This window comes from Melospiza melodia, chromosome 4, assembly GCF_035770615.1.
Source record: "Melospiza melodia melodia isolate bMelMel2 chromosome 4, bMelMel2.pri, whole genome shotgun sequence".
NCBI classification, from domain to species: Eukaryota; Metazoa; Chordata; class Aves; order Passeriformes; family Passerellidae; genus Melospiza; species Melospiza melodia.
In genome coordinates this window covers 51,302,539-51,558,547 of record NC_086197.1, presented here as the reverse complement: position 1 = coordinate 51,558,547, position 256,009 = coordinate 51,302,539, and the positions used below count along the sequence as shown (strand labels likewise).

The 256,009-nt window shown below is 43.7% G+C and overlaps 4 protein-coding genes across 5 annotated transcripts; 1 reads left to right on the top strand and 3 right to left on the bottom strand.

Annotated features, from left to right (window-relative positions):
* Positions 1-18,319: 18,319 nt before the first annotated feature.
* Positions 18,320-18,931, bottom strand: ASCL4 (achaete-scute family bHLH transcription factor 4). The gene has a single exon (XM_063155895.1). The coding sequence runs from the start codon at positions 18,884-18,886 to the stop codon at positions 18,320-18,322; it is 567 nt and encodes a 188-aa protein (XP_063011965.1). The 5' UTR covers positions 18,887-18,931.
* Positions 18,932-25,180: 6,249 nt separating this feature from the next.
* Positions 25,181-41,265, top strand: PRDM4 (PR/SET domain 4). The gene is made up of 11 exons (XM_063154390.1): positions 25,181-25,273; positions 26,805-26,938; positions 27,582-27,767; positions 29,770-30,564; positions 33,636-33,785; positions 34,976-35,094; positions 35,824-35,909; positions 36,834-36,961; positions 37,521-37,835; positions 38,971-39,139; positions 40,118-41,265. Exons 1-11 carry the CDS (start codon positions 25,263-25,265, stop codon positions 40,425-40,427), a joined length of 2,403 nt encoding a protein of 800 aa, XP_063010460.1. The 5' UTR covers positions 25,181-25,262; the 3' UTR covers positions 40,428-41,265.
* A 515-nt stretch (positions 41,266-41,780) lies between these two features.
* On the bottom strand, positions 41,781-59,435 carry PWP1 (PWP1 homolog, endonuclein). Its single transcript, XM_063154391.1, has 15 exons — positions 59,340-59,435; positions 59,201-59,259; positions 56,918-57,075; positions 56,401-56,486; positions 54,721-54,817; positions 53,113-53,223; positions 52,219-52,349; positions 51,594-51,664; positions 49,385-49,481; positions 48,499-48,560; positions 46,610-46,721; positions 45,189-45,279; positions 44,700-44,821; positions 44,146-44,251; positions 41,781-43,431 (listed from the first exon to the last, which is right to left on the bottom strand). The coding sequence occupies exons 1-15, from the start codon at positions 59,403-59,405 to the stop codon at positions 43,316-43,318; spliced, it is 1,485 nt and encodes a 494-aa protein (XP_063010461.1). The 5' UTR covers positions 59,406-59,435; the 3' UTR covers positions 41,781-43,315.
* A 17,141-nt stretch (positions 59,436-76,576) lies between these two features.
* On the bottom strand, positions 76,577-239,111 carry ABTB3 (ankyrin repeat and BTB domain containing 3). 2 transcript variants are annotated; one of them, XM_063154388.1, is made up of 18 exons: positions 238,054-239,111; positions 146,176-146,325; positions 132,791-132,995; positions 122,155-122,307; positions 110,119-110,284; positions 106,683-106,772; positions 103,420-103,521; positions 102,229-102,322; positions 101,981-102,116; positions 101,401-101,424; positions 100,129-100,349; positions 98,524-98,702; positions 86,811-86,916; positions 85,914-86,016; positions 84,078-84,159; positions 83,065-83,133; positions 80,230-80,343; positions 76,577-77,785 (listed from the first exon to the last, which is right to left on the bottom strand). In XM_063154388.1, the coding sequence occupies exons 1-18, from the start codon at positions 239,009-239,011 to the stop codon at positions 77,576-77,578; spliced, it is 3,162 nt and encodes a 1,053-aa protein (XP_063010458.1). In that variant the 5' UTR covers positions 239,012-239,111; the 3' UTR covers positions 76,577-77,575. The 2 variants fall into 2 exon arrangements, with proteins under 2 accessions (XP_063010458.1, XP_063010459.1); XM_063154389.1 differs by lacking the exon at positions 101,401-101,424 and having other exon boundaries at positions 238,054-239,109.
* Positions 239,112-256,009: the final 16,898 nt, after the last annotated feature.

Sequence of the window (256,009 nt, the reverse complement as noted above, 5' to 3'; positions counted from 1 at the left end):
TCCTTACCACCTAAAAAAAGAAAGGGAAAATGTAAGATGTCTCCCAGTTCTTTGCTTGAACCAGGATTTTTTTTCCAGTTCAAGTCTGTCTTTTTTTCTGCAAATAGGGTTGTCCACCAACTTTTTTTATTCTGTATTTTAAAAAATAAATTATAAGAGGTGTTAGGTAGAGAAGGCATGCAGTATTAATTTCATGTGCTGAAATACAGGTGGATCTGCAGGAGCATTTTGGCAACACCAGAGAACCAGTGTGATTATTGAACCATCTCTGCTTCCATGGAGGATTACTAAGAACTCTGAAATACCTGTTGATGATGCTCTTTCCTCCCCAAGAGACTGAAAAAGCCTTGGTGAATGAGTGCTAGGCCCTTTTTTCCCTGTGATACCACAGTTGGGAGATCTGGTCTACATTTACCCTCGGAACTGCTGCACACTTCTGCTGCACAGGCACTCAGCTGTTCCCTGCCCAAGTTCAGCTGATTCACTCATCTGTGGTCTGCAGCAGAAGGTTTGTTGCCTTGCACACAGAGTGTCTGCACTGTCTTGGGCGACTCTCAGAAAGCCCTGGGATTGCCCCCCAAGCTGGGAGTGCTGTTTGTGGGGTGCAGTGCCAGGTGGAAGGGGCAGCACTCACTGCTGGGGTGCAGCTGATGGCCTCCCTTGACTTGGTCACACTTTGTGTTCCCCAGGTGCCTAACTTTTTTAATTCAGCCTCTCCCAAGGGAAACCTGAGCGCAGCCAGGTAAGCTGCTGGGGTGTATTTGCACCATACTGCACACCTCACGGGTTGGGAGCCTGGTGTCTGATGTTAATCACCTGGTGTCACATTTGTCACCATCCTAAGTCTCCTGGGATTTCTCTTCCCTCTGCTCTGACTTTGCCTGCTGGAAATGCAGCTCTGCACACACCACTTCCTCCTACACTGGTGGTCCCAGGCTGGTGCTCTGGCCCAGGAGGAGCAAGTGATCTCTGACACATCTCTGGCACAGGCACCCCACTCTCCTCCACTTTCCTTTGTTCTTCTCAAACATAAACACACTTAACTGGCCTCTTCTCCCTGCACTGCCCCAGAGCGATGAGACAGAGCCATGTCCCTCCTGCAGTGTGGGCCAGCACGCTCCCTGCTTGCAGGAAAGCTTCAGTGCAGCAGCCGGCCCTGCTGTACCTGGCATTCGCTTTGCTCTCCTGAGCCCTATCCTAGCCCAAATGGTTTGATCACCACAAATTCGTTTTAGATTTGTTTTTCTGACTGGAAAGGTGGCAGTGGGAGGTGTACAGTGGAAAAGGAGGAGCTCTCAGAGCTCCTAGCTCTGAGGAGCTCTCTAGTCCCCAGACAGGGAGATACTGGGTACAGGTGCTTTGTCCTCTGCGCCATGGGAGGAAGAAGAGGGTAACTTCCTGGCGCTCACAAACACCAATAATTATGTGTTTTCTGGTGGGGTTTTTGTTTGCAATATGTAGCAGGAGGGTGGGGGTCATGCTGAGCAATGCGTGAGGTGGGAGAGCAGAGGGCACAGAAATCCCTCTGTCTCCCATGGCAGATGTGCAGCTTGGTCTCCTCAGGCAGCCAACCATCCCCTGCCTGAGGAGCTGCTGCTGGCTTTCATAGTGCTCAGCACATCCCCATCTGGGTGCACCTTTGTTCCCAAACCCCATAAGACTGCTTTGGATCATGTTGTATATATAAATTCAGAAACCAAAATAATCACTATTCTTAATTGCAGAGATTATGACCAGGAAAGGGAAGTTGAATCATCTGCCAGCACTTAATTTAACATTTACTAGCTTAGCAAAAGACACGCAGGGGCTAGGCTGCCCTCACATGCTGAGGTGTTTGAGTCAGCCTTGTATATTGGAGCCTATTCCAAGAAACCACCTGGTTACCCAGCTCTCAGCTCTTAAGATTTGTAACCTGTTTGTGCTTTTAATCTTAAAACCAAACAAACCAAAAACCTGGTTGTTTTTTTTTTTTACTAACGCTTGTTATTATGGTGCTTTAAATTTGTGTCATTCACAGACAAGTTATCAACCTTTAAAACCATAGGTAGGCTGATGAGTTCCTCTACTGTTTCCCTGCCAAATGTTTAACCAATTCTTGGATGAGGACTGAAAAAGTATCATTGTAAATTATTCTTTCCCTCAAAGGTACTGTAGCTATTGCTAAAGGGATTTTCTCCGCCTTTCATTGGAGTGTTTTTGTCAGGCAGATACACAAAGAGCCATGACAAGCCCTTTCTCTCCATTTTGAGTATTTTGAGTATCTGTATATTTTGAATCTACCCAGAAAGGTCTTTGCCCATCTTCTGACACAAGTTGTGCATGTCTGCAGGGCTGGAGCCCTTTCATGGTGGAAGAACTGAGCCCTGCAGAGGAGGAGACAACTCCATCCGGGAGCCTTTGCCCAGCCCGAGTCGTGGCGCTGTGCTGGCAGGAGGGTGCCTGTGGGTGCAGGCAGTGCTGGGTGCTCTCCTACCCCAGCAGCCCCAGTGGGCCCTCCATGGCACAGCATCTCTCCCCAGGGAAGGGATCTCAGGGGCACTGCAGTGCCCCTGGGCAGCTGCCAGCCCGCAGAGGGGCGAGCAGGGAGGGAGAGCCCTGCCTGCAGGAGCGGTGTGCCAGCAGCTAAGCTCCTGTCCTATCCTCACTCCAGGGCTGTGGGGTGAGCTGGCCTTCACAAGTGTCATTAGGAAGTCCAGGAGATGTGCAGCCTGCTGGCTGCTCTTCTGCCAGACCCCATGAGCTCGTCTATTAATGGCCAGTGGATGAGAGGAAGTTTTATCTTGATAGAGAAACACAAAGCCCTGCTTGTGCCAATATTCCTTTCCTTGTCTCTCAGGCAGAAATTCCAACAATTTGATGATTATCAATAGCAGCCAAAAGCACCATTGCTGTCTCCTTTCCCCCTGCTTCTCTGGAAGAAAGTGAATCCTCCATCACAGACTGGTCCTGGAAAGAAAAGTTCAGCTTAAGGCTCAGACATTCAAGTCCATCATGGATTTTCCAGCCTGTACCAAGTCACTCCATCTTCCCATGTCTTGGTGCTCTATTTGCAAATGGGAATAAAAATTACTTCCTTTAATCTCACTTTTTATTTGTCTTTGCTATTTAAATACGAGTCTGTGATTCAGGGACCAGATCCTTTTGCACCTATGAGTGCTGCTGGTCACAGTGGTACCTCTCTGTGAAGCGTGGCCTCAGCTGTCCCATGCTCAGTGTATGCTGTCTTCTCCTGAGGCTTCAGTGCAGCTGGAGGGATGGGTTAATTCCTCTCACAATCTAAACTGCAAGTAGGAGAGAGTGTAAGCTGTTCTGAGTTTCAAGTAGTCACAGCAAAATTTAGAATAACGTTTTCCTTGTCTTCTGGCTAGAACGCAGAGCCACTCAGCCGGACTCTCACCTGGAGTTCAGTGTTAGTGAGTGCCTAAATCCCTCTGTGCTCATGTGAAATGCTCAATGTGCCATCTTTGTGTGCTAAGGGGCAGAAGCTGAGAGAACGTCGGGTTGCTCTCTCAGGGTGGACCAGGGAAAGGGGCAGTGTTAGGTGGATGCTTTCAGTCAGGAAACATTCAGCAATGGATGTCAGCACATGGGGTTTCATTTTCCTTCACACTTCACAGTCCTACCTGAAAAACCTTGAAAATCTAAAGACCACACTAAAATGCTGCATGTCAGGGAAGAAAACAATTAAAAGGCCTCCACCTTTGGTTTCAAACAAAACCCTTAAGGATCAACCAGAGATTGTTCTGTTCTAAAGCTAGCCATGTTTACATGGGAACTAGCCCTTAGTGCCGTGCCATAAGAAGTGAAGGGCCCTGAGTCAGTGCCAGAGTCCATTTCCCCAGCCTGCAGGGCCTCTCATGACAGTGTCCCCTCACTCTGCCTTTGCCACCTGCATCTACCAGCCTCCCCAGGCTCCATGGCTCCACCAGGGATGAAAGGCTGGGTTCACTGTGGTTTGTGTTCGACCCACCTTTCACAGTGCCTGGTGGACCCATCTCCCCCCCTCCCATCTTTGGTGACTCAGCCAAGGAATTTTAATCTCCATGGTCTGTCTGTAGGTGTAAAATATAATTCAGTGGAGTTGGGCTTTTTTATCCTGAAGCCATGAAACTGTTGTCAGAAGAAATTGATACACACGAGTGAGGGGAACAAAGTGCTGCTGGGGAGGATTTGACTCAAGACAGCACTTCAAATGGAAATTTCCCTGTTTGAAGTGGAAACATCCTTCATCCCTACCCCTTTCATTTCTGTTACGCTGTGGGAGCGGGGGCTCAGAGGGTCTGCTCAGGGGACGGGCGGCTCCTGCTCTGGCTCTTGTCCACAGGAGGTTCCTGTCTCCTGGTTGTGGGTGTCCTCACTGCTCATGGGTGCCCTGGGGAAATGTTTTTTTGGGGTGAAGGGGCTCCTGCAGCCCAGCTGGAAGCACCTCAGCCACTGCCCTGCTGCCCCAGGGCTGCAGGCTGGGAGCTCTCCATGCCTGACCAGCTCTGGGCATGCAGGTCTGTCCATGTAAACACTGAGCCTATCCCAGGCACCTCAGATCAAATTACAGGCTCTTCCCCTTCCTTCAAAGACATCTGAAGCCTAAAGGAAATAGATCAAACATGTAAATTTGAACTGAGATTAATTATACATTTGCAACTGGAGGGGGAAGGAAAAAAAGCCATTAAGGTTTGACTGCATTAACTATGCCTGTGGGGATGTTTCTTTGTCTCTGCATGTGATGATACTTCATGAGATACCAGGTCTGGTTCCACCAGATCTCTGGAAAAGCCTTAGAGGCTTCAGGAGACCCTGCAAATGTGTTTCAGCAGGCGGCAGACGAGGAGAAGGAAGTGTCGGCACCGCCTGCTCCGAGCACTGGAGGAGCCTTTGTTGAGTGGCTGGAGGCTACTTCTCAGCTCCCCGATTTCAAACAAGTCTAATTATCAGTTGGATAGGGTTCAGGACACCGAGGGAGCTGCCAGATCTTTCTTGAGGAGGTAAGTTTGTCCCACTGAATTTAGGATTAAAAAAAAACAGGAAAGAGGGATATAATTTAAGCATGGAAGTGTTGTCTTACATCCATAATGAACCAGGTGGAATATACTCCTAGTTCTATCTGGCAGCCTGGTATATACACACGTTTCCTTTGGAATATTTATGTTGTAATATTTTTATCTAAAACGTGGCTGAAATGAAGAGGCACTGGAAATGTCACTATAAAACCTATTTTCCAAAGAGCTCCATCCCAATGAGTCTCATTAACAATTAGCACGTGATCTTCCAGAAATCTCAACAGCTCTTCAAACCTTTTGAACATTTTTTACTCTGCCCTACAAACTGCCTTTTCTTAAACCTCTCCAAGTAAATTGGTTCTTGCAGTCAAGAACCACATGGGAAACTCACCAGTGGCTTTCTCAGGTTCTTCTTTCTCAGGGGTTCTTCTTACCCCCTGCTTCAGCCATTGAATGTCTGGCCAGAGACCCCACTAGACTTTGTTCTTAGGAAAAAATAATCCTGAGACTGTAAAAGTGCTCCTTAAGGCAGTGACAGTGAAATTCCAGTAAAGTTTGCAGAAACTAACCAATGCTCAAAGAGTTTTGTCAAAAGTAAATTTAAAAATGTTTAAAAATGCAACATGTTTTTCAATCACAGAGCCAACTAATTTCATTCCCCTCTGAAGGCACTGACCACTTGTAGCACAGAGCAATTCAGCTGTTTCATGGTGGTGGCATTGCTGCTGCTCTGTCTTTTCAAAGCAAGCTCCCCCAACACATGCAGCTCCAGCTCAGCACCCTCATGAAACTTGCTTTTAGTAAAAATTGAACCAGCTGGTAACTGAATGAGCTTCTCAGGATAATATAAACACCACTTAATAACCTTATGCTTTATGGGCTTGTTAATGTAAATGGAAATTTTAAAGCTTTCATGGTGCTGCAAAATGCAAAGCTATGGAGCACACTGCATAAACAGAGACAAATTCCTTGCATTTGTACTGCTTGTCATGCTGAGAGCTTTAATCTGTCCTAACAGGGCCTTCAGGATCTGCACCACTGCCTGCAATGGGGCATTGCCCCTGTGAACCAGGGCTGCAGCATCGCCCAGGTGTGTTGGGGGCAAACTGCCAGGGCTGGGGGCTGAGGGAGGAAACAGGGGAACAGGGCAGGGCTTTTCATGGCTTTTTGCCTGGCTCCAGCAGTGGTCTGCATTAGTCAGCAGTGGAACGCTCATGGCAAGGAGGATGCCAGCGGCATTGTTGTCATGACAGCCTGGTAGAGAGATTTATTTGTCCCTGCCACCCTCACTGTAACTGTAATATAAGGGGATAGGATAGGATAGAATTTAGAATAGAATAGAATAGAATAGAATAGAATAGAATAGAATAGAATAGAATAGAATAGAATAGAATAGAATAGAATAGAATAGAATAGAATAGAATAGAATAGCTGCCAGCTCTGCAATACCAGAGCTGGGTAACTTGCAACGGCAGGTTTATCTACAAGCACAGGAGCCCTGGGTGCATCCACTCACACAGGGAACAAGAAACCCATGCAAACAGCTCCTGGTAAAGCATTACAGGGGCAGTCTGGTGATCTTTTCCAGTGGGGCAGGATCTACTGGTGCTCCCAGCACAGCGGCAAGAGGTGGGCCACGCTTTAGTTGAAACAGAGGCAAAGCCCAGGGCTCAAGTAATCTGAGTTTGCCACTTGGCTCCTGATAGCAGGTGGTCTGAGCACTGTAATCTTCCCTCACTCCCCAGATAGAGCACAGCCTGCTCACATCTGCTCAGCACTTTGATAAACAATACACTAGGAGGTATTTTGCAATGATGAACAAGAAGTGATGATAGGCAAATAAATGTGGTGGTGTGTCTGAGGTGCAGGAAAATATATTAAGTTGGGGGGGGGGGGGGGGGTGGATTGGATTTTTCTCCCCAGAATTAATCCTCCCCAAAGATGTCATGTCTGACTTGTTCCTGTTTCCCTTGTTTCAGCCATGCAGCTGATATGGTATCAATCAGTGTGCTGCACCTCAAAACCATTTTCTTGTCCCCCTCCCCTCTTCCACGCTTACTCATCTTCCCATACAAAAACACCACAACACACACTCCTGCATTTGTACCTCTGGTTTATTTCATTTCCACATTACAGTTTATTATCAGTTTCTCTGGTGAAGCCCCAGTGTGCTTTCCTGCCTCTGGGTGTGGGGATGCACACATCACCTCTGCATGAGTGATCCCTTGGGATAAGCTGTGTGCAGCTGAGCCTGGAACTTCTTCAGTGCTTTTTGCATTTAAAAAGCTACATCAAGAGAGCAGCCTCACATAGCAAAATGCTGCAGTACCTACATGAAAAGATGTGAAAATTCTGTTTATTTATAACTACTTGTTCTCTTTGTGATCTCAGTGCAGATGGAAGAGGTTGGTTAGGATTGATTCGGTGCTGACATCTTATAGCCCTGGAACACAAAAATCTGCTATGTTTGCCCAGAACCACACCACATCAAAACAAAATCATGGGGACAAGCAAGCTGCTTTGTGAGCAGCACAATAAATGCAGCTTGGGTTGGCTTTGTGCTATATAAGCTCCAAGGCTTCACTGCCCACTACCTTCCCCACATTTTCAACATTTCAGCCTCTCACAGACCATTTGTGTAGCTCTCCTCTCCCCAAAAAACTCTTCAAAATACTTATTTTTTTCTAACTAGCTCCAGGAGAACAGGCAAGAGGTGACACATGTTGGAATCCATAAGGTTAGAGGATTTTTGAGAAATGGTTAAAAAAAGTATGTAGGCCTTAGACTGGAGTTTTGTTAGCATTGCAGAAAAGTTTCCCATGCAAGCAGAAAAAGTTTCCCATGCAAGCAGAAAAATTTCCCAAGCAGTAGACGTGACAAATAACAATAGGCCTCTGTAGAATTGGCTTTAGGATGGCAACAAGGTTATTTAATGTATATCTTTAGAAGGTTAGCATGAATAGAACTCTGTTCTTTGTCTCTTATCAACTAGTCTTTGTTTTAACTATCATTGCATGTGCTTTGTGGGATTGGATAGAATGCTTGTCAATGCGTGTTTTCTGTGTCTGATTGGCTGAATTCTAGTCTGAGATGATTTTATGTATTTCTGTACCAGCGCTGCTGGAGGAGACATTTTTTGGTGTGGATCAGTGAGCTGTCATGTCTCCATTTTGTATTTTGAGACTGATGTGCTGGAAATAAAAGCAAAAATCTCTTCACTGCTCTGGTTACCATGTTATCCATATTTGGATATTTTGCCGCGACCTAGTGGGTTCCTTTTTTAAGGCGCGGGCTCCTGACACCATTGGACTTATACCTGTCCCATGCCCCACATATTGGTGCCTCGTGTCAGGACGTAGAATAGAAGAAAAAGAAAGAAAAATCGTGGAAGTACCAGCTGCGGAGACCCAAGTGTTAACAAGGAGGACACTGTATCATCTGTCCCGCCGAAGCCAAGAAAATTGTAAGTAACTTATCTCGGGAGAGCGCTTGGGTGACGTTGGCAGGAAAAATAGAGAAAAAGAAAATTATTAAAAGAACACAAAAATGGGAACGAATTTATCAAAAGTTGAATGGGATGTTTTTCATCAATTAGAGACAATGTTACAAGAGAAAGCTCGTTCTGCAGTCTCAAAAACTGAGCTTAAAAATTTGCTTGTCTGGGTTAAGGCGAATACGCAAGATTTAAATTTGCAGTCTGCTTTTACTTTTCATTTTTGGAATCAGATAAACTGGAGAATCTATAATCTAGTCTCTCTCAAAAAAGATGAAAGCTTAAGAGAACTTATGCCGGTTTGTAGAGCGCTGTTGGAGCGCTGTTTTAAACAAACTTATAATAAGAAGATCAACTTGGACTCAGAAAACAAAGCTTCTGGTTCTCTCTCATTAAATTCCAGTAAACCGGAGACTGTGTGTGTATCGGAGAATGTTACAAGTGTTGTTGCAAATGCTGAAAGTTTTGCTTTGAACTCTATTGAAAAAAATCTTTCTTCTCTCTCTCTGGGAAAAAATGAGACTCTTTTGGACTTTTCTTTGTGTTGTTCTGTTAATGTAAAAATATGTGACTCTTGTAAGGGGGATGGAACAAAATGTGTAAAAGATGGGAATGAAAAAGTGTCTGTACTTCCTAAAATTGTTTGTGCAGGGACACTGAAACTTGAATTGGATTCTGTTGGGCCTGGGGTGGAGGCTGAGGTGGCTGCTTCCACTCGGGAAATTGTGGTTCCGGGGAACTCTTTTTCAGTTAAGCAAAAACATGGTTGTTCTGGTGTTTGTCAATCTATAGATACAGAGAAAGAAAAATTGGTTTTAAGGGTGGAGTCCTTTGAAAGGATGGATAACTCTCAAAAACCTGAAAAAACACGGGTTGAGTTTTTAAAATGTCATGATCCTAATTCTTGTATTTTAAAACAAAACCATGTAAGTTTAAAACCTGGATTTGGGGACTCCCAAGCTGAGTTTTTCTTGGCAGGGAGACAATGTGAAACTTGTAGTAAAGTATCGAACTCAAGGTTAAATGGCACTGTTGCCCGAAGAGAGGAACACGCCTCTGTCCTGGCCCCTTTGGGCCGGGCTTCAGAGGAGGCGTGTTGTTTGTGGGAGTCCACCCCTGCCTTTTATGGCCGAGTTCCCAGAGTTCGCCAAGGAGTTGGCCAAATTCCCAGAGCTGGCCGAGTTGGCAGAACTCCTGGACAAGAGTACAGTGTCCCTGTCAGGAATTTGGATTTGGGCAGAGGGCCTGGAAGGTTTGGATTTAGTGATTTCTCAGAATCAGAAAATATATTGGTTAGAAGTAAAGGTCAATCTGTCATTGATCAAAGTGACAATTTTGATTTTCCATTAAATTTACCTGATTGGTCATACATTAATCAGAAACTGGAAAAAGATTCGGATTTAAAGGAACAATATCTTGCTTTACCAGTAAAATGTGGAAGAAATGACAGAAATCCAAAATATGAAAGACTTGATCATCATGATATAAAGGATTTGCGACAGTCTTTGAAAGAAAGTGGATTTTCTTCTCCCTATTTTAATAGTGTGTTGAAAAATACTTTTAACTCTTATGACTTAGTTCCTGCTGATTGCAGGAATGTGGCTTCTCTGATCTTAACCAATTCACAGTACCTACTATGGGAATTACAATGGAAAAAACTACTTAACAAGTTGGTTGAAGGATATGCAAATACTGATTATGCTAATCTAGATGTTGCTCAATTAGCTGGTGATTCACCTTACAATAGGCCTGAAAATCAAGCAGCTGAACTGCCTCGGCCTGTGTTAACAGACATTAAAGATGCTGCTAGAAAGGCCTTGCTTTCACTTGAGCCTTCGGGCTCACATTTAAGCTCTTATCCACTGATCAAACAAGGTGAAACTGAATCTTATGGTTCTTTTTTGGATAGATTAACTCAAGCGGTTGAAAGGCAATGTCCAGATGAACAAGCCCGCTCTTATATCATTCAAAATCTTGCTTCTGTAAATGCTAATAATGAATGTAGAAAAATTATTTTAGCTTTGCCTGATCAGCCTCCAACAATTACACAGATGCTAACAGCTTGCAGTAGACTTATGGGTTCACAAAATGCTGCAAATTCACAGGTCAATGCTTTGGAAAAAACACTGGAACATAATTTGACACAACGAATGGATAAAATTGAAAAGCTTTTAGAAAAACAAGAAAAACGTTGGGAAAGTTCTGTTAATGCTGTACAAGTAGATCCTAATAAAAAGCCTGTCTGCTTTGGTTGTGGTAAACTAGGGCACCTTAAAAAGGATTGTCGTGGGACATCAAATCAAAATTCTATTTGCCCTCAATGCCAAAAAGGAAGGCATCTTGCTAAATTCTGTCACTCACTATTTGATATCAATGGCAACCCACTGTCATTAAACTTCAAAAAGAGTGTGTTCCACCACACTCAGACACAAGGTACCCACTGGCAATGGGTGAATACTCTCACTGGGCTGGTCATGTCACAAAAGGATTGTCATGTGTAAAGATTCCAATCAAAGTGACTTTTTACCTGTCATAGGATGTGATTGTCATGATATATATGAACTGCTAATGTCTTGTTGTACAAGTTTTGTCCTCAGTTCACAGAATTTTCCAGGATTCAAGATTCTACTACTACATGGATGATCTGCTCATCACAGCCTCAACACAGACAAAGATGCAGCAAACCTGTGCTGGTGTTGGGACTGAAATCCAAAAATGCTATACTTGACATTTCTACAACCAAAGTCCAAGGATGCAACAAAGATTCAAGACTGAGACATCAGTTCTTCAAAGAAGACCATCAACTCTTCAAAGAAGACAACCTCATCACTGGACTCCGACTGTGGTTCGAGTTTTTCAGATTTTCCCTCAATCTTTTAATTTAATTTAATGAATAGAAAGTTCAATTTTAAAGGATGTTAGTAATGAAACTTTACATCGTTGGCTTTCCTGTCTTTTTACAACTTTGCAATATATAACTAATCCATGCTTCGTTTCTCACATTAGGGCATTCGTGTTTCCGTGGACACGTTCTCTGGCGCAGTTTTTGCTTCCCTTCACACAGGTGAAACTGGCAGCCATGCCTGTCATCATTTCCTGCAAGCTTTTGTTTCATTGGGTATACCCCAAGAAGTAAAAACTGACAATGGTCCCGCATACATATCTCAAAAATTGGCCACATTTTTAAATGAATGGGGTGTTCGACACATTTTTGGCATTCCCCACTCTCCCACAAGCCAAGCAATCATTGAAAGAACACATCAAACCTTAAAACGCATATTAGATCAACAGAGAGGGGGAACGGAGATCACCCCACAGATGAGACTGAGCAAGGCTCTGTACCTTTTTAATTTTCTAAACAGTTCAAGTGAAGGTCCATTTTGATTAATAATTTGGGGAAAGGGTATGCTTTTGTCTCCACAGGTGCTGGAAGTATTAAGTGGGTTCCTGCCAAAAACGTCAAACCGTATCGCACTTCAGAACCTGTTGTCGAGCCTAGAACTGAGGAAGCGAGTACGCAGACGTGGACCGAATGGAAGGATCCCGGGTCTCGCCTGACGCCTCTTGTGCCTGACGTTCTTTGTGCATCGGTGGAACCCATGAACTCTGATTTTGTGCCAATGTTATTTATGAGTAGGCTAGTTGAATGCTGAATGTTTGTTTAACAAAGCTAATTTTTGGCTGAAAATTTAGGTTATTGTTTTTGTTTTGAAAGAATTCTGCCAAAACTTAGTTCTTGAAAGAGATGGGGCAGAATCAAATGGTATACTTGTTTTGCTTGATTTTAATTGTTTTTTGTCGTGCAGATTTGCCTGTGGATCAGCTGAAAACGAATGTTTGGGTGACCTTAGCCAAGGCTGCCGGATCGGATACTATATGTCTGTCTAATTCGGAACCAGAAAAGCCTTTCTCAACCTGTGTGGTGGGTGTGCCAGTGAAAGAGTTGCCTTTGGTCAAAAAACAATCTAATGGTAAACCAGGTGGAATTGACAATGGAAACAGTCCTTCCTTCAATTGGAACATTTGGTCCAACAAACTTCTCAGGGCAGCAAATGTTTCCAACAGTTGGGATGTGTTTCTGGAGACGGACCAATATCCACGGCAATTGCCAAAAGGGTATTGGATCATTTGCGGAGACAGAGGTTGGCAAGGCATTCCAGCCCACCTTGAAGGTGGCCCTTGTAGCATTGGTATGCTTACCATAATTGCCCCCACTGCCAAAGCAGTGATGAAAAAGAAACAAAGGAAAACAAGAGCTGTTCCTCATTATGATGAGAACTGTCAGAGTGATTTTATGCCTTGGAATGCCGCCAGAAGGCTTTCAGCAGGTATATTTCTACCCCAATTGGCTTCAGCTGTGGCATTGAGACAATTAGATCGAGGTGGATGTTGGCTGAGCAAACAAGCTAATGCCACATCCTCCGCAATCAGTGATATGTTGACCGATGTTGATAGTATTAGACATGCTACTCTTCAAAACAGAGCAGCCATTGATTTTCTTTTACTGGCACAAGGACATGGTTGTGAGGAATTTGAAGGATTGTGTTATATGAATTTGTCTGATCATTCTGAATCCATTCACAAAAGCATTCAAAAATTAAAGGATCTGACAGCCCAAATTAAAGAAGATGGAGGTTCCTGGTTGGATGATTTTGGATTTTGTTTCAAAATTGGAGTTTTGCACCTTGGCTAAGGCAACTTTGCAAGATAGGTCTTTACGTATTAGGTGTTCTAATACTGATATTGATAGTGGCACCTTGTATACTCTATTGTCTTCGGCGAATGATGAACAAAACAGTCCGAGAAGTTTTTGTCATTCAAGCAGGAGAATTAGGAAGTAGAAGCACAGAGAGTGTACGAAATCTCACGAAAGCAGTAGATGAGGGTATTGACATGAACGAAGGTTTTGAATTAAGGCCTTGGAATCGACCAGAGTTTTTTGAACGATGCCTTGTGACTGTTGCCAAACGTGATTCATATCTCTCTTTCAGGGATTGGGTCTTCACAGCATGAAGTTGCTGTGCCGTAATATAGCAATGCTTCAGTTTAGTGAAAATAGGTCTTCAGCAGATAATAAGCAGAAATTTTGCAATAGAGCTATGAAACGCAAATAGCAAGCGACAAGAAAATGAAAGCTTCTGGGTCAAACAGAGAGGGGGAAATGTTGGAATCCATAAGGTTAGAGGATTTTTAAGAAATAGTTAAAAAAAGTATGTAGGCCTTAGATTGGAGTTTTGTTAGCATTGCAGAAAAGTTTCCCATGCAAGCAGAAAAGTTTCCCAAGCAGTAGACGTGACAAATAACAATAGGCCTCTGTAGAATTGGCTTTAGGATGGCAACAAGGTTATTTAATGTATATCTTTAGAAGGTTAGCATGAATAGAACTCTGTTCTTTGTCTCTTATCAACTAGTCTTTGTTTTAACTATCATTGCATGTGCTTTGTGGGATTGGATAGCATGCTTGTCAATGCGTGTTTTCTGTGTCTGATTGGCTGAATTCTAGTCTGAGATGATTTTATGTATTTCTGTACCAGCGCTGCTGGAGGAGACATTTTTTTGGTGTGGATCAGTGAGCTGTCATGTCTCCATTTTGTATTTTGAGACTGATGTGCTGGAAGTAAAAGCAGAAATCTCTTCACAGGTCTGGTTACAATGTTATCCATATTTGGATATTTTGCTGCAGCCTAGTGGGTTCCTTTTTTAAGGCGTGGGTTCCTGACACAATTGGACTTATACTTATCCCGTCCTCCGCAACACAAAGCACATGTGCCTGCTCACAGCAGGCTGGTGCCCATGGGCTGGCTGACCATCATGTGGAGCAGTATTTGCTTTCCCCTCTTTAAGGACTCTGCATTGGCACTTTTTTCTGCTCTGGTGCCACCAGTGCTCATGGACCATGTAGGAATTTCATATCTTTGACACCTCTATCTCCAGCCGTATAAGAAGTGAGCTGAGGGGGTCTCCAAAATTTTCAAGGGTGTTTTCACTCCTCTAACTTGTTCTCTCAGCAAAGGCAACTTGAAGAACCTTTCCACTGCTCTGTTAGTGGATATAGTCACAATAAGGTAGAAAAGAATTGTGTAAGGATCATGTGGGAAATACATGAGTGAGAATTCACAGTGGATTTTTACTTACAAGCACACCTTCAGGCGATGGAGAATGGGGGTTACTAGTGAGAAGCACCTGCTGGAGTTGTATTTGCGTAGACTATTTTGGAGAGGTTTACTAAAACCTTACTCAGCTATTGCACTTAGCTCAGCTTACTTCAGCAGGGCTCTCCTGTTGGTACCTCTTCAGAGTCTCTCTTCAAAATATTTTGGATCTTGTTTTGCCTCCTGCCTAAGTATGCTGGAGACAAATGTTTTCAAAGATACTCTTTGTGTGTGTGTGTGTGGACATTCCCTGCTCATTTGTTCCAGTAAGATAAATTGGCCCTGATTGCTTTACTGTCTGAACATGACTTTTCTATAGTGCCTTCTGGTTTTCCTTGGCCACATTATTGACACTGGGTAATATAACATGAAAGGACTGTGAATGAGCTTTTATAAAGAAATCAGCTAAACAGCTATTAGAGGATTAAAAGCAATGCCATGGCCAGGATAACACATCTTTAAAATGCTGATAATATCAAGAAGCAAATGGATTTGTAATTTAATGGCAGCAGAGAGAAGACTTCAGATGTCTGTTTTTTCCAGATTTGATAGAAAGATTAAAGTGGCTGCTTTTGGTGTGCAAGGGTTGGATAAAACTGTAGCATGGTTGCCTACAGACAGCAGCATTCACCTTTCTTGTAAATAGTAAGTGTCTCACGTGGAGAGAATTCTTCTGGTCACCATTTTTATTAAAGCTTTAATTTTCATGATGACAAGTTGGATCATTCTCTGCTTTAAAGTCTGATAATGATACACTTTAGGAGCTTTGAAAAACCCTTTGTCTAGACAGAAACAGCTTAATAAAGCTGGGAAATGTGGCATTTTGAAATGTGGCATTCACTTTAAACCTTTGCTGATGCCTGGACAAAAGCACCAATATTTAGGAAATCTTGGTTTTTATTTGCTTGTGCTAAAATTGTGCAAGAGGTTTGAGTAACAACAGGAACTGTGAGAAATAAAATCATACAACTTTCCTCAAGAGAGGGGTTCCGCCTGTGATAGATTTTTCCTACAGAAAGAATTTTCTTTTCATCCAGAAATTAATTTTATTTTATAAAAGTAAATTAAAATACATATGGCATTCTGGTTTTTTGCATCTTCAGCATTGAGGTTGGATTGGGAGGTATTTTAATGACATCTCCAGAACTGTTAAAGATATATAGTAAAAAAAAAGTAGCTAGACAGTAGCCATCACTAAAGCAGTGATGGCCAAGCACAGGCCCAGGGTGGGATAATTTTCACTCCACACTGAGGAACATTCCACCTGAGAGATGAAAAGGGGCAGAGTCACCCCTTAGTCCCCTTCTCCAGCCAAATGCTCACGAGAAGGTGGCACAGTGCACCATCTCTGAGGTTTGAGAATCAGAGGACTGAGGCTCCTGGATATTTATCAGTCAGGGTCAGACCACTGCGATAGCAATCTGACCTAAAAATTCATCTGTGGCCTTATTTGATGTGTCCTGCCCAGGAAGTAATGGTCACTCTGGCAATTTTTATTTTTAATGGTTTGGTTTGATTTGGCTATTTATTGTCATTATATCATTTATTGTCATTAAATCTGAAGATGCTTTTTATCTTCAGAGTGCTTTCCAAAGAAGTTTCACAGAATTTGCCTCCGGTACTCTGAGGGGGCGTATGTTTTTTATAGATAACCAAGATCTAATCTCTGCTTTGAGGGAGAAATGCAGTTCAGGCTTACAGAATTACCAGCAGCAATGCCACATTTCCAGAAATCTCAAAACTGAGTCAAAGAGAGAGACAGGGTGAATTTCTTGCCAGAGAAACACAAAGGAAAGAAGAAAAGCCAAGGAACAGTGGAACTCAATCAGACATTTGGACCCCTACCTTGCTGTCCTCTTCTTTCTTGGGTAAGAAATACAAACACTGCACAGCTGGAAATTAGTGCATTGGCTCTGGATCTGAACTGTCCAGGTAACTAAATCTCAATTTTTGAGTCTGGCAAACAGCCTCTGCAAAAGTAACAGCCCTCGGGGAAACAAAATAATCATTATAAAATGGAGGAGGCTCCCGTGTAAAGAGTAAGAACAACACCTGTGACTCCCATGGACACAGGAGCTTAAAGTGTACAAATGTTAAGAATAGTCTTCTAGAAAGCAGCAGAGTATTTTTATACCAAATAATTTTTATTAGATGGCCAAAACACAAACCTGGTCCTTAGCTAAATTTTAAAATCTAGATGAAAAGTTTATTTTTATAGGTGGAAGTTAATATTTAATCCCTTTTCATTTTCTCCATATTTTTCCTGAGAAGTTATTACTTCTCTACTCCTGCAACCAGAGCTGTCCTGTTTGTGAAAAGAGAAAAAAGACACAGCCAGGATTAATTACATTTTTTATTTAAAGGAAATTTTATGGACACATTTTGAGGTATTTGATCAGTATTTCTTCTTTATACATGAGTATAAAATTCAGGTGTTCAGTCAGCATGACACGAAGGAAAGACAAAAAGATACAAAATCATTTCATCAACACAAAGGCCAAAAAAGCAAAAGTTTGAAAGGTGTGCTGAAAGTGGATGGGTAAAAATTTTACCCCATATTCAGAATGGGATTTAAGCCTTGGAGAAAAGCAGGTTTAAGAACAAATTGGAGAGAAATTGTCATTTTAAGTAGATGCAATCCAAATTAAAGGTATTCTATAGATTATGATATATTAATTTTAAAAGCAGTGTCCTTTGAAAAAGTAATACAATATTCTAAACAAAAGGAGAAATACCTACATTTTCATGCAGATGTAAACCCATATATTCAACATTTCCCTTTTTGTACACAGCAGTGTCTAACCGTTACAGGTTCTGTTTCTAAGCATATAATTTCTGACCTGCCAAAGACACAATCAAGACTATTTTGTCTATGAACTCAGATTTCAGAAAAGTAGGGAAAAGGCTTTAATTTTTTCAGTATATTGAGTGAAGCTTTGCTTCTGAAGATGCAGTTCTACAAAACTCTGTATCCCTCTTCCTAGCATTGACTGGAATGAGTGTCCAGCTTTATTTTCCTGAAAATTATCCTTAGAATAATCACCAAATAGCCAGTGTCCAGTGTATGAGCTGTTTCTTTCACTTTAGAAGATGCTTTAAAAGAAATAAGTTTCAAAATATAGCCTTGTTTTTAGTTGAAAATTTGTTGTTTCATAAACAGAAGTATTTCTGTGAGTTTTTTGAAATAGTCAGGGAAAGATATATATCTAAATTGTACATCTCCCAGTCCAAGTGTTTGCAGTGCAGTGCATCTCAGGTTAGCACTCAGGAAAAACAGACAGTAAAATTCACTGGACAAAGCAGAAGAAAGGGATGGGGAATTCCCCAAAATTGCTTTATCTGGTTTAACTGTCTCAAGTGAAAGGCAAAAGAAAATAGCACATAATAAAAGCTGAATGAAAAGCAGAATGTAAATGTTGCTCCAATTTAACAGTCCAAAGGAAGCTTAGTAACACAGCTGAAGCAACCTGCGAGATATCTGTTTGTTCACAAATTACGTTTAAGTTTTATACAGCAAACATTTAAAGTCCTTTGACAGATTAAAAATACCTTTTTTTCCTTGCCTTCCCTATCTGCTTTTCCTTTCCCTGATATTAATTTTCACCTGTAGAAAATTCCCCAGGGTTTGAAATTGCTTTTCAGCCAGTCTTGAAGCTTTCTGCGTCCAGAGAGGAGACCTAGCTGCCCATCTCCTCAAACTCACTGTAGGGGGATGACGCTGGAGAAGATTTGGACTCTCCATCGCTGTTGCACTCCCGCGGGGAAGCCGGACTGGGAGTTCCCGGGCTCTCCTTGGCAGAGAGCGTTTCCTTACTGGAAGAGCCTAAGGGATGGCAGTCCAGCAAGCTCTGCAGGTGTTTGATGTAGCTTATGGCAGCTCTCAGGGTCTCCACTTTGCTGAGGCGCTTGTCGGCCAATTCCTTGGGCAGGTGCTCCCTGAGGCGCGTGTAGCCCTCGTTGACGCAGCGCACCCGCTGCCTCTCCCTCTCGTTCCTCTTGCGAATGAAGGCAGGCTCGAAGGAATAGTCATAGATGCCCATGCAGCCAGGAAATGGGAGGTAGGAGATGCGGCCTGTGTGCCCGCTGTAGGCTTGCTCCCAGTAAGATGGGTCCAGGTGGAAGGGAACCCCAAAGGGCTCTCTCAGGGGTACCCCATGGGCGTGCATGTGGCTGTTAGCCAGGGACACAGATCCTGGAAATGCAATCCTCTTCGGTAGTCTATCATCGTCTTTAGTGTTGTCCATGCTTCTTTTTTCCTCACCAGTGGAGTGTTAATTCCTGAATTTGGCTCCCCGTGTATCAATCCAACATTTGTATAGGTACCCTGCCCCACAGGCTGCAGTTTCCTCCTGTGGTGTATAAAAACTCAGATCTCAAAGCAAGGCTAACAACTCACAAGGTCCACACTGTGCCTGGAAAGCCTTGTTGTTTTTATAGGGGTAGGATGCCAGTTAATGTACAGACAGGTTTTGAGGACCATCACTCCCCAGTTTAAACCCTTCTTTTCCTGTGATCTTCATATTTCAAAAGATAATAAGAGGGTTCCTGTGTATTCCTTTTCTCTCCACTTGAAATTATGACCATAAGAGTTAATGCCAAACATAAATAATCTTCCAGGCTCTAAAGACTTCTCATGTATTGTAATCCATGATATCGTTTGATATAATTGTCTCCAAAAGATGGGTAATTTGCAAAGTTTATAGAGATCTTCAAAGTTTTGGCAGAACTCCTCACTTTCAGGAACCAAGGATCTTCTGTCATGTAAAAACTACCCAAAGGCTTTTCACAATGAAATCCAAAAGACAACTGCAAGCTTTGTTGTTTCGGCTGCTCTGGTTTAACTGAACCAGCTCACAAGCAGTTTGCAAAACTTATATGGCATATCTGAAGCTTTCTGGGAAAGCTGAGACATCTTCAAAGGAAAGAGTGCTCTCTTGTGGTTGCAAGTCTTGTCAGATGAAGAGTGTACTACGTGCAAGCATAAAAGGAAAACTGCCTTCTTTGCCCTAAGAGAGGTTTTTCCAAGAAGTGCGTTTCACAAATTGAACATGAGCGTTTTGGCATTTTCAAACAGTTTTCAAGGTTTTGTGTGTTTCTGCTCATTGTAGGAATGTTCTGGTCATCCCTAAGAGAACTTGCCTCAGATAAACAAACACAAAGGTGATGCCCTGATAGCCCCATGTGTAGCTATTACCAGATGTTTACAAGGATTGGCTTACCTGATGGACCCTACACGCTGCTTTAATGGGAGAGCTGGAAGTCCCTCTTGACCCTGCCAGCTCTACACTGTGTCCTCCAGTTTGCCTGCAGCTTGCCAAATCAAAGAGGTGCACAAACTACAAGACTTTTGGCAGTATAAACTCCTAATGTCCTTGTCTGTGTCTTTCCTCTGATATACCCTGCTGTGTTAGGATCTTCCTCTGCAGCAACTTGACAGTCTTTGACTTTTCCCTTGTTGCTGTTCAAGAGCTCCATTGTTACAGGGTTTTTTTTGTTGAAAACACATTTTCACATTAACTGAATCTCCTTTTTTGGCCATCATCTGTTTGGGGAATTGCATGTTTGGTCTGGGAGAGCTGCGGGAAGGGACAGACATGAAAAGGTACAGGTGAGTAGGCTCTATTAAAATTGGGTTTTTGCTCAAAGTGAAAGTTTCTGCCCTGTTTAGTGTTTCATGCAAAACTGCCTCAGAAGTGTCAGTAACTGAAACAACATTCTCCAGTCTGAGAAATACATCTATGCCTCTGGTGAGTTAGAAACTAGCAGCAATGATGTGAGTAGCATGCATTTTTGAGTCAGCCTTTGTGTCTCTGCTGGCCTATTCTGCAGCTTCAAAAAAACAGTGGTAATCTTCAAAGTACGATGAACATACAGGCAGACCACTCCAGACAGACATGAGTGAGAACAGTCCTGGACTCTGGTTTATGTCAGGGGTAGAATCAGCACCAAAATGGCTCAAAAGCCTGAGCAAAAATTACTGAGGAATGCCCCATGGTATGTACAGCTCATTGCAGATCAAATAAGTGAGAGTCCTTCTGCCTTTTAAAAAAATTTTGGAAACAGCTGATCAGGATAGACTTTTCAATATTACTTGCACTCTAAACTTCATTGTCCAGAAATGTTTTCAGAAATGAATGCTTAAAGGAAAATAGCTCCTTCACTGTAGCACTAGACTAGGCCAGGACTTCTAGTTTTCTTGAAACAAAGAGAATGTTGACCTCTAAGCAAATACCTGAAGCAGGCAAAAGCCATTTGATCTGTGTTATCATTAAGTTTAAAACACTGCTCTTTGGCAGTATTCCTGTAAGGAAATGGAAGCATGCCTCTTGGGGGGTTCGACTCCCAGATCATTTCACAGCTCTCCATGACCTTGCCAGCAGCCTGGCCACGTACAAAAGGCAGGGTTACGTTTCAGTTCTGTCATGCAGATGCACTGTGCCCGGCCACCAGACCTCTTTTCTATGTTTACTGTAAATGCAGGCCACCAGCACTTCCCAGAGAGTCAGAATTGCAGCTGTGCTAATGACATCTTCTCTTCTGACAGAAAAATCCACGTTGCTAATCCTTTAGAGAAACACATGAAGAAAAATTACCGGTAAATGTTAATTGTTGACCTGAATTATTGAAGCTGATCTCATATCAAATATATCAAATGGACTCTGAAGTCTGAATTTGTTTGTGTGCAAGTGAAATGAGAAAATATGCCACAGGCTTTTGATGAATATGGTATCTTGTTGACAATCTAATGTCACTTGCTCAGAAAGGGATTTGCCCCTGGCAGAGAGCCAGAGCAAGGCCAACGCATCTCACATCCCACTGCAGGTCCTTGTTGAGAGCGTGAGCAGGATTAAAGCAATTCATCGTTCCTGCGCCAACTCCTGCACAAAGTCTCAGCATGTTTGCACATGCAGACACAGTGAAAGTAGTGGGATTGGACCACCAAGGGGAAAGGCTAATACAAATTCTTTTCCATTTTTACAGTAGGTTAAGACTACATTAATAATAGTCCTCTTTCAAGATGAGCCTTTGATCTTCTTTCTTACACTGTTTCTTCAATTAAATCCTCTTCACACCTTTGTCTGGATGAAGCTTTGACTCCAGAATGCAGTATCTGCTGTGCTGATACAAAGCAGATGGCCTGGTTTTCTTTTCAGGCAGTACAAATCAGGTGTTCACTGCTCTACAATGGCAGATACACATATTGTATGTTTATACACATATTTTATGTTTAGCTTTTGCTTAGGTTTTTGGGTTTTGGCTTCATTGTTGTTTTGTTTTGTTTGTAAATACGAAGTCTAAATGGGGATGCTGGGAGGCTCCTTATACACTCCATCACCTACGGTATTCAAACAGGTTCTCTTCCTTTTCTTATACTTCATAATAAGCACCTAATTACCTAGCCTAAATGAATAGAAAGTACTCTTGATATATCTAAAAATAAAACATTTAGGCATCTTCCTTCCAGATATAACTTAGTTGTGGTTTTAATTGCATATATCCTAACATGATATCTGTAAGTATGTAATCTTTGTACAAGAGAACCCTCAACACGTTCCCACTCCCACACAAACCATAACCATGAATAACACTACTGACACAGTGAGTTTGAATTACTTTGAATTATTCAAAGAAACAGCTCCTCCTTGACCCTGTGTCCCTCTGTGTATGAAAAGAAAGTCATTGGTGGAAATACTGTAGTAGAAACACAAGAGTCAGCTGAACACGTGCAAGTCCACTAACTTCCCAAGAGAAGATGTCCTTGCTGCTTTATCTGGGAACACATTACTGAAAAGAAAGAAGAAAATACACCAGGAATTTAAGAAGAAACTCTCACAACACTGTGCATTTCTTACATTGAAACTCTCATAATATTGTGCATTTCTTTTATTTTACTGTGCTGTAATTATGCCAAATTCTAGTATCTATTATACATATCATAGGTTGTCTAGACTGCTGCATTTTGTTATCAGATAGAAAAATATGTAATTAAAAAAAACACCAAACCAGATTCTCTTGTTAACTGCTCACACAGAATTATAGAATAACTTTGCAGGAATACGGGACTGAGTCAGTTTGTGTCTGTCTTATCCTGTTTTATCCTTAAGCATGGATCATCTCTTTCCAAGCCTAGACCTAGAAGGGAAAGCTGCTCATAGACTACCTAGGCTTCCTACTGTGACTATCACCAAAATACAGGCCTGCAAAGTGCTGACAAGCCAATAAAAGGTGATGAGAAATTTGGATTTTTGGTGGTAAAATGGCTTTTGGTGGTAAAATGGCTTTTTGCATAATCTTCATTGCAGTGTTATCCTGCTCAGTGTGAGAAAGAACCCAGGGTCAGGTTTGCAATAGCAGAAGGGAACTGATTGCACGGAGACATGGACACGGTCCAGAAGGGACTTTGGCTCACACTGCAGGGAAGGACTGAAGCATGTTTACTGCCATCTCTTTCCCCTGTGGTTTCAGAGTCTCCCTTATCTTTCTGTATATCTCGAGGATCTGAAGATGTCTTGAAAATTAGCTCAGCAGTTTGTTCCTCACGCAGCAAGTACTGCTATAAATGTCAATAAACCAGGCTTTCAGGAGACATAGTGCAGTTGTCTTATCAAAACACTTCACATATAATAAAAGTGTTTGGTATATAAAAAAATATCTTTCCTTGCAGAAGAAACAGTTTCAAAATGTGTTTTATCACAATACCTTGGGCATGCAGCATACATCTCTGTAGACACAGATTACCTTCTCATTCAGTGACACTTCATACTATCACTGGCTTCCTTTGATACTTCTGCTTTAAACTGGTAGTTAAGATATCACTAGTTCAAGGGAGTAAAGTGACTACAAAAAAAGCTGGAATCTCAGAAGACTCATGCTTGACAGTAGGAAAAAAATACTCTTATCTATGTATGACTACATCCAATCTGGCTCATAGGCTCAAAGTATTGCTTTCAGCTTAGATAGTTGAAACAGCACAAAGATTTCAGTGCCAGGGCACTTCTGCTGTAGAATTACAGTATCATAATTGGAATTAAGACAAGCTGAGGGCTTGGGATAACCTAGCATTTCAGGACAGAACTGAGATGTACTGAGTGTGACCATGAAGTTTAAAGGATGAAAACTGAAAATGCAAGGTCTCCTGTCATCTTCTATTAGGGAATGCAAAACGAAGAGAGAGACTTTTGGGCTTGTAGTCATTCACTGTAGGTTCTAAGAAAAATGTGAAGTATTAGCACCAACATATGAATACGTGGGACTACACATACAAAAATGAAACAGACCTAAAGCCCCCATCACAGGATTAGCATTCCATAACAACCTGAGGACTTGGTGACTTCTTTTTTGACTCGCTGAAATAATGTTTGTGGGCCAATTCAGATAGTCAGTCAAGGTCAGGTAAGGATTATTTGGCTTGGTGGAGGAGAGGTTGTGGGATATTCTTTTAGTCATGAATTACAGAGACTTGGACTTACTTTGCTTAAATGTACTCCTTTAGATGTCAGATATTTAGACTAAACCCATTATGCAGGTCCCAGTTTCAGGCCATAGACACAGAAAGGCAGATCCAAAGGGAATTCTCACACATCTCAGACACCTACTTCAGGAGGAAATGAAGCACTCTCTGCAGCAAACTATTTCTCTCCTTCAGCTACAGAGAGAGCTTGAAAAACAAGTGTATATGAGGCATTCAACTTTCTGACAAAGCCGAATGAGAGTCTGTTTCCACCCCCAGAAGAATCAATGGGTTTGTACTGAACTAAAACAACCTCTACATTTAGGCCCTTTAGATCATAGAATGATCCTCACAGATCCTACATTTAGGTTCTTTAGATTAAAAGAGAGCAGACAGAAAAATACTTTGAATTTCCTCCTGTGCAGACATCCTATGGAGGGACGGCTCATTTAATGAGGCATCACTGAAGTGTCAGGCACAAGCAAATTACCAAACCCCATTACAGTGTTCCAGGAAACAGCTGTTCGCCCCGGCTCTGAAGGAACGCGGCGATTGATTCGAGCAGCGTACATGATGACTATCCACGTGTCGCAGGCGAATAGCGAACTACAAAACCTCTTGCACACATCAAGAGATTCCTTTGCCATGTCACCTTAGCCAGAATTGCACATATGATGAACCGTAATTGAACGACGATGTCCAAGAGGCAGCTGGGCACGTACGGGGTGATGGTACGGCTGAGGACACAAAACGCAGCCCTCTAATGACAGCAGATACGAGGCTGTAATGAGAAAGCAGTGAGACAGCTGGGAATATTGTGTGGGAATACTGGGTGGAACACCGGAGTGAACATCGCACCCTTCGGGAAGAGGCGGCACGGGAAGCCTGGGGCAGGGTTTCGGGGGGGAGCGGCCGAGCCCCGGGGCGGTGGCGCCGCTTCCTGGCTCCGGCACTCGCCGGCGGAAGCGGCCCCGGCCCCCTCCCTGCGCCGTCCCCGCCTCCCTCCGCCTCCCCCGCCCGCGCCGGGCCCGCGCCGCCCGGGTCCCGCCCATGAGGCGGCGGCGGCGCTGGCGGTTGCGGCCGGGCCGTGTCTGGGGCCGGAGCCGGGGCCGAGGGCAGGCGGCGGGTCGGGCCCTGATGCGGCTGCGGGCGCTCCGCCGGCGGGCCTCATGCACCCCAGGTGAGCGCCGCGGGGCACCGGGCGAGGCGGGCGGGACCGCGGGGCGCACCCGGCCGAGACGGCGAGCACGGGAGGGGGTCCATCAAGCGTTCGGCGCCTCCCGCAGGCCCCGAGACTCGGCTCCGGGGCGAGGGTGGTGGTTCCCTCCCTCGGGCATCGCCATCCTCAGCAGCCGCCTGAGCCGGGGATGAAATGCCCTGCCCCGCCGGGCAGCTGGAGCCCTCGGCCCCGTCCCCGAAGAGCCGTCCCTGGCGGCGGGCGCGGCGGTGGGCAGTGCGCGGTGCCCAAGGTGGGCAGAGCCGAGGTGGAAGTCGGCGACTCCGCTTGCGGCTCAGTCCCCCGGGTGGCAGGTGGTCTGCGAGGAGCTGCCAGTGGACTCGATGTTCCCTGCGGGCCCCTTCCAAGCTGAGACCTTATAATGTGAACTTGCGTGAGTTTGGTGGATTCGGCCGCTTTTCCTGGATGAGTGGTACCTTTCCTTTCCGGAGCGGCAGCCCAAGCTCCAGCTCTCCATCAGTACTGCGGCGCTTGGGCCTGCTGCTGGCAAAGGCCATGTGGGAGGCCTGGGTCAGCCTGGAGCGTGTTGCGTGTGTGGCTGCTCGGGGGGCAGCTGGTCTGGCTGGCCCTAAGAGCTGCTGGTCAGTCCTGGTGTATGGGTAAGAGGGCCGGCGTGGGCAGGCTTGGGTTAGGCATGGCTTGCAGAGTTTGACAAGTGGGAGTAGACAGTGTCTCCATGCTGTCCCCATCCCTGCGGAGTGGTTTGGGCTGCATGTGCAGCTTGAGACCCCAAAGGACATGTGTGCTCCAAGCTGACATGGGTTCTGCCAAGGCTGAAGGTTTGGAGTGTTGGACGGTTCCTGCAGCTGCTTGTGTGGTGTGTGCCTACTTGAGCGGTGCGGTTGATCACTGAAATAGGATGGCATCCACGGTACCAGTATTTAATGTGATGGGAGCACGTAGAACCAGACTGAGACAGTCTTTTAAAACTGCTATGGCTGTTTTGTGGTGGTAACTCTTGTCACTATTGGCCCGGTTTGAACTGGTGGGGAATTAGAGGTTGTGTGTCTGTTACCAATTTGAAGTGATCTTCTCCCCAGAATTTAGATTTTGAATGTGGATATGGTGTCCAGAATTCATGAAATATAAATCAGGTGCTGAGTATTTCTGACATTCAGCTTGTAAATGGATCTGTTTTCACAATAGTTTAATCGCAATTGCTTTTATTACTAGGAGCAAGACTTTGTTTTCTGGATGGCAAGGAAGAAGCTATGTCTGATTTGTCTTTCTGAACTGTTTTTTAATCCTGATTATTGCTATCTAATATGATCAATAGGTATTGATCATGATGTGATGACCATGTGAGTGGCTGATGTGTTTTATGCTTAGCTTTTTAAGGCAGAGTTTTTATATGCTAATATCAGATTTTGAGTTTGTTTGCTCAACCTTTCCTCACCACAGTACAGTCAGTAATCAAGAATGCTTTTGCATTCTCTTTCTTTTTCCTACTCCCCTCTATGTTCCTTGTCTCCAGAATGAATGAAATGAACTTGAGTCCTGTAGGGATGGACCAGCTGACCTCCTCCTCTGTGAGCAATGCCCTGCCAGTGTCAGGAAGTCACTTGGGCTTGGCAGCGTCACCCACTCACAGCGCCATACCAGCACCAGGTAACGGGGGCGGGCCCCCCACGGGGTATTGCAGCTCCTGCTCTGTGTTCTGCTGTCACAGCAATGGTCCTAACTGGGCAGCAGTGCCCGCTCTGATAGCAAGTCATACCGCAGGTAGTGAAATGGTGCAGAGTTGGGGAAGGGGAAACCATAAATAGTTGCTTATGTGGGCAAAGCAAAAGGCACGAGTGCTTGTCAGGCTTACGCTTTAGTGGGGGCCTCGTTCGGTTTTAATGGGGTGATTGGCTCTGTGGGTGAGTAGTATCAGAACCCTTTGAAATTAGGGCTGTAGCTGAAAATCTCTCTTCATCTATGTCTAATTTCTCTCAGGTGAAAAATCACTTGTATAGCAAAACTGTTTCCATAGCTCTTCTTTCCAGGGCCCTGCACAGACAGAAGTCCATTACAATTGTCAAATAGAAGCAAGGCCTTTAAAATGTAAAAGATCTAGCCATATTCAGGCATGCCTCTCACTTCTGTGATAACTGATCCTTTCTTTGATGCCTGGCACCTTACTTGGACAGTGCCATGCTGTATTTCCTTAGGGCAAGAGCTCCTGGGGAATTAGTAATCTATTTGTTAGCTCATGTGTTCATCAACTCAGGGAGTTCCGTTGAATTTAAATGGGCATTTTCTCTTGCAGGCTTGCCTGTTGCAATTCCAAACCTGGGCCCCTCCTTGAGTTCTTTGCCCTCTGCTCTGTCTCTGATGCTCCCAATGGGTATTGGAGATCGAGGAGTGATGTGTGGTATACCAGAGAGAAACTACACCCTACCTCCACCACCATACCCTCACCTGGAGAGCAGCTATTTCAGACACATTCTACCTGGTAAGTGCTCTGGTGCTGATGGATTGGAACAATAAGAGCAACTGTTTTAAGAGCTGTCTGTTTCTGTCCTGAAGCAGGAATGACTGACAGTTTGACAGAGCTGTTGTTTCCTTGAGTTTGTCTGGAGACTGTTGTGCCATTTACACACTTTGATTTTCAGATTATCTGTTTCTATATTTGTGTATGAAAAGAATTGCAGAGCATTTTCTGTTTAAACCTAACCTGAGATTGGTCCACCTGCTTTGATTTTAGCATTAACAGAAAACAAAGCATGCCTGGTTTCTGTCTCCAATGGCTTGTTGCTTGGAAGTTGCTTCTGTTTTTCTTGTCCTGTAGTCTGAAGCAATATTTAATATGTGCATAATGGGAGGTTACAGGAGTTCAAAGCTCAAAGAGGGCAAGACATCAGCGGTGGTGATGGGCACTTTCCCACCCATTTAACCCATGGCACATTTTTTCTTCATTTTTCTTCAAGGTTGATTTCCAAAGGCGTTAACACGCTGACTTCTATCTTGTTTGCTTTCTCACATGTGCTTTGGAGTATTAATGCAGGATTTTACATGTCAGTATGTGAAAACACAGACATTGAAACTTTAAATGCACTCCTGGTTTTGTTTGGTAGCTAAGATTGGCAGGGTGGATGAGGTAGTTAAAGTCCTTCAAGGTGACTCACTGGGTATTGCTGGTTCGGCCTGGGTTAGGAATAAACTAGCGGCCCAGGTCTCCTGCAGCTACCTGGTGACTGATGGCTGAACTTTCCAGCTGCTTAGGAGTAACCTTTCCTACTGCACTGCATGCCTGCTGCTCAGTAGGCAAGGAGACTGTGCCCTAGGACCAAAGGTGTTTGCCGTTTTCTGAGCTGGAATAATCTTTCTGTGATGTTTTATACAGTTCTTCTGTCAGTTGTATTGCTGCCATCAAGGATCCTCTGTGTTCAAGCCACAAGGCAGCATTGCATGCAGAAATATTTGATGCAGCTGATTAAATTAAACTGTTCATTTCTTGGCTTGTTGTGCTGCAGAAAGAGTATCTGTGTTTGCATCCTTGTAATAACAAACATATTTGAATGGAAAACTTATTGAACAAGTGGCTCATAGAGTTGAAGACTAAAAAGAAACATGCTGAGTCAGATCTTGCAGAATCTGCAGTATCTGCCTCTGTCTCTGCTGGAAATAATGTTTACTTGAATGTGCTGTTGCATTTCTTCCGAATATTTTTGTTTGTTTGTTTGTTTTTAGTATGTAAACACAGTTTAGTGTTTCTTCATATCTTAAGTTTCAAGGTTGTTTGATGTTGAGTACCTTCCCAGAACTATCAGAAAAGATGGTAGGTTTCTGATTTAAATTAAACCAAACCATTGTTTTAGGAGAAACAACATGCTTTCATGTTAGAAAAAAAAGCAGATGACTCATGAAGTCTATGAGAGAACCTGTCTTTGTCCTTCAGAATTGCAATTGATGACCTCTGAGATAGACAGTTGTGCCACTTAGTATTAGAGGAAGGAAGCAGTCATTGTTAAAACTTGAATACCTAAGCAAAAATAATGTGTGTTGGAGAATTGTTTCTGTTTCTAGCAAAGATGAATCAGGAATGACCAAATTATAGACTCCACTACCAGGCCTTCATCCTCGTGAGCTGTTTTTTGGGAATGAAAAATTAAGCCTAAAATGTGAAGAACCTCTTTCTCATTCGATCTTTGTACTGAGCAGCCTAGGTGGAATTCTGCCACGAACGTGGGTGTTCAGAGTTAGAGAAATAACTAGAGACTTGCTCTATTGGGTGGAAACTCTGAATTAGTTATCAAGTGGTACTTTGACAAGAGTGTTAGGCTGGCATGTGTTTGTAAGCCATATTTTAGAGTCCATTTTAGTGGATTTGAATTGGAGATAATGTAGAGAACATGTATTCAGGGATCTCAGTGTATCCTTCAACGGATTTTTATTCAAGATTTGAAAACTGTTGTAATCTCACTCCCTTCTTTTTCTCCCTCTCTTCCTATCAGGTATCTTATCTTACTTGGCTGACAGACCACCACCTCAGTACATCCATCCCAACACTATAAATGTTGACAGCAATCCAGCATTGTCAGTCTCCAACAATCCCTCAGCCCTGGATCCCTACCAGCCCAGTGGGACTGTGGGGCTGGAACCAGGGATTGTCTCCATGGACTCCCGCACAGTGAGCACACACGGTCCTCAAAATCTGCATCCTAGTGACAGCCACGAGGTAGCACTGGATACTACAATCACCATGGAGAGCGTTTCCAGGGTAACCAGCCCCATCTCTACAGATGGGATGGCAGAGGAGCTTACAATGGATGATGTAGCTGGGGATCACACGCAGATCCCAAACGGCTCCCGAAACCACGAACCTTTAGCCGTAGACGCAGTGGGCAGTAACTTGACATCAGACGCTGTGGGACACAGCGCCGTCATTCCCATTCACGGTAGCACTTTGGAACTCCCTGTTGTCATGGAGCCCGAGCACATTGCCGGCCGGGTGACAGGGATGTCGGACAGCACACTAAATGACCCCATCCATACTGTGGCCATGAGCACCAGCTCCGTGAGTGTGGCGCTCCCTACCTCACACAACCTCGCTTCCCTGGACTCAGTAGCCTTGCATGAAGTGGGCCTCAGCCTGGAGCCCGTGGCAGTGTCTTCCATAAGTCAGGAAGTAGCCATGGGGCCAAGCCATGTCGATGTGTCTGCAGACAATCTTGCCTTTGTACCGTCATCTCTGCAAATGGAAGACTCCAATTCCAACAAGGAAAACATGGCAACCTTGTTTACCATATGTGAGTGGACATTTCGTCCTTTTTTGGGGTAGGGTTTGCCATGTAGCCGTTTGGTGTGGCTGGTGGTTGCTAGTGTTACAGATTTATGGTTATTTAACAAGTGCAAAATTTGAAACATCTGTAGTGCCAGATTAACTGTTTTGAAACAACAGTAGTTGAAAGTAGTAGGAGACGTAGGAGGATGTTTTAGCATAATTCTCTTTGTATCATTTTCATGTTGCCATGAGGTTGGAAGCTGAATCTTGGTGAAGCTCTTGATTTGGTGGATATGCTTATTATCCTTTCCAATGAGACTTCTCTTTTTATAAAGTCACATCAAAAGTGACTCTTCTTTCCCCATTAAAAATACACAACAAACATGACCACAGGCCATACTTTCCATCAAATGGGTGTAATTTTTGACATTACATGATTTTGTAAAATTTATATTAAACCATGAACAATCATCATGAAAGTGTTGTTCTAAATAGGAAAGAAAGAGCAGAGAGGGAAGGAACTTTATAATATTTCTAATTATTCTCATCAAAGGACTTTAGTCCAGAGGTTAGTAGATCTTGTAGGAAGAAAGGAGCACTGGGTTTTGTATTGCCGGTCCTGTTATCTTTCAAGGAGTGGTGTTTGAGAACTGAGAAGTTCTCATTTGCTGGGAGAGAGATTTGCACTTTCACCTGCAGGATGTCTGGCTTACTGCCACTGAAACAAAAGGCCAGCTTTTATATTCATTTTTATTATCTGTGGTAGCATTGCTGAGTGCTGCTCCTCATCCAGTCTGGCCCTACAACTGCCAGAACCTAATGGCTTGCTTTGCCAGGGGAACATGTTTTAAGAAATTGAAAGGTACAGTGCCATGGTTAGCAAGGGAAGAGATGCAGTTTAGTGTGAAGTGTCTAGTCAGTCAGACATTTGGATTAATTTGTTAAGATTTTATTCTGTGGGATAAAATACAACTTCAAATCAGGTGGGCATAGAACTATGATGAATTTACAACTCCTAGAGGAAGAGTTTTACAGTTGATGCACTCAGAGGTTCCTACAAGCATCTGTTGCAAATTGAACAAATAATGATCAAAATACTGTGATATCCAACATGCTTGTGGTGAAATAACTATTCTTCCTCTCTTAAAAGTGAGATTTGATGTGCCAGCTTTTTGTTGTTATAGTTAGCATAGTCCTAAGTTGTTTTCCAGACGATGCTCCCCTTTGGTAGGACATTAAAATGGGTATTGCATGCCTTGTGCTTGCATGTGATTTGCAAAACAGATTCTTGACTTGGGGAGGTTTAAATTTTAACTTTTTGTTGATGTTTTTAAACTTCACCTGAATTAACAGGAATTTGTGTCCAGACAGGTGACAGCAAGGACAAGGAGTTGTTTTAGGTCCCCTTAGCAGTTTTCCCTCAGATGGCAGGAGTCGGGGCCTTTTTCAGAAAATTTTTTACTGTTCCTAAGCAGGAAATAAAAAGTGTTCCTTTGCTACAGTCCTGAATGTTTGCATACACTTTTAAGAAGCGTTTTTTTTTTTTGTCATCTTTGTTGACAGTTCTGGGTATCCAAATCAGAGAAATAATGGCTAATTTTCTTTTTTTAATGATTTGGCAAGGACAGTAATGGAAAGTATATTTAACTTTCTGCGGAATGTGAGATTTTTTGTTTTCCAACATCTTAAAAATGTATGAATGGTTGAACTTCTCCAGGTGGAAATATCCCACGCCTAGAACTTTTCTTCCTCTGCTTCTCCTTGGAGCTGGTCCATAGACCCATAGTGGGTGTGTGCCAGGCAATGCTTAAAAGCAGCTTTTCCACACAGTGGTTCTCATTACTCAGGTCTCGCTTGTTGTTGCTTTACTCCTGCATGTCACCTGTGCACATGGAATAATGCTTACATAGCTGCAACCTAATAATTTTTTTGAGTACTTTCCTATCTGTTACTGTGTAGTTGCTCAAACTGTATTTTATATGAGGTCAAATTCTGGTACCCTGGTGTATCATTGAAGTATCTGGAAAATATCTTAGAGCGTGTAAGGATGGAACTGCTGTCTGGGCCTGCTGAAGGCTACTTCTGTGATAGGTCTTTTATACTGGAGCTGGGTCATCAAGAGGCCAAAGAGGGTCTTTGCAGACATCCTGATTAATTACCTGAACATCTTTCTTCTTCAGAAGAGTAATTATTTATCAGGAGAGTGGCTGCTGAGTAGGTGTTGGTTGTTACATCCACAGAGAATTAAAATGACATCCTTTTTCTACATTAAATTGTAATGCTATAGAGAGCATTTTATGCTGTACTTTTCCTCAAATTTATTAGACTGAAGACTTTCACTGTTTTCTTTTATAACAGTACTTCTGCTGAATGACAGATTAGGAAAGCGATGCTGCTGATTCTTCTTGGACTTTTGTTTTTGTTGCATTCAGTGGCATACTCACCCTGCATGGGTTTGCTGCAGTGAGACCTTCAAAAGCAGCAGTGAGGTCAGGTTTTTGCTGCTGTGATTTACACATTGAATTTAAATGGAGGTTAGGGGATTTGTGGTTCATGGTCAGAAAATTTTAGAAGGATGATCTTACTGGTTCATTTGCATGGATATCCTTGAGGTTCTACATGCAAGAAGTGTTTCTGCTTAATTCCAAAAACATAACCAGTTAGAATATGTTTGGTTTTGTTAGTTGTAGATTTTTCTGCCAGTAGAGTTCATTTCACTTGTGATCAGAGTGAAATTCGCTCCTCCATCACCAGCACTGGGGAGGTTATCATTCATTTTGCAGTAGCTTTGATGAAGAGTAGGCTCTGTACGGTTGCTAGATTCCCCTGTAGGGATAATCTGGAGTCTAGGTCATCAGTTTACCATCAGAAAAGTAGATGGAGATCCTCACATTTGATCTGAATTGGATAGAAACTGACATGTATGTCAGTGCCCACCTGACTGTAAGAACATAGTCCATATTCTTCTGAGTAAAAGCTGTTGAGTGGACAAGTTGAACGTGACAGAAGCAGCCTTTGGCAGGAGCTGAGCTGAAGCACGTTGGTAGGGAGCTGTGGCATGTTGTTCATGCCTGCTGTCCCCTCCTGTCTCTGCAGGGTGCACGCTGTGTGACAAGGCGTATCCATCAGACTGCCCGGACCACGGGCCCGTCACCTTTGTCCCCGACAGCCCCATCGAGAGCCGAGCCAGGCTGTCCCTCCCGAAGCAGCTGCTGCTCCGGCAGTCCATCATGGGAGCTGAGGCGGGTAAGGATCGCATTGCTGGGCACTTCCCTGCAGCACTTGAAAATACACTCACTGCTGAAATCCAAAACCGTGGGGAGATTAATGTGGGAAAGAAACACAAGAGAGAGATGCTTCCCTCTTCTGTAATCACCCTGACTTTATATTATCCATGAGCTCCTTGTGGTCTGGTTACTGCTTAGACTTCAGCTGTACCATAGGGCTGCTGCCACAGTGTGGCACTTCTTAAGGTTAAGCAAGGTATGGGGTTTTTTTATCGTGCTAAACAGCCCAGGCACAGCTTTGATTAGAAAACAATGCAGCAATTGCAATGGAAGCTGACAATTAGAAGTCATAGAGGAGAATTCTGTCTGCTTGGTCATGAGCTTGGTTTGCTACCTTCTGGGTGCTCTCACTGGAGTATTGATCACAAGTGCCTCTGTTATTTTCCCCCCCTTCATTTACATTTGGCATGTAGACTGTGACCTTGCCACTGGATGTGGACCTTGTTACTGTATTTCACGTCAGTGTCACCTGGAAATCGAAGAGTACAGTGCAGTACCCTAAGGATCTGAAGGCTAGAGAAGAATGTGATTATTGGCTTGTTTAGTGATGCTGCTTGTTGAGAGTAGATGACATCTGTTCTTTTCAAGCTGCACTAGTTTCCAGTTTATTCCTAAAAGCTATTCAGTGTATTCATGTAGACCTACATATATATATATAAATGTTTTAATAATAAATAATATACATGCAGGAATCCCTCTGCCCATGACAGAAATACAGCTGCCTCTGGGGAGAAATGCAGAAGCTGCTTAACAATGCCCAGCAACAATTCTGGAAATTCCTGGGGATTAGGTAGGCAAAATGTAGTTACTGAAACTAGTATTTTCTGCTTCTGCAGAAAGTGCCATGAGACCTTTAATTGGTACAAGTGGCTAGGATGTTAGTTTTATAGCTTACTGAAAAATAAATTACTTGCTTTTGACCAAATAAATATTGGTAATGACACCAAAGTGGCTCCCATTAGTGTCACGTGGTGGTGGTGGTTCTTGTCTCTGCCATAGGTGTGTTTCACATGTGAAGTAGAAGCTTTGATGATCTTATGCATAGATATTACCTCTGGAGCATTATCTCATAAGCCTCCCACTTCTTTATTATGCATGATTAGTTATTTAAATAATTGATTTCTTCAGATTATGGTCTTCTAATGATAGGTGTGTGGACACGAGAAACCATTCCTGTGAGGACTTGTTTCGGGCCTCTGATCGGGCAGCAGAGCCATTCTCTGGAGGTGGCCGACTGGACAGACAAAGCAGCCAGTCACATCTGGAAGGTCAGTGGTGTTACAGCTCCCACAGCCTGCCAGCATGCCTTTATCTGGTGATACCACATGACAGCAACATTAACATTATCATCTTGGCTCAAAGTCAAAAGTAATGCAGTTTATTTGTTTAATTCTTAGTATCAGCACAGCAGAGCTGTATACCTTGCAGTATGCTGGTAGTCAGTCCTGAAGAGCAATAAGCTTCTTTAATGCCTTCTCTTGTGTGTGATTTCAGTATTTGTGTGGAGTTGCCGCAGAGATTGTGTACGAATTGCTAGGCAGCAGTTGTTTGTTTGTTTTGTATCTCTGTTCATTGAAAGTTCCCCCAGGTGATGAATGTTTTGTTTTAGGAAAGTAAATGTAAAGCTTTCTTTTCCCCATCATTTCATTTTCAGAAAGTAAATCTGACCTATATAAATAAAACATGTACTGTTTGCCCAGATTTTGTTATTCACAAGACTTGGTTTGTAAGAAATGCAGCCAAATGCATTTCTGCTGGAAGGTAAAGGTGAGAAAGATGCTGATAAACACATTTTCTGGCCTCCTGGGTAATAGAGGTCAAGGTGCCTGTGTGAAGAGGAAAGTAAGGAGTGAAAACAGGGCTGTGGTGTTGGCAGTGGCAATGGAGACTTCCTGGCTTGTTCTAGGTAAACACATCCTCTCTCAAAGAAAGAAGCTGGCTTTCACTGCGTTTATTGCCATGTTTTGTCCTAAGGTTGCATTTGTCTTTCCTGGTAGATCTATCACAACGGTGTCCTGGAGTTCTGTGTCATCACAGCTGATGAAAATGAGTGTAACTGGATGATGTTCGTACGCAAAGCCAGGTGAGAGCCACCTGGACTGTGCTAAGGGGCTTTGAGTCTGAGCTGCAGGCTCATAGAAAGCTGTACTGGAGAATGAAGGTTGACCTTCATTCAACTTAAGTTGACCTTGATTGTCCTTTTGATTTTAATACTTTATTTACAAAGTGTCCCTGAGTTCTTTTGGCCAAATTCCAAGCCCCACAGCCTGTGAGACCTGTGCCTTTCAGTCTATGATGAAAACTATCCAGGCTGGCCTAAGTATTGCTCCATCATGGTCCACTGAGAAGGCTGAACCTTTCTTATTTCTCTGTGACACAAAGTAGGTTTCTCCTGCAGTTCCATTTCATTGTTCCTATATGCAGGAGTCAAGAACTGTAATGTTTAATCTCCCACTGCAGTGGGGCAGACCTTTTGCTGGTTTCAGATACTGAGAACAAACATATGCAAGATACTGCTTCAAAAAATAAATGACCACGTCTTGGAACTGGTCCTCAAGAGGACTTTTTAAAGATAATGTTGCTTCATGACATTACTGATATTTTTTCCATCATGCATTCTCTATTTCTTAAGGGATATATCTATGTAAATTAATCTATGTGTATAAAAAATACATAGATTTTTGTAGTTTCTTAGGAGATCATAAACTCATTTCTCTCAGCCCACTCAAATATCTATTGATAATTTTCTCAGAAGTGTTGCGAGAAACACATAATTTGGTGGAGGATATTGGCTCTCAAGGTCTAGTTTTTCTTTCCTTTAATAAAGAAGGACAGAAGTGACAGACATACAAGTTTTTATAATATGCTGACAAGCACTGATGTTCCTATTACCTTTTTGTAGGAATCTTTCCTTTTCCCTTCCTTTTGTCTTTTCCATCCCTCTCCTCTCCCCCAAAAGGCATTACTTTTGAAGGGCTTTTTTCCTTAGCTGTTGTTATTGCTGTAGGAACCGGGAAGAGCAGAACCTGGTAGCTTATCCTCACGATGGAAAAATTTACTTCTGCACCTCTCGGGACATCCCCCCTGAACACGAGCTTCTCTTCTATTACAGTCGGGACTATGCACGACAGCTTGGTAAGTAAGAGCTCTTTTTTCTTGGCTTTGCAGGGAGTATCCAGCTTGAAATCCCTTTCAGTGCCATCTCTTGGCTCTGTGACTTGGGACTGCATTATGTTCCTTCTCAGTTCCCATTGGTGCGTGTCATGGTTTCCTTCAACATTTCATTACTACAGAGTACCATAATTTAAAAGAAACATTTCCCTACGTAATTCCACTGATCAGGAGTAAAATATTTTGAAGATTTTTTTTTAAGAAAAATAGTATTCTGTTCATCCAGGGCTAAGGGAGTTTTTGAGCTGAAGATAGTCCTATCCTCCCCCAGCTGGGATTGTGATAATTTAGATTTGGGTGAGCTGTGCTCAAAACTGTTCCAGAGTTTGGCCCCTCAAAACATTTTAAATGACCTACCTGAAACAGCTGGAAAGCAACACCAGACAAAGGTGAAAGAAGAGAACAAAGGTGAAAATCTCTGCCCCTGGCTTTGCTACCACAGACTAAATGTTGAAGTGGTCCTTGTTCAAGGTCTGTTAGGCTTTACTGTGCCTCAGTACAAGTGATGTTTTTGTTCCCAAAGATGTCCCTGAGCATCCAGACGTGCACATCTGCCACTGCGGGAAGGAATGCGCTTCCTATGCGGACTTCAAGGCCCATTTGAGCAGCCATATTCACAACCACCTCCCCAGTCAGGGGCACAGCAGCAGCCACGGGCCAGGCCACGGCAAGGAGAGGAAGTGGAAGTGCTCCATGTGCCCCCAGGCTTTCATCTCCCCTTCCAAGCTGCACGTGCACTTCATGGGGCACATGGGCATGAAGCCACACAAGTGCGATTTCTGTAGCAAAGCTTTCAGCGATCCAAGCAACTTACGGACACACCTCAAGATCCACACAGGTGAGGGCTTTGTACAGATGCCTGTGTGAGGACAGGGGAGAGGGTGAAGGTCAAGTTACAGGCCAGTAGACAGTGTGGGTATTTTTGCTTCTTTGTTTTTTTCACTATTCCTTATTGGGAAATCACAAAATTCTAATTACAAAGCTAGAAAAGAAATAAAACTGGGAGTGAAGTGCCCTCAAGTTAAGCATAGGAAGCTGTAGACTCAATAGCCAGGGATTTTAATGGACTGATGAAATATTAATGTATACACAACTACAGAATACTCAGTGGGGTGGGATTCAAGTGGTATTCAGACTTAGTCTGAACTCAGTAACATGCTGGGGTTTTAAACTATTTTTGGCAAAGAATAACAGAAGTACTGATAAGTTGAAAAATGGGATAAAACATAGAAGTTTTCAAAGGGCCACTGACATTTGTACCTGTGTGTTTGTTAGGTAAGAGAAGTTGTTTTTGCAGACAAAAGCAATGCACTGCATCAAATGTGGTTGGGCTCCAGTAAGGCATCAGATACAATTCCTGTGGGAAATCAGTGAGGATAGGGATGTACTAATATACAGTAACTAGATGGTTACCATGGTTACTGTTACAAAAGAAGCTACCATTGTTTTTACTGAAGAATTCATCTTGGATAAGACTAGTCTTTTTAAGTGTTTGCCTGAATCTCTTGGTGGAAAATGTGCAGAGCTGCTGGGGGTGTTTTGAAATCCAGAACAAGGAGGTACAGTTGGTGTGGACAAGAAGCACAAACCCCACCTCACAAGAAAGACTGGCTGACCACAAGCACTGGAGAAACAAGCAGCAGTGTTTAGAAAGATGACCTGCAGAAAGGTGCACTAGCGCATCAGTGATTTAAAACAGTGTCGTGGCATTGGGGGCATGGAGTATGGGATGAAAAGCTTTGGGAATTATGAAGTCAGCTGTCTGTTTTTTTGCATAGCTAAATATAGATTGGAACCAAGTAGGCCTTTATGCTGAGTCTGAAGGAACTGCAGGAGAAAACAAGTCCTGTTCACAAAAAATCTGCCTTTCGTCACGGTAAAATGTAATTTTTCAGCAATGGTGAGGGTTGTTTGCTTACTGCATTTCTTGGGACACCAAGTGTTAATCTGTGGGTGTCCCTGTGTACTCCTAGGTCAGAAGAATTACCGCTGCACCCTCTGTGACAAATCATTCACGCAGAAGGCTCACCTGGAGTCGCACATGGTCATTCACACCGGGGAGAAGAACCTCAAGTGCGATTACTGCGAGAAGCTCTTCATGCGCAGGCAGGACCTCAAGCAGCACGTGCTCACTCACACACAGTAAGTGACTTCACAGGAGCTGTTGGACTGGCCAGTGCGAGAAATAATGTTTGGCCTAGGGAGCATAGGTGGGTTCATCCTCTGAAATGACAGAGAGGTCAGTCCTAGTGTCTGCAGTATTTCCATGACACAGTAAATTCGAAGTGTGCTCCTTGTGTTGTGAAATGGCAGTCTGGAGTGTTCATAATTTTGAAGAGAAAGAGGGGTTGTTTGATTTATATTTCATTATTTGCTGAGAACTGTTTCCATGTCCCAACGTGACCAAAAAAGACAAACTTCTCAGTGCTATTGTCACTGAGGACCCTGTTAGTGAGCTCCACCTGTTTGCTGTAGGGGTGTGGTGCCACCCTTCCCAGCCCTTTGCTCCCCTTCCCAGCCCTTTCCTCCCTGCAGGTCTCACTCGCATGCTTGCTCTCCCACACCTCCTGTAGGCAGATTCCTACCCACAGCCCTCTACCAGGCCAGGTCTTTTGCTCTGAGAATCTCTCCATCCTGTTCATTTATTCCCAAGCCAAGGTCCTCCTTAAAAGCTGCTTGCCAAAGCTAGTCCCTTTGCTTATTCATTTTCAGCATCTGGTTTTTGTACTCACTTAGAATCCATTGCTGCTTCTGTCATGCTGCCTAGGAGCCAGTGTAGTGCAGCCAGATGAGTGAGAGAGGCAGACAGAAACACAGACTTGCTCTGCTGCTTGTTCCTACCCGCTGCTGAGAGGTATTTTGCAGTGTCATTACAGAATGTGTTGCAGTCTGGTAAGCTCCTCTGCATTTACAGACCAAGGGTTGTTAAAATGCAGGAGCTTTGTTCCCTTACTTGTTCTTCCCTGCCTCCTCCCCACCTGCCTTTATGTAGGGTGGGAAGGAAACTGACCTTTTCGTCGAGGGTGGTATCTCTGTCCTTGCTAGAACGTGGACCTTAATCAGCATTTTAATACCAGCTGTCTTGTGGCAGGAGCAAACTCACTTTTTTGTGTTTTGCAGAGAACGGCAGATCAAGTGCCCCAAGTGTGACAAGCTGTTTCTGAGGACAAATCACCTGAAAAAGCATCTCAATTCACATGAAGGAAAGAGGGACTATGTCTGTGAAAAATGCTCCAAGGCTTATCTAACCAAATATCACCTCACTCGACACTTAAAAATATGTAAAGGCCCTACATCCAGTCTGTCAGCCCCAGAGGAGGAAGAGGAGGAGGATTCAGAGGAGGAATTAATAGACTCTATGAGGACTGATGACTGTAGGATTAACAATGGCGTCTATTCAACAGGTGATGTTCTCTCTGGACACAAATGAAGAAGAGAGGGAAACTTTCTTGGATATTACTAGTAGGGAAGGAAAAAACCCTCCTCCTTGTTTCCCCAGTCACCAGTGTATGTCAGGTGAGGAGTTCTCCTTCTGTTTTTGTCTCCACACTACCACCACTTAATATAATCTGTAGCCAGAACACTGAACAAGACTGGACCATGCACGTACGAGTGAAGAGTTGCTAAGAAGGAAATGTGAGGCAAGATTTCTTTCAGACACGCTGTGCATACTTCTCCAAATCACTCAGATGAATCCATCCAGTGCCAGGACACGTGACACACCTCGCATAGCCCTTTGAGCAAAGAGCCACGAACCAGAAATGTAGCTGAGGGGTTGCAGTGACCTGTAAGCCAACTGTCCTTAACTGCCCAAGCTGTGACATGAAGAGAAACAAGGAAAAAATGGTGGTGGAACTTTTTAACTGAAGGATGTGGTTTGGCACAAAGCAAGGACTTCTTAATGCTCAGGTTTCCATCTTAAAACAAAATCTTTTGGTTAAAAAAAAAAAAGGCCAGTGAAATCAGCACTTCCATACAAAGTATCCCACTACAGAAAATCAGACATTGGTTTTTGGAGAACAGTTATCCCCTCTTCTCCCTCAAGTTCACAGCCCACGGAAGCAGGTGAAGAGATAAAAGACTATGGACTCAGTAAGGAAGGGGCTTACAGACGATCAGGCTGTGTTTACAGTATATGTTACTTCTTGTGCTGTAAACCTTTTACCACCTAGAAACATGGGAGGTTTGCTGCTAATACTATTTATGGAATGAAGATTATTACATTTGGTTGTTCTTTTAAAATAATTAAAAATGTGGCTCTTCTCTAATGTTCTTTTTTAATATTTACATATGCTGAAAAAGACTGTTTCCATTTCTGATAATGATGCTAAGAGAAGTAATACCACCTTTTAATCATCTGCCTCTCCCAGGCTTTCCTGGGACATGGTATGTGTAGGAGGACCTCCATGAACTCTGATTTGCTGTGTCACTCCTCTGGCTGTGCTGCAAAAGAAGATTCAGCTGTGCTCTGTTCTCTGACAAGGTAATGGGAGGTTCCCTTGGAAAAGAGGCTCTGCTTTGGGCCCTAAATGGCCTAAGCTCTCCCTGTATGCTGCAGTTTGTAGAGCTCCCAGGGTTCTTAAAACCTGAAAATGCTTGCCTCAGATCAGTGTGTGACCAAAAAGATCCAGAGAGACAGGTGCTGCGATCTTGGTGAATCCAGGGAAATATGTGTTGCTTCCAGTAATGCAAGTTCTCCCAAAACCAAAAAGCAACTTTGAGAGCTACACTGCCAGTTATATTACTAGGAGTAGAGGTAAGAGAAATCATTCACCCTCAAAGATCTTGTCACAAAGCATTTATTTAAAATCAAAGCTTTGATAAACTTGGAAGTTTTCAACGGAGAGCAGTTAAACAGCAGTGGTTCTGGTACATACACCTTCTTAAGCTTCACAAAAGCATCTGTTGTCCACACATCATGCTCTACTGCTTGGCAGAGACAGGATGGAGACAAAGTCTTCTTGGTTCCTGCAGAGCCATGCTGAACACCTTCACCAGACTACAAACAGCTGAAGTAGTTTTAAAGCAGCCAGTTGCCCTCAAGGGATAGGAAGGAAAATTACAGACCGGCCTTTTCCCCAGCTGCAGTTTGTAGGGACACAATTTACCTGTTTTACTTCAGCAGCATGAACTACATTGAGTTAGAGTGAAATGCAGTGGGAAGAGCTTGGCAGCTGTGAGTATGATCCTACAGCTGCTTTGGCATCAGTGGATTTAATAGCTAGGGTACTTTGCAGCAGGAACACTCTACAGGCACCTTCAGTGTGTGCAGAGGGCAAGTGCTCACTGGAAGGTAAGAGCATCAGTTGAGTTCCTGAGGTAAAGCAGGTGGGTGTTACATTATAAATGCAAGGAAATTATTTGAGTCATATCCCTTGATTAGGTTCCTGATTCTGCAAACAAGGGGCTTAAGTTGGTGGTTAAACTGATACTTAAGATTTTCCTATGTGCCCATCAGGTGTCAGGCAGAAATGACTGAACAGAGTTAAGAACGTAAGAGAGCTTTTCACCACTAACAGTGAACAGCTGGGATCCCAACCCTCACTTTGTGTCCTGACAGCCTCTCATCCTACTTGAGTAGCAGCTCCTTATTTCAGTTCAAATTCTCTTGAAATACATCTGGAGTGTGAAGAAAAAAACCCCAATACTATGTGCAGTGTCACTGAATTTCAGGTGCTGTGGAACCTGGAAAAAGAAACCCCCAGTCTTGGTGGGATAGAGCTGGGTTATTTCTGGTTTGATACTGGTGACATCTGTGTTAGAAATACATTCCAAGATTCTGCTTGGAGACTCCAACTTGTTGCCCAAGAACTATTCCTAAGATTTAAAAAGTTACACGGAAGATCTGTCAAAATCTGTAAACTTTGCCTTAAATTAAGGATAAATTATTTATTTACACTTGCACTTTAAGTCAATTAATATTTTGTTTATTTATTACACAACTGTTGTATGAAGTATTTTTCCTTATGCCCTTAGAAGGTAGAAGATAAAACTCTCTTTGCAGTATTCAACAAACTTCTGTGGTCACAGAATGCTTTTCTAGTGACTGTTCCATTTTATGTATCAGCTTTACATATGGTAGCCCCTGTTTCAGGGATCATCATTCAGGCTAAAGCAAGCGCTTCAATCTTTCAGAGCTGGTAACAGAGGCAGGAGCTCAGAGCTTAACCACACCACCATCTCTTTGGCTGAGATGAAGAAGCTTGCAGATTGCAAGACACCAGTTGTTTCCATGAACTCTCACTGTACAGGAGCATTTGCAGAATACACATTAGTTGTAGTCCCATTAATTACTTTGATTTTTTGATGTTTGGTCCATCATGATTCCATTGGTGTCTCCAAATCATTGCTGCTTCTGCTGGCTGTGGAGCTAGAAGCCACAGAGTTTGCACTGGCCAGGACGAGCCTCTCTCTGTTTCCAAAAACTTCATTCACTGCAATACAAATGGAATTGCTTACATGTTATCTCCCAGAGGGAAGAGGAGTAGAGCAGGGACAGCCTGGTGAGCACCATGGAATGGAAATCCCAATGTACTGGGCTTTCAAAGCTGTTCCCCTTAGCCCAAGTACAGAGTTGAACCTAAAGGTCAGAAAATTGCCTGCCTATCATACTTCAATTAACAAGTTCTGTTATTTTTCCTCCAGAGCATCTAGCGGTTTCCTCTACATAATTCTGTACCTAAGTACTGTAAAACTGATGAGGTTTGAAGACCACATCATTAAGTTTAAATAATTTATTTCTGGTTTTAGTCTGTGGTTCCCAATAGGCTCTTAAAAGCCTTCTCCAAAAAAAACATGCTGTTTAGTTACAGGTAACTACAAGTGATCAAAACCAGTCCTCACTTTTCTTCCCATAAGTACTCAAAAATATGACTATCAAGACTATCAAGAAAAAAACAAAACATAGGTATTATAAGGAATAAGGTATTACACATCAGCTGCAAGAACATAAATCGTGTCAAGCAGTTTTCCAATTTAGAAAAAAACTCACGTTTTTTGAAGCTGAAAATGTGACCACACATACAGTCTTGGAGTATTTAAAAATACTAACCTATGGTTTTCTGTCAGAGTCCCAATGCATTACTGAATACAAATACACCCTGCAAGCAAGGGGAGAACTACAACATTCAAAGAAATTAGAACATTACCTGCAGAGATCTTGCTTATATCCCAAACACGCAGCCCTTCCCGCTCTCCTCCAAAGGCAAAGACAAAGGGGAAGTCAGGGCAGCAAGCTGCACAGAACAGAACTCCCTGGCAGGGTGGGAGAAAAAAAAAAGAGAATTTTTTTTTTAAATCTTAAAATGAATTTGTCATCTGAAAATACTTTCACCAAGCAAGTTTAAACTAATTTAATTAAGTTTCTGAAACTTCTTTCATAAAGACATAAAATGAAAGTCAAGAGCTGCTAATTATAAACAGTGGTTCACATCTTTCTCTTGAATGTAGCAGATGCAAGCTGGAGCACCCATAGTTCTACTTAGAACATTGTACCTGGAATTTGGGACTCTAAGGCTTTAAAGCACTCTGCCAGTTCCATATGGAATACTGCACTGTGATGAAAATGATTTACCCAGAATATGTTACTATTTTTTTCTCTCTGAGACCTTAGTTAGAACAAGATTTAAACTAGACAGAAAAAGAAAAAGCAGACAGTTAATATATAAAACTTAGTAGAATCAATACATAAATATTACTATACCATTTTCATATCCCTGGAATGGACTAAACTTGGTCTGTCTCCCAGGATATCCCAAATTTTCACATATTTGTCAGCAGATGATGTCACAAGGCACCCTTTGATCTGACTGCTTAGTTGTAGCCCTGGAAGATGAAGAGTGCAGCAGTGTGAGAGCAACAGGCAATCCCCATTTCACAGAGATGAGGATACATTTTGAAGTGAAGATACCAGAACAACCCCAATACACTCCTCACACTAACTCCAGAACAAAGGAGCAGAACATTAATGAAAGTTCCATGCTGCCACTTTAGTGAGCCAAGGGAACCATGCAGGCCTATTTTGCCTCCCAATACCCTCAGCAGAGATTTGTTTCACATGCCAGCTACCATGATCAGCATGCACAATTTACTTGTTTAACAAAGAATAACTACACCTCAGTGCTATGGATTAAAGGCATCTTCCAGATGTGCCTTGCCCACTTGGAACAAAGAGGACACAAAGGCAATTTACCTGACACCTCTTCATCGTGAGCTTTCAGAGTAAACAGGGGCTTATCAGCACGAGCATCCAGACAGTACACAAAGCCATCGTCTGTGCTTGCCTACGGAAACCACAGCATTTAAACAACAAACAGCCACCATCACTGTTCTGGGAAAAAACTGCCAGTGAAGTAACACCCACCCTCTGGTAAACCCCTCTGATCCCAGGCAGACACTGCTTCTCCCTAGCACATGTTACACTGTTCCCAGGCCTGCACCCCCAAAGTCAGGCTCCACCCAGCCGGTACCCCAGCTATTCTATGAACCTCAACTATGCTGCACCAATGACATGAAAGTTTTAATCCCATGCAAACTTCTTAAAATGTATTTTAAATAGAGTTGCCCCACTAAGTTTGGTCCTCAGGGCAGGCAATTAAATACAGAGCCTTCAGTCTCTTTACTGTCAGTTTAGTTTTGGAGCCATTAGTGGCTTTTGGAGCCATCAGTTTTTGCACATGACTACTGACAGAAGTCCTGTGCAAAACTAAGTGTGATTACACCAGGAAAGAGCCACATCATAAAACCAACAGAGCTGAGCAGCCACTTCTGTTGCCTGTATACATAAAGCAACAGAGAACTAGACAGCCATTGAGATAATAGGGAAGATTTGGTTTTAACTTCTGTTGCAAAGTTTTATTACAAAAGACTCAACAACACCAAGATATTTTTCCTTTATACTCTAGGTGGCTGTAGCTCTCTTCTCCCAGGTAATAAGCAACAGAACAACAGAAAAGTTGCACCAGGGGTAGTTTAGATTGGACATTAGCAAAAATGTCCTTACTGAAAAGGTTGTCAGCACTGGCATAGGCTGGGCAGGGAAGTGGTGGAATCCCCACCCCCGGAAGTATTTAAAGCCATGTCGATGAGGCACTTATGGACATGGTTTAGTGGTGGATTGGCAGTGTTGGGTTAACATTTAAACTCCATCTCACAGGGCTTTTCCAACCTAAAGGAGTGGATCGCTCCATACCAGCCAGGAGGACAGTGCCCTCTAGCGCTGACTTGAAACACTGAATTAATATTCAGGATTTTCGTTCCAATTAGCTATTTCTCAGCTGCAGTTCCTTCATTGCATGAAACACAACAGGAACTCTGCAAAGGAAAATGTATCCCAGCCACTGAACACTGCAACTACGTGACCAAGGTGTCACCTCCGGAATTTCTACTGTCACAGTGAAGATACCAAGTAAGTAGCTGGTCTAGAGATACTTACTGAAAAAACTACCTAAAAACATCCTCCCCCAGACTGCATTATCATAATAAGCAGCACAAACTATCCAAATATTTGTCCATCGGCTCCATTCTGATTCAGAAACATTATGAACACTAAGTAGCTTAACACAGGTTAAATGACATGGCAACAACCAACCAGAACAGAAAAGCAGTACTCACCAAGTAATGGCAAGGGGAGAAATGATTCCAAATTACTCTCTCAACCTGACCACTAAACCGCCACACTCGATGGCTGTCCTGGGGGTTTCTGCAGTCATATAGCACTGCTGATCTAGGAGATAAAGGGACAGGAAATAAAATAAATAAAATAAAATAAAATAAAATAAAATAAAATAAAATATAAAATATAAATTATCAGGGCAGAACGCTTCATTACATAGTTTGCTTTCTCACTGACATCTACAGAAGCTCCATGTAAACTATAATTAAAAAATTAAATGGAAACAACTTCACTGCTTAGTCTTCTAATTCAGTAACAGATTAAACTCTTGCAGATAAGCATAAGATTTTTCCATGTGCTTCAAAGTTTCATCCTGGTTACCCCAAAAGCCTATCTATTGAAACTAAGCAGAGCTTGGATTTACTCAATACATAAGATACTTATCACACAGCAGACCATAATTATGCAAATATATCACTTAATTACGAACAGACTTCAGTAAACTCAAGTAATGATGCATTAATTAGGAAATCATTTTGTCATACGTATGCATACATTTTCAAATGTGCTTAATAAAAAAGTAATTTCTGAAATCCAACAATCTTAACAAATAGTTGGAGAAACAGTACTCCACAAAGGAGAAAGAGTGGATGGCAGTCAGTGGGTCCTCTGGGATTCTTTACAGGCACGTGCTCAGCTGAGTGGCTGCAGAATCTGTCCCAACTCAAAAAGCTCCTGGGTGCAAATGCAGGGGAGGAGTGGTCACGTCAGTCCAGCATCATCTCACCACTATCAACACCCTCAGTGTAACTCATTCCCACTCTATCATGTAATTAAAGAAGTGTGATATAGGTTTCCCAGGTCTTTTAAAGGCATTTGACACAACAGTTTCTTTAAGTCTGAATTCCAGGTTCTGAAGGCATTGCCCATTGCACACTGAATTGCCTGTGGTCCTGTGCAAGGCTTTGCAGGAAAAATCCACAAGGGGCACACTTAGTTTATGGATAACACAGTGGTTTAGAGGTGTCCATGGTATCAAAGGGGCAGCTAAAAAGGGATCAGAAGCTGGTCACTGCTTGGACTTAATGCTTCCTTTCATCAAAGGAAGTCGAGAGGGAAAAGACAGAAGCAGCCTCCTAACAGCAAAAGGTCCTCCTCCAATACTTCAGCAGATGCAGCAAGAACAAACAGAAGCCAGAGAACTTAAAGGCTTGCCTAAAGATTGGCAAGTCTATGAATTATTTTCACATAAGGACTAAGTCCTAAAAGCAGAATAAAAAAAAAAAATCAATGTAAGAAAATCATGGTGAGAGACTAAAATTTGAAAGTTACTCCATTGAGATGGGAGAACAGAGAGGGATATTTTTGGCTGGCAGGACTTACAAGAACTGGCAGCCACAGAGCAGACCAAGTGTGCAGACACAAACCATTTCCCAGCATCTCCAGGCTGCAATCACAGGAGACAGCCCATTACTCTTTGGCTGTGCCTATAGAAGCTGGAAGGGGACAACTGGGATTTTAAAGTCCCTCATGCCTCCACCCTGGCCTTGCTGGCTGGCAAAACTTGGGCAAATTTTCACAGGAATAAACAGTGACACGTTCTCAATGAAGAAAAGCCATAAGGCCAAATTAAGAAATAAATTTGGTTTGGAGCAGGCAGACACCCGGCACAGAAAATGTCAGTCCAGATGGTTAAAGCATTTGCTACCCCTGAAAAAGAGGTAAGGAAAAGTACATCCTGGCCATATGCAAACCTGGCTTCCTTGCTGGAAAAAATAACATTACTCAAATTGGCAGAGTTATAAAAAAAATGAAAGAAAACACAACGCTTAAATGAATATGAATACCCTCCCCAGGTGCAACATGTGAAAACATGACCCTGACATACTTATCAAACGATCCAGAAACGAGGGTCTGAGTTTCAAAGGGATGAAACTGCAATGTCTGGACCTAGATAATGGAAGATTTTATGTAACACACATATACAGGAACTTTCTTGGAACAAAGCACAACCATCCCACTCAGATTGCTCAAGATCAGTGCAAGAGATGTGCATTACTTCAAACAACCCCACCTGGGGAAAACAAGATATTGTCCAATATAATCTGACCAAACAGAACTCCATGCCCCCTTTCTGCCCTTGATATTAATTAAAAAAAAAAAAGAAAAAAAAAAGCTGGAGGTAAAAGAATATCTGCTTCCAGTTTGGGGAAAAAATGCAGATATTCACAAAAAATGAAAATTAGGAGTTTGTCAAGGGCAGTGACTTTGTTAGCAGCAAAATAAGGTTACAGCTATTAATAACTAGGTTTTACATTTTAATTACTATGAGATTAATTCATTTCTGAAGTACCCACCACTATGGTATTTTAGTATCATTTATTTTCAACCTTTTCACCTAGAAAAAACTGTAACTGACACTCATTGTTCCCTTAAGAGAGTTATAGTTTGACCTATGTTCAGACATCTATTTTTGTAGCTTATACCAGCATTATTATATTCCCCACCATTAGGGCCAACACACAAAAGGTATTTTAGAAACTGTTACAAAGCTTTTTTAACTTGTTTAAAGAAAAGTTAAATAACCTTTTAAAAAGCAAATACAGTGCTGTTTGAAAAAGCAACTAATTAATAAATTAAAACAATTCAGCACAGATGTCAGAAAATAAGAGGATTGTTGTTCTGAGGGCTCACTACCAAGCAGCAAATGAAAAACTGCAGTTAAATTTTTCTCTGTACTCTGCAGTGGAAGAAACACAGCAATTATTCCATACCTTGTCTGTATGCAGTGTCAGGCTGGCTGCTGGCTTACCCACAGCCATGTCCCACAAAATGACTGTGTTGTCAGCAGAGGCACTTGCTAAAACATTCCTGATAACAGATCAAAAATTAGTTTTAAAATTCTTTCTACAGATACAAAGAAATAATGGTCAAAAATCCAAAACACACACAGTGCCCAATTCTGAGAACAAGTACACTGTGGTCTATAGATGATTCCTCTCAAGCCTGAGGGATAATTCCCTAAAGGCAATTCTAAGTTTTAAGTAAAGATTATAAATAGGATATATTACATTACATTATAGAACACTTACAACAATGACAGCTCTGCTCCTATTTCCCCTGGCATTACTTACAATACCATTTGCTCAAAGATTTCTCAAACAAAACAAAGTCTTTGAAGCACATTATTTCCTTTGAAATTGAATAGTACTTTTAAACACTACCTATGCTACTTTGTTCTGTTTGCATATTCATGCAGCCAAGAACCTGACAAACCTGTTTGTGAAATATTTTGCCCTTCAATATCTGTTTATATTCCTACTGAAGACACAACACTATATACTTTGTAGACTGCTGAATAGAACCACTAAAATTTCAGTTAGTTTACAGACCCCATACTTCAACTTGAATTTGAACAATTGTGTTAACAGCAATAAAAACAGCTTAAAAGTTTTATCAGAAAAAGCAAATCAAAACATCCCTAAATGCCTGTCAAGAACACACACCGTTTCCTATAACTGCTTCATTGCTTTTAAAATCAGATTTATTACCTCAATACGTTGCTTCTGATTGAAAGTGTTCCCTCTCCCCTTTTTATATTAACCAAGTGTTTCTGACTGAAAGAGTTAACATTCTCCTGGAAAGGCTGTTTTCCCAAGCAATGTTACAAAGGAAAGTTAAGAAAATGCATAGTGAAGGCTGTAAGAACATTTTACAGTAACACCACTATGACCTACAGGCAGAAAGTTATTTGTAGAGAGTTGTCACAAAATGCCTTGCTTAAAACAAAGAAATGACAATAAAACATTTTATATACAAGCTGCTCCAAGGAGTTCCTTGCTTTCTCCATAAGCTGCCCACTTCAGGGCTGGTTTTATTTCCTGAAAGACCTACCAGAATCAATGAATTTTGTAACTCAGCACATCATAGAATTATGCATTTCAAACTTAACTACTGAAGCCATAATTTTTTTTCATCCTTGTCTGTATTATCACCAGACTATTCCTAGGTACACAAAAGCTCCTCTTTTGTAAGAGTGATGGACTGGTCACTGTCACACTGTGCATATGTGTCTGATTTAAGAACACTGTACATTAAGAGTGCAATTTATATACATTTACTGAGGTCTGTGTGGGTGTTTTCTTCATCACTATCTAGATAAGAATGCAGTACAAGGGAAGGCTCACACCTGCTCATCAGAATATTCAGAGTTGTCTGTGAACATGTTCAAAGGCAAAGGCAGAGGCATTTATGACAGAAGAAAAAAAAATCTGCCTATGTCTAACTGAAGCAGTTTCAAGGCCCCTGCTGAGGATTCTCTGACAGATGAGCTGTTAACAACAACCTAAGTGACAAAAAACAACAGCATCTTTACTTCAGTCAGCACGTTGTCCTTGACCTCTGCCCCAGGATGGGCCAGCTTCGTGTTGCTTCTATAGCAGCACTTCATTTCTAGTTAATTCAGGCAACCGGGAATTTTCTCTGCCTAGAGGCCAGAGGCATTTCTGTAACTGAGCTATTAGGGTTTTTACACTCTCCTGTTCACAGTTCTGGGGCAAAAGCCAGAAGGAAAAAAAAAAAAAAAAAAAAACAAAACAGAATAGCAAGGACTTTCTTCTATAAATCTGCTTGTCTCTGTTGAAATGGTGGTTTCAGCCACTGGCAGAACAGAAGGGCTCAGGGCAGCCCTTCTGCTTCTCCAGTTTGAACAAGTGAAATGTAGACAATTTATCAAATGGCACACACCCACCTTTGCCCTGCCCTCAACCTGCAAATCAAAAATGACCTGCAGCAATATACAAGTATCCAAAAAAAAGTAAAAATCAAGAACTCTAGTTAAAAAAAAAATTTAAAAAAGAGTGTATTTTTAAGAATGCGTTAATTTCAGCAGTGCTTTCAAGTTTTTGGATTTTGTGTGGAAACTGTATGCCTAATTGAGACTGCAATTTTCTAACACCCATTGTTATTCAAGTATTCTTTTACCTGCTTTGTTTATTCCATGAAAGATCAAGCACAGCATCAGTATGTCCTTCAGTCCCTTCTGAAGATAAACTCTGTGTACACACACAACATAAACAGACTTTTGAAAATTACAGCTTCAGTGCAAATCAAGCATTACTCCACATTAGTATGAATAGCACAAACAGCTTCATATGAAATTACTCTCACTTGCTGCAACACAGCCTTTGAGAGAACATCTCTGCACCACCTGCACCCTGCCTCCTACCCCAGATCACAGATTGCTCCAGCTGCTGGGTTTACAGAATTGGGTATTCCCTCCAGGCTAGTCAAAGAAATCTCATTATTTCCAGCTAATGTGCAACTTCTTCAGCTTCTTTCTAAACTCTCCTGGCAGTTCCCTCTCTCTCCTCCCAATTAACTGAGCTTGGGTCCTTGCAACTGCCAGTTCCTGTAACTTCCAATTTTAAATAGTTAAGATTCAAAGTTTACTGGGACACCACCCCACTCCTGTTCTGCTCTTAATTCCAGGCTTTAGTTATTTAGAGAACAATTAGCATTTTAAATATTGTAGGGAGGAAAAAAGAAGGCATTATCCCTGCAATAAATTTCCTCCATCCAACCAGGTAAACCTTTTTGCAACACTTACTTTCTTTCCCTTCTTTTTCTTCTTTTTCTCTTTCTTGCCTCCAAGAGAAAAGACTGGTTCCAAGGATTCTACTACATCAAGGTCCCAAATGTCAATGACCGGGGTCATGTTACCCACTGCAACATAATTTCCTACAAACAAAAAATGAAATGCAACCACATTTATTTAGTTATGAAACAGTCTATTTGGCAATCCGGCTGTCCCTTATTTCTTTGGTTAAGTAAAACTTATGTGCCATAATCTTCTACTTGAATGTATTTATGTTTAAAACTGGCAAGGAGCTATTTAAAAATATCAGCTGACAGCAGATGTTGCCGGAAAAAAATTTACTTGCTCTCCTTCCCCTTCAGTACAAGTAACTGTTCAAACAACCTGTATAAAGTTGCATGTTTTGTTTGTTTTTGAAAGGAAAAAACAAACAAAACTAAACCACATCCCCTGTACTATGGAAGAAAAAAATCTGAGAAACACAGGAAAAATGTTACTAAATACATAAATATATAAAATATATGTAAATTTTGCTGTGGTTTACATTTAGTTAACTGCACTGGACATAAAGAAGTTTAACATAAGCAACCTTCCATTTGCAAACAGAAAATAAAGCAGATTTTAGAGATTGCTCTGGTCTGCTGTCAATAACTTAATTGTTTGCAATAAAATCAGTATTTTAGTAAAAGCATTTGTTACAGCAGCATTACTGAGATGACTGTATCACCAAGCAAAACTACCTGATATTCACATCTTGGTTATCTCAAGTCAATATTACCCTGACATTAACATTAATTTTATTTCTTTGTACTGCGGGAAGAATTTATTTAGTGACAACATTACACTTACACACTTTTCAAGCAAAAATTCTTTAACTAGACACTGACAGTATCCTTTGTAATTTACCTGTTGATTCATCTGGACTAGGATCAAAATTCAACCACTCCAGACTCAGAGGGTAAGCAGGCAAGATAATGTCATGATGGACATAAAATGAGTCCTCTTCATGATTATAAACTGAAAAATAATTAAAGTTATGCAACATATCAGTGAAGAGGGAAAGCAACCAACTGTGAGCAGGTTACTTCTACAAAGGCAGTTGTGGAAAAAACAAAATTCTCAAGAAGATTTAGAAGGAAAATTCAGAGTCTTCAGAGTTTTACTGTAGAGGCCAGACCCTCTACAAATGTTATACCTCACAGAATTACACAAATTAAACATTCTTCTGTGTACTTTAGATAAAGGTGTGACAAGTTCAGTCAAGGTTCAATACTTTTACTTTGTTTATAAGATCTCTTCATAGTATGTGCTCCATATCCAGCACTTTCTGCATCAGGATACATTCATTTTACAGGATTAGCAATCAAAAAAATTATTCCAGATGAAGTTGAAAGGGAAATTAAGATAAAAAGACAAACCAGAGGAAGGTGAAGAAGTCAGAAGTTACCTTTAGCAGATGGTACTGAGATACAGGAAAAGTTTTGGTAAAGCAGCCATTTACTAAATACAAATTCACTGTAGCCAGCTATTTTATTCCATGTAATAAAATAACTTACCAATTGGACAGCAGAGAAAACCCATTAATTATTTTAATAACATCCTATCACACACAAAATCACAGTGCATGTGACAGATGTTCAGATACTAACTGAAGTCTCCAGTTAACTAAGTTATCTCAGTAGTCAACTAAGACAAGGTTACCCAATTTTAGAAGCTGCAGAAGCCTTTGTTATTGTTCTGTAAGTTTATATTTGGTATAAACTTACAGTTAATAAAATTTGTAAACACCTCCAGACATAGAAAATGCCACATGCTAGTATCTGACGAGATGCTTTCACACATTTTGGTCTTGTTGGTTGCTTAACATGAAATATTTTTCCTACAGAAACACAGACCACAGCACAAGTGGCCAGAAACATTCCCAAAAAGAACCACAGTAAGCAAAGATGATAATGTCAGCACGTTCAGTAGTATTTATTGGCTGCAACAGAAAAATTTTTACACAGCAAAAGTCAACCTATTTCTAGAATAAGCAGTATTCAGGCCCTATTAGGGATTATCTCTCCTAGACCATGATGATAAAGGTGCTGGTTCTTCTAATCCCAGCAGTGGAAAGCCCACTCAAAGAAGCAAGGAGAAAGCTAAAGGAAAAAAAAAAAAACCACAACAAAACAAACCACTAGAGGATGCTTGCAGGATATGGAAAGTAAGACTGGAATGGAGAGCATATGTTCAGAGAATAAAAATGCCATAGTATTTCCTAAAAGTTTTAAGAAATGAAATAAGGAAAGGAATTGCTATACAGCCTGAAATAAATAGCAATAACTACACAGGAAATACTCTAGTCCTGAAAAGCAGCTAAAGCACCATGACATGGAAAAGGACAAAACACAAGGCAGAAGCGAAGAAAAATCCTCAAAACCAACCCACTCCCTTTTCAACACAGCCACATGGCACATACTAGGCAAGACACTTCCTATGTTCACTGTAAAAAACAAACCCTATTTTACTCACCATGGACCTCCAAACTACAGCAGTCTTTATCAACTCTGCCACAAAGGACAAGATTGTCACTGGGTTTAATCAAAAAGTCCTCCTGTTCATATTGCTCCTAAACAGCAAAAAGAGAAGACGAGGGGTGTTGAGCAGAGCACACAAAAACATGAAACTACCATGTTCAAAAGCTGGAATCAGTAATTTTGAACCCCAGCTGAAAACACTCAAAATCACTCCAATGCCCACCCACCTAAAACCATGTTATGGTGCTGAACAGAGAAAAGCAAGAACCAGACCCAATTCTTGGGAGAGTGAATAGTCATTAAATTAGATTGAAGGACTTTTATGTGAACATAGGTGGGTTTGTAGAGGTGTTTAATTATCAAATATAATTAAACAATATATATTATCAATATACATATATTTCAAGGCTATCCTGATGAAGCTGATTCCTGAAAAGAAAATCATCACCAGGAGTCCACAAACAAAGGTGATTTCCCTTGTGCTCCTGTGCCTTGACCACTTATATAACAGCATTTTACCCAATAACAATGCTGCAGCTGCTCCTCACATCCAGGAAATACTTCCACTGTCTACTTCCTGGAAAATATTTCCCAAGAAGTATTGCCAACAGCACTACCAGGCATTCAGCTGTACCAGAACAGATGTAATCTCTCATGTGATTTTCATTGTTACTGAGGAATGGAAGGAACTTGGGAATTTTTGTTGTGAAAAATTAAGAACTGTACAGAAGTCAATAATCTTACCCAGAGTACCATCCTTCCCATCTTCAACACATACAAGACTTTGTGGACTTCTCATTGCAAGCTTTTTTTTTTTTAAATTCACTTCAAGCATACTTTAATATTTGAATTCTATCAAGTCCTGCAATTCTTTGAATTCACTTAAGGTTACACAATACATAGTCTTCAACAGTTCCAGTAGCAAATATCAAATGACAACAGAAAATTGTTGCCATTTGATATTTGAAGAACTGCATAACTTTTATAATTTGGGCAAAGAACTTGAGCATAGGAAGAAGAGCTTGCTTTTCTTTTGAGAAAAAAGGTGTTCATTTTTCTGTATGTCTACAAACCCAGCTTCTGCAAAGATGTTCCCCATCTGACAGTAGAAACTAATACAGGCAGAGAAGCAGCCAATGACACGGTACTATTTAGATATATATATATATATATATATATATATATATATATATATATATATATATATATATATATACACACACACACATATTTATACACAGAACACCGATATATTAGACACCTTGACTGAGTCCAGAGTCCACCTCAGCCTGATTTCTTACACAAACTGGTGGAAGGTGCAAGAGTCTTGTAATCTGTGAAATTTTCTAATTTTGGCCACTAGCTGCCTGAGACTTGTTATTTCTTCAAGTATTTTCTGTGACCTACTAGGCAGGTGGAAAACCACTCCATGTACAGAAGTGCATGGTTTAAGTGAGGAGCCAGCTCACCTCAACCTCCTACTTAAATGCAAAAGGCACAAAAAGAAGGGCTTGCACAAAGCAACCTTAAAATAAAAGAGCACCATCCAACCAAAACTCTGGCACACCTTTGAAAAAGGACTGCAAGCACTTAAACACCCCAAGGCAGAGTGGAAAATTTAACTGATTTTAAAGTTTGTGCAGTTTAAGATAATTAACATCTTTTAAGTACTCACAGTGGTTTTTAGAGTGATGTAAGGATCGTTTTCATTGCTCCCATATACTGTCAGAGTAGCCAAAGAGTCTCCAAGTTTTAAATCACCTAGATGGGAATTTCAGAACACTTTTTATACATGTCTGTAACAGGCAAAGTTAGAAACTCCTGTACCAATACCAGTATTACCTAAACAGCAAAATATCAGGAGTGGGCTACATGAACTTCCAAGTTCCAAACATAAGTATCTTGGTAAGATAAACTGCTTAGTGCTTTCAGGGACTTCTGCTGCTCTGCTCCAGCACTACAGCAGCCAGAGTGACCTTTCCAACATGCACTTGGTCTTAGTGTCATCAAGGGGAATGCTGAACTGTTTCCCTCAATAAATGACTTCCCAAGATGAGACAAGCAAATAATTAAAACTGTGAATTTCTGAATCTTAACACAGTGTAGCCTTAGGATATTAAAGCCTTCAGTAAAACAAGAAGTGGAAAGGTTCTTCACTTACACTGCACATCTGAGACACAAATTTTTCTTACCTGTGTATTCCTCAGCATCATAATTGTCCAAATCATATTCATCCAGTTCATGATCAGACAGCTCTTCATTATTTTGGGAAGACTTAGTGCTGCTGCCGGGCACGGGTGCATTCGTGTCACCTGCTGTCTGGCCCTCATCACTGCCACCAGCACCGTCCCTGTGGAAAGATCACAGCCCTGAGAAATTGTGGCAGACACACAAAACACTGGTGAGATTTCAGCACACAGTCTCAGTTGCTCACATGGCTTTCAAGTCCTTATGCCAATAATTTCGAAATCAATCCACTCCTTCTAGAGCATTCCCTAAAGTACAAGGCATCTGTAACTCTCAGGCTTTCAGAGGAAGTTTTTCCTTGAAAGTTTCCATGACAAAACATGGCATATATTTTCCTCAACAAGGTAAACTGTGTATGCAATCCCCTTTCTCTTACATGTTTTTTGTGGATACAGTGCTCTCAACCTCACTTCTGTGCATTCACAAGTGTCCATGCCATTCCTTCCTTTCTTTTCCCCACTCAGGGGCATGGTCATGTGGGAGAATTCCCACATTTCTTCAAGCTTTTTAAGACCTAATTTCCTCATACTTCCCATACTTAAGCAAAGTAAAAATCACATAGATTAACATTCATTAGGTAAGGTCACATTGTGGATTCTTCTTATGGGGTAAACCATGCAACATCTAGAAAAATCAGAAATCTGTGGCATCAATTCTGCATGCAAGGAATTTAGGAGAAGGAAATGCACATTAAAGACTGTTTGAGAAGATAACAAACACCCAAGATGTCCCAATGGAGCATGTTCCAAAGAAACTCACCCCTGCTCAACACACTGCACTTCTGTCCTGCACACAAAATTCCCAAGCAACAATGAGCCAAGGCAGTTCTCAGATACAGGTTCTAAACTAAATATCAGAAACCTAATTTTCCTAATTTGTTCAGTAACATAAACACTTCACATTAGCAACATAAATAGAGATGAATATCGAGGCAATTAGATAACTAAATCCAAGTTTGATTGGTGATCTTTGGACAGGGAAAAAAGTGAGGTGTTGCAAATTCCACAAAGTACAACAAATTATAAATAGATCAGCTGTTTCAGATGGTCTTCATACTTCCATCCTGAAGTTTTATAGCATGCATCTCAAATCTTTCCATGCTTTTGAAATTGCAAGACAAAGGAAATCACTCAGAAAACCAAATGCTCACACACAGAAAGGGGAAACAAATAACTCCACACAAGCCAGAAACATTAATCAGTTAAGAAATTAACACAATGTGAGAATTTTCCAAATGTTTAAGATTATTTTGGAACTTTTAAATAACCAAAACCAGAAAAACCAAATAAAATACATCCTGGGACAGTACACTCGGTAGTGTATCAGTGGTGTCACTGATACATCCAACAGAAATAGGGTGAACAATATTCACCAAACTATAAAAACTTTTTCTGCTACCTGTTGCATCTGTTTAACCACTCACACTGTGGCACAACCACACACCCACAGAGCTGAAACACTCAGAAGCCTAAATATATGAACAGATCTAACAGAAAATGGCCAGAAAATGGAATAAGACCTCAATCCCCCATTCTTTCTAGACAAAAGAGAGACATTTCTTTCTTGTCTTCTACTGTGTCTTCTACATCACTTCTTGTATTAGTTTTGTAAATACACTTTTCTTAAAAGCAGAGTGACAAGACAACACAACTACATAACTGAGGGCTCTCAGCGCTGAGGGGAGAGCTGCGATGCCTCCGGTTTCACTGTGCAACATAAACACACCCCTGAGTGACGTTCTGCCTTCTTTACCAAAGCACGAATACTCCATCACTCTGATCTCCACTGTGCCCTCCCTACCTAGAGTGCCCTGTCCCACCCTCAGCATCCTTTTTCCCGGGCAGTTCGGGACTCCCATCTCCGTTTGCCACATGTCCAAAGCAGCCACGGATACAAATCCAGCGCTTTAATTCTCCCTGCAGGCGGGAAGCGGAGCTCCAGCGAGCGCCAGGCCCCGCAGTGCCACTGACAGCTGAGGAACCGCACGTCCCCGACGGCAGCACCCGATGCTGCCCCCGATCCACCGCGCCCGACGCTGCCCCGCCGGCCCTGCCCTGGCGCGGTGTTTGCAGGAGGAATCCGCAATGCCTGCTGCCCGTCCCCGCTCCGAGCTGCGGCCCCCGGGCTGCGCTTCCCCCGTGCCCGGGCCGCCCCCTCCTCTCGCCGGCTCTGAGCGGCCGAGCAGAGCCCGAGAGTGGCGCCGAGTCCCTCCCGCTGCCCCGGCTCACCCCAGCCGGTCCTGCGCCTCCTCGATGAGACCCTTCAGCTCCTCCTCGCTCAGCTGCACCTGCGGGGCGGACACAGAGGGGTGAGGGCGGCGGCGGGGGCGCGGGCGCTCCCTCAGCGCGACCCCGGCCCCGGCCCCACCTTGTCGGGCGTCTCCTTGGCCACGCCGCGCCGCACCCAGGCGGCGCAGGGCACGGGGCCGCTCATGGCGGCACCGCCACCGCCACACGTGCGAGCGGCCCGGCGCACGGCAGTGACGTCACCAGCGCAGCGGCCGCCCGCAACGGCGAGGACAGGGGAGGGGGCGGAGATTGCTCCGTGACGCCATCCCCGCGCGCCGGGGTGGTGGCGCGGCTCTGAGGGGCGGGGCGGGCTCTGAGGGGCGGGGCCGACTCTGAGGGGCGGGGCGGGGCCTGAGGGGCGGGGCGGGCTCTGAGGGGCGGGGCGGGGCCTGAGGGGCGGTGCCTGAGGGGCGGGGTCTGAGGGGCGGGGTCTGAGGGCGGGGCGGGGTCTGAGGGCGGGGCGGGCGCTGCCGCCTCAGGGGGACGCGGGCGCTGCAAGTGTCCGGTCTGCGGGATTTATGCGGAATTCCGGGATCAATTAAGTTAGAATAAACCCTCTGAGATCAGTGAGTCCAACCTTCACGTGCTCTGGGTCACGGCCTCCCTCGCTGCCCTGCCACTGAGATATCCCGGCGGCAATCCACTGGAATGAGAAGTTCCGAAAGGCCTTTTTTTGATATTGGTCCCTGCGTTTTATCCAAGGAAAAGAAACCAGCGCACGGAGTCAATGGCAACAGGGACGGGCAAGGACTTGTGAGGGTCCGGCGTCTCCACAGGAGCGGCTGCTTTCTGCTCTCCTACACGAGCTAACTCATTAAATCAGAGGAAATTAATTAAATGATAGCTGGAACGTACAGGAAGGTACTCTCTAACATGCAGAAACCATGCTTCCCATCACTGGAATCTTAATTCAGTGCGAAGTACAGGGATGGGCAGCTGAGGAAGGAGAAGGAGTGTTTCTCAACTCAGTAATCGAACTGCAGCTGGGCAGATGAAATGGCCTCTTCCATCTGCAGCACCACTGTGGCATTTTCATTATTTTTTAATCCTGATTCTTCTGTGGTTCTGGCATGAGAGAGAAATAAAAATCTACAAAATATTACTACCTTTTCACTTCCCCCTTCATTTCACCAATATGCTGTGTTTTGTCTTAATGTAGACATGAACATCCCAAGGCAGAAGTTGTATTCTTCTAGCTTTTCCTGGTAGCAACCTGTGACATGGACATCCTAGTCCTACCTGTAATCTTGCATTTTGGCATGCTTGCCTTTTTACTGGGCTGTATTTGCTTTGCTGTCCATCTTCTCTTAACAGTGGTCAAGAAATCCTTCTCCTCCTGTGCATTAATCTGCCACAGCGTGACCTTCCGTCTTCCTCCAGATTCCCAGGAAAGTTTTGTGAAAATGGCTGCTATTCTCAAAGGACAGGCAGAGGGGAATGTTAGGCAGCCAAGAGGAAGAAAGCCAGGTTACTTTCCAGTGGCTGTGGTTCCTGGGTATTTGGGGTTTTTTTTCAGATGTATACATTTACAGTGTGGAGGTTTGCAGAACAAATTGGAACCAGATTTGTTTTTACTGAAGCCATACTCAGAGGGGGCTCACAAGCTCTACCTTCTGTCCCATCATGTACATAATCACAAGCTGGCAGTGTGCTGTGGGGAGGCTCAGCAGCAGAAGTACCAAAGAAAAGCAGGAAGGATGGAAAATAGGTAGCAATTGTGCACAATGGATATTATAGCTTAGAAAGCTGCAGTTAGTTGTGATGATTTTTCTTCTGAGATGCAGTCTATAAATGCTGGCTGATTCCAATACCTCTCTGTGTCATACACTTTCTGGGGATGTGCAACTGTTTTTTTTTTCAAAAGAAAAATTATTCTATTAAAGGTATTAGTGTTCCATGGTGCCTTGGCAGTCATGGAAATGTGGCTGAAAGAGTGGTGCCCCAGGCAGGAAGCTCCCAGCACATGGAAGCAAAATCTACTGCAGCCCAGAATAGCCACAGCAAGGAATCCCCCAGGATGACTTACAGAACACTACACACCAATAAAAAATGGTGTTCCTGGTATCCAGTGTCCAAAGATGGCTCAGCCACAGAGATGGGAAGATTAGCGAATAAAGCAGATGTTATTTTCTTCATTTGGATGGAGTTCTGCCATCATTGGAGGAATTATGGGATGAGCCCAAAGAGCTATCCTAACTGGGAATGAGGCTGTACAGCTGAGAGAAGTCTCGGAATCTTTGCTAGGTGGAAAAAATGGCCATGAAGAAAGGTATGTGCAACAGCAGACAAGCTGTCCCAGGAAGGGTGTGAGGACAAAGCTCAGATCCTGTGGAAATAAAAGAATTGTCATGAGACACTTTCATGACACAGCCTGTTCTGGACTGGCCTTGGGCCTTTCCTAAAGATGATCTCCTGAAAGGATTCAGCTCCACTCCCCTGGCCCCAGTCAGAGGTCAGACACTGCCTGAATCTCTTAGACCCATTTCTTAACCTCTGATGAGGAGAGCTGAGATTCTTTTTATCCCTATGAATGTCCATAAAGGAAGGCAAGACTTGACAATAGCAATTTTCATTTTCCTTTTAGTCACTGATTCTAGTGTCAGAAACTTCTGCCTGTCTGAAGTGAAAAGCGCTGAAACGTTGTCCCTGTTTCTGGATCTGTATTTGACCTATCCCTACTGCTTGATAAAAGCAAATTTCTGTTCTGCAGTGGATATGCCAGGTAAAGAAAGGGAACCAGTGGGAAAAAAATCAATGAGTCCTTGAAAGGGAAGGTTCAGCTTCTTTTTTAGGGGACATGTCAAGGTGCCCAGAGAGCACCCAGAGTATGTATTGTTCTTCACTTGAAGTCAGATGGAAGAGAGGAGAGCTGGGTGATGAAGTGATGTTGAAGGAGCTGGTTCCAGCAGGAGGCTCTCCAGTAACTACTGGAAAACTTAAAGAGCTCCAGTGTCCAAGGGTCTGTAGAGACCTTGATATACCTTGGAGTCATGAAAGTCTCAGAAACACTGTAAGCATCTCTAGTATGACAGCTGGAAGGTTCTACAAGGCCAGGAAAAGATTCATTGTGCAAATCACCCAGGCTGCAGGCAAGAAAACAAAGGGGGTTTTATGGGTTTCAGAAGTTATGCTGTAGGTTTACAGCTGTGGTTAAGCTGACCTCTTTATTTGAGAAAAGGGGAAAGTGATCAATACACGGGCATCTCAGATTATTTTTTGTCTATTTTATCAAATGATCTGCAAAATACCAGTGTTGCAGCCCCAGGGATGCTAAAAAGCTAAAAACAATGACATAATCAAGAGAAAAAAAATGAAGAAAAGAAAGGAATAAAAGGAATAAAAGGAATAAAGGAAGGAAGGAAGAAAGAAAGAAAAGGAAGAAAGAAGTATTAAAAGTGACTTTGAAACACCAAAGGCAGCCATCTAAGTCCTCAAAGTTACCTTTTGATTTTCTGTTTGCATTCCCTGTGTGTTTCTGTGAAACACAGAGCACAAATAGTGGCAGGAAACCAAAGAAGTATCAGCTCTCGGTAGGGCAGCATCTCATCAAGGGAGATGACATGCCCTGTTTGCACACTGCTGCATAGCCTGGGGGGAAGAACTCTTGAACTGATAGCTAAGCAGAAAGTTAAGTTTTCAGGTGGTTAAAACAAGGCTGCTTTGGTTTTCTTTCATGCAGGATCTCCTTAAGGGGTTCTCTGGGAGACCACAGACCTCCTCACTTTGAAAAATAAAACATCCTTGTGCTAAGGCTTATTCTCCCAGATCTTACTTACTGCTCTTGGTAGTCTGTGTTTAACTTTATGGAATAAATGAGGTCTATCGCTTATCTTTTTGCTACATCTAATAAGTGTGATCTCAATGTGAACCAGATACATGTGAAAGACATTAAAACCTCACTGGGACACAGGAACAGCATTATCAGGAATGTGAGCTTGTGGAGCAGCTGCTTCCCCAAAATGTGTGCTGGAGAGTTTGGGAATGAGAATCCCATCATTCCTGCAACAACTGCTCTCAGCTGCACACCTCAAAACACCCGAGGGCTTGCACCTCTCCACCACCATGGGAGCAATGGGGGACATCAGGGCCAGTGTTTGTCTCAGAGGTGTCACAGTTTTATTTCCTCCATGTCTAAGTGTGTTGCCCAGTGCTGTATGCTTCGAGAACTCGTTATTACAGGAGGACACAACAGCTTTTTACACAAGCCATTGGCTTGTAGACCCGAGGGGCTAATAAGCTCCTAGGAAGGTAGCCAGGCTGCAGGGTTGTGCTGGGAATGGTGGCCTTCCAGCCTGCAAGGATATGTGCACAGGTTCTCAGACACCCTCTGCTTTGCAGTTTTACATCTTCACAGCAAAGCTTAGAGACAGCCAGCCCACACACTTATCCTGGAACATTTCCCATGAAAGACGTACTGGACAAAATAAAAGCCACTGAGGAAATGTTCAATAAAGTGTAAGGCTCTGTCAACATAGAAAACTTTAGCTGATACCACCACACACCTAGAAATGTATCCGTATAAACCATTATGCAGATTTGGGAAAAAAATTCGGAGTGGTTTGAATGTTACTTCTATGTAATCAAACTGAGACACACAATGACTTTTACATTATGCACATGCTTCTGCAGCTGGTTCCATCAACACATCAACATCAAGCACTTCTGGCAGTGCTTTAGCCTCAGGACTAAACCTGGGCTCCTCTAGGTGAGCTCTACTCTGTAGCAGGGTGGGTTTAGACATCACTGTCCATTTCTGCCCTGTGGGAGAGGCAGTGGGCAAGACTAATTGGCCCAGGGAACGTGTGCCACAGCCTTCAGTCTCTACAGAAAACCTCAAGAACACAACTGGGAATGGAATGTAGAAAAAACATGGGTAAGTTTACAAAGAACCCAGAAGAATGGTGTGAACATTTCTGGCCGAACTTCCTGTTTTTTCTCAGTGAAGCGTTAACTCAAATGCCCGTGAAAAAGGGTTTTATATTGTTTCAGTACCCACAGTTGGGAAAGGGAGACAAATCATTCCAGTTTGCACAAGTGAAGGCTTGCTTTGTTTTCTTCCAGACACTGGGGAGGCAGGCAAGGCAGGCCTACATCTCCCGTAGAATTTGGATAACTGCGAGGTTCCCTATGAGCTGCTTTTCAAAGTCCACTCCTGGACAGCTGAGTTTGCAAAACCTAAAGGCACCTGAGAGAGCCACCACTGGTCTGGGCAGTCACCCAGTGTGGTGGGAGTGGTGTCTTACTCCCACAGCTTATGTAAAAGACATGAAAGGATGTCACCCTCTTTTGTCTCCTGAACTGACCTGTTCCTCAATAATCTGGAGAAAGATTCTAAATACAAAGAAAGAACTTGATTTCAAATCCACTAAAACATACAAGACAGAATACACTGGAAATTAATTTAAGGAGTAAAAAAGTAAAGCCAAAAATATTTTTAAAACCTGATTTTCACACTCACACCAAGGTTAATCAAGTCTCTCTGTTTATACCTGATTTCCCTTTGAGATACCCATTTCCAACTAATTTGTATGCACTTGCAGTAATGCTGTATAATGGAGCAAGCTTCCAAACAAGCATTTCAGATCTTCCTGCATCCAAACTCTGGCTATAATGCACTTGCAGACAATTTTAAGCATCATGGAGCTCCATTCCCAGGTCTGATGTGCCCATTTTGTGGCAGACCAGCACTCGGAGAAAGTTTTTTGGGAACCAACTCCATATCACTTCTTTACGTGCACAGCAAGCTGATAGCAGTGTATGTGGGAAAACAGCACCAGGACTCGCAGGTGTAAAACCCTGAACACATGTGGTTTCTGGGAGATGGTCCTTGGGAGAAGCCCAGTCCTGCCGCTGTCTGAAATATATCAAGAAACACCTTAAGGGGAGAAGAAACAAAAACACTCACAGCAGCCATTTCCTAGGCTAGAAAACAATGGAATTTTTATTGAACAGAGATGGCTCATAAACACACTCAAAGGAGTTCCACCTGCTGTTCAGCAATATTCATTGCTATCTGATAATAACCTATGGGGGCAGCTGTATAAAACAGGAATAAAATACCAAATCGCTATATTTATTAATAACTTTGCCTTCCCAATACAGAACCGTAAGTATTTCAAGTCTGAAAATAGACCACAATTGTTAGCATTTAAACCAAACCAATCATATATTTATGATAACAAATATACAAAAAAAAGCAGTCAATATATTAAACATTTAAATCAATAGCATACATTTCTCAGAGGTAAACAATGAGCAAACAAAGCCACCGAAGATGTTCAGGAATCAGGTAAAAGTTTCACGGTCAAGCTCCAAACACTGTAGCTTTTCTAAAGCCGTACTGGTATTACACTTTTATCTAGCCCCTACATTGAAAACTATGTAGCATGAACATTTGAAAATATAACATTGGCTATCCAGCAGGCAACTGGGAGTTCCCTAAGTCCTCCTTGTGTTTATATTGGAGCACCTGTGGAGACAGAGGGCAGTAGGAGTCAAGCATTTTGTTTTGCAACGCTGGGGTTTGAGTTCTGTTCTAGATGAGCACAAGAGGGTCCTCATACCAAACACAAATTCCAGCACTGATAAGAGAGTATTTGTCTGACAAAACTGCATGAAGAATCAGCCTCGCAACTTGCATTAAACAGAACGGGACTTGCACACCTGCCTATTTACTGAAAGCCTGTGCTATTTCTACTGCACAGAAAAAGTCTCCTTCAGTAGCTGAGCTAATGCCTGAGGTTGAGAGCTTGGGATACGTACATACGCTCAAAAATAATTTGATAAATCTACTATTGACAACTAATAAAAGTTTGTATTGCCATATTGCTCACAACATGAATGTACAATTTGCACAAAACATGGCTCTTCAACATGAATATTTTGCAAGCTACTATATATATGTATATATAATATGTATAATTTCTTTTCTTAAAGAATTATATGCTAGAGTGCATGCAAAGAATTTCAAAGCAGTAGCACAACAGGAGCGATCACTTGTTTACAGATTACTGAGACCATTCCATACAGAAACAGTGGGATATTAGATAACACACAGACAAGTAGGTAGATGTAGGTACACCCTGCTTCTTCAGGGACCTTCCCATGTGACACCTGAATCTCAGACCCCTTTGAAAGACCAAACAGGGCTCTGAAGGTTCTCACACTCTGACAATAAATCACTTCTGTTGGAGATGACAGCAAAGGAGGCACTTGTCCCTTAGCCAGGAGTAGAGGCAAGCAATCTTCTCCATAGCCAACATCTGTTCCAAATCCTGCTCCTGCATTTCTAAGCAGTGAGTGGTGAGGATCTATCCATCCAATGTTTTAGCTGGTCCCAAGCAGTCTCCTGCAACCTTTACAGCTGGAAATCCAGGACTGAGAAGCTGGATCCCCTAAACAGCAGTGCACAGCACTGCCACCATTCTAGTCAGATATGTACAAGGAATGACACGTATCCTCTGCTTTAAAATTTACATAGAGTATATACAAATAAAGCTATTCTATCAAGGTGCAAGTTTATTATTCTCTGGTGTGTTCCAATGAAGATTTCTTTAAAAACTCTTCATACAGACCCACCAGGACAGTTTACACAAAGTTGACATCTTGTCAAATTTATTATGTAGGCTTCCTTCTGCAAACTCCATGATGGAAACTCCTGTTACTTTCCCTTGGAGTTCTGACTGTGCACAGGGCGGGATTTGATAGACTACAGCCATGTCTAATATAATTTCCTTGATTTTAATACATTTTGAAGATGAAGTGGCAGCATGTGTTTGTTTTTTTTTTTTTTTTCCCAGGATGTCATCCATCTCTATGAAATGAGGCAGGACATGTAATGTCAGGGGGATTGTATTTAGTGTGCCCAGTCCAGCTTCCCTTGCTTTTCATGGGACTGTGGTGTGTGAAGCTGGCACAGTTTGGTCTTATGTGTATGTCTGGTAGTCCTTAGTGCTATTTTACACTGGCTGAGTCCTTGGTGCTATTTTACACTGGCTGATGACAGGAGATGCCCTCAAAAAATAAAAATAAAAAAAAAAAAGCCCAAATGCAATTTACTAAACAGTAAACATCAGCCTGATGCACTAAACAGATGGATATGGAATGCAACTTGTCTAAAATTAGAATGGTTGTTTTCTTAGGCAGGTCTAAATTCATAAAAATCTTTCCCATCCCACGCAGGCCTCATTCTGAAGCATGTAAATATATGATACTTCTAATAAAAGTCATTGGGAATGCAAAGCCTGTGATCAAGGAGCAGAAGGAAGGCCTGCCCTCTCCCATTTCTCTTCAGCAAAAACCTCAAGTAACATAAGTACACGTTTATGATCCCTGATGAAGAAGAGGGGCTGTGTGCAGTGACAGCAGGATTTGGCCTTCAGCCTTTATGGTGTACCAACCACAACTGTGCAGATGACTGCATGGGAAATTACATCTGCTAGTGCATTAAAAAACCATACAGCCTTGCAGTAACTCCCATTAAAAATTCCCACAGACTTCAGGAGAGAGACAGAGCAAGAGAGCAGTCTTTAGCAAGTGCATGCTCTGCTCCTCTGGAGTTATGTTCCTCAAAAACCTTTCTGTAATACCATTTTCCTCCATTTTGTAAGCTGATTATATCAAGGCATTCACAGCAGAGGCTTTGCACGTGTCCTCTCAAGCTAAGGGGAGCCTTTCACACTAGAAACAAAGATCTCATTAGTCTTTTTTCTTTTTCAGAGTAATGCAATAATAAAAATCAACTTGCTGGTTTCACATGCTGCAGTGCCTTTATACAGCCTTAATAAAATAAGATTTTTGTTAAGGCTGTTACAATGCATTTGTCATCTAGCAATGACAAATGAATCGTAATCTCATTGGAGATTATAAAAGGATCAGCATCAGACAGACATTAAATGGTGTTTAAGATGACCTAAGGTGCACTTGGAGAAGATGCTGTGAGAGTACTTCAGCAATTAAAAAAAGGATTCAAAAGAAATTAAATACAAACATGCCCTTTAAAATAATGTTCAAGCTGTGGACACAGTGGACAAAAGCAAACAAAGCTGCCACCTCAAATTATGGCTGAACTTCCCTATTTTTCATACATTCCCTTCTGTCTTGGTTCTGAGTGCCCTCAGTTAGTCTCTCCAGTGGAAGGGCTTGTGCTGGATCATTAACAGCACAAACCAGGCAATTTTCAAAAGCATCTAACACACTCAAGAGAATGACATCTTTGAATGAGCTACAGATGTCTCTCTGTCCTTTTGAGAAAAAATATTTTATTCCAGAAACATTTGTATTTCTCAGCTATAATCCTTCTCAATAGAAAGACATCTGCCATCCTATTGTCCACACTCTGACTCTGTTATTTTGTTTTTATCCACTGTAAATGGGTAAGCAAAGGGGAAGAAAGTTTCACCTGTGTTGGTAATTACAGATGACCTCAAACATGCCTGTGAAGCCACAAACCAGTATTTAAGCCACATCTGTGGGATGGAGGACAGGATCTCTCTGTTTGTTGATGATGGTTGTTGGGTTATGTGATCTTTCATTTCCTTCTCAATAAAAAGTGAAATGAAACCTCCACATAAAACCCCAACAAAAGATGACAGCAAACAAAACCATTTTGCTAGAAAAAAAAGCCAAACCCAAATTCGTAAAAACCATAACAAATGCAAAACAATCATAACCATTCCTGGGTTTGTATTACACAAATTAGGAGTCTGCCTAAAACCAGCAAAAAAAATCAAGATCAGCACAATGGTTCTGCACATCTTATTTCTGGCACATCCTTTCCTCTTGTTTTCACTTTTCTTTCCTAGCTTCCAGTTCCAAGAGATCTCAGGGACAGGTGGAAGTGGATGCAAAGAGGCAGAAAGGAAGCAAAGAGCTATCCCACAGACAATGCTATTCTCTATTTACAGGATGCTCACACCAGGATTTCCTAATTTAGGTGTTTCTTTCAGGAGTGGATCATTCTCCATTTAAAGATCAAGACTGTGCTTTCTAATTACAGATATGCATTTGGCCTGCAAGGACTTCAAAGGCAACACAGTATGAAAGAGAGATGGAAAACAGACCTAATACACAGACTAGAGAAATCAATGAAAAGGCTTCCAGCCATTTTAGTGGAGCAAATTTCGTCATGCTTTCATGTTTTGGTTTGTGAATGATGTTATAGCAGAAACTTAACCTGTATTTTTTCATAGAACATTCATACGTTTTTAACATGTAAATTACTCCTTGAACCCTGTATCAAATATTTGTAAATGCTAAACTAGGTACAAAGTGAAAGCCATTTGGGAAAGTGGAGCAGAGGGAGGTTTAGCTGCACTAATGGATATTGCATTAATGCTTAGCATCAAGGAATGCTGACCGCCATTAACAAGAAATCTCATTACAAACATGATTTCACGCCTCATAACATATCCCGTAGATCTGTTTACTGTCCATCTCTCTTTCTTGAACTATAGACACAAAATCCAAAGCATTGTACATGTTTCATCTTCCCAATGAAAAAATAACCAAACCAACCAAAAAACAAAACAAGCAAAGAAACCCCAAAACCCCCAAATCCCTCCCAAAACCAGCCAACCAACTCAACACCAAAAACAACAGAGAAACAGAAAATTCTCAGCATGGATGATTGGAATTGAAAGTTTTACAATCTCACTTCTGCCATAAATGACTTAAGACACTTTCCAGACTTTGACCTAATGCAAAAAATGCTCTAAGGATAACTCATGTACAAATAGCATTACAAGAAGCTTTCAGAGGAGTGGGGCTGAAGGACACTCTAGCAGCCCACCTATTACTGGTGGTGGGGAGGGCAGGTTGAGAGAATGTGGTATTTCCTGTGGGCTTTTCTTTTCCTTCCTCTCTGTGGTAGATGGCAGAGCCAAGAGGGAGTGGGGAAGAAGAGCACTGATCCTAACTTGGGGCTGTAAACAGCAGAGATCCATTATTCAGCCTCACCCATAACACCAAAGAGATCGGTAGGAGGAATGTCCTGCATTGCAGAGAGTGGGATTTACTTATTTGGGGTCTGCATAATGCTCAGCACCTCTGCTTCCCACTGGCACAGCACATATGGCTGCACAACAGCTGCAAGGCTTCAGAGAAACGGGCAGGAAGCAACCTGCTGGCCAAAATGCACTGATGGGAACTTAAACAGGTCAAGCTTTTCTAGTACTAACTGGAACTTAGCCAGGAACATGAAGTCAAAAAGCTCTGAGATACATTCCTATAGCCCATGTATTCTTCAATGGGAAAACATAACTCATAACTGAAATAAGACGGCACATTTTACTGCAACCCCAAATGGCACAATTAGTCATTGGCTTAATAACTGCATGGCAAAAATCAGTTCCCAAGGTACTGAACTGACTGGGTTAAGCAGGGTATTTGACCAAGAGACTGCCTGGATGCTGGGGAAGCAGCTTTCACTCTGATGAGGCTCCAGGGGCTTTCTGTGCTCCTTCCTACTTTCTGCCCCACAACCAGCACTGGGGCATAGGAGGCTTTTGACGGTGCTGAGGGGCAAATCCCAGCCTGCAGATGCGCTGTGAGCTCTTCAAAAGCTATGCAGAACAGAGAGAACCTGACTTTGGAAAGGCTCATCTGAAAGCCTCTCACGCAGTAAACTACAGGATATTCAATTTATCCACTGCTGGGAAGGGGAAAGGGTAAGGCTGGACTCTCTTGAACCTGCAGCTTTAACAAGTCCAGATGTTTTGAAACATGTTAATCTGTCCCTGCCAGAATAAGGCTTTGACCTTAATTAATTAAAATGACCTCCTAACACACTGGATTTTCCTAAAGTGGCAGTCTGTTTTTTTGTTTCTGAGCATCTCCATTTTCTTTTGTGACTTAAACCATAAATGATTTTCTATTGGGTATTTCAGTGAGGCTTTTTCCTTGTCTTTGTTTGCTTTAGAAAGGCAGTAAGAAAGAAGATTGCCTCTCACTATGCTAGACGAAAGCTGAATAATGGAAGTTTTAATGATAACACAGCAGCAGAGATGAGGGGGAGTGGAAAGACCAAAGTTAACCAGCAGCAGCAGTGAAGATATTGGTAAGGACAAGTAAGTGCCACCAACTGCTTAACTCCATGGCCATATCTGAGCATGGGACCAAGCAAAGCCTCTGTATGAGCACTGAAGAGACTGGAGCCAGCCAGGCTGGTTGGGAATGCCAAGCAAGTGGTGGGAGAGGGGGCTGTTTCTCCTATTCCCTTTGATTTCCTGGAAACTCTGAGTTGGGAAACAAATGAATTAGCCAGCAGTGGACAATATACCTCTGGAATCAGGGGCAAAGATCTAAGGTTATACATTCAAATTCTTTTACCTAATACTCTTCCCTTACCAAGACCTCTTCATTAGTGTGCCATCCAGCATGGACAGAAACCTGTGCCTAAGCTAAGCATTCCCACTCACACAGCATCACTGCCTCTACAGGATGAAAGAACAAAACTGTCAGCCCAAAGAAAGGTGAAAAATGCCTCTCCAAAGGAAAATGAAACTATAAAGTTGCTGTTCTGGTACAATCAAGAGGACAGATTTAGTCAACTAAACATGCAAAGCACAAGGTGTTTGTAGAATTTAACCTATCCAGACAACACAACCTCTCTTGTAACTTGTTGCCATGTCTCCTGGGTGTTTTAGTGACAAGCAGTCCAAGCAAAGCACAAACCCCATCATCTAATGAGACTCTTGACTTTGAAGTGGTGAGATACCACATTTTAAGTCCTGTGCAGGCATCCAAGACAAACACGCTCTAGGCCATTCGTGGCTGTTCCATGCAAGAAGCCTTGGACAAAGCTGAAGGAATGACAGCTTAATGGCAACAAAAATAAATGGAATGCCCTTCTCCTACCCACACTGAGGTTGCTTCCCCAGGTCAAAGGCTCCCTGAAGGCAGCCGACAAATTCCCATTAGTCTTTCTGCAGGTTTCCAGATTTTCCTTCTGCTTTGGGCACCACATGAATAATATTCTCAGCAGTGCTCTCATTGAAGTCATGGAGCATTGAGCCACAGCTGAAGACTTAGCTTTGCTGTTTTTTGCACTTGAAGGCCAGTTACAAATAGCAAATCAGGTGCAATTGTACTGAAATGATAACATGGTCAGAGTGGCCAGCCTCTGTTTTCACCCGCTAAAGATAACAGGCCTTACCTCAAAATAAATAACAAGTTAAAAAATAGCATAATAATTTTGCTAAAAAAACATGGAAGTGCTGCAGGTTGGTTTGCTTATAGGCTGACATAGTAATGTTATAGTAATGTTCTCATCTATGGGGTTTCAGATATTATCTGAGGGCTGTTTCAAGGCTAACATCCTACAAACAAGTTTATTAAATTTTAGGCTAAATTTTAGGCTAAATCCTTTTAATTCTTATAAATCTCAACACCTCTGTGCCAGATGATGAAAGCAACATCAGGCCCTTCATTTCTGTAAAGCACTTGCAGAGCCTCACATGAAAGACACTTTGTCAAACCAACTAACTTAAAGTCTTTGGCTTTAGGTAACTCTCGTTCAGCAAAAAAAAACCAAACAAGCAAAACCAAAAGAAAACACCAAAACCACAACCAAAACCAACCAACCAAACAAACAACCCCAAACCCAAGCTAGTGGCTTCAGGGGCAGCTTTAGTGAATGCAAGTTTCAGGTTGTCATCTTTCAGCAGTATTTTTAAGACAGAGCCAGCTCCTGAGGGACCCCAAATATGTGCAACTGACTTCAATTAGTTCTGCAGGATTCCAGCTTCTCCCAGGATTTAATCCATAGATAGAAGCACTAGGAATGGCTGTTTTTTCTAGGATGGCCTAATCCTCATCTTTAGTATGTGAATGTGTTAACATTAAAAAACCCCACTTAAACAGGATCCTGCATGCCTGAATCCCCACAGACCTGGCAGCATTCCATGCCTTAACTGAAGCCTCCTCTGATTTTAGGCATGTACAGCTGGGAAGAAGAGATGCCCTTTCTTTTTCATCACTGCAGCACCTCAGAGCAGTTTATTTCAGTGCAAACAGACCACTTCCCTTTTTAACCTTCAAAGAGCAGCACATGTTGCTATGCCTTGAAACTAATCTAGGATTTCAGAAAGCCATCAGCACATCGCACAGTCCAGCCCATCCAGGACTTGTGCAGTGTTTGGTATGAAGCCAGTGGATATTCAGTGGAAAAACGCTCAGTGTCCAAAGCAGCGTGTGGAGGATTCAGCAAGCAGCTCTCATTAGTGCCAATAGGAGCCTGGCTAATAAACCTTCACACCTTTCTAGAGATGTTTCCTCTGTCTTTTTTATGAATCTACTCCAGAGCTGGAACCAAGCAGGCAGAAGTTTTAGCTGGAGAAAAAGCAGTCTTAGCCATTAGAAAGCTGGCCCTGTTCCAGAACAGAGAGCATCTGGCCACCAGCTGTGCTTAGAGGACAGCAGGCCTAAGGAATAGATCAGGGGAAAATCAGAGAAACAAGTAGACAGTGCTGAAATGTGTAATGAAAGGAATGCCAGCCTTCCCCTGTGATGTCCAAAACCTTTGCCCTCCTACATTCCCCATCCTTTTGTCTTCCTAGCTCTTGAGCAAATTATTAGAAAATCAACTATTCAGGACAACACAGATACCACTTCTGGGCTTGGGAAGGAATCCAGCAGGGCTCTAGAGTAAAAAAAATGGGAAGTGTGGGAACTGGCAGGACGTTAAGCAAAGTGGGAATGTGAGGAAATCCTGGAAACGAAGGGACAACCGTGAAGGGATATAAGGAAAGATCTGCCAGGAGGCAAGGACAGGATGCATGTAAATCCTCAAATATTACAGCAGTGGTTTAGTATAAAAATGACAGATGGAAAGGCAACTTCACTCATTAGAGGCTGGAAAATTATGATTAAAAGAGAAAATCTCAAGTTTTTCTAAGGATGTTGTATGTTTTTCCATTTTACCAAAAGTGGAAGCAATATTTGGCCTCAAAACTTGTAAATTATTGTGACTCATACAAAGACGAAAAGAAGAGAAAGCTTTTTATTTTCTAAGATGATAACACCATGTCTGAAAAAAATGCTAATAAAATGCTCTGTTGGAAAAAGCCTTATCTGATAGTGATGGTATTCATGGGTACCCACTGAAACTCACACTGCTTTTTAGATTAAATTGACAAGAGCCCTTCCCCCCAGCCCCAGATTAATGGAATGAAGAATCCATGCATGAAGCCACATATAATAAAGGTTGGAGATTATGAAGCAGGCTAGAAGACACGATCAGAATTGCAATTGATCTTGATGAAGTGGGGAAATTGCCCTGATTAGAGCAGAACAAATTTAATAAGGAGAAATTGAAAGTGTTATACTTTGAAAGGTGTAGTAAACAAATGCATAAATAAAGATAGAATTCCTGGGAAGGCAGCAGTGAATCCCTCAGGAATTATAAAACAGACTAGATCAAACTCAGCCATGGGATGTTCTTGCAGAAAATATCTGGGGATATATTTTCTGATATGCTTTACATAAACCACCGCAACAGTTTCTCTGCTTTGCTTGCTAATGTATAAAACTCCTGCTGGAGTATGGAAATTTGGGGAAAATAGGAAGCTATGAGGGAAATGACAGCAAAATCAGAAAACACGAACAAAGGAACTAGGAAAGACTATACTAGTGATGCAAGGAGGATAATTCCTTTCATACATAGAATAACTTTCTAAAAAGATCTTGTAAGATCATCTGTTTTTCCTATCAATCAGGACTCCAAGGAAAAGTGGCTTGATTTGCAATGAAGAAATTCTGAAGTCTCTTAGGAAAACCTTCTGATTACAAGAGCAGTGAAGATCATGGATCTCTGTGACTGGATTTTTGAAGAGCCTGCAAATTGCACATTGTCTGGCATGGCTCAGCTGGACTTCACCCAGCCTCACATCAGGAGAGGCAGACTAAAATCACCATCTCCAAACTCTGGTTTGTGGATCCACAAAGGTTTGCTGGCTGCTTCCAGGAAAAATGAATGCTAGGTTTACACAGGCTGGCTTTTCTGCTGGCAAAAGTCCTGGGGACTACTGGGCAAAAAATAATTGAAAGTTGTGACTCTTTTTTTCTTAAGGTTTCCTTCAACTATTCATCTGTGATGTTTGGATTACCAGCATTTCCAAGAGCAAAAGTTATTCCTGTATAAATCTTCAGCTGCAGTGCCTTCCTTTATCAGCTCAGGGTGCCCAAACAGGTGAGCATCCCATGTGCAGCCACCAAAGGCCCTGTTAACCCTTTTATTGCTGAAAGAAATCTAGTAAACTTTACCACAGACACCCTCAACTCAGAAGAAGGACTAGCATGGAGTTACCAGTGCTTCCCTCCCATTTAATACAATTATTATTTTTTTAAAAACTTTGCTGTATTAAACCATGAGGTTGCAGGGTGAGGCCTGCTCTTGGCCAGTTGTTTTTGTCATACAAGGCTGGGTTTCCATGGATGAGAAGGCACACCAAGCAACAACAAGCGCCTCTGTGTGTTGCTGTTGTATTAACTATGGTCTTGCTTCTCTATGATCACAACATTTCCTCAGAAGTAGCCACTACTTTCAAGTTCCAGACAACATCTTGTGTGAACATCTACTATGCAGAGAACAAGATCTAACTGACTGACATGCAGTGTCTCTGCAACATTAGTGGCAGTTTAGACATTTTGTCATTTGTTGCAGAAACTGCAGAGGCTTTAGAAGACCAAGCACAAGGGAGGATTTATACCTCAGAGTCATAAAACACCCTCCTATTGTGTTGATAGCTAAAAACTGTTCTCTGAGCACATCAAAAGCTGGAACATGGAAGGGCACCTGATGTAGATGCTTCACCAAAAGAAAAAGAGGTTAACATGCAAACTTCTAAACTTCTTAGAATGGCATGCTAAAAATAAATATATTAATATCATTTTGCCATGGAGAAGGCAACATCTTTGCCTGCTTCTTACTGTGGTTTTCAGAGAGGGCATCCAGAATGCTGTGGCACATGGCAGATTTGTCTTGCTAACAATATGCTGCAAAATAAACAAAGCTGACATCTGACATTTAAACCACATCCCCCCCACCCCACCCTACCCAAGCCCTGCACTGTAGATTACCTATACATTCTCAGGATACAGTGAGAAATCATTCTACAGTACATATTTAATTATAATTTTAAAAAGTCTTACTCAGACACAGTCTCTGGCCAGTAGCAAAATATCCACACATCACTAAATTAAAGATCTGTTGTTATCTCTTCACTGCAACAAACAGAAATCAGCATCTCGAGAAGGCGCGCCAGGGGTATCATATTGCAGCCAATCACACCAGATAAAAAAATAAGCTAATTTCACAAATGAAGTTTGACAAGAAGTAACATTGCATTTGTCTTGGCAAAACGAAGCACAAACAGAACATTTCACAGGTACAGTTGCCATGCAAAGGCATGTTTGTTGAGTTTGTCATTGTTTTCAGCCCCAAATCACAAGTAGCATGCAGTTCTCCTGCCCCCACCAACTACTGTATTAGAGACATTCTGGGTAATGTGCCTCTTTGGTGTAACCATAGCCTCTTAGGCAAGATTATACCACCCTAGGAAAGAATACAAGCAAAACTTGATCATATGTGTGTTTACACAATGTACATTTTACCATTTAAAAAAACCAAAACATGTTACATAGATTCTCAAACACAGCTCTGTTGAAAATGAAATTTTAAGCTTAAGAAATAGGTTTTAAACTACAAGGCCACCCCATTATTTTTTATGAACAGTTTAAAAAGTTCCCACCCCTAAAAATCTGCCAGTATATTTCCTCAACTATAACAGTCTTACCACTCTCTAATACAGCTGATCTTTGCTGGACAGCAATAACAGCTCTTACATTTCTTAAATGCACAAGATAATGGATTTTGGGATAAATATAGTTCTTAACTGTATAACACTGGAACAAATCTGACTTAAATGATTAATTGGTCAATTCAGGTGTTCCCCAGCACTACCCTTCAGGCAGGGACTTCTGCTGCTCACTGATGTGAGTTCTGGCCTTTGTTGGCATCAAGCTCCATGAACAGGCTTGTGTTCAGAATGTGAGTACAAGGGCAATTCACTGGATACTCTGGTACCCAGCATGCTCAAAACCAGGGAGGAACTTTGTTTTCTGCATTCTCTCATCCAGGTGGGGACACAGCCCCAGCGCAGCACCTTTGGCTGAAACAGAACTGTTGGGATGTGACGTAGAATTTTTTACATTTTCTGTTTTTGTAGTCATTTAAGCAACTGCAACAGGTTTGAGCAACTGCAACAGAAGACTTAACTTGCAGGGTCTTTGATTAGAGGGTTATCATCTTCCTCAGCTTTACACAACGGAGCCCTTTGAAGAAGACAAATGAATTGACTGAATCCTTGTGGCCAACGTCCTCTGTAAGTCCTCTAGTACATTCTGACCAGATGTTTCTCCATTCTTGTCATACAACAACTGTTTGAAAGCTTCATTTTCAATGAGGACCATCATGTTCTTTAGAAAGTAGCCTTCACAATAGGCAGAGAGTTCTGTGACGCCGAGGAACTACAAGAAGTGAAATTAGAGAAAGATAACTGTTCTGATAAAACCCAGGCAGCAAATACAGTGCATAAGAGCTGCACACAAACAAATACTCAAGCTAAGCCTTTTAGACAGGCACAGTCTAAAATGTGCTTACTTACAGATATAAATGCATGGAGAGGAAGGAGTTAATAAAACAGTGTTTTATGCTGATGATTCTCATAATAATTCCATGTTAAAAGACCCTGGCTATTGGGGAAACAAAATTCCACAGGCTGAAGCTTTGCTCCCTTGGAAACTGATGGAAGTTTTACCACAGAGTTTACCAGACCCATGATTTCATGCTAGAAGTTACAGCCTAAAACTACAGGTTTGGGCAAACATTACAGACCATGTTTCAAGAATGGTGTCCTTAGCAAGGATGGGACATATGACTGCAGACAGCTGTCATGCAAAATTTCATGCTTTGACAAGAAATGGAAAGAATCAGCCATTGAAAAAAATCTCCCCAGGGCAGAGGTGGACTTCCCAGCATTGGATACTTTAAGATTCAGCTGGGCAGGGTGCAGGGCCATCTTGTCTAGACTGTATTTTTGCAAAGAAAAGTTGGACCAGATGATCCTTGAAGTACCTTCCAAGCTGGTATTCCACAATTCTATGATAGCAATTTTAAAAATTGAATGCCCATAGGGATATTAATGATACCAGTACTCTCCAGCCAGCATTTATTTGTAAAGATGACCAAATTCACATTACAGAATCACAGGATATGCTGAGTTGGAAGAGACCCACAAGGATCACTGAGTCCAACTCCTGGGCCTGCACGGGACCATCCACCAAACTGTATCTGTCTCTCAGTCTTGATGACAAAGGCTGTGCTCCACTTGTCTCTGGGCCAACCTGCTCACACATCCCCCTCTGGAAAGGTCAGGGAGGTCCTGCAGGTGCACATGAGCTTGCAAAGCAGCAAGGTCAAGAAAGGTGTCCCCGACCATGGCTCTAACTAGATAATCTTTAAGGGTCCCTTCCAACCCGACTAATTCCAGCAGTCAAAGATTGAGGCACAGCCAGGTTGGCAGTTGCTGCAGTGCCCAACTCACAGCACTGCCAACATGACTCTGGCTGTAAAACCCACCCAGGTACCCCATTTCCACTGCTTCCACTGGGAGGTCAGGCACAAATAACTTGCAGGCTGGGGCTCTTACAGGCAAACCAGGAGCTGGATTTAGCCACTGGGTTTGTTAAGTCCCAGCATGTAAGAATTTTCTTCAATGAGGATGTAAATAACAGCCTCATTTCCCAATTCAAAGAAAATATGATTTTAAAGCAAAATTATTGGTTTTGCTGACAGCAATACAAATTGAGAAGTTCACATATGAGCTACAAGACAAATCAAATATTTTTCAAATGATTCTTGCACTGTAATTTTTTTTGCTCTTACATTAAATGGACCTATAGATACACCTCACTGCTTATTTTTATAGGTGGATCTTTGTGCTTTGTGCTATTTCAAACACTGATTGCATGTTATCTGTCCACGAAGACCCAGCATTACTATTCTCTGTAGGAAATACCTGATGATGGGAATGGAGGTCAGACCTCCAGGGGTTTGGAGCAATCTGCAGGATTACTCTGTTCAATCAAACCACCATGTCACAATACATCAGTTTTATCTTTTGTACAGACCATGCAAGTTAGAGAAAAAATCTTTTAAGAAATGCTTGAAGAATATTTCACTGCACTGATTTGTGTACCATTTCCATCTTCCAAGTGAAAATCTAACTACTCCACATGAGGAGGGAAAAAACTGAAACTAATCAATGTGGTAACCACCTCCACCAATGCGTGAAAATAGGTTTTCTAGGACAAGAAATGCCATGCTTTTGTGTCTAATGACTTAGGCAACCTCACAAGCTAAGTATATAATTTGATTCCAATAAGAAACTCTCCAAGACATAAAATTCTCATTATTATCCTTGCAGGGCTCTGAGCCATTGCACTTCCACAACATGGCATTTTTATATATTGATAAGGTGTCACCAGCATTGAGTGTATCACCCCACTGGGCTTCAGGCAGGAAAAAAACAGTTAATGGAAATGGGAAAATGCATCTTGGAAGGTGAAAGTAGAGATGCCTACTTCACTTAGTGATTCCTGTAAAATCACCAGTTTGTGCTGCCATGAATAAGGGATAGATCTCCCACATAGTGGTACAGCTGAGAAGCTGCCACCTTGGGCTTAGACTAACTAATTTTGGATTGTCACTATACCAGGTACCAATTAATCAGTCAGTCCCAGTAAATGAATGACAAATCTTAAACGTGCAACAAATGTACTAAGCATATGAGATACACACACACACACACACACACACACACACACACACATATATAACTACTTATTACAAAACTGACCTACAAGAACCTACAGCAGACACGCAACATGCAAGCATATGCAGTTATTTTTACCTTGGCATGATTATAAATATCCACACAGTTTTCTGTATTAATGCTTTTTGCACAAATGATCTCACAGTGTCGTTGTAAAGCTTCAAGCTGGAAAAATTTAGCAGCAGAGAGAAGCTAAAAAAAAAAACAAAAGGCATGGAAAAAATAGTCAAAAACTGCTGAGTGATACAGAATCAGAGCTTGCTTCTTTACTGTTTCATTATACTTTTTTCTCTGCCCCTTCTCCAGTTAGCATGAAAGTACTGACAAAAAGTCAGAATGAGAAGATTGCTTGATTGTTTTAACCCTCTGCAGTCTCTTCTAAATCACACAATGGGAATCTATACACAGAGAGACCACCAAGGGCTGCTCAGGTCCACATGCTGACTTTGGAATGGGACAAGGAGAAAAAGGAAAGAGCGCTTTGAAGAGTATTTTGTCACTTTGCAAACTTGACTGCAATAAAAGACCTGCAAATACATCCCCAAAACCAAAGTTCTGGTTCAACTGTTCCCCAAGATCTTATTGAAACAGAGCACCTGAGCTGGATGTGAGGAAGTCAGCAGAAAGGTCAGGATCAAGTGTACAGAGGAATGAATTCAAACCAAATGATGATGACTGTCCTGGGCAGTTTTAATCTAGAGAGACAATAAACTTCAAATCTGCCACCTCAGCAGGCTCAAAGGAGAGGAATCAGATCTGCATATGCTCCTTGTCCCAGCTTGTGAGCAGCTGTCAGGGGATGTCCAGGCCAGGAGCACTGAAACACTGTCTGAGGCCCACATTATTCCAAGGAACAAGTGCACAGGGCTGGGAACCAGCTTTGTGAGGCAATGCCTAGCCAGCATCTGTGTGAGTGTCATGTGTCTGTCACTGTTCCACCACAGCGCTTCTGATACCAGCACTGACCTCCCTCTTTGGGCCTGCATCTTCCCTGTGGCTACACTGCCTACCCTGGCACTGCCTTGGCATCTCTGCATGCCTATGGGGTGAAAATGCCTTGAATTTTGAATTCTTCAATGGATTTCAGAAGCGTTAGTATTTCCCCTATTGCCCTTTTTCTGTTCTTTTACAGAAAAATCATTTAATTTTCTGGCTTTCCATGGTAGGTCATTGTCTCTGGCTCTCTGCTCTGCCTTAGAAAGCAGGTGGGAGCTCTTCATTGCTTGACACCTTGCTGTAACCCAGCCAGACCTTAGATCAAGCTGTTCACGTGTTTAAATAGCACTTACTCAGCTATTCAGGCTTTTACACAGCCCTTATTATTTGGGACTTATAACAAAAAGCTAACCTCTGCATCCCAAAGGGGCTCTCCTGCTGCACTGGGGAACAAACAAACCCTGAAACTTCCATGACATTATTCTGACTTCTCCTGTGCAGTCTGCTCAAGATCTACTTTATCCCATAAATAAATCCAAGTGCTGGAAATCAGCAGTGCTGATGTGATAGCAGCCAGCTGGCCCCAATTATGAATTGCAGCAAAGATTTCTGTGGAGTATTTCTGGTGCTTCTTGTTATCATATGTGTAATAAGGCAAGTTACTAAATGCAGTTTTGAAAGATAAAGCCAAATCCTATTCCAGCTGCCTCTGTGGCTCAAGCAGTCATGTGCTGGTTTGTAATTACTTTAAACTGTGAGGAACCATGGCCAGATCTGTTATCAAGAGATCAATCAATCAGTCATACATTCTGGAGTCTCAGAAGTTTTGAGATGTCACAAAAGTAGAGCAAGCTGCCAGCTGAAATGCAGCACAAGCTTTTTAACAGCCTAGGTGATAACACACCCATCTCTATAAAGCCACTGCACTGCCTAGTCTAAAATTCCCTATTTCAGAAAAGGTTGGAAATTCAGGAAATCTTTCAAAACTCTGAGAGAAACAGAGAATTAGGGAACTTTTCCTATACAGCTCAGGAAAATGATGTGGATATGCTCACTTAAAAATACACTGCCTGCACTAGAGGGGGGTAATTTCAGTCCTCTGGCTGCCAGACTGTAGAGTCATAGGGACAGAACAATACAGGCAACAGCAACAGGACACGAGGAAAAGGAAAGTAGCTGCACCAGGGGAAGTGCAGATTGGTTCTCCCCTGAGAGGGTGGTCAGTCACTGAACAGGTTCCCCAGGGAAGTGCTCATGGCACCAAGCCTGCCAGAGCTCATGGCACATCTGCACAACACTCTGAGTGATGTGGTTTAGATTTACATGGCCCTGCAAGGAGCAGGGAGTTGGACTTGATGGTCCTTTATGGGTCTTTTCCAACTTGAGATATTCTGTGATCCTGGTGGCAGACACTGATGATTACCAGCTGTTTAAGTAGCTCTGAGTGCAAGTATTTACTGACCTGCTCTCTTTTTGGCTGCCTGAAAACTCCCTGAATGACTATCAAGAATTTGCTCAATATATCTTAGTTCTGTAGAGTTGGAGTGGTTTTGCTGACCATAGCTGACAATGATGGCACACAGTATTCGGAAGGGGACTTTGAGAGTCACATGTTTGAAATTGAACTGAACTGTGTCTCCAGTGGACTTCTCTCATGGTTAAAGCCCAGCAAATGCCCAAGACCTCTCCCATGTGACAAATCAAATTGGATGTTTTTAATGCTGCTGAGATAGGGAGGATGGAACACTAAGTCCCTGGAAATTGGTTCCAGATTTTGGTAACACCAGCTTTGCCTCTAAGTAGGTATTTGCAAAGTCTCCCAGTCTCCTGCAGGACTGCAGAGAGCCTGGCCACTCCAGGTGAGGCACTGCTGGCTCTTACAGGAGTGCTCATGTCTTGCCCAATGGCCATGTGCCCTCAGGTGAATGGCACACAGATCAGTCAGCATCCCACTGCAATTAAATAAATGTCTCTTACCTCCATAATTTCATTGTTTTTAATCAGGAGTGACTCTGCACCACCATAATAAAGATACTGCATAACCAGCTGTAATAAAACAAAGGGAGTGTTTATAAAAACCAATCCAAGACATAGAAGAATAGGGGACAATGCAGGCAATTCCCAAGGCTCTCCTAACACCACCACGGATTTGTAGATAAAAATGGCTCAAGCCTCCTAATTTCAAAGATATACTTGGTTATTCTCTCAGTCTGCAAAGTTCAGTGTTTCCTTCTCACAGGTAGTCTAATGTCTCAACTCTCACCCTCAAATTGTCTTGATTTCCTTGTAAGTTCCACACAGTTTGCAGGAAACTGATTAACTCATTTTGAATTTTCAGTGTATTTCCCAGTCTGTTAAGCACATCACTGATTCAGTTAAACACAGCATATACAATGGTGATTCCCTTATCCCTTCCCTGGCAAAGGCCACCTTCATCCAGCTGCATGTGGGCATGCATGGAAGATAAGAAAGAGGAGGAGGCTTTGCACTGAAATACAAGCCAGCTAAGATCCCTCTGTAGGGAGCCCAGTTATTGTGGGCAGCTGGGATTTATGTGCAGCAGCAGCAGTCAATACATGGAGCTGCCTGAGCTCCAGCTCAAAGCAAGGGAAGCACATCCATGCTACAGGTACAGAGAGCAAGCTCTGCTGTTTCATGGCACTAAATTGATTGGAGAGCACTGCTAAGGAAGGGAATGAAGTGTGTCTCTTCCAAACCTGTCCATTAAACACAGAAAGAGCCAACTACAGAAATGCCTTATGCTGACAGGCAGCACTTTGTGTGCACAGCCCATGTCAGTGAAATGCTTGCTGCTGTATCTGCTGAGGCACATTTGTAATCAATAGAACTCTGCAGTGCTTGAACAGAGATGAAGCCTGTGCTTATGAAACCACTGCTCTGGTTCATCAAATACATAGGTACTAATTTGGACAGGGCATGCATGGTGTTTCTCTTACAAGTTCCATTCAAATTCAGCGTGGGGACTGTACCTGAAAGATGGGGTACTTCACATAGTTGATCTCAATACAAGTACTATCAGATGAGGGCTTGCTAGACAGCAATGCTTTAAACCTAAATAAAAAGGAGCAAAACTGAAATACCAGCCCAATTATCTCTGTGGAAAAATGCAGTAAAAACAGTACAGAAGTGCAATGGAATGACAGCATCAATTCTTGCAAAAACAGTATACTGAAATGAACCTTTTTGTCACCAAAAAGCATCCAGATTTAGACACTAACATAAAGTCCAAACCAAAAGGAAGAAGCTTTTCTCTGTAAGATTTCAATTAGAAATTTCTGGAAAATACATATAATATAAAATAGAGTAAAATGTACATCTGAAACTCAGATTCTGTAATGACACATATTACAGAACCAATTTTTTTTTTTCTTGAAGGCAACATGAAGATCTGCAACATTTAAAACCTGAATGTTTTCCTTTTTTGAGGGCGATAGATTTTGCCTTATGTCCATTACGTTGGTTTAAAAAATCTTTTGGAACAAAACAAAAAAAAGACATTGAGACTTTTAATGCTGCTATGCAATAATTGTGTGAGAAGAGGCATGAGAGAAACTGGATAGGTTACTGTTCTCTGATTATCGTAACCTGAAATTCAGACACAAGTTTCAGGACAAAAAGCTCACATATTTTTAGTTAATTATTGCAAACTTATGTGAGATATATACATACGTAACAATCTACTTCTCAAACCCAGGTATCCCCATTGATCAGAAGGTGAAAATGGGAAATGTGTTGCCAGAAACACCTGCCCTTGTACTTTCTCTCTTTGTTAATTCATCTGACCTTCCAGCAGTAGTTCAGAGCTCAGCTTATCTATCAAGACCAGCATTTGCTGGATGGTAACCTTTCTCTCATCATGACTGCATCTTGTTAATTAAAATAGAGATAACAATTTACTTGCTTTCACTAGTGTCAAACTCTATTATGAACACAATTTAGTAGGCTTAAAGCTGGAGTTTGGAATGTATTTGTACATTACTAAGGAGCTCTAAACACCAATATCCATTTCTTAGTTGAAGGCACGGTCAGCTACTGCAGTTACTTCATTCAAATCTCTCTGCTCTGTGATGTGGGTTGGCAGCACAACTAGCATCAATTCCCATATTGCTTACATCATCCAAATTCAGAGCTCTGTCCTTCTCACATCTCAAAATAAGCTGTTTTGGAGGGCCAGCAAGATTTGCTTAAAAGCACACCTTGAATTATACAGCTGCACACAAATATATAATGTTTGTGAGCAACTCTTGAGTTGGGTTAAGCTGGGAAATTCACGTTCAGCCTTCTGAGCACAGGAAACCAACTATAAATACTGCCTTTGGATACAGTATGGTATGTTTCACAGCTATTTAAATTCATTTAAAAGTTGTCGAATGCTGTCAAGAATTGTGCGATAGTAGCTTGTTTTTCCTGGAGACTGCTGAAACTGATGCAAGGCAGAATTTAACCACTCACAAGAATTTACCACTCATTAAATTATTAATAATCAAAGTACCATGCCTCCTGTATGGTCGAGAACTGGGTGCAGGAATGAGCACCATGCCAATGTGCCTCAGTGCAACCAAGTCAGATACATGGCCAGAAGCATGGATCATTCACTGGATGAAAATCTATTGACAGGAGCACTTGTTAAATATCTGGCAGATCAACCAGGAACAAGCTGTGGGGATGTTCTGATTACGAAAAACTTGAAGACTAGGCCACTAGCCTTTAAAGAACTGGGACAGCAAAACTAACAAACAAACCCCACAAACCCATAAATCAAATTCTATTTTTGTTAAAAAACCAGAGATGTGTCTCTATTTTACCTTGGCGATGCAGTAAATAGCAACACTCGATGTGCATAAAATGGTCTTCCTTCCACCAGAAATGTGACATCTGACATCTCTTTATTGTTAAGAAAATGGGGATCTAGAATCACAAAAAGAAGGAAACAAAAAAGTCAATAACTTTAATTTGGAAGAGGTCTGGAACATACTGAATATTTCCCTGTTTTGACAAAAGAAAGCAACAAAATAGAAGGATATTGTTTTTAGTGAGTAAAGCCCATAAAGCTATTTTGGACAGCCTGAGACAACCACACTGAGTTCAGACAAAGGGAATTCAAAGCTCTGAAGTCCGTGACGACCTTTGCTGAAACAACAGCCAGCCATCCCTGCCGTGTGACACCGGCACAGCCTCCACCTCTGCTACCAGAGCCAACTGCAGCTCAGCAGATGCTGGGGGGCCCTCTGCTCATTTATACTCTATTAGGCCACTCCCTGTGTGAGGAAGTTTTTGTCAAGGGAACAAGGGTCCCAGAAAATTGATTGGCTCTTCTCACAGTCCCATGAAAACACCCTGGGCTCTGCTGACCAAGCTGGGAGGGCTGTGCTGGTGCAGCATCACCTGCAGCCAGCCAGAGTGGTTTGAGATCCAGACAGACACCTTGCTCCAGGGCCAAGGCTTGGATCCCAGCCTAATGAGCAACACAGACAAATCTTTGCAGATTTACGGCCCCACTCCAGTGCACCTGATGACCCTCCTGATGTCACTGGGAGTTTTAGGCCAAGTTAAGTTTGGGGCCCTTCCTTCTTCTAATTCTGTCTTTCAAATTTTCTGACTTTGAGATTTTTTGACTTGCGCCCTGCTCAGGCACCTGGTCAGCAGCAGCCTTCCCACAGCTCTTCCTGGAGAGCTGATGAGGATCTTGCAGTGACACTTACCCAGGCGGGAGGTCTGCTTGCGCTTAATCTCCACCAGCTTTGGGATTGGGTATGGTCCATAGCAATGAGTGAAAATGACAGAGAGCTGCTGGCTGATCACCTCGTTCTACACAAAAGAAAACAAATGCATGCAACATAAGATCAGTATGCAAAGGACATGTTATGTTGTTCTCAACAGCTGCCTGTTTTAAGGTGAAAAGTGTGACTGCTGAACCTTTATTAAAATAAGAGCTTACAATTATTAGCATTTGTTAGAAACGGCAGTTCTCATTTACTTGATTGCTATGTCTTCTGTACAAATAATTTTAAATTAAGAAGTCTTCTCCTTGGATGACAAGTCTTCTTTGCCTACAAAATGCCATAGCCCAGTCCCCTCTGCAAAAACAAAGTTCCTTTACAACAGTGAGTTCATTTTATTTGCAGACTTACTGTACTGGAAAATGATTTTTTTTTTTTTGCTCTTTAGAAAATGGTCACTGGTCACGTCTTAGGAAACCCGAGCTACAGGCAGATGCAGCTGCACAGCCTGCATACATTTTGAAGTGCAGCAGTCTCACACACAGACCCTTCCTCTACAGAGTGACTGAGGCACCAGAGCCAGCCACTCATTCAATCCCAAATGTTTCTTTATGGGCTCTTACACCTCTGGCACCAGTGTGGGCACCACTGTGCTGTGGAAGCCAGACCCTTGTAGAACCAGGTCTGGTCCGGGGCCTTTACCCTCTTCTGCCCCAACTTTGGGGGCAAGACACCCATAGGATGCTTTCCTAAGCTCCTTGAATATTTGTATGCCTAAGATGCAAGGGTAGTGAAATGGATTTAATGCTTAAGTACCTAAGTCCCAGATGAAAGCAGGATTTAAAAGCTTTGGCAAATTTTATCCCACACTTTGCTGATAACCAGAGCAAGTCTAGACAAGTTCAGCAGTGCCACACTGCTAATTCATGGTGACATCTTTTAACTACCCTGTTGGCTGGTGAGTCTCTCCACACCACGAAACTGTGAAATGGCAAGACACTTAGACATAAGAGGGTCAAAGACGAAGGAAATAAGCAGGTGAGGGGCAAAAAAAATATCATAGTATAAAAATTTGAGGAATAGAGTTGTTACATTAAAAATATCTCCAGGCTTTAGAAGCAGAAATGGAAGCTTTCCTTGCTCTGAGCACATTTCAGAAGTCCTCCTTAAATCCCACGAGTGACAAGGAGGAGTGGCAGAGATGCTGTAATGACTCTCCAACTGAATCTAATCAAACAGGGTGGGAAGGGGTAGAGCTGTTCCCTCACAGGCACATGCTGATGGCAAAGGAAATTACACGCGCTCGCCGCAGGCAGGAGTTGGCTTCTATTAGTACATCAGATGTAGCACTGAAAGAAACTCTGAGGTAAGAGAAACTCTCGTACTGAGAGACACCATTCAGCAGGCACAGGGCCCAGCCCTCAGAGAGGGGCTCACTGCTGTGGCTCCACGACAAGGAGGGCGTCTCACGCCAGGAGCATCTCACTGTTCTGCATCCTCCTGTCGGAGCCCTGCAAAGCGCCTCACAAAGGGAGTGGATCACAGGCTAAAGAGAAAAGGAAGATGTAAGGCCAGATTTCAAGAAGGAAGTGACTCAGCTGCTGGGAGGGTTGGGAGGGGAAGCTTTAGACAGACAGGGCAGAAAGAGCAATTTCTTCTCTGCTCAGAAGGGCTGTGCCAAAGCACCAGGGCCGACTGAGTCAGGCAGGGAGGAGTGTGTCTGCAGGGATGCTGATTACCAGCAGGGCAGCTCCCAGCTGGATCTGGCAGATGCTAGAAGTCAGAAAATACAACAGAAGATGGGGACAATTCCATGGTTAGAGTGGAGGGAAGCTTCTGGAGAGGACAAACAATGCTCACCTTTACCTGCAATGAATAAAAGCAAAGTGCACTGAAAAGGAGAGCTCTTGGCAGCCCCCTCCCCAATCTGCTGGGGTGCACAGGTCCTGCCTGTGTCACTGAGGTTTTCATGGGTTCCATGAACTCACCACTCCCAGCCACAGCTGTGCCCATGCAATAGCTTCTTAAAAACACACACATGCATCAATAAAGACAATGAATCTCCTCCTTCCAGAGTGTCTGTGGGAATGTGCTGATGGAAAATCTGGGTATTGGCTTTGCAGTGCCTCGTTAGGAGCTGGAGGCCCAACTCACCAGACCAAACCACAGCACCAGGGACCAGGACATCCAGCTGCACTGAGACCAGGGAAGGACAGGCCAAACTCAGCCACCCAAGTGGGAGAAGGGGAAGTCCAGCTAGTAAGTCCAGCCAACATAAAGAACCAGTCATGCCTGCAGACAATCCCATGGGAGCCTGCCTACACGGGAAAGCGGCTGCCAGCTCCCTGGGTCACCAGCTCTGTGGTGTGCAGATACAAGCCCATTACAAAACCACTTTGCCCACAAGCCCATGAAAAAAGTGGTGTAAACTAAGCTCTAATTAGCTCAAAACGTGATACATCCACATGAGAGATGCTTAAAAACCCCAAGACATGGAACAGAGATGGGACAAAGAGAAAAGAGACCTTAGGATGGACACATCAAAGAAAGAGGGCCGTCAGACAAGACAGTGGCTTCAGACTTCCCATGCAGAACACTGACCTCATTTGGCAGAGAGGAGGCTGGAGACCTTTGGTTTCTACTGGTAACATTAAATACTTACATCTCATACCATCCAAAGGCCAAAAAATGAGCTCAGCAACATCTGAAGCATGTGCTTATTTAGAGTCATTGCTAACAAACAGCAGCAAGGGAGGGGATTGGTAAATTATTACAGCACACCAAGTTTTCTCCCCACACCCCCAGCATGTAACCAAGCTCACAGGACTGTGGCACAGAATCTGCTCCCCACAGTGCCTCTGCTTACTTTTACCAATAAACCAGGCAGAAATAGGAGAGGGAAAAGGAATACTTCATCTGTAGCTGGATGGCTGGGGAAAAATTGGCTTTTTTGAGCCAAATCCTGCTCTTGGAGGACTTGGGCTGCCTGTGAAGTGTCTGGGAACAACTGAGAAGTCCATGACCTGGGGCACAAGCATTCCCCTGGAACAGGACATGTTCAGCCTATTCAACCTTCACCTTCACACAGTGCCCAGCACTCAGGTACCCGCACTGAGATGCTCAGAAGCTCCCATTTAAGCACCAAGATGGATAATTCTTCCCTGTTTATCCTTTCATCCTATCAACCTAACTGTGAAAGCCCAGCTGTAAGAGCTCACTGCAGCAGTTGTGGGCAGCAAGATTAACACTGGAGGAGCAAACCAAAGTTTGTTTTCTTGCTACAGTTTGATGTTGGAACACCTTGTGCCAGGATGTGTGAGGCTGGCACCTGGAGAGAGGCCAGCCTCCCTTCAGACACGGGCGCTCCTTTGCGCTCCAAGGGAGCCGATGCACATCTTCTCCTGTGGGAGGGGGAAGAATGCTTGGCACAGGACATAATAAAAATATTTACCTAGCCACGGGGTAGTTTACAGATAGGGAAGAGGGAACAGGAACAACAACAGTGAGTCTTCTGAGGGAGATGGTGCTTCCAGCAGAGAGTTAGTTGGTGAGCAAGCAACTTTGCTTTGTAGATACAAGCAGTCCCCTGTCTTAAAAGCATTCTTCAGCAGAGATCTAAAGGAATTCCCCAGTCCTGCTGAATGCACTTGAACTGTGAGGGGAATTTATAAATTCTTTTGAAGTAAAGCTGGAGGCTTTCAAGTTGTTGGACCAGAGATGCCTTGTTGATTGATCTGAGAAGAGGTGAAGACCTGGGTGGGAAGGGCAGGGATGTTTTTTCCTCAGTGTCCATCTGACAAGGGTCTGTGGCAGGATACAGGGAAGTCTCCTCCAGGCTTCAGCACATACCTGGGAGAGCTTCCTCCATTCCAGGTTACACAGATCAATGCAGCACAGCTATTCTGAGATGTGTTCCTACAAGGTACTGGACACAATGGGAAATACATAGCCAATATTCTCCAGTGCCTGTGCAAGACACGTGTCTATGCCCCAAATTCTGTAGGGTGAAATGTGTGTTGCAGACTGCTCAAATCCCACTGCTTAGTTCTTACCAGCCTACAGACACCCTACCACCTCCACATGGCTGCCCTGAAGGGTAACTTCTTGTTAACAAGTCAGACTTCTTTCCTTTACCTCTGAAATCCCAAGCAATGTTTTGGGGTTTTCTTCTCCTGATGCTACATTCACCAGCACAGCTCCATTGATGCTGTTTTAACCTGTCTGCCAGGCCCTCAAATTCCTCTACCACATAGCCCAAAAACCAAAAGCTCACTACATGAAGGCAGAAAAAGTAACACATTCTTCTGGGCTTGGTGTCTGCCTGTTAATACTCAACTCCTCAGCAAACTGAGAAACCACACTGCTCAGAGAACAGGGGCACTGGCAAAGGTATCTTCTCTCTCTGGTCCTGAGGATGCTTGGGGGACCCATTTCTCTGCTAAATGCAGAGTGGCAGAAGTGCTCTTTCCAGTCAGCCATCTCACATGCATTTCCCAGCAGCCGTAGTCTCAGGATACCCCTAGCCCACTGATGACTTATCCATGACATGCTGGGATACCCTTGAATGAGTCCTCTGTTCATGCTCCCCATTCCCAGAAAAAGATGATAAAGAATGAAGTAACAGAGAGGACTTTTTGATGTCCCCCATTCCTGAACACTCAAACTCTGAGACCTTTTCCATCTCAAAACTGTCTCCACCCTTGCACAGGTGATCCCACTACCATCCTCTTGCATAATTCACGCTCAGCAAATGCCTCAAAACTAAATAAATGCCACTTCAGATGGTCACTCCTAGATGGTTAAGCAGCATACACAGAATTAATATTAGTCAAACAGCTGGAAAGGGAGGGAAGCCCCAGAGGCTGGAGCTACAGTTAGAAGCAGTCAACTGCACAACAAAATGGGTTTTGTTAGTGCTGGGCTCAAGCCCCTCCACTGCAAGCACAAACGGAAAAGAACTAATCACAGGTAAGGCAGAAATGGACTCTTCCGTTGCTTCTGGGAAAGCTGCCAAGCCTCCTTTTCAAAAGGCTCTTTATATCCCAGCTGTGCATTGTATGTAAAAAGCTCAGATCCACGGGCACAGTCTAATCCCTGGGTGAGTGCCCAGGAAAGGGCAGGTGTCACATCCACGGCATTTATTTATTGTAAATGAAGAAGGCTCCTGCCTCTGGCAGGGGAACATTTTAGAAGGTAGCAAAGGGTAGGAACAAAATCAAACCTGTGTTAGTAAGTACCAAGCCGAATGTGTGTTATGAAACCCCAGGATGGGGTTAACAGTGTGTTATTAACATGCCACTCAGTACCTGGCGCTCGCATCTCACACGCAGAATGCAGGACGCACATGTGTGGATAACCTGGCTCCGGCTTGCTCGGAACTGTTCAGACACAGAAGTGCTCCAAGTGACAATGGGCAATGCTACACATCACTGCAGTTGCTTGAGAACAGTGAAACCTGACTAACAAATCACAGCAAGTCCCAGCCAAAAGATGGATCACTGTGTGCTGGCTGGGCACTGGATGACACACAGAAGGGCATTAGCCACTCCATGGAATCCATAAGCAGACACTTTAGCATACTGGGATGTCTTCAAGGTTATTTTTAGTGCAGGTTTTGGTGTGCCTGTCTCCTCTGTGGAAATTCCACGTTTTTTCTTCAGCTGAAGTATTTCAGTCATCAGCCAAAATACTCCATTTTCAGGTGTTAATTTTTTCAAGAAATGTAAAATATTTTGTGGGAAATAAATATCTTTTATTGTAATGAAACCTTTCATTACAATAAAAGCTCAGTTTTCTGTTGAAAAGCAGTTCAACAAGACAGACAGGAGTCTTTTCTGATGGTGTCCAGGTAAGAGAAACACGGACACCACTCTCCCAGGGGAAGACTTTCTTTGGGACACGATTATAACAGAGTGCTGGTCCCAATGCTACACAGGGTTCACCTCTCCTGTCTACCCTTAGCCCTTCCTGCAGAGCAGGGCACTCTGGCTTCATGCAACAAATACAGCTTCACTCAAACTCATCTGAAACATTCATTTCAGCCCACCAGGAAGCAATGGGAAAAAGTTGAATTTTCTAGCTCTTTGTCTTCCAGTGTCACTTTCTAGGTCATATGCATACCCTGGGGAAATAACTGATTTTTGCTGACCACCATGCCTGGACTTAGTAGAACACACACATGAGCTGAGCCTGTTGACATTCTCCAACATTTATTTTATAAGAATCAAATCCAGAAAAACAAGAAAATCAATCCCAGCAACAGAGAAACTGAATGCTCATCTCAACCTTCAGCATCTGAAAGCTTTCTTGGAACACAACAGCCAGATGCTTCATTCTTTCCTGCTGCGTTCTGTTTGATGGAGACATGAAAATACTTTTTCATAGTTACTGCATCTCTGACAGAGGCTGTCTCTGAAAAGACGTATTTTAAAAATATCCCAAAACTTTCCTTTTAACAGATTTCAGTTTCCAAATGGAGAAGCTACTGCTGAAAGAGTACCTTAGCTTTAAACCATATAGGCTAGATTTCTCAAGATACCCACATGCCTGAATCCTTTTGGAATTTTAAAACTGGTTATTGTTCTGAATTGCTATTTGTTCTCAATAACTGTCAACACCAGACTGATGGCTGTTATTCAAGCAGCTCAGCCTTCCAAAAGAGTCTGTGCACTCCTGCATATTTCTTCAGCTGCCTGTAGGTGCGTTTTTAAAGGTTTGAAAACTCCAGGAATTTTAAATCCTGAGAAAACATCTTTATAAAGTAGTTTCCTGCATCTTTCAACAAGCCTGGGCTGCCCAACACCTCACTAATGGGCTAAATATTAAAATAAAATAAATAAAATAAACATGTTGTCATGGACAGAAATGGATGGGAAGGATGGAATGAGATCTTCAGAATGCAATGAAGGTGTGGCGGTGAAGGATTGCTCCTATGACTTTCTCAAGCTGATTTAGTTTTAGACAATACACTAGCAGGAACACTTATAATCCTAAGCCAAGTTTTCCTGGTGTGAAGCACCTCTAGGAGCTTCAGACAATGCTTCAGCACATGTGCTCAATGCACATGTAGACTCACACATGCCCTTCAGCAATGCATGGCCACACAGGATCTAAAGAAATGGCAAAGAGCTCCTTTCCTTACTGGTCCTATGAGGGAAAGGGAGAAAGCTGTAAGAGAGATTATTTGGAATTAAAAGATTGTGTATTTTCTCAAAAAAAAATAGGCCAAAGACAAGCTGATATAAATTGCTGTGGGCAGAAAAAGCAGTGGATGAAACTGGCTCGTGACCTCATCCAACTGGCAAAGGTGCTGGCTAACCTACATAGAGGAAGCTGGGTTATTTAATGACAATTCAGTCTTATGCAGAGCCCTGGAGTGCAAACCTAAACTCAACTTCCTCCAAAGGCCAGATGTGTTTAACTTCCGAGGTCGTGGGCTTGAGTCTGTTTTTTCAGGTTGTGGAAATGTCAAGATCAAACTGAACAACTCCTGGATTTTCATAGACAGAGGACACAGAAGCATCTCTGCACATTGAGTGTATTATCCTTAGGAGAATCTCTGCAAAAACAGAAGAGCTGACCTGCGAGCCTCACCTCAGGTACTACAAGCCCATGGACCTGGATGCAGCCCCCACACAGCTCTTTTAAAAGCTTCTATTTGGTGGGAGGCACTCCTCAGGTAAATATGGTCCTCTGACATGGGGCAGGTAGGCAATCCAGCTCAGAGTCAAGCTCAGGCAATGCAAACATCAACCTCAGCTGGAGGGAAGGGAAAGCTTCCAGTAGGGAGTTTGGGGGAGTTTTCCCAGGCCATGAAGAGCACAACACACATACCAACAGGCAGGAATTCAGTTGTATCTTCCTATCATTCTTCCATAACAAGATCTCCAGCATAATTTTAATTTTGAGGGACTCAACTCTGCTCTACATAGCAGCTAAAGTTTAGCTCACGGCTAAACTCACTCCCAGAAGTGATTCTCTGGCTTCTGCCTCACAAAGCCCTGTCAAAACCACTTTGTGCTTGTCTTCCAAAGAGACTGAATCCATCCCCAAATGGCAGTGCCTTTCCTACCCATGCAGTGTCCCAAAACCATCATGTGTCATCAACATTTTTCAGGTTGTTGGAGTTTTCCAGTTTGGGTTTTGCTAGCTTTTAAGAGATGTGCCTTAAACTGAGCTCTCAATGTCTTTACCACAGATGTTGCTTTTTCCAGAGTGCCTTGACCCTGATCTTTAATTTGGTAATGACCCAAGCTCACTGCAGGACAGCAGGAGCTGCAGAGGGAGCAACTGCAGATGGATTCTCTGTCCTCACAGCTCTGCCTCAGCAGCAGGGAAACACTGCTACTTCCCCACTCCCCATGCAATTCTCAATGGTGCAGCTGATAGAAGACATTTAAAGGGATGAAAGGAAATGAAAGAGCTCCATCTCACTGGAAGCCACCAGGAGCTGGGTATCAAACCTTCAGCTGTGCTTTTGGAAGACTTCCTCCTGGGCTTCAGTGCAGCAGTGAACAACCCATGTGCAACCTATGCACTGTTCTCCCCCACTGACTTCACAGCTTGAAGAAAGGCAATAAACCCAGGAACTTGAGCTCAGCCAGTTTTGCCTGACTCACCGATTTTTGTTGCTGTTCTGTGTTACTGCATCAGGACTTCTGCAATTTTTTGAATTTGTTTCTACTGTCAGCATCCCAGCACATAGATGGGAATGGAGTTCCACCCTGCCACCCTACAGGTCACCAACACCAGTGCTAGCAGAGCTCCCACATAAACCCTCACATCTGTATCCTCTAGAAATAGGCATTTTATAAACCATCTGTAAGGAAAAAGGGATTCCTCATATCTGACACTGTTCTTGTAGGTTTTGGTTACATTTTCTTTAGTATTTTCACATCTATTGCATTTGGCCTTTTTTTTTTTGCCCTGGGAACCTGCAAGAACATTTCGTACAACAGTGCAAAGCAGAAGGTGGGGACAGAAAGTTTGCTTCCTACTCTGAGACCTGCCCTTATGTTTCCATGTGATTTTTGGGGAGCTTCTCTGGCCAAATTACTCAACACTATGAATTGCTGTCTGGCTTATCCAGGTTATCACAGCCTCTGAGACTGGGACTGTCACTCCATGAGACACTGAAAATCTGCCTGTTTAATTACCTCAGTTTCCCTGTTGGTGAAGGGAGGATAAGATCTTCTTTCATGTCTCAACTCATTAATATTAGTAAATTGTTCTGAGATTATGGGATAGCTGGAACTATTTATAGGAACACAAAATGCCATTTCTACTAGGTGCAAGTTGCCATGCAATTAAAATATACTGAGCATCACAATATGTAGCAAATGGGACATCTTGTTTTACATCAGCAAAGAACTGCTAAGTGGCTCTCTGCTTCCTAGTTGCTTATTTTATACTTTTTGCCCTGAAAATTTCATTAAGGAAATGTACTGGGCCAGACTGTGATGTTTAGCAAGAGTCATAATCTCTCTCAGAGTTTCCAGCCCACAGGGAAAAGCACGTCCATGTGGGAAAATCAAGCTCCTCTCTCCACAGCTCTACAAAATGCAGAGCTTTACAGTTTTCTGTCAAGAGAGAGGGATGTGAACCACAGTTATGGCCCTTCTGCACCTCTTAAAGGAGATTTCTTTTTTGTGGGTATACACAAAAATCTCTGCTCTCAGCCCTTCCAGAGAAGGAGAAAAGAAGATAAGAAGATCCTTTAAATCTCAGCTCTCCTCGGCTGCCTTCTGTGGAGTGACCAGGGAGAACTTTTATTGGCTCACTCTCCTACAAATGAATTTATGTAGATTCCTTCCAAAGGGCTGCACAGTCTCTTTCCTCATTTCTGTCTGGGAGAGCTTTGTAAGAGGCCATTTGGACAAGACCACCACAATAATTCATAACATTTGCAGACAATTTGTAAACCCTTACAGTGTCCCAGAATGATAAATTATTTTTTCTAAGACAATGAAACACTGTGTGAGTGTGTGTTTGTGAATATGCATGAAGACAGGCAGTTCCCCCAGGCCCAGGGGCAGGCATAAAGATCAGCACAGATTTCTTCTCCATCATGTAGGGTTTTTGTGATACTTCAGTTGTTTTGCCCCTCCAGATTTTAGGTTTCTAAGTGAACCCAAAGCAGAAGGCAGCAGTCTTATTTATCCAGGTCTTATATATCTTATATATCTTATATATCCAGGTCTCCTACAATAGACTGTGGAAGATGTAGATGTACTAAAGATATAATCCTATGTAAATGATTTATTCTAATGATGATTGCTGGCCTTGGCTTCAGCCACCCAGGAGAAAAGCAATTAAAGTCACTCCTCATCCTAAATTACAAGGCCTATTCTCTGTTAAGTTTTCAATATGATTAGCTTCATATCAACTTTCAATCCAAGCAGCACTTTGTTGGTAGTTTCTGGATGAAGGTACATCAACCCAAGTGAGTACAGAACAAGGAATCTACAAATCCTAGAATTTGGAACAATTTCCTAAAACCTATCTCAAAATATTCTCCATAAATACTCATCCAATACAAACTATTACCTTGCAAAGGCAAGGCTCATGGGAGCAAAAATCAGAACAATACTGGAACAAATACGCAGGATTTGCTTAAGACTCTAGTCCAAGCCTGCTTTTGCAGCAAGATACAAGAAATAAATCCATTTAGACCATCGTTAGCTATACCAAGTCTGGAATATCTAGTATTGAGTACCTATGCCAGAACCTGTCCCCTTTTCACATTATTTAGGCTATTGCTAAAAATTATTTGCTCCTTGCTGTTACACATAGAGTTGGTTGCTTTCAGTTTAACAATTAGAAGGCCATACTGACATGTATTGTGGAGTATGAGGAAAAAGAACACCAATCAAATAATTTTGATGCTTTTCATCACTACAGCGTTATTCTGGTAACAGTGGACAGTGACTGGGCATTCCTTGGGAGTGACTGACTCTTGGGGGACCAGCAGAGAAGAGACTATTAGTTATAACAAGTTTTAAATTCTTCTAGGTAAGACATTTCCCTCTCCTTGCCAACTCCACGCTCATCCCTTTTGCCATTATACTTCCATACCCAATGGTACCTCCTTGGAAAGGTTTTGTTAGTCTGATTTGCTTGGCTAAAAAAAGTCAGCTGAAAGAATAAATCTGGGGAACCTGCAAGTACAAACACACACATAGAAAATTTGAAAAAATTATCCTTTTCTTTGCTCATAGAAACCAGTCTCCTCACAAGGTTTAGAAGTCCAAATCCCACATGAAGGGAAGATAAAATCATGACAAGCTAAAGAAATCCAAAATAAACATGAATATTAGCTTTGTTGTATAGTTCTGTAAAGCAAGCTGGATGAAATTACTCTTTGGGTTGGTTTGGTTATCAACATCTCTTGCCACACTGCCATGATCCTTTTGACTTTAATTTCACCACTATGTATCACTTTTGTTGTTGTCTCTCCAGCTTACCGTTAGCATCTGTTATTAGGATGTTCTAGTAGGAGCAGTGATTAGCCTGTGTGTTTATAACCCATGGTTCCACAGTGAAAAAACCCCAAGATACATATCAATCCAGATAATAATAATCCTGTATAGTCTAAACAACCTTTGGGAGAGCTGTTCAAGAATAATATTGCAAGCTTTCGTGTCTTATAGGATGGGAAAAAGGCTGATTTGCTTTAAAACACACAATTTCATCCTACCTTGCTGGCCTTCAGTATCTCAAACATCAGAGGCAGCCCTTGTGTGATGAGCTCCTCAGTGTACTCCTCTTCCTGAATGGACTTGAACTCCTTGAGCAAGCACTGGATGAGGGGCCGTCGGTGCTGCTGGAAGGACGTGCGTAGAGACTCCAGCCACGTGTGCAGTGTCCAGGGAACACCTGCACACAGAGAACACAGCTCATCCCAGCTCCAGGCAACAACGTGCCCTTCTGCTTTTTTACCTTTGCTGATATTAAGATTTCAAGCGAAAGCTGCCAAATCATTCAAGAAATCAAATTTCTATTTATCCCTACTTGAGAAGGCTGATGGTTATCAGTACATCCCAGAGCTAATGCACAGAGGCTTTCCTCCAAATGCTAAGAGCGAAGACTGTGGTCTCTCTGCTCATCTAGCCTTCAGCTTCTCTGCTGAGACTACCAATTTGTGGTAATTGCTGTGGTGCTCTGCGTTGCAAAAGCCTTTTGGAAACTAGATTTACACTAGCTCATTTGTTTGAATGTGGCCCTGGAGAGCCATTAAAAGGTGAAAAAACCTGATTTTGGTCCCTACCTACCTGGATTCAAATTGGTGGTCTTCAGATTAAAACTTGCTTTAAGTGATACCCCATGTCCTCTCCTGATCATTAGCATTTTCCCTAAAGAGCACTGAGCGAGTTAAGCAGATCAGCCCTTTCAAGCAGCTTGTCATGGCAGAGCCACTCTCCAGGAAGTTAAAGGGAACTGCTCCCATGCACTGAGCGAGAAAGCACATGGAGCTGATGTACCTCTGCAGGCATGAGGCTGGATGTGACCTACTTTCTGCTCTTATAGAATGGAGTGGAAGGAAATATAAGCCTGGTGTTTGGCAAGTGAAGGTTTTTCCTTCTATGTCAGAAAATGTTCAATGCCTGCAGAGCACCCCTGCCACTCTCCTCTCATTCATTTCCAGATCTTTGCCTGCACAGTCCACTGCACGCTCTGACCCATATCCCATGGCCCCAGGACTGGAGCACCGCCCCAGGCAGAGGCACACCAGGCACTTGGGTCTCTATTTCTCTGTGAACAGATGAATGGGGATGGTAAACACACAGTCCAGATCGATTTCCATCTGCGTCACACAACCACCCTGCCCACAGGCAGAAGCAGCTTCACCGGGGGCTGGTATTATGTTCAAGTCTGTCACTGGCAGAGCTGGCATACCAAGGAGTCAGCTCCCTGCTTCTGCCTTCAGAGTCTCATAAAATAAAGTCGTTTTAATGGTGGACTGCTTTAAAGCAGAGTGCAAAAGAGAGGCAGCTGGAAGTGGCCCATTACAGCTGAACACTGCCCCAGAGCCTTACCTACACTCTGCCATGCAGCAGTGCAGATGGCTCCTGCAGTGGTGGAAACCACTGTGTCCTGCAGAAAAAAGCCACTGGCCCCTGAACAGAATGTGCTGTGGAGCTGGAATGGGCCAAGAACCTGTCAGATCTCCCACCACCTTCCATTCCGAAAGAGTTGAGGAAGATGTGACCGTGGCTGGTTTAAGCAACAGCCTGACAAGAGGGACATGTTTCTGAGAGTGGTCCTTCCCTGGCGGAAGCAGAGGAAGGAGGCCAGCACTGACCTATGCTCCGGATGTCGATGGTGACGTCCACGTAGCCGTGCTCGGCGCTGTGGTACATGGCCTCCTTCAGGGCCTTCAGCTTGGCCTTGCTGTTGCGGCTGGCGCAGAGAGGAGCTGCTGCCGAGTCGGGCAAGTCCGTGCCCTCAGCCAGGATCTCCTCCAGGGACAGGATATCGCTCTTCTCCTTCTCCGGCTGAGCAAGCAGCTTGCGGAAAACATTCCTGTCAATCACAGCACGACACAGAGGGAGAGAGCGGGCAGGAGAGGAGAGGAAAGGGAGAGCAGTCAGTGGCCAGGCTTTCACTGCACTGGGCTTACTCGCTGTGTGGCAAATTAGGACACCTACCCAAGAAATTACTCCAGCTAATGGCAGAACCAGCTGAGAGCAGCCCCAAGGCAAGCACAGCTCCCACTAGCCCACCTGCACTACCTGGGACACGTCTGCAAGTCACTGCTGTCGTGACACGAACTGCACAGATGTCGCACGAGGGGCGGCATCTTGTGGGAGCAAAGACTCGTGAGCTAAGTGTGACTCAAGACTTCTTCAGCAACCAGGGAAGGCCAAGGTGCCTCTGGACAAGCTCTTGGGACTCCCACCATGGCAGCCACCTGAGAAGGGAGCTGCCTGGAGCTACTGAAAGCACCACCACTCGATTCACACTCAAAGCAGTCTGGGAAAGCTAGAGCAGCTAGACATTCAACAAGGCCAGTCAGGGCAGGTTCAAGCACAGCTGGGACTACTCTACAAAGCCACTGATCCAGCTGGGCCATCAAATAACAAAACCCAAACTCAGAGACTTTGTGCCCTCAGGATCACACTAGAATAACTCATCAACCTCAGTAGTTTCCCTTCGTTTTGCAGCTGTGAGAAGAGAAACCAGGCTGGCTCCCAGCCCACCCTCCTTGTATGCCAGTGTCCCCCCTGCTCCCACTTACACTGCAGCATGGTGTGTCCCAAACTAATTTAGGGCAGAGATGGAAGGAAGGAGATGTGTGTGAGTGTTATACAGGTAGGAACACAAGAGTTAAGAGTCTGTGACATGGACAGCCAGCAGCCAAGCCACAGAGAGCCCCAGGTTCTCCTCAGGCCTGTGGCTTCCATTCACACTGAGTGAATGTGAGACTTCAACACTTAAAGTGTCCTGTCTGTGCCAGGGATCCCTGCAGGCTCCAGATGGACAGAGCTGTTGAACCCGCCCTGACGTGCCGTGAGCGTGTTGTTAGACTGGCAGCTCGTCTCTAAGCAAACACACGGTAGGTACTGTCTCTAACCTGTATCTATGTTCCTCTGGATGGCTACAATCAGAAAAGTAGGAGTGTGAAGATCATGATACTAATTCATTACACTGCAGTCAACTCCTGAGCGTTGCAAGGTCATGCATGCCAGGTGCTCATCTCAGTGGTTCTTTTTTTTTTATATTTGCAGCATACAAACAACATTAAGACACACAGGACTTTACAGTAAACATAGATGCAGAAAATCTATTCAACAAAATTAAGGCTGCAGCAGTACAGACACAATTCACTCAAACCTGAGAAAAATATCAAAAAATTCAGAAGGTATGTTTTTGATATTCCTCTCTGCTGTCACATCAGCTGCCATTTAACAACCACTGCATTGAACATACCACAAGAAGTCCCCTTCCTTTTTTTTTTTTTTTACATCAGAAATCAAAACGGAGCTTGTACCACCAACTGGTTTAATTCACATGCTAGCAGAAAGCCTTAAGTCTCTGCTCAGTTGGTGGCGTGTTCAATTGTTCATGCAGAAATTTCACCCATCTGCTCAAATTAGATGCCCAGGCAAAAAAGCAGCACTTGAAGGATGCCACTAGACTTGTTCCCACTCTACCTGTGTCCATGTGCAGCAGCCTGACTGAAAGAGTTCATGTCACCTTGTGGAGTCATGGAAATGCCATTCCTGTACATTGTTCCTATCATGGGGTCAGCTCCTCGCTCCAACAGCAAACTGACCAGTTCAAAATTTCCTGCAAGGCAAGAGATGCAATTTTACTCCTTTCGAAATCCAGTAGTTGCTCACCTAAACCGCAGATCCCAGCTGAGGAATTGTTACAATGGGAGAAGGAAGAAAGTCCTTACCAGCCGCTGCTGCCAGCTGTAAAGGAGTTTCAGAGTAATTTTCCTCTCCATGTTCTAAGGAACCTTCTACCTTTGCTCCAGCATCCAGCAACAGCTAGAAAGAAAATTCACCATTTAGAGCATTTGGGGGTATCACACTCTGAAGAGTTCATGAACAGTGACAAATGAGAATCTAATGCTTCTTGTTATCTGCAAACCCAATACAATGGAGACACGTGACATGCAAATTCTGCCCATTGTTTCACAGAGGCAAATTCATTCCTTTTTTCGCTCATTTTACGCTGCCAAACATCAGAAGCTCCAGCGTCCAACTTCAGAGCCAAAAAAGTGTAACCCAGCGTTTTTGATGGGAAATGGGATAAGGTCAGTGTTAGGAAGTAATGCGCTGGAGATGGAAGAAAGTTAGCCCGACAAGCATCCTTCCTTCATGGTCTTCTAGAAGCCCAGCACCATCCAAAAATGGATCAGATTTCAATTGTCTCCATCTTTTATATGAAGACCAAAAGAAAGGCAACTCTTAAGAACCAATTACAGCAATGAGTCCAAAAGCTGTGGTCTCCATCGGGGACACTTCCACGTAAGCAGCAGCAGTGCTGAAAACAAAAGTGGCCAAAGAGAGCAGGATGGAGCCTATGCTCCAGCCCCCTCTTGGCCATTTCTGTCTTAAGGCCTTCAAAGTTTTGGTGCTTGAGTGTGTCACAGACACAGCTGTTTTGAAGAATGAACCTTCCCAACTTTTGAGATGCCAAAGCACAGAACCAGCACATCCCACATGACACCTGGATGGGCTAAGGAGAGTCAGGGATTCTCCCCCTCTGGAGCAGCACGAGGGCTGTTGTCCACCTCTCTCCCACCAAGGCAGCAGTTTTGTGTTTGCTAGAATATTACAGTGTAAGAAAGTGCAATGAATGAATAAACAAACACATAAAACAAGTGGTCAGGAAGGAGCACAAGGAGTTGTCAGACTTTCTTTGGTGCAACTCTGCTTTAAAATTGTCCTGTTTAAGCCTCATATTGGTTAAGTTTTGACACCATATTCACTTTGTAAGTCTATCATGTATCAGTACACTCTTGAAGCAGAAGTAACCAATATGAGTATGACAAGAGGATGCTGGTTTGAGATGGATGTAATTAGAACTGAAGAGGAGAAAAAAGAAAGAATGAGATGCAGGTAGGGAAATACAATAATACCTGAACTACAGGAATATGTCCATGCAACACAGCAAATGTCAGAGCTGTCCAATGGCGGGTCTCAGGGTGGACGGATGGGTATTTATGAGCAGTACTGACAACCTATAAACAAATTAAAGTTATTTTTTTAAAGAGCTATATGTAACAAAATTCAACTTGCCTGAAAGCCAGGCATGTGAGGGAGTAAGTGAAATAGAAAACCTGGGAAAGGTGCTTTAAAAAATTATTGGCTTCATTTTTTTTACTGCAAAATTTTTCTCAATATTAAAACTGTTTGTGCTGATTTGACAGCTTGATTTGAGTTCTTACCAAATGAAGTCTTTTACCAACTACTGTAGCTCCATCTAAACCACTGGCCACCAGATTCTTTTGCACAAGGGCAAAACATCCACAGCTGGTTATAACAGCACACACTGGGGAAGTAAGGATGGATCAGAACATTTACAGCTAAAGACCACTCCCACTGACTTCACCAGGCCATGTACCAACAGCCCTGGGTCTTGGGATTGCTCCAGGCCCAGCCAAATTTCTTTGCACTTAAATCAGTACTTTTGTCACTGCTGTCATGAAAGACACATCACAAGCCCTACCCTGGAGTTTGCAGGCATTCTTCCAGGCTCTTCCTCTCTCACCAGAGGGAAAAAAAAAGTCTGAAAAGTGATGGGGCAGAGTGTCACTTCAGAAATGTTTAAGAAAATCTCCTTTTACTGCCTTCTCCTGTCTGAGTTGAGCTAAAAGTGCTGGGTGGTGACAGTTAGAGATGCAAACTATATCCTTAGAAAACAAAATGCTATTCTTCAGGTTGCTCCTTCTATTTTCTATGCCTCAGTGCCTGGTGCCTCTAATGTAGACATTGGGGAAGATGAATAACCATTCTTTGCTTCAGTTTCCCTGTCTTAAAGATGGGGGTATTAATATTGATGAGGTTCACAGAGCTGGTAGAATCTAATGAACATTTGCAATCCAAGGCTGTGCACTCAGATGGAGTGTGACACTAAAATTCAAAATCTTGTTATTGATCTTCAGAGGAGGACTAAAATCAGAGTAAAAGATGCACCATCTCTCTGTCTCACCAGCCAGCTCTGCTTTCACTACCTTGTCTGAAGCACTTTAATCCATACAGGGGAGCAGGGCCAGTCATTAAATATCCAGTTCCAGCAGCAGCTCACATTTCCAAGTGCCACATGCAGGGTTTTGCTAGATGCAGGCCCTCAGTCCCAAGGACAGGGATGAGGGCAAAAGCTGAAGACCCGTGCATGCAGATCCCACAGCTTGCCAGATGTGCACCAGCACCTGGCTGTTACCACCCAGATTTGCCCAAGAGAGAGCTCAAAGGGCACCACAAGGAGTGTGCTGGACTCTGAACAAGGACACAGGGCTCCTTAGGGGCTGGGCTGGGTCACAAGGAATAGGATTGAGCAGCTCAAGCCTTGGCGTTTGGGATGTGGAGCAAGAGCAGCAGAGGGGAAGGATGGGCAGGACCATGGCTCAGTGAATGCACCCAGCTCCTCCTCAAGCATGGTTCCCACCACTGTTTGGGGCAGTCCATGGAAAGCAGCAAAGAAAATGAAGTCATTTAAACTCCTTTGCTCCTTTTTGTTTTGTTGGTTTTTCTTGGGTGTTTTTTTGGTTATTTTTTTTTTTTTTCCCAAATCAGAGTTCTCTCCAACACAGTGTTTGCAAAAGACCTGTGCCTGGACAAGCTTTTAAGGATGAGACTGGCTGAGCAGCTACAGGTCCCACTGAGCACAGAGCAAACTGCAGCTTCTCAGCACATCTGGAAATGAGTCCATTTTCACTAAGGGTGGGCAATCAAAAAGGGAGGTGCCCAGCATTTGAGGCTACTTTTGGAAACATATTTGCAAAGTGAAAGGGAGAAAATTATGCAGCACCTGACAGAGTATTTATTTTTGTTCATGGTTGATTTGCCTTTTTTTTTGCTGTAATTGCCCACTTTGCACAGTTGGTTGTGGTGTGCACAAATCATCATATAATTGCACACCATAATTATTCACAGTTCTTGTCCAAAAGTGTTTTCATTTGATTTTAGAGCAAACACTCTACAGCAGTGAACTGGGGAGGTTCACATTCCTCACTGGAGTTATTCTCTCATATGTCAGCAGTTTCAGGAAGACAAAACTGTTTAAATTTGCATTTGATTCAAGCCTGGAAGATTACTGGAGCAATTGGGAGGACTGCTCCTAATGAAAATTCATCCTAGGAACCAAATAATGACACTTCACATCTGAGCCACGAGGCAGGTTTAAGGAAGAGATCAACCTCCCTGCCCATCCAGTCTTTGGTCGAACTAGGGGTTCAATCATGCAGTTACTGCCAGCTCTGAGAGTCGTGTGCTTGGCTGTGGGGAACTGAAATCACCAGCTGATTTCACAACATGGTAGTAACACTGTCAGTCTCCTATGGCGGACATCAGTTTCCATTTTTTAAATTGGACTTTTTAAAAGTGCAAAACATCTGTCTGAAGCAGTGACTCCAATTTATCAGCTCGCTCAAGTCCAAACAGAACAGATGGAACACAGATAAGTGAAGCAGACAGCTTAATTTACTCATGACCTCAACAAATTGAAACTGGAATCATTAACAAATAACTCTTCACGGATTTTCAAATGACTCTTAAAAAATGTACATACCTGCATTGCACTGGGTTGGACAACAATCTGTTTGGTGGACAGATTGTCTGAGTTTGTGATATGCATTCATCAATGAGACATTTATATTCTGGAAGCTTCAAGCTCCTCATCCAACAGTTTTTAGCCCAAGGCACTTTGTAAAATAAAACAATGGAACCTATATGGCTCTTGTGTGCTGGGGATGCTTACTTGGAACATCCATATGCATAGAAATGCTGAGTTTTGGCAAGGTACCAGATGGGTGTTTCTTTCACCTTCTTCATTTAAAGTCAGCTGAGCTTCAGTGAGTCCTTGTAATAGCATTAGAGCTGGGCCTAGGGCTAGTGCCAATTAACGCCTGTATTCATTTGCAGTGTGCAAACACAACTAAATCACTGTTACCTGTGGGTTAACTCCGGTGACTGGACCCCTTCTGTGCAGTGAATCCCAGTGTTAACCTAATGCCATTTGATTTCACTGATCATTTCAAGTGGTCCCAATCCCAGATAAAACAGATTTGTTTTCTTTTTCACGCTTGAGATTTTCGCTCCGCTACAGAGAGGTATTTCCAGGGAGTAATTTAAGATGTAAACAAACAACAGAAAAAAGATACAACCAACAAAAAGTCCTCACCTCAGCATTCAGATCTGCTCCAGCATCTAGCAGCATCTGCACCATAGCCTCATCACCCCTGACACAAGCATACATCAGTGGAGTCATGCCCTAGTCATTTTTTGGAGTTAAAAAACAAAGGAATTGACAAATTTAACACAGAACTCTCTTTGATTTTTAAAAACAATTATTTAAGTATATATCATCAAGACTAACAGCATGTATTTAATGAAAGCCATTACCTCTGCTACAAACACGCCCCTCAGACTAGCAAAAGTCAAACATTTTGGTAAAAATCTCCATTTTTGTTGTCACTTGTGCTTACTGCTTGTATTTTTCATGTTATCTTCAGCATGGTGAGTGAAACTAGGCTCACCAGCCTCACCTCCATCGTATACTAAACTGAGCACTTTTGTCTTTGGAGCCCCAAAAGAGACGTGTTTTCACCAAAGCAACCATTATTTCCACTGGTATTTTAGAAAGACAAGAATTCTATTCAGTTTTCTATGATCAGAGTGTCTTAAAACCTAATTACTAAAAGAGCCTTTAAAACATCTCAAGCTCCTTTTAAGATCAGTCAGATTTGAGCATAGCTTTTTCAACATGGATACTGTAAGGGGCTGGAAATGTCAAGGCTTTGTATAGCACTCCCTAGCAAACATGGACTTAATTTCAAATGAAATGCCAGACAGCTTTGTTGCACATTACTGGCTCTAGGAAAACACGGCCCTGCTTGGAGAAAAAGTGGATTAAGTAACCCTTCACTACAGAATCACCACAATGCAATTTGTATTAATCTGAAATACCTGCTATGCCTGATCACCATTTCCCTTTAGGGAAGTACTGCTGTGGCTGTGGTAATGAGTCCAGATGAAACCATGAACAAAATTATTAAACCTACTGCAAATTATAACAGCAAAAGCTGCTTATTAAATACACTAGGGGGGGTTGACCAACAGCCACCAGTTGCTTTGCAGTAAATCTCCTGAAGCATGCAGCTACCTCTGATGCATGTTTACAGCCTGCCTCGAGGTCCCCCAGTAAATCTGCTGTCAGACCACAGTCCATTTGCTCTTTAACCCAAGTGCTGCTATGAAGGGAAGTTATTTTCAGGGAAACTGGAGGTACCTGTCCTGGCCAGACACTGAGCTGTGACACTGCTCTTCCTAGCAAGAGCCCAGCACACTGTTTTTGCTGAACTACCCCAGTATTCTTGTTTGTATGAAGGGAAGGCTGCTCCTGTAGAGACAATATAAAATAATGTTTATGCCTTCAAGGTCCTTAGGTCCTCCCTGAAAGTCATGGAGCATTTCACAGGATACAATCTGCAGTGTACTCATGGAATAAGCACTTGGGTCCTCATGCCATTATTGAGAAAAAATAAGTTCACCCTAGGCAAGGAGAGTTCTTGGGCGACTTGAAGGTATTTGCAAAGAGAATTTGAAAGGACTTCAGCCACAGCCAGTGGCAAAAGATTTCCTTTGGCAGTCAGTAAACACTACAGGAACACACAGGACCACGCAAATTACAAAAAAAAATGTGCTTGGGCCTTGGAATATGAGGATGGGGTAGCAGCTTAAAATTAAATACATGTTCCTTCAACTGGTTTTTCAGTTTCTGTAAGTGGCATCACTGGATAATAAATTCAAGTGTTCATTGAACACAAGGGGTCTAATCAGATCTGTAGAAAAGAATCTGAAAACCAATCTGAGCCCCAGTGCTGGGGCTCCCCCTGCAAGACACAGCACATGGGCAGCCACAGTGAGGAGTCCTGCAGCAACATCCGGAGCAAAAGCTCAGCCTGGGAACCATGCAAGAGGTCCTGACCCTGCTGCAGCTGAACAAGGACTTGACACTGACTAAAAGGGGCCCAGAATGTGATGCTGCAGTGTCAGGGTTTTAAAGAGTTAATGAGGATTTTAACCTCCCTTTCACTCGAACTCCTGTCCCAGTTGCTTTTGCCTCTGCCAGTCCCCCCAGGCTTGCCCTGCAGCTCAGCCTTGTGCTGCAGCACCACTCACCCCTCTCTGCACGTGGGAGGAATGGATTTTTAATGAGCCCATCATTAGTGTTCGAAGCACACACAGGAACACAGTAACAATGTGTACAATCAACATAAGGGGCATTTGGCTTTTGGCAAAATGTGAAATTACTGTCTTTCTTTCAGCTTTGTATGACCTAGGGCTCTGTCCTGCAAGATGTGGGATCCTGCAAGATGTGGGACATTTGATCCAGCGAAACATTTAAGCACAGGCTTAACTTTCACTCAAATAGGATGTAAAAGCATGTGTTCAGAGTTAAGCATATGATTAGGTACTTTGATGAATCAAGCCAGAGTGTTCCCAGTTTTCAGCCTGGAGGACAGAGGAAATATGCTGTGAAAAGTTTCCAGGTTCAGACTAACTTAAAATAACAATAAATTTAAAAAGTATGAACCTTGGAATGAGCAGTTCAATACTGTATTTTTTTTCAGGAAGTATTGCCCTCTTCTAAAGCTTTTCTCAGATGAATCCACAATACTAACTCAGACTGAAGCCACTGAACAGCAATGTAATTCACATTCCTGGAACAGCTTTCATCTCAGAAGACCTAAACCCATGAACACTTCAGCTCTTGTCCCTCGCGACCACCTGAAAGGTGGCAGCCACCTGGCTCCTGTCAAAAATTATGACACAGCTCTGGGAACACGCAACAATAAACTTTCATCAGGGGCACCAGAAAGGTCAGGGGACTCTATTTCAAAAGGAAAGGTTAGTATTCGTAGCCATCATCTCCCTCTGGGAAGGGGGAACCACCTTGGTGAGCACTATGGTCCTGCAGACAGCTGCCAGTAGGCAGCTGCAGAGGGCAGCTTTAACCCCAGGCACAACCACCAGCCTCACGGAGGGGTAACTCCAAGGAAATTCAGGCTCTTCAACTGGTGGATGTTGGCCATGATAACCAGTGGAGGGGTAACTGCAGAGATACTTTCACATCTGTGAGATTCAAACTGGACTGAAATCCATTAAACAGCATCAGCAATTTACCATTCACTGACAAGGTGGGTGGTGCACCTGAAGTGGTGACAGATCCCAGAGCTGTGTGCAGTGCAAGGCTGCTCACCTCACAAAGCCCTGTCTCACAGCACTGTGCACGGCTCTGAAGCAGTTTCAAGTATTCAGCTCAACACTAAGCTCCCTTGGGATCTTCCTCTGCCTTCACTCGACTCAGTTCACTGTTAAGAATATTTCAGGGGATGCAGTCACCCTCATGCTGAGTTACCTCAGTACAGGCAAATTGATACAACTCAAAACGACCTCACTTAATGTGGATGTTCACCTGGCAGTGCTTTAACTCAACGAAGGGGAAGCATTAGGGTCCTGTCTATGTAGAGCTGAAAGCTGGGGCTCATTTCCTGTGACAAGCAGACAAAACTCTCCCATTGCACAGCTGCTTCCATGAATGTCCATGCCGTTACCTGCTCGCTCATGCTGTTGATCCCATCCGGCCCCAGCAGGGATATGGCCTGCTTAACCAGATCCGTCCGGCCGCAGTTGAGCATCCGGAAACCCAGGTCTTGCTTGAACTTGGCCTCGGTGGCAACTGCATCCAGCTTCCGAGAGGCACAGAAACAGTCGTCGATCCTGCAGGGGGAGAAACCAACTCCCTCAGAGGACAGGCAGAGGACAGACCTCCCGAGGAAAATAATACTGTGCCCTGGTTTTGAAGGATTTAGGTCACGCGCGCATCCATTCTCCTTTGACCTGCATGTGCAAGGAAATTGCTGAATGGGAAATGACAATGCAAGCTAATGGGAGACTGCCCTTGGTCTATCTTTCATGGGACAAGTTATAAATTTCAATAAAAACTGGCGGGAAAAAGCACAGCTTTCACTTGATTTTGTTTCCCTGTTTAGGCAATGTACAGTACATTCTCACCACAAGTTTTGTCTCTGCATGGTAAGGTTATCCAATTCCCCTGATCCCTGAAAACTTCCAATGACTTCAGTAAGCTTTGAACTTACATCAAATGGATGTATAATCGTTGACAATAGACCAAAGAGAAAATAATGTCACTCCAAACACCTTCAAGGATCTTACCAGCATAGTCCCAGTAAATGGGAAGCTTTTCTGGAGCACAAAGTGCAAGTCACAGAATCACAGGCTGGCTGAGGTTGAGCAGAACCTCAGGTCCATGTGATGCAAGCAGGGCCACATATGCATAAGTCCCCCATGGACTTGCCAGGCAGTCATGGCAAAACACAAATCCTTTCTGGCTGTGTCTAACAGACGACATGTCATTCTTTTAAGGTCTTATTCCAAAGGTCTTCAAACTGTGAACTGATATTAATTTCAAATGAAAGAAAGGCTAGGAGTTATTTAGCCAAGATGTGAATCTACAGCTCCAGAGAGAGCCAGGCAATTCAAATCTAATGTTTATCCAAGTTGGTTTCGTCTTGCTAAAAGACATATTTGCTTTTCTTTCATGCTGAGGAGTGTCTGGGACAGAGGGTGGAGTCCAAATCCACAGCGCTTTTGGTGTGAACTTGGATAAAGGACTCTTTGGAAAAACACCACTTTAAATCTGCAAAAATGCTAGGTCAGAAAATGACGGGCTACTATTGAAGGAAAAACAAAATAGAGATCAAAAGTGAAAAAGTCAAGCATACATCAAATATTTGTTTTTCTATTTCATATGTTAAAAACCGCCAGCAAATCAAAAGAGAAACAGAAACAGCACATCACTATCATTTAAATTTCTTCTTCAAAGTGCTTTATCAGACCTTTATAAAATATATAACACTGCTTAATATTTAACAGCACTATACAACAAATACACTGTTTATATAGAAGCAGTGGCATGCAGCAATAGCTGCTGCTCTTCCTCTTTCAAGAGAGGAAGGAAAGTGAAATGCAAAATACAAAGTGTTTTGATCAAAGCTCCTGCAGGTTAGAAACCAGTATCTGATCTCAGACTTGCTCTCTGCTGTTTTGGACCACAACCAGTCTGGAGGACACCAGGTGTTTGTTGATGCTCATTCTACTGCACAGTTTGGGTTTTGACTGATAAAAAAAATTCATGTCCTAAGAATGCAAAAACGGTATGCTTGGAATATCACCACTCGGGGAACAAGGATGACATTCCATCACCACAGGATGCTGCAAGATTAATGCACAACACTCAGTCACAATAAACACACTGCAACAGCTATAACAGATTATGCACCAGCAATGTGCCCACAGCAGAGAGGGAGAAAGCAACACACAGCAAGGCTGGGTTTTCTGCAGTACTTTCTGACTGAGTTTAAGTAAAAAGCAAAACCAGCACAGACATATGCAGGGCTGAGCTCACTGACACTGAGATCCATGGGAGCAATCGAGGCTAAATGCATTCACACCACATGGCACACTTCTGACACAAGTGCTACAGCAACATTTGGTGCTTGCTGTCCCCATAGCATGAGATGCTGGAGATCATCTGTGCCCTCCTTTATGGCATGGCAAAGATAAAGCATGCTCAGAAGTTAGGTGGTGGAGGAGAGACCTCCCAGCTGCAGATGGCACTCCCAAAAAATTTTGGGCTGGAAACAAGGTGGTTCCTCAGCAAAGTGCAGCTATGGAAAGATTAGACATCCTCTGCAGAGGTGTCTGTTGCTGTGAATCACTGCCTGTGTTAATTCACTGCTTCATCATTTGTACTGACGTATGTAACATACACTGAATAAAATGGGTCAGACTCCGACAGAGCTCCACTGATGTCAGCCCAGCTCAGTGCATGAAAATGATAGCTGATCATCTCCTCTTCAAAAACAAAGCCAAACTTTGACCTGGGTTGCACACCCACAGAAAGGAGGAAAGAGGAACAAGGACCTATCTCACCTAGCCTGTATGGGCTCCCCAGATCTCTACTCTGCCATGTGTGCAAAAATCATCAGGAACTCCTCCATGAACTGGTTCTGGTCTCCTGAAAGTGAGTCAGTTCACCTGCTTACTACAGTCGAGGAAGGAAAGCCATAAATTCTTGTTGATATTTAGTATCAGCAAATCAGTACTCCTCAATCAGCTGGGGGGATAACTGTCTTGGTCCAAGGGTTGCAGGGTGCTACAGCTGTAAAAACAACGCAACAAGAACATGGATGCAGAGGAATGCCTGGGCTGCACAGCAGGTAGCACACCAGCGCTGACGAAGTCAGAGCTAGACCAAGTTCCACAAAGCAAGAAACCACAACTTAGTACCAGGGGCCCACTGCCTTTTTTATACCCCAAACAGGACCACTGTGAGTATTGCCATATGTTGACTAATAAACTGGATAGTGATCAAACTGGTGAGTTTATTAGAACAGGAGCATGACACAAAGGAAAGGAGCAGAGCATGAGGAGAGAAAGCAACTTCTCAAAAAGCCAGAGAGATTACTGAGTTAAGGAAAAAGAGATTTAACATGTACTGATAAAAAGCAGTGAAGAGACATCAAAAAATGATCAGGAGCTACAAGTACAAATAGAAAAGCACAGCATCACTTTCAACACTGGAGAAGGCCAGCTGGGAGGATTGCACGGCAGACAGACCAAGCTGTCGCATTTAAAAATGAAAAGTGGAAAACTAAAAAAACCACCAAACCCATCAAAAATCAAACCTAAGCCAACACAGCACTGCATTTTCTCCCAAGTTCTCCTTCTTACCATTCACTGCATAATACTGATTCCAAAAAGAAGCAGAGGGTGTCTGCTCCATATTACACTGTGTAAGGGGACACTGCTCCATCGTGGACACCATCCAGAACCACAAGCATTAAAGAATGCAAGATAAAAAAAGAGGAAGTGAATCTACTCCCAGGTTTGACTCACTCGAGACTCTTTCACTTTGACAAGCTCTGAAGAGGTGGGAAAGGGATGGGAAAAAGCTTGAAACACAAGGCTGACGGGGAACAAGTAAAGTCAGCTAAATATACAGGGTCACTTTTGAGAGTTGTGAAACTGTGCCTGCTAAGCAAGGGAACAGAGCATATGTGCATGCAGAGCTGGAGCCCTCCCCAGCTGCACTGTCAGCATGGGGCCCTTTTGCCAAAGTCTTTGTGATCTTTCCAAGTGCACAGGAGGCTGACACCAGCCCAACAGCAGGATGTCCCCTCCAAGGCTACCATGGTTTGTTGCCAGAGTCTGCCAGCCATCAGCATTCACACAGGTCATCCTTTCCCCAAGACCTCACCCTGCAGAAAAGGTGCATTTTCATCAAATGGGCTGGGAAGGCTGATGGGAGGAACAATGCTCCATGGATCATGGAGGGACAATGCTCTTCTGCTCCTCTTCTACCTAGGGACAGTCTCAGGATGGTAGGACATCACCACACAAGTTGCTGACTGGGTCAGGCAAACTTTGAGGTCTCCCAGAGGTGATACAGTGACAAAAGTAGGACTGACCAACATCCTCTGAGACTGATAACCCCTCTCTACAGACACAGTCCATTCTGAACTTCCCTATTTAGCACCTATGGGGCTGGGTAGGCTGCTTGGCACCACCACCATCACCACTGCATAATGCTCTCATTCCCAGAATTGAGAAATTATATGTTTGAATTAATAATACACACTTATCATAGGCCTTGTGCTCAACAGCAAATTCACTCCTCCAGTTCTGGGGTTCAATCACAGAGCCTGTCAACTCCCTTCCCTTCCCTAGTGTGAAGCAAGCCAACAATTGCCTTTAAAAATAAAGAAAAATTAGAAACAGATGAAATTATTGCAATTTTACATTTGCAGTAAAATTGTGACCGCATTTTTTAACTCACAATGCAATACAATTTTCTCCAAGTCCTCTTTTAATTCCTGACAGATACTGCCTCTACAGCTGTTATCTTCAAGATCATTACAGTGTTGCCACTGCACATAATTAAATGGACTGTGGCTTTATATGGGGAGTGCCATGGTAACATTAATTATTTGCAAATGGTCACTGTCAAACACTGCAGGGTGACCATGGCACTCCATCATACTCTGAAGTACTCAAACATCTGAAAGGAGTCAAAGATAATCTTCTTCATTTGTAATGAGTCCTAGCAGTACAGCAAATTATTTTTCTTTTCCCAAACTCGCATTACAAAAACATAGTATAGCGCTTCTACAGCAGTGCTTTAAACACAAGGGATGTTGGTTTTTTTCATTTTCACTCCGACTGGCTAAGAGGGAGTCTGTGCAGATCTTTAATAAGTTACTCATCCCTTGAATGTTGAATACGTTTGGGAAAATGGATGATTCAAAGGCAAAGTGTTTCCATCGTAACTGGCAGACGCAGTTGATTCTAAAGAAATGGAGTGCAGTCTGTGACGAGCAGCAGGACAAACGTTCTCCATGGCTCAGATGAGCAGATCACTGCGCTGACAGCCAAGCACCAGAACCTTGTTTGCTCACCTGGGACTCCATCACCAGCCCTTTCAACTCAAAGAGTGATAATCTATTAATAAGGCCCATCTCTCTAGCTTTGTAGAATTCATCCAGTTTGTCCTAAATATAAATGAGGTCTTGAGTCAGAAATTATAGTTCAGCTGGTTGGAAGCCTGGAAGGAGTTGTCTTTCAGGCAGCAATAGACATGCATCTGCAATGCTGAATTTCTTGGGGTCATGGATCACCGTTTTGATCTGGCCTGCACAGCCCATAGCACAAAAGGGTCTTGTTCCTTGCCTGGGGCTCTTCAGTGAGACTACAGACACAAACAACAAGAGTGGGAGCAGCAGACAATTTGATTTAAATTTGTGAGCACTTTTTTTTCCAATGTGGTGCTTTACAAAGGACTATAATGCTGATATTAATAGAACTGCAATATAAATACTATATTGAGACAATTATTTGCATTTTCAGTTTTGGAGAGAGGAAAATGTAGGCACAAACATGTTGATCAAAGTGATGAAGAGCACTACTTTTTATTGCAGAAATAGAATATCTCCATTTACTTTAATCACGAGTTAAATTAAGACAACAAAAAAATACTCCAAATGTTTATTATCCAAACACTTATTCTTGTCAAAGGTCTGAGAATAAACTGGTTACAAATACTGGAAAATACATTAAAAAAGTGATGTGACTATCAAATCAAGACCCAAATCTGTATTTCAAAACACTCTTAATACTCCGGGTTCTTTGTATATAGGTCAGGAACCATGTTCAAAATTAAATCTGAGCTCAGATTTTGAACAAGGTCACAGTGCCATAGGAAAGTTTCAGTACAGACTCATCTTTCATATAAATAGATAGCATAAGTCTTCACCAAAGAGTGGGAAATGGTGTGTTATCTGTATCCTGATTATTGTATTCAGGAATGCAATAAAAGGGACAGAGCATATGAGAGAGCAGCAATGATATTGCTTGCAATGGGAAAAAGAAAGTTGGATCCTAAAGGCCCTAAAAATGCAAATGTATTCTCCCCTAAAATTGAAGGAGAATATGAGGCAAAGGTCCTTCCCTTCAATAATTTTTTTTATTACTGCTGTCTTCAAGCAGACATTTGGCAGGACAGGTTGAGATTCACCTCAGAAACCTGTGCTCTAACTCTAAGTAATAAAATCTCCTTCATCTGCTGGCACCATCTGTCCCAAGGGACTGCTGCATTTTGTCAAGTAGCTTGTTTGCTACTGCTCACATTTTTGTATCTAATTACAGCAATAGCCATGGCTGGTGTTAAAAGATTAGTGAAAATTTGTAGGAAAAACAAGGACATTCAAGAAACTAGGCAAACATTAACCATTCCTACTTGAAGGTGGCTGTATCTAATGAAATAGCAGAATTTCTTGGCAATTTTATACTCTCTTTCTCCAGAAACTCAACCCCTTTACCCAACAAATTTTAAGAAAGAAGGAAGAGCAGTGAAAATAATATTTTCTGTTTTCTAATCTCTATTTATTAAAGTCCATTTATATTTCCATGCTCTAGTACAAGCACAAGATTTCCAAAAATAAAACATTAAATGCAACTCTTCTTCTTTCACTTCCAAGTCAGAATTGTTCACATGTGGTATAGTAGTAGGATGACACAGCAAATGGTACAGACTACTCCAAAACAACAAAATAACAAATCTTCCCTTTACATCATTGTATTTTCTCCTTTCCATAGTTTTAAGAAAGCTCTCTTGAACGAGCCAAGGATGCTCAAATAATACTTACTTTTGAGAGTGATAATCCAATTTTCCTAGAGAGCCTTCATTAAGAGGGATGGTCCCAGACAGAAAAGCAGACTTAGGTATTCCCAGGACAAGGCTAATTGGAAATCAGGACTGATTTTCAATTAAAGACAGATTTTCCAAGGTGCTCAGACCCTGTGTTTGCCCAGAGATCTTTCTGGATCACAGCTACAAATGCAATTCAGAGCGCTGGGTGAGCCTGCCTGCGAAGGGCAGCAGCTGAGGGAGCACACGGGGCTGGAGGTCAATAAACCTGGCCCTATGCTGCAGCAAGGCTTGGCTACATCTGCACCTTCAACCTGAGCTTAGCATGACTTGCTAATATTCACATACTTTTGTGGCCATGCTGACCTTTAAATAGTGTATTTTTCCTTCCAAAGTGTTTACTCCTGATGTATTTCTGGACAAGAGCCACAGATTCCCTCAGCACACACTTTGCTCAGCTGAATGAGCCCCTTTCATCATGTTTGTCTCCATGAGAACATTCTGTTAAAAAACCAAATCATCCCAGCCCAGTTCTTTCTACCTGGTCCAAAGGGAATATTTTTTTGACCAGGACACAGGATTTGTGCTTCCACATCACTTCCTACCACTTTCACGTGGCACCAATACTTTTCTGTTTCTACTGGAAATACCTTTCCCAATGCAGATTCAAAATGCATTTGTTTTTTTCATGGCTGAGGGAAAATCTACTTTTGTGGTTTACAATCATTCTGAGATTAAATACTGCTCTACAGCCTTTACCACCACCCTTCCAACACTCGGCTCTCAACACAGTATATATTAAGATGCATATATAGTGTATATGTTACATATACACCGGAGTTTGTGTATTTTTATTTAAAAAATACATTTGCCTTCAATTTCTGGAGAACTGCATTTCCATTTGTGGAAAACTGCATTGCATCCCATTTATTCTGTCCCAGCCCTCAAGGTCATCCACTTTTTCCTGGATGATTTCCCAAACTTCTTCTGTTAGGACAATGCCTCTCAGCATCATGGCATCAGCAAATTTTAACTTCATGAGCACACTGCTATGATTTGTGCCAAAACCCTTTCTGAAAATTAAAAATTACCATTTTTTAAGAATGAGAGCTGAAGGTGCCTGCTTGCAAGCCCCTCTCAGCCAGCCCAGCCCTTGCCACCTCTCTTGAAGCCAGCCCCTGCTCACTTTCCAATTTCCTAACTAACCCCCATCTTCTTGTGTTAATAGATCTCTGCATGGACTGTATCAAATCTTCACTCAAGTCCAAAGAGATGAAATTCTACTGAATTTCCTTGGGGTAGAAAATCAGTTATCTTATCAAAAAAGTTATTAGATTAGCCTGGCAAGATCTATCTTTAGAAAATCTGTGTCACATTTTATCCCATTTTTCCCTCAACAACATGTCTTTAATCAGTCTTTGCTTGAAAAAACATTCAGAGGCCTTGCACTAACTGCCTGGAATTTTCCTTGGATCATTTCTCATCCTTTTCAAATGTTGGGCATTACTATTATTAATCCTTAGAGTTATGGCATCACTCCAGGCTTTGTTAAAAATATTTCCCTCTGACCCCCTGATTTTGTGAGGCAGCTCTTTCTCATCGTTGGAATTGAGGTTATTTGGTCATCCTGATTTGAGTGCATTAAGCTGCATAATTTTCTCTTCTTTTATTATTGTTTTTCCATTTTCATAACCTTGTTGCTATTATTTGTTTTTCCTTTTCCAGCAGGACTTTCTCCCCCCAAACCAGAGGCAAAGTATTCACTAAAGTTCTTGGGTGATGACCTCTGTTGGCACTGATGGACACATCTCACAGGTGTTCCAGCATCTTTACATCCTCCAGGATGGCCACGATATATTGCCACCAGAAATGAAGCCCCTGACCCCGATAAAAGGCACAGCAGCCTTTGAGCTGAGCAACACAGGATGTTCCCCCCTCTCTGTTTCTCTGCCATCAGCCTCCAGCCCCCCATGCAGTCATGCACCAGTGATCCTCCCCACCACATGTCTAACACACTGGGGTTTGTTTCAAACACACATTCCACAGAATGGAGGAAGGAAAGATGTCCAAAGAGCTTCTTGTGTTTAGCTGGAGCAAGGGGAAAGGGACCCCTTGCAGAAGTGATGATGAGGAGAAGCCAACATCTGTTTGCAGCCAGATAGTGCCTGTGCAGGCTGAGCAGTGATGCTACCTTATTACAATAGAAAGACAGTTCAACATAGTTTTTACCACCAGGCCCCTTTCAGACAACAAATTACTTTCATGCCTTCAATAACAAAAGGTCTAGAATAGGTAGCAGAGTACCCTATTAATGATTCATGTCAGCAGAGAGCCACCTCAACTGACTACATCCTGCTGCCTCAGATGGGTATAGGTGAGGCTTTATTTAAGTGTGCTGTTCCCACTGTGACAATATCCTGGACACAGCTTGGCTTTCTGTCTCAGTGAGCTGCTGTGCATCCAGCACTGAACCCATCTGTGAAAGCCATCTCCTTGCAAAAGGTAGAAACAACTGGTCTGTCTAAAGCCTTCTCTCCTGGGGGAAGGTGAGTGCTTACATCCCTGCTCATCTCCCAGAGCTGACCAGAGGAAGAAACTTTCTGGCACATCTGCTCCTGTAAAATGAAAAGAGATCAGGAAGGAGACAAGCAGCTCCTGACTGATTCCAGCTTCCCTCACTCCTCTACATAGAGCAAGAGCAGCTCCTCTTTCAGAAGAGGAAAACGTTGCAAGAAATTAAAGTGATGGGTTTTTGTAAAAGGCTCAGAAAAAGGGCAAAAAAGAGGAATGAAAGGCAGGAAGAAAGAAGGGATGATTTACAAAGCCACAGAATGGGAATCTCACTGCTGGAGTATGTGATTATGCCAGGAAGTGTCACATGGATTTGCAGGGAGACCTCCATGCTGTAGCTCAGATAAGAAGCGAAACATTTGGGTTTTATGCAAACTGATCCTGAACTTCATAGCCTTTGAGATCCTGCCAATCTCTCCCTCTCCCCATATGCATGTTTTTCCATGGAAGCTGCATGGAAGCTGATTTTGCTTTATGCAATTGCAATGACAGGTTGTGAACCAACACTGTGGAATGATGCAGTGTCACCTGGGACCATGGGAACTTTTGGGTTCAGGTCTCTGTGTTTCAGGAACTAAAGAAGAATGCTGCAAAAAGCCTAAAAATTTAACCATTTTCAAGGTTCTACTTAATAAACCTTTCCCATGGAAGTCACAAAATTTATCAAGCTAGCACTTAAAATCCTCCAGCTTCCATCCCTCATGCAGCTTACTTGGAAAGCCATCCCCTGCAAAGTTGTTGTATTCCCTCCCCCAGTGTTAAAATTTATGGAATTGATGCTCTTTGAGGAGTTAAGAATTGGAAAGTCAACCTCGCTAATGGGGAGGAATGAAGGGTTGGTGTTGGCTTATGAAACTCAGGAGTGCTGAGGGTCTGCTGAATACAAATAAAAAATTACAGGCTGCAAAGTTCCAAATTAACATCCTGATGACTCACATTGCTCTTCAGAAAAGCTCAGTCTTCCCTTTGATCTCAGGATTACAGGCAGCCAGGGACTTATTTGCAGCCACGCAAAGAACCTGCTGCACTACACCAGCAGTAGGCAGAGACCTCAAAATAAAACCCAAGGTACACGAACACTCATCTGCCAGCACAGCAGAGACATCGTCATTTTGGGACACCAGTGGATGAATCCAGCCCCTGCAGTCAAATACAGACACACTGCAAAGGCTGATCTCTAAAATCTAGAATTTGCCTCAGGAATAGTTTTCCCTTTTCATTCTCGTCTGATCAATCTCAGGCCATGCTCTTCAGGCTCATTCCCACTTTTAAGACAAGCAGGGCAACTATCACTTGTATTCTTTATGAAATTAATTCTTGATGGCAACTTTAAGCGCTGGTTTGTTCCCCATGATTAATACATTCTTCTGCAGTATAATACAAATCTCCACAAGTTCAAATTATTCTGAAACTTCCTAATAAAAAACTAAAATTGTATAACAGTTGATAAGATTTTTATATATATATATACATGTATACATGCACACACACACCATCAAAATAAAATTTTGGGTCATATATTGTGGGGTTTTTTTAACCGCGGGTATTTTAGTGTATCTACCTTAATTTTTAAGATAGAGCATATAGAATAGAAACATTACTGCCTTATTTGTAATCCTACCTAAATACTTGGAGAGGTATTAAATTAATTGTGCCTTTTCAGATCCAAGTACCAGGTCTTCAGACAGTGTAGTACCTGTATCTGTACATCCTGAATTGTCAGCAGGGACAGAGAAGGCAGCACTTCTGGAAACGAGGGCCATGGTGGGCACACCAAAGGGAAGCAGTTACAGCCAAGGTTTGAAATCTGAAATGCTCATGACATGGCTTTTGAAATTCCATATTTTTTTTCAATTAAAAATTAAATAGCTGTGACTATAAAAAGCCTGTGTAGATCAGGAAGTGAAGTATTATACTCTCTGTCGAAAGAGCACGTCAAGGCCAGAGTCAAGAGAAGGCAGCTGCTCCCATGCAGGTCACAGCTAATCATGTAAACCAGCCCTCTGCTTTCTGTGTTGCAGGAAAGAATGCATCTACTGCTGTATTGAGAGGCAGACTGCTGGAAGTTGGGGCTTTGGTACATATTTAGGATAGCAGTGAATCATTTCTGCTTTGGCAGATTCAGAATGCCTATTCATATGAACATCAAAACCAAACATATTCTTGACTCCAGAACAATCCTAGAACGTACTTTTCTCCAAGTACATAATGATAAGGCAAAACAGACATTAAAAACATATCCTGGCAATAAATACTTTAGGACTTCATTAGAAAACCAAAAGGTCACATCTGATACATGAAAATGTCAAATTATCTAGGCTGTAATTTGAGTTGACATTAGCATGAAAAATACAATTTTACTCTAAGAAGTAGTCTTACCTCTAAGTTTAAATGTGCCCTTAAGCATTAATGCTGAAAACAAAGCCCTGAAAAATATCTGCAGCCCTGCCAATTACATTTCGGTATTTTATAGCAAAGCAACATGAATCAGACAATTTAGCAGAAGGTTTCAGCCCCTCATTAGCAAGCAGAACCTAATAGGAAGAGGGAAAAAAACCCCCAAACATCACCATGTAAGCTCTGATCGAGCTGTGAGATAGTCAGGCACCCATTACTATGCAACCAGCTTATCCACCGATGTGAGCAAATACCAGGAGCTGATTTTGCAACACGCACGGCGAGCGCCGAGCATCCCTGCGCCTCCCAGCAACCACAGAGCCCCGTGCCCGCCCGCCGCTCCCCGGCAGAGAGAAACACATTCCGCGCAGCCCATCTGCATCCCGGGACTTACTTCAGCTGCCGGGGCTCGCAGTCAACTCCCGGCAGCAGCAGCCGGGCCGCCTGGCGCACGTCATCGCTGTCCACCGAGAAACTGCGCCGGTGCCCCGCGTGAGCCACCGCCACCCGGATCCACTCCATCAGCGGCGGCAGCACGATGAACGGCCTGCGGAGCACACACACATCAGTGCCAGGCACACGAGCAGCATCGCGGTCACAGGTAGAGACAGGCAGGGAGCAGGGGGGAGAGGGTGTGTGCGTGTGCATATGTGTGGGAGAATGTAAATACGTACAGAGAGAAGGATAAGGAAAGAATGGGAGAGGCAAACCAGCTCAGCAATTTTCAAACAGGTCTAAATCAAGATGTCTCATCCTGTCTCCAGGGCAGGACTATTTGGAAAGTGAGATTTATGAGCTATGCTCATCCATGGGGCTCCACGAGGTCAGTGCACCCAACTGGCGAATTCTCCTCCCATCCTTCACATGGTGCAATCCCAAAAAGAGGACAGGAGTCTGGCACAGGACCACGTCCCGCTCTGGCTGATGCACTGGCCTGGGTAGAGAGAGGGGATGTCCCAACACTGAGATGCTAAGGATGGAGAGGGAATGCCCCAGGAAGTCTCCAGCATCTCCTGCCGATGCAATGGGCACCTTGTGCTCAGTGCTGAAAGTGGGGGATTTTGCAGCTAAAGTGAAGGTTAGCTGTGAGCGCGGTCAGAAATCAGAAACCAGACTGCTTGGTCTCACTTTTAGCAGTATCAAACTGCTACACCTTTGGGTGTCAGCTGTTCTGCCAAAAAAACATACAAAAGTGCCCCCAAAAGTCAATGTTGGGATTCTGAGCCACACCCTCACAAAGTCTGGGCACTATCAGAAACATGGTCCTTGACTCCACAATACCTGGACAGCCCCATGTCCCAGCAAGAGCTGCCCAAGCTGGAGATGAAGCATGCAGCACATATAGTTCACTCCATCTATGCTAAAAATTATTTGGGAACCAAGAGAAAGATGCCAAACCACAAGTAAAAACCATAGCTTCAAGTAGTGTTTCAGAAGAAAACTAATAAAATAACTGCAGCTGAACACCTTGAAGGTCACTGCAAGTCTCTTGCTTGCCTTTCCTTCTCTGGTCCCTTTTCATGGAGGAAGGGAGAAAAAAAGCCTACATTAGCTGCAGAGTAGGCAAATATTTTACATTTTAAATGTACAACTTTACCTCAAAAAGTTATACCCTGAGAAAAATTATTTAAGAAGATGTTGACTCTGGAATATCCTTTTCCTATTTATAGCTCTTTATGCATTTATTTCCCTTTTTGAGGACTTGGCTTTACATAGCTCTGATATTAATATTCTTGAGGGGGGATGAGAGACTTCAGAAGTGCCGAAGGACAGAGAAGCCCTGAGGCCACTGATTCTCCCTAGGACGCTGGGTTCCCAAATTTCACAGGCACGTAAATGAACAACCTCTTTTTGAAATATGACATCTTTGGCTGAGCTGCCACTTCCATAGTTTTTCTATTCCAACACGTCACTGTCACCTCAAGACCAGGCTGCATTTGTTTCCAAGGCTTTTGCTCTCCCCAGACGTGCCACGGCCACGTAAGGAGGCTGATAAGGACAGAAGATCATCTCCCACAGCTCACACAAAACAATTTCCTAGCCCAGCTCATTTGTCATGAGAGTGCTGGGAGTTAGAGGAGGAAAAGGGGGGAAGCAGGGGTGTAGTTGTTCCTGGAAGGTGACTGCTTCCCAGGTCATTTTCAGAGCAGGAGGGACCCTCTTTTGAGGCACAAAATACCTGGGAAAAAGTGATCAGTAAGAGGTTTTCATCACTTGCTGAGTGTCTGAGCAGAAGGGGAGAGGCAAATCACAGAGTAAAACTGCATGTAGTTACAGATATAGCTTGGTTCTAGAATACAATTAAAGGAAAAGTCAATTCAAGGTTATGTTTTGCATGAGTGAACACAATTTGGATCAGAGAAATGAAGAAAGTCTTGTACACTGCCTTCCTGTAACATCTGCTGGGCAAACAGAAAAGCAGAGAGCTGGGGCTGAACAGGGGGCTCAGAGGTTCACACTTTTTCCTCCTCTTGTGCAGGATGGAAACTCAAAAATCTGCCCCACCACAGTAAGGAGCAGAGCAAATAAAAATATTTACAGGAACTCAGATAATTGCACTATAAAATTGCATTTTTCCCCCCTTCCCAGTCTTGCAAATTTCACCAGAGAAATAGAAATGAGCATGGCTATTTGGTGTAATAAATCCCAAGAGGAAAGGGAATCAGTGTTCCGCAGAAGCAGGGAAATTTTCTATAAAGTCCAATTTCAGTCCCTAGATGAGGATATGGAGTTTGCTCACAACTTATTACATTCCTTTTTCCGAGGGAAAAAAAATCATCACTGCATATCTCAGCATGTCAGGAAATTTGTATTTTGAGAAGAGAACCAAATATGGCTGAGTGCAATAGGTTAAAAATACCCTCCAAGAATCTGTGCACCATGTGAAGGGCTGGGTTTTTTCTTTTAAATACTGCTTGTGTGCCAAAGAGGAAAGAGGAACACAGAGTTATAAGGGTGTGATAATCCACAAGACAATGTGACATCTGCAAGAAATATTTCACTTTTCAAACAGCACTGTGTGAAAATGGGTTAGCCAAATGCATCACATCACTGGCATAAACACTGATTTATCTCTGGTACAAAGGCAGGTACCAACCAGGAGAATTTAGTAATTTTGTGCTCCAGAGCAGACACAGAGCACATAAGTCACCTAGTTACATGCTTTGGAAGCACATGCCTTAATTAAACTAATCTAACCATGGGGCTCAGCTTGATTCTGCCTGAAAGATATGGGAAATCAAGAGCAGCTCAGCTGCTGCACAAGCACCTTCCCTGGGCTGCAGGTGAGTGCTCCAACTTCCTCCTCCAGCCCTTCTCTGTACCTGCGCTTAATTTCAAATGCATGCTTCCACCCTCTAATTCCATGCAGTTTAAAGTTAAGTATGGGCTTAGAAAAAATTAAGAAAAAAAAAAGGAAAAAAAAAGCTTTTTGGCACAGACTTGTATTTTCCTGAGCTCACGTCTAAATGTCTAAATGGAAAAATATGCCAGATCAGGATGCAGGGAGAGGTCTCTGCACAGAGCAACTCGCATCCCACACACAAGAGCTGGGAGAGGGCTGTGGGAGGCCAACACAAAGCACATCCCTAAAGGGTTGGACCCTTCTGGGCCCTGTCTCCCCGCCCTTGGCAAGGGGGCAGCTGGCTCCTCTTGGGGTGTGCCTTCTCCTGTTTCATCAGAAAAGACAATTATGAGTGCCCCACCAACCCTCACATCCCTGGTTCCTCCTCCCAGGCAGCATCCTCCCCTGTTCCCTCCTGCCACCCAGCACTCCTCTCACATCTATTTTTGAACAGCTCAAGGCCCAATAAGCTCCTATGCCTTGAAAACATCTGCAGGTAGCAACACCCTGCTGGCACTGCCCCACAAGGGACAAGTCCTCACTGTGCTGGCTATCAGAAGTCCTTCTCCCCACTGCCTTCACACACTGCAGCTCCCTGCCAGCACTCTCCCTCTTGAGTGGGGCAAACAGCCCCTCCCTACCCCATCAGACCTCAAAGTTATCTCAGTTTTGTGGGGCTGGAGCACTCTGAATTACAGAATGACTCATCAGAAAAGCAGATGTTACAGGGAGGAGCCCAGATGTAATCATAAGAGGGGTTCCCTAAAGCCTGCACTCCCTCCAGAGCCACACACAGCCTTCCTGGGCTGCCCACCACTCCCCCTCCCTCGCCTGCTGGCACACTGAGGTATTAAAAATCCTGTCATGCATATGCAATAACTCAGGCTTTTCCATTATTATTAGCAGTAGTAGTACTGTTATTGTTATTGTTGTTGTGGTAGCAGTCTACCTGTATGTAAACAGGAGAAATTGTCAGGTGGAAGACCATGAGAAATTGTGCACCATAAAATGCAATAGGATGCTTCATTATTTCTGCATGGGTCTATGAGAAGATGGATGAAGCTCCTGTCTGGACACCAGCTGCTGCAATGCCAGATTTGCAAAGCACTAGGGCCAGCACTCTGACAAATTCCAGCTCCAAATAATCTCTGGCCCTGGTTTTTCACAGTTCCTACCATCTTTGCAGGGTGCAGAATTCCTGCTGGCTGCTGACCAGATTCTCAGTCCACCTTCTGCCCAGAGCAGGGCTACTACACACAACCAGTCTCTCCTTGATTTCCAGCAGTTCTTCCCCTCGCCAGCTGCTCCCTCTCCCATACAGAGAGTAGGAACACCCATCACCTTTGAATGCTCCTAACACAGGCTCACAAACCCTGGACGGGCCACCAGCCCCTCGTTCCCAGCAGAGCCTAAAGTGTGCTCCAGGTCCCAGAGCTCATCAGTGCACAAGAGGGATTCCCAGACAATCAGAGTGCTCCAAAGAAAATATCATCATTTCAAGTGCAGCAACAACAGTCTCTCTGTTTCCAGGGGCACTTCACACTGCTCTTCTCCAAACACCAACAGAGCCCTTGCCCCACTCATTGCACTCATTCACTGCCTGTATTAAATCAAACTTTAGGGAGAGGACTGGCTTTACAGTCACAATGGGAAGAGACAAATCTCTCAGGCATAATCCTATTGGGATGTGAAGTCCCAGAGCTATCTCCTGTTGTCCCTGCCTCAGCTTCCCAGCGGTGAAGGGGACGCAGCTGAAAGACTGGACCATTCTCTAACTTGGTTCAATTGCTTCAGTTGCTTCAGGCGATGTTTGCAGGATCCTCTGGCTACTGAGGAGGGTGGTGGTGCTGTAGGTGTGGGGTTTCTTCTCTCACTCCAGCCAACCTTTATGGATACAACAGGCAAATTGGTACACAGAGGTCACTGCTGTTTAAATTTGCAAAAGCTACCAAGTAAAAGTTAAAGATGCTTCTCAGAAGCATAAGGCTGTACTTTTACATAAAAAAGCCTTTCTAGATAAAGGTAGGGAGATGTTTTTTCTTGCAGCTATGAGTCAGCAACTTTAACATTGTAAAAAGTTCTTTATACTTGTTTGTTTTTGTTTTCATGGGTGGTTTTTAAAGAAAATCCCAATATATGAATTGAAAAGCATCCTAAGTTCTGACAAGTTTTCACTAGGAACATATGATGAAAATATATATGCAATGCTAGTCCATTTTTAGCATTATTGAAAGATAGAAAAACATGGGGTTTTCCAATGTAGTGCACGCATTTCAGATGGGTTTCTGGGGTGAAAAACTCATTTATAGTTACACCATAAACTACTTGTCTTCAGAGAGAGCAAATACTTTTTGATGCCCTCAAAAAGCTGCCAGTCCAAATCCTTCCCAGAAACTCAGCAGTGCCAGCTGATGCTCCATGTGAGCTCATGCAGCCACTCTACACAGCTGCTCTGCCACCCCAGAAGCCCAGCTAAGGGTGACCTAAGTAGCAAGTTCTGCATCTCGTTCAGGCTGAAGGATCAAACCTCCCTGCTCTCACAGGAGCCTCAGGAGACCTGCCTAGGCAGAAGAAGGATTTATCCTGTGGCTTTTGTGCACCAGGACATTGGTGCTCCAGAGTCCACAAATGGAGATCTGCAAATCATGGGTTTTGAACCCACAGCCCCGGCTGGAATGAGCTGTCCCTGTTACCTCTCCAGCATTAAAAACATTAATGGCCAAGACTTGAAACACAACTGAGTCAAAGTGATGACTCAGCCAGCAACCACAAAAGGCAAATATTTCACTGGCAGTTTGGACATGGGATTTGACACGACTGGCAATGGCATAAATCCCTGAGGACACACAGCATTCAGAGTGCAGCACAGAACAGCCTGGATACCATGCAGTTCTCACTGGGCTGCATGCAGTTTCCTCTATTTAAAAAATCCTATGGCCGTCCCATGGACAGCAGAAGTCCAGCTTGATAAAAGAGATGCAGAATACAGACCCAGCCCAGCAAGGATATTGCTCTGTAACAGCCAAGCTACAAATAATGCCTGAACTATTTCTTGTAACATGTGCCATCTCACATGCTGCAGGCAGCTCCAATAACATTGCTGAAGGGATTTCTAGGAGGTGGGAAGTTTGATACTTAGCATGCAAATCTAGAGGACTTAGGTAAGGATGCATTGGGATTTCTTTTCAGTGGTTCCCAGTCCAATCAACCCTGCTCTCAATTTTGACTTCAGCAAGGCTACAGCTTTACTATGTGAAGTTTCCAGTCAAACAGTGGATAAAAATAGAAAGGGTTACATGGGGCTATGGCATACTGGCACACCAAGCATGTGCAATCCCTTCTGCATACGCAGGTTCATTCAGGTTTCACTGCAGGGCTCCCATATTCCCAGTGCTTTACTTGTTTTTCATTAGCATTCTTCACCACTCTCTCCACTCTCTTCTGGTCTTTGCTGGAGACTAACCTAGCCAGGGAGTCTGTATCACAGAATAATTTAAACCAAGGACACTTTTCCCTAGTTCTCTTACTGAAATTTCTCTATAGGTATAATCTGTATAACTGCTGTAGCAGTTACAAAAAGGCTCTGAAAGAGTTCAAATTATTTTAAAAGTTATTTTAATGGCATGGTAAACTCCTCTCATTAGAGAAGCTGCATCACATTAATTAGCCAGCTACACCAATAGATACTCAAAGCAAGAAACAAAATTGAGGTAGCCCAAACTCTTTCCATTAATAATGAATGACCACAGTCTACAATTTGCAGGTGTATGCATGTGCAGGGAACATATATCTTTTTCTCTGTGTGTCCATGTGAGCGTGCAAGGCAGGCAGAAAGATGAAAAGTAAGCAATAACAGCCCATGGGAGTTTCCTAAGGGACTGCTCCCCACAGAGGGAATAATAGTTAAGGTAAAGTGAAAAGAAGGTTAAAACCAGACACATATCTATCAACTCAATTAAGACTGGAGGAGAAAAGCTAACAGCTGCCAGGGGTACAATGCTCCTCCAAGGTGGAGCAGCAGAGGAAGCACTGGAGAAGGGACTTGGCTGCCCGTGAGCAGAATTAATGGGTGGTTCTGGACTGGCTGAGATGCTGAGCCACAGCTTCTCAATGAGCTGTTAATGGGGAACACGGCAAGTTAGGAAGTAATGAGGACTTTGTCAATACAGCTGTGGATAAAAGGGGGTAAGGAACCACTTAAGGAAAAACAACATCACACAAATCTGCAACTACAGATTCTGCCCTTTCCGGTGCTTAAGAAATTACTTGCAATAATTTTGGAAGCATTATAGGGGCTGACAAGCCAAACATAACCACGGGACAAATCTTTTTCTTAAGCTAGAAGCTGCAAGAAAGAAATCTTAACAACAGTTAAGATCATCTACCCTCATCTACAGTTCTTTTTGGTTTTGTTGTTTTTTTTTTTTTAATTCCCAGGAAAGCAAAAGAATCACAAACCTAAATAATCCGCAGCATCCTGCAGGTGGAAGCACTGGAGGAGCACTGCTTTTGTAGGCAACACCCAGCACAAGATAAATGGCTCCAGCACATCCCAGCTGGGTGCAATAGGGAAAGGGGACCCCACAAAGAGGTCCACCCTCTCCCTGTACCTCCATGCCTGACAAAATAACCTTTTACATGGTATCCAGGGTCAGCAGAACTGGTTGCCAAAAAACCAGAGAGTCTCAGCCAAAGTGGCCAGATTGAAGGAATGCGAGTTTGGGGTAGGAGGGGATCACACATCTATCTTATGGTTGGATTTGTCAGAATTTAGGAAGTGGGGAATATTTTCCAGGTTTTCTAAGCAATTCTGGCCACTCTCCACTCCTCCTCCTCCTCCCATGAAAGCAGTTTCCCCTCCCCCAAAAACAGTTTCACTATATAATCATTTTTCCCTTTTATTTTCTGTAAAAATAAACACAATTAAAAATATACTGCATTCTCATTTCTTTAATTCCATGAAGAGCAAACACAGAGAAATGCTCCCTAGAAACAAAGTGCCAGATTTACTCAAAGGTAAAAATCCCTTTTTATGTGTCCCCCAAGGCTCTGAGGGAGGTACTGCTTTCTGAGCTGGAAAGTGCTAAGCCAGGCAGCAATGCCACCATACTGGATTCCCCTCTCATATCCAGCCTCTGCACAGGAGGACATGTACAGCCTTTGCAGCTCAGCCTGATTCAGAGCCAAAATCCAGGTGGGCTGGATTTGAGATGAGTAAGAAGAACAGGATGGTTTCATGGTGCCATCAAGCCTTGAAAGTGCTGTGAGACTTCTTTGCCTGCATCACACAATCCTCTCTAGCCTGGGCTTGCACTGTCAGGGAGGGGGCCAAGACAGTAGCCAGGTTGGCTTCACAGAGAGCCAAAGAGAACCCCTCTTTCATGAAAATATTGCCTCTACAGCCAGATCCACACTGTCCTGGCTTCTCTGCACCAGCAGGGACACAGAGAGTCCAAGGACGGGAAAGATGCCTGGACCTTCTTGCTTCCTTCTGGGCTTCTTACAAAATACAAGCAATTGCTGCAGCTGGAGAGCAAATACAGCAACAGATATGTCACAAATCTTGCAAATATTTTGCACGTAAAAGTGTCATGTTTAATAAACCCATTTCCCTGCAACTCACAAAATCCCATCATGGAAACTGAAACCATCAGAGATACGTCATGGACCACAAAGCATGACTGCCTGTAAAAAAACAAAATATGGGAAATGGGCAGGAAGGCTCCTCAGAGCACTACTGATAAGTCAGCCTCACTGTTCTCCTTCCCGAGCAGCACAGGGTGGTTCCATCCAGCTGGTGGAACTCCAGAGCTCAGCCCCATGGGAAAGGCCAGGCACCACTCCCACTCCGGCACTAAGTGCTAATGCATGTTGGATTGGGCAGCAGGAGATGAAGCTGCTCCTTGCCGAGGTGACCACAGGCTCTTGGCAATGACACGGAGCACTCGCTCCGGCCTCGCCGCACGCCACACTCGGCCACTGCCCTGCCAAGTGACGGCGCCCTGCCAGAGCAGGCTTCAAAATAAAGGAAGAACAATTGCCTTAAACAATCAGCATTTCTAGGGCTCTAATGAAGAGGACATGTATTAAGGCAACCTCAGAGAAAGGAAAACATATTACAACAAATATGTTGTTGTGAGAGTGATTTTCCAAATATTCCTGCCCTTTTTCACTTTTGCACAGCAGTCTGAAGAAATCTTACAAAACCAGAGGCTTAGCTATATTCACTCCTCTATTTCCTCTGGTTCCAGTAGCATTATTCCCACAGATGAGAACTACAGATCAGGTGAGAGTATATTATAATTTTCAAAAAAATTTTTTGTGCATACTAACCACTTCTGCACATGAGTTAGGCCTTCTAAAAGAGCAAGATTGGATGACAAATAATGAAATAAATATCAATTTAAGAAATAGAGAAAATTCTGTATTCTTGTCATTTCCCTTCTTGTTTTTTTCATACTTTGGAAATAACAGAACAAAAAGTGACAACATGCTCACAGAGCGACCCAAACTTGAAAAGAAACAAAATGCCATCCAAAGGCAAATGGCAAAATTCCCAGTAACATCATTAATGCCAGAATTTCATTTTGTATGCTCTTCTGCAACTGATAAAAAAGTATTTCAATTAAAATATCATATTATATACCATTTACAAGTACACACACAATGAGACCCTCAAATGCTGCTTTTGAGATGCAGACTTCATCCTGCAACAATAGCCAAGCCCCATATGTGCAGATCAGAGTTTGGCTCACATGTATACTGCCATACATACTCTGGGATGTAAATGTGGAGCCCAGCCTGACAAACCAGCTTTGCATTTGCATCACCACAATACCCATCCTAAAAATTCATATCCAGCATCAAACCAGCCACTCCTCTCATCTCTGTACTGAGGCTGCCTGGTTTAGGGCTGGTGAGAGTGTGGCATGGAAGCAGCAGTGTGCCCTAGCACACAGCTGGAGACATGTTTTAAAAGAGAGTTTGCTGGGCTTTTTTGGGAGAGGGATTTATTTTCTTGGTCAGCAATCTGCCACCTGGGCTGGCCACCCAGCCTGCCAGCTTCAGAGGCGTTTCCTTCTCACCTTACATCAGACCCTGAGTCGGGACAGGGCCAGAGGCACAGCTCCCTGGCCCATCCCTGGAGCAGTGACAAGAGCAGCACAGCTGGCACTTGCCACATCCCTGGCCAGGGCAGCCCCAAGGTCACTCCTGTGCCCCGTTACTCAGTGCGGCAGGAGCCCAGCATCTTTAATGACTTCTCCTTTCTACACACACTGCTCTATTCATTTTCCACTTCCCCACTCACAGCTGTTGAGCCCTATTAACACGCAGGGGAAAAAAAACACATTTAAACCCAAACCTGCTAGGCCAGAAATAGAAGTTCTCATTTTCTTTTCCAAAACACAGAATAGCTGAGCAACAACGAAAGGAAAAGGAAATCTCTCCCAAGCACATCTGGAACCAATTTGCTGTCTGTAGCCACTGGGTGTCACTTTTGATATATATTGGTTCAGCCACGCAGCACTTCGGGGAGAGAAGCGGATTTCAGGGAGGTGATCCCAAAGTGAAGCTGACTGCTCCACGGCCTCTTGCATGCAGGCTGTAATTAGCAATTAGCCAGCCAGGCTGATTTATTAACAAAACATCCTCACCACGACACCAAGCACCGTGCAGAGGCTCTTACCTCTCAGTCTGCAGCGTGACTTTCGAGGGCTCCACATTGGGGTTTTCCCACTCCATCTGTGGACAGTGCATGAAGTAGCAAAGGGTGTACAGGGCCTCTGGCTCCCAGTAGAAGGATCCCTGCTTCTGGTGCATGGGTGTCCCATTCCCGTGCTGCTTGGCATTGAGGGGCTGCAGGTGGTGCATTGCTCGAGACACCAGGTCACCTGGAAAAAAGCAAGAGCCAGGTGAATGCCAGGCTGTTCAGCTGCCTCTCCTGAGCTGCAAACTGAAAGGTAGGTTGGGGTGGTCTTCCCTTCCATTTAACCTCACATATGCAAACAGCAGAGGGTAGGACAGGATTCTGGGCATTATTCATCACCAGGCCGAACTTTTCCTGGTGGTTTATGTGGTGTGGTGTGACATACCCAGGCTGCAGACAAGCCCACAAAGGCCTGCAGGAGACGTGCTTTTGCAAAGATGGTGGTGTGGGCAACATCAGGCTGGCCCATCTCAGCACCACCATGAGAGCTGGCATGCTGAGCCAGGATCACAGTTACCTACTCAGCAGCCTTTGGAGGATGCCAAAACCCCAGAGCCCCAAAAAATGACCATGCAGTGTGCCACCAGAAGCTGCATGCTCCTGGTCAGAGGGGCAGTGAAATCCAGCCTCCTGGAATGAGGAAGGAGGCAGTCAGATAACACACAAAGCACAGCAGAAGGATATGAATGAGCATGTGGGTGAAGAAAAAAAGGGGGGGAATATTGCTAGAATATAAAGAATGTGCAACCAAAATTAATTTTTTTAAGTCCAGGCTAGGCCTGGAAAACTTCACGTTAGTGGAAAAGCAAAACCTATGAAGTAGGCTCACCTGGCCCCCCAGGTTTCCAGAGCACAGAGGAGGACAAAGAGGAAGATTCTCATCATCCCCCTACACCAATTTAGTTTGGGGCACTCTCTCATAAAGCAAATATAGGAATCTAGCCACAACATGTGGAATGGGATGAGCAAAGCCAGCAAGTGAGATTACCAGGCAAATACACGGGCAAGCAGCAGTGCAGTCTCTTAGCACAACACTGATTGTAACTAATTAACTAAAGCACCTCTCTCCGAGGCAGTGAATTTTATGTCTAGTGACCATTCTATCAAAGGCAGGGAAACAATTGTGGTTTAAACTGCCTTTTTTTCACATGTTCAAATCACTCTGAGAGTGCTTTTGGGGGAAATAAGGATCTTGAATCAAATCAGTTGGTTTGTTTAAAATTAAAATCTGAGCAAGAGCCCTTTGGGTCATTCTTAAGCTATACAAAAGCAAGTGATGAGAAAAAGAGGACATAATTTTCCACTGTTAAGAAGTCACACACTTTCTCTTACTTGTTTTTCCCAAGTGACCACTAAGCACAAATTTGGAAGAAAAAGTTTAAGATGTACACCAAGGTAGGAGCATAAAACCAATTGTGGGGGGATAAATAATGAACTCCTGGGCAAACTTAAAGCAGAACCGTGTGCATGGCTGGACTACAGGTTTTTGCAAAGTCCCATCCCTTTGAACACCTCTCTCCAGCCTGACTCACACAGAAAATGCTGCTGCTGCAGTGATAATGTGAACCGGGGAGAACAGAAATGTCTCACTTAAAAATCTCAGCCCAATCCTCCAAAAACATAGCCTTAAAACCAGTAGAAGAAAACTACTGACATGAGGAAACTACATAGTCCATGATTTCAGGGTTTTGACACATATTTTTTGCTTCACTCTGCAATATTTTTCTGATTCAAAGCTTTCATTTAAAAATAGCTTCTGTCTTTTCCCTCTGCCAGGAAATTGCCATGATAGGACCAATCTTGCAGCCTTGCATGCTCATAATTTCCAAGAGAAAATATGCATGTGGAAAGTATGCAGGATCAGGTCTGCAGAAGAAACAGATGTGCCTCTGAGATGACGCCCCAGACCTGCACAAGGCTCTCTGCAGACAACCAGAAGCAGCAGGAAACTATGGGATCTCCTTCCCTCAGCTCACTCTAGTCACAGCAAATGTGCACTGCCAAGTCTAGCACAGGCCAATTCAACTGCTAGCAGCCTTGTTGATATTAAATTTCCCCCTTTTTCTCCAGAAGGCAAAAAAATTGCATCGAAATCCTGGCTGCAACATGCAGCTTTAACAATAATAGCAAAGGCAGAGAAAAAGGGAGAGGCACACTAAATTCAGCCTTTCAAACCCAAGCCATTACAGCACTGAAGAATGCGGGTAAAGTTTAGCACATAGCCAGTTCCATTTCAGTGGATTGAGACAGCAGGCTCTAGAGAATGCCTCTGACTTCTGTCATGAATGATGAATAAAAATTAGGATGAAATTTCGGCCCAGATTCTGGCAGCAGCATTACTTCATCTCACTCCTCCCTGAGCGCTGGAGTGATGTGACCTCAGTGACATGCCCAGGACCAGAGGAAGCTGCACAGTGAATAAGAAGGGAAAGCAGCAAGAATGATGTGAGCAGGACAGGCAGCCTTGCTGATGCAAGGCTGGAGGAACTCATGTCTTGCTGAAAGGTGAAGCTCCAATCCATATCAATATGACGAGGAGTTCATCCTTTTATGCTGTATTTCCTCTAGCACCTCCTAAAAAATCCAAACCAATTCATACCATTAAAGCTGAATTAATGCTTTTTATATTTAAGTCTCACTTAATTACATTATACCAAGAACGGATGGCTTAGATCTTTCTTTTGCTGTTGCTATGCGTTCTCTGGTCACATTTGAAATAATTTCTACATTAACAATTATTCTAAGATTTCTTTACCAATAAGTTGACTTACTTCTTCAGGTCAACTCAAAGCCTAAATAATCAATACCTGTAAAACACTGAGCTTCACAGAGAACAGTAAGCAAGCATACAAAGCCCTATTGTCCTGGTACCCACTGGGCAGAGCTGCAGAGGAAGGACAGGAATCACTGCTCTGTTCTATTCCACAGCAGAGCCTCGAACAATCCGATACATGCCCCAGTGCCCTTTGCCTCCTTCAGCCGCATCCAGTTACAGCAACAATTCTCCAGGGCAGAGACCGTGCCTTAGCACATCTACTCTCCAGGATCAGGGCCAGGAAGGCACGGGGAAGCTGACAGGCACACGCACACACTGCACACCAGCACTTAGGCAAACTCTGTAAAATGTAGCACAGTGCAACATCTGGCTCTAGGTGTGCGTGTGTGTGTTGTCTTGAACCCCTACCAGGTTTTACTCCTTCTCTTGTTCCTTGTTAATATGCTTTTGCTTCTCCATTTCCTTCCTAAGAATGTACCAAGAGTTGAAACTCTCTTTGATTCCAAGGCACCCCAAAGCCCACAGATGTGAAATCAGCTTCATGATGGGACTCACTGGTCTGCTCTCCAGCAATCAGCCAACTCCAGCCTCATCTGGGAAACCCAAACTACACATGATCTCCTTGCCAGCTGTAAAAGCTGTGCTACATCTGAACAATGAGGGCAACCTCGAATTTATGGCCAAGCACAGAAAGACAAGTCCTCTTCACAAGTCTGTGCTATCCCTTCATCAGTGTCAGCCACCTCTGCTGTTCAGGGCTGTGCTCAGCACAGAAAGGCTCTGCAAGGGCAGGTTACCTGCTCACAACACTGCTGGCTTTTCTGCTGTTTTTTTGGCCCTGAAAATATGCCTCAGCTGTATCAGCTGAACACATCTGAAAGGCCAATAAATTCCTCGGTGCACCATTTCCAGAAAGAATACATCTAAAATAAAATTCCCAGCAGTCGCATTGACTCTGTGACTCCATGAATGAGGCTCCTGATGGCTGTGGCATCAGGACCCAAGGGACTTGGCAGGGATCCCTGCCTTGCTCTCCACTGAGCAAATTCTCACCCTGTACCACCACCTGAAGAACGGAGTGGGGAGCTGATCTGCCTGACAAGAGAGCTTGCCAAGTTTATTTTGTTTTAAAATTAAACTCAATGAAAACTTCTGTAATTTATGCATCATAAGCCAAGTGAGCCAACGCACAAACTGCTTTGCAGGCACAGCCAGGGAGATGAAAACATCACATTGTGCAGCGTAAACATAAGAAAAAAGAAAAAGAACAGCAAAGCAGGGGGACATTTCAGGACATTTTTGTTGCCAAAGCTCAGAAGCCACAACTAGAGGACAGGCTCCCAAAGGGCAGCAAAGGCAGCAGCAAGCCCCAGGCTGACATTGCCTCATAGCCCTGATTCCAGATGGGGAAGGGCTCCAGGAGTGTGGATCCACACTGGATCTCATCAGCCCAGAGGAGAAAGGCTGTGCCTCGCACTCCAGCTACCAAAACCCCAGGAAAACACCTCTGTACCACAGTGTGTGCAGAGCTGCCACTGCAGCTGCCAGCATTTCCCCCTGCCTATAACCAAAGCGGGGCTCGCCCACTGCTGCTGCTCTCAGTTCAGCACGGTCGGTGAATGCAAGGTCCACATACATTTGATTTAAAGATTGAAAATATTATGTAATGTGCATGTTGTGACATGGGCCTGGTTTAAGGCAACACTGAATATTTAGGGAACAGCTTCACTGAGTTCAAGCCACAGATATGATGTGACAGGCAAAGTAAAGCTAAAGCTGCTCCCACCTGCATGGGGGTGCAATACAACATAAAACAACAACATACAGCATGCAAGTGGACAGCTTCAGTCTAAGTCCTCTCTGCAGTGATGCAGTGACCAGTGAAGCTTTTTTTTTTTAAACTTTGTTTGGCTTCAGTAAAAGCTATTATCACTGCTTTTACTATGTTAAGGCGTGGTGTTCAAAGAATAACACATCTGTTTCCAATTTTGTACTGGAGAGGGGGAGCAGAGGAAGGCAAAAAAGAAAGAAGAGAAAGAAAATGACAGATGTCAAATGCCCATGTCTGAGAAGCTTCCTGTGGGATTTTCCAATCTATCATGATGAACCTGATGATGCTATGCTATCCCACCTGCTTAGGAGCAGCCTTTTTTCAGACTCAACAACTGCCATTCAGCTGACGGAATGCCCGCAGAGCCACAGCCCTGACATGAATGACATGGACAGATCCTTACGCAGCCCCTCCTTATGACACCTACCTCATGTTTTTCTTGTTCCGAAAGCATGTCCTAAAACTACCAGAACAACTTAGCAATGATGTCTTTGTACACTGAAATGAGCCACACAGTTCTTTGACCTGTGTCTTTCCTTCAAAACCCAGGGGAGAGAGAGGAGCATCTGTTCCCACTGCAGCTGTCTTCCCACCTGGTGCCCTGCTGTGGCACTGGGAGAAGCAGCAGGAGACCATGTTTTTAGCAAGACAGCATTGTGCAGGCAGCACCCATCAGTTTGATAACGCTGGTCTGGTCATCCTTCCAGCTGTCCTTGACTCCTGCGTGTGTAGTCTGCATTTGGGAATTATGCCTTGCAGTGGGGCATGTTCACTGCAGCAGCATTACTGCCTCGCTGTGCTTCCTGGGTGAATATTTCCTCCTGCAAAGAGCAGGCCATAGCCACAGGCAAGAGTTGTGTCTGCCTTTCAGGGCCCTTAACAACCTCCTGTGTCCTGTCCAGACCATGAAAAGAAGGAGTATGCCTCAGGAAGCTGCATTCTAGATGCCAACTTCATGTCATGGTCAGTAGATTCCCCCCTTACAAACATGTGAGCCAGGTGCAAAACTAATTTTCTTGACATAGATTCATTTCACACTTCAATACAAAAGTCTTGGATCTATGGTTTTGCTCACAACCAGCTCTGGGGAGACTGTATTGGAAACATGAATTTATAATCCTGACAATAAACCATGGTCTATTTAATCAGACTGCTAGCTGGTAGCCACAGCCATTCTGCATCCTTCCCAGAGTGTAGCTAAGTCTCTGCCCCTCTGGTTTCTGCACTGAAGGGGCACACTGGTGCACACACCTGTCAGCACACCACTGCAGGTGAATATGAGCAGCTGAGCTGTGCCAGGTCACCCTCAGCCACCCAAGCCATCCCTCCACTCTCAATTCCAGCTGCACTGTTCCTCCACGATCCTCTCTCTCCAGCGGTACATCAATCTCCACGTTTCAAAAGTCAGCTGAGCCAAAACTACTCAAGCAAAACCTGTCCTCAAATGATTTTTTGTGAGGTTTTCTATTGTTAACTGAACACTACTCATCTATACCAGGAAAGGAGTGTGCACAGAGATAGGGTGGCTGCACGCTACAAAGTGTGCAGAATGTATTTCACAGTGTGCATGCTCCTAGCACAAAGTATCTTCAAACATAAAAAGTTGTTCTTGGCACACCGTATATTCCAGATTTTATTCCAGCTGCCTCAGGCTGTGGGTGTGCTTGGGGTGCCATAACCCACAGTCAGTGGGACATCCAATGCGCAACAAATTCATCGTTGAGCTCACCTTGCAGAAACTTCCCCAACTCTTGTCATCTCTGCTGTCCCATGCTGTGCCCCTATCTACTACCACAGGCAACCTTTTCTTCTCTTAAAAGCCATTCATCTCTTCCACACAAGACCAAAAGAAGGAACTGTGGCCTCAGACTCAGAATTGAGAAGACAAGACCAGGATGCAAGCAGCCCATTTTCTGGCAGTTACTTCTCTGTGGCCTCCCACAGATCATTTAATCTTTTTATCTTCACTTACCCCACCATCACAAGAACCTTCTGTTTATATTACAGAGTAAGTGTTTGCATGCAATTTAGCATTTGCAAAGCCTTTGAAGACTGATAAATTAGGATTGGATACATCCCATTAAAAAGCCACAATAATAATTAAATCCTCTCAAGTTCACATACCTATTATAACAACACTTACACGTTTGGACTCTCCAATCTGACATGGCAAGCTTGATGTTTGTGTCTGATTCCCCTTAAGCCACATCAACTTCAAATAAAACAAGCTTTGACTCAGATGAGCTATTTATGTGCCAACCTAATGCAGAGCCTTCACTCTGCAGAACACCACTGCTTTATGGACCATCATTCCTGGATTTTCTTTGGCCCATGTCCTTAAACAAAATTTGAGAGCCCCAATGGCTGAGCAGGCCAGCTAGGAGTGCTCACCCTGACCTGACGAATTGCCTGTGCTCTGCACAGCAGGGACGAGGAGGACAGCAGAGAAAGGAAAATGCCATTTGAATCCCAAGTGTGCTGTGATGCAGGGGTTCAGAGGGAACAGGAGTCTGTACCTCAAATGTGGTGTACAATGGGGAGTTCTGCAGGAGTTCACATTGGTGTACATTGGTGTTCACACTGGTGTACTGGGGAAGGCAGGTGGAGGTTGGAGCTCCAGCCTTCCCCGGCCACCACAGCGATGCCTTTTGCCACTAAGCAGCAAACCTGAGTGGGCTTAAACACAAGAGGTGGAAGCCCTGGAGGAACAAAACCACCCTGGGCTTGTCCCCAGGAAAGGCAATAGTGGCTGAGTCTCACCCATGGAGCTCAGGATCCAGAGCTCATCCCAGAGGAGCTCAGGATCCAGACAAGCAACAAGGCAATCTGCCCTTGCTACCCAAGACAGAAATCCACTCCCTTGGTCAACAGGGAAGTCAAAGTAGGGTGTAACATGGTATTTTCAAATTATCCTCTCTCACATTTCATCTCACCTAATAAATAAATGTATTGTTTTATGGCTGATGACAGTGGGTATCAGGGGGAAGAGAAGAAAAGCAAGATGTTGTTTGGGACTATTAAGCAACCCACAACCCCTCCTGTACACAGATGCAGATAGTGAATGGAGGCTGTAGTCCCTCACTCAGAGAGGGCAGCAAGGAGAAGGGGGTAGCAGCTAGGGAAGCGTGCAACCAGGCAGCCCTTACAGAGCCAAGAAAATACCTACCATTTAACCACTGAAGCACTGCATTCATCTGCTTCCTGTTCTCTGCTGAGGGGGGGACTTTCTCTGCTGAGGAACATCTCAACAACTTCTAACTATTACACAAAGACTGGATGATGTGTGGATATCAGCAAGGAGGAGTTGCTAATTAGACACCCAGAAAGCGGGTGAGTGAGGACCTAGAGACCTTGGGCAATAACCCAGTGGAGGGCCCTTGAAAACTGGGAAAAGCATCACTGTATCTGGAGAAGTGATACACAGGCTGTCAGTCTATGGCCAAACACTGTACTGAAGGGAGCACTTCCATCTGAATGGCAGGTTTGGGCTAGTACCTCTGCTTAGCTCAGCACTGTGCTCCATGAACCAAATCATTCACAGGGAATAAGCTTGGTCTTACTCTACAAATGCTGCTTAGTCTGAGAAATACATCTGACAAACAGGGCTTTTGTTCTGGCAGTAAATTAGCAGACATTCCTGTGACAACACCCCTTCAGATGCCACGCTTCCAGCAAGCACCTTTACCCTGGCATTTGCTTCTAAGCCTAGGTTTAACCTCTTCTTTGGAGCACATGAATCCATTTGTATGACTCCTGCAGTGCTCCCTCCTGTTGGCTGCAGAGGATTGAGACTAGATGAAAAGGCAAGGGAGGGGATGCAGACTTTCATCATCTCCTCAGCTGAGGCTGCGAGGAGAAATGAAAAACAGTATCAGTATATGCAATCACATTCCTACTTACACTTGAGCAGTAACCCTTCCTTTCATCCCTAAAAGGGTGCCAAGATCCCCTGTGAGGCTTATATTTTGGAAATATATACATTCAGCACTGTGGATGCAAAAAGATGATGCTGGGTAATGAAAAAAGGGGATAGAGGGTGGCATTTTTCCAATGACAAAAAGGAAAACCTTGCTGAGACCTGAGTGGTGACAGGAAGGAAATACCAGCCTGAACATCACATGTAGGGACTGCTCTAAGTTAAACACCATTCAAAAGCAAAAAACCTCTGATACTAGCAGTGTTAAATCATATCTTCAGATTATCACAGTTTAAAATGAAAATGATTATTCATTGTGGTTAACACTTAGAGTGATACCAGCACCAGTCACTGAGGTTTGCACAAGTCTGTGTGGCAAACTTCTCACCCAGGAAGCCATAGGAGACTGGCCATCTTTGCACCCAAAACAAGCCCCTAACAGTTTTTTGCTCTAACCTGAAGACATACACTAAGAGATGTTTTGGATGACACCCTAAGCCACGGTTTATCTCCCCGTGCTGCTTGAGACACACAGCTGTCTGCAGCCCTACAAACACACGTCAGCACAGGGTGGTTGTCCCACGTCAGACACTAACACCTTGACAGTCTTTACCCCAAGGCAGTGAAGGACAAGTATTTCTTGGGGCCAGGATTGGTGCCCAATGCACTTTCAGGCTCTGCTCTGCATTCTCACCAGCTGCGTGCACACTCAAGAGCAAGAGGGTCCTCCTTCACCCTAAAAACAGCAATGACCTTCAGTTATGAGCCTCATTCCTGCTGCATTTGGTCTCCAAGCCAGCAGCAGTATTTTTAGATTGGATGATGAATAGATGTCTTGGAGCATTATGCAGTCAAATATAACATAAATTTTTGTGGATTGCAAACATGCATATAAAGAAGTTAGGAAAAATATTCAAAGGTCAAAATGCAGTATCATGGGATTTCTCCACAGCAAAAGCTCTCCCTAATGTTCCTGTCTTTTTACTACTCAGTCTACTTTTTTTTTTTACATCTGAAAGGGAAGAAATGAAAGAGATGTACTAGAAATCTAGGAAAATCCCAAAAACTTTCTGAAAAAAACCCGAACAGATCTACTCCTTTTCTCTGCTAGGTCAGGTCTAGGAATACAGGAATCTTCAAGGAAAAAAAAAAAAGGGGGAGGAATAAAAAGAAAAACAAAATCCTGTGAAATATTTTCTCTAAGATTCAACAGTGAAATACTGTCAGGCTACTGTTTAAAATCCTATTATTTTTTGCTGTGCTTCAGTTCTTCCCAATGTTGTCTATATAATAAGCATTTCAAATGAAATTACGTTATTTTAAAACACACCGTAGTAGGCAATTACAATTGCTGAATACTAAATGCCAATATAATATAGACCAGATGTATAGTTGTTCCTTAACTTTCTGCCATGTTCATTATATTTTAATGAATAAGGTTTCACATTAATTTTTTAAGCCTTTGCCTTGGAATCATGCATTACTGCTGTAATTGTGGTGCAGAATTAAGTGTCTATTTACATTCTCCTCCTAAGTCCTGGAGACAAAACCTCACTTTTTTTTTCCCCCTAAGTCAGCAACATCACGTCTTGTTCCTATTTTCTGGAGAGATCCCCATGGCCAGTGGCACTGCCACTGCCAGCCAGGCTGTGTCCCAGTGAGGACCAATGCCTGCTGCCTGCTGAGCCTGGAGATGAGAGCAGAAGCTCCAGGTGAGCAGGATTTGGCAGGACCAGGGCAGCATCCATGAGTCCAGATGCACCTGTCTGACTAGGACGACTCTTCAATGGCAGCATCACCAGATGGTGCTGCCCTCCCCATCTGGTTGTATCTGCCATCCCACCTTTCCCCAGTTTTCTCCTACCTTCTGTCACACCCAGGGAGACCCAGCTTACCTGAATGGTCTTTTCTAATACACTGACAATACATGAAAAAACAAAGGGTGCAGACACACAAGGACCATCGTGGGTAGGGCAAGGTAAAGGTAGCATATGATACAAGGCTTTTTACCCTGTGAATCTCTTCTTCGCCTAGGACAGACTGTAAAGAAATTAGAAGATGTGAGCAGAAATACAGGTGCTGGGCAGAACACAGGTCTCATTTGCAAGCTGTTGTCTTCCATGGGACAGATTTGATTCCGTGGTCTCAAAGCCTCCAGCAGCTCAGCAGCTGGTCACGTTGCTCCATGCAAGGATGCTGGGTATAACTGAGAGCAAGGGAAGCCCTTCCTCTGCACACAGACACTTGTTAATTCCAGTTATTCTGTGTACTTACAATACTTTAATTATTCATGTCAATAAACTATAGGAAATCTCATTCAATTAGAATTGCTTTTTAAAATATTTTTTTCCTGAGATAAAATTAAATTGCTTTATTACAAGATTAGTCTTGCCCTTGTTTTTGTGCTCTTTTGAAGCAAACAGAAATGAAATCCTGGCTCCTGGGATATTGCAAGCTGGTGGGAAAATGCAGACACATGCCTGGGGACTACTTCCTCTGCTAGTCCACAAGCTGAGTTTCAGTCCTTGTCATCCACTTCTGGTTGCCATCTCCTCCTCCCTCCTCATGATCTTCTTTTCAAGTGCTATTCTCTTAATTCCCTCCTATCCAGAGAGTCTCCCTCATCACCTTTATTCACTCCCTCAAAAGCAGGCACTTTTCCCTATTCAATCCTTCCCTCATATCTCACTTTCTCCATGGCACTCTTGCCATATCCACAATGTCCATCCCCCTCACACCACCAGGGCAATAATAAATCCTCCTTTGCCTTCTGCCTTCATGCTTTTATGATTCCCAGGTACTCTTGCCATCTCCTCTCCACTGCTCTGCACTTTTGCCCCATGCTGTGGTTCCCCACCCACCTCCATGGCAGAGGTTTTGCTGTGACCTCTGGCTCACTGCTGATGCCAGAGACAGACACACAAGCACTGAACAAAGAGCAAACCTACTTGTATCCCCCCACTGCTCCATTCTCCTCCCACTTCATGATTTTTCCTCCAAACTCACGAGCATTTTGCCCACCAACATGCTGCAACTCCTTCCACATTTCACAGCTCAGTTTTGAACTCTGCACCGGCACTGCTCCACAGCAGAGATTTCTACCCAACTGAGCATATCAAGCCTTGCAAGCTTTGCCAGTTACTGCTCCGCCCACTGCTGCTTCCCTGACATGCATCTGCTTGCAGCAGCCAGGGAGGATCCCTTGAGCGGGCCACAGGGCTTTTTGGAGGGCTACCAGCCTGCTGGATGTGCCAACCTCTCTGACAGCGGCATCCAACTCCCACTGGAGCATTCTGTTCTTCCACCTGGCCACCCTGAAGAGTGTTTTGCCTCTGTTTCCAGTCAACAGATGCACCAACCAAGCATTTGAATCTAAGGTAGGACACTTAGAGGTGATAGAGTTCAAACTCTAATATGGGATGAGGTGCTCTATCTAAGAAGTCTGGCTTTTTGGGTTGAGTACAAAGGTCCAAAAAAAATCCAGAATAAAAACCTCACCCATCATGAAATACCCACAAATTACTCATATATTAAATCCCAACCATATGAACTGTAAGAAAGAGAGCTGTATTATGCATAATTTAGTTGGCACACAGACAGTACTGTTGTGGGTTTCATGCACGTGAAATAAATGAGCATAAATTACTTCATTTGAATAACACCAAACACCTGATTCCAGAGACGGAGCAACACTTCACACTAAGGCTCTTGGCTTGTTGATGCTGCACCAGAGCAAATTAAAATTAGCAAGCTGAAAACAGAAATTCACCCTGTGTCTTGTAGACAAACATCCTTGGTGCACCCACATCATGGCCCATGAACAGGAGGAACTGAACCATGATGATAGGATGGAGCTACAGAGGAGACTCCCATTGATACAGGAAGTTTCAAAAAATGCACACACAATTCATCAATAAGAACAGCAGTAGGTTGGATAGGCTATATCTTCATGGATTTGAGTATTTTCAATTTCTCCCCAAAATTTTGTAACAGACCTCAGGAAAAGAATAGTTGATAGTATTTCTCACAAACCTCAGGAAAAAAAACACACTTTTTTTGTCTGAATGATTCTGTTTTCCTACACATAGCTTCCTGTATCTAACTAGACCAGAAACAGGTGATTGGAATGCTTCTCTCTTAAGAAAAAAGAAGTTTAAATAAAGCACTTCTGGTAATTTTACCTCCATGTCACATAAGGATGCATATGACCTTTGCTTCCTACCATTTATTAGTGCCAAAAGCCAAGTTTTCAAATTTTGACAAGTATCACAGATTCCCGCATTTCTCAAAATGTTATTTGATTAACAGCAAAAAATTATTCTTTCAGGAGTGAATTCCTCTGCTGCAGGTTAGAGTTGTAGGGCTGGAGAAGGAAAGGCAGGTAAAGGGATCTTCTCTAACAAAGAATGAAGTAGATCTGCCTTAAAGATGTGACAACATTTCCTTTACTTTTTGCAGCCTTCAGCTTTCTGCCTGCCCATCATAAAACAGACATTCCACTGAAATGAGACAGGATATCAATACAAGAGACACTTGCAAGGCTGAGAGGTACTCTCAAATACAATACAGGGAGGATGGAATAAAGCATCTTTCACTTTTAAAACTGAGAGCAATGTTTGCAAACAAGCCATAGGCATTGCTACGAGTCTGCACAACACTTCTTTCCTCCTATAGTTTCAGCTTCATGAACTAACAATGGAGAATGAACACATCTAGATCTGCCCAACATCTCCAACATCATGCAGCCCCCTCATCTCTCCTCAGCAGAACTGGGCAATGCACTTAGCTTTGCTTTACTTCAAGGAAAGAAATCCAAACACTCTCAACAGCCTGGTACTTACTGAGCTCAGCGATGCTCCCCACGCGTGTGGCAAGCAGAGACTGTTCGATGGTCCTCAGCTCTGACTGGCTGAACATCTGCACCTCCCCGGGCTTGTTTGACCTTTGCTGGTCCTTGTGAAGGTTCAAGCTGTCCGGCAGGCAGAGAACACCTACATTGGATAAAAAGAAAGGAGAAGCCCAATATAATTTCAGCTAGTCTGGTAACTTTGCTGCCACCACCACATTGTTTTGGGGACATTCCAAGACACAGCCTGCATGTGCAGAGCTGGAAGACAACCAACATCTGTAACACAATGTCACCGATGACTCATGCAGAAGTGGCCCTTGTTAGCCCTTCTGAATATCTTCAAGCTGATTACCATGTCACCTCAGGATCATTCTTACAGAAAAACCTAGGAGGATTGCTCAAGGCGGAGTTCAAGAAAGTTTCAAAGAAGCCTCCAAGAAACTACTCTAAACCTACACAAAATTATTAGAAAATGGTACCTAATGGTATCTCAGAATTCCTAAAGATTGGCTTTCAAATTATATAGGAGACAGACAACACATTTACAGCTTTTTCCTGCAAAGGGATTTCACTGTCAATTGCCAAAATAAGGGACAGCATCAAGATGCTGTAAGTGTCATTGATGGCTGATTGAATTTCTTTTGTAAATACAGCTTCCAGCAATTGAACTGCTTGGGCTCCAAAAGCCCATTATGCAGAAGCCCTTAGAGCAGTGAATTTTTATGGTGCAGGGCAAAAATAAAGCTACTGACATAAAATGATTTACATACACATTGATTCAGGCACAAAAGTCACTTTCTGCCATGACATGTAAACCCTCAGGAATAGATGGAGGGCATCTATTTATTCACCAAAATCATTGTCATGCTAAAAATCAGAATGTATTTACAAGAGCAAACACTGCATTACCAGCCTTGGGCAACAGCTGAATTGGTCCAGCTTGGAGAGCAGGCTCTCCTCCCTTCCCAGGCTCTGTGTACAGTCAGCTCTGGCTATGCTTTTCACAGCATCACCTTCCTAATCCCTCTGGGACATATACAGGTGGAGAGCCACTAGAGGCAGTGGAATTGTACCTCTTTATGATGATTAAATATCATCTCATCTCCAAATATTACCTTTGAAAACAAGCTAGAGTAGGAAATGTATTTTTTCCATTAGCTTTTACTACTCCTTTCTTTAAATACAGTGTAGGTTCTGCCCTTATGGGCCAAGCAGACTTTGCAAAACCCATTAAGGAAGAGGTACATATTTAATGTTTTTCTTCAAGGGAAGAATTTGCTTCGTTTCCGAGCTCAGTAAATATATGACACCCAACTGTAATGACCAATAATTCTGTCAGTAGATTGATAGAACTGTCAACGGTTGGACCACTGCAGGTTCAGGAAATGCAGCTGAAAGGAAATGCTTCTCAGAGATCTTGTTAGCTTCACCAAACCACTTTGGATTCCCCTCCTCACATCTATCTCCTACCTGCAACCAATTGAGTCTGCAAGTTATATTTGCAGCATGGACCTAAAAACATCCATCCTGGGAGGAGAGAGGTGACACAGGTTCAATGAGCCCATTCCAAAGAAAAAAGCAGGGGTATACCCTGGGAAAACCAAGACCAAAGGTCTTGTCCACCACCGCCTTGAGACAGCAGCCTAAACTAGGATCACCCTCTGCACGCAGTGGAGATGGATGAGCAGGAACACATAATTCCCAGCCCCTGGCTCTGGTCCAGGCTTGTAACAGCGCCATGAATGTGTAGAAGGTCATGAGAGAGTAACACAGCTCATAAGAAAGTGCCCTGGAGAGAAAAGAGCAGGGCACCTGACACAGCACTGGGGAGGGAACAATTCAAAGCCAAGAGGTAAGGAAATAAAAGCAACAACAGCTTATCAAACAAGCTCTTCCTATTCTCCTGCCATCACTCAGTGGCTGACTCTCATAAACACTTGGTGCACCGATCCACATTTATATTCTGTGGATGTACAGAGCTTGGGAAGTACAACACCTGCATTTAAAATGCAGGCTTGCCTGCATATTTTAGTAAGTATTCTCTCTCATTTTTTTTAGATTCTTCTTTATCATTTTAATGGATAGAAATTAAGAACAAATTGGAAGAGTCTTCCCTGCAGAAAACAGATGTAAAAATGATCTAATATTCTAAGAGATTTCTAAAAACAAGAAATAGAGCACAATCAGCTTTACGGCACCTTTAAAAAATGAATTGGATAATTTTTCTACAAAAACACACCTTAAGTGCACAGAAAAAAATACTGTTTTAAGATAACTATACAAATAAAATTCAAATGGTTTAAAACTATAATTATATACAGAAGATATTTCTCCAAGTGATTGATGCAGTGGGATATAAAAATTTTATTCTCTACTTTGCCTATGACTCTGTTCCCACAACTAGGCCTTTTCCTTACAAACAGCCCTAATGATTAATTACTCTTGTCTTTAGTGAGGGAAGCATATTCTTAGGCTCTTGGAGAGAAAAGCACCAATGAAATGCAAAATGAGCTATTGTTAGAAAACTTAACAAATTATAGGATGTGTCATGCCAAAGGGTTACACTTGGGCTGGAGATTAGCAGAGACACACAACAGCCAAACATCTGATTCTTATATCAAAACTATAATTGACCAGAGCGAGTGACCAGTGGGGTGATGGAAGATTTGTTTGTAACTCATAATTTTGCCGGATCAAATCTGGTTTTCACAAGCATGGAGAAAATGAATTGTATGGCTTGGGCATGCAACTCAGCCAATCTTCTAGCTTCAACTGTTTCCCCCAAGAATATTAAAGCAAGTAAAATGCTTTTTAGAATAAAAACTCCCTCTCTTTTTATCAGTGTTTGATGTAAAGCTCAAATTTTCTGATGTAAGGCAACAGCAAGGAAGAAGAGAGCACTGAAGGGGAGGAGAAAAATACAAACACTTTGTGATTATAAATATCTTTTTTTATAGATAGAAAATGCTAAAAAGCCACCATCATCTTTCACTGGTTTGGCTACAGTTCAACTTCCTTATTTTCATTCTCTGCAATTGATATTATTCACTTGCTTTTTCAGCCTTACTGTGTATTGAAGGTGAGGACCTCAAGTTTCCAAAGGCCTGGAAACCAGGAGTTTTTCCCCATTCCTTTTCTGGCTGTCACTGCCAATTCTATCTGTCATTCCACACTAAAGATTTCTGTGCAGTATCTTCAGATATGAACAGTGGTACCTCTCAACTGGCACTGTTCAATGTCCTTCCTTTCTGCATGGTTACTCAAGCCTGCGCTCTTCTTTGCCCATGATTTTAGCTCTCTTCCTGCCTGTGATTCGCTGGAATGGCAGTGAAGCAGTCAGCAGCTGCCCGATGGATCCCGGGCCAGCCTCCATCGCGCATCCCTGTCTGCTCCGCGCCGCCCAGCAAGGCACCAGCCACAGCCCAGCTGCTAGCAAGTGCTGCAGCAACGCAGGACGGCCAAAGCACTTTGTGTATTTGGGTTTTTGTCACCTCTTCTGGTGCTTCCCCTTGTCTCTGTACCCTCCCTGGGACATGGATCTGCCCAGGACTTGATTGCATGGACACATCCAGAATGGGCCATACCCAACACTGCTGTATTCACTTTGCCCTGGGCCTCAAGAGTACCCTGCAATCTGCAGGTGAAAGACTGAAGAGAAATCATACATTTTAAAATCAGCAGGAAGCCAAAAAAATGATAGTGAAAAGCTCCTAATGCTCCCCCCACCAAATCTCTAGAGAAAAAGCAACATCATAGAGAAAATCTGATGCACAATTAATACATTTCACATTTTCCTGCCTTCTGGGCCCAGCTAAAGCACAAGCCAGAGCTCAATCCCTAAGGACTTAAAAATCCCAAACCAAGTACTGCACAAAATGAAGGTGCCCAGACTTTTTATATAAAAGGAGCAGTTATTTTAAACCTTCATGCAAACTCATCCAGAGATTGGGGCACCGGTTAATTCTTCCAGCTTCCCCATGCACATTCCCACCTCTTGGGCTTAGCTGATGCACCACCCTGCGCTGCAAAGCAAATTTTGGCACAAAAATACATGCTTTCCTGCATACTTCTTTCAGAGCTTGCCACAGAGCTGACCAACGCTGTCCTTGCAGCATTGAGTGCATCACACAAATATCCCAAACTCAGTGCCCAGCAGCAGTCCCAACAGAGCTCCTCAGTGTCTCCCCAGCAAAACAGCCTGAAGGACCTGAGAGCCAAGAGCAACCCCAACACAAGACACAGCAGCCATTGTGTGACCTCTTACAGCTTTTCAGAGCAGGAGAAATACAGGGATTGTAGACCACACTTCACCTGAATACAGAGAAGTCATTTAAAAAAACATTTTGTAAAATCTAAGCTCTACTTCTTAATTTAGACAGATACCTGCACTTGTATACCAGCTCTCGCCCAAACAATTCCTGAAGTGATGGCACCTATGGTGCCCAAACCTCAACTATTGCTGAATTTATATATATATATATATATCTATATCTATATCTATATCTATATCTATATATATATATATATATATATATATATATCTGTACATAAAGGGATTGAACAAGGCAAGTAAGAAGTGTGCCCTGCCTATAGTTATGGGTCTGCAATATCTAATGTCATCCAAATCTCAAATTCTTTGCCTCCTCCCTCTCCTCTTTAGTATTCAAATTCCATGCTCTAAACAACACAATTTTTCAAAGGCATTAAATTAATAAAAACGCCCACTGAACAATGTGATTCAAATTGACCTATGGCTGAGTAATCTAGCAGATACCTAATACAAATGTGTTTGCTTTCACTAAAAACGTAAGTGCTGTAAACACCAAAAATACTTTTTTCACATTACACCATAAATTCCTTTGGAAAGATTGCCAGACTTCTTTATACCAATTTAGAGTCTGAATAGAAACATGAATGCTTTGCTGCTCTCTTGTTATTTTTCTTTAAGTGCTACTAATTTCAAGAGAAAGTAATTCAAATAATCTTTTACCTCCCTCTTTATCTATTACATCTTAAGCAAATGTATATATCTGGAGAAGAGTTAATACTCCCACTGCAAGGAATAGCTGGATCCTACTAAGAGTTTATAGAATTTAAGTGTGCAGGATAGATATAAGGCAAATTGCTATATAAAATGAGCCTGAAAATGGTAGCTAACCCTGAGCTGTCCCCAACACGTGGTGTTGCATATTACATTGCTCAAGTAAATGCCAACCTTACCCAGGAGGACTACCTTCAGGAGTAGAAAATCCCCTCAGTCATCACAATTTATAAATTTTATTACATGGGAACACAGGACCAAAAAGTCTTTAAGACCACTCTTCTCTCATAATCATAAGAAGTTCAAGAGCTTGCAAAACATCAATGATGAAAAAAACAACAACAAAAAAAACCAAACAAAAGAAAAAAAACACAAAAAACCCCACCACAAACAAACAAAAAAGAAAAAAAAAACAGAAAAAAAAACCCACAAAAAACCCAAAACCAGAACAAAACGAAAAAAACCACACAAGAAAACCACAAAAAAACCAAAAATACCCCACAAAAAACCCCACCACGACCAACAAAAAACCCCTTTTCTTCCACAAGCTCACGTACTAAAATACTTTTCAGCACCAGAGAGCATTCCTGACATCTATGTAAAGGTGAATGGGAAAAAATAAAAGGGTCAAAGGTATTGCCAGCTGCCTTTACAACAGCAAAATACTTGGCTAGGTGCAAACCCCTCTTGGCTGGTATTCCAACATGCAGAACACTCTCCCAGCCCCACCCCCTGCAGTCGTGGCGACCAGGAGGACATGAGGAGGGCACCAGCCAGGTGCTCAGCCATTGGGAGGGATGATTTGGGATCAGCAGCACCCTGAGCTCAGCTCCCTCACACCAGGGGCACGGGAGCTGGTGAATGTAAAGTGACACAAACTACTACAGGCCAAGCTCACACCTGGAAAGAAACCCTATGGTCTCCATTTTTTTTAAACAACCTGCACCATCATTCCCAGGCTCGGCTTGTCCACCCGATGGGCAAGGCTGATGGAAAACATTCTCCTTACAGAAATGAGAGCACGGGGAAAACTTTAAAGAGAATCATATCAGCCACTGCTTTCAGCTAACAGACGTCCTGGAAACCATTCAAGGCAAGAAGAGCAAAGTGTCTTCTTTCCACACATTCCAACCCAGTTAAATAACAAGGAGTGGCTTTGCACGGAGAAAATGCAAAGCACTTGGGAAAGCTAGGTGGTGAGATCAAGTTTCCAGAACTGGAGTCTTACAGTAGGCAGAGCAGCCCAAATGAGGAAGGGTGGAGCAGGAACAGGAATCAGGAGACTACAGGGACACTGCCTTTGTTTGTCTTTAACACCCCAACGACATGAAAAGGCATTACAAAGCTCTATACTTCACCTCAAGATGCTGGCACTATGCAGGTACGGTAATATTCATATCTAATATACAGAGAAAGTGCAATGAAAGAAGAGAAAGTGAAGCATAGGAGAGTTTAGTAACTGATTCAAGGTGAAATAAAGTGTGTCAGAGAAAACCAGGAAAAGACCATTAGGCCTCTAGTTAACACACTTTAACCACGGGAGATCACTCAATCTCTCCTGGAAAAAACAGGAGAAGAGCAAATGAATAATGCTTAAAAACTACAGAACTGAGAGCCTAACTAAATCAACCAAAGCAGAGAGCACCTCTCTGTCAGATACCAGAGCAGATGCTACAGGAAGACAAGATAATAGAATTATATTACAAATTGTGATGGTGACATCTTTTCTTGTAACAAAGTTCCTTAGCAGAGCACATTCTACTTAACTGGGATGTCCTCCCTATTAGGATCCCTCTAAAGGCAATAGTTTTTGCCTAATGATAATGAGTGGCAATCACTGCTGCTTAAAATGGCATAGAAGTAACAACAATTCAAATAAATTAGGATATATTCTGCTAGCACCAAGCAGTTAAGTGGTGCACAACCAAGTGGAACGTGGGATGGATTTCATTGTTCAGGCTATATATTACAATACAAAAAAGAATCAGAAAATTAAATCCCCCTAAACATAGAAACTTAGCTCCCATATTACCAACTATAGCTCTAAATTTATTTTTATGAGGATATAGGGAAAAGAAAACCTTAAGTCTTGCCAAACTGAATTGCTAAACTTCAAAATTCTCAAAATCACCACAGAGACAACTACAAAAGCAGTAAACATGGAGCAAGCCAGTCCGTGAGAGAAGTAGTGGAGATCCATCTCCCCATGCGTATCCCCAAATTCCCGGTTTCCTAAAGCAGTCTTTGTGGTACTGCTGAAGATGCTATTTTCCCATGTGCATCCAGAGGCTGGACAGACAACACGTGGGATGACAGCACAGTGAGGGGCAGCTGATGCCACAGTGAGGGCACTGATAGGCACCCTGTGCCTTCACCTACCTGTGATTTTCACTACTGCTCTCTCCCTGCTGGCCACAAAGGGGCATTTTATCAACTTTGGTACAGGAAAATTGCATGCCAGCACTCTGCTCAGTCACGCTGTTCCACTGTCACAGTGACCATAAAAGCTCCAGTGAGAGTTGTGATTTTTTTGGCAGGGAGATGTTAGAGCTGACATAGTGCATTAATTTCATGTTGAGCACCCATCAGCTTGAGATTACCCTGATCTAAACTATGCTGCCCTAGAACTCATGATGTCTGGGGAAAAGATTTTGTCTTTTTGATAGGAGACATTCAGATACAAAAAAAAAGGGGGAAAACAATTTAAAATGCCAGTACCATCTTCCTTCTTTGCTACATGCAAATAAATATAACACATTCAGCCTTCAGTGTGGCGACCCAAGAACAAGCTGAGAGGTCATAGGAATCCTGACGGAAGAAAAGATCACAATGAATGTGTTGGCAGTACCAGAAAGTGAGAAAGTTTGAAGAAACGCAGATTTGATGGCACCCAGCCGAATCATGAGAGTGCTCTTGCAGCAAGACCTAAGACACAAACTCCAGGAGGAAAGGGATGTGCTCTGGTAGAAATGTGACCCTGGGAATGTGCAGCAGTACTAACTCATGCAAAAATGGGTTTGGCTAAAAACAAGCACAAGTTCCTCTTAGACTGAGAGTTCAAAGAAGGTCTAAGCCTTTGAGTCACCAAAAATGACTAAGAATGCATTAATGGGTTTTATTTTACGGACAAAGGCCTGTCAGCTGATAACAGCAGAATGAGAGAGGATTCAGTGATTCATAGCTATAATACACTTTCCCGGAGCCTGTAATTTCCTTCATTCATTACCTGGCCCCCTGAAATGCCCAGCCTGGAGTGAAGCCTTCCCCTTCAGAACTGTGATATGGGCACAGCCTGAGAACCCCACAGTGCTGATACAGCATCTCTCCTGACCCAGCCCTGTCTCCTCCAGTGTTTGACACACAAGGCACCAGAAGCTCTATCATGTATGAGCAGTGAGCTCCTTGTAACAATGCTGGTTTGGGCTTTTGGAGAAGACAGACTGAGGATCAAACTGCAAATGAGTAATCCCACACAAGGACGTCATCTTCTGGTTTTGCAAGACCTACAATCCAAACAGGCTCATGTTCCAGGTACTGCAGCTACAGTAAAGCAGCACAAAACGCCTGGTCCAAAAGAGCATATTTTCCATTGCTTTCTCTGTGTGCCACCATCCTTTTGCCATCAGATGTCTTCAAGGGTCAGGCACATCATTCCAAAACCACGTGCTTCTGTTTCTGAGCAGTGGCACTAATACTCCACCATACACTTGACAAGAATACTTTGAAAACCCTAAAAAACTCCTCTTCCATTTGCTTCAATATTTGCAAAGATTAGTATGCTTTTTACAGGAGAAGGAGTTGCTTGCCAAAAAGCCCTTTCACTTCAGAACACCATCAGCTTATCCAAAACTCTATAAATAATACACAGCAGAACAGACACACAGTGCTGAGACTGAGCATGGGGCATTCCCATTGCAGGTACCAACCTCACCCTTCCCATTTCCCGGGTGGAAGCAGCTGGAAATGGGACTGAGGTGAGTATGACAAAGCACCTGTGGTCTATGGAGCAATCACTTGCACTTGGGAGCCAGTTACATATGCAAAAGGTGATGCAAACCTGATATATACAGTAGGAATAAGGACGGTTTGCAATTCCAACTAGTGAAAACACCTGACCATTCAAGGGTGAGGTGACTGGTTGATGGGAGAATGACACCACTTCCTGCAGAGCTGGGTGCTTTCTCTTTGCTTTTTAAGTCACCTTCCACAAATGCCAAAACCTTGGACTCTGGCCCAGGCAATGCTACCATATCATCACAAAGCTGCTAAAATCATCACCATCCTTCAATTCAAACAACTAAACCATCAGTCCTAAAGGTTTCTGGGAAGGAACCAGGTATGTGTTTTAATGAAACAAATATAAAATAAATAAAACTAGTAAAGTCTGCAGTCGGTAAGCCATCAAACACGTGACACATAGGGGCTGCAAGGAAACCCCATAACCTATGAATATATGTGAAGAAAATTGTACTACGGCTGCATGTTGCCATGCGTCACCAAGAAAATGCAGGCAGTTCTGACAGAACTCTCACTGACCTGGGGTCCGGATGTTAGCCCCCCAGAGAATAAATTTTCCGTAAACTGGAGTGTGTGGAGCCCACAGAAAAGTGTAACTAATTAGTCAGCTGTGCAAGCAGTTGAAAGGAAATCCTATCAGATTAGCAACTCCACCCTCACCATGAAAGCCCATGCTTAATGAAAGTAAATAATGATAAGATGGTTTAGAAACACAAGCTGCTATTTACTGGCTTTAGGGCAGTATCCCATCACTCCAAGAATTGACTATATTCCCTCCCACCCTGCTAAGGATGCACTAAGCAAACAGATTATCACAGCAGGATAAAAACCACCTACCCACAAAGTTTATGATGCAGGATTACGGCAATCTCCTGAACTGCCTACAAGCCCTCAGCAGGACATGCCCCACAGCCTCTGTGTGGTTGGGTACATCACCTGGGGTGTCCCCAGCAGGTGAGATGCCCCCACCTGTAAACACCTGAGCTCAGGGACTGATAGCCATGACCTGCATGGGACCAAGGTACCCATCCTCCCTCAGGAAAGGAGAAACTTCAGCATGTGCTTCAGTGGGGCTTTGCCATGTATTTAAAGCCAAATACTCACCTAAAACTTCCACTGACTGGAAACCCTGGATACCAGCCAGATGACAGTCCTTTCTAAAAGTAACCTTTACATTCTTCCAAAATTCCTCTTGGCTTACTAAATAGAAACTGCCTGTTAATAGCACGTGTTTTACCATTCAGTCCTTTGATATACAGACGCCCACAACAATAAATCAGTAATGACCAGTAAAGGTTAACATAGACACATGCATATATATGGCAAAATCATTACAGACTATGAAAAAAATTTACAAGAAGAGAGGTTAGACTATGCTGCTAGCACACATTTATGATCACTTGCCCTACAGATTGCCTAGCTGAACCCATTTTAAATTCAGGTTTTATAGAGCTGATAGACATACTCTTCCCTACCCAGCTATAATACAAACTAACCATGTTCATGTGCATGAGCTCATTACATGGCTACTGGTTTTTCCAAAAAGGACTTAAATTTATTTTACAGACATCTAATAGTTCCTTATAATCTGTGCAGCGTAAGCATCCCTACATTCTGGATTTTACATGAAGATACAGAGTTTTACTCCTAAAATAGCTAGCACATTTTTAAAAATTATGCCCTATATTACTTTTCCTATAGAGAAATGGCTGCACATTTATTCTTAAAGTGGTAAAAGGTCAAGTGCAGTTTTCATTTATGCGAAATCTGAAGATTTGAACCTTTGCGTTATTAATCTTTTCCTCTGCTTCACCTAGGAACTCACAGATTAACACAGACCAACAAACACCAAAAACCCTGTAGTACAGGAATATATGACCATTTCTATGTCAGAGCCTTCTCCAGAGCTCTGAACAGACAGTAGTTAATGAATAAACACGTTCATTATTTTATCTTTGTGGTTCACTGTGGCTTCCAGCATGACTTTGACATGACGCATCTTATCCATCGTCTGCTTTGAATAAATGCCATTCCCTGTGGGCTCCCATCTTTCCACTGGTGCCCTTCCAGGGACTGAGACAAATCCTCAGCAGTGCCTTGGCTGCTCTGTGGAGCTGCTTCACCTCCAAGCACAGCTCCACCAAATATTAAAGCACCGAAACCAGGCTGAGGAACAAACCACAGGGCAGTTCTGCTCCCACAGCCTTGGTCTTAGAAACAGATGAGACAACTCTGCTGAAACTAAAAAGAAAAATCCAAACAAAAAAAAAAAACAAACACACCACACACAAAAAGCCCACCATTACAAAAAAAAAGAAAAAAAAAGTATTTTAAAATCATTCTGGGGGAACTGAGTGCCCTAGAAAAAGTTAAATACTGCTGGACCATATCAGAAGCAACTGAAATCAGGGACATCCAACAATACAGCAGGTATCTGTAATTGCCTTGCCAGCTACATCACATCTGCTGATTTTATCTGGCCTCCTCACTTTGAAGCAGACTGAAAGAAACCAAACGGTGTTTGGAAACTTCCAGACAGGGCTTCAGTGGGTCAGCATTACATAACTGATTGGCTGACTTAAGCAGCACTATATGCAATGAAGGACACAGAAACTGAATATAACGCTTCAAAATTGATTAAAGTCAAAATCTTAGATAGGAAAGACACCAAAATTAACTGTTAAACCAGTAACAATAAACTCCATTTCCTTCACTCAGGTACAGTCCCCAAACAAACGCGTCTTTGTGGCATCATGCAGGTGGGTACAGCTCCTAAAATAATGGAAGTTGTACCTATTCCAATCATATTCTCTATGGATAGACACAACAAAATGCTCCCTGGTTTAGATTTCTTAATACTAGCAATTATACGAAGCACAGGGAATTACATGAGAATTATGAAGTTCATTTTATTTGGGAAGGACATGGATTCAATGAGAACTACTGTTTTGCAGCATAAAAACACACCATGAAATTTAATTGCAATGCACAACACTAGAAGCAAGTTTTCACTGCCTCAGCTGCACGTCAGAAGGAAAAGGAACAAAAATAGACTAAATTTGCCATCTGAAAATACAATAAATTTGTAATTAGTTATTTTATTTTTGTTCTAGTGAAATGGCAGAACCTTGCACTTCAAATAATTTGCAGATTTGTGGTCTCCAGCCATGAGAGGACAACGCACTACCACTGACCCTAGCCACAGGGACTGCTACACAAGGCCAAGAGTGATCTATGAGCTTCATTAAGAGATTTAAACAGATTTCATATATATATATATATATATATATACACACACACATACATACATATATATATATATATATATACACACACATACATATATATATATATATACATATGTACACATACAATGGGAAATCAAAGCAGGCATTAGTATCCAGGTATCCAGACTTCCCAGAGAGCATCCACTGTTGAAAAATTGTCACTTACTTTGAGCTCATTTGCTCAGAAATATGTAACCAGGGAAGCAATTCTTGCTAAGAGCTGGAACAGGAGTAGACTTGGCTGTGCAGAGAGATGCCTGGAGGGCCTCCACATACACCCCCTCTCCTGGTGGGTCTTTGCTGGAGCAAAAGGACAACATGCAAACAATGAGCCCTGTCCCCTGTTGATCTGTGCTTCCGTTCCACCTCAAAAGTTAACAGGCCCTAGGGTCTGACTTCTCCTCAAAGAAGAGCGAGGGCTAAGCCACAGTACAGGGCCAAGGATGCTGCCCCAAAGGCACCTGATGGCTTCTGAACATGGTGCGCAAAGCACCAACCCATCAGCAAGAAAATACCTTATTAGGTAAATCAATGCAAGTTCTCTCACTGCTGTGGTCTTTTAAATGAAGTTTTAATGCACTCAGAGACCAAAAATTACTAACTAGTCTATGCACAAACAAAGCTGAACTGTTCATTTTAAATAGGAAACTATCATTTTCTCTTGCACCATTATAGATATGTTACACAGATGCAACATGTGAAAGATATGTTGCATACGAGTCATCTTTTCTGATGCAAGGTTTGCATAATGAGAAAGTTCTTTTGTTCAAATTCTTCATGTTAATCATGTCTCTAAATAACTAACAATGGATTTATTGGACACTCAAAATGGTTTGTCATGTAAGAAAGTTGCTTCTAACCCTAGCAGATGTGGAAGCAACCTCCCTCCTCCTCAATTCTGCCAGTATGAGAACTGAAAGATTGCATTTAATTCAGAAGAATTTTGACAAAAAAAGATGAGCATCTTTTCTTTTTCCACATAGAAATTGTCCTTGGAATTTCCACGACACAGGAAAGCAGTGAAACATATTCACTTGAAATGTCTAAAGCTTTTTCCTAGGGCAGTTTCATCTTTGTTCAGTTGGTATACTTTGTCCACTCAGCTTAGCTATGGAATTTGACACATTTCTATTTGGTTTTTGAAATCAATTGTGTGAACACACCACCTGTACTGACTTACAACCATGGGCTCTCTCCCCACTCTGCTTAGGCAACCACTACTTGAAACTTTGAATTCAGAACAAACTTTATGGCCAACAGACAGGGAAAAAACGTCCAACTCAAGTGATTTAAAGCAATGAGTGTAACAAACATGGTGAAAGCAATGACAATGTAACAGTTTGAAAGCCTTCAAAACCAGCGCTGAAAATTACACACACTGGGAGTGTGTAATTTTTAAAACAGGTTTTAACCTCCACTGAACGCCATAAAGAGCAAAAATTCTACCAGCTCACATTTATGAATCCCCAAGTAACCTTGACTTTGCCCTGATCAGAATGTGAACAACTGGAACTTTGAGTCAAGTTTTTCTTCTTCAGAGACAGTTGAAAAGAGGAACTAAGGATCTGTCCTTTGTGTTTGGCTATGGATTGGTTTTAAAGCTGCCACCTGGAAATGCCACCACTGGAGTTCTTAAGCTAAAAAGTGTTTCGGAGGAGATCTGACTCAGAAAGGGCAAGTCCAGCAGCATGGCTTTTCCCTGCACACTCTGAGATAGGGAAACAAGATACAGACGTCGACACCAACTGCCCTGGACTCATTTCTCATGATCTTCACAATCTGAATTGTTCATACAACAAACAATACATTCTGGGGTTGGCACATCATGACAGGGGGTGAAGTAAAATATGACTGCTACAGACAGTGCTTGAAGATCTCAGAAGAAAATGAGGAAAATATTCTTGTGATGACTTCAGAATCATGGGAAATAGGCAGGATGAAGGAATGGCTTTCATGTGCCATTAAAGTATGATTAAAATGTCCTTAGGCACATAACTCAAGGGTCAGTACAGACCAATATAATGTAGGAAAGAGAGATAAGGAGCTTGTGAACTCTGGTTTACTGATAGGACATAAAAGATTAATGCAAGCAGCAGTAGAGAAGGAAAACAATAAAACCATAAATGATGGGAAATAATCCTTACACTAACCCACTCCACACGCTTTTGGGGAATGAACTGACAGCTGAGTGTGCGATAACATTCACATGATCTACCATCCTTTCATGAGTTAACAGCTACTCACTGAGGTGTGTGGCAGCAACATGTAAGGACAGCTCTGTTGAAACAAACACCAGTTTTCATTTCATTTTAACTGTGCAGCACACCTTAACTCGGGTACTTCAAAAGCAGACTGACCAAGAAGTCAGTCTGAAGCAAGCAAGAAGAGAGATTCAAAATATGTAATACTACTGCAGAGACAGATTATGCATCCTGCAAACAGCCAGAACATACAGACCCTCTTTGAAGGAAGGCATGCATCATTAAGGATAGCAACTAAGCAAATGTCTCACCTAAAGACCAGAAATATGTTAATAGAGATGTACTACTAAAATTTGTTTATAATGAGGGAGGTAAAACACTGACATAGATTTCCCAGAGAGATGGCAGATGTCCCATCCCAGGAAACATTCAGGGTTCAGACTGGACGGGGCTCAAAGGATTCTGATTGAGTTTAAGATTCTCTGTTCATTGCAGGGGGTACGAACAGATGGCCTTCAAAGGTCCCTTCCAGCCCAAACCATTCTGATTCTATGAATCTAGACTGGGTGGAAACATGTTTTTGTCAACTGGATAATGGCAGTTTATCTACTGACCATGAGGCCTTCAGGCCCTGCCAAGCCCCAGCTTGCGCAGCCCATCATCTCAGCCACACAAACCCCTGCAAGCACCTAAGCCACCACATTTCCCCCGGAACTAGGAGCCCATGGTGTCCCACCTTGCAGCCCAGGTGCAAGATACTTGAATAGTAACAACTAAATTGTTTGGCTAATACCCTGTTTTGATATTGAATGCAGATTCACACACTATTGCACGCTGCAATAGCTGCCGCTAAGCTGGGCAGACCCCAGCGTTTTGGATGTGGAAGGTGACTCCCACAAGCCTGCAAGCTGCCTGCTGTGCTGGAACTCAGCTGGTGACACCACCAGTGAACTAGCTGCCTGCGGAAATCCTGTTCCAGCGACAGCTCCCCACCGGTGCGGCTGTGCCCGTGCCAACACCTGCTCTTTATTCAATTCCCTCCATTCGTTTTTTTTGGCTGCTGACCAAATCTCCACACGCCACAGCCCACAGCCGGGAATCGGTGAGGGTGGCCAGGGAACAGCAGGGAGGCCGATGACACAGACACACCACTGCCAGCCCAAGAGAAAGGAAACCAGCACTGCCCTGAGCTGGGCTGGCTCCTCATTGCTGCAGGAGGCCTCTGCAGCCACCCCAGGCCGTGAGAACGACTTGTCCCGCTGAGGGACGCACGTGACGTCCGCAGGCGCCGTGTGGTTTGCGGGCTGTGGCTGCAGGCGGGCTCCGTGCTCAGCTCGTGCAGCTGCACGTGTGGGTGAGCATCCTCTGGCTTCGGGGAGCCACCAGCACAAAGCAGCCCTCGAGTTCGTAAAGCACATTGATGGGTTTGCTTTAGCACCACAAACTGAGTGCTACTGCAAATGACTCCCATAAAATGAGATACATGGCTGTAATAAAGGAAACAATATTTACCAAGATACTTAGAACTCTTATTTCAATATATATCTTCAAAGCAATTAACTAATATTAGAGCATTCATTTTCCTCAGGCCTCCATGACTCCAGTGGGTATGGTTAGACCTCTCAGTTTACACAATTAAGGTGTACTACTTCCAATTTGCTGCCTTGAACGGGAGCAGATGTATCAGTACCTGCAACAAAACCACAGCTCAGAGGACTTAATCCACGAGCTCAACCCTGCCTGGCCTCCAAAAATACCAATGCACACTCCTGTTTATCCCTGTGTAAAACTAGTGATGCCACAGAAGCTTGTTTCAGTGGCATTTAGAAAGCAACTTGAGAAGCACTACGCCACATAAGCAGCTCCCTCAGTAGGTTTCATCAACAAACCAATTCTCAAAAGAAAACTCTGAAAATAGGAGCTTCATGGTGGCTCATTTAAACATGGGCAGATGATGGCCTCAGTAGCAGAAGGGCACAGGCTCTGCTCCTTGGGGGCATTTAAAAGATTATTTGGTTATCCAGAGGTGAAAATGAAGTACTCTTAAAATAAAATGCTCCCCTCACCCATCACTGTGACTTTAATAAATCCAGATGTATAATATTTCAATTCTTAAAACTGTGTCTTGTAAAAAAAAAAAAATTCAAAAGAAAACTGCAAGGACAAAAGCACACTGTATTCATTAAAGAGCTCACCAAACTGTACAGCCTACCTGGGAGAGTGAAAGGGGGGAAAGCCCCAAAACCAACCAAAGTACAGACATTTCAAATCATACAGAACAAATATTCAAGGGCAGTGAAATGTTATGAAGTAGCTTAGTTGAACTGTTTAACAGTCTCAAAGACATTTTAAAACATTTCATTACTGGGAAAACCAAATGTCAAAAAGCCCCCAAATTGGCCTAAAAATAAAGTAAAACTGAAGTTTTTTTTATGAGTAAAACTGGAGTTCTTTCATTTGCTGCTTTATTCCCACAGCTTTCAGCACACCCTCTGCTCTAGTCATGTTGTCAAACTTATCTCTTCTAAGAAGAAAAACAGAAAACACATTCTCTTGCATGTCAGAGCAAAAGTCCTCAAGAAAACCCAGGAATTCAAGAGCTGGAGCTTTAGGAAAACTATCAAACAGGCAGAAAACTTTACTGACCACATCAGACATGGTTCTTAACTGTATCCTCACTGGTATCCCAGCCATTCAGTCCAAGATTTTTAGTAGCACCTTTCATAGATTTACAGGCAATAAATCTATCAAAGCCTTCTGCTTTTCTTTCATCTTTTTGGGGGGTGGGGGAGGGGAAGATAAAGAAGAATGCCAAAGAAAAGCTTGTGTTGTCTGCTAGGGAAAGAGAAGACTGAAAATAATTCATTGCTACAGAAAGGAATCTGTATTGACAGTTTATAAAATATGGAGTAATACACATATAATTCATGCAAAAGTCCCAAAACAAGAGATTATTTCTCACAAGTTCTTTCATGACCTTACCATTATTTCTTAAATCACTCCAACACTTTGAGCTTTAGAGATATGAAAACAGAAGAGAACCCTGCAGGTTTGGGGATAGAGGCAGAACCTGGGGGCCAAATGCCAGAGCAGGGTCCCAACATCTCTCACTGCTTGAGCTGCTTGGTGGGACTGGAGAGCCCAAGTGCTTTGCAGAACCCCTGTCTGTCACGCTTTGAATGCAAACATGCCACAGAGGACTTAATAGAAATTAGTAATTGTATAAACCATGGTGATTTTAAGTATAACACAATTTGAAAATTTTGCCTTGGATGTCACAGCAGTTCCTTGGTTTCAGCTATTCCTATAAACATAAATGCATCACCCTTTTGTTCTTAAGAGAAGTTTAATGAAAACCCCAAGAGACAGTGATAAATGACTTTAACACGACCACAGATTCAGCAGAATATTCTACACCAGATGAAGCCTGCAGGAAACAGATTTCAGACAAGGCAAAACAAATACTGATTTTATCATCAGCACAATAAAGATTAGTGATGGTGGGACATTTTTATTTGTCAACTCACCTGCTTTTTGGCTTTTTAAAAATCCTATCATAAAAATAATATACCAGCTCAAATTCCCCATCACTACAGTGATAAATGAGATGACCACTGAGCAAAACACTTGGGAAAATCTGATCCCCTCTTTCTTTTTTGGATATAGCTAGATCTCAGCAGCAGTTTGCTAATCACTTCCTTCCAAAATCCCAATGGGAAGTAGTGGATGCCTGGAGAGCTATCCAGAAGGTGTGCAGCCCATCCAAACAAGAGGCAGAACACCTCTGCAAAGCCTTTGTTTAACCACCTCAGCTGAAAACACATGCAAAAGACAAGTATTTACAAGCAATTTAACCTAAAATTCATCTGGGGTTTGTCAGTCTTTGCTGGAAAGAACATTTGGCAGCCATACCCAGCCTCAGTGATGGGTACTCACAAAAGCCTGGCAAGATTTAATGTAGTTTGCTAGTAATATTTTAAAAAATGTTTTTCTCTGTCATTCTATGTAAACTTTGCATCAAGTTCCATAAGCTTTTATTTACTGAACTCAAAGAACTGATTTTAAGAAAAAACATGAAAGAAAAATATCCATGAAAATCTGAAAGAGGAAGGGAGTGAACAGTTTGACCTCAGAGCTCATGTGTTGACCAGATTTGCACTATAAGGCTAATCACTGAGGAAAGCACCGCATGGCAAAATTCACTCATCATAAACTTCAGAGATTTCAAGAAATCATTTGACAGACTCCATCACTATTCACTCTGAAACATCTTGAAGTGTTAGGCTTGCCAACAAAAATAATTACATCATCAAGCCTTTATACCAAGCTGCAGCTTGAAAACTTGGAGATTTAAGTACAGGGTTCAACACAAAGGCTGGTGTCAGATCAGCAAGAAATCACACACCTCTATAGCTGGGCACTGCAATGGACTGTATTAGCAAAACGAGCATAAGTGTAACAATAGAAGGTTTAACAACAGTCCTCTTTAAAATCTGGCCATTGCAGCTGTCCTCAAGTCCTCCAAGTGTACCCTACCCAACACACAGTGCTGATAAAGGCCAACAGCTGGGTCTAGCACTGGAGGATGGTGAAGTGAGCAGGCTGCAGCAGAGGGAAAAGTGTCATTAGAACACAACTTCCACCTTCAAAGTGATCTAGTTTATACAGTAACTGTATGTGATTCACAGTCAACTGGGATAATTTCACTAACTGAGAAGAGGGCATTTCTACTTAGCATCTTAAATGGGATTCACTAATTAAAAAAAAAATTATCTACACCTCAAACTCTTGAAGACTACAAGTCTTCAATTCAAAATGTTATTCCTGCTTTGATATACAGACAAGGAAGCTGCAAATCCGTGAATGGTAGAGACAGATCAATGCTGTTAGAAGCAAATGCATCACAAAAACCTGGGTATAGCATAAAATGAATTGATAAAGAGGTACAAGGATTTACTCCAAAGGCTGCCTCTTATCTGTAGGGTTACCCAGAAAAGAGGGTGGAAACATTTGGCAAGTGCAGTGGGGATTAAGCAGAAGGAGGCAGGGGTGACCTGGAGAAAGTAGAAATTACACTGAAGTTCTGCAAGCACAGGTGGCTTTTGGGAGTAATTCCTTCTAATCTTCAGCTACACAAGCAGATAAAAAGCTGCATCATTAGATCCTGGCCACAGCAATACAGAAATACCAAAAAAGCTGCAATTTTACTCATGTAATGGAATCTACCCTTGGGGCTTTATGCTGGTCAGCCTTTGCCAGCTGACAGCCACACCAGCAGGACTTGGCAACACCAGCACAGATCCAGCCTGCCCTGCGTCCATGCCCAGCAACCACGGGCGGCCACTGCGCCGTCACACGTGTGAAAATACAACCCTGGGGAAAATACTCATCAAAAACTGCCCACAATCAAGTACGTGGGCGAATGGCAATAAATCTGTCCCCCAGATAAGTGATCTTCACTCAAAGAGAAAGGTTTTATAGAGCTGCAGAAGAGATGAGGCACTGACCAACTAGAAATGAGATGTGATGTGAAGGGATTCCTTCTTTTCTGTTCATTCATTTTTTATGTTTCTCTAAATACTTTGCACACACATACTATCTGTCTTTGTTGTAAGGTTGTAAAATATAAAGGCTCATTTTAAGAAATTACTTTCTTAATTCTTACAGCAATGTACATCACTCTAAATGCCAAAAGAAATCTATAGCTTACAACACACTGCATCTACTAACAATCCACTAGTGTTTAAGTGACCAGTGTGAGCATGACCTGGACTAAAACTAAACTTCACAGCCCAATATTACATGGTTGACAAAAACTGCACATATTTTAAGATATGCAATAAATACAAACCAGAGAATCCTAAAAGCTTGGAAAAAGCCACACACACACAGGAAAATGATTGTACTCCTCAATATACAGGTAACAAAATAAAGAAACAAATCAATACTTCTGGGCTGATAATTCACAAATTTACAGGAAATTCCACACACAGCTCAATCAGAAACCATAACACAGAAACAAGTTAGTTACTGTATGTCCAAACCACACCAAAGGAAAATTAAAGTCTCAAAGTCATTTATTTCAGAACTAAGAACTGCCAGATCAAATTTACTACTGCAATCATAATTTTTTTCTCTTGTGCATGCACTCTGCCACACGTGGTTTTATTCCACTGCCAGGTTTTGGTTTTGTTGTTTTTGGGGCTTTTCCACAAAACTGAGACAGACCTGGAAAAACTACTGTAAAGTTGGAAGAAAAGCAGAAATAACAGGAGATTACAGTGATAAGTCCCTCATTCTAGAGAAAAACAATAGCAAAGAAAGAAAAAGTAACCAAAACACCCGCTGTGTTTCTTTGTCCTCCTGTCACCGAGATGGATGGCTTCACATCAATGTGTTTGCAATGTACACTTAGCCACCCTTTCTCTGGCTCAACAGCTACAATGGTACCTTCTCCTGGGACAAAAAATAAAAATCCGTAACAGATTTTCCATCTGTAACAGGTAATATTCCAGGCAATCTGGAAACACAGTACAAATCTGCTTTTGTGAAATACTGCTTTGTAATGCCAGAGTTTTTGTTCACCTTATTTTTTTTCCTGTCCAGCTGTAGGACAGTCAAACACACAGTAAAACCCAAAAAAGAAAGCATCTGAAACTACATCTCACACTTTATTTGCTCAGCTTTAAAATGATATCCCCTCGTTAGAGAACCATCTCATTAAACAGCCCATCTGGGTCATTGTGCAGGTTCTCTGCTCTAACAGCCAGCACAAAACCCCAGAGAATTCAGGGACGGCTGATGTCCAAGAGCTTTTTCTTTGCTGCACTGAGCAAAGATTTGTCTGCTGTCTCTAAGGACCCTGATGCCAAGAGGTTGGGAGCCTTCAGTTTGTTCTCTCCATCATTAAATCGCCAAGGGGAAGCTCTGTCTTTCACTATGAGCATCATTAGCACTTCCTGGTGACCGTGAATTCAGTTCCTTGAATCATCTCTCACAGCTCTACTGCTAAAATCCTCTGAAGGAGCTTGCTGACTTCTTCTAATTCACAGTAAAAATGTTTTTATTATTAAGTTATTTAAGAAGAACTTTACATAGCACAGAGAGCACATGTTTCAAGGGTGAGGTTCACCAACAGAACAGGATGATGAGCATTACAGCAGTGCAGCTGTAAATCATTTTTTTTAACACCTGAAGGACCACTGTGTCCATACATCCCAAATTTCATGTTTATTTGAGGTCAGAAGCAGGGGTGACTGAATCTAGACTGACATTTCTGCTCTCAATGGTGATTCTTCGGTCATTTCATGATCCTCTCTGACCTTCCCACATGATTACTCACATGAACTTCACTTTGCTAGAACAGCTACTGAATAAATCAAGAAAATCTGAGAAGGTGCAAGACAAGAAAACAAAATGTCCTAATGGCATTTCTCTCCCTGAGCGCCACTAACACAGAAAACAGGACCCTACTTGTAGTTCCAAAGGCAACAGACATTAAAGTGCCCTTCTCATCACCTTCTACATGTTTCCATGTGAACTCCCAAGCTCAGGAACTCTCAGCTAATACTGACAACAAACTAAGTGAACATTTTGGGCATCATAACCTTCAGAAGGTATATGCTTCCAGGCCAAAAGGGGGTTTCAAGACTGCTTACACCACAATAGACATTTATGGATGTATTTAGAGCATGCACATAGTAAACAAATGACCCCAAGTGTCAGGCAAACTGTTGATATAAGTTGTGAAATAAAGAGGAGATCCTGGAGTTCACAGTTTCCCCACAGAACAGCAGCTGGATGCTGCCACAATGCTGGCACACATGCTTCAGGACATCAAAAAAACCAAACCTGATACCAACAGCTTTGAAATCAGGAACAAAACAACACATTGCTTAAGTAGACAAGGAAGCACAACTTAAAAACTCCAGCCTGAGATTCAAAGCATCTTAATAAAGCAGCATGCATACATGCAAAAGCAAGATGCTCTAAACCTTAGAAAATGTCCCTTTCAGAAGTCTTTGTTTTGCTTTCTAGAACATGTACTTTGACCCTCATGTCTTGTGCCACCCTACTTTGTTTTGCTGTTTCCTATTTCATTCAGAGAGGAACACGAGTGGCTCACACTTAGAGAGAACTACCCACATTGACAGTCTTTTTGCACCTCAACAGTGCACAAGAGTGAACATCCCAGATGTTCTCCACCCTCAGAGACCATGTCCTCTCCCAGCTCCAGATGCATCCTCAGTAATCCAACCAGCGTTTCTCCATCTGCTCATGGTGGCTCCTGGATAGGGATGGAGATAGTCTCCCATGCACACAAAGAGCCAGGCTGTGGAACCCTCATGGGCTGGGGACTGGGTAGGCCAGCCAGGCCATCAACAGCTCTGCAGGGGGCTGGCATTTTTGGGAAGGTGCTGTGAAAGCACCAGGGCAGCTGGCGCAGGGAAGGGACTTCTGCCCATGGCTTGAACCTCTCAGCAGGTAGCCACCATGTTGGCTGTGACCACCTGCATTCAGGGGTCCAAGATCATTTTCTCCTGACTGGACCTGGCACGATCCCAGGGGAACAGCTGGCCCATGGCACCTGTGCTTCATGAGCTATCCTGAAGTGAGAAATGTTACAAGTCAGGCCAAATCCTCACAACTGAGAGCTGTTTTTCTCAGCCCACAGAATACTGAGGAGGCCATTCATTAGCTGCAGCCTTCACCCATTAGCTTTGTAATCTGCAAAGGCAAAATATTGCTGAGCACTCACATTAGCAGGAAGTCTTAATGACAGTAAACGCTGGGAGCAAGCCTCAAGAAAACCAATTTCCTAGCTTATTTGGACAAGGTGAACCTGACAATATATTGCAGTTATACTTAGTCTGTCGTACATATAAGCTTAGGGCAGGTAGAGACTGCTGGCTTCAAACCTAGGGCTGCTACTTTTACAAGGAGTCTACTCCAGTAGATATCACTCATTTTCCAGCAGATTAGGTTTACTCATCCCTCAGGAGGTCAGAGAAAGGCAAGATATATACAAAGCACAATCCCACTCTGACATGCTCCTAGAGGAGTGATGCATCTTCCTACTACACAGCTTACAGAAATGGGCTTTTCCTAACATTTACAGAATTTCAATCAACTAGAGAACAATTTTACATTTCAACCTCTCTTTTTTTCCTCTTGCACACCCAAACCAAAATAATTAATCTGACAACAGACATAATTTGCCTTTATGTCTGCAGTTGGGCATGGGGCTTCTACTGGCAGAGGTATCTGGTATCTCAGCCAAAGGTAACTCAAAGTTTAGGGATCTGGTAAGTTTAGCAGAAAAATGCAGCTGATGCAAGACTGAGAAACTGTAGTGCAGGCTTTGAAGGAATATGGTCCTGAATTCCTAAACCCTACCTGTCACACACATTTCCATCGTCCTGTCTTTTTAATTCATGTACAGAAAAGTAACTTGAATCATCAGGAAACCTATTTTCCATGCAAACACAAGGCAGGTTCCCATATCCAACGAAGAATGGCTTTCAGAGTATTCTGCCTATCAAGAGACATGGACTCTATTCTCAACTTGAATAAACCCTAAACTTTCAAAATCAACCTCATGAGGAGCACAGAGTCTTCCACCTTGAAAACACATGCATATGTATATCTTTGCTTAATTGAACTGTTATTCATACATATAGATGTTTGCAGAGCTGAGGCCTCTACCTCTTTGTATTCAAGTTGCTTGACAAGTAAAATGTAAATGAGGTGATGTGCTGAAAATGCAAATCATGTATTATTGATAAAAAGTCACCATTCAGCACCAGGATATAAAGAGAGAATACTGATGCCTATACCGAAAGAAAGGAGTTTGAAAATTAGAGAATTTTTAAAATCTTTTCTATTTTCTATTTATTTCCACCTCTTCAACATTTTTCTCTTTGTTATCCCTCAAATGGAACACCTTGCCTGGTTTGCCAACTTCAGACTGCAGACAGATGCTGAGACACTATTCTGCCTATCAAGATGTGCTTTTCTCTACATGATATTAAAAAAATTCCCACAGAAGGCACCGAAACGGGGCCACAGCAAAGAGGTGAGAGAGGCAAGAGAGACTGCTGTGCTCAAAAGCTCTGTTGTGTTCGGCCACATATTTTTCTCATTTGTTTAGTCTGAAATTCCTCCTTCAGCAACTCTGGATTTGTTACTTTTTCAGAAGGCACCAAGAACATCTGGACTCCATATGGCTTACACCTACTCTTTGCCAAATGAAGCTATATTCTGTTTTCTAAACCCTTTATTTCTCCTAGCACTGCCACCAATGGGGTTTTAAATATCTCCACGACAGACTACAACATAACCTCAGAATAACTCAGCTTGTTGACACAAATTCCACCGTGCTGCATTAACTGTGTCTGGGTTTGCCAGCATGTTTTGCCTTATCTTCTTCACCTTTTTCAAGATTATGATAATACAAAGAAGACATACTGAGAAGGCAGTTCAGCAGTTATGCCACCTGCACTCAAAAAGGCCACCTCACCAAGATAAAGGAGGGAGACAGCTCAACCTGATGGCCCTTGCAGAAAAAACTGCACTTCTAGATAGAGTTAAATAGTTTCTTTGGTCTTTTCTCTTCCAGCTCTTCATGGAGCTACCTTGAGTTTTCTTTCAAGAGGTTAATGATTTTCTGAAGCTTGAATCCTGGGGAGCATGTTGTAACCTTATAAAAGTATTTCCATCTCCCTTGGCTAAAAAAACCCAAGAAATACAGCTCTTTTTTGCCCTCTCCCCCTAGACATTTCTGCATTGCAGCCCCTTACAGGCCTTTCTCAATATCCACTGCTGCTGGGACTGCAGCTACTGCAGCTGGGGCTGAATTCAGGTTTCTGTCAGTCAAACCTACTGACCCAGAGGTTTGTACTACCGTAAACCTTTACACGGGGTTGTTTTGCTGTTCCTTGCTCTTCAGGAGGGTCGCAGAAAAACAGAAACACCCCACTGATTATTTGAATGCTGTTCCAAATTCAAATAGGATTTGAAATATTGTTTCCATTCTAGAATAATTGGATATCTGTATCTTTTTCCTGCTCTAGACCAAGTTGATTTGGAGGTGTTAATCTTAGCAAAAATAATTGGCAATCTGTATTTTTTCCTGCTGTTCACATGTTTGATTTAGAGGTGTTAATCTCAGCAAGGAATCCACTCAGGTTCTTTATACTGAAGGAAATACCAAGCCCTGGATCCCAAAAACTACTACAATGCACCTGTCAGTGTTAGAGATGTCATGCTTTTCCCTGAACTATTATATTTTGCTTTGTCATTAATAAATGTCACTTCAGTATTCAGGCAGTAGCCTGAAATGGAAAAGCCTGGGCTCCACTTCTACAAACTCCTCAAGGGGCCTGAGACAAAGCAGCTGTGGTGACAATGTCCAACCTCCAGTCTTCTCTCACCCCACATATGCCCACAAGATACTGGGCTTGCAAAGAAGGGAGACAGTCTTTCTGAATGCAAGAAATGTTCCTACCATAATGCAACCAGCAGCAGCAAAACCTTGTGGATAATACAGTAAAAGCAGTGATAGTCACACTACCCCAAGGCCCAGCTGTACACAGACTATTTTCAGTGTTATTGGTGAGACACTGAAACAGGCAGCACAGAGGAAATGTGGATGCCCCATCCCAGAATGTGTCCAAGGCCAGGCTGGATGGGGGTCTGGGCAACCTGGTCTAGTGGAAGGTGTCCCTGCCCTGGCAGGTGTGTCAGAACTAGATGATCTTTAAGGTCCCTTCCAAACCAAACCATTCTGTGATTCCCCAGTTACAGGTCAAAACCCCAGCTATTTAACCCAGCATCACCAACACGTACAGTTCAAGTAAAAGCCACTCGTGCTCCAGGTCTGGATTTGCTAAGGCAAGTGTTAATCTCCACAAGTATCTCTCTGTCACTAAAGACAAATTTAAATTCTGCAGTAATTTTGGCATGAATTTACTGACGTACAGAAGACTGCAACTTCCTTTTCTCTCAGGCCAAGTATTTTCACTATTAACCTCCTTGCTGATTAAGATAACAGTGCTTCAAGAGGTGTTTGCAGACAAGACTATACATTTATAGCAAGCTGTCTACACAGAGGTGTAGCTGTTCTATGCATGGCACGAGCACTCACATCTCCCCGGGCGTTGTGCAACCCTTCACGTGGTCACAGAAAGGCAATGCAGCCTTCACAATGTCACAGAGAGGTCACCCTAGAGGTGAATGCATGCACCCAGGAGGGTAATGCACGCTGTCACTGTCACATCAACTTTCCTACATGTGATGAGAGCAAAAGCTGGGACGGTTTCAGCAGCTTTTTTCTTCCCAGCTCTGTCACACACTAAACATGGGACTCATGCTGCATGGCCAGGTGCATAGGCAAGTGGGGCTGTGCTCCCCCCTCCACTCCAGATGATTCCTCTTGCTCTGGTACCATCCAGTGAGCAGCCCAACAGGCTCCTGCAGAGCTGCCCACAGCATTAAACTTCTACAGAATGGAGCCTTTGTTCCAAATGTCCCCTGACTCTTTGTCATGTATACTGCTTGCCATGTGCTGCACAAGAAACTTCTTTATCTCCACCACTTTCAGCACCCACAGCCTCCTCATCACCTGTGCTCCTGGGGCTCAGACCCAGCGGGTGCTGAGTCATCAGGCTGTCATCCAGGGAGACACTTAAGGTGCTCCGTGAACCACGTGTTGCTGTTCGCACCGTGGGAGTCTGAAGTCTTTGCCAGGCCAAGGCTGCAGCTCTGACACCCCGTGCACCTCTTTATGACCAGCCACGTCACACAGGTGATGTGCACTTCTCTCACTCACTGGCACAAACTCATCCCCATCCCTCCAAAGCACAAAGCAAAACACAGAGCTGTCCGTACACAAACATCCCCGAGAGGAGGAACCACATGTGGCAGATGCTACTGCATTGCTTAATGCATCATTTAAAGCCTTTTGGGGACTCCACTGCCGTGATGAGTAATTTGGCCAGAATATTGTCCAGAGACCATACTGTGTGGATTAGGGCACTCTGAAGGTCACTAGCTGGGTTAAAAGCAAGAAAACTCTGCAAAAAAACAGAGCTTACCATCAGCATTTTCATTAGCAATGAAAATGAGAGTAGAAATAGGCTGTGTAATGCAAACCTTTCTTTCACTCTGAGCCTCTCTGTGTATAGCCTGTGTACAAAACATGCTGCAGATCTGCTGGAAAGCAGAGGCTGGCAGAACACTGCCTGTTAGCATCCACACTCAACCCCAGCTTCAACTGCTCTGCCACTTGAACTAACTGGGTACAAATTCAAACCCAAGGAGATGAGCAATCACAAACCACATCTCTACCACAAGCACCTTTTCCTGCCCCACAGCAATGCAAACGCCACATCTGTAAATGAGATGAGACAATCTTAACTTGTCTTTATCAAAAGGAGTCTCAGGTCAACAGGGACTGTGACTGCTCAAGTGCCACCTTGATTTACACAGCTGTAAACGCTGGCCACTTATAAACCCAGGCAGAAAAGCAAGTTCATGAATTATGAACAAATACAGTGTGTCAAAACACATCAATCATCATCAGTCATGGACAAGCAAAGTTATGTTGACATTTGCACAAAACTTCATACAAACAATCAATCGGAGTCCATGGCTGACTGCAGAAGGAGATGTCTGGTTTATGTTACTTAATACAAGACTTCTCACTGAACGAAAAATGTTGAAAGACTTTAAAATAAAACTAATGGAGAGTCAGAGCTTTAGTCAAAAGTCAGCTAAGTGGTTTCTGACCACTAGACAAAACAGACTGATTCACAAGCTAATTCTTTTCTTCAAAGCCTGCACTGTCCTCCCAAGGAAATGCAAGGAAAAAGCTGTAAACACAAATGTAGGTAACAAATGTTTTAAATGGCTACAACAAGGCTGTACAAATCACACAAATAGCCAGAAGTTGCAAGCTGTCATATCTAAAAGTAGCAGGAGTAACAATATTTAATGAGCTTAATGAGTTTTGATGAAAAACTTGCTTATTGGCATGTCTTCTTTAAATTACTATTGTCAGCTACTTGGCACTATTTAGCCTCATTTTAGGACTACTGAGGGTTGCATTAAGACAGCTTGCAAAATGATCTAGCCTCATGTGTTTTGTGCTACAAACTGCAGAGCTTCCAGCACTTCTCAGGCAGGAACAAGCACTTCCTGAAAGCGTGTTTTGGGCACAGTACAGTGAAAGAAGAGGAAACTTCTGTGGTTTTCTTTCTCAACTGACACACAAAAAGAACTTCCTTGTGTTTGAGATGAAAAGGGAAGACACACGTTCCAGATAGCCAAGTAGCCTTTGCTGTAAACACAAGGTGAATGTGGCTCTTGTTCTTAAGGCTGTGCTGTTACCGGTCTCAGTTTTTCTTGAAGGCTTTTTAGAAGAAGCTGCCATTTATTCATTGCAATAGTTTTACCAGGCACCTTAGATCCGTCACCACAGCAGGAGCCAATGCAAAAACAAATGCACCTGGCGAGGTGCACGGCTCCCACCAGCCAGCAGAGCATCTCCAAACCACCCAGAGCAGGGTCCTGTGCTGCTGTCAGAACCACCTGACCACACACATGTAAAGCTGTGTGAGCACACAGATGAGATAAAATGGCATCTGCAATATTTGCTCTTTGGCCAGAAGCGCTCTTCCCTTCCACTACATACATATAAAATTGGGCACTGATTCAGCCAAGCACAGAAGTATGCACTTACATTTCAGATAGCAAACACTGATACTAGCCACAACACAAGAATTGTTATTGTCAAGGGGAGGCCCAGGATTAAATGTAAGTGCTTTACTGGATTGATGTTTTGATCTCTTGATACTTGTATCTAATCTCATGTCTGAGCCAGTCCACAAGACCCTAAACATGGAGAGAAAAAACACCCTTTTGTGACCTGAAGCTATAATACACATAGAACAGGCATGTGAGAGAAGGGTTAACTATTTATGTAACACTGGATACAACTTCAAGTTTCACTTCACACTTGTGTGAGATTAAGAGCAGCTCCAAAATAAATAAAACCTAAACTGTCAGATATTCTCCCTCTCCCTGGTTAAAACTAAAAAGGTGGAGTGGGGGGAAGGCAAAGGATGTGCATGTGCTGGCCAGAGGTGAACTGGTGTTTCTGAGGCCAGGACAAGGCTCTAGGAGCCTCACAATTTCCCAGTTCCACATTGTGGCAGCTGTGGGACCACTCAGGCCCCACTCACCCATCTCCTGCCCTGGCTCTAGGCTCTGCCAGGACTCTCCTCTTGGGGGCTGTACAGCAAATGAAAGAGGCCAACAGCATCTCCCAGACTTTTCTTTTCACTGGGATGTGGGACCTGGCCATGTCAATGCCTGTGAAAACAGCCACTGCCCTTTGCCACAATGCCAACTACCAAAAGAAAAGCTCTGGGTCAAGAACTTTCATCTGAAGGGGCAGGAACACTTTGGTTTAGCAGTCAGACCACCAATATCCACAGCTGCTGCAGAAAGGAGGGGTAAAGAAGCAAGTTCTGTGGGACACTGAGAGCAGCCCTTCACTACACCCAGCTCAAGGCAGCAAGTAATTAGTGCATTTCAAGGTCAATACACTGCAATCGATTTTCCTTTCATTACCAAAGTAAACTGGGAATAATTCCATCACAGTTGATGTAAACATTAGTATAAATCAAGTTTAAGTCAGAAAAGCACTGGGTTAAATAAGTTACTATACTGAAAAGTTGATTTCAAAAGAAATCAACTTTTAGTTACTTCCTTGTAACTATGTCTATCATCAATAAAATTTCCATTATTATCTTTGCTCATTATAACACCATTCAGACTGTCATAGAAAGCACTCTCAAGTCAAAATTCAAAGGCCCATAAAAATCCACAAGCTTCCTTCTCATGTGCCACAAGTTCTACTTCTGCAGAACACCCAGGCTGAAGGCACATGCAGCATGCTGAGTGATCTCCATACATGAACACCATCATCCTCTCCACCTTTGTGCTTCTCCCTCAACAGAAATGGAAGTGCTTCTGCTATTTTATCTAAGGATAGCCACAGAATCTCTTCTATGCATGAAACAGGATTTTTTTCTGATTAAGGTACGGCCTCACCAACACTGATACCCCATAAAGCAAGAGTGGATGTTCCCTATTAACTATAAGGGAAGTACAGGTCCTATGCCACACCCCCGAAAAATTGGTGGCTTAAAATTTTATTTATGAAAGAAAGTCTCCAACTAGGATCCAGTGTTTGCCTTTTGCTGTATGCTTATGGGGTTGATGCCCCACACCACATTCTGATAAACGCAGAGATACTCTGGGGTCCTGCAGCAAGGAGTGTGGAAAAGGACTCCAACAGCAACTTGTCCTGCAGGACTGACAAAGCCTGGGTTTAACAGCCAGTCCTCACCTCCAAAGCAGCAGAGGAATTTTCTAAACCACCCCAGAATAAAACGAGAAAAACTTCTTGGTGTACTTTTAAAAGGAGATGGCAGATTTTCCTGACTGCTGCTGAGCGGAGCTGGGGCGTCTCTGCTATTTGATGCCCAAAGCAAGGGGCTGTGTGTTCTGTGCAAACAACATCCTGCCTCTCACAGCCTGGATTTATCCTGCTGGAAATTTACACAGAAATGCTGCTGTCAAAAGTTTAAGCCCACAGTTGCCATGAGAGAGATTTATTCTTCAGAGATTTCTAAAGCTAGTTGCTATTTTCTCCAAGCATACAGACAATAGAGGATCACGACATTTCTTCTTGTTATGATCACTTTATCATTAATGTTTAAGTAAACCTATCCAATGAGTCCTGAAGAAGACAGAAAACAAAGCTTGAGCTCTCTATTTGGGTCAAGTTTCTTTCAGTTTAAACTAAGTACGTAAAAGCATAACAATGCTATCAAATGCAGATCCAAAGCTTAGCAAAACATTTGATTCTCACACCAATTATTATCTCTCAGTAAGCCAACATCTGTGAGATCACTCCTGGGCCTTTTAATTTAGCATGTCTTCTAATTAAAGAAAGATTAACTGTACTACCAATAATTGCTCCTCCTACCTCTGCCAGGCTCAAGCTTCTGTCTTCCTCCCAAGCTCTGAGGGAGGGGAGCAACCTGAAAACACATCCACCACAATCCCTCTGCCATCTGCAGGGTAGAGCCCAAGGCACCTGCTCCACCACAGCCGTGGTTTCCCAGGAGAGCATCTTCTTCCAAGGAAGAGACTCTCTGTGGCAGGACAAAGGCTGGATAAAACCATTTCCAGATACAGACCTGAACCCTGCTGCTTCTCACAGAGCTGGCAATAGAAAATTCACTTCCTCCTTCCAAAGCTGTGATCAAGTACCTGAACTCAAAAGGGACAAATCCTGGTGCTTGTGCTGAACATTGAACAGGCAGTCTGGGATCACCCCTCAACCATCTACTGAAGCCCAACCCTGCCCTTACCCAAAGGGACAGGCCATACAACTCTGCTCACCACCCATGGTGCTTTCCTGGGACTCCCTGGAGATTTCCCCAGCACTCCGTGATCCTGCCACTCCGTTTCCATGCAGACATTTTAGGCACCATCTTCCCATTAAAAATGCTGGCGAGTTACACACCTGTGACCTGAATCAATCAGAAAAATCCACTTAAAACCCCTCCCTGGTGTCCCCAAACCCAGCAATGCTGGCAGATGGCCAGCAAACGACATGCACACTAAGACAGACCCACAGCTGCTCAATGATAATAACGAGGCCTCCATATGCAAAAAATAGAGCTGGGAAAGGTACATCTAGAGCTCATTTATCTCGATGAGGGAAAGCACTTGGTGTTAAAGGAGTTTCAGTTAAATTAGTGGCAAAGAAAAGTCCAGCTATCCCTTAACCCTAGCACAAATCCCACCCTTGCTAACTTCCCACAGTACTGGATTTTCTGTCACCTCCCCAACACACTATCCCTTGAAGACTACAGTGAGGGGACAGCTGGAGCAAACAGAGAGCATCCATGAGAGGGGCATGCTGAAATTCCCATTTGTGGAAACATCCTATGAAAGCACAATCCCTTTGATACAACCTTGGGCCACACACACAAACCTTCCAGACCAGTCTCTCCCACAAAGTACAAATATTCAAGATTTATCTGCCTGCCAGTGTGATCTCTCATAGGTGGCATGCACAGAGAGAAGTGCTACACCTGAGAGATGAGGGTTCACTATCCATCTATCTGCCTGCAGCACAGAGATGACAGACAGGCAGCACAGGCACCCCCATATGCAACAGCCTCAGTGCCTGCAGATGACACCCAGCCTACTACTCCTGATGAATGATCAGGCTTTTAACACACTGCCAAAGGGCCAGGAACACATTTGCTGGGCTCAGCCTGCACTCATGCAGCTTTTTGCAGCCCTCCATCCCACTCTGCTCCAGTACAAGGTTGTTCCTTGGTTCTCTGGGAAGTTACTTCCTCCCCAGGAAGCGCATAGAGCTGGGAAGAATCTAGCAAGAGGATGTTGGAAAACCTAATTACAAACAAGGAGCTGGAGCCTGCATGATGGGAGCAGCTGTGTGCCCAGACAGGCCTTCACTCTGAGGTGCTGTGAGTGCAGCAACTCCAGCAGCTCACACTATGGGATTTTAGCAGGCTGGCTCCACCCAAATCTGCTGCACTCTAACCCACAGGACACCAGGCTCAGCCTGTGGCTGTGCTTGGCCCCACCCCTGGCATCCCCTCACTGTGGGGACACCAGGCTTCCTTGTACCCAAGGTGGGAGCTGGCCCTCAGCTACCTCCCCATCAGCAGAGGTTCCCCAGGCACAACCTAATTCCACCACTAAACTCTGCAGAGCTTCTGATGCACAGTTTCCTGAGACAAGCAATAATAAGCTACAATCAAAACATATTCAGAGTTTTTCCACATATGGCCTACTATGAAAACAGTGGCTAGACAGCCCAGGTATAGCAGTTTTTAAGAGGGGATGTGTCTCCCAGAAGAAGATTACTTCACCCTGTGCTGTATCAAGCTGTAGATCAGTACTGATCACTAATTCCACCGACAGCAATAGACCTTATTCCACGGAAGCGCATCAAACTGAGCGACACATCCTTTCTGCTCAAGAGAATTTGATATCAGACATTTTTTAATTTCTCCACACAAGACTCTTGCTCACTCTCATTTCCAATCTAAGAGCCACTTCATCAAATGCTGCTTCTTCTCTACAGACATATTTTGCAGAAAGCAGAGGGGGTTCATGTCAGATCTGCTGCAGACTTTGAGTGTGACACTGGCACTCTCACTGATGATGGGTGTCCCATTTGCAAACCATGAAATAGCACCTTCTCCCCACCACCCACCACCCCCTTTCCCTTCCCATTTCATCTGTAGCTCAGATGCAGTGACTTCACTGTCAGGTATCTCCTGGGCCAGGCAAACGCTCAGTCACAGCAGCAAAGGTGGGCTGCGACTCACTCCTGCCCCATGTGGAACGAGATTTCATTCCTGCTCTTTTTCCTTCTCCACCCATCATTTCAAAAAGCCTCTCCATATAGTACAGGAGACTCAGTACAGCCCTGCTGCTGGCAGGGCCAGTCCTGAAGCATAGATTACCTTGACCCACAGATGATGCTCTGTGAAGACGGGTTCCTCCACAACACTTTAAAAGCCATCTTTTTCTGGGTGGCTCCCTGAAAGCTCAACTATGAGCCTTCTTATGTGGGAAAATAGAGCTGTTTCTATGCAGACAGCCCCTACCAGGGCATTTTAATTAAGGGCTCAAGCATGTTCCAGCTTGTACAGGAACAGGTTGTAAAATAATCCTGTATGACACCCGCTCACGTACCCATCCCAGTGCAACAGTGGGACAGGGACAAGGAGGTTCTGCACCACCGCAGCTCCTCACCAAGCTCTTCTGCATTACCCTGACAAAATGGAGGGGCGTGAGGGGCAGAGCTCAGAGTGGGCCCTGTCCCCAAAGCTGTTTCATCCCAGGGACGGTCCTGTGCTGCCACAGCCCAACTGAGTAGAGGGGAGACCCTGGGAACCCACTCCTCTTCCTTCACCTTTGCCATTGCTCTCCAGCACCTTCAGTCCTGCTTTACACGTGGTGATGGGCTGGGAGAGGGACATTCCCACAAAAAGACTCCTGCACAAGCCCCCTTGCTCCTGGCAGAAAGGGGAGGCAGCTGAGATGCTCCCAGGATCACCAGCAATACCACACCATTCCCCTGACCCGGGATACCCAGGTGCCTGGCAGGCCTGTGTTTGTGACAATCACCTCAGCACCCCTTTCTGCAGGGTCTAATGAACTTCTCCTCCAAAAAAAAACACCAAAAAAACCAAACCCAATATCCAGTCTAAAAAAAGGTATTATCAAGGAATGCAAAATATTGTGCAATGTCAAGTTAAAGTACCACACATAACATTTAAGAAATCTGAGACTGTTTAAAGGGAAGGTTTTGCCCTACAGGCACAGAATTGGGAAGGGTAGGAAAGCCAGCTTCAATCTACACCCAGGTGTTGCTGCAAACAGCATCACCTGTACCCAGGGCATCACCTCCACTAGTGCTGGCCAATACTGAAGTCAATGCCCTACTTATTTTTTCGGAAGAAGGGGAGAACAGCAAGGGGAAAAAGAGAAAGGTTCATCTTACCTTGTGACTACTTGCACAGAGCTTGGGACCTTCATCACACACATATTAAAGTCAGTGAATTCCTATTTCCAGGACAATTTTCATCTTCTGACTCTGCTCAAAGCAGAATGACTCCTCCTCTCTACCCCTTAGCAACTCCTACTCCTCAAGACCTAAATCAACCTGTCTGATTTTTCTTTTCCTTTGCTTTTTTAAACTTTTTCTTTTCCCTGGTCTTGGAAGTTTGAATGAAAAGACAAAAGGAGAGAGTTGACAGAAAAACTAAATATGGAAATATGCAACCTCGCTAATCAAGATGAAGAGCTCTAAGACATGAAGAAGTTCTGATGAGGGGACCAGTACAGACTCCACTGCATTGCTTCAGACATGCTGTGTATTTGTGTACCTGCCTGAGTGGTCTCAGGGGGCCCATACTCCACATGAACACTGAGGTGCCGTTCCTGGCCATGCCTCCTGCATTCCCTCATCTCCCACAGCTGGATCTCCCTGACAGCACATTTTCCCTGGTGCTACAGCACCAGGACAAAATGTGGCAATCCCAATCAATGCCTATTTCTCCACATGGCTTTTTTTTTTCACCTGTCTGAACTTTCAGTCCAGGAGAAAAGCACAGATTATAAAGCTTTACAGTGGAAATCTATCCCTTACTTGTGGTAATCTCCCCCTGCTCTGCCTTACTTGCTCTTACCCATAGCCAGACCAAAACATAATCATATAAAGATCCAAAATCCTAAACCAGGACAAGGGCAAAGGCCACTACAATTGCTTCGGTGAAGCTGAGCTAAATACAACCTTTTATTCTGCATTATAGCTTTGCTTTGTCATTCAGAGTGGCCAGAAATGACGCTGCTGCTTCCCTCAGAAACTTGTCCCTGACTGAAAATTGTGAAATTGCAAAATCCTTTCTGTTCTAAACTGCCTGAATATAGCCAAGTTTCACTGTGATGTTCAATCCATTAGCTGATTAAAAGCTATAGATCACACTGTCTTGGACACATTCAGGCCATTATGAATAAGACCTGTCAGAAAAGCTTCTGGCACAACTGGTATCTTTGAAATTGCTAGGGCTCCAGTTAATAAAACTTCACATTCAATCCTTCTTCAATCCTGCAATACCAACAGGCAGCGAAATTTATGGTATTCTTTGCAATTACACATTTAGAAGTCAGTTACAGGTACAGAAACTTTAATTCCTAAACAACAACAAAAATAGCATCCCAAAAGAATACTCAAGCCATTCTTGCATGCCAGAGAAAGTCTGCTTGTGAGAACTGTAAAAAATTTTTTTTTAAAAAAATCACTGATTAATTCCAGTGCCAGCTTTTAGATTTCCTTCTGACAAGGAAAACTTTGAAGTTTCTCCACAGACAACTTTCTTCATATCTATGTATTTATCCCCATCACACCTAAAAAACATCAAACACCCCTCTAACCAATGCATCTATTATTGACTGCTCTTGAAAGCTACCAGCCTCCCAGACCTGGATTTTAAATTTTACAAAAACCAAATCAGGATAAATAACAGAGTTTTTCAAGGTTTGCAGTAGATGCTGCCTGCCAATCAGCAACTTCTGGTTTTAAGTGTCACTATGTGTGTGGAGCTCCATCCAACTTACCCCACTCCATATGCAAGGAAAGCCAGGCCCTGGGACCTCCATCACACTTAAAATTCAGCTGTACCCCCAAGGATGGAATGGGAACCTACACTTGTCTGGGAGGCCCCATCTCTCCTGTGTTAGCACCAAAATACCACTACCTGTAGCCAAATTTAGCCAAGCAAATTCAGAGAATGCAAATGGGTTTTGAACACCCCCCAAGCTTACTATGTTGTCACTTCTGACATGAGTTCTGTCTGTCTATCTTGACAGGGAGACAAGAAGATCACTGTGCCTCCTCTGCCCAGGTAAATTTTCCCTCATTTCTGCCAAGGGAGAACTCATTCCTTATAAAGGCACTCTATAAACGCAGCTGGACATGCTGCTGTCTTTTGTAAGTGGCGAGGCAAGCCCCCTATTACAGGAGATTAACAAGACATTCTAAAGGCCCAGCAAACCTCCTCACTTCTTTGAAAATCTGTACAATAAATAAGTCAAGATTTTTCATCTGCACATTTCAAGGACACTTAAACATTTGCCTCTTAGAGCAGCAAACCTAAATCTTGTCCAGTTGCTGGCTACACATTATTTACCTAAATATTTACCCTTATATGCTTCAGATGATCTTCAAAGAGGCTGTACAGGTTCCTGCATGTTCAGCATTCATGGCCATGAAACAAATCGTTTTTGCAAATATTTTTAGCTCAGTTTAGATTTTCCTGGTAGCTGCTGTGTCCCAGTCCCAAACACACCAAGGCAAAGAAAAGACCCTGCAATTATTTATTACTCCTTCTTCACCTGCCATTCTGTATGAATGGTACCCTGTGAGTATTAGCAAGTGTTCTGTGACCTTGTGAATAATTTTATTGTAGAATGTAGAAAAGTAGCTTTTCAGAGTGACAGGGAGTCATTTATAACCTGCATAGTCTGGTAAATGATTCAAGTGCAACTCGACACACATGTGGGTTCTTCACATACTATTATTCTTGAATGTATGCTTATTGTGAAAATATCCTCCACTCAAAAGAGAAAAAATTTGTAATTATGGCTATATTCACTTTGGAAAAAAATTATTATCCCACAAAATACTCTGGGCTTACTACCCCATTTAATGAAAAGCTAACAACAAAGTTATCAGATGTTGTTTGTTTTGAACATCAAAGAATTTAAATAATAGTAGTCATCCCAACTGGCATATCACAATCATAATATCTAAAACTGTTTTTTTTCTGGCGAAACTGCGGTTGAAAAGAAGTGTTTCTCCAGGAAAGGGGCTTAGAGCTACAGAATATGAGCAGCATTTACTTTAGAAAAGGGAAGGATTTCTGGAGCAATGAGAAGGGTGGTTTTAAACACTTCACTTCCTAAAAACTTTCTAGCTGCACCACAGATTCACAGCTCAGTTGACAACAATGAGAATTTGCAGAGACCTCACAAGTAATACACTATAAAGTGCAAAAGCCAGGCCAGAAATTACTGTGCAAATGGGCTGGGAAGCAAAACAACCATTCAAGTAAATACTACAGGGAACAGGTCAGGTAACATCTGACTACCATAGACTGGGAAGGAGAATCCAGAGTTTAGTGGACCATGTGATGTTTTATTGTTTCAACTGTTTCCCCTTGACTTGCCCATGATTTTTAAGCACTTGCTAATAAACTGCTGTCATTTGTAACTGGAAAGAAAACACAGCATTTATCTCAAAAGGAAACAAGTGATGAGAATATTCCTAGAAGCCTTGACCTTCAAAAGTAAGAGCTTGATTTCTTAGGGCAGCAAGACTGAAATAAGGACATGAGAAATTAATAGAATGGCAACTTGACTGATAGCACCAAGTCTATAAAAGACAGTTTTCAAGACTCAAGAGCTACTTCAGTCAACCAAACAGAACTCATACATATCTAAAAATCAGTGTTACCAAAAAAAACCACCCCAAATCTGTGCCAACTGCACTTGGAACAAAAGATCAGCTTACTAAAGGAAACATTTGGATGAGGAGAAGAATAGTCAAAGGTCTAGACCTGTGAGAGATGAGTGAAGTGATCAGATTTGCTCTGAGGTCAGCATAAATAGAAAAAAACCAATCTGTTCTCCACAATGACAGTGTGCAGAACAGGAACTTATGGACTCAAACTGCAGCAAGGAAGATCTAATTTAGGCTTTAGGGAAGGCTTTTTTCCAATGGTAACGATAACCCTGGGCAGGTTTGCTGAGGGAGCCTGGGGAACTTCCCATGTTAGACTTTACGAACTGAACACGCAAATTCTGCAATGCAGGGCAAAGATAGTCTAGTGGGTGTAAGGAGGCAGACTCCTGAAATAATTCCTCAAGCTATTCTTATGAGCATATGACACATTCCTGGGCTAGGAAATGGTAAATGTCACTATCAAGAACACAAAAGTTCCTCTTGTTATTGCTTAAGCTCAAAATGGCGAACTAATGGCTCTGTTGTCACATAAATCGTTAACCCATAATATACATGCACTGCTTGTTTAGTGCTAAACACAGACACATCATTGGTGAAAGAATACAAACAAGGTTTTATCAAACACACAGAAAACAACTCGAAAATCCTCATGTGTCAGGACTCAAAGCACATCACCCAGGCTCCCACTCAGGGCAGTGACATCCCCACTTTACACAGAGAGGTGAGGCAGACAGAGCTTGGCTTTCCATCTCTAGTCAGGTCATGGTGATGGGAGGTACAGACACCCCAGACAAAATGCTCATGATTTTCCCATCCTCCCAGCACTATTTTAATTGCCATGAGATTTCCAGCTGATATAAACCCACTGACTTCTTAATGACTACCTGAGGTCGCAGAGCATTTTACCTAAACTGAAGAATGGCAGGGACTCCAGAGGATTGAGAGGGGTGGAAAGTTGGGGGAAAGCATGGGTCTGAAATTATCTGACAGAGGTGGCTGCCAGGAGCTCAGCAGGCCCTTGAACTGCATTAGCTTCCAGATCATATGTCTGCCTCTTTGCTTTTTCCACTAAAAATGGTTGTTTAGAAGACTAGAAAGCCATCATTGATAAACATGGAATCTGGGGATATTTCTTTTTTACCACGAGATAACATGAGCAATTTTCAGGTACCTCTGTCTGCCCTCTGTTTTGTATTAGAGGACATTTTAAAAAAATGAAAAAGAATTTGGTATGTAGGTGTATTTACAAACATCAAGTAACATTTCACCCAAAAGTAATCCTAAAATCACAAGCACATTTCCAGGTGAAAGGAATGACAGCATAGTTGCCTTTGCAGGAGCATCTGCTCCAAGCACTTGCTTGCATTGTTTGGTGTCCCCAGGGAACAAGACAATACTGCTTCAGTGCAAACAGAGGCTTGGGAAAAGAGATAACGTCCCACACCATCATTTCTCAGGCTCTCTGAAGAGCTGGTACAGATGTGATAAACAAATTACTGAAACTCCTTGATAGCGGTCAAAAGAAATTTGTTCTTGGGTCTCATTCCCAAGTTTATGAAATATGTTGGACTAAAAAAACAATCACTCCTTGCATACTACCAACACCTAAAAAAAGCCCACTATCATAAGCAGCCAAGGACACTCACTATGTGGCTTCCTGCTTAGTGAGGACTTTTCAGATGATCCAGGGTAGGAGCCTTGTCAGGAGAAGCTTTATGTATACTGTGCTGAAGAAACACAGAACCAGTACATTAGGTTTGTCAAAGGGAGATGGGCTCAGCAGCATGCAATGCATGCCTTGTGCAATGATGCTCAGCTCAGAGCTTTTTCGGGGAGACATCACTTACACTGGGTACCACTTTCCCACACGGTGCTGAACACAGATTTTGGCAGGATCTCGGTTGTTGGGGTCCTACCACCCATCAACAAACTCCCATTCAGCCAATCCATCCAAGTCTCTGCATGCAGCCTGACCACCATCCCTCTAGGCAACCAGCTTTCAGGTTGGCATTTCACTCCTTAGCACCACCTTGCAGCAGTAGGCTCACAAATGAGGACAGATTTCTGCCATGTTTTTAATCCCTGAAGGCTTAGATAGCCTCTGATGTCTTTATTTATAAGTATGCCCATTAGATCTTCACATTAGCCATCTGAGGACATCTTCGATATATTTCAATTGCTAGATGGCTCACAGAGCTGCCATTTTCCTATCTATTTTAGCTGCTGGAGTTATTTGACAACATATTTATCTAAAACCTTCTCTGATCTAGTAAGATTTTACTATGTGCTGCATTTAGTATGATACAGCCACAAAATAAGGATTTCTCTTAGGTTTCTTTTTCTCACCCAAAGGATCACTCCTGCCCACATGGTAAAAGACAGTTTCCTGTCAAACCACTGAATAGGGATATGCCAATACTATCCTCAGGGCAGGTTCCAAAGTTTCCAAGCTGCCTAAGACAGAGCAGCTGCTGATTAGAATTTTTTTTCCCCAGGAAAAATACTTTCTCAAGCTGAGAATTAGATTAAGTTTACCTATTTGGGATGTCTCTGTGCCTGCTAAGTTGAAAGCTTTACAGGCACAACTAGCAGGGAAACAACTTGGGACACAAAATATTTTCTATTTTTCTCCCCTTTCCCATCCTTCCTCACCCCAATACACCTCTTACAACCTCCTTGGAAGTAATGGGGTGGTAGATGATGAGGGAGGCATCCTGAGTCGCAGAATTTTATATAATGCTCTGGTGACAAAAACATCTCAGGAAAACGGCTCAGCTTAAGCATCGTTAATTATTTAGAGAAACGCCAAAAATATTCCAATTAGACTCAGTTCTATTATCCTCTTGCTGCTGCCTTTGCTGAGGATTTTCCAGAACTCTGTACTCCAAGGACTTGAAATCTTAAAACTTTTCTACAAGAAAATGAGTAACAAAAAAACACCTATGTGCCTGTCTGAATACTGAAGCTCTGGACCACCTACTAAGATGTGGCACTTTGTGCCCTGTGGCTTTTCGTTTCCTCTCAGTTGCATGCATACACCGAATCCAAGAAATTGATGCACAAGTTTGTGTTTTCCATCTTTCTTGCTCATCTTCTTAAGGATGCTGCTGTTACATGTGCTAGTTTTAGATATCCATCCAACACAACAAAGAGAAAATATGCTGACAGCTAATGTGATTTAAGTTTTCATCATCCACTCTGATGGAGTGGATCAGGTCTTCAAGTCTGACTCGCAGTACAGAATGTAGTGACTCCCAAACCTATTCCTACAGCCACATAAAGGCTGTATTTTAACTATGGCAATATTGATACTAAGCCCACTGCTACCAGTTCAAAATTAAAGACAATATACTGCACCTCTGAGCTACAGGACATTATATAATCAGCATAGCATTTTTCTGAATGACAATTCAATTGTCTCTATCCTAGAGATACACAAGCTTTGCTCAGATCAATCAATCTGTTATCAGACATAATACAGCTATTTAGAGTACCGATTAGCAATGAAGATTAGGTGAGTATCAGTTTAGCTTTTTATGTATTACATATAATTAATTTTCATGCAAAATGAAAACTGGATAAAGAGAGAGCTTTATGAATGCTTCCTTTTTATTGTTTTGCAAGGCGCTACACCTTGCATTTCACTCATCTAACACAGATTTACTGAGCACTCAGGCACGCCTTTGCTTATTTTGAATGCAACTATTTATGTTAACTGTTCATTTGAAGATGCCTCCTACCAAACCTATAGACCTGAAGCAGGTCAATCAATGTACAGGGTAGAATCAGATAACACCAATTTTTCATGGGCTTTTCTCAGTGATTTTCTTGGCTACCCTCTTAACACAGAAAATACCACCAAATAATAGACAACAAGATCCCAGATCCTAACAAAACAAAACAATGCAACGTTTTTATATTAAGAAGCCACAAAGCTAAGAACAGGCCAGAAGAGAACCATTAATTTATTAAATCAACAGCAGAAGCTACTTGGAGAAGGTCTGTTGAGTATTGCAATTGCACTGAATGTTATGAGATTGCACCTCAACTTTAACAGGGTTTCTCTGCAATGTCATACACTAAACCACTACCAGCAAGAGACTGGCAACAGGACCCTTGGCATATCTTCATGCTAATTATGCAGTCTGGAGAACACTACCCATCTTCAAAACCTTCAACTGTAGTAAGGTAATGCCAGGTATTTCAACAGTGGCTAAATTCTTAAAAAATACAGCCTAACATCACCATTCCCCAAAGCTCTTCCCTTCAGACATCATCTATTTATACACACTTGGGGATCAACTCTAGAAAGTAAATTACCAGCTTCTGCTTGCCACAGTGGGGGGCAAAAACAAAGATGGCTGAAAGCATGTTCTGATTTTAAAACCTGCATTTTCCTGTTTTAACACAGGAAATTGAAGGAGAAAAATACATGGCCATCAGCACATCCACCCTGCCCCTGTTCCCACATTCCATAGCTGGGGCACCCCAGCTTCGGCCCCACAGGGTGCCCAGGCAGATGGCTCTATTCCAGCCTGCAGATAGGACCTTCCTGAGGGGACAGCATCATTCCTGACCAGCTCCCCCCTGTTTGATCCCGGGCTATCAAGGTCCTCTTGAGAGAAAACGCCTTTACAAGCTCCTCCATCCGGTCAATTTTATGCCTTTGGGACCAGTTCTTTGGCTACAGACCACAGCAGCTCCCCTTTGCACCTCAACCCTGCCATGTGTGCCAGAAAAGCTGTCCCCACAGACTCTTTAATAAGAACAAGCAATGACTCATTGAATTAAAGCACCCTTACTCCTGGTGGTTACAAATTTAGCTCACAACTGCAAAGTTTTTGGCTGAGCTTCAGCCTGCCCTTGATTTTCAACCAGTCTTGCAGAGAAGCATCCCAATCCGAAGGGGAAAGGATGCTTCGCGCCACAGCACCCTTGCGAGTGAGCGGAGGAAAAGGCAATAGGAGGAGGCTCCACACAACCCCGCAGCTCAGCACAAAGGCTGGCCAGGCTGCTGTGGGAAGGAAAGGAAAGAAACACCCCCTCCCTCATTCACCAGCTGGGTCCCCAGGGCTGCCTGCAGCCACAAAAATCACTGCTCTGCCCCCACAGCCTCAGCCCGGGACGTGACACGGTTACAACTGCCCCAAAGCCCTTCGGTCCCACGGATCACGGCATTCCCTGTGGCAGTCTCCGGCTCCCATGCCACGGTGCTCAGCTGCTCTGCTCCAGGCAAACGCCTCCATTTCCTCATCACACCCGAATCTCCCCCGCAGTCATTACCCCAACAAATGTGATTAAAGCTACGCATTTTTCTCACATCCTCTAAATAAAGAGTGAGGTTTTCACACCCACAAGTCACACTCCTATACGTTTGTTTATCCAACTATTTAAATTGGCAAGCAATCATCCTTGTAACCATTACAAACCAACCACCGGCGAGACCGAACCAGCGTGCTGTCCTGCAAAGGGCCGTGGACTACTAGTCCTGCTGCAATAACTGGCTTTTTACACATTCTCATTTATGCTGACATTTCTCCCCAGTAGTTTCATTATCCCGGCTGTCAGCCAGCAAGTCCCACCCCCCTTGGGAAAAGTCTGCCTTCTTGATTGCCTCGTTTCTTTGACCCTTGGCAGGTCTGGTCCTGTCTGCATTCAGCCTCCCCCAGGTCATGTAAAACTAAGGGGGTAGCAGCGAGGTGGGGGGGGGGGGGGGGAACCCCACAAGAGGTGCAGGATTTCTATACACATTAAAGGCCCACATTAATGCTTGATGTCTGATGGGTGCAGGGCAGGCTTTGGGCAGAAGCAGGTGTGTGGGGCTGAAAGGCATCTGTGCTCCTCACTAATGGTCTTCAGGCAGGACATTCCAGCACCTCCAAGGTGACCCATTAACAACTGGCAGCATGCAGTAATGAATATAGGACAAAGGAAACCACACGCGCCTGACAAGGCAGGCTACTGAGCCTGCACTTCGAAGGGAAACCTCAGAAATTAGACAATTGCTGGCTTAATAGTACTGGGACCAGTATATAAATGTCTTTTCATACATTTATAGACATTTTCCTCACTGCTACCATTGACCTGAATTACACCTGCCTGAATTTCCCTGACTAAATGGCAGAAACCACCACTGATACAGCTGTAGGAAGCCCATAAGGAACTGAGTATGTGCTGGGTTTTAAATAACGCCCAGTTTGTACTGTCTATTCAATTACCGAGGTGCTTTTTCACAGACCCATTTTGCCAGTCTTGCTCTTTGTTTAAGCAATGCTCCAATCAATTGAGAAATCAAGAAAGTTAACTCTGGGATCAAGGAATTACTTCAGCAAATGGAAAACTGGAATAAGACCTGAAAATCAACCACAAAAAGGACCTGAAATTCTCCTTTAATCACTCTTTTGATACTGTGATGCTAAGAGGCTTATGTGTACCTTGAAAGGTTGAATTTTCTCATCCCTTTTGAGAAGCAAAGCATAAGCAGCAAAACAAAGAGTCTCAAAACCAAGTATGAAATGTCACCAGGAAAACATGGCAGAGTTATGCACAGATAAGCAAAAAGAAAATACCAGTGATAACAGGTGTGTTTGGCAGGGAGGGCACTGTTCTCAAACTGCAGAGAAAAGCAATTAGAACTGTCTAATATCCCCACAACTTTCAAAGGGCTAGTTTGTTTGATTTTTTTTTTTCTTCTTCTGAGATGGGGGCAAATTTTGCCAATGATCAAAACATGTTTTTCTGATGCTCGTAATGCTTTCCCACTGGAAACAAAGGCAGGTTGCTCTCCATCAGCATGTACTCAGTGGTTCCTACTGACACATGTAGCACACACGATGCATCCTGCTCTCACCTAGAGAAGAGGTAAGAGAGGTTTTTCCCTATATAATCTGAGGCTCACTGGGGAAGCCCATGCATTATTCACTAAAAACTTTAAACATCCATTAAATTATTACTTAATGTCAATGTTTAATATTCTGCACAAGAATGGATCTGTTTCGCTGCCCTTCAGAATAAATGTTTGCAGTAAAATCTCTCTAAGCACAGGTTCCCCCCCATGAAGAAGAAGAGTGAGCCAGCTGGGCAGGGACCTGCCCTCCCCACTGTTTTCAGCCATCAGCTTTAATTTTACTGTTTTAATTCATCCCTCAGTGCCTGCAGTTATAAAGAACGTCATTGACACATCATAGCAATAGTGAGACTGGCAGGGGCATTCTGGGTTTAACTTTTCTTCAGAGAGGAAGAGGAAACCTCCTAAATACCAAAGAAAGGTTGGGAAACCCCATCTTTAAGCCTGAATTACCAGCTGGAGTGAGTCATCTTCCCAGTTTCACATCCGCCATTGCAGCCCTGAGGTCAGCAATGTCGTGGATTTTACACACAATGATGCCAAACACCTCAGGGTTGGAGTTTCCTGGGGGACTGAGCCTGTTCCTGACATATACACTAAGGGGGCAGCAGCTATGGCATCCTCTGTAAGGGAAGAACAGTCCAGTCTCAGTAGTTTCTGCTCCCCACATCTGTGGTTACCGGAGACATGTCCAAGCGATTCCGTACAAGTGTTCCCCTACTTCTTTTTAAACTCCTCATGCTGCCAAAGTGAAGACTTTCAGCTATGCAGTGGTTCTTACAATCTCTGCTCCTTCTCCTATTTTGTGGAGAACACGGAGATGTAGCATCCTTGCCTTAAGCACTCCTTTCAAAGAAGAAGCCAAAAAAATGCCTCTATCTCCCAAGGGAAGGACTTAACTGAGCGTCTCACTGCAAGCATCCTACAAGGTGATGCTGACAATGGTGTCTGCAGTTAACGCAGCTGCAAGAGCTTATAGCTATCAGCATAGGCACCCAGCTGGAAACAGTCAAGAGGCACCAATACCAAACTCCCCAGTGCTGGCACTAAAATTGATGGCTGGACTACCTCCTGATTATCAGCATGTATACACTGCCTGAGATAGGAGTATTTGCCATCACCTCCCAGTCAACAACTCTTGCTCCTGCAAAAGTAGTACACTTAGAGTGGGATCTATGCAGCAAATTTTCACTATCTATTCCAGCCTTGATAGAGTCTATAAATTACTTGGAGAAACCAACTGTAAAATTGCTAAATTGCTGATGACATGAAACTGAAGGGAGTAGTAAATACAAAGCAAGTACAAGAGAGATCCAGAGGGATTCGGATCACTTATGTAACTAGGCCAATACACTGAAAATTAAATTTATTGCAGAGCAAACGTAAACTATTGCTCAGTTATTGGAAAAGTGCAGAAGCAAAACAACTGCACTTCTGAACTGAAGCACGAGAGAACAGGACCGTGAAATAGCAACAGACGCCTATCAAAAATCTCTCGTGCAGGAAGAAAGCTAATCCAGCAGAGCCACTGCTGTGCTGGGATCTGTGGTAACTGGGAACAGCACAGCCCTGGCAATGGGCTGAGCAATTTGCTGATCACACTCTGCTCAGAGACTATAGGGCAGCAATGAGAGCAGGCTGCACAAGGAGGCTGCAAATAGAAAACATCCCTTCTTAGCAGGCAGAACTGCTGTTTGATTGTGAGCCCAGCCACAGGCAAAGCGAGCTGCTCAGGAAGGGGATGAGAAGCCCCCAGACTGCAACAGCCAGCAAGGAACCCCAGGCACCTGAGCCCAATAAAAGCTCTGAACTGAGAAATACACTGAGGCCAGGAAATGCATGAAAGGGTTGGGGATATAAATTATGGCTTTCCCAGATTCTCCAAGCAAGGACTCATTTGTCTCAAAGAGGCATGCAACATCTCTGTGTTGCTTCACACATCTGTTGAACCCAGGAGCATTCAGGGAGAATGGGAGCACCACGTAGCAGCCAGGTAATGCCATCAGGGGCAGCTCCACCACAGCTGTGGCACCACTCAGGCAATGCTGTCACAGGGACATCCAGAGCTGAGGGAGCACGGCGAGAGCACTGCCTGCCCCACCAGTCCAGCAGCAAGGGCTGCCCCAGCAGGCATGGCCACTGCCCAGCAGGATGGAGCAAAGGGAGACACTAGCAGCCAAATCTGGTCTAAGTCCAGCATGACTTTTTCCCAAGGGTTTGTAACTCCACCTCCTTTCTACAGATCCTTGGGAGGACGTGGAGGAGGTGTGCCTGCCACCAGGCAGCTTCTCTGCCAGACTCCAAATCCTTACTCTCACAAATATCTCACCTGGGCCAGGCAATTTATTTCTCTTAATCTCACTCTTGGAAATATCTAAGCTATTTTGGATGCAATTCCCTCCCATTCCAAAATAAATAAAATATGCAAAAGCACTGCTTTGGCTGACTTTCTTGGGGAATTTCAGTGCAGAGATTTACAATTGGGCAACTCACAAACAGATTGTTGTACTCACAAAAGTACAACAAGTCGGTCAAAAGACTTTGCAGAGTTTGCTACCTGCATTGCATACTCCATTTTAAAATTACAGAGGCAGAGACAGGATCCCTACTATGGAATATGTAAGAAGCTTCTAGTGGATAGAGTGGTCTGTGCTTCACTTTAACACAGCAGGTCACTGGGATGATATTTCTGCCTCCAGCAGTGAGCAATACTTGATGTTTACAGCAAAAGGGGACAGTCTCAGGCTCCTGTGCTGTCCTGTAGAAGTGCTGCCGGCCTTCACAGGGCACCCAAGGATGTTCAAGCTTCCGTGGCCATTTGCAGGACCAAGACACCCAGGCCACTGTGCAATGCAACAAACCGCCCCTCCTCATCCCCAGACGAGCAGCTGTGCCCCGAAGGGTAAAACTTGTTTAGTTCTATTTTCATACGAACAGCAGAGTATCTGACATAAAATTACATAAGCTCTATAAATACACACATAAATAAATAAATAAGTAGTTTTGATGCTTGGCTCGACAGCACCTAGTAAACATGAAAGGAGAGAGGAAACTTAAGGAAAAGATTCATTTTTAACTGGAAAATAAAGAATGGTCTCAAAAAGTAAAACCATTTATGATAAAAAAGAATACTGAAAAGGTAAGTAAAATGTTATTCGACACAGTTTCAGGAGAATAGAAGTTAAAAAAATTAACAGCATTGATAAGCCAAATCTCCCACCCAATGTGAAACATTATTGTTTATAAATCTGTACCACATTTCAACATACATTATTTCCTCCAGAAAAGCTCATGTTTTTAATTTTCCACTTTTTTCTCATAAATATAATATAGTTAGCTGACTGCATTAGCTCAATCATTGCCTCTCCATCCACACAGAAATTTCCCTCAATGTTCTTCCCCACTGTGCCCCACAGGAGCAGGGCAGGGAGTCTCATGCTCCCCAGGATCCCTTCTGAACCCATGACCACCCTTCACGCCTGTCTGAGGGAGAAAACAAGGTTTCCAAAATGTCGAGGCTCTCCGAAATGAATGAACATTGACAATGAGACACGGAGTCAGAAGGAGCCAGCGGGCTCACTGCCTCTTGTCTGCCTGCAGCACGGGGGACGGGAGAGAGCTGGATGGAGTCTGGGAACACATGGACAAATAGGGGACATGGGGGGCTTGTCAAGGAAAGATTTAGGATTTCTGTGCTTGGGTAACACAGGCATGCACAAATTCATTGAGAAAGCTGCTTTTAAGAACTTATCAAAAATTACTCATTTTCCATCTGAGGCTCTGCTGGGTTTTTTTCCCCCCGTCTAATTTTAGCTCATAACTCCACTACGCACCAAGGCTTCTTCTCTAGGATCCTGCTGAATCACAGTGCTAAATTGGGAAGTCTCCCAAAATGTGTTTTCCCTTACAATGCCTATTGCACAATTTCAACCAGCAGCACCCAGTGGTGAAAAACAACCCAGTAAGAAAATAAAGAAACTAATGGGTCCGTTTTTTTTTTTCCTTCTCCTCCCATTCTGATGAGATTTCAAAACAGACATCAGTTCATGAATAAAGAAAGGTTGTTTTGTTTTTGTTTCCAAGACAATGAAGTATTGTATATTTTAAGTGCCAAGGAAAATAGATACAGAAGAAAAGGAATTAAAACAGCATGGGTGCTGTAATTTCCATTTTCCTGAGCTCCATAATCTCCAGACTATGCTTCACAAAAGGAAGGACTGGATCTTCCTGGGTGTACAAACATGATTTTATGCTATACTGAACTCAATGGGACAAAGACACATAAGCTTGAACAGCCTCTGAAAGACCTTCACTCAGTCCAAGGCTTCCTTTTGATGGGAAAAATTCAAAACCGAAGAACTACCATAGGACCACGAGCCACATCAGCAGATGGGGATTTAAAAGCTCTGCAGAGGAGGAATAAAGAAGATGGTAGGAGAGGTTTAACATCTGTAGAAAGGCTTGAAATGTAGCAATCAGAATAACTGCATTTGGATGAGAAATGCTAAAGATTAAGAGCTTGCCTTCTACAGCAGTGATCGGGTAATTGAGCCTTGGTTCTTTGCAGCTTGCAATGAAACTGAAGAGAAAGGCAAGATGGATGGTAATTGCCACAGGTATGAAGTCGGGGTGCAGCTGTGAGCACACCGGGTCAATAGTGATAAACACACCAATCTGTATGGTTCCTGACATGAGGTGCTCTCCCTCTCTGTTTGCTGAAGCTGAATTACTGCCATCTCTCACCCATTCGCTCTCTTCCCAGAAGGAGCAGCGTGCAGAGCAGCACCTTTATCTAAACAGGCCTGGTTTGTTCAAACATGCATAGCTACACAGCCCTAAAGACACGTTCCTCAGGAAAACCCAAACTGACCCCACGGCACTGCACAAGTTCACAACTCTTCCACATCCAAACTGGGCTTTTAGCATGGTACCAACAAAATAAAGTTTACCCCAACAAGAAAAGGCATTTTTAGGATAACAGCAAACACCTTTTCAAGACAGATGTCTATGCAAAAAGTATCCTCACCAAAGGCCTGGTCTTACCACAACTTAGTACACTTAGCTTCAAGTGAAGTCAGCATCTGGTCCCAGGCCCATATGAGACCTCTTCAGCTCATTCAGATGATGGCATGTGTGTGGAGCTACACTTACAGAAAAAAAGAAATGCTCAAGAATGGAACCAATTATTTCTCTCTATCACTAGTATTTTCCTCACCATCGACCAAGTTAACATCTCGGTATCTATTTATATCCATGGCACCAAGGATTCAGTCCAGAGACATCAGAAATAACTTCCACCTCTTGCAAACCACTCCCACTCCTCTGCTGACTACCAGGTGATTCCAGCTTGAGGGACTTTAAGTACACAGCTTCTGCCTGACCTGGAACTAATGCTGCAAGCTCCAGCTACCACTGGATGTTTCTCCTTCAGTGCTGTGGGTTCATTTTACCATTTAAAAACTTACTTTGAAATTACCTCAACTTATGAAAATTGAAGAGTCATATTTCTGGACAAATGTCACCTGGGCCATGACTGAGGAAAGCAGGTACTGAGCTCCAGCTGCCAATGGCAGGACTCCAGCATGCACCTCAAATCCAGCAGGTGCTCAAGTGTTTCCTAAATACCAGGATCTGGGTTTAAAATAATTTCTAGCCCTTGGACCATCCATGGTGGTATCCACTGGCTGTGCCCCACAACAGGCAATCCCTGCCTCCAGAAGCCTGCAGCATCTACCGTGGAGGCTCTGTGGCCCCTCCTGAAGCAATCTTCATCTTTTTCCCATTCATTCCACCTATTTTTTCCCCCTGCTGCTTCATTCATCACTATTTATATCCCAACTGACTGGAAATAATTGATCCCTGCCTGCACTGAAACTGTTCTTTATGTACTTGTAGATATTGTGTCTTCTCACTTGAATCTCTTCACAGAGCTCATCCTCAGCCTTTTTTATTACAAGTTTTCTGTTTCCAAATATTTTTACAGTTTCTTTTGTTGATCCCCTCTGACTATTTTCTAGAATATCCATTTAGATTAACAATGGGACCCAAAAGTTAATACAGCACAGGAAACAGCACTGGAAGCAAAGCATAATAAATTACCCTGCTTTGCATCAGACATGCCTGCTACTCACCAGAGACCAGTGACTTTGGATGCCAATTCCAAGGGAACTGGGAGAGGTCTGGCTTTCAAAAAGCACAGTTTGTCACCTCCCAGAAGTGCAGGGTGTTTTTTACTCAAAAAAAAGTACCCAGTATCAAGGATCACTTCTGAAATAAAAACAATAAAACAAAAAAACCATCTGGTTATTTTAAGCAGACTTCTCACAGCTGGAGATGGAGGTTCAAGCCTCAGTCCCCTCTCTGAGGACCAAGACACGGGTTTGCACAGCAGGTTGCTAGTCTTAGAATAAATGTATTTCATGTCTTTGATTACCAGCTACTGCTGCTTCTCACTTAATAAGAATTTGGGAGAAAAAAGGAGTCAGTAACAAATGCAACCATATATATCAAGAAGATCAAGCTGTGTTTTGGTATTTCAAATAAGAGTTTCAACAGCACACGAATCCTTCTGTCAGCTGTCTCCACCTGCATGAATCTAGCACTGACATATGGGGGGAAAATGTGTCCATGGAAACCCACATCTCTGGGTGATGTGGCAAAAGGAAGCTACTGCACAGGTCTGGTCCAAGACAGCCAGGTCTTGACAGCTCTCCAGGCTGAGACCAATGTAAAATCCACTCAGCAGTTACAGCATGGGCAGAAAAGTCCTGCCATATCCCCCTTGTATTTTCTCTATGACCTGAAGGACTCACTGAAATAAATCGAATAAATGGTGACACTCCAGTACATCTTGGATCAGTTACTCTTTGGGCAAAGCTTATGTTTTAGAGGAAACTGTGGCAACAGCATTAGGAAGCTAAGGTTAATTATTTAAATAAAAGACAGTTTAAACTTCATTTATAACAAAATGAGAAATTTATTCATGTTTAACATGTCCTCCAACACTTTTACAAATGTGCTGTGCCTCCATGGCTAAAGCTTCTTTGACATGCATAACCAGTACATGGGGTCAGGGGCTCAGATCAGCCAACCACAAAGTTTCTTATTTCATCTGCCAGCCACCCTCTTCCCCCATAATGTGCAAATGGCTGAAAAAGCCCAGTGTATATATTTTCAAACCATAATTCTTTTTATTTGCTGTCAGCTTTCTGAGCCTCTGGAGCACACATGCTTCATATTTTAAAAATCTTTTGCACAGCCTCAGCATGTTAAAAACTGATGTGTGTAGTGGGGGTGGATTTTTAGAAAAGGAAGAAAATTAAATAAGCACAGGAATTCTTCTGAAATCTCTGAGCAGCAGCTGGGACTTTAGAGGGAGAAAGAAAACAACGCCAAAACGCAATAAAAATCACAGAAGCTGGCAACAGTGTCACTATTCAACATGGTACAGGCACCACCTCAGTGAAATGGGGGTCTAGAATCATCATCACCAAACTCCACTGAAAAAGAAAAACCCCTGCAGGTTATATACCAACAGCAGCATGTTTTCAGTGCTTCTTCTGCCAGAAAAGGAAGCAGGTCTAAAAGCCACAGTCAAAGACAGACTTGTGGTCACATTTTCAATCACACCAGTTCTGTCCCCAACATCATTCAAGCTAACATGAAACAGAACAATGTCAATCTCTTCCATCTGTTTAGCTATTTCTTCTTACTCTGAATTTCCAAGTTCTCCCTTGAGAGGCCAGGAATAACTGGTTAATCAAAAACACCCTGTGGTTTGGGATAAAAAAACACTGATTTTTTTTTTTTGGAGTCTAGCATTCCTGCTTGCAATTCACACTAACCCCAACTTTAGTTACATGATGGTATCACCCTGCTTTGGGTGGCTGAAGAACTTGGATTTTCTTGTTTATACTCACATTACGAGCTGATATTCTAGAAATAAAAAATATTTAAATCCTTCCTACACGATGCTTTTAAATCGCCACTGTATTAAAAGTTACATCATTAAATAAACAGTTCCCATGGTCCCAGCTAACCTGTGCTTTCCACTGAAAAATTCTGCTTTTGTTTTGGTTTGATTTTCAGGCTAGTATTTAACTAATAGCTCCTTGGTTTATCCTTGCTTTTGAGAAAAGTTGTTTTAAGTAACCAGATTAATAATGTTGCAACTCTAATTTTAATTTTCATGGGAAAATGATTTACATGCTTCCATGTTGAAAACTGATGGGAGATATGAACCAGCGTCTCTTTCAGAGCTGTTGAATATGCAGAACCTCAATAGAACTGGTCTATTTGATTATATATTAATTTATGTTTATGCAAAACGTAATGTGAATGTATCTTTACCTTAAAGGCAATAATCTGTTCCTTGCATACACACTTCATTCTGTTATTGAATGCCTTGCTTAATGAATAATTGCAATAATTAATTTTTATAAAAATGTTCAGGAAAACTCTCAGGCTATTTTTAAACCAGACGATTTTATCACATAAAAATGCTGCAAAGAGAACTGTTCAGCTTTACAAATTGCTATTAAATGCCCTGTAAAGCAATGGAACAGCTAACTCCCTGCCCACCCTTTCGGGCAATCTATTTCTGTACCCTCCACATCCTTCATGCAAAAGAAAGCAACCTATTCCTACAGGAGGAAGAGGAGACAATTCTATAAGGGCTTCCCCATACTTCAAGGGTCTCTGTCCATTCAACATCCATGAAAACCTTATTATTTATGATTTTTCCCACAAGGAAGGACGTCTCTGGAAATATAATATCTAAAGTACTGTTTTAGAGGAAAAACAACCAAAAGACTACTCAGGATCACAAAACTCACATTGTTTTCATTCTATTGCAATGTAAGGAGATTCCTGTGTTGGGGAAGAGCCCAACAACCATACAAGTACTACTGACAACCAGATGTGCGAAACCTAATTCTCTGAAAAGATCAGATCCCCTAGAAGTAGCAGCATGAAAAATTAAGTATGGGAAATCCTTTCATAGGGGGAGAGAAAAAATAAATCATTCACAGAAGCAAAGCTGAATTAGTTGTTTTTTTCATAATGTATGGTTTTTAATTGTTTTTCAGATTGTAAACAAAATACACACATAGTAGAAAATGTAGATTGAATAAAATGACATTTTTAAAGATAGCAAAAGCCAATTATTAGATTATTTTTTAAAAACTTAATGCATAAATGAAAATTTCTGTGAGCTACCCAAACTTTTAAGATGTCCTTTTTTACATTTTTTGCGCTAACAAATTCTTAGTCTTTCTCCTCATCAGGCCATGCTTTTCCTTCTACTTTCTCACTTAAGACTGCCCTCACAGAGCTAATGTGCAAATGGCAGCCAACATCCTGCCACATAGATTTATAAGGGTGACTCTGACATAAATGAGCAAAAAGCCATTCAGGCCTGCACCATCATTCCCTGGTCCTTTCTGCCTTCCCTTGCCTGCCTCCTCATCCCCCCTTTTCTGTGCTCCAAACTTCTCCTGTGGTAAGTCCTCTCTGTACCACCAGCCACCTATAAATCCATCATTGCACCTCAAAAGCCGACACCCAGATGGGACAGACTCAAGTTATCACTCAGTTGTCTGTCTCTGAACAAAGTCCAGGGATAAAGGGAGAATCGAAGATGAGCCCAGCAGGAAGACATTGAATTAGCTTCAAGCCCTGCCCACCTGCAGGTTTTTTCATGCAATTCCTGATGGACTGGCTGGTGCCTCAGCTCTGCAACTTCCCAACAACACCTCCCTCCTTCAAAGGGCAGTTTTGCAGCTGAGAATAACACCTTCCATGATGAAAAGTACTAAATCCTTGATGAAGGTCAAAGTCACTGTCCCCATGGTGAGCAAGCTATTTGCATGACCTTTCTCCAAAGTACCAGAAACACAGTGACTTCTTGGGGTCTCGCAGGTGTTACAGACAACTTAGACCCTGTGTGTTAAACTCCAGCACTACCACACAGGCACTGCCTTCCCTGGCCTCCAAAAACTAGAATGAGCCCCAGTTTGGCAAACATGCCTTTCCTGAACCCATTCTTGGCACCTGCCACCCATCACAAGCAGAGAAACAACTTGTGTGAGCAGAGCTGTATTTGCATCTGCAAGGCCACTAACATGTGTGGAAAACAGGGCACATCCTTGTTTTGAGGTGGCACAAACTATTCTGTACATGCTACAAACATTAGTGAAACTGCAGTTTTGCTACGGCCGTCTCAAGCCATCCTCCCCCCTGCACATGCAGAGCAAATACCAGCTGTCACCCTGCAACACCACCAGCACACACATGCATTCCTCTTCAAAGCACTGCCTAAACACTCACCCATTAATCCTGCCAGCACTTCTGAGAGGCAGACACCTCTGTTATCCCCAAATTACTGACTGGGATGCCAAGGGATGGAGCTGGAGACTGGAATATTCAAGGGGACTGAAAGGCACTAAGGGCAGTATTCAGCTACCCCAAATTCCCAGGTACGTGTGTATGCAGACACAGGGGGATCCAAGGATCACATTTTGGAACGAGCAGCCCCCAGCCTCAGCCTTGTACTCAGGACCAAACAGCTGTCCCCTCTCCACACCATCAAGCTGCAAAAAACCCCACAAACCCAGGCCTCTGCTGGACAGACACAACAAGGCACCAAGATCAAACAACCAGGTGAGCACACACCTGTCTGAACTCATACCAGTAAATACAGGTTGCACATCTTCAGAATTTTAACCAAAGCAAAAACGTGAAAGCTCTTCCCAGCCTGAACAATTCACCCACGCTGGCCAAAACAGTTGAATTACATATTTATTTGCAGAGCAGGAACACAGGTTCTTTTTCTTGCTCTTTCAATTTAACACACTTGACTGGACCGCCCTTGAGCAAAGTGACCTAAATTTGAAGTTGGTACTGCCTCGAGCCAGGTGTTGGACTAGCTGCTCTCCAGCAGTCTGTTCAAGCCCCAGTCCTTCTCTGGCTCTCTCCACCGTGGCACTGGAGCACTTTCGGCACTGGTGATTTGCAATGCTCAGAGTGCAGTGCTACAAACCATGCAAATGTCCATGGCCCACACCTCCCTTCTGACTCCTTTCTGGTCTTTGACCCCCTTTAACCCACTACAGGGAACACTACTAGGGGGGGAACCACATCTGAAGGCAAGTCAGCCCTTCTGAGGATTGTCTTAAACCACCACCAGGTGAAAAGCTAGTAAAATGATGTATTTTGGAGAACAATAGAACATAGGTCACAAACACAGGAAGCTGGAATAGCTTCAGGCAACATGGCTTACAAGCAGGCTGCAAACTGAAGAGCATTCCGGTAGAAGGAAGGCAAACAGACTGCTGAGAAGGGGGAACAACAGGACAGAAGGAGAGAGAAGGGAAGGCAATGAAGGAAGCAGTGGAGAAGAGTGAGGATTTTCCCTGGTCACTCAACAGAATAAGCCAGATTGGCAACTGGTGCAAACTGGTCAGACGTGTCTCCATCTGCAGAGCTGGCCGCTTTGGGGATGGGTGAAACTCAACTATTGGTGACGTGGTTCTAGGAAGGAAAGCTGTTGGGGCACCTGCTATTTTGTCAGCACACACACCCAGATGCTGACAATGCTGACTGTGGAACATCCAGGGCCATTTTCTCCCCTTCCTTATTTAATAGTTTCTGCAAGTATTTAAGTGCCTGCATTCAGAGGCCTGTGATGAGCACAATACATAAGTTTTTACAGCAAATAAAGGAAAAAGAAATTACATGGAAGATCTTTTCTGATCCAGCCTTTCCTTGGGCCGTGCTCCTCACTGCCAGCACACACAAATCACTGCATCCGAAGCTCCAAGATCTACTGCAACAAGCTTTCTCTAGTCCTGAACTAGTTTAGGATTCCCAGTCTCTGTGCCTAGTGACACACAGACACACTTGTCTTCTCATATGGCACATAACACAGCAGGCAGCCACTCCTTAAACCACTCTACCTAAATACAGCTGATGTGGAACAACCACTAACCTGTAAAATGTTATAATGGAAGAACTACCAGGGCCTTTTTGTACAATTCCAGAAATGATAGAGCTCCTTCTTCCTTCATACACTAATTGCACTGAAATTGCATCCAATGAGTCCATGCATATTTAATCAGGTCTGGGGCTGCTGAACACACTGCTATTGCATGGGGTGCTATCAGCCAGAGCCATAAATTATTAACTTTGCCAACTAAACTTCTGCTGAATAATTTTAGGTCGGCGATGTGTTGTTTGACTGAGGCAAAGCTTGCTTTGTGTGTCCCCTTATCATTAATATTCTTCCTGTGTTTCCTGCGGCACCAAAGTGCTGGGAAGGGTCACTGCTCAGCTCGAGACAAGGCCCCCAGGGAGGATGCAGTGCCTCAGACAGACTGTATTATAGCCATCGCTGAATATTTTCCTGAGCAAAGCACCTCCTCTCGGGTCATGTCTAATCTCATCACTAATTATACCTCTTTGTTCAGGCCAAAGAACATATCTGGTAGTCATCTTTATTAGGCAAAGATTAATAAATAGACATGATCCTGCTTTTCAGCCTTCCAAGTAACACGTAAAGCACAGCTAAGCACTAGGAAAAAAACACAGGGAACAGATCCAATAAAAGAATCTCTGCCTTCCCAAGGCTTTGCTCATTAAATAAAATGAGGCTATTGAGAGCTCTGCTCTGGGTACTCTCCACAAGCTCACAACCCACAGCTTGTGGCAGGATGAGGCTGAGCACACCAGCATTGTCCCTACTTTGGCAGGACCTCCACTGTCCCCTTCCTAAGCAGCCCCACCATGAACCCGCACTTGCCTGCACCCCTCCCACTGCCACCCCACCAAAGAGCACCCCAGTTTTCTGGGCAGCCAGCAGGCGTTCCCAGATGGGGTGCCAGCACTGGGATGCCAGGGGTGCACCCAGGGCAGCCTCATGCTGCTGCTGCTGGGCACTGGGGCTGCCTGGGGCAGTGAGCACGTCCTGCCCGAGCTGTACTCTGTGGGAATAGCAATGGATCTCTGCTGACCCGTGCAAGAGCTACTATAATAGACATCAAGCAAGACCCACAACAAGCAGCCTTGTGTGGGTAGAAGGGGTGCTACTCACAACTTGCTGTTGCTGAGAAGCAAAACTGCCAAGCTCTCATTTCCAGCTTTCACACACCTTTTATTAGGCAGTAGTGGGGTTAAAGCAATCAACTCCATCTGAATCAAGATTTATTCCAGGTTGCTAGCCCACAACTACATGCATTTCGAGACTCTCAAAAGAAATGCATTATAGACATATTAACTATCTTTATCCAATCTTAATTATTATTAATGCTAATTACTCCCTAACATGCAGTGCTCCCCATGGAAGATGCAAAACAGCCTCGGCTGTCAGTCTGCACAACAGCTGGTGGGGCTGAGAGAGGCAGGCATCTGTTTATCAGGGCTTTTTCCTGACGGGGGGCAGCTTACAGTAAGTATCACACCTCACATTACAAATCAGTTAACTCCCAAGGAAAAAATGAAGATTTTGAACCAAGGAACAAAGCACAGATTGTATGCGGACCAGTGTTTGTTATTCATCAAGCAATATGTACCAGCTCACAGTTGCTATACCTCCCTCTAAATAGGCATTCTTTCCCAAAAAGTGAAGGCAATCAGTGCTATCAGCTCTGTTAAGTACCACACAAAAGCTGTGCCCAGCCTACTGTTGAACTGATCTTGGTGGAAGTCCTGTGGAAATTGGCACCCTGGACCACAATCTCCCATGTGCATTCCCATCACTAGATTTATAGATCATTTGTGTCCCAATTCAAGGAAACCAGCAAAAGGAACCACCCTAGCTCAGCTGATGCAAATCTCCTGGCCCAGGCAGCTCAACAATACTCACATGAAAATTTAACTGGTTTGAAGTCATGCTTTAGGTTAACCAGATATAACCTGGGGTAGGAACCAGCTCCCACCTGGGCACCCAAAGAATCCCACTGACCTTGGTGGAAATCTCACACAGGAACCCAACCCTGGCCCTGGGTAAGTGCCATATATGGGACCACTTCCAGCCAAGCTACTGCTACCCCAACCCACACCATCTGCAGGTAGCAGCAGAGGCTTGCTATGCAAGAAGAGCATAAACTCACATCTGGCACCTAGTAGCCAAAAAAAGGATCCTATTGATTAGAGCTGTTGTGCAGGCTCGTGCCATGATCTCTTTTTCTCTCAATGGCAGCCATTCATTGGCTGTCCCCCAAGAGTCAAAGAAGAAACCTAATCTTATTTGTCACTCACAAGATCAAAGTGTCAAAGGATGCTGGCAGAGGGTGTAGAGTGGTGGAAACGCTCCCAGCAGCAGCAGCCTGAGAGCCAAATGCCCTGAACACGGGAAGAGGGCTCTTTCCCTTCTCGCCCTCTCTACATCCATGTGGGAGGGAAACGAGGCCTTGGGGTTGAAGACAGAGGATGCGTGGGTGGGAAGAAAAGCTACTGAAGGAAGGGACACGAAGCTGCAAACTGCTGCAGGGTGTCACCAACCAACACCACTGTTGTCCTGGAACTTGTACAGATGAAGACCTCTGGTTTCAGCTGCAGTGCTTCCCCAGCTGTTTCCTGCATCTGAGATGTCACCCTGTTTGGAGTGGCAATGGCACCTCAACAGGCGCTGTGAAACAAACAGATCTCTGTGCGACAGGACCCAGTGACAGCCCTGTATCCTTACGGGCAGCCACGACTCACGGCCCCAGTGTCTGTGTGCTGGGACACAAGATCAGGAATGCACAAGTACTGCTGCACCAGAGGCTGGATTTTGCAAAGTCATCACTGAACACAGACCGAGCAATTTGCACTACTGGGTAGTACCATATTTTGCACAAGTGTGTTCACAAACACCAGTCAGAACAAAAAATCAGCATTTTCAGTTAAGGAAGGCTGAAGGCCAAAGCACAGGCAGGAGCTGTGAGGGGGCGAGCAGTAGTAAGGCAATCAACTGGAAGCATAGGGACACCAGACAGGGGGCTTGGTGGGGAAGCCAAGAGGAGCCATCATGACAGAAAAGACAGTAGCTAAAGACCCACAGCATACTGATACTGAAATACCTCACACTTTCAAAATCACCCTTGGATGGAAGAAGGGGAGAGTTGGGACAGCTGCAAGCAAGAAGCACAGAAACTGAGCCAAAGCGATCAAAGTACTCTTGGTGTAATTTTCAAATACAACTGTGCAATTGTAGCACCTCCCATCTGAGGCATGTAGCGAGAAGCCAGTCCAAGCCCACTCATGTGGTTCAAGAGGTCACCAGAAGCAGCAGCACAATTACATCCTTCTGTTGGAGCTACTTATTACCGAAGTACACCACATCATGTTTCCTCTTGGCTCACAAGTACTGGCATTTTAAAAGCCCTACAAACATACTGCTACTTTAACAACTTCTAGGCAAAAAAAAAAAAAAAACAAAAAAAAAAAAACACAAAAAAACCAACAAACAAACAAACAAACAAAAAAAAACCAACCCAAACACCAAAAAACCCACAAAACAAACAAACCAGGGGAGGGAGAAGGATCATATTGCCCATCTTATCACCTTGTCTCCAAAACACCTATCTATGACATAGATCCCAGGACCTGTGCTCTTACACTGATTTCCTTGGAGTGAAATGGGGTCACTCCATATACAGTTCTATACCTGTACTTCTCCTTTCCGTTTTTTAACATAGGGATCTGCTGCTTCAATAGCCAAAGGCTAAGCCTGATGAATGCAATGATTTTAGTCCTGAATTAAAGATACCAGATAGACAGGACATAAAGTACCATGGTGAGCACCAAGACAGACAGACCCTCATGGTCCCATACAGGAGCAGCAGTCAGGATCCATCCAAACAAGTCCTTGAAACAGGAAAAAGAAAACACTAGAAGGCAAGTACAAACACATGGATACAGGGGCTTAAGGGATAGGATGCAACTACAGTTATCTGCCCAGCACAACAGGAACATCTCCTCTGTGACTACCCTAATTGCCAAGCTGTCCTGACACAAGAGACGTGAGGCTCTGCAGGTGGAACCAGACAAACACAATGGCTCAGGCAGCACAGACCTACCATCAAGGTTACGTTTACAGACACCCTGAGTTGCACAGGAGTGCTGATTTGCTGGAGGACAGGAAGGATGCACAGAAAGCAAGCTGGAGAGGTGGCACAAAACCAGGCCCACAAGAACACGCGAGTGCAGCACAGGAGCTGCAGCAGAATGACATGACAGGTCTCCTGAGCTGTAGCTTTGTTTTGAAATAGGTGTTTACCTCCACTAAGCACAGTATGATGATATTTGCATCCCTCAAAAGGAGTAAGTGAGGGGATGGGGGAGCAGAGAGGTGGATGTATTTATAACAGCTTAGAAAGGGGACAGAGGGAAGTTGGATTGGCAGTGACAACATAAAATGCTGCACAAACATATACAAACAGCTCATTTCTAAAATGAAGGAAATACATGCTTTGCTCATGGCCATAAAAAGCACTGCACTCAGCATATTTATGGTCTGTGTGTTAGTTTTCCACATTAAGATGACTGCCAGTGCCTTCCAGGATTCTGAAAACCTAAACTCTCACTGGAACCCAGCTTCTGCTGATTTATGTTCACATCATCTAACCTCTGTGAACCTACACTGGTATAAATGACTAAACTGCTCTGAAATAGGATTATATCACTTCTAGCATGAGCGGTGTGTGTAAATATTGGACTTAAGTTTCCAGAGCAGTCTAGCCAGAAAAAAATAAACCCACATTTAGCCAGCTGGAAGTGGAAACAACATGTGCTTTCTTTTCTATTTAATAATGCAAAAAATTTACTGTCACGATTTGCTAAATTGGCATAAATACATGTGCTGCTATATACATGCTATACACATTTTAATGCATGCACGTGTGTTTACTGTGTTTTTATTATAAGAACATTAGGGAAGCTTATGTTTCCCACCCATACCTATATCTTCAGAACTCTTGCAATGCCCCCAGTTATTTCCTACAAAAACCAACTCCTTCCAAATAGGAAAAAAAAAAAGAAAATCACATCACAACAACTTCATCTTTCACTGCAAAACAATTTATTTGCAATCACATCCCAAGTGTGTCAGCCTGTTGAATGCAAGTCTGTATAAAATCCATTTTTTGGAACTCAAAGTATTATCTGGCTCCTGCAGTAGTTCTCGATCTATTGGTTGTCCTTGGTTCTGCAAGGAGCCAATGACCACAGAACACTCCTCAGAGATTAGACCTCTGGGGTTCATCTGATTCATTGCCTGACTTCTGCCAAGCCACATCCTCTCCATAGGTCCATCATAAACCACTTCAGGCCTAGAGGCCTTTTCTGCAGAGCTGCAACACAGCGTACATTCTAGCTCTCCATACCTGGGTCCTTCTCTCTTGACCTCTGACTTTTCCAGCTGGGCATGGCTGCGTTCATCTCCACAACCATCACATTCCACACTGGGACTGAGAGAGCAGTGGTTGTGTACCTTCCATTCCTGCACTATTTTGGGAAGCTTGCTGGGACACTTGGGTATCAGGCAGAGAGCACACTATATATGGGCCCATCTACTAGTGCATTCAAGTCTTCCAACCCATAAGAAGCAATCTGATCCTACCCCACAGCATCAAGAGCCAGTAATTGTAACTTCTGTCACAACAGCTGACAGGCTAAAGCACAAGTAACAGCACACCAGGCAATGGGATCCCCCAGCAGGTGCTCTCCCCTGCCAGTTGTTGCAGGAAGGGCAGGAATGTTTCCCTGGCCCCAGCACTGCCGGTGAGAGAATACTTCCCATCGCCCTCAAGAACCAAGCGTGCAGCACGGTGTTGGATGTCGAGCTAAAATAGCTCATTTCAGGGTGGAGTATTAGGGCCCATCCCTCCCCACATGCAAGTAGCCCTGCAGCATCCTGAAGTGGGACCCCAGCCTGCTCCAAAATAAGCCAACAAGAGCTTTTCCCCTGACATACCTGGGAGCTGGCTCGGACCACAGGTGACCACAAATGCTGTCCCTAGAGGCTGGAAGAGTAGGTGGACATTTGCTAGGTCAGTGATGACCAGCCAGGATCACAGAGACCCCCTTCCATAGGTATCCAAAACATGCCTTGCCTGTTTTGACAACTGAGGTTCAGTTTCAGTTACTGATAACAAGGAGGTAAATGCAATACAGCATATTAAGTAAAAATGAAACAATCTTTTCTTCAGATCTGCACTTGATAAATTTTTTCCTGTGAAGTGGAAGGAGGCTAATTTTCACTTCATGTGGGAATTAAAAAGGCATTGCATATTAACACTTTTATTCTATTTTCTTGCCACAGCTGCCATTTCTCATAAGCTGTATTAAACCCTAGGCTCCAAGTCTGAGAAGATGGTGCTGCTCAGTGCTGTGAAAACAATAAGACTGTGCATGTTGCGGAGCAGCATCCCCTGCCCTGCTGGAGCTAAGTAAATTATAACCTTCACTACTTTCAGAGGAACAGTCCCAGCTGCAGAGAAATGATTCTTTCAAATGACAATATAAAATGATACAGTCAAGCTGCCCAATTTCATTCCCAGAGAGATTTTCTCTCGGGATGCAATCTGGTTCGAAGTAGAGGGAGTTATCTGAACACTGCATCAGAATGCAGAGGATAGAGCTGTCAGCAGTGGTTTCAGCCTCTTGCAGAGAGCATTCCTCAATATACGTGAAAACACTCACACATAATTATTGAAAAGGAAGGGAGTCACCTCAAATGTTTTTCTATGTCCCTGAAAGGCTCCCTGAATGAATAAATATTCTTTCATTCTGTTTCAGCTGTTGACACTGCAGTAGGCTCCAAGAGCAGGATTTAAACTCAGGATGAAGGAGGAGAGCACCTCACCACAAGGAAAATAAAATGTAATTTCCAGTGGAAGCTGTTTGAGCCCTGAGGAACTCAAGGTGGGCGCTCCACCAGCACAATGTCCTCTGAGATGTAGTCCCCAAGCCTGCCCTCTATGGTTCAAATGCCCTCTATGGCCTGACTGCATCAGGCCTCGGTATCCCAGGAAAATCTTCAAGTTGTCCTACAAAACCTTTAGTCGAACTGGGATGGCAGTCCTATGCTTCACTCGAAGATAAGACTAAGGAGCTGAGAGAGATGGTAACAGAAATACTCATGGCAATTGTAGAAAATGTTGGAAAGCAACATAGTGTGGAGACTGGCTGAAGGAGCCAGTCCCAAGCACCAGGTCAACCTAAAAGAGTCTCAAAGTGCAGAACAAAAGCTGCCCAGCAATAAAGCCCATCTTGCAGCAGAAGAAAAACCCACAGATGATTTGAAGAACTTTGGGTGCTGCTGATGATGGCTTTTGTTTATTTGTGTTTTGGGGGGTTTGGCCTGTTAAAAGAAACTAAGCATATAGACACTGTCACAGCAGCTGGCTGCCTCACACAGTTGCGGGTTACCTCGAGGTACCACCAGGGAGAAAGCAATGGTCCCTCTTGTTCCTGTGCACCAGCAAATGCCCTGGTGTCACTGCCAAAAGGCTGACTGACGCTCACAGAGGGCAATTCTGGCAAAACGGACTGATAATAGAGAAGGATACAAGTCAACTAGCTGATGACATCTCACTCCCTTGTTTATACATTCATCAAACTGCTCTTTGAGTCAAAAACCTCCTTATAGTCATTGGGTTTGCTGGAATAATTTGGTAACTGCAAACCAACAAAGCAGCAGTGTTACAGGTAGGTACTGAACATCACCTCCTCTTCTGCTTTCCTGGTGCTTCAAAACATGGCAGATAATTAAGAAAAATACCACTGCCAAAGTGATTTTAGTTTTAAGCGTCTTTCGTGACAGAAGAACCTACAATAAGTTTAAGTGTGACTTCCAGCCAAAGCTTGCTCCCACTGGCATAACCAACATCAAGAAAGAAATCCAGGTCCTTTCTCATGCTGCCTCAAGTACAAACCATCTGATTTTACCCCAGTGCACAGGAATGCTAAGCAAGTCCACTTAAGAATGCATTATTTGCTCTTGGACATATTCTCTTGTAGTCCTGGAAGGCAAATAACATTTGCTTTCTGCAGCACATCAAACTGAATACTCACATTTGATTAGCTAGTTATGGGAGGTATCCTCAGGCTTTCTCTGCTCCTCTGCATTTTAATAATCTCTTTTTAATTTCTGTCTGATAGTTATTTTCACCCCAAGTGTATTAGTATCTCCACACACCTATGCTAATTCCACCACTGCAAGGAGCTGCTCATTCTTCTCCACTGTCCTGGTCTTCCTACATTTTCCAGCTCACAGCTGCTGCTGCCATGTAAAAAGGATGCCCAGTTTTCCATCTTCGGATAACTGAGTATTATACACCTTACTCTTGCTTCCCAGGCTGCTTGTTAATGCATGGAAAACTCCAAAGAGACACTGTCAATATTCTTTCACACAGTACAGCCACGTCTCAAGATTTTTCACAGCTTGAGCATAGATCTGCTCAAATTATGTAACCAATCCATTAGTCCCATACAAAAAGCAATTTTTTAATCTTCATTTTCTGCAGAATGAAAAATATAACACTAACCTTGAAATAAAATTATTATTTGTACTTTCCTTTTTTTAAGTATGTGAGTATTTTTTCAGATTTTGTTTTAAGCCCCTGCTAGTGCATGCAATTACTTGAAGCATTCTTATGTTAGACCAGAGGAAAGTAAACTGCATTTATTCCCTGCAGAGTCAATTCTCCACACCAACAATAAACACCCTAAGTTTGCTTCTTTTAATATGCAAAACTCTGACCTCAGATGTATATCCAAGGTTGCTGCTGGCTTTAATGAAGACAGGAGCATATTTAAGGGCAAAATCTGGAGTAGAGTCTGGTTTTCCTCAATATTTCATATAACCACTCCACCAGATTCCTAAGAGCCTTTTTACCCAGGCTTCTGTAATGAACTCTTGTGAGCTACACCTTCCAGTAATCCCTTTCTTTCTCTCCTGACTCCAAATTTCAGAAACCTTAATTTAACTCTGCATATAAGCAGCAACTCCAGAGACCATTTCAAATCCCACATATTTTTGTGATGCCACTCCACAGTACATTGCTTTTTCACAGCCTTTGCTCATCCATTTGCTGCAGCACGCTCAAACAATCCCAGCCAGATGTTCAGCTCCCCAAGGATCAGGCACATAGGGAGCTTTAGGGCACACACCAAAACCATGGGTAAAGCAGGAATTTGGGGCAGCAGCACATGACACTGCTCTTAGGAAACAATGGAAAACCTTGGTGATGTACCCATGTCACAGGTCCAGCCCACCTAGAGGGGTAACATCACCCTAGGACCTTGACACCAACCAGCAAACATATAGTCCCTAAGCACGCAAGTAACCACAGATGCTGAGTTCTGGGAAACAATAAATCAAACAAACTAAACCAGTCAGATATAATGAAGCCTCTTTCCAAAAAGAGGCTCCTCCAAAAGCAGTACTGTTGGATTTATGCTCCTTCACGAATCAACTCCACCTTCAGCCTTATCAAATTCAATTCTACACCTACGCCAAATACCCCATTCAAACACCAGAGCTGAACACAAACCAAGGATAATTAACACAACCTGGAGTTTCCTCTCCAAAGCAGTAAGCCCAGGGTGGATGGAGGCAGAGGCCACTGCTGCAGGATGGAAGCAACCCCAGCAGGGTCCTCCTCCCTGCCAGCACCCACAGGGTGATGAGGCCATGGTTGCTCAGGGAAGACAGCAGTGCATCCTCACACCTACTTGCTCGAGTCTGTGGCACAAAGTCCTGAAGTTCACCAGCTGCCTGCTTTCTGCCTCCTCCCCTGCTGGCTGCAGCCACCCAGGGCCTGGGCAGGCAGCTCTGGGCTCCAGGCAGCTCTCCCAAGCAGCAGTTTCAGCCCCTCACCCTCTCCCAAGCTCACAGTGAGCAGTCTCCCAGGGCATTCACCAATGTTCTACTCCCCCAGACTCCCAGAAACATCCTCCTCCTTCTAAAGCACAGGAATAACAAAACTTCACCTGCTCATTCAGAGCAAGGGCAAGACAAGTTTCCCCCAGGAGCAGGGGCCAAGGGGAAGCCCTGGGACATGTCCCAGGCATAGGTGGCCACACACAGGTCCAGCCCCCGGGCATGGGAGCAGCACTCATTTGAGGAGGGATTTGGGGCTTTGCAGATGCCTGCTGCTGAGAACACAATTCTGTTGTGCAGAGGGTGGGACAGTGAGTAAGAGCAGTTCATCACCCAGCACAGCTTTGCACTACTTCCCTGTTTTCTGGGTGGAAGGCCAAAAAGGGATAAACTGGGCTGCATGACATTATAAGTTATGACAGTGGCATTGCAGAGAAAGAAAAGTGGGTTGTTTTTTATTCCTCTAGCTCCCTGTAGTTTCCATTATGCACAAAAAAATTCAGCTAGCACAACCATTTCTAATTCAAATGATCCTGCTGTGCCCTCACCAGGACAACTCCCCAAGGAGAAGTTTCACTATCGCTGCTGCTGGAGATTGATAACAAGAGGGTAAACACTGTATTATCCCACTTTTCGGTGTTCAGCCAGATGTTTACCTAAAATTAAAAAGCAACCAACATTGAAAACTCCACCACCTTTTTCCAAAATGCTTGTGATCTCTGCATCCGATTTTGCATATGCTTCTTGAGATGAAGGTTATTTCAAAGACAGACATTCCAGGAATGGTTGCAAGTGACAAGTTATCTACAGGGCTGCTTGCAGAGGTTAAAAAGAGCAGCTGACAATACAATGCAACATTTCTGTCCAGTTCTCACAAAGCAAAACTCACAGGCAAGTTAAAGAAAGATTTAAAAAATGATACTGGATTACATATTTTATTTCATTATATAATGAGACAAAATCCATGAGACTGGGATACACCCCTCCACATGGGTGAAGTGGACAAGATTACAAAAAAAACCCTGAGTACTCAACTACTTTTTTTTTCCAGGAGGTTGAAGCCTCCAACAACATTGCATTTCAACTCCAACAGCAGCCACATGCAGAAAATGGTGTCGGAGCTCCCTGCACTGAAACCAGATGGACATCCTCAGTGCAGCCACAACACAAATGTGCTTGTTTTCACCACCAAAAAACATAGATAGAAAATAAACTTCCAGCGCCAAGCACGTCTTCTGGCTTCAGGGTGATGACAAATGTAAGCCATGTGAAGGACAAGCTTTGAAAATAATAATTTTAACTCATAAATAAATGAGCACACCAGGGACTATTTGAAATCATACAAAAGGTATCAAGCAGCTGGATTTCAGGAAAGATCTCGCCTGGAATTCAGCAATCTGCTGTACTGAACACCAGCCTTCCCAGGATAGTTCCTCATCCTCAAATCTCAACGCACCCACCACTAACAACATTTTGTACTGGCCTCTGGCATGGCACTTAGTTTACTTTCTTTGAGTTTATCCATCTATAAAGTGGGAAAAAGCACTTCTAATTTCCTTGCAGAACTGTTATTAGGGTTAATTAGCTAATGTTTGTACACTGCTTTGAAAAACGCAGGAGTATTCTCTCTCCTCTCTCACTTTCTCTATATATAAATATATGATGCCCTATTATCTTAACTATCTGTGCCAGTGGGAAATTTTAATTGCTGAGCTAGCTGGGGAAAGACCTGCCATTCTGTAATATATAGGTCAGAGGGTGTTGTGAACTATGAAGGTAACGATAACACATTTCAATGGGAAATGCAACGAGACATGAGGTGATGCTAAATTTGGTTCTAGAAGGAAAGTGTTTACTAAAAATCTAGAGGAAAAAGCTTGGTGACCCTTCTAGGTGAACTGAGTACTAAGGAAAGGACTTGCAGTCGCTCTTCAGGAAAACAGGTTTATCTTCAACTAAAAAAACTGTGAAAACAGTGACCTGCATTTCAAAATGGAGAGGATGAGATCTCCTGAAGGCTAACCTGAAGAAATAAACGTGAAAGCAATTCCATTCCTAGAGAGAAACAAGTGGGTCAAAATAAATGGCTTCCCTGGCTCTTGGCATGAAGCAAGCTCATTTCTCAAATGAGAAGAGAAATGAGAGAGGAAAGGAAAGAAGTTAAAAGTCTGAATATATGCTGGAGGTAAAACATTATATGGTATAATGTTAAGGGAACAAACAGTAGGGGTTTTGTTTTGCTTTTAGCTTAAAAGAGTAATGGGAAACAGGTATATGTTTTATAAATATAACCAAAGAAAATACAGGGGAGAGAATGGGTCTATTGTTCAACAAGGCAGGGGGATCACATAACAAGAATCCAGATGGATGAAGCACTCAATAGTTATTTCCCTATATGTTCTCTACGAAGGACACAAATGTATTTAACAAGAGATAAAATATATGATTTAGAGAAGCCTGGAAAAATAAAAAAAAAATTAAAAAATTAAAAAAAGAAGAAATTTGAAAGTATATCCATTTAATCAGTGTGCCAAATTCCTTCTATAGCAAACATCTACTCACGTCAATGGACTTCAGGGATAAATTTAGCCTACTACTTTACAACTCAGTAAGACCAAATCACATGCACAGAAGGGATCTAAAGAAAGCAAATATACACCAAGGCCTTAAAACTGCTGTTGAGCAGTCTTGGAGCTCATATGGAACCAGCAAGATACAAGCAGTCTGGAGATAAACACTTTGTAGAAAAGAGGTACCACACAGGGATGGGCTAAGATGCAGTTAGGAAATTCCAATCAACTGCTTTATTAGAAGAAATAAAATTCACAACATAAACCAGCACAATGAGTAAAAGCAAAGTTCAATAAAGAAAGATTTTGCCCAGAAAAACCTGAATGTCTTCCAAATATGAAGATGTATTGGAGGGAATGAATCCCAGCTTAATTAAGCAATCTTTACTTCTTATTCTTATGGGATTAGAAACATACATAGAAGAATAGACAGATTTCAACAAAAGCCCCACAAATACAGAGGGAATGGGGAAGTCTCTGCTCAACTACGCCAGTGTAAACCTGGTTAACATTCCCCTGCTGCCACGGATTTAGCTCAGTGGAGCTGGAAGCCAAGGCTGACGTGCACATCTCCCAAAAGCAAAATTTTGTGTCAAAGGTTGCAGGTTTAGGGGGGGATAGGGGGGATGAGAGTAGGAAGACAGGCACAACTGGGGAGATGCCACCAAGGGGATCAGCAAGTTCAGGAAGCACAGGGGCTATGGGGAAATCTGTTTATAGTTCAGGGAGAGAAGAGCAAGCGAAGAGAAGTCACGCATAATTGAAAAATAGCAATATTTAGCAACAGGGTGGGGGGGAGGTATAAAACACAATAGATGAAAAGTCCTAAGCAGCTTCAAATAGAGATTTCTACAAGTTATGGTAAAATAGTATCAGACCAAGCTGCCAGGGTGCAGACTTTCTGGTACTTAACCAAACAGCTCCTCTGTTGGCACCCTACCTCAAAATTGCTTTTTATTTGACATTGTCTGCACTGCCTGCAGAGGTACTTTGTAAATAAACCATCCCTAATAACACACCAGCAAGCAAGAGCTCCATGCAACATGATTATTATTATCCCTGCCCATGGCAAGGCAGTCAAAATAAAATGCTCTTTAAGGTCCCTTCCAACCCATACCATCCTATAATTCTATAATTAAGAACTGTTCACATCAGAAAACTCCCCATCACACCCAGCACATCCTCTTGCCTCACAAGTAGGATTTAACACACACAGGAGGGGACTGGTCCTGCACACCACCCCTCCCTTGGCTTGGAAGGGACACCCTGACAAGCAAGACCAACATCTGGCATTTCCCAGAGCTCACGCGTGACCTGCTCAATAGCTCTGGCAACTTCCAGGGGATTTCAAAGCCTGGCCAGGGCTGCCACAGCAGGTCTGATCAAAGGGCCCACAACACAGTCATTTCTGTTCCTCGGAGAAGCAACTACAAGCACCAGTCGTGTACTTTGTGTTTTTAAAAGGCAGATTACCTTGTCGAGGCAAGATCAGGAAAACAAGTTTATTCAGGCTCACCCATTCTTTATGGAGTTCACAGCCCTCATGAAAATACCTCCATCCCTCGCCCTGGTGCTCGGAGGTGACAGGCATTCCCACTCTGACAGCTGGGGGGGACTGGCAGCATGTCTACCCTTAATGTGACTCCTGTGGAAGTCCTGGGCCTTCCTGAGAGGCTATTCCCAACTGCTGGATCAGCAGCTCCGGGGATCACCCTGGTGCCAAGTGGCTTAATTAGGGATTATCCAAAGCTGGGCTGTTCCCCACATCTCTTTTTAGCTGCCTTTCTCCATTGTCAGTGAAATCCCTGGAACTCCTGCTTCTCCAAGAGCAACCATCAAGAGTTTTTCCCTGGCCACCGGACGATGCAGGCCTAGAAACAATGCCAGGTGATGTACGAGATACTGGCCACCCGCTAGGAAGAAATCCCTGCACTGTGATGCCAAAATCCAGGTCCTTTGGTGCCAGGGAGCCTCAGCACTGGCTGTCCTACCAGTCATAGCAGCAATGGAGCTGCAGGAGGAAGGTACCCCACCCCATCAGTCTTGCCCTATATCCTATAGCCCTATATCTTTGCAAATTTCCAAGGCTCTGGTTAACGCCAGGGGCTCTTGCAGGACTGGGAAAGCAGAGCGCTAAGAGGAAGAAAAAATGTTTGGAAATATGGTTTTAATAACATTGAGCCTGTATCAGCATGTATCTTCCAGTGACTCGGACTCTCGGGATGGTCACTGTGCTCTTTTAATCAGCGGCTTGCTGCCGTGAGATTTTGAGTTAACTTCATGTACGACACATATTCAGCAACTGTTTATGAAGCCCAAAAGTAAGTAAAAGCAGAGCCAAAACCCAGTTATCCTATTTTCATCTCCTCCACTGGTGCTTTAGTGGTGATCTGCTTTTTCCCTTCCCATCCCAAGCTTAGACAGATGTTAAACATGTTAAGAGTTTATATCTAACCTCTAAAAACATACTTAGCAGATCTAAGTAATCAGAAACTTGGTGGCCACAGTTACGAATAAACTTTTGCAACTCCCTCCCATCCCTGCAAACGTCAAGTTTCATCCTATGTGAAGGACGAGACAGAAAGGACATCAAAAGAAAATTAAGGCAACTCAACCATCAGAAGTCAAACTCCAAATGTTAAAAGCTATTTAATGCTATGGACACATTATGTGTCATCTCAAAGGAGCAGAAGCAAGAGCATCTAAAGAAAAAAACTATTTTCAGCAGCACTGATACAAATCCAAAAATTGGAAAACCAGACTGTGGAGTGCATCCGCTTGGTTTGCAGGCCCATATGGCTACAGCAACTATCTCCATTCAGTTTACCTCTCCACACACTGAAAAAATAATGAATTTGGAAGTGATGGAAAAATACTACTTAGAAAGAGCAACACTTTTTCTAAAAGAGCAACACAATTTCTAAAAACATTTCTATATGTATTATCTAAAAGGATATGAAATAGCATTATCATAGCCCATGTTAAGCTGTGCCACCTCATAATACCACTATCACCATCACACAGGACCTGTATGGGATAGATCAATTACCCAGCAGGGTACCAGGGACATCAGGGCATCCCAGGACACCACAGCACAGTGGGGACAGCCTACTGCTGTTGCTTCCAACAGCTTCAGAGGTTTAAAGAAAGAAATTAAGTGCATGGCTAAATGTTCCCTTTCCTGTTGCTGTTTGCACATTGTTAAAGGGACAAGTCCATTTTTACAGCACTTCACAGGTCACATGGAAGAATTCACCATTGAAACCCACACCTGCTTTCTATTTTCAAAATCTCTTTTAATTCTTGATAAGAGTGGACTGCACCACCTAGCATTCCCAACTTTCCTTTGCAACAGGTCATGATCCACAGCAACACTGGCTGCCTGTAACTCTTCACAGCTATGCCTGTAGGCATTTCACACTGAAGCTAGGAAAGTCTGAAACTTCGGGGGAATTGCAGGGAGGTTGGGGGAGATGGATGGTTAGATCTTCTTTGGGAAAAACATCACCTTCTGGCAGATGTTTACCCTATGGATGATACATAGGGAACACCAGAGACCACCAGCAGTACAGTAACTCCCAATCAGCAACAAATGCAAGTCAGAATATATGAAATGTGGAATGTACATGGTACATGAGTTACACTGTCAACTGCAGCAATCTCCTGTTTGGTGAAGCAGGCACAAGGTTACACTTCCCAACACAACAAAAAGTTTCCATTTAAGAAATTTATTGAAGGATGCATCACAGTGACAGTCAAGGAACATTCTGGCTGGATGTTATGCCTCAGGCAAAAATCCCAAAATCAGCCCCACTGTTTTCCACGCCTATGGAAAAAGCCTGTGGATTTTAAATGAAACCACACAATCCAAAATCAGAAGTGAAGCCCTGTGAAGAGGCCACTCCCTGGGAGAGCCTGGGAGTGCTGCCCTGGACTTCACTAGGAAGGTGCCCAGCAGTGATGCAGGCAAAAGGCCGTGTCACAGAGCGCCTTGGAGGAGGAATGGCTGCAGAAGAGCCAGGGCCACGGGAGCACAGGAGAGGCAGCTGCCGCCGTCGCTTCCACTCAAACGCGCGGCAGCTCCGTTACCGCCCAGTACAGCGCCAGGCACTCTGAGGTGTTTTCTGCACCCATGAAAGCTTCTTGACACTGCTCTTGCCTCCACTGTTTACACTTTGAAGGAAGAGAGAGGTGCAGGGAAGACAATTAGCCTGTAGAAATAAATGTCTGCCTTTCAGAAGCCAACTTTTAGCTTTCTTGCATCACATACATGGATAAAAATAAGCAATCAGCCTCAAAAACTGTTGAAGCCCTCGAACACTGAATGGATCTGCTGTAACCTTCCTGGGCACTGTGAAAAACTGATCCTTCCCTCCAGGCACCCTTAAAGGAGTGGTAGGAGAGCCATGCAGCAGATACACTGTGGGGTTTGACTACACTGCTCCCCAGATACATTACATTACATATGGGTGGAAGGGGTTTATCCCCCTGTTCTGTGTTTCAATCTCAAACTCAGCCTAGCCCTGACTTATGGGCAAGGAAAGGGAGGAGTGAACATGGCAGAGGGCTCTGCACCTAATGTCGTATCACCTGCTGTAGCTGCACCTGCACAGACCTGTAGCCAGCCCAGCACCGTCCTGCCAAGAAACATGGGATTATCTGACTCAAGATCCAGCCACTACTTGAGGAAGGGCAAAGCAGAGAGGGAAAATAATTCCCATGGAGTTCAGCTGGTGCAAGGTGACAGAAGGGAAGGAATGTAAGGAGCCTCCAGAACTCACTCCACACACAGGAATTCAGCCAGTGCTTTTGTCACAGGAACATTACTCATTCTTTCCTGCTTCCCTTGTCTTTTGTTACAGAACACAACAAACCCAACACCTACAACAACTAAAGAAGCAATTATGGGCACGTCACTGAAATACTGCAAGGACAGAACTATTCCAAATTCACAGTGCACCCTCACTGCCTGCTGACAATTGTACCTGCTACAGGCCTGACTCTTTACCAGCTCACACCCTGCAACGGGGTGGAGCAGCACTGCCTCAGGTACCATCAACACCTTGCAAACCAACCATGGAGGCGGATGCTGAGCCAGGTTTTCAAATGTGGGCAGCACAGTATCGTTTGCCAAACCCATGCAATGAACGACTGCGTCTTTTCCTTTGAGGTACATCAACAGCTGGCCCCACTGAAGAAGTGATCTAAAACATCTGCTACCCACATTTTGGCGGGGGGTGCTGAGTCAGTATGAAAGCCACTCACAGCAGTAAACCAAAACTGACCAACCAAAACTGAAATTCAATTTAGTTGGTCAAACAGATCTCTTAATTTCCACAGTGCTGCTGGCTAGCAGACAGCAAGCAATCAAATACAAATGTGGACATTTAAATTTCAGTCAAATTTGGATCCTTGCAATGCAAACATACAAACTATACATACCTTTCATCCAGGCACAAGCACTTTCCAGAAAGGAATAATGACACATTGCAAGGGGAGAGTCTGCCTGTGCTGCTTCAGGTATTGATCCTGACACCTAAATGGCATCATCTCAGGAAAGCAAGGTTATTTCCCTTCTCCATGTATTTTTTTCTGGATAGATGTCTTGGCCTGAAATGTTGTTCAGATTCCAGATATCTTGTGAGTTTCAGTGCACACAGGCAAGAACAGAAGGGGCAGTGTCCCGTGTTCTCACAGTATGGTAATTGCTGTTCTTGCAGGGATCCACCCTTCTTCACCACTTCCCTTAACTCTTTCTCTCAAGCAATCACTCACGTGCAGAACAACACACAATGCATCCATCTCCCCTCGGTTTCCTCCAAGTTTAGGCATTCACTTCACACAAGTCAGAAAACATATTTGGCCTTTTATTACTTTTATTTAAAGACCATAAATCCCTCCTTCCTTCTCTGGAGGAGCCAACAGGACTTGTTAAGCCTTCTGGTTCCCTCTGCTGCTGTAAAAAGGTGCAGAGTTTCCAAATGTGACCAGCTGCTGCACAGAGGCCCTGCTACAGTCTTGGAGAACATCCAGAGTTCACAGAGCTCCTGAGAACCTCCCATGGGATGGTGCCAGCCTCCCTGCACTGCTGAGCTGGGGGACACGGTGCTGTGAGCCTCTCTGAGCAGACAGGCTTCCAAAGACCCTCCTCCTGGCCCCAGGGCTTTGGAAACAGGCTTCAGAGCTGACTGTCTGCACAGTGCACAGGGCTAAAAGGAGTGTTCTGGCTCTGCCATAGAGATCAAGAAGTCAAAGCACTTAAGCTTTCAGTTTCTACTAGACTTCCATGATACCATCTTTGAAAAGATCAAAGCCAGGCATCCTGCTCACAGAGACAGAGAGTTAGACAGCAACAGAGCATCTCCTTACCAGCCCATTGACATCCCAGACCCACAGCTACGAAAAAGGGGAGCACAGAGATGCCAACTTCCCAGAATCTCTGCACAGCTGCCACCTGGCAGAGCCCAGGGCTGGTGCAGGGCAGCGAGCCAGGTTGAGCATGTCAGGAGATGTACCATTTCCATATGCAAAGGCAGCATCTACCCCTACTTTACATCCCCTCCAGCTTCCCAAGAGTCAGGGAAAAAGCTCCCACAGTTAGGCAGCTCTTGCTGCACCAAAATGAGAGGCATCAAACTCCCCCCCTAGATGGTTACAGCTGCACTTGCCACTGGTGCTCTCCTGCGTGAGCAGTGAGGAGACAGCAAGCCTCAACATCCCCAGACTGAAACAGCTGCACAAGTACAAGGTTGGTTGGTACACGCTCCAGGGAGGTGGTGTTTCCCAACACTACATTTACACATGTAAAACAGAGGTAAATTGGCACTAGCTGAAAGCTTATCCAGCACCCTGAGGCAGCAGGACTGCCTGTCAGAAAATCACTTGCATTCACCAGGAGAAGGCATTGGCCAACCTGATGGAAACCAATTGTAGAGTATTTGCTGAATCTGGATACCATCCTTAGGCTGCCCTTAAAAATGGGTGGCACGCCAAAGCAGTGACATACTATGTCCTACTGTCCCCACCAGCCACTGACTTCAAGTGTTATTGAGAGCCTCCATTGACAGCTTCTATCAACAGCTTCCATTAACAGCAGTGCTTCAGACACAAGGGCTGAAAATTGTCTAAGAAGGGAAGTACAGTACAAAAGTTCAAATAAGATGCTTTTCTCCAACAAGCACACTTCAGGAACAGAAACCACAGTAAAACACAGTGATTAACACAAGTACGTACATCTAGGTCAGCTCTCAATAACTTGAGCAGATAGCAGGTCACAGACTCATTTCGTGGATGAGTCCTTTCTTTTCTCTTTTATTTTTTTTAAACACAGTTATATTGACTTCAATTAATTTTTCCCACCCTTCAACCACTAGATCAGCCTGATGATGAATTTATCTAAATGAAACAGAAAACACTTTCTCTCACACTAATGATAAGACTAAGAAAGATCATTGTAGCACACCACCAGACATTAAAAGCAGAAATTTTAGGAAGGTTCACAGTAATACTTGAGGCCATGAAATGAAACTGTGCTTTCATTACCAGCTGTGGAGTTTTAGGCTTGGACCTGCTGCTCAAAGTCCACAGAGAGGGTAAAGGAAAAATCAGCCAGTATTTTCATCCTTCTCTGTAATTTGAAGCCACTGAGACATATCTCAGGGTATAAATCACACAACTCTATAAATAAAATAAATTACAATTTTGTACTCTTTGGAAGAAAGCTGACACCAAACTCATGTTGCAAATCCAAGAAAAAATAAGCCTGGCCCACGGCCCAAGCACATAAGAAGCTCCCCCTTGTTCCCAGGGAAGAAGCTTCACCATCACCATCAGTTTGCCATTCCCCAGGGGACTTACAGCTACAGGTAGTCTACAGTACACTAAATGTCTGTCTGTACATAGCACCTCCAGGTAGAGCCAGATGTTTATTAACAGAAAGTGCTACCAGCAAAACTCCTGCAAATCCCTGTGGAAAACTGAACTCCTCTTTTCAGGTAAATAAATGGGGCATCTTCCCAGTTAGTGCCAGTCCCAAGCTCACAGCCCACAGATACCTACAACTGTTTCTCTCTGCTACTTGCAGTGTCCCATTTTTTAAACACTCACTGTCACTTGTGTGACCCGAAGTATGACCTCTCCCTAGCACAGCCTTTTTTAAAGAAAAGCTGCTACATACATATTTAAAAGCAAGAAACCCACTACCAGAAGAATACTTAGTTTTGTATAAGCCAATTATCTTCTGTGGTAAAAGGATCAGATAAACACAGTTTTGAAAGTGTGTGGTTAGAAAATGATTAAATGTATCATTTTGGCTCTTTTGTAACAAATTAAAAGATGAGACTGACAAATTCTTTCATTTCATATCATTAAATAAATCTTCCAACAGAAAATTGTCACTTAAATTCTCTTCATAAACACCCTATTCAGTTTCAAAGTGGAGGACAAAAGTGCATTATAAAGTACTTTGAGAAATTTATTGCTTCTATTGTCTGTCCCCGCTCCCACCCATACTACATAGCAAAGAAAGCAGGAAAACACCTTGGAATCCACCAATACAAAACCAGCCAGAGCTTTGCCTGCCAAAGACACCAGGATCCTTGGTGGTGCCTATAACCCAACCTGTCAGGAGCCAGAGCTGTAGTTCCTGTAAGCCTCTGTCTTCTGTACATGACACAAGCATGACTCTGCAGGGAGTTTACAAGAAATATGAATGAGCACAAGCAGACCCATTTATCAAAATCCTTGGAAAATGGCAAGTTGCATTTCTTACCTCATTTCTAAGAAAATGAGTTTTACGTGGTGGCACATGCCTACCTGCTCCTCCACATCCCCCAACAACCTTGCAGCTCAGGGGCAGATTTCCACTCCCTCTGGGCAACAGCTACAGTGCTATGGATGGCCACTGACAACTCCAAGTGTTGTGGAAACTAGAGATTTAGGAGAGATTACATCATTTTCCCCCATGGAAGGGAAGGCTGGCAGCCAGCTGAATTTTTGTCAGGCATTGGAGAAGGAACACAGGACTGCGTTGAATGACACAAAGACAGAAACAGCATTCATCAACCCAGACGTGTAGCCAATCACCTCTGGGTTTTGGCCACAATTGAATAGAATATGGAGACTACTCTCTGTGTGAGCAGCCCATCCTGATAGGGGGTCTGAGCAGCTCACCCTGCCTCCCAGCTTGCTCTGCCTTTCCCCAGGGTCTCCTCCCCACACCATGCCTGGACAACACCAAAGGGGCCACCAGCTGCTTTTCTCAGTGAGATCAAACCTTTCCTGAGGGTACAGCACTCAGCCAAGCACCACCAGCCTCTCAGATAAATCCATCAGTGATGTCAGAAAGGCGACAGACCTCCACCTAGACTGCACTCCTGTTTTCCACAATCCCATGGGGAAACACATGCAGGCAAAACCTTGAAGTCCACAGCCCCTCCATGGCACTTTTCCCCCAGGTCAGTCCCCACAGCTGTCACAAAATATGGGTGTAAGAAAGCAGAGCAGCAGCCTCTGGCACACCACTACATGATGAACATGGGAACCCACTCCCACCATGAGACACACATTTTTATTTTTCTGTGGATAATCAAAAAAGAGTAGGGACAAACTCCTTGGATAGAGAAAGCTGAGCTCAAATGCCCTACATCCAATTTTAACAGAAATTGTTTGCAGCACTTAATTGCAAGAAAGCCACAATTAATTGTGCTACATTATCAGTAAACACACTGGTCACATCATTAGAGCCATTATTTTTCCCTCCAAGAAATTACATTACTACATTATTGATGCAACAATCCAGTGTAATGAAGTGGTGCTTTGCATCCTTTTTTCTGCTTTACACTAAGTTCACAGAGCTATAGCCCCAATACCAAATTTAGTAAGGGTTCTTTTGGTTGGTTTTTTTTTCCAGTAGGTCAAAAATTCCAGTCAACAACCTAAAAACAGCTGCAGAAGAAGTTAAAGCACCTGTCCCTAATCAACTGCAAAGGCTTGGGTTTCTATTTGATACAACTCAAAATTACAGCTATTTTTCTAAATACTCTGCTTCAACAGTGAGTATTTTTACCTCATATTTTTACTTGGAGAGACTATTTTCAGAAAGGCATTCGAGAGAGATTATGCCAGAAAGCAGTAAAATAGCAAGCAAGCTGCTTATGTAAATACTGAACTTCTTTGAACTTAAGGGGAAAGAAAAGGAGCAGTATCCAGAAGGTCAGCACTCCTAATGAAGAGAGCACATATGAAACGCAGGGAAGGAAAAGTTGCCCATGCCAAAACGGCAAAAGAAAACCTAGAGAAGTGATCATGAAAGGAGCTCAGAACAGTAGAACACTCAGTCCTGAAGCTCTTACTCATTCACAGGGTTACTAAAAGCAATAAAGGTTATTCCTGTCATACTGCAGGAAGCAGCCTCTGTTTGCAGTGCCCATCAGCAGAGCATGGCTCTGCAGCACGAAGGGCAGCAACACCCACATTGCACATCTTGTGCAATGCCTACAAAGGCTGTCCAAGCAAAGCTTTGGCTAAAACACAAACCAGCACTTCCTCTGCAATTATTAATATAGGATTAATATAATCTTTAGAAATAGTCTCCATGTGCAAAACCCCAGCACGTTGTTTCCCAGCCACTCCTTTGCTATTATACAGTTCCACACACCCCTGCTATGCTGGGAAAAGGAGAGGGCTCTTTAGAGTAACTTTAAATTCACTCTTTCAGTCTTGCATCTTGGCTCTTCGCAAAAAAATCAGCAGTTGCTCAAGTTCCCACTTTGCCACTCAGTTCCTTGCATGGTGCAATCACAGAATCCCCAGGTGCCTTCTTGCTGGACCAAATAACACCACTGTGGTTGACTATCACTGTAAAGAAACAGTCCCTGTGCCCCCTCCTCCCCCCCAAATTTCATTATCTTTTCTGCTGTTTTTTCTGTTCTTTCTCTTTTTGGAAATCAGGCTATGAAACTGAACTAATTACTCCAGGCTCAGAGGATGTTTTATGTGGTGTGCTGAATTGTTTAATTTTTCCTTTTGCCATGGCCAACATTTGTGTTTAAATATCAACAACTTTTTCTGCATATCAGTGCAATGCCAACAGCGCTGCAAACCTCTAAAGGAAGAAGGAACAGAACTCACCCCAATGATGCTCCTCAAGTCACAGTCAAGGGGAGAAGTAAACTAACAAGTCTTCATTTCCTTAACACCTCTTCCCTCTAAGTGCTCTCCTTGCCCCAAAGAGGATGTTTCCCAGGGACTCAGCCAACTCAGACCTTACCAGACCAGAAAATGTGTAAATCCCAATGCTAAAGACCCCAGTGTCTGCACTCCACCCTCACTGCAGACAGGAATGTCTTACCAGCACTGTCAGAAGTATGCAACACGGATTGCACAAGGAGTCAATGCCACAGGTTTAAATCTGCTCAGCAGCCAGCTTTGTAGCCAGTTTTGCAGTTGGGATGTGTCTGCACTGTTTGCATGAGAAGCACCTATTAAGCAGGCAGCAGCAGCCTGGCTCCAGGTAAACTTCCACGGAGTCTCAAAACATAGCCCTAGGTTGGGCAAACTGGAGCCATCTGATCTCAGGCTGACACAGGTGGCAGACAGGGTCCCATCCAGAGGAAAACCTTGCCTTGCCTCCTCAGTCAGTGAAAGAAGTCACCTGCAATGGTGGCTGACACCTGAGCATCCAGCCCCAAACCTCAGAAAACACTCTGTGACTCACCAGCTCCTGCCTCACACAGCCTGTAATCAGACATCACCAGCCCTGATAAAGCAGTGTTCTCCCACCCATCTGATAACTCCAGTTCCTCCACAACCTCGAGGTCCATCTCGTGCCTTTCTTCCCCCATGACATCCCTGGTCAGAGGAGGCAGAGGCAGCAGACATCAGCATCCCCATCTGCTCTGGTGGTTTGAGGGCTCTCATCACCACAGGTCTCCTTATAAAACCTGCCAATTATCCCATGCATAGGCAGTTTCTGTGTGCTGAAAAGAGGTGACAGCCCATATATCCTTCCTGAAGATCATCTAGACTATCTGTACACTTAAGAAGGAATGAGTTTTGGCTAGGGTGTTTTTCTCTTGTATTTAATCTTGCTTTAGAAGCATTCAGCCACCACAGTCTAACCACTGATGCGTGTCAGACAGACAGCGTCACCAACTTACTTATCTTGGCTCCCAGCATTCTGCTGCAAGAACATTGCTGCCTAAGCTCATCCTTTGCATTACACTGGTGTTTATGCCATGCCTACATTTAAACCTGTGGAATAGTTCAAACTACTCCTCCTTGTCGTACCCATCCTCTACCAAACATGCTCTTTAAGATGGAAGCAAAGCATCATATGCATTCCCACAGGCAGGCATTTTCCATTAGAAAGACTCTGCCCCTTCCTGCTGTCTGTCCCTGCACTCAGACAGCTTGCAAAACTGTTTTCATTCTCCAGAAACAGTTGATGCACAAGGCAATTCTTTTCTGAGCATACTGGTATAATACAGAACTAGTTAATAGGTAAAGTGCAACAACAGAGCACAGCAGGCCCTAACTACTGAGGCACAGCTATGCTTGGGGTGGGGGTTTTTTCCAGGTTAGAAAAACTGCGTATTTTGAAACTCCTGCTCCTCCTTACTGACAGCATGCCAGATAATTAAATTGAACCTCTTATTTTTAAAATCTAATTTACTTTTGAAAACCTACACTGCTGCTGGACTATTTTTAGAATTTTTCTTATATGGGCCAGCGGAAATAGGCTAGAGCCAGGTAGCACAAGGCCTCACAGATTGTGCAATCTTCAAGCTGAACACCATTAATCAGTGAAACAATGGAAAAAAATCCTTTCAAATTAGGAATAACTATCTGCAGTGAGGTACTGATACTCATCTTCAGTTTTGGAAAAGCTTATCTTAAGCAAAACTAAGCCTGGGCCTACAGCTTTGACTCAGGAGTTTAATTTTTAATTCTGTAATTTGTTACCAAATGCAAGAGCTGATACTGGTGTTTGACAGGCTGTCCTTAACACCAAAATCAGTGGGAATATTGCCCAAACAAGGACTACAGGACAGGTTTAGCACTACCTTTGGAACAGCTTGACTCACACAGCACCCCACACAAGACATGCACTAGAGAAGTTAAATAACACAAGTAGCAGAGGGATACTTTTTCTGAAGTACTGAGTTCTGTGACCCTTATTTTATAAGTCCCTAGGGAAATAACAGCATCAGAGGTACCTGCATCTAGCCCCTAGCAGCTGTGTCTGCTATATGGCAACCCAGAGCAAAATGATATACCTACTCAGATTTACAGTGAATGATTTAGTGAAACCAATTTCTGTGATATGCTGGCATGCAAAGATATGCCCATGTAGTACACCAAAAATAATTTTAAAAAGTCTTCTTAGTATTCTCCACAAAAAAAGCATCTCAGAGGGTAGCCAAAATGACTATGACCTCTGCAATCTCTCTTATTTCTGCTGGCAGCACTTCCCACCAAAGGTCTGGGAGTCCAGCATCCATCCCCAGGCATCTGGCCCACCTTCCCAGGGGCAGCTTGCCTTGCTGCCAGCCACATTCACTTCTTAGAGGTGACAGAGAACTCAAGGTGCTTCATCTGGGGTAAAGAACCTGCAGTCTGGGGAGTACATATGGCCCACAGCATGACAACCTCTGTTTTTCCAAATCCCTGCTGGGTAACATCCCAGAGAGAGGCTTGCAAGACTTGCTTTGCTCTTTGCAAGAAAAAGCCAACCTTCCCTGACTAGCAACTTAATCACGGCCAAACACAACACATAAGAGAAGGCACTACAGCCCAACAGTGTTTATCCAAAACTACCAAAGGGCCAGAGAAACTGCAAAACACTGCAGGATGCAAAGTTTCCTTCAATTATTTAATTGCCTCAAAAATGCAAATACATTCAACATACCTCTGCTGCAACTCCAGCCCCGCTCACTTCCCCCACCTGGGAGCAATATTTCATAGCAGTGCAATTTAAAAACAGGGTGGTTTTATTAATTTTAAAGCCTCAGACTCTTGCAGGTCCAGGTGCTACTCCACAGCACTTGAGGACAGAAATGTGGTCCCTGAAGAGGCCTCTTCTGTAATCTTTTCAGGGATTCCTGCTCTCCTGCTCACTCACCAGCCTGTCCCAAGACCTTTATGGCTGCGTGAAGTCCATGTGCTGTTCACATGAGCAAGGTCTGTGCACATAAGAGCTCTGGAAAAGCCACGTAAGGCTGTGAATTTGCTGACCCAGAAGTATTCCCAGCTCCTCGCGGCTCAGCTGCAACGCCCTCGTGTGCTCCTATCTGCTGGCGAGCACCCCGCCGCCTCCCACACACCCTGCCGCACTGATCCCTCCCTGCACTTTCGCTTTCAGCTGCCTTAAACCCCCACAGAAAGCTTTACCTGTCTCCTGTGCTTCCATTTATCACTCAGAAGATCCCAGCATCTGAAGCACCATGGCAGGAAGAGCCCAGTGCCCAAGGGTCACACCAGCCAAGCTCCCACCAAGCACCAACATCAGGCAGCCACACAGCGATTTACACCGCCCACAGGGATTTACACCAGGTCTAACACCATGCTTTTAAGTGGCCTGGAACCAACTGGGATGAACAAGTCCTTCTTCCCTTATCCACCTCTGTCAGCTTAACTCATCAGGCACACAATCACCTGTCCTGAGGTATCTTGGTAAAGGGTGTCTAATTTTTGTCCCGTTCCTTATTAATCCAGTATTGTTTAAATCAAAGACAATTTCTTTTCCTTATCAGTAATGAGCCAAGAGAATCTCTGTGTGAATCTTTGCGTCTCTTGAGCACCTTTTCAGCCTCCAAGCTGGTTCACATATTTACCACTGGATACCCTCTCACCATACTATAAAATCTCTTGGGTTGTTTTTAGGAACAACTACACCAAAAAAGGCTACTGTGCTTCCTATGAACTCAGCCTAGGAATCAAGGAAGAGGATAAAATACCTTCAAGATGACAGGGACCTCTTCAGTGGAGCCCAAGAAAATGGCCATGTCCCATAAGCCATGCTGTAGTACCTTCTCTTTACCCACAAACTGCTAGAGTAAGGAAGTGTGATGATGCAAGATCATCAGCACATCGGGTTAAATTTAAGTAAATGAGACAAGCCTCAGCAAGGTGTCAGCGTGCCTGTGCCCCATTCATGCTGCTGAACTGATCCACACCAACAGTGGCTCCTTCTTCAGCTGCTCCCAGGAACACGCCTTTCACTCCTGCTGTCAGAACAAGCCAAGAGCTGCCTTCTCAGTGACTCATTTCACCTGATCAGTGCCCTTCTCTCTTCTGTTTTTACAAGACAGAAATGCAGCCCTATGGAAAGCAGAAGGAGTGACTCGACACCAGGTTTTATCTCTTCACATCCTTAGGATAACTATGTTACCTTCTGGGAAAATGGGAAGCCTATGCACTGCCAGACAAATGTGGCCACTGATTGAAACTCTTGGTTGTAGGAAACTCCTGAAAGCAAGGGCAGACCAAGAACCAACCATATGCGACCATTTAGCTGGCACAGTCCTTCACAATGCCTGTGTTTTTTTAGGCTGCCTAACTGAACACTTCTGGCAAAGTAACCAGAGGGTATTAAGCTGGCCATGCAAGCTCTGGGCTAATTTTAATGTCTTTTGAAATCTTTAAAATACTTATCAGGTACATAACAACTGTAATTACAGATTTCTGCAGAGATGGTGCAGTATGTTGCTTTTGGTCAGCAAGTAAACAAGGACAAGAGCAAAGAAAGAAAATAGTCCCTACTTAATTTTTATGCCTTGCTAAAGCCTCCTATATGCTGGGCAAAGGAAAACAGCCTGCAGACAGAGCCATGGGCAGGACTGCTGGCACAAAGGGACTGGCAGGAAGGCATGGCTGCCACGGCTGGACATGATGACCCAGCCTGGGAAACTGAGGCAGCAGGAACCTTGAAAGTGGGAGGAGACAGGGAAAGTGAAGAGGCACTGATGTGATTTATCATCCACCAAGCATCCACTTCAGCCCCCATGAGTACAGAGAACACCATCCTGCTCAGGGACATGAACAGGGGCAGTGCTGCTGCTCATCAAACTCACTGCAAGAAAACACAGCCTGGTGATAAACTCCCTCATCCATCCCCTCCTTGCTTTTCCTGTACATCCTTTGCTGGGCCAGCAACAGAAGTATTTTGCATGAAAGCTACTAATTTCAGCAAAGCACCTGAAAGGAGCCCCTCCCCCCTCTTTTTGCACTCCACATTGGCCAGAAGAAGTTATTCCCGACAGAGGACTTCATTCCCAACACCCATGTGCTGCAGGAAACAACTCTCTCCACCTCTGGTGTCATCTCATAGAGTGGGGCTTTTTTCTTTCACATCTGCATTAGAGGAAAGGTGAGGAAACGACCATAAAGTTTTTTGCCTAACTTCTGAGATAGGAGAACTCAACCCCTAACCAGGCAGGGGAGAAAGGGTTCAGGCTGTAGATGTTCCAAGCCACTGCACTTCCAGGTATTTACTCTGGACAATGTGGAAGGTTTGTGACTGACAACTGCTTGGTATGACACACACTGCAGAAACACCAACACACTAAGAGTGGTGTCTTTTTCATTTTTATTAACTTTGAGCAGTGGCAGAGAGAGCATTTGCAGGAGCACTAGGAAAAGTCATGAAGTTGTCCCTAACGCTCACCTGCACCTTATGTCATCAGCTCACACGATGGCTGAAAAACTACATGAAGCTTGTCAGCACTCAACAAAAAAGCCAGGAACCCAATATACCGCTAAAACTATACTGTTATTCCCCTAACATGCTCCTTGTATACACAATCACATTTCCAATCATCATTCCAGAGCCTCATTTACATCAGAAACTAAGTAATGTAGATGCAGTCTGAAAACTCCCCAGCGTGGCCAAGGCTATAAGTGCTATTAAGGTACTTTCCAACATGACAAAAAGAATAATCATATTGGCAAACATAAGCTTCATTATTATCCTGGGTGCCTCCAGTACATTCTGGGATTTTTTTTAATTTTTTTTTAATGTTAGACTCATAACTGAAACAAATCACATGAATCAAAACATCCAGAGGGGAAACAAACCATCATCCAGTGAGTCAAACCCTCACCTCCCAAAGGGTCTATTTTCCAGTCCTACCATTGCTCCCTTTTCAAGGTGTCCTCTCAAGGCAACAGAGGTTTTCAAGAAGCACACACACTGATGACCCTTCTGTTCCACTCCTGCCAACACTAAGGGTCAAAGCAACCCACCCTTCAGTACAGAGAAGGAGCATGGTTTCTCACTGCCATCTCAGTTCCCACCAGCATCACTGGCCACAAACCACAAACAGGCAAAACCTTCTGCCCTTTGGGGATTTGTCCCCCTCTCCCCCTCCCACCACGCCTGGAATGGAGAGGAGGCAAATTCACAGCTTGTTCAAAGACGATGTGGAAGTTTGCTTGGAAGACTGTCAGGTAAGAGAAACAAGCAAAACTACACATCACTTGTTGCACCACCACTCATGTCAAGTGCCCTGGAATAGATGGAGAAACAAAACAGCAAAGACCTCTAAGTATAATATACTGGCACATATAAGAAACTTCAACTATATTCCTTTTTTTTAAGTAGCAAAAAATACAATGCAAACATAATGGGGGTGAAGGGGGAAGGATGTTCTTGGAAATATAGTTTAAAATACAGCCAAAAAATAGCATTAAACTCTGTTTTGTGTCCAAATATTCCCTATCATCTTAGCCGAAACAAGTTTTAGATTGATTTCTGCACTGCCACTAAGGCCATAATGGCATCCTGAATGGTTCAATTACAGCAAAAAGCAGAGAAGTAACAGATAACAGTATGCTTGCCAGTAAGAGGAGGGTATGGTCTCTGTGTGCACACATGTATGTATACATATGAATCAAAACTGAAAAGAATTTATTGATTTGGTTAAGCTGTGCTAATATATTGGTACTGCTCATTTGCTCAGAGTCTCCCTAGTTCGCCTGAATTAGGAGAAGAGGCTGAGGTTACACTGAGGTTAGCTGACATGTGTCAGCCAAGCCTGACCTAATCCTGGGTTTCTAACTAGTTTGATCTTCTTCTCTAAATAATATTAAGAAGAGGAAGGAACCACAGGGATGTAGCTGGGTTCCAAATCACTATTTTTAGAAGCTGTACACAAACAGACAAGGCAGAGTTGTGCATGGTGACTCCTCCACAGAAAACTCCATCCTGTGATCCCCCAGTTCCCCAGCTGAGTACCTCCCACCAAAAGTTCTGTCACAAAGACATGGACATCCCCAAAGACTGAAAGAGGAAAAAACAATTTTCCTTACTCTGTATTAATTCAAGTGTTTTCTAACACCATCCCTCCTCCCAGTGAAAGAGGACCTCCATAATACCAAGCAGGTGACTTTGAGCTGGACCTGCTATCCAAGGTCCCCCGTTAAAACAACATACATGGATTTACTCCAATGATCTGCACTGGATCCAAGACCGAGGGAAACTTCTCATTCATCTCAAAGCATTTCTCAGATCTGGCATAAAAGTAAGAGTTTGATGAGCAATAAAGAAACTACAATAATATGGCTTAAACCACAGAGGTGCCAGCTTTTACTGCCTTTCATTGAGCACACAGTATTCTTCTCCCCCTGTTCCAAGGGAAATAACACTCCATGCAACTGTTATAGGATGTAAAACGTGCACTGTGCTGTTCAGATGGAGCTCATAATTGAAACATTTAAGCACCAATGAAATCCCAAATGAAAAGTTTTTCATTTTCGTTCAGCCATGAAGTTAAAATTCTGGGGGGGAGGAGTGGAAACTACTATCTCAGAGTGCTTTTAAGGTCTATTTTTTCTGATACAGTAATCAGAAAGATAAGCTCAGTCAATATGCCAGCAGTTGCTGCCATACTCCAGCGGCTCGCTGCCGACGGCATCACCTGCCTTGCCATTGCTATCCCTGCCCTGTCCCACACATGAAGTTATCAAGGGGCTTATCAAGGACGCATGGTCTGCTGCCTGCAACAAATGAAGGAGTGCAACTACCTTCATCCACAGGCTTTTGAGCCTGCAAGAGCAATGAGCAGGCTCCTGTTGGAGAGTGGGGCTCCAATTGAGGCAGCTGTGCACACTCAGGCCAAACACTCCCAAAAGGAGCCCAGCAGGCTCAAGGGCCCATACAAAGAACCAGCTCAAACATCTTTGTCTGAAGGCACATGGCCATCATTCATAGGAAGGAGAAGGTTATCTTGCAATACTGCTCTTATTCAGCAGCTTTCAAGATGACCAAGTATGATATCAGGCTATAAAACCTCAGCTGAAACCACTAAACACTCTGCACAACTTATAGGGAAGCCCTGAAAGGCTGGTTTGTGTCTTGCAGATCCTCAGACCACCTTCCCCAACACTGGTGTTCATAAACTCTGTTAGAGCCATCTTGGACTGCATCACGCACAAACTCATGCTCTTTACACACCTGCATCCCACGATCTTCAGGGGCTGCCTGTTTCACAGTCTGGACGAACTTAAGGGTGTTGAATTTCGCCTGGAAATTTTTCAAAGGTTTGACATTTGCCTCCCAGAGAGAGGCACCTCTCCCCACAAAACTTGTCTGCACATAAGGTACTGCTAGAGTCTGCTTCTGCATGCTTTCCATCCCCAGCCCTCACTCAAATCACACGGGCCATGGTACCTCCAGAAAGGAGCCACCGCTGCTTCTTGTCCACACCTGCTGGACCAAACCCACTGATTCCAGCGCTTGTGTGGTCATGCACAACCCAGCTGCAAAATGACGCTCCAACTTACAGAACCTCATGACTACGAGACCTGTCTCTTCTCCTGGAGAGGTGCAAAGAGATGTGAGAAGTCTGCTACCTGCTCAGTTGTGCTACCATGGTGTTTCAAGTGCTGAGGATGGAGGAAGGATGAACGTGTGGTCAGGCCACTAAACAGAGATGCACCCTCCAGCAATCCAAGCCTTCTGCCACAGATGGCCCCAACAGTTTCAAACCGGTCAAATAATCTCTCACACCCGACTTCCCCACCTGTTTTAAGTGCCTGAAAAGGAAACATTTGCAACCAAACATGGAGCACTCAAGACATGAAAATGGTGAGGACTGTATAAACAGATACATACCTCACTGGTGAAGAAACAGACTGTGTTTAATGGTTTATAATGCCTGGTTTAGTTAGCTTGAAATTACTTAAGAGAAGGCAACACAACCTTGGATTAAAACTAAATAAACATTTACAGCAGTAAAAAATGGCTTTTACTGTAGGGAGGCCTGGCTCTTGCACCTGTAATTCTAAATATATTTAACAGGATGCCAAACTATGTATTATAAGAGGCTAAAAAGCAAAACAACATTATAGATATTTGCACAGAAAGCAGGTAGGCATAGGGAGAGAGGCAAAACAAAATGGATAACTTGCCAGGGTCTGATTCAAACATCTTAGAAAAATGCTATTTTCTCAACTGAGGACTGAGCTACCAAGGAGATTTGTGGCAGCTAAAACTACAAAAAAAATGGAGATGAAAACTCTTTTGTGTCCCTAGAAGGGAGATAAATGAGGGTCAGAATGAAGTTCATTTAAATCCACTGAGCTGATACAGAGGGAGTTAGAGAGAGCCGCAAAACAAAATGAAAGGCTCAGTAGGAGCCTGCACAGCCAGTGCTGCAGTGTCAGAAACACAACACAGTGCCATCTGAAACCTACAGGCACCGTAGCAGGGCTCAAGGAAAAAAACAACGGTGGCACTCCTGGGGAAGCCATGCCTGCCTGCACCAGCGCTGGAATAACACACCGGGGTCCTGCAGCATAAGCCCCCGAGGTCAGATGCATTTTGAGGGGTGGTTCAGCAAAGCCTCCGGGGAGGACATCCATTGCTGGAGTGAAACCACCAGAGGAACAGAACTAAGCAACATCTATTTACAGCAGAGAGGAATATCTGCTCCTTTCCTTCGCTCCCACTCGGCATTCTCCTTTGGGTCTCTTATGGGATAGAAGGTGCCTTAAGACAATAGATAATTAGCTGTAATGCATCCTCTGTGGCTTTAACAACTTAACAAGGCTTATCTGGAGACGTGATCTAGGCTTCCAGTTACCCTTGTTCTCCCAGTTCCCTTCCTCTTCCACACCACCCCCTCCCCAAATATTTGCATCTCAGCGTGACAGGTATTTTGACTTTAAGCTTAATAAAAGTGTTTGCATGTGTCTGTGCACGCTTAGGAGAAGCTATGAAAAAAACCACCCTATTGTAAGTCTGCCTCCCTGAAACACGTCTCGTTCCATTTTCACTTCCCTGACAAACAGAGGGAGCTGAAATAAGGAACATGAACTTTGGAATGCCACTCTACCGAAGGACAACTTATTAAAAACATTAGATTCATCGTTTAAAAAACGAAGGGAAAAAATGCTCAGGAAGTCGATGCATCACGGTGCTGCATTTGTGTCAAGCTCTGAGTAAACATGCAGCAACATGAATGAAATCTGTCCAGAAAGACTGCATTTCAGCGCCAACCACGCAATCGCTGGCCAAACCACTGCATATGTAACAAAAGTTTGATCTCGACTGCAAGCGCTCGGCTGCGCTTCTGTCATTTCCTGTGGAAAACTGAAGCTCTGAACCACTGTCTCTCAGCCAGCCCTCGCCGACACCCAGCCAGCTGCCCCTGAATTCACGCCGCGGCAGAGCCGTGCGGGGGATGCTCGGCTGCTCCCCTCCAGCCCTCCCCGGGCCGGGCACCGCCGTGCAGGGGCAGCCGCGCCGCCGCTCCCTCCCCAGCCCCAGCCCCCGGCCCCGGCGGCAGGTGCGGCGGCGGCGGCGGCGGCCCGCCCAGCGCCCGGGGGGGCGGACGGGGCCCGCCCGCCGCAACAGGTGGTCGGTGGCGCCCGGTCCCGCCCGGCGGCCGCACTTACCGCTGGCGTTCTTTCCGCAGATGAGGTGCTGGTAGGGCTGCAGCAAGCCCCAGAGCTCGGGGTCGTTGTTGACCGTCTGCTCCAGCGCCTCCAGGGTGAAGCGGGGCGCCTCGGCGCCCTCCTTCTCCTTCTCGGCCGGGGCGGCGGCGGCGGCCGGGGGGCGGCCGGGCGGCGGGAGCGGGGCGGCGGGACCGGCCAGCACCCGCGCGTGGATGTCGCGGAAGAGGCTCTCGGTGCCGGCGGTGAGGTAGATGGCGGCGTGCTCGTGGATGCGCAGGGCCACGCGGCTGTCCACCATCCAGCGGTAGAACTTGCCCACGGAGAAGGCCAGTCCGCACCGGGCCGACTTGCCGCGGCTGAAGCGGTCGCCGCCGCTGCTGCTCATGTTGTAGAGGGAGAGGGCGCCGAGGGCAGCTGCCGTGCAGCGGGCCGCCAGCGTCCAGCCCAGGACGATCTCCATGGCGCTCCGCACCTCGTGCTTGGTGCACTTGGCGAAGCGGAGGCTCAGTCTCTGTGCCTCCCGAGCGATGCGCACCAGCGCCCGGCTCACCAGCGTCGAGAGCCGCGCCGCCGCATCCCGGCTCCCGGGGCTGGCGGCGCCCGGCGCCCGCGGCTCCCGGCGCGGCGGCGGCGGCAGCAGCAGTGCCTCCACCTCCTCCAGGCTCCAGGGGACCTCCTCAAGGTCGGGCAGGAGCCGGGAGCACTGCTGCCCCGCGCAGTCCAGCACCTCGGAGTCTTCCGCTAGGACGGTGTTGACGGTGTCGAAGCTGTTATGCCGACTGTGCATGGAGTCAGTTAGGTGCGGCCAGCAGCTTCCTCCATAGGGGTACGCGGGGTGCGAATCCGAGCAGCACAGCGACAAGTTGGAGGAGCGCACAGAGTCCGCCGCACCACCATACCCGGAGTCCAGCGTCAGGTCTTCCAGCGTCCTCACCGCCGTCTTACCTCTCCGGGCCATCGCCGCACTTCATGCTGCACCCGACGGACCCGGGCGGGGAGCGGCTCACGGGAACGCGGAGGGAGAGAGCAGCGAGCGGGCGCGGCGCGACCCGCCGGCCGATTCGCTTCGCCCCGCTCCGCCAGACGGCAGCGAAGCGGCGGTGCTGTCTGCGCCCTGCTCCTGCTGCTGCCGCCGGCCGAGCCCCGCTGCCGGCCCCGCTCCTGCACTGCGCCGCACCGCCGGCCCGACACCGCACCGCAGCGCAGCACCGGCCAGCGGGCGCGGGGGGCGGGGCCATGCAAAGCGCCGCCGGCTCGCAGCCAATGGGGCGGCCAGAGGGCGGAGACATGCAAAGCAGCGCGCCCGGCGGCCAATGGGACGGCGCCCTGCGGCGGCCGCGCCTCCCTCGGCCCCGCGGGGCCGCTCCGCGCGGCGCGGGCCGGGAGGGGGCGCGGCCCGTGCGGAGCCGCCGTGTGCCGGGCCCGCCGGGGCTGCCCGCTCCGCCAGCTCCGCGCACGGCAGCTCCTCCAGCGCTGGGACTGCGCCCTGCAAAGCACAGATACATGTTAATGTTAATGCGGGTCTGGGCCCGCCGGCAGCCGGGGGAGTGCGGCCATCCGTGTCTTCTGTCCCCGCGGCTGGCAACAGCACGGCTCTGCTGCGTGCATCTACGCCGTTCCCCGGGCGTACGAACTGGAGCCCCGCTCCTGCCCGCACTGGGTTTTCACACCAGCAGTTCCCTGATGTTGCTATAAACAAATGACAGCGAGCGCAAGCACTCACACATCTCATCAGAGAGACAAGATGTTTTGAAATCAAGCAGAAACTGCCACGTAAGAATTCCAGCCATCACTCGAGTCAGGAAGAGCAATTTCTAAATAATTAAAACAAGTACAGTAAAACCCTTTGACATTCTTGACGTTAACCCATTAAGTATCGTGAAGGCTTTGACAAGTAAGAATTATACTGGGCTTAGGGCACATTTTCTATGCAGTTAGATGGTTTTTGTGCAAGACAATTTATCCTCGACTAATGTATTTTAATCTCACATTGTAGGCTTTAGCTTTATTAGGAGTTGCCTGACTAATGTCCCAGGCAACAGACTGAGAATGTATATGTTTTTGTGCTCTGGTTTTGAAGAAATCTTTCATCCTTTTAAGCATAAAATACTAGCAAATTTCTATCCCTTTAAGGATAAAAGCCTAGCAAACACATTTCTCTATCATGCCAACAGAGGCAGCCAAAATTCTTGGACAGGCAAGGCAAGTCATGTAAGAGATTTCCCCATCCAAGCAGGCCTGGCACTCCTTCAACATCAGCTTCCTAGAGGAAAGACAGGAGCACAACTACAGGTAGGCTCATTTGTCAGTCAGGCTGGGGAGAACTATAACACCACCAAAAACACCAAGAGGGGGTTGCTTTCCAAATGAAGTCAAGTGCTGGCAAAAACTGCTTTCTCAGCATACTCTCGGCCCTTCCACAAGATGCAGTATGCACAATGGGCTTCCACAGATTTCCCAAACACCACCATATCCTGATAAAAGGTAGAAGAGCTGAGAAGAGGAGCAATCAGAACTTTAGCCACTGTCACAGGTGAAGTAAGATACCGAAGCCCGTGCTGCTGGTAACAGGGCTGGCTCGCCAAAAATGAGAGCATGCCTCGAGAGCAACATCCTGCGGACTTTGCAGCAATCCAGCAGTACGTCTGGCAGTAGAGCCCTCTGGTGTCTTCACCACCTCAGTGCAGTGGTTGCCCAAAATTCCCCTTTTCATTTGGTAGGAGAAGGAAGGCACCACCCGGACTAAACCCCTCAGGACAGTTATTTTTCTTACTCCATTCACCTGACTCTGTCCTTATGCTCTCACAGAATGCCACAACTGTGCATGCTGAGCATGTGAGAGCAGGTCAAACTCAGGGAAGGTTCAAGATGGGGAGGTTTTCTAGTAATTGGTTTGTAGGGCTTCATAGAGACACAAGGTAGGCATCCAGGGAGGCTGGAACAAGAGAAGTGGGTGTTTTGTTCACCGGCCTTTGTGAAAAACGCTGCTGCAGAGGTCAACATTCCCCTTGGGCACTGCATAACTTTTAGGCTACAACATCACATTGACATGAATAGGATAAATGAGGAGTGGACAGTTGTCTTGGGCACCATGCAGACTCAGGCATTTCTATTGTTGACTCAGAAACAGTTTGGGCTTCTAAAGAGATTGGGGTTTTATTTTTTAATTCAGAAAGCAAAATATTAGGTCTTACTAGAGATTTTGTAGCTGCAACCTTGCTCATGGCAGTTTGATTCCCAGTCACACTGCCATCTCGAAAGATGTTGCAATACTGAACACACCAAAGGCATGTCAGCAGCACTAGACTGGTTTAAACTTTCAAAAGTGGTAGTAAGAACTTCTGACTCATTTATTCAGGAGACTAATTACCTTTCCATTGAAAGGGCTGAAGTTCAAATAAGTTCAGTGTGACCAGGCTGGATCTCTGGTGATCTTTTGATACCCAAAGAATTTCGCTTGCTCAGGTGTGGATGTGCTGGCTGCTGCATCCTGAAGTGAGACTCAGCATTATTTGCAAAGTGCTCCTCAGACGGGATTCTTTAAACCGCCCTCAGAAAAGACAGGATCAAACAGTTTGGAGCAAAACACACTCCTGCAACATGGACTGCATAGGATGAGCTCTGGAGACAGTGCTTAGCTTTAATCCAGAAAGGGCACCACACCTCTCCTAGCCTGGGAGGAAAGGCAGGTGTCTGCAGCTGCACTCCATTCTGCAAGCCTTACAGTCAGGGTCATTTGCCTATGAGACAAGAACACCCACTGCAGAAAACAAAGTCCCTTTATATGTCAAAGGCTGGGTGGAAACAATTTTCAGCTTGTTGGAGACAGGAACATCAATTATCCTCGCAGACAATTCAGACAGGGACTGATTAAGTAACATACCAGGATGACAAGTGCCAGCTAAAATTCTGAAAGAGGGAATTTGAACCACATTTTTAAAAGGTGCTTAGGGCAAATTTAAGTAAATGGGAAGTTGGCGTTTTTATGGGGAGAGCACCAAGTGCTGCAATTCTTTCCTTCCCCACCCAGTGAACTGCCTGCAAAAGGCATCTTTTTGACAGCAGTAGGGAAAAACATGACAGCAAACAGGCTGCCAGAAGAGCAGGAATTCATCTAGGATAAGGCCACTCCATGTAATTTCTGTATTCAAAATTCAATGTGGTGCACTGCAGTAATAGCTCAAATGAAAAGCAGAATTTGCAGGATCTCCCAGTGTTATCTCCAGCTGCTAGGAACAAGCAGTAAACCTTAAGAGACGCTTGCTTATATTACTGGGGAAGTCGGAGTGCTAGTGTTTCTAATCACAGAAACAGGAGTTCATTTACAAAGCAAGGCTGTAATCCTGTAGCAGTAAAGCAGGTGTGAAATGCACATCCCTGGCAGAGGAGCCTTTGGGGCTGCAGCATGTGTACAGGGCTGCAAAGAACACCTCCTCAAAGGAGCCGAGCGCTGGCATCAGGTATCGCGGTCCCTGCAGGACCGCTGTGACACTGCTGCCAACTGTTCCGACAGGCAGGCTCGGGGAGATGACTCCAGTGCTGCTCCTCAAACACATGCAACTCCAAAAGCAGTGGCAATGAGTGATGCAATGAGGCCACCGGCTTGCCAGCTGGAAGGGAGGCACTGGTGGTGTCTCCAGCATGAGTGGGAGGGAAGAACACGTGGCAGGCGGATGCCACACCACCCATTTTTTCCCGATCAGCTCCATCCTGCTGATTTCAGCAACAAGCTGAATTAAGACCCCTGGCTAGGATTCAGCAGGAACCATTGCCCCACGGAGAAGCAAGATTCAGCTGATCAGCTTTCCCTCTTGCAGACACTAAGGAACAGGGCTGCCCCTATAGTTCAGTTGACTATTGCTTAGCCAGGGGCAGCCACTCGCCCGTATTCCTCTGCTGTGCAAAAGCAGCCAACTTCCCACTGAGCTCACAACCCCTCCTGACTTTCTTCCTGCAGCCCCTGTGCCCCCATGTGCTGAGAATGGAGTTTTGTAACAGATGTATAGACTTGTGCCTCACATGGAAGGGAGAGATTACTTGGGATTTCTCAAAATACACAGGCCAAGGATGCTCTGGGAAACTGCCAGCCTCAACCAAATCTCGCCTCGTATAACAAAGCTGTGGAGCCCAAGGCCATGGTACAGTTTGGAAGCAAAGAGCACAAATTATTTCAGAAAGAGATCTGACAAATTCCTGGAGGCTAAAGACACTGGTAACTATTAAACACAATACTGCATGTGCAATCTTCATCTCAGAAAGTTTCTCAACAGCTGTTTGCCAGAAATGGGGAGGTTATGCCAGGGGACAGAGGACTCTGTAATTGCTCTGTTACTCAATGGGTCTGTCGTTGATGGCTGTGCAAGATGAGATACTTCACTGCAGAGACAGGGCCAGAGCCCCCAAGGCAGTTGTTTGGTTTAAACACTTACTTCCACACAAGCCAAGGGTGTTACCACCAGTTCACAAGCGCACCTTGGTTCTGCACAGCCAACACAGAAGTATTTGCTGTCTTTACAAGATATTGGGTCTTGTCCTTTGTTCTAAGACAGGATCAACTGCAATCTCTACATGAATCCTGACAGGTTTTAAAACTTCAAACCGTCCATGACAAAGTCTCTAGAACTTCCCTGGATGCTCTGTTTCCAAGTCCAAATAGTCTTACTGCCTGAAACAGCCTTCCCAACACTGACCTAACCTTTACTTTGCTACAAATGGAAAAAATGAAAGGATGCTACCAAACCTTTATAGTGGTCTGGACTATCATCTCTGTCTTATTTACTCTTAGGCAGTGTTAAAAGCATATAGAGCCAAGCAGAATACAAGATAGCCCCCAGCCAGCAGGTATAGGTTCTTCTCACATTGCACTACACCACTCCAAAAAGCGTAACAGTGTTTGCACGCTTTATGTGCAGTAAGATTATACATACATACTATGTTTTGATCAGAACTGAAAGAAAGAGGAATAGCAGGCTTCCCAGAGGACAGACACAAGGAAAGACTGTTCAGCCAGTGATAATTTTCATTCCCACCCAAAACATGACAAACCTGCATAAGGGATATGAGTATATGGGAAAACAATTTAAAGGTGAAATCTGAAGTGACAAATGTGCTTGAGATCAGCAGTGGCTGTTGAGTAAGCCAGCCCTTTAGTCTTCCCTTGGGGGAATGTCCAGCATAAAACTGTTTCAAGTTATTCTAACGTTTTAAGTAATTGCCTCTCTCTGTCTGTCACCAGTGAAATCCTCTTCCTACCTGATAGCTCAGGAATGACAGGTTATCTCCTCAAGGTGCAGAGTGCTCAGACTTGCTGCCTGTTTGCAGGGGTTCAGCCTCACACTGTAACCATGCTTGCTGCATCCTGATGCTGTGAGGAGGTGACAAGTGGTTCTGGCGCTCACTAGGCCTGTAGTGTGTCATGCAGTGCATCTGAATATAGTCCCTGAGGAGCTGTAGTCAGTTGTTTGCAATTTAAAACTCAGTTCTGATTTTAGAAGAAAATAAGTATTTTGTAGATTTTTAATACTATTCTTCATGGTACTGTTGTCCATGCAATTTTAGGAGGAACAGGTTCTACAATATAACATTTCCCTCTGGCACATGTGCAAAAGGAAAGGAAAGACATAAGCCATGCTCTCCATCCTCTCATCTCCCCACTCATGGGGGCTTCTTTTAAAACAGAGTGGTGGGGAAAAGACCAGAGAAGGTTGTCTTTAAATCTATTCACAGCTCTGCTTCTTGCCAGCACTTCAGGCTTACTCACATTTCTGCTATTAAAAAGGTATGATGTCTTATTCCCAGACAGCATTATTTGACAATGGAAAATCCCAGGTAAAAACTTTCTCAGTTTTCCCATTTAATGCTTCTATTTTTTTAAGAGTTCCTTTGCAGGTAGACAAAAACCTTGACATTCACTAGCTCTCCTCTGCACCACAAGCTCCCATCTTCACTGTGCACACTGCCACAGCTGAGGTTCTGCTCCCAGCACCTCTCTGCATGTGGCCTCAGGACCACATCCTCTCCTGTGTGGCTGGGCAGCAAAACAAGCAGCCCCAGCCATGTCAGCAGAGAACAGCTCTTACACCATCACCCTCCAGGCCAGTTCCAGGAAAAGGGGCTTTTGCAAACAGGTTCCCTACATCACTCTTATATAAGTAGGCAAAGATTTTTTCCCCCTTCCCCCTACAATAACTGGGGAAGGCATTAGTGAGCTGCAGGCCTACCCTATTGCAAAGCATGATTAAGGTAAGAGACTAGTAATTCCCTGATATAAAGTGCTTTCTATTTGTAGGCAAATAAAAAAAGAAGCCATTTTAAGATGAAGCTTTTTGTTTTGTTTTGTTTTGTTTTTTTTCCCTAAAATAAGAAAGAAAAACATATATTTTGGAATAAGATAACATTTAAAGAACTGAGCAGTATAATGTAGTGTCAATCTCTTTCCTTTGCCCTAGCACTTACAACTTCTTTTGCTTGATTTCCCTTCAAAAGTTGATCAAAGCTCCATTTTTAAAAAAAGATTACAGTCCCCTGTTCATTCTTTGGCTGACCAAAAGAATTGCTGAAATGCTCATAAATAAATTAGGAAGAAAGAAAACAAACTCTCCACCCAGCTAGCATCAAATTGAGCAAGAGCCAGCTCCATGAAAACTCATACTGCTGAGAACACTTTTCCTTGCAGAGGTATCACATCACTGCAGTCTACCAGGTTCAACAACAATGGTACATGTAGCAACATATAATGCAAATATCTTTTTCTAAGATTAATAGTAATTTTTAAAGATTAACAGTAGAGAGCACTAGGCAATGAGAACTGACATTTCTGAACTCTGTCATGAGCTGTGTGTCATCATCACACGGAGCCCTGACATGGTGCAGTGAGGTCCAGCACAGGTCCCCTGGTGAGTCAGAAATTAAGGGATGGGAAGCAGAAGCCAGCTCTCTGCTCTGGGGAATGCACTTCCACAAGGTTATGGTTGATTTAGGATAACTGAGGACTCGCCCCACAAGGGCAGCAGCCTCCACAGGGGAACAAACCTCTCCTGTGAACCCACTGCGGCTTCTGAGTAGCTGTTTACAGGAACTGGAAAGTTATTATAGACTCCTGCTTTCACACACAGGCTGAAGGTAGGAGCAAATCACAAAATGTTTGTGGGAAATCATTCCCTCTAATCAACCCATAATCCTCACTTTTCTCTGCCCTCTCCCCGTCTTTCTTTCCCATTACTGTGAGTAGACAAACTGTTTATGGTGCACACAGAGATCATGCTTTATCCACTTTATCCAACCAGCTACCTACTGGAGTTTCATGTACTTTAAGAAATATGAGCTACCAAACTGCCTCTTCCAATTGTTGTCATTTCAAATATGTTTTGCATTTGCAGATGCCTAAAGGCTGGGAAACAAACATTGCAGAAGCAGTGAGAAGGGCTGGAAACTGTTTCTACCTCACATCACAAGCTCTCAAATGACCCGCATCTCATTTAGAAACCTGTAAAAACACCTCTCCAAACAAACAACTTTTTTCTCCTTTCATAGTTCCCTGTTGTACATCATGAAATACCTCAAGGCTGATGTCTGTTGCAAAGGTAAAATAACATTTCCAGCACCTGAAGCAGGGGCTGGCAAGGGCTCGCACTGTCAAGCTGCTGGGTGCTTGAAGGAGACAGTGAGAAAAGGCCAGGAGTTCAGCCCGAGGCCGGCAGGAGGTGCGGGCTAAACACACACGCAGTTTGGTGCCGTAGTTGGCAGCACTGCGGTCGGGAAGGGCTGAGGACACCCCTGGCTCCCGACTGCGGTCGGGAAGGGCTGAGGACAGGCCTTGCTCCGCTCCTCTCTCCGGGGCAGGCGTGAGGGCGGGCCGGGCCTTCGAGCGCTGCTCAGCGTACCCGGCACCGGCTGGGCGGGGCCCGGTCTGTGGGCACAGATGGTTTAGGCCTGCTAAAGACTGATACTGTGATTTTCTTCATCTGACTTCAAGGCAGTGAGATAAGCTCTCCACAGCCTCAAAATCCCTGAATTTTATTACCCCCAAGCACAGAACCTCCGTGGTGAAGGTGACAGCCTGTTGCCTACATCTGGACTCAAATCTAAATTTCAGTTTAGTCTTAGGAAGTCCCTGAGTCCTCACACGTCATGGTGCTCATGGACCTGGACAAATCACTTTGTGTCTCTGAGCCTATACTTTCCAACAGTAAAATGGGGATAATCAAATGAACCTGCTTCATAAAATGCCTTGCAAATGCTAGACAACAGCTAAATACTGTCATGATTATTATACAGAATAATCCATTATGGCCTCTGGATGCCAGAGAAGAAATGAATGATGGCTGGAGTCCACATAAACACTGTGTGAGATCAATGCAGGCACTGTTACAGAGCTGATTTGGTCTCCTAGTGTATGTTGCCACAAATCCACATGGGGATGAAAAATCCAAACATATCTCTTGGCTGACAACTGACTGAAGCTATGTTACAGGGAGGAAAAAAATACCTAATCCCATTGCACTACCCAAACCACATAGTTTCTTCTTTGATCACAGAAGGAATAAAGTTATTTTGGCTAAGTTTTCTGTATATGAAGAGAATTGTTTTCAGTTTGTTTTGGGGATTACTTTTGCAGATGAGCCATCTGAGTTTGATATGAAGAAGGCACATTTAAATGTTTAACACTCTGTCAAAGTGAGGCACTCATCAGCTTTAAAAATTAAAAATTGTCTGGGAACAAAAGCACTGTCCTGTTTGCCAACAATGTGAAAGTAAAATCCCAAACTCCAGGCAAGCTCAAAAGAACATCTTCTGTACTCCACTGAGCAAAGAGGCAAAGAGAAGAATGAATTCAAGGTTTTTCTAGAAAAGCTTTAGAAGAAAACAGCTTAATTCTACACTGTGCTAACAGCCTGTCCAAATCCACTTGTTACTTCACTGTTGAGAAACTGCCTGCTTCTGACCCTCCCTCTACACAGACATCACCAGCCAGTGCTCATTAAAGCTTTAGAGGAGCTACCTCCAAAAGCAAAAGACACGTAGTGTACTCAAAGAGAAGTGCATTGCTTTCATTCTTATAATGCCCCAAATTGCTTGTTTAACCAGGGTGTGGGACAGATGTGCTTCACCCTCTGGTAAGCAGAGAGCAGTCGTGTGCCACAGGCTTGCCCCACCACAGGTGGTGGGTGCAGTGTCTGCTGTGAGTACCAGCATCTGCCATGACCCTGTACTGCCCAGGAATGGACCTGCAGAGATGGTAGACACTACTCGGCCTTCTCCAAAGTCCTGCAGTGAGGAAGAAGAGGAATAGGTTTATATGGATATTTTCTTCTAAGAAGAACTGGTGGGAAAGCTCTGCAGTCACAGGATGCTGCACACACTGCACAGCCCCGTAGGCTCAGGCATCCAGATCAGCATGTAGGAGCTGGACTCCCTGGGGTCACCAGGGAGTGTGCAGCACATCTGTGGCACCCTCACCAAGAACAGCGAGGCTGGCATGGTGGCTGTCCTGAAGGACAAGCTCATCAGGATCCACACAACATTGCACTTCAGGGAACACTCACAGCTTGACACAGGCTGGTTCCTAAGTGCCAGGGTGGTTATTAGTCCTTCCCAGGGCATTTCAGCTGCTACCTATGGCTTTTCCAGAGCCACAGAGCACAGCACTTAACTAATCTAATTACAAGCAGAAGCCTTTATTTTAATGTGATTCCTTCCTTCCATATACTCTATGCTTTAAGCCTCATGATGCATTTCTCAAGGAGACTTGTTGCTCCTGGAACATTCTCATTCTGTGAATGAAAAATGCCCCAGTGACACACCAGCAGACAGAAGGACCATGTGTCTCAGTGAGGCTTTTGGTTGTAATAACCCATCACCTTAAACCAAACTGCATATAGCCCAATCATCCACCAGAACAACAGGAGATGTGGGGCACAAGCCCAGGATTCAGATTTTCAATCATTTGACCTAAAATCAGAGGTTCAGCCTGAGGTTTTGTAAAAGCATCACATATTCCTCTTGGTTTCAGCTGTCGTTTTAAAAAGACAATTCATCCCAGGAAAAAGCATGCACACTATTGGAGAGTGAAAACCTGCCACATTAAGAAATACAATGGTGTTTTGTCTGCATATATCTGAGCATCTCTGCCCCATGAAGGCACCAAATTCCTGCTCAGGATGTGTAGAAGGAATTTAAACACTGAAATAATTTTCCTGCCATAGCCCAAGTTTCTTATATAGAAAGAGATGACATTTATTCAGTTGGTAAAATAATCCAGCAGCACATATTGTGCCCCTCTCACAGCTTCTGGAAGAAAGCCTAATATACACATTCTTACTGGTATAAAAGCTTTTCTGCAGTCACTGGCAAAAATATTTGGAAAGGGTTTCAAAGTACTGGTATCAGCAAGATGCATATGCCTGATTTCTGTTTGCATGCCTCCAACTGCAGAAAGTCATGTAAAGAAGTGGTAAAAAGGCCTTTAGTTATATGTTAGAAAACAAAGTGATTGCAACAGGATTTAAAAGTGCCTTTGCTAATGGGAACCAGGCAGCTAATGTCAGTCCTTTCAGTTGTTTGACAATAGCTAAACCAAGGAAGTTAGATCCAAAGGCAAATAAAATAACCAGTGTTTCACACATCCACCCGCAGGCACAGAAAATCTTCTGTTCCCTGGAGTGTGTCCCTGCCCCAGCACTGTAATCCTCAGCCACACTGGGGACACTGCTTGCACCACAAATGGCAGCAGAGAACTGAACTGGTGGGAAAAATAGTGTGGAGAAAGCAAAAGGGAAGGGGATGGCATGAGCTCCACTCAATGATAGAATTCAGAGCTGGGTCAGCCTTCTAGGTGGATATAGCCAGATGAGGAGAAGGGGGAGCAGGAGTGAAGGCACAAACCTGCTTTGTTGTTAAAACCAATGCTCAAAGCCCCAGCACAGATGCTTCTTGAGCAGCCATAGCTGGAGCACAACCTCTTTTTGCAAAGCTGTCATCTCAATACAAGCAATTTTGTCTCTCCTCTGATTTTGCCAGGTCAGGCTAGACATGTGCTCAAGGGAAACATTGCTCACATTCATGGCTGTACTTTTCAGATCCTACTGTTATCTCCATGCAAGTGGCTGTGGTAATCACATGTCCTCTGAACAGAGAGACATAGCTCTCTCCCAGGATTTTCCTGGGAAGCTGTGAGAAAACTCAGAGAATAGAATGAGAAACAATTCTTATCTCCACTTGCTGCACCTGTTGTTGTGCACATGTGGAATGTGTTATGGAGATTTGTTTACCAAAGGGTGATTTCTTAATTGGACTCTGGTGATGGTGTTTTGGATTCATTGACCAATTGGATCCACTTGTGTCTGACTGTCTGAAAAGGGTGATGGGTTTTTTCTCAATGATATAGTATAGTGTAGTAACAATGAAGTGAGTGATTAGCCTTCTGCAATCATGGAGTCAATGCTCATTATTCCCCATTCAGGGGCTCGCTGCTACAATAAGCAGCCACATTGCTAATGTAAAAATTCTCTCTCCATAACCATTTATTCCCAGATGTTGCCACAACAGCAATTTATTTTTTTTTTCATTAAGAGGTTACCCCTATCATATTGGCTTGAAGCACGAGACCATTTAATTGAATATCTGATTTCTGGCAGTGTCTGATCTTGTCTTCTTCCAAAGTCTTAAATATGCTCTGTAACACATGCTACTGGGCAGCAATATCTTGTGGAGGAAGATTTTATTTCAAAGATGACTAGAGCTCAACATGTTTTTGAGTAGAGAGGATAAACGGTGTAATTGTGCATTTATTTTTTCTATGTGTCTCAAGCTGACATTTCCAAAATTTAAACAATCTAAGCAGTGACCTTGGGGCAGCTAGAAAGAGCTAGGTTTTTGCAATTTTCTCAGCATCAGACATCTTTTGGCAGGCACCTCTACAAATGAACGCACATGAAAACCTAGAGGCAAATTGTTTAACAACTCAGAAAAATGGCTGAGGAACCTCTCCTCACCTCTGCAATACCTCAGAACTATTTCTGTTTTTTTTGAGGTGAACAGGAATATTTTTAAGTCTCATCCTTCATCAAGACTTTGCTCCTCCTTGATTTTGTATTAAAGCAGAAAGTGCTCTGTAACATTCTCCTTACTCTCTGCTGTTTGTTCCTCACCTTGTTCTTGATTTCACAGACTCTGGTTTTCATCTTCTGCTGAATTCTACAACACATTTTACCTGATATACATCTATCTCTCTCTCTCTCTCTCTCTCTCTCTCTCTATCTATCCATCCATCCATCCCCCCTTTTTGCATTGTCCTTCTCATGAGGAAACCAAGACAAATGCATATTCAAAGTAGTGCTGATTTTCCAAACAGTATTAAGTTTCTCTCCCTGTACTGTGGCCAAGGGATTTGTTTGCTTTTTGCTCTAATACAACCACATGCTCTGTTTCCAACACTGGCATACCTGTGTTCTTCCTGGGAGACTGCCACTAATTCCAGCACAGCCAGATGAGACAGCAGTGAATATTGTTCCTGACAGGGTTATTACTTTGTGCTTAGAATGCTGAAACATTTAGAAAAATTATCCCAATTTCAGTGTTTATTCATATGGTACAACATTACTGTTCCAGAAGCAACACCACACTCTGCTATTAATCCTGTGTGACAGGCTGCTCTGCTGTCCATGCTGATAGCATCTGTATGAAAGGAAGAACAGAAGATCAAACCACACATAAACTGACTCCAGGGCTGAAATTAAGAATAATCCTTCCAATGAAACAAAAAAGGTTTGGAAAGGGTTGACATTTTTAATAATGTACTGCCGATAAGACAAAAATGCAACAAAAACTTCTCAGTTCAAAAATATATGGAGCAATGCTGAAAGCTGTAATATGCTGCTTGTTTAGATAATCCATAAAGGATCAGCTGCTGAGAGAGGAGGTTCTGGTGAAGAACCTAATTTTTCTGCTTAAACAATTTTCAGTTCAGAAAGTTCTGACTCCAACTTACCCAGATGCTGTAGGGAACCAGAGCAGGGTGAAGAATAGATTTTTAGCTTGATGCTAGTTCTAAAAAATATGAAAAAAGTAGTTTGTGGATGAAGCAAACATTTTGTATTGTTCAAACCTTTTGGCATTGAGCATTTAAAAATTTCAAACCTGAAACCTGAAGAATTTTGATATAAAGTTGAGGCAAGTCAGAAGATGTTGAAAAGAATGCTCCAGCTTCTTTGAAGTTTAGGTGCTTGTTTCTTCCCCCATTTTGTGCATATGAACAATTTGACTAAGCTGATAATTACTCTAAATGACTCCAAAGTAACTTTTTTTTTTCTCCAGAGTACCTCTGGCTACCAAAATGTCATCCCTCGGTGTAGCAAGCAGATACAAAAAGAAAAGTCTCCCACTTGTGTGCCTTTAAGTTGCTTCAATACTCCTTAAAAGTGTGAGATATGACACCTAAACCCCATCATTTCAGTTAAAGTACAGACAGTGAAAGCAAAGTCACAATGACTGCTTTATTCTGACAGTAATTTCTGACTACCGGTATCCACTTGCTGAGCTGACGTGGAAAACCCTCATGCTCTAGAAGTTCAATAGAAAGTTCTATAAAGATTAATGCATAAAAATCCTCCCTTTCATGAAAGAAGCTTCTTGTGAAGTCTTCAATGAGGAGAACTTATGCCTAGATGAGCAGAACAATTCCTGCTACAAACCTATCCCCACTCCATCCCATTCTCCTTCTTGCACAGCTCTCTGCACCCTGGGAGAGCAAGAGATGCAGGGCCAGGCTAGTGCAGCCACCTCTCTCCTTAAGGAACGGGGGAAAAACAGAAAAGTCCCTGACAGGGAGAGCTTCCCGAGATCCATCTAACTGTAGGAATCATGTCCCTCCTGGCTGGCTGTGGGCAGAGGTGAGGCAGGCACACAGCTGCTCAGTGTACCTTAAATGAGCGCCGCTGCTGTGCCTCACCAGTGACATCCACTGCAGCACCTGCCTCCAATGTAACAGGCCTGAAAGCAGCCAAGTCACTCTATTTAAAACTAAAGAGGAAAGTACAAAGCTTTGAAGTCAGAAGGCATATAATGAATTCAGCAAAACTTTATATTTCAAAGGCAGTTCTATTTGCAGAAGCCATCTGCCCAGAGAAGAGCTCGAACATGAACCTCTGACAGGAGTCAAAAGAGTTGAGGGAAACAGATCTCATTGAGGATGTTTCAGATCATCCATTCCCACAATATCTGAAATGTCACTTTGTAGTGGAGCAGCTTCCATCTTTATATCAATTACAACATTTACACCCAGCTCCTGCAGTGTTGCTGGCATTTGAGGAGACTGTCCAGTCCAGTAGCTCCCAGCAATTTCTAATTAGATATGCCAATAAGACATCACTGCTTGTTCCTCCTAACGGTAACTGAGCTCTCTGAAGCTTTACCTTAAGCTACTGTCTTATTTGTCCCTCCAATGATCATTGACCTTCCTCTGTCCCCTTGCCAGCACTCAGCTTTTAAGCCACAAATGCAGAGACAGCTCCATCCAGAAGGACAAGGGGTAGTGTGATGTGCAGCCCTTTCTTTCACAGGGCAGGAGCACAACCCTTGACTCAGGTTGTCTTCACAAGCAGCAAATGCAAACCCACCCTTGGAAAGAACCAGCAACAGAGACAACTTTTCCCAGCACCTTCTTCCCAGAGCATCCATCAGCCAAAATGTTCTGCAGCGTGCTAGGGCTTATATGTTTACTGCAGGCAAAAAACATTGTGTAAAGCTCAAAACAAGTCTGTTTAAGAATTCCCTCTGATGTCTCTGGTCTTTCATATGACCCATAAGAGCCATTAAAATTCTGTCTGATAACTGGTTTCCTGAGAGCATAAGAGCCAGGCAAGACCATGCCAGCCTCAGATTCTACCAATATTTCTCCTGGCTTAAAACAGACACTCAGATAAGCCTGCAAGTCATCTGTGAAGCCCACCTATGTCTTAGACTTTGAAGATTATTCTCTTATTCACAAGTAAGCAGAGGAAAACAGAGGTTATTCCTGTGGGAAAAGGTTGAAAACTGGAAGTTTACATCAGCCAGCAGCTGGGGCAGCTGAAAAGAGCTTGGCCATGGCCACTGGTCCTAGCAGAACTAGGAACTGTGTGAATGCTGACTGTCCACAGGCAGAACCTCCCCAAATCTCTCCCCAGGTGCACTGCTGGCATTTACAGACCTTGTAGGATCATTGCTGTCTTCGATAGTGAACAGTGACCCTAACAGGCAAAAGTTACCATGGAGAATGGGGAGGGTATAAGCCAGCAGAGAGAGAGAGATAATGTGACTGTGTAAGCCTTATTTATTAGAAATAACCTTAAAACAGTTTCCTTTTATTCCCAAAATCTTTACTTTCTTTTAGTGCTCACTGGATGCCATCTATTGCAGATGTATACAGTTCCCAGTGCTGTAGTGTTTCAGCTCATCAGAGTACTGAGTGTATTTCACTTTAAGACATTCCTGTCGAGTAGCTATTTCTTCACTCGTGGGTTTGGTGAAGACATTATCAGCCTTTGCTCATCTGCACTCATATTTATGCCTGTGGGAAACCAGGCCCAGAGCCCGCTGCAGCACGTCACAGAGTCCTTCTAGGAAAGGCTCTCTAGGATGTGGAGGAAGCAAAGTGTAATATGCATCCTTGAGAGCCTTGAAACAGAAGCTTTTAGCCTCTGCAGCTTTGTCAGTCCAGAGATTGTTTTTCTGTGCCTGTAGCTGTGGATGAAGGTGGGGGTAGAGATCCTCCACACTGTGACAGAAATTCAAAGGGGTGCTTCAGAGCCCCTGTGCCACAGATGACACACAACAGTCCAGTGCATATAACCAAGCAACTGAAATTAGGTTGCAACCACTGGCACACAATCCCACCTCTGATCTTACTGTGACTCCAGGAGAGGAAAAAACCACACTGACACACTGCTGTCCTGGCTTCAGCTGGGCTCTGTCTCCATCCAGCTCTTCTTGGGTCAGTGCCTGCACAGCAAGAGGAGCAAGTCTTCCAAGTAAAGTTTTTCCTAGTCTCAAAATAGCTGCTGTTAAAGAAAAAGCAGACTCTTCTCAAGCAGTGGCAATTATTATAATAATAATAAAAACCCACAATAAACCCACTGGTATTCACATAAAGAAATTCCAATTGCAGCCTTCCATTAATACTGCCTGAATTAGCATAGCATCCCAACAGGATTGCAGACCCTAACTGAGCCACCTGACACATTCTCCAGCTGGTGTCTGCCTGACAAACCCACACAGGCACAATCACCTCTAAAATGCTGAGGCTCAGATGCTTCTCACTGTCCCACAATCTCTCTGTCCATCCTGCTGCAGGACCTCCGGGGAGCTGGTAGAAAACCTGCTGAATTGCTGCTGATGCTGAGTGATAATTGCCCACAGAAGAGGCTGCTTAACACAGCATTATCCCCAGCCCTTTATCTTAAATTTTTGGACAGTAATTTCTTTCTTGTTGTTCTCAGTTTTTGGGGGGCTAATTTATTATCTGGACACCTTCCCTCAGCAGGTTACCTCCTTCCATTCTGAGGCCAGCTGTTGTCTTCAGAGGCACTGGACAGCCAGATGGACTGAGCGATGTACTCACCTGTTCGACACTGCTCTGTCAGCGCTGCTTTTGGTGAAGGGTAAGAAAAGGATTTGGCAAACACCAGTGCCTGGTTTTTTCCACTTTTTCTTTATAAAATGGCAACCCCACACATGTTATGGGTTTATTCCAAACTGAGCATTTTTTATTTTTCCTTCTCAGAAAAAACCTTTTTCCTTAGCAGAAAAAAACCTGCAGAGCAAGCCGATGCATAAATTGTCATTCTGGCAGTTAATGCATTACTGGGTTTTAATGCATAGAGGTGGGCACTGGAAATAGGTTCCTTTTGGTTCTCGGATTTTATATGGAAGGATGGGAGAGGGAACAGGAGCATAAAAACTTGAAACAATTTCTGAAGGT

What these genes read in the sequence shown, in the direction of transcription:
- ASCL4 (XM_063155895.1), bottom strand. Translation starts at nt 18,886, where the DNA reads ATGGACAACACTAAAGACGATGATAGACTACCGAAGAGGATTGCATTT.
- PRDM4 (XM_063154390.1), top strand. An exon ending in CAGCGCCATACCAGCACCAG is followed by an intron (nt 26,939 to 27,581) that starts GTAACGGGGGCG and finishes TTTCTCTTGCAG; the next exon opens with GCTTGCCTGTTGCAATTCCA. An exon ending in CAGCCAGTCACATCTGGAAG is followed by an intron (nt 35,095 to 35,823) that starts GTCAGTGGTGTT and finishes CTTTCCTGGTAG; the next exon opens with ATCTATCACAACGGTGTCCT.
- PWP1 (XM_063154391.1), bottom strand. Translation starts at nt 59,405, where the DNA reads ATGAGCGGCCCCGTGCCCTGCGCCGCCTGGGTGCGGCGCGGCGTGGCC. An exon ending in CTGTAGTTTGGAGGTCCATG is followed by an intron (nt 53,224 to 54,720) that starts GTGAGTAAAATA and finishes ATTATTTTTCAG; the next exon opens with TTTATAATCATGAAGAGGAC. An exon ending in TGACACTGCATACAGACAAG is followed by an intron (nt 48,561 to 49,384) that starts GTATGGAATAAT and finishes TCCATTATCTAG; the next exon opens with GTCCAGACATTGCAGTTTCA.
- ABTB3 (XM_063154388.1), bottom strand. Translation starts at nt 239,011, where the DNA reads ATGGCCCGGAGAGGTAAGACGGCGGTGAGGACGCTGGAAGACCTGACG. An exon ending in GAGCAGATCTGAATGCTGAG is followed by an intron (nt 103,522 to 106,682) that starts GTGAGGACTTTT and finishes ATTTGTTTATAG; the next exon opens with GTTGTCAGTACTGCTCATAA. An exon ending in CAAGCAGACCTCCCGCCTGG is followed by an intron (nt 86,017 to 86,810) that starts GTAAGTGTCACT and finishes TTGTGATTCTAG; the next exon opens with ATCCCCATTTTCTTAACAAT.